This window comes from Monomorium pharaonis, chromosome 8 (assembly GCF_013373865.1).
Source record: "Monomorium pharaonis isolate MP-MQ-018 chromosome 8, ASM1337386v2, whole genome shotgun sequence".
Classification (NCBI taxonomy): Eukaryota; Metazoa; Arthropoda; class Insecta; order Hymenoptera; family Formicidae; genus Monomorium; species Monomorium pharaonis.
The window spans coordinates 17,563,608-17,851,965 of record NC_050474.1 but is presented as its reverse complement, the minus strand read 5'-3'; the positions used below and the strand labels follow the sequence as shown (position 1 = coordinate 17,851,965).

Below are 288,358 nucleotides of genomic sequence, written 5' to 3'. Positions count from 1 at the left end.
TTGCATGCTGGTCGGTTTCTCGCTATTGTTTAAACTTTAATTGCAAGCAACAATTGTAAAACTTGCATATTTCGAGAGCAACAAATTCAGACAATGCTCTAATATAAAATTTAAACAAGCAACAAATTTTTTATAATTTTTTATGTTTTTTGTTTATTTTTTTTATTTATTGTTTAAATTAATTTTGGGCAACAAATTGAATATTTCTTTAGCAACAAATGAGCAACAAATTTTTATATCATTATTATGTATAATTTTATAATTTTTATATAATGTTCCGCTAACTTAATCTTTCTTTAGCGAAACATCGATTTTTAAAAAACTAACAGAGCAACAAATTTTTTTTTGCGCATCTTTTTAGCAACAAATGAGTAACAAATAAAAAAATTATTTAGATTTAATTTTGCTCACTTTGTTCCGCTAACTTATAAGACATACTTACAAGTATCTGATTCTATAACGCTTCTGGAAATGAAATTATTTTTTGTTCTTAAGCAAAGAAAAATAAGTAAAATTGATCCGAAAGATTTGATTAGATACTTGCAAAGGCGGAAGCCTTGTGGAAGTAACTGTTCAACAAAAAGAGAGACGAAGGAAAATAAAATAAATAAGTAAAATGTTAAAAAATATAAAAAAATTAAAATTGAGTGAGTGGTTAGTTAAATAAAATAAGAGAAATATATAAAAAATATTAGTATTAATATATAAATAAAAGGAAGCTTTTGTAAAAGACTTACGTGTGCCTTAGTTAATTGGTAAAAAGAATAGAAGCTCTTAATTTTGAAAAATTATATTGTCAACATATATAATGCGTGTACAAGGAACGACAGTCAAAAGGAGAACTCTTGGTTTTGATGAGACTTGTGTTGTTTACATTAGCGATAATAGGAAGTATCAAGAGACTCAGTGTCATTTTGCAAGTTTATGCCGTTTCTTTGTTCTTTTATATGGAGCTCTCTGAGATTAATCTCTTATAGTAATTGGGTTCATGATTTAGAATCTTCGTATTTTTTCAGTCAAATGTGTGACCTGTATCGATTATATGTTTGGTAATTACTGATTGTCTCGATGGTTCAGACATGAAATTGTTGGAATGCTTTTTAATTCAAGTTTTCCATTTTCTTTTCGTTTGTCCGACGTATGACGCATCGCATTCGGAGCAAGATATTTTTTGTATACAATATTGTTTTTTATATTGCGACCTGTTTTATCTTTCTGTACTTTAATCCATGTGTTTAATTTGTTAACGCATCTATAGCCAACAGTAAAGAGATTTTTGTTTGTTAATGATGCGACAATTTCTGAGATATTTTTTATGTAGATGTAGGGCAATACGAAAAATTTTTTATTTTTATTTGAGCTCTTATCATTCAATTTCATTTCGTTATTGTTGTTTACAGAAAATTTTGAAAAAGAAAGAAAAAATGGACAAGGATAATAAGCGACTTACGGATTTACTGATAAGCAAATAGAAAAGGCAAACAAAGTACAAATAAAGAGGAAGGTGAAACATCTAAGACATCACTGGTGCATTGATAATAGATTTGAGTAAAATATACAAAAATGTTTTATATACATTTGTCACAAAACTGATAAAAAATGTAAAAAACAGATATAAGTTTTCCGATATTTTACCCATTTTCATAGACAAGGAAGATTGTTAAAGCTTTTCTCTTTAATTTTCTCATATTCTGCATCTTATTATCTACTTTGAAAAAAAATTTATTCAGATTGATCACTTCTAAGCAAGAAATCTGTGATTTCTGAGAAAATTTATTTATATATCTCACTGTGCAGCGTCGCGATACGTGGTGTGGCGCTCGCGGTACGGTGGGCAACCTGACGCTTGGCGCGGCGGGATTTTGGTCGGTGGGATTGGCGACCTCCGGACGACGCGGCGTGCTCGCGTTCATATCATTATTAATTAAAATTAAAACAATTATCTTATTATTAAAATATTTGAATCTATCTTTAATATTTTGTTATTTTACCGTTACTGCTTTTTTATAAACAATTGGGTGGTGTGAGTAGAAGCTGAGATATCTACCTGAATAAGTTCGCTTTTTAAATAAATTAAATAAAATTAGATTGTCTTTTACTATTAAAGTTACGTTTAGAAAATTTGTGCTGTTGCTTCTAATTTCAAGTGTGAATTTTAGTTTATTATTTCTTGTGTTAAAAATATTTAAAAGTTTATTAAAGTCATTTTTTGGGAATTGTAAAATGTCATTAACATATTTGAAGTAAATTGGTAGTTTGATCCTAGGCTACCTCGGGACGAATTTTCTGTAAAAATTCAATGTGTCCAAAAATTGTCGTAGTTGCTATTGAATAGCAACCTGAGTAAGTAGCTTACCTGAGTAGTTTAACTGACGTATTTCAAAATCTCTAAACCGTGTATTAAATTGATTAATGAAAGAATTGATTAATAGAGATGTTTCTGAAAATTGCAATTTTTGTCATGTTCTTCGAAAAGAACTTGATAGAATATAAATTATCTGCCTCAATATGATTTTTAAATAATAATAATTGTTTATGGAAAAAATCAATGGCGCTGACTAATTGAAAAATAATTTGATTTGTTCTTTGCAGCTTCAAATTTAAAATATTTAAATGGTTAGTCAAATCAGTAATAAAAGCGAGTTTACTAAGAAATTCTAAATCTTGTAGAAAAAATTTAAATTTGTCGCATTTTGTAACAGATATTTCTAAAAGGAAGATTTCTTTTCTTATTGCAAAAAATTTCTCTAAACATTTTCCGGCACTAAGCCAGCGGACTTTACAATATAAAGGAACATCGGTATAAATCGCGTTATACTCTTTGAGAAAGTGTTGAAACTTTCGATGGAAAAGAAATTTATGACCATTTTTAATAAAATTAACAATTTCCGTTACCGTTTGCAAAGCAGTAAGTAGTTTAACAGCTTTCCCGCATAACGCTTCTTGATGAATAATACAATGAATAATCAGAAATTTTTTATCTTGCTGTCTGATTTGACCTAAAAAACCATTTTTTGAACTAGTCAATGCTTTGGCACTATAGCCATCTGTCACTATAGCTGAACATTTTATAAAATCTACATTAAATTTGTTGAGTTTTTTCTACAGTTTTGAAGATATCTATACCCGTAGTTGTGTCATGCAAAGTAACAAAATCTAAAAGCTCCTTGACACATGGGAAATCGTTTTGGACGATTCGAGTAAAAATATTTAACTAGCTGACGTGTCGATTGTCGGTGATTTCATCAAGACACAATGAAAAGTATGAGCAAGTTGCTAACAAAGATTTTAATTTATTTTCAATAGAAAACGCAATATTTGTAATTCTACGTTCTATTGTTTGATGACTGAGTAGAATATTTGTAACTTCGCCAATTGTCAATTTACCGTCGAAGGATTTTACTGTCTCAACGAGACATTTTTTTATAAACTCACTATTATCAAACGATTTGGAATGCTTCGCGTGAGTAACGAAATAGCATGTGATACAGCTAAAGCTTTTGCATTATTATTATTGGCGTTAGAAATTACTATTTTATGAGACACACTATTATCTGCCTGATAACTTAATTTTAAACTCTCGAGTATGTTTAATTTTTTCTGATACGTTTGACTCTATAATGTCTCTCGAGAATGTATTTTTTTACGACAGACGGCTCATAGTCACAGAGAACACAAGTTGTGCGATTGCGAAGAAAATATCTTCCCATATCCTATTCTATGGAACGCCGTTTTACTATTTATTAGCAATGCAACATTCCCAGAAAAAGAAATCATGGTTGCATCTTGAGAAAAAGATTTTCTGCAATTAGTTTTATTTTGTTTAATGTTATCTACATATGGTATCATAAATTACAGCTTGAACCTAAAACATATATAATGTAATGCATTTTGTATAGTATTATAAAATGTTTAGGTAAATCTTGTTTGAAAAATAAATTTAAAATTATTTGTTAATACCATTGATGATGCATTTAATCAATATTTTATTTCGAAAATATTACATGTGGTAAAAAATTAATTGCTGCACTTATTCGTACTGCTTCTTTAAGAAATTTTTTACAACTCTCAGAGTATTGGAAAAATTCATTATTTTCCGTAATCGTCAGTTTACTGTAAAAATATATTTCATCAAACATAAGTATTTTTGGAAGTTATTTCTGTATTGCACAAATTACGGATTTTATGCAATTGTAGACGATACGAATAAATTAGTATTTTATGCAACAGACCGTATATTGCTTAAATTACGATACACCTGTGTTGCGATAATTCCCTAGTTGTGTGTTGGTTAGCCTGATTACTAATGGCGGGCGGCAGGCGGGATATTATTAAGACGAATTGACAATCATTTATTTCTAATAAGTGATGAACGTCGTTTCTCAGGGGAAGTCCGTTCTGAATCGTGTCGTAGTGGTTGTTAGGTCAGGTTTAATCCTTAGATTTCATAGCGTGCCATTGTTTTTATAGCAAATAATAAATATAATACGGAATAAATATCGGCGCGTGCCATTCGTCGTTTTTGTCGTCATTGTCGTGTAAGGCAATCGGAGAAATCCACAGCAAGGAGCGTGCGAGTGATTTTTAACTCTATTCAGAAGTATGATTCTACAATTTATTGTCAAAGGTAATTATCAGGTCGTGGTCTCTCACATTAGTTGTCCTTGTTTGATGACCTCAGAGATGTCATACGTTAAATTAAAAAGGTATACAAAGTAGCATTTGCGATTTAGAACGCTAATAAAATTAGCCGAAAAATTTCTTTTACTTGAACAATTAATTAAATAGACGTAAAATTAAGAATGAGACAAAATCACGAAAAGATAGGTTATGATTAAGTTGCCAAACAACTGATAACTGGAGAGAGAGAAAGATGTGCGAGTTTTTAATTTTTTAAATAAAGTTATGACTTTCTATGCATAATAAATTTTCCGCTATAATGCTGAGCTGCTTTTTTATTTTCAATAGTTTTGAATTTTCTAGAAGTCCATAAGCTGCAAACAGGTCTAATAACATGTCTTTTTCAAACGAATTTAATTCTTCAATAGTTATAACACAAATGGACATTTCTAATTTACAAGTCTAATTTAGAAAAGTTCACTGATAATAATGTAAATTTACGACGCATATATTAAAAAATTATGATAAACATAAAAACTAAACTTATTAATTAAATAACTTTAAAATTCATAACTTTAAAAGTACTTATAATAATTAAATAAATTGTATTCCGTTGACATAAGAAATTCATATGAAAAAGACATGTTTACAAATAAGTATACTGAAAGGAATTTTCATTTTTCAAAATTGAATCGAGAAGAGTTTTTAATTCTTGATAGGAAGAATAAATTGTCGATAATTCCCAGACATTTGAACATGTATAGGCTGTAGGAAAACCTGAAGTTTTAAAGCTCACAGTTATTTTATCAAACAAGTGTAGCGATACAGTTACAAATAGTAACATTTTTGAAAGATTTTCTTGTATCAATTTTTTTTATATAAGTTTTAAAAAAGTAAAAAACTCGAGTTTGAATATTATTAGCTTAGCATTATAGCGGAAAACATTATGCATAAAAAGTCATAACTTTATTTAAAAAATTAAAAATGGAATTCCATTATTTTGCGAGAAATTTTTTACAGACTTAATTGATTTTAAAATAAATTTTTTATTTGAAAAACAGGTTGCTAATCCAAATAAGGTTGTAACTACTTTGAAGATTGTTCCAGAACAATTCTTCTGGAACACCAGTGGAACAACAGTTAATATACAAAGCAAAGAATTGTAAGAAAGAAAAATATTGGATTTTGTTACTTAAAAATTAGTTGGAAAGAAATAAGACATATTTTTAATTTAATCATTTGAGTTGAATATTATTTATTTCTTTTGGAACAGTCTTCCAAATAGTTACAATTTTATTTGGATTAGCAACCTGTTTTTTAAATATAAAATTTACTTTAAAATTAATCAATTCTGTAAAAAATTTCTCGCAAAATAATTTTGTTTAAAGTATTTAAATATGTTATTATCTGCAAATACTTTGACTTATAATCTAACGAAGCATTATCTAACAACATTAGCTATATAATTCATTCGTTGAGTTTTAATCGAATAGTTAAGTTGGAATTGTTTTTATTATTATGGACAACAACCGCAATGTTCAAGTCATCTATATCAAAAGCATCGATAATTCTATTGTAGTTTAAGTTAGGTTGATTCTGAAAAATTTTACGTGTAACGGTATGTTCACTATTAACATTTTTTAGCATGCCAGACAACCAAAATTGCCTAGGAGTTCTATTTTGTTCTATTCTTATTTTATGGAAATTTCATGTGTAAATATATTCAACTTTTTATTTATATAACTTGGACTTCTCATACGGAAAAAATTACAATTAAAATTGTTGAAAGACACATCAGACGGTATAACAATGTACTACTTTACGAGATTGTCATGAATAATTTCAGTATAACCTTACACTGTACATTATTTAGCGCGAGCTGACGCGTGGCGCAAGCGAGCCACTGGCGACTCACATAACTTATACATGGTGCTATAGTCACGATGCGAACGCCACATGGTAGCAGATACGCGAGATGGAATTTCGTCTCTTATGCCGGCATCCGTAGAGATACCTACAAGGTTGACGACATATCTTAAATGAAAATTTTGACATTTGGATTTTGCCGTCGTGATATCATCTTTCATAAAGGAAAAATAAAATTTTCTTATACAAATCGACCCTGAAAGCTTTTGATTGAGTCTGGTTAGAATTCGATCGGTTTAGCCGTTTCTCATTTCCGATAATCTCAGGTGCTCGCAAATCGCGTACTTGCGTAAAGAACACGGTCGGGCTCGCGCTACGCGTTCACTTGGCGTTCGTCACTACCATGTCTCTTGATAATCGGAATGATAAGTTGATTTATTTTTTCCGCCTGTTTATTTATTGCAGTTTGTAACAGTAGAACCTATTAACTGCTATTAATATGTATTGGATATTTAATTTTTTAAAAGTTGTAAATTAAGCGGAAGCGAAACAATTTCCGCGATTTCTAATAATTCTTCTAAGTCCACTATATGCGAAAATAATTATTTAAATATTTGAGCGTTTCTTTTGACGTAGTCGATATTTATGGATGTAACCGAATAAATTTAGTAAACCCATCTAGAATTAGAAACATAAGTGTAAAACTTCGTGCTGCTTTTTCTAAAAAAACCTAAGTGATCAACATTAATTTTATGAAATTGTAAGTCCTCTTTCGGTAATGGATTAAATATCCTTCTGCAATCAGCTGATTATGGATAAAATTTCTTGATTTGATCTATATGCGTCAATTATTTAAAGCAGAATTAACTGTTTTTATATCCAAGCTTATTAGTATTTTTTTAGTTTATATTTTAGGAATTTGTTTTATATAAAAACATTTGTCTTTTTTTTTAAATGAAAAACGCTTGATATTTGTATTTTTAGATAAAAAAGGCGTATTGCAAGAAAACTTTGACATGCTATCCTGACAATCCGAGTGCCGCTGAATTATTTCAGAAACTTTTACGAGCTTTGGAAACATTAACAGACGCAAATGCCCGAGTTATCTGCATCTCTTCAAAATTTGTTAACGTTATCTTACGTTATCTTATATCTTCTTATATTTTTCTTAGACTTTTATAAAATCTCATAGTTGGTTTAATTTATTAAAAATGTGTTGTCAAACAAGACAGTCTATGATCAAGCTGTTGCTGTCAGGAAGCAGGCTCGATAATTTTGCTATTAACGTTTAATGTTTTCGCCGCAAAACACGTCGCTTAACGTCTCGTGCTTTTTTTCTGTCAAGCGACACAACAATATGTTACCCGCGTACAGTTGCCATTGCAACGCGTGCTCGCAGAACGACTATTGGGGACGACCAGGACGTAACACACTTAATATTGTATCAACAATGACGAAACTATTTTTTATTTCAATTTCTAAAGACAATGATAGCTTGTGGTTGCAACATTAATTTAAAATTGTTTGATTTTCTCTCTTTTTAATTTTGGTTTTTATATCGCAAAAAATCTAAATGAACATGTAAAAAATGAACATAATTTTTATAAATACGTATTACATAAATGTGTAAGATAAAAAAATTTATTACCATATAATTACAAAAATATATTAAAAAATTGCAAATAAATATTAATGTTAAACGTGATAAATATTATGTACTTCAAATCCATTATAAAAAAGGCTATGTAGGCACGAGAAGCCGCGTGTTTGATCACGCCGCGTTGTTGCCGTTTTTCCGTGATGTTGATTGATTTTCTTGCTTGACTCACTTCGTGTTGCTGGAGTTGTAATTTAATAGTTTAGCAACTAAACTTTAGCTAATACAGACGCGAGAAAAGTGCGCGCTGCGTGCTAGTCCTAAATTAAAAAAGGCATGTAGCGAGAAGTGCGTCTCAAGTCGAATTTTATTGTTGCCGGTTTTCTGCGTGTTTTTGATTGATTCTTTCACTTGACTCGCTTCATGTTGAAGTTCCCGAAATACATATAAGTCACTAAATTTTTATTTATGAATAGGTAACATTTGCGAGAATAATAGTGGGATTTTGTTGGTTTTTATCGTAATAAAGTAATTATTTATAAAAATAAACAAATAGCTAATATAAATTTATGGCATTTGGCCAGATTTGGCTACAAGCGTAACATGAACAGTTCATAGTTTAACAATTCTCCAAATGTGTTTAAAATTTTATAAAAATTCCATTATAAATTTGGTTTATTTGAAATTGATGACATATGGTAATTAGAAACGATGATTGGAAACACTTACTGTACAAGCTTGCTAAAGTCGTACATATTTACATAATCTGGGATACATTGATATCGATTCTATATTTAGCACTAATTCTATAAAAATAAATAGTGTGGAATTTTAAGTCAATTTATTAGTATGCCTTAAAATTGACAAAGCAAACGGAATTTACAACTTCTTGGATATACTAAAGAAATTTTAATGTTGAATAAAAATAAAGTGCATGTTTGATAACTTATGAGAATGAACCAAATAAATTAACAGACTTGAAAGTATTTAGTGTACGTGTCAAATTAGTGGACTGCTGCAATAAGGAATACTGATTAGAAAAAACAGCGAGCAAGTTTATTAAAGGAAATTGAGAAATATAACAAGTAATAATATTATACAATTTGCACACAAGTTATATTCGGAACACATAATTTATTTAAGAGACAATTTTTATGTCACATAATTCCAATAAGTCGGAACGACTTGGTAATATATAAAGATGTTAATTCAAATAATGAAATAAATTCAGATTGATAATGAAATAAACACAGATTTCACATAACAAAAATCGTTGATATGTAAGCACTCTTAAAATAGCAGTGTTGAATTCATAATTCAATTACCAATTCTAACCACTAACCGTCTGCCTTCTCTAGGCGGCCGGCTCGATGACAGTACAATTTTGAAAAATGGAAACCGCCCAGAAAGTCAAGAAAGTAACAACCTTAATATCTCGATTAATTTAAGTTGCAGTGCATTAATTTTTAAATTAAAAGTTTCAATGTTATTAATTATAGTATTTGATCGAATCATCAATTTATACGGTAAAGTACCGTGATTGAAATCTTTAACTTTCGGCAAATTTCCAATTTATACAGTTTTTTATCTTTTTTATCTTTTATAAAGAAGGTTAGATGAATATAGACCTATTTGAAAGTTTATTATCCACAACCATTTAGTGCGTTAATTTCTAACGATTGCAGGGAATAAAATACTTCTTATTAGGCGACAATATTTTTTAATGATTTTTGAAATATAAGCGATTAGAGTTTTGACAGAAAAATTGCGATGTTTACGTTGCAATGCGTTGTATGCGTCGTGTCATGTCTTTTTAGTTCGAAATTTATAATCTTTAACGATTTAGTATGTTAATTTCTGATATCGATTACAAGGAGTGGTATAGTTTTGATTATGCGATATTTTTTATTGCTTTAGGAGATATAATCTGTTAAAGTTTTGGCAGGAATAATTTTAGTGTTTAGATTGCAATGTCTACGCGTCGTTACGCCTTTCTAATTGAAAATTATTATCTTTAAATATTTAATGCGTTTATTTTTTTATAATACCGATTAGAAGGAATAGAAAGTTTTTATTAAGCGTTAATATTTTTCATTTATTGTCGAGATATAAGCGATTAACAAAGTCTTGGCGCGAAAATTTTTGGCATCCACGTTGCAATGTGTACGAGTGATTATACCGGCATCAACATAGCCGTATCGACGCTCGTCTCAGTTTGGGCAGTCATTATCGCGGGATCGTACCGGCATCAACACAGCCGCATCGACGCCCGTCTCAGTTTGGGCAGTCACTACCGCGGGATTGTACCGGCATCAACACAGTCGTATCGACGCCCGTCCTAATTTAGGCAGTCAGTACCGCGGGATTATCACTGGAATCAACACTGCTGTATCGACGCCCGTCTCAGTTTGAGCAGTCACTACCGCGGGATCATACCGGCATCATCACAGTCGTATCGACTCCCGTCTTAATTTGGGCAGTCATCATTGCTGCGGGATCATAACGGTATCAACACAGCCGCATCGACGCTCGTCTCAGTTTGGGCAGTTACTGCCGTGGGATCATACCGGCATCAACATAGTCAGTCATATCGCCGCCCGTCTTAATTTAAGCAGTTATTGCCGCGGGATCATAACGGCATCAACACAGCCGCATCGACGCCTGTCTCAATTTGGGCATTCACTGCCGCGGGATTATCACTGGCATCATCATAGCCGCATCGACACCAGTCTCAATTTCGGCAGTTACTACCGCGGAATCATATCGGCATTAACACAGCCGTTTTGACGCCTGTCTCAGTTTGGGTAGTCAGTGCCAGCGGATCATCACCGGCGTTACCATAGCTGCATCGATGTTGATCTCAATTTGAGCACTCAGTATTGCGAGATAATTACTGGCATCAACATAGCCGCATCGACGCCCGTCTCAGTTTAGACAGTCAGTGCCGTAGGATCATCATCGGCATCACCATAGCCTCATCGACGCCCCTCTCAATTTGGGCAGTTATTGCCGCGGGATCATACTGGCATCAACACAGCCGTGTCGACGCCCGTTTTAATTTGGGCAGTCATTGCCGCGGGATTATAACGGCATCAACAGCCGTATCGACGCCTCTTTCAATTTGGGCAGTCATTGCTGCGGGATCATACTGGCATCAACACAGCCGTATCAGCGCCCGTTTTAATTTGGGCAGTTATTGCCGCGGGATTATAACGGCATCAACACAGCCGTATCAACGCCCGTTTTAATTTGGGCAGTCATTGCCGCGGGATTATAACGGCATCAACACAGCCGTATCAACGCCCGTTTTAATTTGGGCAGTCATTGTTGCGGGATTATAACGGCATCAACACAGCCGTATCGACGTTCGTCTTAATTTGGGCAGTTATTATCGCGGGATTATAACGGCATTAACACAGCCGCATCGACGCCCGTCTCAGTTTGGGCAGTCACTGCCGCGGGATTATCACTGGCATCATCATAGCCGCATCGACACCAGTCTCAATTTCGGCAGTTACTCCCGCGGAATCATCGGCATTAACACAGCCGTTTCGACGCCTGTCTCAGTTTGGGTAGTCAGTGCCAGCGGATCATTACCGGCGTTACCATAGCTGCATCGATGTTGGTCTCAATTTGAGCAGTCAGTATTGCGAGATAATTACTGGCATCAACATAGCCGCATCGACGCCCGTCTCAGTTTAGACAGTCAGTGCCGTAGGATCATCATCGGCATCACCATAGCCTCATCGACGCCCCTCTCAATTTGGGCAGTTATTGCCGCGGGATTATACTGGCATCAACACAGCCGTGTCGACGCCCGTTTTAATTTGGGCAGTCATTGCCGCGGGATTATAACGGCATCAACAGCCGTATCGACGCCTCTCTCAATTTGGGCAGTCATTGCTGCGGGATCATACTGGCATCAACACAGCCGTATCAGCGCCCGTTTTAATTTGGGCAGTTATTGCCGCGGGATTATAACGGCATCAACATAGCCGTATCAACGCCCGTTTTAATTTGGGCAGTCATTGCCGCGGGATTATAACGGCATCAACACAGCCGTATCAACGCCCGTTTTAATTTGGGCAGTCATTGTTGCGGGATTATAACGGCATCAACACAGCCGTATCGACGTTCGTCTTAATTTGGGCAGTTATTATCGCGGGATTATAACGGCATTAACACAGCCGCATCGACGCCCGTCTCAGTTTGGGCAGTCACTGCCGCGGGATTATCACTGGCATCATCATAGCCGCATCGACACCAGTCTCAATTTCGGCAGTTACTCCCGCGGAATCATCGGCATTAACACAGCCGTTTCGACGCCTGTCTCAGTTTGGGTAGTCAGTGCCAGCGGATCATTACCGGCGTTACCATAGCTGCATCGATGTTGGTCTCAATTTGAGCAGTCAGTATTGCGAGATAATTACTGGCATCAACATAGCCGCATCGACGCCCGTCTCAGTTTAGACAGTCAGTGCCGTAGGATCATCATCGGCATCACCATAGCCTCATCGACGCCCCTCTCAATTTGGGCAGTTATTGCCGCGGGATTATACTGGCATCAACACAGCCGTGTCGACGCCCGTTTTAATTTGGGCAGTCATTGCCGCGGGATTATAACGGCATCAACAGCCGTATCGACGCCTCTCTCAATTTGGGCAGTCATTGCTGCGGGATCATACTGGCATCAACACAGCCGTATCAGCGCCCGTTTTAATTTGGGCAGTTATTGCCGCGGGATTATAACGGCATCAACATAGCCGTATCAACGCCCGTTTTAATTTGGGCAGTCATTGCCGCGGGATTATAACGGCATCAACACAGCCGTATCAACGCCCGTTTTAATTTGGGCAGTCATTGTTGCGGGATTATAACGGCATCAACACAGCCGTATCGACGTTCGTCTTAATTTGGGCAGTTATTATCGCGGGATTATAACGGCATTAACACAGCCGCATCGACGCCCGTCTCAGTTTGGGCAGTCACTGCCGCGGGATTATCACTGGCATCATCATAGCCGCATCGACACCAGTCTCAATTTCGGCAGTTACTACCGCGGAATCATCGGCATTAACACAGCCGTTTCGACGCCTGTCTCAGTTTGGATAGTCAGTGCCAGCGGATCATTACCGGCGTTACCATAGCTGCATCGATGTTGGTTTCAATTTGAGCAGTCAGTATTGCGAGATAATTACTGGCATCAACATAGCCGCATCGACGCCCGTCTCAGTTTAGACAGTCAGTGCCGTAGGATCATCATCGGCATCACCATAGCCTCATCGACGCCCCTCTCAATTTGGGCAGTTATTGCCGCGGGATTATACTGGCATCAACACAGCCGTGTCGACGCCCGTTTTAATTTGGGCAGTCATTGCCGCGGGATTATAACGGCATCAACAGCCGTATCGACGCCTCTCTCAATTTGGGCAGTCATTGCTGCGGGATCATACTGGCATCAACACAGCCGTATCAGCGCCCGTTTTAATTTGGGCAGTTATTGCCGCGGGATTATAACGGCATCAACATAGCCGTATCAACGCCCGTTTTAATTTGGGCAGTCATTGCCGCGGGATTATAACGGCATCAACACAGCCGTATCAACGCCCGTTTTAATTTGGGCAGTCATTGTTGCGGGATTATAACGGCATCAACACAGCCGTATCGACGTTCGTCTTAATTTGGGCAGTTATTATCGCGGGATTATAACGGCATTAACACAGCCGCATCGACGCCCGTCTCAGTTTGGGCAGTCACTGCCGCGGGATTATCACTGGCATCATCATAGCCGCATCGACACCAGTCTCAATTTCGGCAGTTACTCCCGCGGAATCATCGGCATTAACACAGCCGTTTCGACGCCTGTCTCAGTTTGGGTAGTCAGTGCCAGCGGATCATTACCGGCGTTACCATAGCTGCATCGATGTTGGTCTCAATTTGAGCAGTCAGTATTGCGAGATAATTACTGGCATCAACATAGCCGCATCGACGCCCGTCTCAGTTTAGACAGTCAGTGCCGTAGGATCATCATCGGCATCACCATAGCCTCATCGACGCCCCTCTCAATTTGGGCAGTTATTGCCGCGGGATTATACTGGCATCAACACAGCCGTGTCGACGCCCGTTTTAATTTGGGCAGTCATTGCCGCGGGATTATAACGGCATCAACAGCCGTATCGACGCCTCTCTCAATTTGGGCAGTCATTGCTGCGGGATCATACTGGCATCAACACAGCCGTATCAGCGCCCGTTTTAATTTGGGCAGTTATTGCCGCGGGATTATAACGGCATCAACATAGCCGTATCAACGCCCGTTTTAATTTGGGCAGTCATTGCCGCGGGATTATAACGGCATCAACACAGCCGTATCAACGCCCGTTTTAATTTGGGCAGTCATTGTTGCGGGATTATAACGGCATCAACACAGCCGTATCGACGTTCGTCTTAATTTGGGCAGTTATTATCGCGGGATTATAACGGCATTAACACAGCCGCATCGACGCCCGTCTCAGTTTGGGCAGTCACTGCCGCGGGATTATCACTGGCATCATCATAGCCGCATCGACACCAGTCTCAATTTCGGCAGTTACTACCGCGGAATCATCGGCATTAACACAGCCGTTTCGACGCCTGTCTCAGTTTGGATAGTCAGTGCCAGCGGATCATTACCGGCGTTACCATAGCTGCATCGATGTTGGTTTCAATTTGAGCAGTCAGTATTGCGAGATAATTACTGGCATCAACATAGCCGCATCGACGCCCGTCTCAGTTTAGACAGTCAGTGCCGTAGGATCATCATCGGCATCACCATAGCCTCATCGACGCCCCTCTCAATTTGGGCAGTTATTGCCGCGGGATCATACTGGCATGAACACAGCCGTGTCGACGCCCGTTTTAATTTGGGCAGTCATTGCCGCGGGATTATAACGGTATCAACAGCCGTATCGACGCCCGTTTTAATTTGGGCAGTCATTGCCGCGGGATTATAACGGCAACCACAGCCGTATCGACGCCTCTCTCAATTTGGGCAGTCATTGCTGCGGGATCATACTGGCATCAACACAGCCGTATCGGCGCCCGTTTTAATTTGGGCAGTTATTGCCGCGGGATTATAACGGCATCAACACAGCCGTATCAACGCCCGTTTTAATTTGGGCAGTCATTGCCGCGGGATTATAACGGCATCAACACAGCCGTATCAACGCCCGTTTTAATTTGGGCAGTCATTGTTGCGGGATTATAACGGCATCAACACAGCCGTATCGACGTTTGTCTTAATTTGGGCAGTTATTGCCGCGGGATTATAACGGCATTAACACAGCCGCATCGACGCCCGTCTCAGTTTGGGCCGTCACTACCGCGGGATCATACCGGCTTCAGCACAGCCGTATCGACGCCCATCTTAATTTGGGCTGTCAGTACCGTGGGATCATCACCGGCATCAACATAACCGCATCGGCGTTCGTCTCAGATTCAACTGTTCTGGCAGTCAACTGTTCTGCGTAATTATACCAGCATTAGTATTGTCGACCGTTTCAGTTTTGGCAGTCAGCATTTCTGCGCGATTGTATTGCGGCATCAACACAGTCGCGTTGACACCCGTCGCATTATTGGCAGTCACTGCTACGAGATTTTAATGACATACGCGTATAGTCGCGTCGTTGGTACATCACACGGTATTATTGGTATTCACAATTTATCGCTCGTCATAATCGTAAAATTACAACGTGGCTTAATGTCAGCGAATGTACTCGAAATAATTTTTGCGGTAATCAGTAAAACGGTAGCTATTTCTGATCATAGGATCACGCCACAAGACTTAACAGTCTCACTTTTTTTTTTTTTTTACGGAAACTTAACAGCCGCATTGCGCGCCTGCCCCAAGATTCGTTAACTGCTGTTTTGTATCAGTGCCACAGAGCGACAGAGATATATATATTTCCAACGTCTTAGTATACCTAGTCGTGGTGTTCGTCTGCGAAATACGATGATGAAATGTCAACATTTGGAATTGTTATCTGAGGGAACAGATTGCGGACATTATGTATGCGCCCTCATGCATTTTTTATTGAAGAATTATTATCTTGAAGTACTTCGCGTTTACATTTTTGTAACACCGATTAGAACGAATGCAATAGTTAATATTAACCGTCAATATTTTTTATTCGCTGTCGAAATATAAACGGATTAAAAATTGTGCACAAAAAACTTCGGCGTTTGCATTGCAACCTGTATGCGCCATTTCGCATTCTTAATTGAAGAATTATTATTTTTAAAGATTTAATTTGTTTATATCTTTGTAACATTGATTAGAAGGAATAGAATAGTTTTTATTAAGCGTCAGTATTTTTTATTAGTTAACGAAATATAAACGGATTAAAAATTTTGCGTAAAAAAATTCGGCGTTTGCGTTGCAACGTGTGTATACGCCATTACGCATTTCTAATCGAAGAATTATCTTTAAAGATTTAATTCGTTTATATCTTTGTAACACCGTTTGGAAGGAATAGAATAGTTTTTATTAACGTCAGCATTTTTTATTAGTTGTCGAAATATAAACGGATTAAAAATTGTGCGTAAAAAACTTTGCTGTTTATGTTGCAACGTGCATGCGCCATTTATACGCTTTCCTAATTGGAGAATTATTATCTTTAAAGATTTAATTCGTTTTTGTAACACCATTTGGAAGCAATGGAATAGTTTTTTAAGCGTCAGTATTTTTTATTAGTTATTGAAATATAAACCTATTAATGATGTTTCGTAAAAAAATTTGGCGTTTGCGTTGCAACGTGTATACGCCATTATGCATTTCTAATTGAAGAATTATTGTTTTAAAATTTAATTTGTTTATATTTTTGTAACACCGTTTGTAAGGAATAGAACAGTTTTTATTAAGCGTCAATATTTTTTGTTAGTTGTGAAAATATAAACGGATCAAGGTTTTTGCATAAAAAATTTCGACGTTTCCGTTGCAGCGTGCGTGCGCTATTTACACGCATTTCTAGTTGAAGATTTATTATCTTTAAATATGTTATTGGTTTATATTTTTGTAACACCAATTGGAACGAATAGAATAGTTTTTTAAAGCGTCAGTATTTTTTATTAGTGACATTCTTCTGTGGTAATAAACTTTTAATGTTGGACATTATTATCTTGCAATTGTTGGCCGAGATGCTTTTACACATTGCCCATTGTGAAGTGCAATCGAATACATATAACGCTTGATTGTATTTTGTACTTCTTGACCGATTCAAAAATAGTTTTATTTAATATATAACTATTTAGATAAGACAGTAAAATAAATATGTTGATGCGTAAATCGGGGCTGCGTTTTATTTGATTATTTATGTAATTTAACGCACTGCGTATGGTGTTTATACATTTATATGGCGAGATTTTTGCCTTTAAATTCAGATTATAATAATAGTCACCATTACCCCAGGCTGCGACCATTTTCTTTATATTCTTTTCAGTCTGGAGAAGAATAATAAAAGAATAATAAATTTTTCTTCTATTTTTGACTTTTTGCTGGTTTAATATTTAACCATTTTTTTCGATCAAGCAATTTTGAATCGAGTTTTTTTATCTTTACATGAATGTTGCGTATTCTATTCAAAACTGTTTAAGCAACTGCTATGACTGTCATTATACAAGTTGGAAATATCTATGTCATCAGTTTCACTTAGAATCCCATATTTTCTTCTTTAAAGTTATTGAAATTATTGAAATTGGTCACTTTTTTATCTTTTTATATGTCAGACATAACTGTCAAACACTACGAAGCACGCGGCTTAATTATCAGCAAATGAACCAATCAGTACTCCGGATTAAAGGCAACAATTCTTCGATATTTTCGAGTTGACTTCGATACATTCGATAAATAAATAACATGCCTTTTTTAAAAAAGGATGATAAAATGCATAATACGACAAGAAACAAAACTTTAGATGTGGATGTTTCGAGGAAACACTATCGTTTCCACACCTGACCGAAGTAGGCGCGGGTTTTTTTTTAAGTGGTTTTCCCAGTAGGCCTAATCCAGTCTTGTTATTTTAATTTAATAATTGTTTGAAGTGTTTTCCTCGTGCATGTAAACAGAGTTCGGCTCTTCGAACAGTCTGTTGCGTCGCACGGTGCACCGTGTCTGGAGTAATGGTATTAAAGGCCGCTATAATTGCTTTGCGAACCTCAGTTTCAGTACCATTACGCACGTTTTTAACCTGAGCTTTAATGTGCCCCCAAACAAAATAATCTAATATATTTAAATCTGGTGACCGTACCGGCCAAGTGAATGGATCATTTCGACCCATCCACCTGTCCGGAAAACGCCTATCTAAAATTTTTCGCACTTTGTGACAAAAATGCACGGGTGCTTCATTGTGCTAAAAAATCATTTTTTTTTACTCGCGGAGAGAAACATCCTCTAACAAAATTAGTAATTTGTTCTCAATGAATTCTGCGTATGTTCGTCCATTGAGATGAGCCGGCAAAAAATATGAACCAATCTGAAAATTGCCAACAGAAACGTTATGGAAATAATACGAAGAACAGTAGAGATTTCTTAATTCAAAAATATTTATCACTGCCCGCAAATACTGCAAACACATTTATCGACCAGCGGTCTTTAGTTTTTAATTCAGTATTCGCTCAGAACGGGACACGGTATACGTTCACGCAACTAAACTTAACGTAAGAGAAGATACAAAATTAATGCGGTCAGTAGTGGACATTGTCACCTTCATTCACACAAGGTATTTGTTCAAAATTACTCGCGAAACTCGAGAAGTATCGCATGTGAATTATTACAAGTCCGGACGTGAGAGATTGTCCGGGATCGGGAACATCTAAGTCCGTAAACGCGAAATTATTTTCACTCGAATTATTTTAAGTTTGTAAATGCAAAATTGTTTTCACTCGAAAATATTCTAATTCTGCAGATGTAAAATTATTTTTACTTGAAATTATTCTAAGTTTGTAAATGCAAAATTATTCTCAAGAGACTCACGACGTACGCCCGGTGAATCGAGGAAGCAAAATCCGAATTTTGCCCGAAAATTCTGCCTTGTATACGTGAAAGTGGTGATGATTGAGGGTGAGGGGCTAGGAACCACAGGTCATAAATCCTGAATTACCTGTCACCTTATTTGCTAATTATTAACTTCTTGATTCCGGTATTACGCCCACTAAGTAGGTTCTAAGGTTTTATTCGTAATTTTTACTTGTATTTTAAATAAGATAGGGCTGAGAACAGAGTCCTATGGAATTCCTCTAGTCAACAGACGGCGGTCCGAATAGACACAAAATTCGTAAAAATCCACCCATCTGGGACTAAGGAAATTAAGAAAGAATTTTTTATAACCGTCTAGTATCTTAAGTTGATTAATACTATTAAATAAAATTTTGGGGATTATATTGTCGTAAGCACCTTTAATATCAATAAATAGAGCACACAGGAATTTTTTTTGATAAAGGATTTGTATATTTTTATATTGAGAAGAGACAGTCCTCGCAGGATTTACTCTTTCTGAAACCGTATTGGGAAGATGGAAGAAGCAACTCGAGCTCAATAAATCTTTCAAACTTTCTAATAATCAGTTTTTCAAAGATCATAAAGGTAGCAAAAGCTTAGAAGCTAGTGATACAGGTATATTTAATCTGTATCGCATTTTGTCACCTGCATGTTGCAGCCAATTTTTTATGTGTTTTACAATTTCTGCGATTGTGTATTCAGGTCATTTTCCTTTTGCACGGCTCACAGCTCCTACAAATAGAAACGTATATTTTTATTAGTACATAAATATAATTCGAAAGGCTGATTTCCGTTTGTACAATCAAACATATTAGTACTTTTAAATAAGATGATTGCGTTTTAATTGTTTTAGATTGCATGCGAATAAATATATTCCTATCTAGAACAATTAAAAAATAAAATACCATTTGCAAAGTAGAAACGTAAGTACATTATTTATTATTATAAAACTTACACTTACCAATTATTATATTAGCAAAAGTTGAATTTTCAATTGCTAATGTATTTTTTGCATCCGTCCAAGACAAAAAAGTACACAAATTATGACCAGAATTGATAGTCCATTAATAAAAAAGAATATGATAATGTTTTGTTTTTATGTATTGTAACCTATTTTTGATAATTTATATTACTACTGACTGAAATATAATATAAATCTGTCAACTGTTTGCAAAGCATGTGTATTGACATGGTACTAAAGAAATATATTTCGTGAAAGAAACACGGATACAAAATTCATGAGCTGACAGACTTTTGAGTCTTATGCATTTCTTTCAATTCAGTGACTTTCTGCTAAGGTGAAAGAAATAGCAGCATAACAGTATAGCATAAAATATATGAAAAAAGCAAAGCAATAGGAAGTCGAACTTTATGTTAGAACTCACGTATAAAAATAAGCTCTATCAATGTCTGCGAATTGTAGATAACAAAGATATTCTTCTTGATTTTCTAACCTGTCATTGTGTTATTTGAGAATTTATTCATTGTCCACGCTGTAATTCTCGCATTTTGTTCAATCGCGAAACGTTACGATGTTCTGGAATATCGTATGTATTCGAAGAGAAGAAGAAAAGACGCAAAGTATATTACAGTTTTAAAATGCATGCCTTTCATGGTACTTGATTCGATCGAGTACGTTTAACTTTGAAGAAAATATGTCGTTTTATCGCATATTTTATGTATCATTCGCCACTTTATCAGAAGTGGTTAATGAGCGAGCTGTCTATTTCGTCACACAGCAGTTGATTGGACTTTTTTTTGTCGTGAGATACATTCTGTGTCATATTTTGTTCTATCATAGTACTTTTGTTATTTTACATTTTATTCGTAAGTTTGTCAAAATTGGGTTTCGCAGAAAATGTCTCTAATTGGTGGTTCTAATTTGATTGTTGCATCTAAAATAGAATTACTCCACTCTATCCAATCGGTATTATCACATTTATCATATTTTGTTTTTATATCGATAGGTAATTCTTTCTCTTGTTCTTCATTCCTCTCATCGTTGTTTATAATGATTTTTATTTCATTATTTACATTGCCTTTTACAATATTATTTAAATACTGCATGTGCATATCTGACATTAAGGATTTCCATCTGTCGTGCAACCTATAGTTTTACTTAATGCTACGCTTAATATTAATTCTATTAGATATTCTATTTCTTTAAAAGAATTTATTAAATATCTCTGACTGATACAACGGAGAGTAAATACTCGTATTAACATTTTTTCTTTTTTTTATAAACATTTTCATTTAGCCACCATCTTAATGAGATGACTGACATCTAGCCGAATGTAAAAAGCTGGAAGCAGATCAATATTTTTTGAAACTACAATATAGTAACATTTTTTTTAGATAGTCTTGTAAATCGACGCATTTCATAAAAACATCAGAAATAGCGATCAAAAGAGCCTAACTAAAATCGGTTACTACTGTGCGTGGAATAGGGACATTTTTAGTAATAATATTGCATAGAAAGAAAGATATTACTAAAGCTCTCTGATCAGCTGATATTATTTGATATACTCTTACATTACCATCTTCACTACTTAAAACGCATTGATACAAAAATATTGGTGGATCTTGCGATGATTCGCGTTAAACAATACCACCTGTAGCGTCTATAATTAAAAATGCCTCTGGATGTCTTTTTAGTCGTGCCGTGTATAATGGTTGTTGTACTGGATTCCAGTACATACAGTAAAAAGGCAATTAACCAATATTGATCCTGTGTATTTATCATATTTTGCATTATTTAATAAATTAAAAACAGGATTGCTAACTATTAAACCGTACTGATTTAAAATAATCTTCCCTTTTTAGCAAAATTGCGGAAGAAGAAAGCATCAGTGGACTGTTGTCCGAATGTTTTTAAACGCTTGGCTTCTTGTAGGCGATAAATTATAGCTTCTTTACGTTCCTTGTATTTGCAGCTATCGCACACCGATTTCCTTTAAGTTGTCTTTTTGGTATGTTTTATAGAATATATATTTTTTGCTACACATTTAAAAATAACATCTGTATCTTTGCTTGTCTAATATAATTTAAAGGGACCTTTAAGGATGTTTGTAATCGACTTTATTAGAGGACTGATTAGTTAAAAGTACAGCGTTTTTAGCAGCATTATCAGCCTTTTCATTGCCACTTATTTGTTTATGGGCTGGGCACCATGTAAATCTGATAGATTTATTCACAGTTGAAATCTGAAGAAGTTTATTCTTTATATCTCTTATCAAATAACATAAAGGAAAAGGACGAAAGTCGCCAATCTCTATGGCATTTAGACAACTTAAGGAGTCGGTACATATATTTGCAAAAACATATAATTACTATATATTTAGTATAAAGTCTATAGCTTTGAGTATAGCATAAGCTTCCGCTGCAAATGAGCTGGTTAACTTATTTAACTTAAATTTGAAAGTTGGACTCAGGCTAACAAACTGTGTTTGTTAGATGTTCGCGGATGGCATTTTGTCAGTATCAATGAATGCTACTCCGATCATGCATTCGACATATGCTGTGTATGTGCCTGTGCCAAACGTTTCCATAGTTTTGTAATAACAATAAATGGCACAATGTTTTGTCTCAGAGTTTAACGCAAGCAGTTGCGAAACTGTGACATTTTTTTCACGTGTTTTAAGGAACTCCTCACTACAGTCACTCATATACTGGCTGTCTTTGGACAGCACGTTCTCATGATCCTCTTCCTCCTCCGCCTCAAAATAGAGATCAGGCACATTTTCGTCAAAATCATTGGCGAGTCCAATCCATGAAATTTTTTTTATTCATTTCATGACGTATGATGTCAGCAATGTTACGTTGATTGTTGTCTTCATCAACGTGTTCGTTATTTATATCCATGTTTATATTATTTACATTTAGATTATTATTTACACTATGTACATTATTTATATTATGTACGTATAATATATCGTCTTTTTTGTCATCGTCCGCGATGTTAATAAGTTCGATGGGATCGTCTCCCGTAAGATCAACAACTTCGAATTCACCAGCCATTTTACGGAAAAACTGAATTGTTTACTAAATCGCTCTTGAAAAACTAATTGCACAGACTTTTGGGCAAACTTACTCGAAAACGTCTAAGGGATGCTCTAAGAGTTTGCAGATCAATGATATATAATGCATACAACGAAACCATGGTAGTCGAGTTACAGAATGAGCCTACTTTTCTGTAAAGAATTTTAGACGATCGGAGAAGTGTCATTTGCCTGCATTCAACGGTGAAAATGTCTTGCACTTTTATTACAAAATGTAGTAAATAATTTATGCATTTAGATTTAGTCAAAATTAAAAGTACTTGATATATCAATTGTATTTACAAATATTGTAATAGTTGTAAACCAGATTTTTCTGCTGAACGCAGCCATTATAATATTTACATATTAATATGCACTTTGAATATAATAGCCTCGAGGCTCAATTCTTGAATTTATTCGCAAGAGAAATGTATTCACAAATTCTGTGATTCATTAGTTTGCGTTTTCAAATCATCATTCTATTTGTCCGCTTCTATATCGCTTTCTCGGCATTTATTCTTGTGTAAATTGGATTCTGCGTGTCAATGTATTTCGGTCAAAGCACCGATTATTTTTCTGTCACAGACCGAACAATAAAATGAAGAATTTTCATTATTGTACTTCACATAACCATGACTTAAAATCTTTCATTTCTAGTCATTGTGGCCTAAATTTTCTGTGACTTTCGGATTTGTTGGTATTAATAAAAAGTAATGGTAATAAAAAGAATCTATTGGTATAAAAAGATCACATAACTTTTTTTTTTAACCAAAAAAACATGATATTGTGTACTAAATATTGATATGCACAAAAAGATGAGGAAAATTATTTGATATAAAGAAAATAAAATTTAAAAGAACAGTAAAATGAAGGTGAACATAAAAGCCTATCATAGTTTTTGGATATCTCCAATGATAACTGAGATATGAATTTTTCAATTTGTACGAATGAGAGCGCACCAAAAAAAGCGCTGAGCCGCTTTAGCTATAGCACGGCTCACTGTGTCAAGCATTGGCTGCCGGCGGTAGCTTGAGTATACATGTCTTCTGCAAGATTTCCTGTATACATCATTAAGAAACCAATTCTGTTCGTTTATAATAAATTTGTTATGAAAACAATTCACAATGTTTTCATTAAAATTTTAATATGTATGTATCGATATCAGTATTTAAAAAAAATTTTTATTGAACTCGCGACAAACTATTGGAAATTCAAAACTTTGTTCGAATTTGAATAGGTCACATTTTAACTTGGTAATAATAGATTTTCCCAGAAGATTAATTGTTATTACATTTATTTAATTCATACAATAAACCTCTACGGCAGTAAAAATATGTATGAATCAATTAAAATATTTAATTTTCACTAATTATAAGCTACGCCTGTATAATAATTTGTTATGAAAACAATTCAAAATCAAAATGTTTTTCTATTAAAATTTAATATGTATGTATCGATATTTTAGTAGTTATTTAAATTTAAAATGTTATTGAACTTGGCACATGAACTATTACGGATAATCAAACTTTGTTCGAATTGGAGAATATTGTGATCACATTTAAAAACTTTGTGTTAAATCATAAAGTGATTCCCTTGCAGAAGATGAAATTTGTTTTAACATTTATTTAAAACATAAAAGAGAGTTCGAGAATGCCAAGAAACAACTTAAACAGGTGCGTCGAGAGTTCGAGAATGCCGAATACAAAGTAACAATGAATCTAATTGGGCTGTTCTTTTTCGCTGCACTGCTGCACTGATGCGATAAGTTGGAATGAGAAAACGTTTATTTGTCTTATTCTAATATATTGTATCAGTGCAGCAGTGTAACAAAAAAAACAAGCTCTTTTTTTTCAGTTTTCTTTCTTTATATCTATGAACAAGTATTGTTTTGATTCTGTATGTTTTTTTAATAAGCCAAGTGATTATTTAATATTTTGACATATTTTACATTTAGACAGCAGTCTTCCTGTTGATTCTACTGCTATCAACCGATCTTTTAAAAGAAGATCCTGAAGCCGTACAAAATCCGATCGTCACCGGATTTTTGAATATGGTGCGCCAAGTTCACGAGAGTACTTCTCTGAGCAACGTTGTTGTGGTCGATAGTGTTTGTATTCCTATGAGCGGTTTAGTAGCAGTTTTACGTGTCACTAACGATAGCATTTTTATTAAATCTAAGTTCTTTGCTTCTTGATTTAAAATATTACATAACGAAGTTATATAATTAGTTCCTTGTTCTGGACTCTTTCAAGAAATAAAACTTGGAAATAACAAAAAAATACCTTTACTTACGCGTATTCACTTGTATTAATTTTTTAATATTTTTATTCTGTTATGTTATTTTACACTGATTATTTTTTATAAATTATAAAGTTTGTTTTTTTTTTCTTTAGCAAAAAAAAAATTGAATCTTACAAATCTAGAATTATCTAAGATTGGAGTATTAAGTAAAATTATTAAAGTAAATATTAAGATAATTGGGGCACTTACCAGTGTAACGGACCGTATTTCCTACGCGGGCTTAATTCGCTAGGATCGGGTGTAGGAAGGTCCCTGAGATAATAGACTCAGCTTTTCTGTAATAAAAGAATATATATCTAATACAATCGTGGCTATGTACAGGCTATTTACAATGTGTCAGTGTGTCGGTGTGTATCGTGAGTCGTTTCGGCGGAATGTGTATTTACAGATGTAGTGTGTGTGTATGTGTGTTTGTGTAAGTCGCGCGTCGCGGGCCGAAACAGCTGTTCGCTGTCGGGCGCGTAGCTAGCTCGGTGATGGTCGCGGTGTGCGGCGAGGGGCCGGCGGGCAATGCCCTGACGCGTGAAGCGGTGTTTCTTGGCGCGGCGAGGCGAGCGGTGTGGCGGGCGGTAATTGCCGGTACCTCGAGATCGGTGGCGCGCGGTACGCGGCGTGAAGCGCGGGGTGTTATGCTGTGCGGTGATTTCTCGACGTGTATTTGGTGATCGAGGAAACGCCGGTCGATCTCGAGATCTCTCGAGGGAGACGGAGAACTCTCCACCCCTGTTGTGTTCGAACCGGGTGATCGGGCGATTTTAGGAACGTCCGTAGCCGAGAACTCTCGGCGAAGGCGGAGTACGCTCTACCCTCTGCTACGGAGATGAACTAGGATTTAGAATGCGAGCGGTACCGAGAGCTCTCGGTTAAGGCAGAGTACACTCTACTCTAATTACTGATCGCAGGAAGCTTCTCAGGAGCGTACTCTGGTCGGGATCGGAATCCAGCGTACGGTCGGAGCGAGAAGTGTCGCAGCCTCCACCGGAGCGGCTTTTTATACCCGCTCGGGTGGAGGATCGGGGATCCTCGTGGATCTTCGGGTTTCCCCGCACTCGCTCCCCTCCCGTGGAGGTTGGGAGCGTGCGGGGAAATACGCGGAGCGGAGACGATGCCTCGTCTCGATGCTTTTTATTGCGGGCGATTAGGACGGGCCGGTGCCCGTTTGTGCGGTCCGGCGGATGTTCGGCCGGACCGCGCGCGGTCGGTAATGCCGGCGGACGGGAGGTTTGTTACACCAGTAACCGAACTTTGGCTTAACAGAAAATCTGCATGAGCTGGCATAGTATACCGTTAACTTGATGTACCAACCGTTTTTTGTATAGGTTCGAGTACCACGGAAAGTTCTATTTTTTCCCCTCTTCAGGCCTAAACAAAAAACCAGACTAGGTAAGCAAGTCGGATAAAAGAAAGCAGAAATGTGAAATGGAATATATTGATAATTAAAAAAAAAAAATTCGGAAATATTGTTTTACCTGTATGAAGAACAATTTGGGTTTCCTGGCAAGTGTCGGGCATTTGTCTGCAGCAAAAGGTTGCCAAAGTTCGTTTATGTGATATTGTTTGTTTCGTGCGTGTAACAAGTCATTATTTGCTCCATGTGTAAGAACAATCATACAGAAACAATCACTATTGGTGTGATCTATTTGACGCGCTGTAACATAAATTAATATTTTAAAACAAGTTTGAGTACGTTTTTACTAAGCGTATCACGCGTCGCGTAATCTGTTATATTGGCTTATTCAGATTTGTATCTTAAAATGATACAATAAAATAAGTCAATAGAATAAATGACGCAATACATGACGCGCTCAGTGGCAACAGACTCCTTATAACTTACTTTAGGTGCAGGAATAGCAATGTGGATAGAAATGCTGATAGTCCTTCTTTGAATGAAAAGATGCAAATGAGACCCATTACTTTGGTCATAACAATGGAGAATTAATGATTTTGAACAAATTTTTGCTTTCTCCGATATTTATCCATATTCATCCATTCAGGTAATTCTCCTGGAGATCGATAATAATCTAACTGGCAATAAGCAGCCGAAATGAAGCTCAGTAATGAATGTGGCACGTTTGGAAAAAATATTGCACAGTTCTGTTTTATCCAGCTAGATTGCTTTTTTACGTCCCAAGCATTAAAATCATTTGGAAATTGATCTCGAAAATTGTTTCCAAACAAGTCTATCCATGCTGCTACAAATTCATCATCATCAAAGTTTTTTGAATTAGGTTCTATAAAACCGTCTTCAACTGTGTCACGCTGAATATTACTAACATGCTCCATTTTATGAAAGAAATTTAACTGCAACTGTGTAACATAAGTATAAAACAAAGTTTTAAATTTAAAAGTTTGACTACTGTATTATTAAAAAATATGTTTTGAGATAAATTCTTTAGTAATTGAGTAATTATTTCATAATTTTGCTAATAAAATATCAAAAAATATTAACACGTTAAGCGCGCAACCGATTTTGACATGCTTTTGTTGGATTATTGTTGGACTGTTAGATTTTTGCTAATTATAACCAACAACAATAAGTTTTTGGACCTTGCTCTGTTGATTATAAAACTTGGGACTAGATTGGTGTTTACTGTTTACTGAAACTTTTTCAATCACATCACTTTAAATTCGAAAAGACTTATTTACTGAAGTACCAACACGAAAATTAAAGTAATATGCCATTTTAAATATATGTATTATGCTTTTGATATTTTAATTCATACAATAAAATGTAATTTAATGATCATTTGTTTCTATTCAACAAATCAAGGCATATGTAAGTTTTTTATTTAGATTTAACTTTCTTTTAAAATTCTAACTGTAAATACGTTTTTACTATTTTTATAGATATCTTTGATATCTATGCTCTCATGACGTATTAAAAATAATTATTTTATCGGCGTTTTGACTTTTTCTATTTTTTCGTTTTTGTTAAGCAAATAGTTTCAACTAATTTTATAATTTGACCAATCTGATATAATTAACTTTTGCTTTTGAGTTTTATTTAATTACTTGAGTTATTGTTATAATTAACTCTAATTGACGTTTTAATTAATTATTTTAAACATATCAATAAATTGTAAATTGTCCAACTGTCTGCATCAGATTTTACAAGGGAACTTCGCGAACCCGAAATTTCTGATTTTAATGAAACTTGACATAAATGTAGAAAGGGTAATACATAAATTTAGAAATTTTTTATTAGTGCTTATAAACGGTTTAAAGAGTTAAAACCACCCTTCAAAAATTGAGAGTTTTTGCCTTTTCTTGATATATCTCGTAAACTAAACAAAATATAAAACAGTGTTTCATCCAAAAGTTTTACAGTATAAATACGTCTGTTTAATTATGTTATTTATTTTTTTAAACAAATTTTTTGAAAAAAAAATTATTTTCTGAAAAAATAAATAGCATAGTTAAATAGAGGTATTTATACTGTAAACCTTCTGTACAAAACATTTTTTTTTATTTTGTTTAGTTTGCGAGATATATCGAAAAAACGCAAAAATGTCTGAACTTTAAAAAGTGGTTTCATCTCTTCAAACCGTTTATAAACACCAACTAAAAATTTCTAAATTCATGTATTTACCTCTTCTACATTTATGCCAAGTTTTATTAAAATCAGAATTTTCGGGTTTGCGAGGTGTTCGCGACTCGCGAAGAGATCGCTAGTTAGCCTCTGAGGATGTTAAGTAGGGTGAGAGGACGTTCGTGGAACGGGTGTTAAATTAAATGTACTATAATTACGTGTCACGTGGACTCGTCGTGATGTCCGAGTCGTACCGTATATTTCACACATCTTATTGAGACACGTTACATGCAGTTATTCTGTTTTGAGTACATTAATGAGATTGTCTATAGTCATTAAACAATGTCCACTCACTCGGCAGAAATTATAATTATAATTTGTTACCGGTGACGACGATGATGCCCGTGAGCCGGTATCACGCGGCGCCGGCGTGCGCGTATCGTGGTGAGCTTGAGCCTCTCGATGTTGCACTAGAGCAGTCCGGATGAGTCTCTCATTAATAATTAACTGAGTCTTCTTGAGTAGTCGTCGGATGAATCTCCTGTGATCTCACGATAGATTTGAGCACCAAAACTATGTCGAAACAATAGCACGATGAGCGAAAGTGAACCGCCGCCAAAGAGCACACGTACTGAAGTAAGATAATTCTGGTGATATGCGCATGTAGGCGTGCGTGCTGGCGCACCACGATCTACGTGAACGGTGATCGATAGCTGCTGCCATCTGACGGGACGGCGCGAGCTCATTACATGCTAAATCCCGAACAGCGAGGTTTGGCTAATTCACATAGTTTAGTAGCATTTATGAAATTATTCTTTTTCATCATAATTAGTTCAAACTCGTCATACTGTATGTAACAAAATCTATCGTCTATGTGTCTTGTGATTAAATTTTGAAATCAATTGAGTTGTCAATACTTATTTAAATAATTGATTATTAATATCGTAAAGATATTTATCATGTATTCTCAATTTGTCTTTAAATTTTATTAAGAAGTTTGTTGAAAGTTTTTGATGTTTAAATATATGTATGTGCTCAATGTAATTTATCTTCAAATTCAATCATAAAGTCTTCTGAAAGTTTTTGAAAGCGTGAAATTAAACCCCAATCTACTTTACCTTGAAATTCTTTAATAAAATCTTATGATAATCTTTGATACCATGATACTGCTTTCCAATCTATTATATCTTTAAATTCTTTTTTAAAATCTTCAGATAATTTACGCCCTATAATAAATTTTTCCCAATTCAAGTTGTTTTTATTTTTATTAACGCAATATACAACATTTTGTCTATATTCACTACTGTAAAATGTCATTAACTCATCAATGTCAAGATGTTTAAAAATTAGAAGGGCTATCAAATGATTACTAAATACCATCGTCATTAGCTCTTCTGACATCTTCATTTAAGTGTAAAAATGTAAAATTTCACAAAAAAATATTAATAGTATCTAGATTTATCTAGTATCTTCAATTCATCTTTAAAGTCTTCTGGATCAAAATCAGTTAACTGTAAATTACTATAGTTTGTTTTAAATACTTCTTTTCCCCTTTCTTTTAAAGAGTTATAGTAACTAACAGCGTTTGGTTTATAAGATTCGTAAAATTTTTTATACTTTCTTAAGTACATATTTTCAATGTTGTTTACTTTTTCTTTTTGAATTCTAAATATTTTAAATTTATTAAAGTCTTTACTTTGTAATACTAAGAAACATGTTAGTTTTTTAGAATTTGAAGGTTTGATGATTTTATATAACAATTTTTAACTGGCTCAGATCTGAGCCAGTTGATTTCTTCTTACTATCTATCTTCCAAATTTTGTTAATTTCTTCAATTTCATTTATTATTTCTTTAGACTCATCTAACCTTGACCAATTTTTAAATTTGTTATTGCCTAATTTACATAGTTTAGTAGCATTTGTGAAATTATTCTTTTTCATCATAATTAGTTCAAACTCGTCATATTGTATGTAGCAAAATCTGTCGTCAATATGTCTGGTGTTTAAATTTTTTAAATCCATTACATTTGTCTAAATTAGTTAATGTAGGAATTTGTTTTCGGGTAGTAGGAAATGACCGGCACTCTGATAGTAAAACGTATTTAATACAATTAAAGTATACAGAAAAACCGGTTTGCACGCGGCGATCGGCCATGTACTTCCTTCCTTACGCACACCAGCATACTGCCCCTTCTCTGCGCATGCAGCGTCTCCTCACGGCGCACCACGCCACGCAACAGCGTACATCTTAAGCCGAGAAAAGAATCAGAGTATTTCTCTGTTTTATCTATAATGCACTCTTACACAACGCACTCCTACATTAATAAAAATTCATTTTAAAGATATAATAATTATTTTATTACATGTGCACTAACCACGATTTTTTGCTATTGAAATTAATATACCTAATGCAATACCTATAAAACCAAATAAAATTGATCCTACTCCTGTTGTACCTAAAGATTGTAAAGTTGAAAATAAGCTATTTGTTGCAACTGAACCAATTGTCGATTGCCAAGAGGATGCAAACGAACCTCCAATAACTCCAGAAAATCCAAAACCAAGTGCAGGTAGTAAACATGATCCAACTATTCCTCCTATAATTGGAGTGCTTATATTTATATTTCTCAATTTCTTGAGATATGTTTCGTTTGGTAACGATTTTCCACAATTTCTATATTTTTGGAAAATCATTTTTACTAATTAATTATTCTTTTATTGGTCCGGAAGGATACGCACGGAGATACAATTAGGCGATGTCCGCGCTCGCGAACAATGTCGTACACGTAGTATATCCAATCGACTCAATATAATTCTATTCTACCGACAAGTAATAAACGGCCTGTTTTTATATAAAGCGACTCAGATAATACGGTTCTAATTTCGTTAGCCTACGGATCCGAGGAGAAAGTCATAATCTTATAACCTAAGGACCGCCACGAATAACATGAATTTTCAAAAGTGCGTTATCAATTGCGACGGACTTCTTCCACGATATATATAAATAAGAATACTTAAATGTACGCTTATGGCGGCTACCTCAGTCCCACGTTGGCTCTCTCGCCTGTTCCCTGGCTACGCCGTCGGACTTTATGGTTCTCACTTCGTTGATCACCGACGTCGAGATCGTTGAAGCAATTCTCGCAGGGTTCCTACGATCGGCTTATCCCGACTTCCAAACCCAGGGCAGGAGACGATGGCCACACAGATCTCCCCCTGATCGTCCAAGTATGTTCCGCAGATGATCGGTAAAACGATGTCCACTCAAATAGACGGCCAAATGCGAAAGGCTTTTCGCCGATCCGAGTCCGACGACCGCCCAGGAACGAAAGAGAAAGAGACTCCGTCCGTTGCTCCGAACGCACGTCCCCCGGAGCATGCGCGCATCTTCGCGATACAAGCACGTATCGTGCTTGGCAGTAAGGAATATGCCCCCCCCCCACCCCCTCGAGACTAAGGTACGCGCTTCTTGAGCGAAAGATCGAACGGGAATCGATGAATTCTCACAAATCTGGTAGTTATTTTGATTAAGTGATATTCAATTAGTTTGTTTTTAAGATATTTAAATAGAGGTAGTGTCAAATCACCATTATTAAATTTCAGTTCTAATTCAGGATCTATAACTTTCTTTTTTCTTTTATGAAGTATGAAGCCTTCGTATTTTTTATCTGTAATATCAGTAGATTTATTTTTAACAAAGTATGAAGAATTGATTCTAATAACTCTTATTCTTCTTACTATTGCATCATCATTGTAGAACTAAAAAACATTTAGTTTTTTAGAATTTGATGGTTTGATGATTCTATATAATGATTTTCAACAGGCTCAGATCTGAGTTGATTTCTTCTTATTATCTATCTTCCAAATTTTGTTAATTTCTTCAATTTCATTTATTATTTCTTTAGACTCATCTAACCTTGACCCATTTTTTAATTTGTTATTGCCTAATTTACATAGTTTAGTAGCATTTATGAAATTATTCTTTTTCATCATAATGAGTTCAAACTCGTCATACTGTATGTAACAAAATCTATCGTCTATGTGTCTTGTGATTAAATTTTGAAATCAATTGAGTTGTCAATACTTATTTAAATAATTGATTATTAATATCGTAAAGATATTTATCATGTATTTTCAATTTATCTTTAAATTTTATTAAGAAGTTTGTTGAAAGTTTTTGACGTTCAAATATATGTGCCCAATGTAATTTATCTTCAAATTCAATCATAAAGTCTTCTAAAAGTTTTTGAAAGCGTGAAATTAAATCCCTATCTACTTTACTTTGAAATTCTTTAATAAAATCTGATAATTTTTGATACCATGATACTGCTTTCCAATCTATTATATCTTTAAATTCTCTATTAAAATCTTCCGATAATTTACGCCCTATAATAAATTTTTCCCAATTCAAGTTGTTTTTATTTTTATTAACGCAATATACAACATTTTGTCTATATTCACTACTGTAAAATGTCATTAACTCATCAATGTCAAGATGTTTAAAAATTAGAAGGGCTATCAAATGATTACTAAATACCATCGTCATTAGCTCTTCTGACATCTTCATTTAAGTGTAAAAATGTAAAATTTCACAAAAAAATATTAATAGTATCTAGATTTATCTAGTATCTTCAATTCATCTTTAAAGTCTTCTGGATCAAAATCAGTTAACTGTAAATTACTATAGTTTGTTTTAAATACTTCTTTTCCCCTTTCTTTTAAAGAGTTATAGTAACTAACAGCGTTTGGTTTATAAGATTCGTAAAATTTTTTATACTTTCTTAAGTACATATTTTCAATGTTGTTTACTTTTTCTTTTTGAATTCTAAATATTTTAAATTTATTAAAGTCTTTACTTTGTAAAACTAAGAAACATGTTAGTTTTTTAGAATTTGAAGGTTTGATGATTTTATATAACAATTTTTAACTGGCTCAGATCTGAGCCAGTTGATTTCTTCTTACTATCTATCTTCCAAATTTTGTTAATTTCTTCAATTTCATTTATTATTTCTTTAGACTCATCTAACCTTGACCAATTTTTTAATTTGTTATTGCCTAATTTACATAGTTTAGTAGCATTTATGAAATTATTCTTTTTCATCATAATTAGTTCAAACTCGTCATATTGTATATAACAAAATCTGTCGTCAATATGTCTGGTGTTTAAATTTTTTAAATCCATTATATTTGTTTAAATTAGTTAATGTAGGAATTTGTTTTCGGGTAGTAGGAAATGACCGGCACTCTGATAGTAAAACGTATTTAATACAATTAAAGTATACAGAAAAACCGGCTTGCACGCGGCGATCGGCCATGTACTTCCTTAATTACGCACACCAGCATACTGCCCCTTCTCTGCGCATGCAGCGTCTCCTCACGGCGCACCACGCCACGCAACAGCGTACATCTTAAGCCGAGAAAAGAATCAGAGTATTTCTCTGTTTTATCTATAATGCACTCTTACACAACGCACTCCTACATTAATAAAAATTCATTTTAAAGATATAATAATTATTTTATAACATGTGCACTAACCACGATTTTTTGCTATTGAAATTAATATACCTAATGCAATACCTATAAAACCAAATAAAATTGATCCTACTCCTGTTGTACCTAAAGATTGTAAAGTTGAAAATAAGCTATTTGTTGCAACTGAACCAATTGTCGATTGCCAAGAGGATGCAAACGAACCTCCAATAACTCCAGAAAATCCAAAACCAAGTGCAGGTAGTAAACATGATCCAACTATTCCTCCTATAATTGGAGTGCTTATATTTATATTTCTCAATTTCTTGAGATATGTTTCGTTTGGTAACGATTTTCCACAATTTCTATATTTTTGGAAAATCATTTTTACTAATTAATTATTCTTTTATTGGTCCGGAAGGACACGTACGGAGATACAATTGGGCATAAGCGATGTCCGCGCTCGCGAACAATGTCATACACGTAGTATATCCAATCGACTCAATATAATTCTATTCTACCGACAAGTTATAAACGGCCTGTTTTTATATAAAGCGACTCAGATAATACGGTTCTAATTCCGCTAGCCTACGGATCCGAGGAGAAAGTCATAATCTTATAACCTAAGAACCGCCACGATAACATCAATTTTCAGAAGTGCGTTATCAATTGCGACGGACTTCTTCCACGATATATATAAATAAGAATACTTAAATGTACGCTTATGGCGGCTAGCCTCAGTCCCACGTTGGCTCTCTCGCCTGTTCCCTGGCTGCGCCGTCGGACTTTATGGTTCTCACTCGTTGATCACCGACGTCGAGATCGTCGAAGCAATTCTCGCAGGGTTCCTACGATCGGCTTATCCCGACTTCCAAACCCAGGGCAGGAGACGATGGCCACACAGATCTCCCCCTGATCGTCCAAGTATGTTCCGCAGATGATCGGTAAAACGATGTCCACTCAAATAGACGGCCAAATGCGAAAGGCTTTTCGCCGATCCGAGTCCGACGACCGCCCAGGAACGAAAGAGAAAGAGACTCCGTCCGTTGCTCCGAACGCACGTCCCCCGGAGCATGCGCGCATCTTCGCGATACAAGCACGTATCGTGCTTGGCAGTAAGGAATATGCCCCCCCCCCCACCCCCTCGAGACTAAGGTACGCGCTTCTTGAGCGAAAGATCGAACGGGAATCGATGAATTCTCACAAATCTGGTAGTTATTTTGATTAAGTGATATTCAATTAGTTTGTTTTTAAGATATTTAAATAGAGGTAGTGTCAAATCACCATTATTAAATTTCAGTTCTAATTCAGGATCTATAACTTTCTTTTTTCTTTTATGAAGTATGAAGCCTTCGTATTTTTTATCTGTAATATCAGTAGATTTATTTTTAACAAAGTATGAAGAATTGATTCTAATAACTCTTATTCTTCTTACTATTGCATCATCATTGTAGAACTAAAAAACATTTAGTTTTTTAGAATTTGATGGTTTGATGATTCTATATAATGATTTTCAACAGGCTCAGATCTGAGTTGATTTCTTCTTATTATCTATCTTCCAAATTTTGTTAATTTCTTCAATTTCATTTATTATTTCTTTAGACTCATCTAACCTTGACCCATTTTTTAATTTGTTATTGCCTAATTTACATAGTTTAGTAGCATTTATGAAATTATTCTTTTTCATCATAATGAGTTCAAACTCGTCATACTGTATGTAACAAAATCTATCGTCTATGTGTCTTGTGATTAAATTTTGAAATCAATTGAGTTGTCAATACTTATTTAAATAATTGATTATTAATATCGTAAAGATATTTATCATGTATTTTCAATTTATCTTTAAATTTTATTAAGAAGTTTGTTGAAAGTTTTTGACGTTCAAATATATGTGCCCAATGTAATTTATCTTCAAATTCAATCATAAAGTCTTCTAAAAGTTTTTGAAAGCGTGAAATTAAATCCCTATCTACTTTACTTTGAAATTCTTTAATAAAATCTGATAATTTTTGATACCATGATACTGCTTTCCAATCTATTATATCTTTAAATTCTCTATTAAAATCTTCCGATAATTTACGCCCTATAATAAATTTTTCCCAATTCAAGTTGTTTTTATTTTTATTAACGCAATATACAACATTTTGTCTATATTCACTACTGTAAAATGTCATTAACTCATCAATGTCAAGATGTTTAAAAATTAGAAGGGCTATCAAATGATTACTAAATACCATCGTCATTAGCTCTTCTGACATCTTCATTTAAGTGTAAAAATGTAAAATTTCACAAAAAAATATTAATAGTATCTAGATTTATCTAGTATCTTCAATTCATCTTTAAAGTCTTCTGGATCAAAATCAGTTAACTGTAAATTACTATAGTTTGTTTTAAATACTTCTTTTCCCCTTTCTTTTAAAGAGTTATAGTAACTAACAGCGTTTGGTTTATAAGATTCGTAAAATTTTTTATACTTTCTTAAGTACATATTTTCAATGTTGTTTACTTTTTCTTTTTGAATTCTAAATATTTTAAATTTATTAAAGTCTTTACTTTGTAAAACTAAGAAACATGTTAGTTTTTTAGAATTTGAAGGTTTGATGATTTTATATAACAATTTTTAACTGGCTCAGATCTGAGCCAGTTGATTTCTTCTTACTATCTATCTTCCAAATTTTGTTAATTTCTTCAATTTCATTTATTATTTCTTTAGACTCATCTAACCTTGACCAATTTTTTAATTTGTTATTGCCTAATTTACATAGTTTAGTAGCATTTATGAAATTATTCTTTTTCATCATAATTAGTTCAAACTCGTCATATTGTATATAACAAAATCTGTCGTCAATATGTCTGGTGTTTAAATTTTTTAAATCCATTATATTTGTTTAAATTAGTTAATGTAGGAATTTGTTTTCGGGTAGTAGGAAATGACCGGCACTCTGATAGTAAAACGTATTTAATACAATTAAAGTATACAGAAAAACCGGCTTGCACGCGGCGATCGGCCATGTACTTCCTTAATTACGCACACCAGCATACTGCCCCTTCTCTGCGCATGCAGCGTCTCCTCACGGCGCACCACGCCACGCAACAGCGTACATCTTAAGCCGAGAAAAGAATCAGAGTATTTCTCTGTTTTATCTATAATGCACTCTTACACAACGCACTCCTACATTAATAAAAATTCATTTTAAAGATATAATAATTATTTTATAACATGTGCACTAACCACGATTTTTTGCTATTGAAATTAATATACCTAATGCAATACCTATAAAACCAAATAAAATTGATCCTACTCCTGTTGTACCTAAAGATTGTAAAGTTGAAAATAAGCTATTTGTTGCAACTGAACCAATTGTCGATTGCCAAGAGGATGCAAACGAACCTCCAATAACTCCAGAAAATCCAAAACCAAGTGCAGGTAGTAAACATGATCCAACTATTCCTCCTATAATTGGAGTGCTTATATTTATATTTCTCAATTTCTTGAGATATGTTTCGTTTGGTAACGATTTTCCACAATTTCTATATTTTTGGAAAATCATTTTTACTAATTAATTATTCTTTTATTGGTCCGGAAGGACACGTACGGAGATACAATTGGGCATAAGCGATGTCCGCGCTCGCGAACAATGTCATACACGTAGTATATCCAATCGACTCAATATAATTCTATTCTACCGACAAGTTATAAACGGCCTGTTTTTATATAAAGCGACTCAGATAATACGGTTCTAATTCCGCTAGCCTACGGATCCGAGGAGAAAGTCATAATCTTATAACCTAAGAACCGCCACGTAACATCAATTTTCAGAAGTGCGTTATCAATTGCGACGGACTTCTTCCACGATATATATAAATAAGAATACTTAAATGTACGCTTATGGCGGCTGCCTCAGTCCCACGTTGGCTCTCTCGCCTGTTCCCTGGCTGCGCCGTCGGACTTTATGGTTCTCACCGTTGATCACCGACGTCGAGATCGTCGCAGCAGTTCTCGCAGGGTTCTTACGATCGGCTTATCCCGACTTCCAAACCCAGGGCAGGAGACGATGGCCACACAGATCTCCCCCTGATCGTCCAAGTATGTTCCGCAGATGATCGGTAAAACGATGTCCACTCAAATAGACGGCCAAATGCGAAAGGCTTTTCGCCGATCCGAGTCCGACGACCGCCCAGGAACGAAAGAGAAAGAGACTCCGTCCGTTGCTCCGAACGCACGTCCCCCGGAGCATGCGCGCATCTTCGCGATACAAGCACGTATCGTGCTTGGCAGTAAGGAATATGCCCCCCCCCCCCACCCCCTCGAGACTAAGGTACGCGCTTCTTGAGCGAAAGATCGAACGGGAATTGATGAATTCTCACAAATCTGGTAGTTATTTTGATTAAGTGATATTCAATTAGTTTGTTTTTAAGATATTTAAATAGAGGTAGTGTCAAATCACCATTATTAAATTTCAGTTCTAATTCAGGATCTATAACTTTCTTTTTTCTTTTATGAAGTATGAAGCCTTCGTATTTTTTATCTGTAATATCAGTAGATTTATTTTTAACAAAGTATGAAGAATTGATTCTAATAACTCTTATTCTTCTTACTATTGCATCATCATTGTAGAACTAAAAAACATTTAGTTTTTTAGAATTTGATGGTTTGATGATTCTATATAATGATTTTCAACAGGCTCAGATCTGAGTTGATTTCTTCTTATTATCTATCTTCCAAATTTTGTTAATTTCTTCAATTTCATTTATTATTTCTTTAGACTCATCTAACCTTGACCCATTTTTTAATTTGTTATTGCCTAATTTACATAGTTTAGTAGCATTTATGAAATTATTCTTTTTCATCATAATTAGTTCAAACTCGTCATATTGTATGTAACAAAATCTGTCGTCAATATGTCTGGTGATTAAATTTTTTAAATCCATTATATTTGTCGAAATTAGTTAATGTAGGAATTTGTTTTCGAGTAGTAAAGGAAATGACCGGCACTCTGATAGTAAAACGTATTTAATACAATTAAAGTATACAGAAAAACCGGTTTGCACGCGGCGATCGGCCATGTGCTTCCTTCCTTACGCACACCAGCATACTGCCCTTTCTTTGCGCACGCAGCGTCTCCTCACGGCGCACCACGCCACGCAACGGCGTACATCTTAAGCCGAGAAAAGAATCAGAGTATTTCTCTGTTTTATCTACAATGCACTCTTATGCTAGCGCCACACTATGAGCGTATTCGCGATTCGTACGATTCGTAATTTGTAATTCGCGATTTATCTGACGTTCATGAATAATGTGGAGAAAAAATTCGTTGATTCATCATGCGCGATTCGTCATTCGCACTGATTTGCTGGTCGAGTGGTCAGATAAATCGCGAATTATGAATTACGAATCTCGAATACATGCATAGTGTGGCGCTAGCATTACACAACGCACTCCTACATTAATAAAAATTCATTTTAATGATTTAATAATTATTTTATTACATGTGCACCAACCAAGACTTTCTGCTATTGAAATTAATATACCTAATGCTGTACCTATAGAACCAAATAAAATTGATCCTATTCCTGTTGCACCTAAAGATTGTAAAATTGAAAACAAACTACCTGCTGCAACTGAACCAATTGCCGATTGCCAAGAGGCAGCCAATGAACCTCCAATAACTCCAGAAAATCCAAAACCAAGTACAGGTAGTAAACATAATCCAGCTACTCCTCCTGTAATTGGAATGCCTATAATTATAATTCTCAATTTCTTGAGATTTGCTTCGTTTGTTAACGGTTTTCCACAATTTCTACATTTTTCGAAAATCATTTTTACTAATTAATTATTCTTTTATTGGTCCGGAAGGATACGCACAGAGATACAATTAGGCATAAGTGATGTCCGCGCTCGCGAACAATGTCGTACACGTAGTATATCCAATCGACTCAATATAATTCTATTCTACCGACAAGTAATAAACGGCCTGTTTTTATATAAAGCGACTCAGATAATACGGTTCTAATTCTGTTAGCCTATGGATCCGAGGAGAAAGTCATAATCTTATAACCTAAGGACCGCCACACGTAACATGAATTTTCAAAAGTGCGTTATCAATGGGCGACGGATATTCTTCCACAATATATATAAATAGAAATACTTAAATGTACGCTTATGGCGGCTGCCTCAGTCCCACGTTGGCTCTCTCGCCTGTTCCCTGGCTACGCCGTCGGACTTTATGGTTCTCACTTCGTTGATCACCGATGTCGAGATCGTTGAAGCAATTCTCGCAGGGTTCCTACGATCGGCTTATCCCGACTTCCAAACCCAGGGCAGGACACGATGGCCACACAGATCTTTCCCTGATCGTCCAAGTATGTTCCGCAGATGATCGGTAAAACGATGTCCACTCAAATAGAGGGCCAAATGCGAAAGGCTTTTCGCCGATCCGAGTCCGACGACCGCCCAGGAACGAAAGAGAAAGAGACTCCGTCCGTTGTTCCGAACGCACGTCCCTCGGAGCATGCGCGCATCTTCACGATACAAGCACGTGACACTCGGCAGTAAGGAATATGCCCCCCTCCACTCCCCTTGAGACTAAGGTACACGCTTCTTGAGCGAAAGATCGAACGGGAATCGATGAATTCTCACAAATCTGGTAAAGTTATTTTATTTAAGTGATATTCAATTAGTTTGTTTTTAAGATATTTGAATAGAGGTAGTGTCAAATTACCATTATTAAATTTCAGTTTTAATTCAGGATCTATAACTTTCTTTTCTCTTTTATGAAGTATCAAGCTTTCGTATTCTTTATCTACAATATCAGTAGATTTGTTTTTAACAAAGTATGAAGAATCGATTCTAATAACTCCTATTTTTCTTGCTATTGTATCATCCAAAAAATCAAATCTCGGATTAAAATTAGTATCTATAAAGTGAATAGCTACATTCTTTTGATTCATATCATTAGAGTAACATTTTCTGACGAGAATATTTTTTTCTATGTTTTTTTTAAACATAACTGCTTTATATCTAGTATTGTACGATGATTCGTGAGCAAATGTAGCTAGTTTATAACTTGCAGAACCCATAGCTGGTTTTGGATCTTTTTCAGGATCATGATCATCTGTAAAATTATGTAGAGATATGTCAACAAAATTTTTATATTCAAGCACTTCTTTAATCCAAGTTATTACAATTGATTTGCCAGATGATGTAGGTCCTACTATGAATATTATTAGTCCTTTGAATGTAAAAATTAACAATAACGACATTATCATATCAAATTTGACACATTCATAATTTATTTCACCATTGATGTATTCTGGAATAATATCATTTAGACGCTGAAGCATATAATCGTAATTGTAATCAAAATCTTTTTTTTCTTTTTCAGTCATTTCCTCATACTGTTTATAATCATGACATGTATTATATAAATTTATATATTTTTAAGATTCTGGCCCCTTGAGAAATTTATTTTGTTTGAAGTCATATATTCCATTTGCAAACGAAAATGAATATGGATTCAAATTTGTATTCTATCCTCTCTTGCAACTGATAATATAGTCTCTACGTTAGTAGATTTGTCTAGTATCTTCAATTCATCTTTAAAGTCTTCTGGATCCAAATCAGTTAGTTCCAAATTACTATAGTTTGTTTTAAATACTTCTTTTCCTCTTTCTTTTAAAGAGTTATAGTAACAGCGTTTAGTTCATATGAATCGTAAAATTTTTTATACCTTTTTAAGTAAGTATTTTCAATATTATGTATCTTCTCTTTTTGAACTTTAAAGATTTTAAATTTATTACAGTCTTCTTTACTTTGTAGAACTAAGAAACATGTTAGTTTTTTAGAATTTGAAGGTTTGATGATTCTATCTTTCATCATCGATGTTAATTCTTCTATTGTAGATTTTAATTCTTTTGTGTCTTTATCGTATTTATCTTCAAACTTTTTAAGATCTTGTTTTAATTTTTTTCTTTGTTCACGATAATATAATTTTAATTCTTTAATATGTTCAGTGTTTTCATCTAACTTTCTTATTAGTTCTTGATTTTCAGTTTCTTTCTCTTTAATCTTAAACTCATATTCTTGTGACATATAACAGTTTATAATCTTTGATATCTTAACAGCGAAAGAACTATTGATCCACCCTAACGGAACAAGTATATTCTGAGAATGTTTTAAGAATATCATAACCGTATACGACTAATGTTCTCGGAACATTCGGTTCTCAGAACATACGTACGTACTATGATATACTGAGGATATGCTAAGCAAGTTTCTATCAGCGCCCTAAATTGCTTCTACGAATGTACTGAGAATATCCCTGTAGTATATACTCATAATATCATACGAAATCTTCCTAGTATTTTTTAAATATATTGATATATTACGTACACGCATGCAAGTCTCGCGCGCGCATTTTATATATATATATATGTATATATATGTCCAGAGATAGTTTTCGGGATATTTTGTGTAACATAGAGGCAATTTCCAGGACTTTTGTTGGGTTTCAGGACAGTCCTGAAAAAATTTATATGTCTAACAGTAGTTTTCAGGACGTCCTAAAAACTGCCTTTAGATATACAAAAGAGCTGTCCTGTAACATGCCTCTTGATATATATTATTATATATATAAATTCATTTGTATAATAGTAATTTTCAGGACATTATAACAAAATTAAGAAATTAACATGTATTAATGTGTATATAACATAAATCACAATATATATTCCCAAAAAACCCTAACAGCACATTGAGATTCTGAGAACGTTCTGAGAATATCGCAAAAGTATATTGCGTATATTCTCAGAACAATCGCATTACTGCGACTAACCAAGTACCCAGATAGCCAAATAAAAGCAACGTGTTGTTATTTTGCTGTCACTTATTCCCTATTAATTTTATCAAACTAAAGCCAAGGTGTTTCCTCAAACTGTCTGTTGTTCTGACATCATATAAAATTTTACATTAGAATTCAACAAACTGACGGCAAGTTGTCAACATGCATGCACAATTGCTGTCAATGTGACAAGTTTATTATTCCTCAATGCATGCACTTATAATTTTATAAATTTATAAAGGTTATTTGCTCTCCTGATGTTAACTTCGTTCCACGTTAAATTACAATGACAGCAAATTGTGGGCAAGTTCACAACATACATGCAGTGCATTAATTTGCCCGATATGTTTAATCTCGCTTGGCTATCTGGGTACATTCTGAGAACATTTGAATGTCCGCGGTACTTTCTCCCATAGAGTGTCGCTGCGAATGTCTATAGATTGACGCAATGATGAAAACGGGAAGGTTTCAGTCGATCACTTATACACGCACACATTTATGCAGTGGGGCGCGCGCGCTTACATATAGATTAGGATTAGGTTAGGGTTATTGCGCGTTCAAGATGACAAAGCAGCTAGCCGAGCGATTAAATATGATTGATTTTTTCTTATAGATTTAATCAATCACATATTCAACCACTCGACGAGCAGGCTAGCCGTTCTTTCAATCTTGAACACGTCCATTAATTTGACAATTTTACATTATAAATTTGTTTTTATTGTAATGTGAATAATTATATGTATTAACATAATTAAAGTTATACAACTGATCCCATACAGCACAAAGCTCCGATTAAGCTCCCAGGGAGTTCATTTTGCTGAGCTCCCGAGGAGCTTACAAAATTCGACAAAACAAGCTCGCAGGGAGTTCATTTTGCTGAGCTCCCGAGAAGCTTACAAAATTCGACAAAACAAGCTCCCAAGGAGTTTGTTTTGCTGAGTTTCCGAGAACCTTACAAAATTCGACAAAACAAGCTCCCAGGGAGTTTATTTTGCTGAGCTCCCGAGAAGCTTACAAAATTTGACAAAACAAGCTCCCAGGGAGTTCATTTTACTGAGCTCCCGAGAAGCTTACAAAATTCGACAAAACAAGCTCCCAGGGAATTCGTTTTGCTGAGTTTTCAAGAAGTTTACAAAATTCGACAAAACAAACTCCCAGAGATTGAACATATCGGGTAAATTAGTGTACTGCATGTATAGTCATATAGCCGCAAGTAGTTCGCAAGATCGCCACTAGGCGAAGGCACGGCGCTCCTTCTCGTGAGAAAATTTACTCCAAAAGGCTTATAAAAAAAAAACCATCACTCATGGCTTACCTAGCAGTTAGTACTTCACTAGCAGCAAAGTGTAGTATATATTCTTTTTGTTACACGAAGACAGTTCGTGGGCCTTCGCAACTCAGAGAGAGCTTCCGAAAATTGAGAAAATATAAAAATAAAATTTTTTCCGGCAGCTCCTATGTCCGCTTTTGAAAGTTTCCTGAGAGCTTTATTTAAGCTCGCAGGAAGTTCAGAAATAATGTTTTAAGAACTTCCTGCGAGCTTCAAAATAATTCCCGTGAAGCTTCTATATAAGCTTCTTGATAGCTTTATCTAAGCTCTCAGGGAGCTCCCAAAAGCGGACATAAGAGCTCCCGGGAAGCTTATATAGAAATTTCCCAAAAATTATTTTGAAGCTCGCAGGGAGCTCTTAAAACATAATTTTTGAACTCCTTGCGAGCTTAGATGAAGCTCTTAGGAAGCTTGTATAAAAGCTTCCCGGGAATAACTTTTAAGCTCGCAAGAAGCTCTTAAAACATGACTTATAAACTCTCTGCGAGCTTAAATGAAGCTCCCAAAGAGCTCTCAAAAGCGGACATAGCAGCTCCCAGCGAGCTCCGTGCGAATTTTTTGGAAGCTTAAATGAAGGTTATGAAAAATTTTGTGAGCTCCTCGGGAGCTCCCCGTGCTGTGTGAGATAGAAAAACGCTACCAAATAAACTGATTAAATAAAATATTTGCACTCGGTACAAAAAAAATATGGCAAATAAAAATAAAATTAAAAAATAAAAAAACAACGAAAATAAATATTATAATCAAACATGAACTTAAAAAAATTATAAGAAACATTCTCAAACGACGGCATCTCTTTTTTACGCGAACGCATAAAAACGCAAACTTAAAAAATTTACGGGAAAAATATTTTGCTATTGTTCATCAAGTTCTTCGGCGGATTCATTGGCGAGTTCTTCGTTTCGATTTCTTTCTCTTTTTTCTCTTTCTCGGTCTATTTTTTCTCTGGCATGTGCCAATCAAATTTTTATTGGCTGTGAAATCTGGTCGTCTTTCACACTTGTATATGCGTTTCTTATCACGCCTGTAAAAATAATCTTTTATATTACTTTATTATTTTTTAGTTAATAATAAAATTATCTTTACATCACAAGTTTATAATTATTATGTAATTTTAATTACTAAGTGTAATAGTTAATTTTATTTATAATGCACATATAAATACAAGATTATTAAGAAATATTGATGTCACTAATTATATATAAATCAATAATTAATGTATACATATTTTGTAAATTTAATAAATAAATAAATACAAATATTTACGAACATCTCTTTCAAAATCGGAATTTTTGTATTTTATAACATTAATAAGGAAATCTGTTTTTTACTTACTTTGAATTACTTGGCACAAGTTTAATTGAGAAAAATTGCCCCTTTTTTTGCAACATGCCAGCTGAACAGCACCGCAACTTCATTTGAGATTATTTGTCTCATTAAAGATAAACACGAATGTTTATAATCTTGCCCTGTTAAACGCGCTAATTGTTTGATTTAGAATAATTTGGAATTATTATTATACCTATGTTTCAAATATAAGCAATCGAAAGTTTAAGTAAATTTTCTTTAAAGGCGTCATTTAGGCGTCCCTAATTCAACAAGTGATATTAATTTAGGATCTGCAATTCTTAAGCGTCGTTTACAATGGCAGCAGGAGTAGTGGATTAAAATTGGAAGATATTAGAATAAGCTGGTTTTCCAATGTAATAGGGCAAAGAGTAAGACCGTAAACAAAATACTTGAATCTCATTCCCTACGATCTATTTCTTTACTTTGCTTACGGCCTTAATCTACACCCTATTTCACCGGAAAACCAGCTCACTCTGGCGACTTACGCTACTCTGCTGCCATTGTAGACAACGATTTGAACTATAATCATAAACTATTGTGTCCTTTTAAACAGAAACTTTTTAATATTAAAGTAGTCATTACCATTTCATTCCGATAAAACGCATCATTGCCCAGTTTTATTTTTATGGCTTGTAATTCATTTTCATTCTTTAAAGGTAGATCTTGAAAAATGTCTATCTTTTCCTGTTCTTCATTTTTCTGTATTGTATTAGATATCTTGTCTAAGATTTGTTTTAATCGTTTTGCGACGTTACTGATTTTCATTTCCAGATGCTGGAATTTTTGAACGACATATCGTTCAAAATCAAATCCTACAACACATTCAAAATACATTAATGCGTGGATACATATGTGTGTATACATATGTGTGTATATTATTAATGTATCTTACATTACCGCTCAAAAGTATTTGTCCGCTGTTTTCCTTAAGTAAATGATAGAAATTCAAAAGATTAATAAACAATTTAAAAAATGAAAATTGGATATAACATTAAAAATGTTTGATAGATTAAAATTTTACGTTTAACAGATCTAAAAAAAAAAAGACAGAAATAGAACAGAAATTAAACATAAATTTCATGTAGGAATCAGAGCAAGCAAATATTTTTCAGCGGCAGTGTATACATACATATATACAACAAATATAACTTTTTTAAATAGCGTTGACTTCCATGAGAAGAACAGTTTTAAATAATTTAATTGCAAACAAAATAAAAGAATATCGAAAAATTACAATTTATCATAAGAAAGAATGAAGTTTTAAGAACATGATAGATATAAAAAGTATATAATTGATATAAAATAGATATATAATATATAACAGATAACCGTACTATCAATTACTTGTATACTAATTTCCTTCGTAATTATTTATCATCCTTGCCGGTCTGTTTAGGACATAATCATTCTGCCAGTCATCCGATTTTAGAATACTGCGTTGTAGTGCGTTTGTGCGATGTAAATCTAAAACGAGTAAAACATTATATCATTCATATTTCAAAATATATATACATAATATACACATGTACATGTATATAATACAACTCGTTAAAAAAATAGAAATTATTTGCAAAGATAAAATAAATTTTAGATAGAATTTATTTGCATACTAACCATCTTCATTATTTATTATTCTTGCCGTTTTGTTTAGAACATTATCATTCTGCCAGTCATCCGAATTAAAAATAATACATCGTGATGCGTTTGTGCGATGTAAATCTAAAACAAGTAAAACATTATATCATTCATATTTCAAGATATATATACATATACACATGTACATGTATATAATACAACTCGTTAAAAAAATAGAAATTATTTGCAAAGATAAAATAAATTTTAGATAGAATTTATTTGCATACTAACCATCTTCATTATTTATTATTCTTGCCGTTTTGTTTAGAACATTATCATTCTGCCAGTCATCCGAATTAAAAATAATGCATCGTGATGCGTTTGTGCGATGTAAATCTAAAACAAGTAAAACATTATATCATTCATATTTCAAGATATATATACATATATACATGTATATGTATATAATACATACTCGTTAAGAAAATAAAAATTATTTGCAAAGTAAAATAAATTTTAGATAGAATTTATTTGCATACTAACCATCTTCATTATTTATTATTCTTGCCGTTTTGTTTAGAACATTATCATTTTGCCAGTCATCCGATTTTAGAATATTGCGTTGTAGTGCATTTGTGCGATGTAAATCTAAAACAAGTAAAACATTATATCATTCATATTTCAAAATATATATACATATACACATGTATATGTATATAATACATACTCGTTAAGAAAATAAAAATTATTTGCAAAGATAAAATAAATTTTAGATAGAATTTATTTGCATACTAACCATCTTCATTATTTATTATTCTTGCCGTTTTGTTTAGAACATTATCATTCTGCCAGTCATCTGAATTAAAAATAATGCATTGTGATGCGTTTGTGCGATGTAAATCTAAAACAAGTAAAACATATCATTCATATTTCAAAATATATATACATATACACATGTACATGTATATAATACATACTCGTTAAGAAAATATAAATTATTTGCAAAGATAAAATAAATTTTAGATAGAATTTATTTGCATACTAACCATCTTCATTATTTATTATTGCCGGTTTGTTTAGAACATTATCATTCTGCCAGTTATCCGAATTTGGAATACTGCGTTGTGGTGCGTTTGTACGATGTAAATCTAAAACAAGTAAAACATGTTATCATTAATATTTCGAAATAATGTTAACACATTAAATCCAAACATGCAATATTTGTTATATGTGTTACACAAAATTTTCTTAAAAAGTTGATTCAAATAACTTTACTTAGCTTATTATTTAAATAAAATTTTATTAGCATTATTTATTATTTACATTATTTATTACTTTTTATTCTTTACTTTTTTATTTTATGTGAGTTACTTTCTTATCGAGTTGTTATTATTAATTATGAAAAACTCAAAAATCCAAAGATTATACAACTTTGGCATTACGTAGAAAATATCTTGATATGTAAAAAGAAATATTTTTTGCTGCCAGAATTCACCTTGGAGTAAAATCAAAGTTGGACAATTTTTCGAATAAAAAATAACAAATAAAAAATAAAGTTTTATTTATAAAAATTTATTATTAGAACAAAAATTTTTTCGCCTAAATATTTTATTTATGTAGAAATTTTGTAATATACAAATATAAGTTTTATTTAAATATAATCTTGTTCGAAATAGGCGAATAAATTTTTATTCAAATTAAAACGTATTTTAACACGAAAAATAAGACTTAATTTTACGTTTAAAATTACGTTTGATTGAAACGAATAGAATTGATTTTTTAAACATAACATTAATAATAGAAAACGATTTTATTTCTTTTGATTTGTTTAAAAAACCAACTTTCTCGGGCAGATTTCTTAGCTTCTACTCACATCATCTAACGATTCATAAAAAAGAAGTTATAATAGGACTAATTGATAATGTATTACAATTGTCACACCCTAAATTCCACCAAAATAACGTAATAGCAATAATTGAAATCCTACTACATAACAGCTATCCACTGAAATATATCTTTAACGTAATTAACAGAATTAAATTTACATATACAGAAAAAACAATAATAATATAAATCTCACTAATAACAATAAAAACACATTTCTTTACTATTTCTTACTTAAAAAATATATCTGAAAAGTTTAAAATATTAACTTCGATAAAGGAATGTAAAGTATCTTATTCTCTTAACAACAAATTAGATATATAAAAACTGACAAAGATCGACTAGATGAATCAGAAAACTGTGATATGATATATAAAATTTCTTGCCAAGATTGCTATGTAGGACAGACAAAAAGAAAGCTAGCTACTAGAATTAAAGAACATAGAACAGATATTAATAAAACCTGTAAATCCCCGGTTTCTCGACATAAAGTTGGTTTTGATAACGAATTTAGGGGGAATAAAGTTAGAATCCTAGATACTTTATTGTATTCTTACCTTTAAGTGTCTGAGTTTTTTTTTTGCGATGTTCCTCTATTAATATTAGTTTGTTTACATGGAGGTTTTGGAAGGGATAACATTAATGATTCATCAGACTCCTCACTATAGTTACTAGTAGAACTTGACCGGCGTTTTTTAGCAGCTCTGATTTTTCGTGATTTTTTACTTTTTTCCTCTTTGTCAGAGCATGTATTTAGATCTGATAACTGCTCGGCTAACTTTAATTTTGATCGTGCCACTTCATAGTTGGCTGAAAAATATATCATAATAAGCATTACAAATCATTTTCTGTAATAATAAAAAGTAAAAATATATATGCTACACAGAAAACTAATAGAAAATTTATGTCACAAGAAAGTAAAAAATATAGCATTACTTACATGATGTAAATATTTTCATAATAGGATACTCCTCCCAAATTGATTCTGGTTCTTCCATATTTTTTACTGCTTTGTCATATCTTTTATTAGTTATGTAATTTTTCGGCCATTTTGCTCTTTTTAAATCACTAGTCAACCATATCGTGGGTATTATTTGAAGTCCATCTTTGAATTCAACAATAACATATTTCTTATTCTTGTCAGTCATTCTGTGGAAATGGATATAAGATTAATTCTTGGAATGCATCAGAGGAAAAACGGCAAATTTCTCATTTCCGTTTGGCAATTTCACATATTTTTTAACAATGTTTAAGTGGCCATAATTTCAAATCAGATAAATTATGAACAGAATAAATATCAAGTAAGGAAGATGAACAGGAAACATTAAACAGATCTTTTTTTTCCAAAAATTTGTAACCAATAATGACAGGAGCATTTTGTTCTGCGCAGTAAGCCACGTTTTCTATACATACAATTGTGCCACAACTTAAGCCACAACAACTATCAGTGACTGTCCCAGCTTTAAATGTCATTCCGTTGAACTTAATAGTTTTGTATTGTGGATTGCAACAATTCGGTATAAGCGGACCATTGTAATGTAACAACGATAAATTAGAATGTTTTGGAACAGAATATGACAAAGCGGTTGACGTGTATAAGTTTTTCTCTTTTTCAATACATCTCCGTACAACTTGTTCTAAAGGTTTTTCCGCTTTTCGTACATATTTTTTCAGTATCTGCATACAGTTTTCAAATTTAAACGCACTAAACTTGTCGAGAGGTACAAATCTTTTGACATCATCGACAAGATGAACTAGACCGTGAACATTATACGCGATACGTTTTGAATTCCGTACAGTTGTATAAATGTTTTAATAAAAAAATTAATAAGATCTTACGCATAGCTTAGGTGTTGGTGTAAGTCCTCTGAAGATAAGATCCTTATAATGACATGTAATGTCATAAAATGTATATAGACATTTTTCTTTAATATAGATTTAAATGCCAATGGACCCGTATATAGTAATATTAATCTATATTCTGTGGCTTTCCATAATTTTACACAATCCAATCTTCGTGGTTTTCTCTGAAATTCTATAGGTATTGAGGGCTTTAAATTGGTAATCAAACGTGTAGAGATTTCGTCCACGGCTCTGTGTTGTAGTCGATATTGCAGTTCACCATAAAGCCACAAGTTTAATAATTTGCGCATGATTCCTAAGCATACCAAATGCATGTAATCCAACGGAACATTTGTTACCGGTTTAAAATGAGGAATATTTAACAAACTGCACGTTGTATTTGGTTTGTGATAACTATCGTCTACTTTTTGTATAAAATCATCATCTGATCTAAGTGGTGCGTCAAGTTGTGGGAAACATATTCGACCTCTTATATGATCTCCTTCCGTAGTACACTTTGTACAACTAGAATATCCAGAATGTCCTTTGATACACAAAACAAATGATTTAGCTGGTGTATCACAAATCAAAGCTTCAATCCGGCATGCTATCTGTCGACCATTGAAGTTAATTCCATTTTCGCATATTTCAGTAGCCTCATTAACAAAATCTTTCAAGAAATCATTGGTGTCCTTCGGTTTTTCATAACTATAATAAAGTCCAATCATGAAAACATTGCCATATGGAATAAATGATCCAAGTATAGGCCAAAACTGTTGTTGCGATGATTTTGTTAATGGCAATCCGTCAATGTTCACAGCTATTTTTAAGCAATCAATGTTGTTGTTGCCTCGTTCTTTTATATTTTATTCCAGTTCTTTTTGATTAATAGGCACTCCTATGTACATTTGATTATCAATATTCATATATACGCACACACATTTTAATGTTTTGATAGGAATAGCTATAAAATTGTCCGTATTATGACATTTTCGCAAAAAAATTGATATCAGCCGTGTTATAATTATTATGAACGACGAATGCATCATTGATTGCAATTTTTTGTACAATTGCATAATGTTGTTCTCTGAGTTCACCTTGACAGAGTTCATTGCAATTTTGATGAATAATTTTGACAAAGTATTAAATTTTTGCATAATACGTTTGACTTTCGTTATTCACATACAGTACGACGGATGAATCCAGTTTATAAATCTGCTTTGTACATTTGGGATATGCATAAATAACCCTTTTTTAGTAATCTAAAATACTGCCAACACAAAAATACAAATAAAAATTAATCTTTATACCAAAGTATCCTTTTTTTAGTAATATTATATATTACTAAATTATATAATTTTACATATTACTACATTATATAACTTTTTTTATTAAAAATTAAATTTTAAAATAAAAAATAATTAAGAATTTATTAAATATTGTTTAATTTATTATTAGTTATTTTTTAATTTACATTTATTTTGTAACTTTTCTGAAATTGATTTGCAATGATTGCTGGGATTGTGATGACAAAATTTAATTTATTTATAAAAATCACTATTTATGTCACGCTGTAAACAAGATTTACTACACTGAAAAGCATCAGAATTGAAAATGTGGTTTTTTTTATTATTCTTTCTTGGGAATTTTTGCGTTGTATATTGCAATAATAATAATGTTTGGTAATACCCGCAACTTTTTATAAGTACCAACACTGCAACAGTTTGGAAATACATGCTCAATAATTTTCGTCAGTTTATAATGTATAGATATATGTAGACAATAACAGGTACTCATATCATAAGTTAAATTGGCGCAGCAGATAGAGTACGATGTTCATTATCCTGAGGTCCCGGGTTTAAAACTCACCAGCGGCAAAGTAATTTAAGATTTAAATAAAGTAATATAATACAATTTAATTAATTAATAAAAATTTGTTTTAAATTTAGTATGATACTGTTAATAAAAATAATTTAAAAAAATGATTATTTTTTTATATCTAGTTGCAGTTAGTTTCTACTAGATAAATATTAGATAATATATATAGCTAAAAAGTTCCAGTAACTTCATAGGTTTAATATAGGACAAAAATTGAATCTCGGAGCCCTTTTAAAGGTTTTAAATTAGTACTCCTTTAAATCTTTATGTGGAGGAACGGCAATAAGTGACAAGTTGCAGCATTAAGGGAGGGCAATAGCCACTATATGGAAAGCCTACATTGAGTCTCCAAATTCTGCCAAACTTGCAGGTTTAATGTAGAACAAAAATTTCGACAACGCGATTTTTTTTATTACGCATTACTTTTGAAATAATTAATGCAATTTTTTCCATTTCGGATTACTGTTTTAATAATTAATAAGTAAAGAAATAATTACTTATTAAAAAATTAATAAGTAATGCATTATTTCTTAATTTGCATTTTCATTACCCTGGTTGTAACATTTTTTTCAGTCTTTATGTCTATCAATTTCCAATTATTTATTTTTGGCAATAGTTTGCTCCATAATTCTAAATGAGACGAGCCATTTTTTTTAAACGGATCTATATTCTTTACCGTCTTTAGCATATTTGGTCGAATCATTTAAACTTTAAATGATACAAATGTATATGGAATTGGGTCAACAGAATTTTCAGCACACAATTCTGAAATTGCTTTTTTTTTTTAGTAGAACCGTGGTCACAAATAGTTGTTTTTACTGTGATACTAATTTCTTGAAGTTGCAAAATCACATTTTTAATTATTGACTTAAGATCAAAAAAAGAAATTGTACCAACAGTAAAATAATAAGCGACTTGCTTATAGGATTTCCTCAATCCTCTTATCATTAATACTAATGCATGATTTGCTAGCTTATTAGATCGGCCCAATTCCCCTAAATCTTGGAAACCAATAATCATTTGTTTGTGAAGAAGATAATGCAAACTATCTAACAATATTTCGTCAAAAACTAAAGCACAATATTTATCAGCACGTCCATGTCATTGATTTTAATTTTAAGTTGTTGCAGTAACTGTTTATTTATTCAAAAGGAACTTTCGAAAGTAAAGTTTTTAAAGTCCGAGGTAATGGTAACTGGAAGAAGGCAGACGGATACTTATAAGTACGCGGACTTCGCTTATAAACAAATATCTTATTTTTTTCACTCTATCCTTTTTCAGCTGGAGTGCGATTAACGTTTCGCAATTGCGAATCTATAAAATTCTGTGTTATGTTATTTAATTGATTTTCTATGCATTGGAGAACATTCTCTTTATACAATTTTCGTAATTTCTTCAAAACTTTTTTTTGATTGTGAACTGACTTATTGATTTTTGATAACTTGCTTATTGTTCTACAGTGAATTTGGTACATTTATTGTTTAGTTGGTGTCATTTCTTTTAATGATACTTCTGCTTTTGTTAAGAAATCAATTTTTTTTGTTTTGTTTCTATTGACATAATTTCATTACATTCTATCAAATTATCCGTAACTATTGTATCATCATTGTTATCATAGCGTTGACAATTTGCATCACAGTGTTGTTCACAAGAATTGTTTGATTTTAGAGTATATGAAATATTGAAATCGTCGTCATTAACTAGCATTACTAGCAGTAATATCAGAACACAGCCAAAGAATTAATATTTAGGACGCTTTAATCCTTCGCTTCATTTTTCGTAATTTGTTTAAAGTCTATTTAAAATCTAAAATTTAAAAGTATATTTAAAATCTAAAATAAAATTATAAAATTATTAGTGTTATTCTGCAAATTTTATAATTAATTATTGTTGTCTCTGTGTAAAATTCCTCATTTCCTAGCAAAGTGATCGCAACTTTTACACGTCACAATTCGTTCAAGAACAATTTCGCAACAAATTACCAATTAAATTCGCACGCATATACATACATACGTTACACGTATATAACTATTCGCAACGCGGTCACTCATTTCGTTGTCAAGAATCACTATGTGATATACGCTTTATACATACAATATACATGTATATATACAATAATATACATTGGCTGTTTAATAAACACACATGCGCATGCAACACACATACACATAATATTGTATAATATAATTATACATTTCTAATCATTATAAATATAAAGAGTCATGAATATATATTAATATTATTATAATATTATGATAATACGTATTATATATATGTATTGTTATAAAATTAGATAAATATGTATATATATATATATATATATTTGCAAAAATATTACATAACGTGTGATATTTACGTTATCATGACAGCTCTATTAAGCTAACAGGACCAAATCAGCAAAATCAAATTTGATTCATTGGATTATTTAGCACTTATTTTGCACTAATTTGCACCACTAATAAAAGTTTTGTACTCCGTGCCGTATTGAAATAAATCGTGGTGCTGCTAACTTAATATTCAGCTAACAGGACCATAAAAAAAGAAAAAACGAATACAGAAACTTAAAGAGCTGAATTTGCACTAATTTGCACCATGCAAAAAAAACTGAATATATTAATCTATTCTGAGCTGAACAATCACAAAATGAATTCAGTCATTTTAAGCACAAGAATGAAGTACCTTTCCCCATGAGCCGAATCAGTCGCTACTTGTACACATAACTTGGCATAATTTGCACCGCGAAAATATCAAGTTTCAGATTTTGTACCCCCGCCGTTCATTTAGAAACTACCCTCGCCCCCTATACGTATCAAGAGTAAAGACCCTTCGCCATCAGCCGAATCAGTCGCTATTTATACACATTACTTGGCATAATTTGCATCGCAAAGAACGTCAGCATGCATATGTTTAGGTAGTTGAATAAAATATCAAAAAATCATTGTACAATCACAATTTAAATTATATTTATTATAAATACAATATAGATATAGAAAATTAGTCATCATATATACTGTAAATTAACAGAGCAGGTGTTATTAAAGATTTATCTTTAACATTTCTTTCTTCTTTTTCTAAATCATTATATTCGATCCATGTTTGCTCTACTTTCAAACACAAAACTGTGTAGTGCCCGATTGTTTTTATGCCTCTCGTCAAAATGGATCTTTTATATATAATAATGCCGAGTAATTTATATAATATTCCGTTTAACGGATTTTTGAACGATTGTTTTATGTCGGGCAATTTAATTTGAAAGTCAGTCTGTATTGATGAGAATACTTCAAAAATGACAATATCTCCTGAAAAATAAATAAATATCAGTTCAAAATAAAGGTAAGTTAATGTATTTTTATAAAAATTATTAGTGAAAGAATGGCTATAAATACCAAAAATGCGGATGTACGTATAAAACTTTTTGTATAAAAAAAATAATAAAGTAAAAAAATATTTTAATATAATTACAAATTTTTTCAGTTTAGCAATATTACAGCTGTGTAATATTTTACGTTCCAACATTCGCATTTGATTCTTATTCTTTCTCCTATTAATACTTTTTGTTTTGTTTTCAATTTTTAATTATTAATATTTTTGTTGTTTTAACACAATATATTACTACAGTTTTATTATCAATTATGTTATGTTTACTAATGTTTAACAATTTAAATCATCTGCTTTAGAAACCGTTGTTATTTCAATCCCAGGACAATTTTGTGAACAACAAGGATGTTCACCTTTTAGGTAAACACTCTGCTTTATTACTTCATCAAAATGATCAGCAATTGCTGCTTCCGTGATTTTAAAATCTATTTGAATTACGGATAACTTCTTGTGTCGTGGTGGACAACCAGAATTGCAACGAGATATCTCTTCAAAACTTGGAATATCTTTGACCAAGATACCCACATAGAAATGAAACCTCCAGTAGACGTCTAATGGACGTCTGCCATGGAAGTTTAAACTTCCAGTGGACGTCCATTAGACGTCCAATATAAAGCCATTAGAAATCCACAGTTCCGCACTGTGGACGTCTATTAGACCTTCAATAGAGGTCGTCAAAGAGGTCTATTAGACGTTGTGTGGATCATTAACAGAGTCTTCACGGAGCCTCGATGGATGACTTACGGACGTTTCGTGGATCATTAATAGAGGCTTCACGGAGCCTCGATGGATGATTGACAAAATAAAAATTTAAAATAAAAATTTTATTTCTTTTAAATTATTTTTATCAACAGTACATACTAAATTTAGGACAAATTTTTATTAATTAATTAAATTTAAATTATATTATTTTATTTTATTCTTACTTGCCTCTGGTTTTGAACCCGGGACCTTAGGATTACAAACCTTGTACTCTATCTGCTATGCCAATTTGACTCATCGATATGGGTACTTGTTATTGTCTACATATACATATATGTTATAAACTGACGCAATTATATTATTTTTTATAAAAGCAATTAAATTTTGCAAAACATATTAAAAATAAATAGCATTAATTTATTTACTTATTAATTTTATTGTTAAATTTATCTTTTTCCATAACTTTAATAATTTGATGGAAATTGCGATCTATTTAGCATTAATACTTTGAAGCGTTCAAATGGTTAATTAGATAATTTTAACTATATAGATCACATATATTCTAAGAAAAATTGAATAGTACATTTATTATTCTATTTTTGTATTCAGTACATGATAAATTTAGATTTTGTGCATTTTTTTGTGCGCAGTAATTGTAGACAAACCGTTATTTTTGAAAACATTATCTTTATGATAATTTTTTTTAATATCAAATAGATCTCTCATTCAGGATGCCATAGTGTTGTCTGATTTCTGAGTCAACTACGACGCGCATGGACGACTCAAAAATCGGACAGCATTGTGATATCTTTTATGAGATATTAAGCTGATATCATTTAGCTGTAATATCATAAGGATAACATTTTCAAGAAACTTAAATGAAACTCTTCCATGAGATATCTCAAAGACCTCTCTTAGTAGACGTCTCTGATAAATGTTACCATTTGGACATCATTTCCAAGATATCTAAATGTTTTCTTAAAAAAGTTCTCTTAAAGTTTTCATTCTGATAAGCGTGTTGTCTGGATAACTTCTACCATGAAAATAAATGTTCCATACAGCTATGGAAGTTTAATGGATACCTAATGGACGTCTATCTAACTTCCATCATGGAAGTAAATGTTCCATAGAGCTATGGAAGTTTAATGGATCCTTAATGGACGTCTGTCTAACTTCCATCATGGAAATAATGTTCCATAGAGCTATGGAAGTTTAGTGGATCCCTAATAGACGTCCATCTAACTTCCACTGTGGAAGAAAACATCCAATGGAGCTATGGATGTTTAATGGATCCGTAATGGATGTCTATCTAACTTCCACCATGGAGGTAAATCTCCAATGGAGCCATGGACGTTTACTGGATCTTTAATGGACGTCTGTCTAACTTCCGCCATGGAGGTAAATCTTCAATGGAGCCATGGAAGTTTACTGGATCCCTAATGGACGTCTACCTAACTTCCGCCATAGCGGTAAATCTCCAATGGAGTTAAGGAAGTTTACTAGACCTCTAATGGACGTCCATCTGACTTCCACCATGGACATAGACGTCCCATGGATCTATGGAGGTTTAATGGACGTCCATTGGACATCCACTGGATGCCAATTTCTATGTGGGTACTTACTAGGTGACCTACATTTGTCTCGCAATATTAACATATTTACAACCATCAATATTAGAAATCGGAAATATTTCCAAAAGTATCTGCGCTCGTAATTTATATGAAGAGACTAATTCCGTTATTTATACAGTTAATAATTAATTCGAAAAATAAATTGGTTTCTGTCATTTATATATATTTTTATATTACCTATTGCAGGACTTGAATCATGTCCTGCAGCGAGTAGTATTTGAAATATACTATCGAATGCGCAAGTATTAGTGATAGTATAATTGCCATTATTTATACTTAAAGATTTTAAAGATAAACTATTGCCGTTTTTTAAAATAGGTATTTTTACAGTTTTTTTACATGTCAAAGAATCTATTAACTTATGTTGACTTTTACCGAGATACAATGCAGTTTTATTTGGTTTTGTTATTTCTAAACCACACCAATTCACCACTTCACGACTTGCCAAAATGTTCTTTATATTTTCTATATTTTGACACATCTTGCATAAACGACGTTGGCCATAACCTTCTTCAGCATCATTAAAAGGTAAAGAACATTGAGGTAATGCGTCAACATTTTTTTTACATAAATAACAAATGTGTGCATTTGTTGGTTGATCATTATTTTGGTATGCGGGACATGAATCATTATCTACTAAATTAGTATTACTTTTAGGCTCGTTTAAAGTTAACGGTACATGGAATTCATCATCCACATTAACAAAATCTGTGTCAACAATTTTCATAATACCATGTAAATAATTAACATGCTTTTGAATGAATGAATCAATCCGCAATAGTGGACAATTTTTTTACAATAAAGATTTTATTTGATTAAATTCACTTTCGACGAACGTACTAGAAGCAAGTATGCGACCGTAACCAAATTTATCCGTGTAAATATTACTCCAAAGGGGTAATAATCTTATATCAATCATAAGACGATCAACTAATTTTGGAAAATAAAGTGGATTAATTCTATCACCTTCCAAAGTAATTAACGATCTAGCATCATTTAAAATTTGCTTACCCCACATGGTCCATGAGTTTTCAAATGAATTATTATAGCTATCTGCTTTAGTTACATTTTCCATTTCAAATATAGCATTATTATTATTACTGTCGATTTCAAAGTTTTATGTTTCTAATTCATTAGTATTAGTCATTAAATTTATTAATTTATGATGTGCCTTATCACATTCAGTAAGATCACCAGTTTTTAAATTTCCATCCGTTTCTAACATTGCTATTATAAAAATGGATTGTATTATTTCTTTTGCATTTATAATATTTCTAAACAATATTAACTGACCAATTGCACCAAGATAAAAAAAACATTTTTGCTCTTTTATTTAATAATTTTAAAAAATTTGAATATTTTTTAATATAATGTGCCACATCTATTCTTACCTAACATTTCGGTAAACTAGAATTTTTATATGCATTCGCGTAATCTTCGATATTGAGATAGGCTGTAAAGGCGCGAATAATTGCAATTAATAGTGCTCTAGATGAATCGCAAATCACTTGTTTAGGTACCGGCGCAGCAGAACGTAACCACTCTGTTAACCAAAAGTGAATTGAATTTGCATTATGACCTTCGCTTACCATTTGACAAACACTAAATTGTACACTTTTGCAATTAATGACACAATGGTATTAAAAAAAAATGTTTTGCTGTTGATCCATCCGCCTTACATAAATGTTTAATAATACTGCCGGTTGCATCGATAGATACACATACATTGTTTTCTATGGCGTATTTTTTATAAACATTTATTAATTGGTGGTTGCTCCAGTAATGGACGAAAACGGGATTTAATCCAATATTATGGATTATATTTTGCAATGATGACGATTTTAAAATAACTAATGCTTTAAGAGCATCTGGATTTATATAATCTGCTATTGTTGCTTCCGATTTCGCTGCATGTAAAACAGATAGACTGAGAATCGTTTGTTAAAAACTTGGTTGGCAACACTCGAAACAAATGTTAAACATTTGTTGCCAACCAAGTTTTTAACAAACAACTCTCAGTCTATCCAGTAACTTATACGGGATCAGATCGCTAAAGAATCTTTCTCTAATCTCATCGCTAAATACGTAAAGTGCGTAAACGTTTTATAAATTTTATCATGCCTCCACGTGGCAGACCGGAAAATATACCTCTCGAGTAAATGAAAGGCAATTTTACAATACAAAGATATTGTGAAAAACGATAATAAGATCGTTTCGTAAACACATGATGTTTGGCATACTATAGCGCAAAACTTAAACAATAAAGTAACTGCAAATAATTTATATCTGTTTACAATAGGCAACCGATACAATGTGAAAGATATTATTTTTAATAAAGTATGTAAAGATGTTTCGGAAAAACTGGAGTAAAATTTGTATATTTCGGCGTAAGGGACCTTTGTTCTGTCTAGAGGCTTTTGCTAACCAGGGGGGGGGGCGATGAGTTGAAAAAAATGTTCCAGCCCCTCTTTATTGGTTGTGGAGTTAAAAGGGAGTGTTTTTTTAGTTGGTAGGCGCACGTGGCCTCCGGGTCACGGGTGAATCCAACACGCCAGGGTTAGGTCCGCCTGGTGTCTTTGGAAGATTTTTCACTCCCTATAAAAAGGTCGAGAGTCGATCAAGTGAGGGAGACAATCAGATCATAGATATATATTTTTTGATGTAAATGTTGATATGGATCGAAGACAGGTTAATAAAAAGAATGTTTATTATCCTCGTTAGAACCATAATAAGCTTGACGAAGATATGTTTACGGCGTTGCTTGAAGATAACGTGTGGATAAAGGATGCAAATGATTCCTTGAAATTGGATAGGAGTGTTGATAGAATTATGAAGGGACTTATTAAAGCATGATGGTTCTATGCCGCGTGTTCGTGGATCTAGGGCACGCCTTGTTTACTGGTGGAATGAGGAGATTGTCGAGACGAGACAAAGATGCCAGGCTGTTCGTAGAAGATTGGTTAGGGCTAGAGCACGTAGAAGAACTGCTGAAATTGAGGAGTTACTGAAACAGCATAAGTTGATCAAAAAAGAATTGTCTATTAAAATTGTCAGGGCTAAAGAAAGATCATGGCAGGAGCTACTGAATTCGATAGAGGAGGATCCATGAGGACGTCATATAAGATGGTTATAGATAAATTAAAGAAGTACACTCCTTCGATCTGTGAGGTATTAGAGCTGGATAGTGAGTTTTATTAAGAAATTATTTCCCCAAGGATGTATGGGCATTCGCCGAGTTAATACGGGACCGATTTATGACATCCTCTCTGTCACGGCTGAAGAGCTCAAGGCGCTAATACGAGAATTCAAAGGTAATAAAAAGACTCCTGGATTGGATGGTGTTACGAATAGTATACTGGCGAAATCTGCTGCAATATTACTAGATGAATGGTGTGCCATATATACGAGATGTTTTTGGAAGGGAGTCGTTCTTAAAAGATAAAAGATAGCTAGGCTGGTGATGATCAGTAAGCCCGGTAAACCTGAAAGAAAAGCCTCTTCGTACAGGCCGATATGTTTGCTTGATACGGCTGGTAAGCTGCTGGAGAGTTATTTCCGGGAGACTAATTAAGGTTATAAAAGATAGAAGAGGAGTAACCCCTTGTCAATTTGGTTTTACAGAGGGTAGATCTACAATTGATGTTATAAGATGCCTGAAGAAAAACATCGAAGCTGCACACCGTAGAGGAGAGGATGTGATGGCGGTCAGTCTTGATATAAAGAATGCATTCAACTCAATACTTTGGCCGGTTATTATGGAAGTTTTAATAAATATAGGCGCACCTGAATAACCTGTGGGGGATTATTTCCAGTTACCTGCATGAGAGATCACTTGTGTTCTGGGATAGGAATGGTGAGCGACGAGAGGTCGAGATGTCATGTGGAGTATCTCAGGGCTCTGTACTCGGCCCTTTACTGTGGAACGTGGCACCAGGGACTTACAGAACCGGCTTAGCCCATTTCCTAATTTTTCCGGACCGTTTTCCGCATCAGATTTCCCCGTATCTTCCAAACTGCAACCTTGTCACTTTTGTTTTTGACAGGGAGTTGCTTCGAGGGGCGTAACTTCGAAACTACTGGACCCACAGCGGGCAGACTTTGCAGGAGTCAAGTCGACATTTTGGGCTACAACATACAAAAAAATTCAGATTTTTTGCTCAACTTTTACGAATTTGGCGCTATTTCAAACATTTGTTCCTTTAATTTTGTCCAGTAGTTTAATTAGTGCAACAGCTAGACATAATATTTTAAAAACAGTTGAAAAACTGTTGTATGAAGACAGCAGTGATGATAAATGTGAGAGATGGCAGTAAGCAGCAAACGTACTTCAAATACGACTTCTTGTCCGGGAAGATTTAAACCGCGTTGTAAGAATTAGAAATCATATCACCATGACAATACCAAATTATACAGAAAGATAATTCAGAGAACATTTTCGAATGCCCAGAAAAACATTTGAAAACTTAGAGCAAATATCAACACCTTATTTAATAAGAATAGCAGAAACTGGAAGAAATACTTTAAATGTGCGGACACAATTACTAACAGTTTTGTGGCTACTTGCAACTCCTGATTCATTCAGGTAAGTTCGTTAAATGGTTATTAAATATATGCAGTTTTTATATTTGAAAAAAAAGTAATAAAATGCAATTTTTTTGAAAGATCTGTGTCCGTTTTGACAGTAAGTCACTGATACATGATTCCTTAAAGAGAAAGGTGGCTGCCTTAAATAATGTAGCCGACAGATTTATTAAATGGCCGGTTGGTGATCGATTAAATGATATTAAATGTCGATTTTCTCAAATTAGACTGCTTCCCGATATGATTGGAGCAATTGACGGATGCCACATTGCTATTCTTGCACCTAAAGTAAGTTATAAGGAGTGTGTTGCCACTGAGCGCGTCACGTATTGCGTCATTTATTCTATTGACTTATTCTATTGTATCATTTTAAGATACAAATCTGAATAAGCCAATATAACAGATTACGCGACGCGTGATACGCTTAGTGAAAACGCACTCAAACTTGTTTTAAAATATTAATTCATGTTACAGCGCGTCAAATAGATCACACCAATAGTAATTATTTCTATGTGATTGTTTTTACACATGGAGCAAATAATGACTTGTTACACGCACGAAACAAACAATATCACATAAACGAACTTTGGCAACCTTTTGCTGCAGACAAATGCCCGACACTTGCCAGGAAACCCAAATTGTTTTTCATACAGGTAAAACAATATTTCCGAATTTTGTTTTTTTTTTAATTATCAATATATTCCATTTCACATTTCTGCTTTCTTTTATCCAACTTGCTTACCTAGTCTGGTTTTTTGTTTAGGCAGAGGGAAAAAAGTAGAATTTTCCGTGGTACTCGACCTATGCAAAAAACGGTTGATACATCAAGTCAACGGTATACTATACCAGCTCATGCAGATTTTCTTTTAAGCCAAAATTTGGTTACTGGTAAGTGCCAATTATCTTAATATTTACTTTAATAATTTAACTTAATACTCCAATCTTAGATAATTCTAGATTTGTAAGATTCAATAATTTTTTTTGCTAAAGAAAAAAAAACTTTATAATTTATAAAAAATAATCAGGGTAAAATAACATAACAGAATAAAGATATTAAAAAATTAATACAAGTAGATACGCGTAAGTGAAGGTATTTTTTTGTTATTTCCAGGTTTTATTTCTTGGAGGAGTCCAGAACAAGGAACTAATTATATAACTTCGTTATGTAATATTTTGAACCAAAAAGCAAAGAACTTAAATTTAATGAAAATGCTATCGTTAGTGACACGTAAAACTGCTATTAAACCGCTCATAGGAATACAAACATCATTTGTAAAATTTGTATACATACAAAGATATTTATAAACGTAATATCAATAAAAATTTAATCAGTAAAAATAAAAAATAATTATTCGTATAATATATTATACGGCTTAAGAAAATTTTTAATCACGCGAATGTATCCAAGCATATCTGTCATAGGGTGCTCCTAAGATTCAGCGTCACGTGCGCGATCGGCGGCCATAGTTTTCTCTTACAGAGGTTGTAAATAAGATAAGTAAGGTAGAGATATAGTAGGCGGTGGCTAAGGAATCGGCTGTTGTGTGGAATATATTAGGCATAGACATAGTATGTCTAAACTGAGCATTGCAGGAATAGGGGTAAGGTTCAGAGGGAAAAGGCTAGCATGCTTTGGGTCATACCTTTCTCGTTCGCGCATGTTAACAAGTGCAAAGTTCACTTATACGCATGCGCGAACGTGAGAAAAAGGTATGACTCAAAGCATGCTAGCCTTTGCTCTCTGAACTTTATCTCTACTTCTACAATGCTCAGTCTAGATATTATGTCTATGATATTATGTATATAATAAATGTATAATATATATTCGGCTGCTTACCTTTTAGGGAACACAATCGACAAAAGTTTTATCTTTGTTACTTATTGAACATAAAAAAAGAATAGAATTTTTTTTTGCGATGCTTGTGTCGATTGTGTTCCCTAAAAGGAAATATATGCATGTATTAATTTTTGTTTTGTTTATTAAAATGGTCGTAAAAGTGACACACAATGCAACGCAATATTTTTGCAAATTTATCAGAAAGTGATAGAGAACGAATTATCGAACTCTATGAATCGGCAGTAAGCAGAAGTGAAATCGCTCAAACGGTAGGATATAGTGAACACACAGTTGGTAGATGGATAACAAAATATTCACTGAAAGAATAATGCAAGACCAAGAAAAACTACACCACAACAAAATGAAAACATTGTTCAATTAGTGAATGAAAACCCTTTTAATGTTGCTGCAACAGTTTTACGCAACAATTTTCCAATTTTGGAAAGCACGGTGTGACGTTGGTTGAAATCGGCTAAGGTTTGTTCACATCCATCAGCGAAAAAAGTTGCACTTACAGAAAATCTAAAGAATGCAATTTGCACGAGAATATTTAAATACACCGCAGGAAGTATGGAACGCAATGATATTTTTGGACGAAGTAACGTTTTCTTCTGCTGAAGACGGGAGATATAAAGTATGGCGATCGTATGGAGAGCGTCTAAATCCGAAATGTTATTTTCTGTGAACAAAGTGGAAGAATTAGCTTGGGATTTTGTGGAAGTATGACATCCTCAAGATTAATGGATATTGTAGAAATATTACCACATATGGATACTGAAGAATATGTGGAGATTTTGGAAGGAATTTTAAAACCTAGCGCTAGACAAATATATCCTGAAGAACAATGCCCAGTTATTAAAATCGTTCAAGACAACAGTGCTGTACACACTTCAAGAATGGTTCAGTTATGGTTTGAAGCAAATCCTGATTTTCAACTAATACCATGGCCAGCAAAGTCACCCGATCTAAATCCGATCGAAAACGTATGGGCCAAGATGAAGTTATTATGGATATCAGATCAATTAAGAACCAAAGAAGCGTTAAGAGATCATGTTTACCGAGTTTGGAATCAATTGACATTGACACCCGATTACACGTAAAATTTAGTTAATTCGATGTCGAGACGACTAGAATTAGTACTCCAAAATGATGGTTTTTGGATTCCATATTGTTAAGTATAAATTCAATAATAATTTTAAAAAGTAAATAATAGTAACTATATATATTGTAGAATAACAATTACATTCTTTTTTTTTTCAGAAAATTTACAGAAAGAGGAAAATAAAATTAACTTTACTTTGAAACAATATCATCTGGTAACCGGATTCTACATATCTACATGGTCGACCGAAGAAAATAGAAGAAAATTTTAAAAGATTGTATTTGCTATTATTTATAGTTACCATTGTTTTTTTTAATTGTTGTTGAATTTATACTTACCAATATGGAATCTAGCAATCATCAATTTGGAGGATTAATTACAGTAGTCTTGACACCAAATTAACTAAATTCTGCATATAATCGGATGTCAACGCTAATTGATTCCATATTTGGTAAATAAAATTTCTTAATGGTTCTTTGATTCTTAATTGACTAAATATCCATGACGATTACGTTCCATACGTTTTTGATTGGATTTAGATCTGGTGCTTTGGCCATAGTATTAGTTAAAAATCAGATTTAAACTTCAATTAAACCATTCTTAAAATGTGTACAGTACTGTTGTCTTGAGCGATTTTAATAACTGGATATTAATTGTTATTCAGATACTTACCAAGCGTTAAATTTTTAAATTTTTTCCAAAATCTTAACATATACTTTAGCATCCATATGTGATAATATTTCTAAAATATCTCTTAATCTTGAGAATGTCGTGCTTCCTCAAAATCCTAAGTTATTTCTTCCATTATGTTTATAGGAAGTAGAATTTTGAACTTAGACGCTCTCTGATTGCTACACTTTACATCTCTCGTCTTAAGCCGAAGAAAACATTTTTTTTGTCCAACCATTATTGCGTTCCATTCTTTCTACGGTGTAATTAAATGTTTTTTGTGCGAATTGCATTCTTTGCCATAATTGAAAGAGCCATAATTGAAAGAGATAATTCGCCTAAATTGCCAGTAGCTAAACAAATTGTGATAACTCTTTGGATTCTTGATAATCAAAAAGTTTACAGGTTAGATATAAATAAAAATATTAATATATTTTAATTGTAATTTTTTTTCTTTACATGTAACATATACATAACAATTACATAAGTTATATAGTTTTTATTTAGTGTTTGCTGAGATTATTGTTTTTGATTTTTATTACTGCTATAGTAATTGATCTTTTTTTAGATCTGTTGCAGATCGATTTGGTACAACAAAAGATACTATATGGAGATGTGTCTTTAATGTGGCACACGTGATCTACATGATCTTTTTGCACATATTTTGCAAACAATGTTAAAAATTTCTCTTTCATTTCAATGTTTTTTTTATGAGGCTTTTTTTTTGTTAGTATAATTCTAATATTGTAGTGGATGTAGACCTTTTTTGACGTTTTCTTACATTGCGTACAACACCATAAGAAGTACTTGATACTGCAGGATTATTTTCATTGTTACATTCTTCGGAGTCCGTACAAGGACTCTTTTCTTTTATTTGAAATCCGTGACTACTGAAGGCAACTGAAATAGGTGGTATTTCGGGTTTAGTATTTAAGAATTCGTCAATTATGTCGAAATATTCCCAAGTTTGCGCTGAACAACCAGTTTTATTATTATTGTCTTGTATATGCTTATATTTGTTTAAAATTTTTTTATTTTGTTAGACATTGTTCGTCAGTAATGTTGTAGCCTTTTTTACGGAAATTACTGGCTATGTTCTTCCACACTTTCTTTTGCATATAATTTAATTTGCATCCATTTGCATCCATTTAAAAAAATTAATCACTTAAAATTGACTCGCATCATTGGAAAAAATTGCATTTACAGAAAATTATAGAAATCAAAGAATGCAATTCGCACAAGATCTTGTATTAATTGCTGAAACGTATTTCTGGTAATACGAAAGTGTGATTTAATATCTATAAAAAAAGGAAGAATATAAAATAAATTAATACATATAAATCCTAGATAGCAGCTTGTAATATATTGCTTAATTAAAAGTATGTAAATAATTTAATTAAATTATAGATTAACAATTAATATAATAAGGTTATATTCTGTGTATGTATGTATGTATGTACGTATGTATTTTCATTATTAATATATATTTTAAAAATTCACATTATTATTTACAGTATTATTCACCTCTTTGTTTTTACGCGCTTTGCTAAAATTAAATTCCGCGTAAATTCGCGACCGGATTTGTTACTGCTTGTCACAATTTACCTGATTTGAATCCGATTACTTTCTGAGACAGCCACCCTAGAATCGGATTAGGCTAGGGAATTTTTTCAATATATCAATTGAGTACCACTGTTCAGTCGGATTAGAAATCCGATAATTTGTCGTAAACACCCGATGCGTTGTGCTATGCATCACATTTTTTTAACCACACCGGATATAAAACTTGTTCAACTATACCGCACTAGTTCACACTATTTTTTTTCTTCTAATGTCGAGAAAAAGAAAATGCCCACCAAACACCAAACATGTAACGTACCTGTTAGTTGTAATTTCCCACTCAACAATGTAATTGTAATATAACACGTGTATTATATTGCAATTATATTATTGAGTGGGAAATTACAACTAACAAGCACGTTACATGTAACTTTGTGTTTGCTGGGTGGTCAATTAAACGTGTGTGTATACTGAAAAACAGACTTATATCTGACAGTCCGCAGTCTGTTCATAAATGGGACGGGAAAAATTTGTTGCATTGCACTCTAATCATTATTTTTATTTAATATTTAATTTTAAGAAAACAAAATTTTTAGATGTACGTAAACATTAATTATTAATAAATTTGATTTAATATATACTTATTAATTTATTTTATTTTAAAATTAAAATATCTTGTAGCATTTACTAACAAATACTGTATATATCTGGATATATGTGTAGAGTGGTTATTATGCGTAATTTCACGTGATCTTTGTCACGTGACCAATTTAGTTCCTGACTTCCGAGTCCAAGGATAGGCGCTGAAAATCGTTTCTTTCTCTTCTCAATCAAATCACAAATATTTAAATCTCACAAAGCTATTAAAAAATGTCACAAATGTCTTTTTACACGAAGTTGCACATATATTGAAACACTTGATGCATATTTTTTAATATTAGATTTTCGGAATTTTATAATATTTCTGTAACATTATATGAAATATTTTGGCGTAATATTGATATTGCATGTTTCTGAAACGTTTCTGCAATATTACATTGCAACATAATGTTGTAACGTTGCAGCAATATTGCTGAAAGCTTCTGTGCTGTATGAAAAAGTTGTAAATATTAAGGCTGCGTTTTGATATTCACTGTCAGTACTGAAATTCTACAGTGTATGTGACGTAAACTATAGATTTTCAGTACTGGCAGTGAATATCGAAACGCAGCCTAAGTAAATCTACAACAATAAATTTGGTTTATTAAGATCGGCCAATTAGTTTGGTTGTAAAGTAGAAAAAGTAGCCGTTTCTTAAATTGTTTATAACTTTCTTAAAAATTAACTCAAGCATTTAAAATTATAAGAAAATATAGCTTTCACTACAATAAAAGTGCCAAATAAAAAAATATTAATAATTTTTTAAGTTATATTAATTTATTCAAAAAGCGCTCCATTGAAATTTAATTTCTACATTTTTGAGACCATGCATAAACTCGAACCAAAGCTGTTTCTTTTTTTATAAAATTGCAATATCATATCGGTAAATAAATAAATAAATCAAATTTATTCATTTTTACGTGTCAAATACATAATTTAACAAAGGAAAAAATTAAAATGTTTATTTGAAGAAATATAAGAAAATAGTTTAGCTCATTAATCTTGTTTCGTCGAGATAGTCTAGATTAAAAAAAAATCATTTTTCTAGGACGCTTGGTTCCCGAGATAATGACGATTGAAGTAATTTGAACGCGTCAGATCAACTTTGTACTCGCGCACCTGGCCGCGCGCTAGCAGACAAAGCACGCGCGCGCGGCTTACTTTACCATATTATTGTAGACAGGATTATCGTAAGTCCCTTTTAATCCCTGTTACTCTTATTTCTTACGCTAAACTTACTCTGTGTATTGTACACGACGCATGAGATGCATACATGTAACAAAAATTCTTGTTGATAAAACAGATCTTGTTGATAAAAACAGTTAAATAATGTAATAGATGGGTGAAGAATCAAAAAATCCTCCACGTTTTGCTGTCGTGCGATTCGAAACATCGGATTCAAGCAGAGTGATTGATTTAGTACCCTATTCATGGATATATGAAATGGGAGAAGAAGAACATCATTGCTTTTATCCTGATAAAAGCCAATATCGTGTTTTTAAATAAGTGACTTACAACAGATAAAATGCCGGATGAGAATTGGCAGTCTTATGCAGTATCCGCTGTTGCAGATGCAAGTAAGTAATGGTCTATCATAATCTACGTTGATTTATAAATAATGTAATATTATTTAATAATATATTTGTATCTGTGTCTTTAATAACATAATTCTTCATGAATCGGTAGAAGATTTAAAGCAAGGACAACGAAGATTGAAACGGGTTTTAAAGACAGAACATATTCAATGTACGGATGATTTACGTCATAATAATAATGAGCGCAGTCATCATATCTAAAGATTCTGCAGCTAAACAGCTAGATACAGTTAATTCATATTCCAATTTCAAACAATCGACAAAAAGGAAGAATGATGAAACGAAGACTGATGAAACAAAGAAGAACGATGAAACGAAGACTGATGAAAAAAAGAATGATGAAAGTAAATCAGTATTATTGTAGATTTGTAATTTAGTATTTACATTATGCTAAAATTCATATAAATTTTTATAAATATTTTTTATTTTAGACATATTAACGCAAACACAGTTTCCTATTACATTGAACGATATTCCAGTGGATATATTATTGAACATGCAACCAAGTAATTGTGTTAAAAATTCTGTTACATCTACATATACACTGAGATAAAAATCTGTTGATTCCAAAAAATATTTCCATGCACTTCTGCAAGTGTAGGACCAGCAACTATTACTATGGCTGTACAGTTAATCCTAATTGTTGTGCTCCTTTTATTTTTTCCTCCGATTAATATCTCCATGCAACAATACTTCCGAGACATTCGAGTATCGATGACCATCTCTATTTTAAGATAGGAAACATTCGTTGTCATAAGTAGATAAAATAAATTATTGTTTGAAAAAAATAGCCCTATATAAGTGTAAATAATGTTTATTGTAATGTAAATGTAAATTAGTTAGTGTAAATAACATTTTGTCGTGTAAACAAAATATACAGTTAATATAATTATCAGTTAAATAAAATATATTTATAAAATAATTAAATGAAATATATTTATTGGTAATTTTAACTTAAGTACATATCTATTAAATAAAAAATATGTTGCTATATAAAAATCTATTTTATTCATAATTTATTCATAATTAATGCAATAAGACATATATTTACCTCCTTATACCTATATTTACCTTAGCCAAGTTGTCCTCGAAGTTGAAATTATCAGTAAATATATTTTACTTAATCAAATCTGTTAATCATATGTTTTGTTCATGCAACAAAATGTTAATCACAATGACTAAATTAATTTACTCTGTAACATTATACACTTATATAGAATTATTGTTTTGTTAGAATAACTAAATTATTTTATTCACTCTTGATAACAAATATTTCACCTAAAAGAAATAGCTGATTTACATACGTATAAATAATATCAATCGAATACAATTCATTATCTACAACATTTATTTACTTCAACGGTTTTGCGTTTTTAAATTAACTATAAGTTGTTTAGGACACAACAAAATTTATAATCTACGAAATTAAATATGGTAACAAAACCATGTTATTTCAAATTATACAAATCTCTTAATGTTACTAATACACGTGTGTTTAATTTAAAAAAATAATTATTTGATCCAAAAAAATTACTACTTAACGCATTTAATCATGTCAACAAAATTTTTTTCTCGGTGTACTGCTTAAAATTATTCTAATTTTTAATTCATTATTTAATTATTCTTTAATTTCAGATGACTTAATAGCACTGCAAGATCATATAGATGCAAAATTCGAGCAGCTTCGGAACGAACTGATTAGCCAAATAACTTCTGTCAAAAGAAGTATCTTATATGATCTGAAAAGAAAAATCACTCAAGTTAAACATACTATTGTCACTGCCAATCAATCTATCGCTCCACAACCTAATATTGTTGTACGAATCCCTTGGTATAAAATTACCTACTGTGACATTAAATGATTTCTTGAGTCTTGAAAGATGCATTATGTACACTTGAAAAGAAAAAGTCATTGGTAAAAAATATTCTGTAATAAATAAAATATATAAAAAATACAACGCAAAAACTAGTGTTACTGGTATATATGTTTCAATTCATTATTTTGTTATGTTGTAGATGAGATTATTTAGCATAATTACTGCTGGAGAATGTACCGTGAAAGATTGCATAGCAAAAATGATGAAATCAGTAATGGAGAAATCTGTTGAGCTTGAGTATTCCGGTACAGGAAGAGTTATTTGTGGACAGTCAAAAAAGAATTTTAGTAGGACTATGACATACCAATGCGTAAGAGGTGAAATATTTTACTTTAAATATTATATTTTATTACCTATACAACTTGTGTAAAAATTTTTAATTTGAAATATTTTTTACAGACGTTTTGGTAGAAAAATTTGGCGATACGTTAGACATAAAGAAACTACCTGGTCAAATCGGTGTATGGCTCTTTGGAGCGGGCGATAGAGAAGGCGGAAGAAAATAAAGAGTGCAACAAGAACAAGAACAATAAAATCTTTAATATAAAAACTAATATTAAAATCAAAACAATATATTGCTTAATGTTATAAACATTAAAATTTTATTTTATTTTATAGTTTTATATTATATGTATTTGTTTTTAATAAAAATAAAAATATTAAAAAATGTATTAATATATAAATATTTATAATAACACAAATATCGCAAAGTAATATAAAAATTAGGTAAACTCCTAAAAATAAGGCTTACTCAAATTTTTTAAAGTTAAGAGCCTGAGTAGAATGATTGACTTATAATTTTAAGACAATGTCTTATGCTTTTAGGATTTGTCTTTAGTAACGCACAATATTATTTTGTGTGTCAAGTCTTAAACATGTGTACGAACTTCGTACCACTTGTGATACAAGACAGTATTGTGCGTTACTAAAGACAAAGACTTAAAGCATAAAACATTGACTTAAAATTATAAATCATTCTGCTCAGCCTCGAAGAATATGTATGGATACATCTGGCAATATAGCAATGCCATTATTGGTCCAATAGTGGCGTGGAGTGTGTCAAGCATTAGTGGGCCAATGTTGATGGTGACGCTTGGCTGTATATTATTAATCATTTTTGGGCCAAAGTTATCACTCCATTAAATTCCCATTGTTGAGCCAGTCTTGGTTACCAATATTGCGCTAATGTTGGCGTCCTGGCAACTAAGCTTGGACCAGGACTGGACCATTAGTAAAACCCTATATATTTCAAAGTGAACAATAGACCATTCTGGTGTATTATTCTTGGTACATATTTTATCATCCAGTATATACTAATTTTTGACTGTAAACATTAACGTTTAATGTACTTTCGTTCAACAAATTTAAATCTGGTGCATTATTGTTTGAATCCATTGCAAACGTAACTAGTAACATAAGAGAAAATACAATTTAAAATATTCTGAGCAATATTTGTCATTTATCGTAGACCATTTTTAGTGTAAAAGTAAAAAAGTACGTAATTATTTTTAATGGAGTCATTCCTAAGTATAAAAATTATCTTTGACGTGCTATTATACATAAAAAGCAGTAATACTTTATTTTAAAGACTCATTTGATTTTCTTCACTATTTTCGGAGGTCTTTAAAACTACTTTATCTTACATAATCTTACTAAATTACATTTAAAATAAATATTAAAGTAAAAGTATAATTTAATTATCAATATTTTTAATTTTATAAATTTATTTTAGTTTTTCCTTAGCTTTTTAACTATTTTCAACATTAGTGATCCAACTAAAAGCAAGTTATATGTATAATAAACGTTAGTGTTAATTATGTTACCTATAATATTTTTTTGCATATGATAATATTCTATTCTTTAAAATAAAGTACCACGTGAAAAAGAAAACAAAATGAAAAGAAAGAAATATGCGCCCATGTTGACAGTGATGTAGACGTTATATTTAAAGCCTCTTTAAGTTATTGATACTCTATAGCCAATAAAATAATCCGTATAGAGTATCCAAAGATAAAGTATAATTAACAATAACAACTACCAGCGTAATTTATAAATCCGATTAAGTTAACCATTAACGTGTAAACATTTCCGAATACGAGCACTAACATTCGAAAAATTAGTATACTTATAGTATTTAAAGTATGTCACAGTGTACAATTGATGATACAACGTAGCCATTTTTATACGGCAATTCTACATATTTTACAGTAATTTCTAATAATGGTCACTTTTTAAAATTTGATAATTTATTAACTTTAAATACTCCTACGCGGAATCTGTCAGAAGGTAGTGTAAAAATTGCATTTATTAATAAATTCTCTTCCAATAATTATTGGAATCTGCAAACGTTCACAAAAAGCTATATTTTCAATTTGAATAATATTTCCAGCTGTAGTGTACCACAGCAATTATTTGGCTTCTCGTTCATTATCTTAAATTTTTTAAGTATGACATCACGACATTGATGTGTACATTTTGGTAATATCAGGCCGGTATTATGAGAATATAAAAATATTGGAAATTGAATATCTTTTTCAGTAAAATAATTAGATTCAAAGGACATTATTTCCCCAATTCGATGTCCGATTTGTTCAAACCTATTGCATCCTCTGACTTTTTTAAAATATTCTGCATGTAATTTTCAAATGAAAATGCAGAGATTGTGTGCAACAAAAATCATTTAATTTTTCGACAAAATAATCTGCATCGTCAGTTATGTAAATATTATTATGGAAATTATGGGTAATAAAATTTTGATCATACAATATTGCTGTCGACTGGACAAGAGATTCTAATGTGGCTTTAAATTATATTTAGAACATTCTCGATACCAAAATTATTATTATAAATTATTATTGTTCCTTTTCATAGTATCTCGATGTTCCGCAACAAGAACCGAGAAAAAATACATGCGGATTATACATCACAGAATATATGCGGCAATTAAACATGATAATGTCACAAATATTATTTTTTTTAGAATATACAATTATATATTAATATTGTACCGAATAGATAATCACCAATTATTTAGTTGATACAATAATACATTCTATGCCGTTTTCTATCATGTACATTTATTACATATTTTACGTATTATATAAGCAATATCCAATGATCCTATATCGAATTGCATCTTGTGCACGAGATTGAATATTCTTTTTCAACAGACAAAAAGAAAGACAATAGAGAGCTGTCACGTACATACCCAATCGATCATTTTAAAACGACAGCGACGGCGGCAGGTATGATCACGTTGACACATTTTCAAAGGAGTAAGTGACTGATATGTGTTTATATTATATAAATCAAGACAAATGATTTTATCATATAGGAATGGCTCTATTTTAAACTATTACTTTACTTTTTCATCTTGAAATCTGCAGTATAAAATCTCATAAGTATTTTTGTATATATGTACATATAATGATAAATAAATACGACAATAAATTGTGTCGATTGAATATACATGCCTTTCCATTTGCATATTCTAGAATGGAAAATAAACGGAGAAAATACATGACGGTTGACGTATTTATTAATAAACATTATAATAAACATATTAATAAACACATTATAATTCAAAACTTGTGTGTGATAAATATTATTTATATAAATATATTATATTTTAATATATATAAAGGCATGTTATTTAAAGCTTAACAGACATATAATCTTCTGTTCCGTATTTAAATTTTTACATTTTTTTTTACGTTTTCACTTATCATATTAAAGTAAGTGTAAAATATACATGATTACTTATTAATGTAAAAACTCTAATTTCATAAAATGTAAAAAGCACAACTAAAAAATCAAAATCTATAATAAATCTATTTTCACAAATAGATCTCTAGTTTAATAAAAATGGCAGTTTAATAAAATACATAATGGCAGATTATGTATATCGCAATCGTTAGGCTAATTAGATCATCAAATTTAGTAATAAACTTCCATATAAAATTAATTAGTGAAATTGATTCAATGCAATTTCGCTAATTTATCCCCTTATACTTTGTAAAGAGATTATATAACACCCGAAGAGTAGATTTCAAATCCAGATTTACAATATCTGTAAGAGAAATGTTTAAATTTAAGATAAAAAAACATTATAAGATTAAAATACTAGTGAAATGATCGTCAGAAATCACAAACCTTCAGGACGGGCTTTTGGTTTTGGTAACCCAATATCTCTCATAATATCAAATGCAAATGAAACATTATGAACTTTTTGGTCAATGGTCTTTGGTGTCAAATGAAAGCTACCTAATGGAACAAAGAAACCTTCCAAGAGGCCAAGCAATAGAATTAGGAAAACTCCATCATGGAATTGAGTATCCAGATCTGTTACTTCCAAATGTACTTTGCTTAAATGTTTATTCACAAATGTTACCAGTGACTGAAAAAAAGATAGCAACGTATTGTTTAAAAAAAAAAGAAGAAAAATATTAATACAACTGTCATTTAATAACCTTACTTTCTTTACAACAGCCAACTTGTCAGGTGCATGGTCGAAAAGAGTATCAAATGCATCACGTTCGCAACGCATACCCAGATCGTCATATGTTGTAGTTAACTCTTCTTTTATCGTTCTGTGTATCAACTGACCATCTTTTTTACGTACCACGACCACTTGAACAGCAACTCTTTCTGGCAATCTAACAGGAGCACGAAAAAGCCGTGCTAAGCTAACCAGTAGGTGCAAAATTGCAACAATATTTTTCGAATGTACAGACTCAACGCTCCATTTGTAAGGTGGATATCGACCCAGTACACGATTAGCAGCTGACAAGACTACAGCAAGTTTTTGCTTTTGTCCTTCCTCAGATTGAGTTACCTCGGGTACGTCCAATTTCTCCCCAGTCAGTTTTTCTAAATATTTATGCAAATTTGAGTAAAATAAAAAATATTAGTGAGTTTTTATTCCATTACAAGCTATTTTGGGGTTTATTTTGTAATCAAATCAATATCTATACCTAAAAGTTTCTGCAACACTTGTCCGTCATAAAGATCTTCAACAATATCTTTTACAATAATTCGCTGAATAGCCAGTTCATCATTGATCCATTCAATCAAGACAAATATCAATTCTTGTAGTTTGGAATCTTCTAAAGATTTCGGCTCTATCATGGAACGTTCCTCATTTTCCTCTAGAGCATATTCCTCTGGTGGCATATCAGGATTAGCAGCATATCCAGGTGAATCGATCGCATATTTCCCTTCTTCTTGCACTTCTTTCACTAAAAATGTAATATTTTTGTTAAACACAAGTCCTTTAAATTACATTCTTCAATATTTAACATGATTTAAAAATTTGTTACGGAAACAATGGAAATCAGCATTATGAAACGTTTGTTAAACTAAGAAAAATGTATGTGAAGTTTTTTAAACAAATTCAACTTTTCTCATAGACTGTCAGACATGTCTCGCTCCATATAAGGATATAAGCTTCATTTCACTATTAAAAATGACGTAACTAAAGTTGTATAAATAGTCACGTAGTTACAAGATTAGAAAATGATGCAGTACCTTCCTTGATGCGTTTCTTTCGTCCGAGCGTTCCGATTTTATCCCAAAAACTCTCTTCTTTATTTGCAGAAACTGGGATTCGAGGCGACTTGGGTCGAGGAGACGCCATTATTGAGTAGCAATTTAGCAGTGTTGTCAGTTGTCAGATCATTTCGAAGAACTTCGCATTGAGTAAGGAATGGTTACGTTCAGACAGAGAGAAGCCTGAGAGCGGCCACCGCGGCCTTTTTCCTGCGACAGAAATGTGGATGTGGAACTACGTATCACATCCACTTTTCAACTCTGTCAATAAAATCATTCGTTTGGTGTGCGTCCGTGCTACATCCACGTTTGGACCAGAGTAACACACAGTGTTGGTTGCGTTCCGTGCTATGTAGACGAAGTGTCGGTAACAGAGTTATTGATTTTTCGTAATGTGTGCGAACGAGATATTCAATAAGAACGAGCGAAACAGTAGAAGAAGCGAGCAAGAGCACTTCTATTATTGTCTCATTCGTTTTTGTTCATCTCCCCCTCGCTTTTACTGTTTTACTTGTTCTTATTGAATGTCTCGTTCGCTCGCACACATTACGAAAAATCAATAACTCTGTTACCGACATTTCATCCACAGCATGGAACACAATCAACATTGCGCGCATGTGTGTTACCCTTTCCTACTTCATCCACGTTTGGTGCTGATGCTACATCTATATTTCGGTTGCACGAAAAAGAGCCATCGCGGTGGCTGTTCTGGCTTCTCTCTAGTTCAAAAAACACGGAACCGTATGCGCGCTGGCAACACTCGCTCGCACGGTCTACGATCTCATTGGTGGATACCGTACGTAACCGTACACACAGTCGCGCGAGCAGCGGGCACGAGCAGAGTTTGTACCATGGTCTTAAGGAGAGACGGAATTCATAGACCGAGCTTAAGTTCAAGAATCGTCTTAAATCTAGCCATAAACAGATTTAAGACTTAAGCCTTTGGCACACGATACAATTTTACATGCTAGATCGCATACGAGGCGTCTTATTACGTATCCTGTTTGGCTCGAATGATTGTCATCAATCGTAAGCCAATGAGGATTTGTAGTACGCCTCGTATGCGATCTAACATGAAAAATCGTGTGCCGAAGGTTTATTTAACCAATGAAATAACAGTATTGACCTTTCAAGACCGTACTTAAGATCGATCTTGAATAAGATCGATCTATAAATTCCGTCTTAAGTAGCGTAGAGAGAAAAAAAGTGATCACGAAAAATGGGTGTTAACATCGTTGAGATTGCCTCCCAATTGCATGCGTTTTTAATAAAAGCTGCAGTTGTAAATTTTAAAGATGAATCATCTTAACATCATAATTGGATTGTAAACTCGAAATTTTGTGAATACGAGCAGCGGGTCGCAAAACAGCAAGCTCATAGCTTAAGTGGCACCAAAGAGACTTGTCGGGCTCATAGAGAAGAGCAAATTGCTCAAAACGAGTTTTTACGAGGAAGCTGAAGGATTAATGTATAAAATAGAAATCTCAGATTAGCCTGTGTTGGTAAATTTTCAAAAAATAGTATTTTTTTGTAAAAACTTTAAACTCGATTTTCTCAAAACGTTTTTGTAATTTATGTAAAAGAAAAAAGTCTAATGAATTTGTATAAACCTTGGTCTATTTAAAAGCTAATTAGATTCTCTTCTAGATAAACTAAAAATTTTACAATAATTTTTTTGCAAAATGTTAAAATTTTTTGTAAAAATTGCAACTTTTTTTTCAAAGTCCACGGATCCAAATTTAGTCTATGACCACATCTCTTTTTTTTACACTGAGTTTAATGGCTTAATCAGGTTTACTTCAATCTCCTGGTTTCTTTTTATAAAAGATAAAAAATACAAGTAACTGTATATAAGAAATATATAAGTATATTATACAAAACTGATACAAAAGGCAAAAAACAATGTTACAATCGTACAAAATTTATTGTATACGACGCGCGCGCATGTGCGTGTGTGTTTATATTTTTGCAATGCAATGCATAATGTATGCACAAGAATGCATAAAAAAGAAAATACAAAATTGAAGAAATTGATATTCCTACTGTGTTTACTGTTACTAATTAAGCAGGTAATATCGGTATTCAATAACAGATAATTAGAGCGATTTCATCATTCTCATTACTTGCATTATACATATATAAACTATTTGGTATTTAAACATAATATAAATAATGAGTATAGTTATGAAATTTCGTTGTATACTAATATTAAAAAAGCATCAAAATATAGATATTTCTTAAATATAGATAATACTCAAAACTAAAATATGATATTTATTTTATATCTTGTAGGTCAACACTTGGTGAACACTATTATAGTTTATATAAACTTTTTTCGTATAACATCTTTGAAGTATTCTAATACCATCATATCTTTCTTGACAGATTTTTTAGAGTAAATAAAAAAGAAAAATGTTCCAATGAAAAATATATACATACATAAATTTATATATTAGAAAATAATTAATATAAAATATATATAAATGCAATTTTGCAAACTGTATCGATATAATTATATTAATATATAGCTACATTAGTATATAATTCAATATTAACTAAAATTTTAATAATTAACAGTATTAGAATAATTCAACAGATTAACAAATATTCGCATATTGTCAAAGTTAGCCGAGTGTTCATTACTTCCTACTGTATATATGGACGGAAAATGACGGTGCTGTTTACATTAGCACGTTATATTTTGGTTATTGTTAGTTATTAATTCTTTAGTGTTATTAGTAAATTATAGTATATTAACATACGTTTATTAATGTTGAATAAATATTTTGGTAATTATTTATTATAGAGAAGCCATCTCTGATTGTTTAAATTTTGACATATATTATCAAGGTCATGACCCTGAATAAGTTAACCATCGCTCCATTATTTATTAAAAAGTTACTAACAAAAAAAATGTTCCAATGGGCTTTCGATTTTTTCACGCAAAGTGTTTATCCCACATTCCCCATGCTTACAGTATGAAATAAGATTTATAAGTTTATTTTACCTTTTGCATACAAAATAATAGGAAAAAGACAAATAGCATACATACAACTATAAAATCGAAAACTCATTTAAAACAGAACAATTATGGACCTCGTCTCAGAATGTTAGTATCTTAAATATAAGAGAATGTGAGATGAACTTCACTTCGCGTGGAAAGTCAAAAACCTACAGTAAAACAATAATTATATACTTCGTGTTTTTTCTACATGAAGTAATAGAGATTCTTGTGTTTACAGTCCGAAACGAGTATTTTGTTTCACATGGGTTTTAGACCTTCCACGCAAAGTACACGATGTCCATTCCCCATTAACTTTCATACAATGCGAAGCGGAATCCTCAAATGAGGTTCAAATGACAAAAATTTTATTCCGTTTATGAAACATTTTTTGTTATTAACTTTTTAACGATTAATGACGACTAATACTTCTTGAAGGTCACAGAATCGTGATCTTGATATATTACGATTAAGGCAATCTAAGGTGACCCCCCTGTACTAAATAATTATTGTTTGTTATCAATGTGCTCTTATTTTTAATATAAGTAAACTGCTTGTATAATACACTTTTGTACATTGTAAAGAAAGAGAAAAAAGTGAACATGTCTATATATTTTTCATAAATTATAGATTTAACTCTATTACCAGTTACAATATCAATATGAATAGTCATTTCTTACTTTTTCCTGTTGAAATTTGTCAAAATTTTGCTATCACATCATAATCTTTGCATTTGCAAACTTTGCTCTATTAACTATTTGAAAATTTTTATTCCCATTTACCAAGTAGTAAAAAAAAATTCCTATCACAAATTCTATTCTAAATCATGCGATATAACAAACGGACTGAGAGAATTCGAAGAAAAATATAATAAGGATAAAGTTTCAAAATTTTTAATGATTGTAATTGATGCAAGTTTATTTTAGGCGTCAACAAAAACTGTTGATTAATTCTCAATAAACATTGAAAAATTTAAATATAAAGAATAGCATCTTAACAAAGTTGTAAAAGATGAAACGTAATCTAATTGCAGATATAAAAATTGTTTAAAAATATTAATTTTAGCTTATGAAATAAACTATAATTTAAAGATATGTCTAGAATCACATAAGAAATAAGAAGGCGAGAGAAATAATTAATTAGTTTTTTTTAAAGTACAAAATAAAATTTTAAACATTTTTTGGAATTGCAAGACAGATTTTCAGGTATTAATGAACAATCAACGAAAATTACGCCCATTTATGAATCTATTAAGGAAGAATCATTGGAAAATACTGCAAAGAATGAATTAAAGCGTTGATAAGCAATTAACAAAAATTGCACTTAAAAATCCTGAAATATTTATGAGAAACTATTTTAATTAGATATAATATTAAATAAAAGTATAATTTAAAATAATAATTATAATAAAAGCTGAATGTGAGCACATATAAAACGCATAATCACTAAAATGTCGATTTTAATTTAAACAGTTCGTGATTTAATTAAATAATATTTCAAATTTTTAGGTACAAATAAAAAGTGGACTGGCTAAATAAATTTGTACATGAAGGATTTCCCTTTGAGAAATGTTGTAAAAAGAAGTTTTGCTCGCTTAAATTAAATTTTTGAAATTTATGGCCGCCATATTGGATTCGCCATCTTGAATTTTAAAAATCTGACTTCAGATTCGTAATCATTGACCCCAAAAACCTCTAAATATTAAGAAAAGAAGTAGATCTCAAACAATAATGCGCCACTCAAAATGTTAAAAGAATAAAGAAAATGCACTACTTAATTATTAATTTATTGTTGATGAAAAGGATTCAGATATTTCAAGAAGTTTGAGGTGACTTTTTCAGAATTAAAGTATACGTATTGATATCTTCATATGAACTGGATTTATACCAAGAATAAACAAAATGTTTTTCAGACTGCTCTTTTTCCCATATCTAGATTTGCAGTTATAAAAAGTTCATAAAACTAATCTTTTTTTCTTGACTTTTAATCTTAATTTGAATTGCACGATATTGTTCGTATATGTTATCCCTAAGGAAATACGCTTTCATTTTGTACATATATATCGTAGATTTTGTATACTAAGCAAATATTGTCATTAAGTAACAGCTCTACATACTCAAAATGAATTTTTTTTTGTTTTTGATATTAAATCAACCGTATTCCTCTAGATTTTGGTGCGTACTTTAATTATGTAAAGGAGTTTTGCAATTCTATAAAGCCAATTAAAAGATTAGTTTAATAAAAAAACATCGGTGAAACAGAGGACTTTAGGATTCCCTTAAAAGTTGACAAATTTAGTTTTATCTCATCTCATTTCATCGCCTATGGTTAGATAATTTTCATCATTTTTCTTTTACTTAAAAAAAGTGACGTAATAGTCAAAGAAAGATAGGAAAAAGTGGTCGATTTTTGCCCCTAGCCTGCAAATGAAATCAATGTGTTTTCTTATAGTTTGGTGATATTTTTTTGTCTAAAAATGCAAGAAGGCCTAAAACAGAGAAAATATATCAATAGAATTAGATTCTTAACAATATTCATACTTTTATTTCTGCTTTAGGCCTTTTTGTCGTATTTTCACACAAAAAATATCACCATGTTATTCTACAACCAAAAAACTATAAGAAAATATATCGATTTCACTTGCCGACTAGGGGCGAAAATTTACCACTTTTTCCCATCCTCCCTTTAATAATGAATTCGTGTTAACAAACAAAAATAGCAGTCAAAAATAAACATTTACAATAGTTAAATTTTGTTAACAGTGTGCATTATATATGGGAAAAGAAGTATTTTCAAAGCTAAATCTTTAAAACAATAAATCACATTGGAACAAACTAAAAATATATTTTAAAACTAAAGGTTAATATCTTGATATACTTTTTTTTTCAAGAACACGATGTAGTAGCCAGGCAAAAATATATTGGAAGTGACTATTCATACTTATGTTGCAGAAAAAAAGTCCAGTTTTGTCAGACGGTGTAATCTGCACAAAAATTTAAATAAAAAATCTGTATTTTAAAATTATTTTTAGATGTTCAAATGTCTAAAATTTGTATTTGTAAATATTGATACTTATTTCAAATACTGTATTCCAAATTACTTTGCTTATCTCAAAAATGTACCGTGGAATGAGGTAGAATATTATTCTAGAAGAGACTTGACACTTTTACAAATAAAAAACAGGCCTCTAATATTTGAAATTATATATATTGGACGTCAACTGGACTCCACCTGCTTAAAAATTGACGCAATCAAATCGAGTGTTTGAGAGCTTAAAATTTTTGTGAGAGCATGGCCTTTCGGATGCTAATTAGCGCCTTAGCCAAATCCAATATGGCCGTGTCAATATAGCGGGTGAAAGGGCGAAAGTCCTCTAAATTGGTCATGAATATAGTTATAAGCCAAATAAAATTCTTTTGCATGGAACCAGATTATCAAGTCTATATGGTTTTTGATTTGCTAAATATAGAGTATATAGACCATATAAACATATAGATAATATATTTCTCGTGAATTTTAAAATGAATAAAAAAATGTATATTACATTAAATATAATGCTTTTATTATAAAATAAAGGTATACTAAACTTGTGATTATTCTGCTGAACATATTTGAGTCAAATGAGATTGGTTTCAGTCTCCTTACAATATCATAATTTTTCTTAAAAAATAATTGTGGAAGTACTTAAATGAAATGCCATTGTTAAAATACTGAAAACAAAAGCTGTCTACATCATTAAGTAGCACTATTGACGTAACAATATTAATTTTAGCCCGTCAAAGATCAATTTGACAGATTATAAAATGAAAAAATTATTTCATTTTCTCATCATAAAAAAAGGCCTTATAATATCTCATTAAACCTTATTTAATATTTGTTTAGTCTCCGTTAAACATTAGCTTTCTTTTAGCTTTCTTGTTCAAGCTTTGTTCAAGCTTGTTTTAGCTTTCTTGTTTCTTATAGTCGTAAATAGCCTTACTAGGAGTTATTTTACACTATACATAATTGACTCGCAAAAACAATAAAAAAATTATGCCTAAAGCGGCGTCCAAGATCTTGTTACCAGCACTGCTCCTGAAAGCTGCAGCGTCGCCCATCTGGAATGTATGAGTAGGACTCGACATCCGGCCGTCGCCACCGTTGCTGAATGCAAGCACTCTTAGGTGATACGCCTTGCCTGGACTCAAGTTCTTGATGTCAGCTTCCAACTTGGAACCACCTGGTATAATCGTGTCATTCGCCGTGCTCATATCTTGATCGACTTCCCACACTCGTATCTTGTATCCGATCAGCGGCTCTTCCTCTAAACTTGGTTGCACGTAACGCCAGACAACCCTCACTGTTGACGGATTTACACCGTATACGTTTACTGATGATGGCGGTTTTTGTGGTGCCTTGCGATAAGTTCGTTCTAAGTATCGTTCGCTTTCTGGACCTTCTCCAGCGGTATTATAAGCCATTACCTTTAAGAAATTTGTGATCCTTATTTAAATATTTCATTTGCTAGTATATTTTAAATATCTTTTTATTCATGTCCTTTTTATTCTTTAACCCCTTAAATGTGGAATTACAAAATGCAAAAGTGATATAAAATATATAAGATATTGATTTATATGTTAATTTACATGTAATATGGTTTTTGAAATTATTAACATGAATGTAATGTCAAAATTGTTAATTAAAAAATAGCGTATTTAATAACACAATTTATAATAAAATAGATAGTATTAATTTCATTTCATACATTTTTGTTTAATAATCCGAAATTGTTTTTTATTTGCTTTAAGTTGCTGTGCAATAGATTTTTAGATCACCTATTGATCTTATTAAAAACGTATATGTACGAGCATTTTATGATTCTGAATATCAATCGGTACTTAGACTGCAGAGCTATGAGAGCTGGGTTCCGAAATTTAAAATAAAAATATATAATTTACGTTACATATACGTGACAGTACATATTGAAATGTAGTCACAGTAAAGAATAGCTAAAAATTGGCCGAAATGTGCAATTTATGTTAATAATGCAATTTTGTAATTCGATAAAAAGTGTCGTTCGTTATTGCGTCATATATTTATATATTTTAGTTTAAAAAAAACTGCGCAAAGACAGTAATAATATCTTATTGAATTGCAGAATCGCACTGCTGATCTAATTTATAATCTAAATTTATAATTTATACAAAAGCATATTTGATAAATATTTTAATTGCTTAAAATAAATTTTGTAAAATATAAATTTGTCACACACATATACATATTTTTAAAAGTTAATTAAAAATTTTCAACTTTGAACCTAGTACTGCGTATCCTTTTACAATTATTTAAAAGAATTCGTCGCATTTATCTTTTATGAAATACTTCAAAATTTTGTGATTTTTAAAATCGCTGTTTTAAATTTGCATTAATAAATTAAAAAATTTTAATTAAAAATTAAAAATTTTTGATTTTACAAACTTTTAAGAAATTATTTTAGTATAATTAATAATTTTTCTAAAAAAAAATATCATGACGTCTGTAGATGTAATACACACTCAAAGGATTAAAGAGGTTTATCAGTTTTTTCATCTAATATAAGAACTTAATCAGATTTTGAGATTAAGTGTATGATTAATAAATGTATAAGCTATTTTTAGATTTTTTCAAATTTTTTGACTATAGTTTTCTTTAAATAATTTTTTACAGCATTAAACCTCTCTTTCATGAGAAAAAAAAGTTTGAAGTAATTTAATAAAACAAAAATTTTGATAAATTATTCATAAAAATTGAGTTTATAAGAATATTTTTGAATTAAAAAAATAAAGTTTTATTTTCAGGTAAGAGAAATATTCCTGAATTATACAATTCTCTTTAAATATGTATTTAAATTACTTGCAAAATGTGGTACCCAATGTCACTTGTTATTTCATTAAAATCATTAAAACAATTGTTTTTTTAATAATATAAAATAGACTAATATGTGAAAACAATTAATTAAAAATAAACCTTATTCATCCTTTCGTGTTAATATTTTTTATATTTTTTTAAATTTATCAAAATGCTCTTCAATCTTTTTTTAAAAATTGAACATCTTTATGAATTTTTTTCTTTGATATTTATTAATATTATTAAAAAATATTTTTTAATAATTTATCGTTCTTGTTTAAATTTTATTTATTATCTATTATTTTGAAGATGGCAATATATACCAAAATGGCAATATACCAAATCTCTAGTATTAAAAAGAAAATATGTAAATAAAAAGTCACGTGATTTCCTTCCACTTTTTAAAGCTAGAAAAACTTCCTAAATAATTAATATTTTATATAATAAATATTTCAAACAATATTGTAGTTGAGTTTTACCATGTATTAGGTGAGTGAAAAAGTTTTGCCATTTAACAGATGTTGTAACGAATGATTTTTATTGACAAAGCAGTCAACATATATATTATATATCACTAAAAAAGAAATATTATCAGCATTGAAAAAAAATTGATTAAATTTGAATAAGTTGTGGTGTTTTTAAATAAGAATAAGAAAGGACTCATGTGCATGTAATGATATATGAATTTTGGCATAAATATTCAAAATAGCATAAAAATATATGTAATGTATTTAGAGAGAATGTTGTGTTAATTCTAACCCGATTCACTAAATTTAAACAAGGTGATTTCAATTTTAAAGACCAATTACACTCTAGACGGTCTTCTGATATTGACGACAACGTAGGTAATTTAGTGGATGCATACCCACGAATTACGATAAAAGAAATTGCAATTGAAAAATCAAACATCTTAACATATTAAATATAAAAAGTTTTTCACTCATTCAATACATTCTTAGTAGAAATTCATATAAAAACGTAAATAAAAGACTATATTTTTTTAGTTTTACCTTTACATAATAATATGTATCTGGTTGTAATCCAACAACAAGCGACCAAGGACGAACGGTGCGTGATAAATAATAAGTAGCATCTTCTTCGCGAATACTTTCTTTCCAATATTTGATTCTGTGGCCGATTAGCTTGCCTCGTACTCGCTCTCGAGTCTGTTCGATCGGTAGCCAGCTGACATTCAAACTAGTGCTATTATAACTCATGGCAAACACTTGTTGCGGCGCAACTTGTGGCATGTCCTCCGCGCTGTATACCGTCTCGATTTCGGATATAGGGCCCTCGCCCATCGCATTAATCGCTTGTACTTTTACTTCATATTCTGTGTAGTAATACTTTGGTTGAATTGACACAACACTGCTACCGACATTGCCATATTCCTTCAAGGACAACGATTGAAACTCCGTATCGTATCCCTTGCGACGCCAGAATATCTTATAATAGATTCCAGGACCATTCTGATTAGATGGACTGAGAGGATCCCATGTGATCGTGAGATCACCAATCTTTCCTCCACCACCGCTAATATTCGACGGTGCTTTCGTAGGTTTATCGGACGGAGTGCTGTATTGAGGTGAAGGAGTTGATGGTGGGCCATAACCAAATTCATTAAAGGCATGCACACGGAACTCATATGTGGAATGAGGATTCAAAACATTCTCCAGATATGCCTCTTTTCGACCATTATATCTGTCCATTTCGATAGCCGTAATATCTAAAAGGATTCATAAAACATTAATTTAAAATACACAGAAAGAAACATTAGTATCAAATTGAAACTAATATATATTTTGTTTAACATACATAAGCAAAAAATTATATTCTTGCTTATGAAACAATGATGATTTGCTTATATATAATTTAATCTTTTTAAAGAATTTGATACTTTTAAATTTAACATTATATAATCTTATTTTAATAATTAATTGATAATTTCAAAATCATGATTATCGAAGATCAAACTTACTTTCTACAAGAGGAAACCATGTACGATTCCAATTTGTTCGCGCACTTATTGTGTACATAGTTATTGGTTTGCCATGCAAGGCACCATCAGTCCATCGTAACGTGGCTGAAGTTTTGATGATATTTACAACCTGTACTCCACCAGGTGGTCCCGGTGGTCCTTGCACAATTAGAGCAAGTTTACTCGATATTTCGCCAACAGCGCTTCTCAAGATACATTCATAATCACCAGCTTCAGTAAATGTGGCATTTATAATATCCAGATACTCGCCACCGACATGCAATCGCGGATTATTCTGCATGTCCTTATTACGGATACGCATACCGTTATGCATCCAAACATACGCTACGTCCAACATTTCGTCTGTTTGAGCCAAACAGCGCAATGTCAGATTATAATTGTAGTTTAAAACTAACAATGGCGGCAGTCTTTGAATAAATTGTGGTCCACCTGCACAAATAATTTTATATAATTAACTATTTACTATAGTATCTGAAGATATTGTTACGGGTCATATCTGTAGTTGTTACTCTGTGTGTGTGTGGATCATTACAAAGAGTTTGTTCAGATCGCATGCTCCAACATACTCTTATTCATTCCGGTGCGCTCGTTGACCAATCGCATTAATTAGTTGGCACAATAGGAGTATGTTGGAGCATGCAATCCGAACAAACCCAAAGTGTCGGTTTGTAATTCAATCTTTGAGATCAAGCAATCTATGGTTTCTCTCTCTCTCTCTCTCTCTCTCTCTCTCTCTCTCTCTCTCTCTCTCTTTCTCTCTCATTTTACTTTTGATTTTATTGTGTTGGAGAAAAAAAATTTATATTTTTTAATACGGTTTATTGTTTAAAAAAACTTATCAAAATATAACTGTTTAATTAAGAAACAAATGTAAAAAATTAATCCATTTTCAGAGATTGATTTTATCTTTGCAGAGTAAATTCAAACAATGAAAAAAAAAGTATCATGTATCAAATTATGGCTGCGTTTCGATATTTACTGTCAGTACTGAAAATCTACAGTATATGTGACGTAAACTATTTTTCAGCACTGACAGCAATTTTGACGTATGTTGTGCTAACAGTTTTCATTCATATTCATAACATATATTCTTTTCATCAAAATCGGTTGAGCCATTTTCAAGAAAATTGACTTTTTATTGTTGACTCCACCTTATATTACTGTCTATATTTCAACTGTAGAAAAGATTTATAATTCTGTATGTAAACAATGATAACTTTGTATAAATAATAACGCTTGATTATGATAAATGCATATTCAATATGGATAAATAAATCATGGGATGAATAGATAAATATAAAATTTTTGCAAGAACCAAACAAGTTTAGAGTTCAAAAAAAATTTTTTTTAAGTCCTCAAAATTTATTAATTAAAGCTTAAAACTTTTTCTTAAATCTTGTGTTCACAATCTAAGAACTTAATTCAAATTGGATGTTAAATATAAAAATTATATATACTCATATTTTTATATTTATTATATGTAGTAATTTTCTAGTAGCTGATATATTTGGCATTTAGCTTGGATCAAGTTCTTGAATCGTGGACACAAGATTTTATATATATCCCAGCAAACACAAATTAACAGTTATATAACTGTTAATTGGTATTTGTTGAGATTATAATTTAAAGAAAAATTATTATTTGGAGTTACAATTAAATTTTTTCTGTGTCCAATAAATGTATCTTTTTGGTTTGTTTTTTTAAAGCAATTTTTCACTTTAATGGTTTGTTAATATCTCTTTATATAAATATATTTTTGCAAATTTAGGATTTTGAGTATTAAATTAATAACTTACGTAGTACAATCAGTCGTCCACGAGTTTCATCGCTGCCGTACTGATTTGTCGCTGTGCACACATACGTTCCCTCATCGTCTCGTGATACCGGACTGATAATAAGATTTCCAGTTTCCAAAATTCTTCGCCTACCGCCCGATCCGATCACGTTTCCATCTTTTTTCCAAACAAATTTAGGTCTAGGTGCAGCTTCGGGTTTGCACACAATCGTGACGTTACCTCCTTCCGCTGCATATGTTTCAGATTCCATAGGTCGTTTCTTAAAAGAAGGTTTTAACGCTGAAATATCAAAGAGATGTATTATATAATGATAAATTACACATTGACAAAATAATAATCCATTATTTTTATCAAAAGTGGAAAGTAACGTGTTATTTGCGACACCGTTACCCTTACAATTATTTTTTTTTTTTTTGTAGTTGTGGATTGAAAATTGCGTAATTTATTTTTTGTAACTATAATAAATTATTTTTAAAAAATAACTAAGATTCCCTTCATTATATAGTCGTTAGATATAAAAAATTATTAATACTTACATAAGACTCTAAGTTGAGCCGACGAGTATGATGTTTTCAACTGATTCCTCGCGCGACATTGATACATAGCTTGATCCCTTTCGGGATCCAAATATCGTATATTTAATACATTATCTTGTATAGTATAACGATCTCTATCTTCAGGCGGTAAAGTATACATGTCCAAGAGTTCTCCGTTTCTAAACCAACTATAGGTAACATCTGGTATACCAAATGCCTCACAGGTCCAGGTTAAATCCGCTCGATTATCCATGTGTTTGTCGACCAATGGAATGGTAAAATTAGGTGCCGCCTGTATAGTCAATCGCACGGAATTTTCAATGGATAGCCTGTCGTTATGCACTCGACAAACATATTCTCCTTGATCCTCCACACGTACACGGGGTATTATCAATACCCGATTATAATTTGTCGTGTATACTCCACGCGGCAAAACAGAACCTCTTCTAGTCCAATTATATGAGGGAACAGGACTGTGAAAATAAATTAAAATTATATTAGAATAATAAAACATACTATATTATTATAATTATTATAACTGTTATCATATTTTATAAAATCCATATATATTTACATATATAGTGTCCAGAATTTAAATGTCAAAATTTTATCGAGCGTGTAAAAGATTGATCAATTCAGAAAAAAAGTTCTCAATTTGGAGACAATCAGAAAAAACGAAGTTTTCAAAGATGATCAAGAAGCACGGCAGTGCCTCGCACCAAGTGTATTATTACTCACGTTAGTCCATAATGAGTCTTAATGCCTAATAGTAATTTTGTGTGAATTTTTACAATGTCCAACTCATACTAACTGCGCGCCGTAATTTTGAAGTCGGTTTTGAAGCACAGTCTTTACATGAAGCTGGAATATATACCACTAGCAAATACCAAATATAAATGCAATGTAACACAAGAATAAATAAGTGTAATGTAACAAATGTTAGACTCTATTTATAGTGATGTAACTTTATTTTATATACACGATATGATAATACTGATGGAGTGCATATAAAGAAATTATCATGTATAAGCTCAGTTTAAATAAAAAAATATAAACAATAAAAAATAAATAAATTTTGCGTTTTTTGTAATTTTATTTCTTCAAATTGAAACAAAAACGAGCAATCTTTAATGGACTTTTATTTAGTTCATTGATTTTCTACAAATCTCAAATTTTTTTGTTTAAATTCAGGACACTCATAAAAAATGTCAAATAAAATATCACGAGTAACTTACTATCCGAATGCAATGCATTCTAGTCTAACTTCTTCTCCAGCTACTGGTGCTTCCGGAAATGCTTTTGGAAAATTATTAGGAAACTTCAATTGCTGGAAAGAAGCTGAAAAATTTTGAAAATTACATTTGCTTTATTATTTTCTATTTTAGATGTTCGAAAAACAAATCCAAAGTTTATAATTACAGTGCATATCCACCCTTAATGGAAAGAATGGTCCATTACGACCATTATCGGATGCAACACTTTGAACATTACATGAATAGTTTCCTCGATCAATCGTTTCTAATGCAGAAAAATAAAGCGCTCCATCATGAGAAACAAATACACGTTTATCCTCTTCTACAAAATTGGGAAAGTAATCGCGTGCCCAATAGTATTTAACACCTGGAAAATGTTGTGGAGGATCACAGTAAACTGCTTTGCCCCAATGATTATCTCCACGTTCTTCGGAACGTTTCAAATTGAACTCTAAAATGTAGCCAAATGATAGTTCGACGCTCTCAGAGATAATTGTGCCAAACTTGTTAGTTGCCTTACAATGATATGAGCCACGATCTTCTGTCTGTAAATAATAAATAACTTTATTGGTAATGATTAAGTGTATAATAATTTAAAAAATAACTAAAGGGTTTTCTATAAAAATTGAATAAACTTAAAAAGTTAAAATGTCACAAAACAAAAAAATTGATCTTAATCTAATCAAAATTTTTCGGTATAAATATTCTGATTTTTCTTGGGATACATAATAAATATGAGACACATAAGAGATGAGAGACATGATAGATATGAGAACAGGTTTAAAACTTTGATTAACATATTTTAAGAACCAATTTAAAAGAAAAAATCTAAACTTGTTTGGTTTTTGTTGGATTATATCTTAAAATTATAGTCTTGTCAGTGGTCTGTAAAAGATACTTTTTATTCTCAAAATCAGATTAATGTCTCCCATGTCTAAAAATTAACTCCCTGACTATTACTCGGCCTTATTCAACTCAAATACCTTATAATATTTAAAAAAGAGATGTTTACCTGTTCTGGTTCATAGATAATCAGTGTTCCACCACTCACAGTATATCTACTATTTGAGAGAGGATCTATTTTTGTTGCAATAAGTCGATCGTTTTCATAATCTTCCTTGAACCATTCATAAGTAGGGGTGGGATAGCCACCTGCCAAACAGCTTAGTGAAACATCATTGCTTATTCTTCTCTTTGATACGTCAAATACTTTGCTTGTAGGTTGCTTTATGAAATATGGCCCTCTTGGTATTTGAAGAGGGTTATCGATGTCGATTCCATACTGATAAGTACGGTCGTCCTCCACTAAGTTATGAAGAGTTGCAATAGGAGCTTCACAGATGTACAACAGCTCCTCCCTGCCAGTGACCTTCTCTAATCCCCAACGTTGAAGATTGTTCGAAAACGAGTATGCTAAATAATCTCGTCCAAAGATATTGTCATTGGGTTCAGGTAGAAAGGCATTGTCCATGTTTATTAATGTCGTACTATCTGCTTCGTTTATCCATAAACCACTCTGGAGTTTTACTCCAGTATACCATCTGCGATGCTGTGGATCTTGCCACAACAATTGATAAAGCAAAAATCCATGCTCTTCCATTGAATTAATGGCAAGCAAATCACTTTGGAACGCTTGACAATTCCGGCGTGCATCTTCTCGCGGTCTTAATGGACTTTTGATAAAACGATAGCATGACTCTTGGAAACGTATCCAATGCTGGGGACATTCATAAGCTTGTTCCCCGTATAGAATGTTTTGTGCAAATGTAGATAGTGAAAAGATCAGTAAGAACACCACGGTGGTTAATAAACAAGACATCGTTCTGGACATCTTGTAATTATATTACAAACATATTATAATGAACTTTGTAGTTTCAAGATTATTATTCTTATTCCTAATTGAAAATTACAACATTAGATTGTAACTTGGAAATGCAACAAAACTGACAAAGCTCTCAGAGACACTCCCTGAAAACGATCACGTTGCCGTATAACTTATAGTCTTGTTCACATATTCTATCATATAAGAACTTGGACTAGGCCTTCATTGTAGACGCGATATCAAAAATCGGTATTTACTTAAACGAATCTTATACGACTAAAGCTTTCTGAAGAGAAATAAAATGTAAAAAAAGGTGTTAAATAAAAGCACAAGCATTGAATCACAAATGCGACGCTACATCGCCAGACACTCCCTATGACGAATGGTGACGAAAATCAACGAACACATGACCGCCGAACGACCGAACTCCACGAAGCAGTAGGTTTGTTCTTGGTAGCTGCACTGCTGTACTGGTGCAATAATAGGTCTGTTTTTTATTCCTGCACTGCTGCCAGCTGCACTGGTGCAATAAGTTAGAATAAGACAAATATATTTTTTCTCATTCTAACTTACTGCACTAGTGCAGCAGTGCAGGATAAAAAACAAACCTAAATGCCCGATTTCTTCACTTCCCGATAAAGTTATCCGGAGGATAAATCTCAAGTTTAACCAATCACGTGCATGGATCTGATAGTTTATCTCCTGGGCCCCTATTCTTGAATTCATTCGCAAGAGAAACGTATTCGCAAATTCTGTTCTTACAGAAAAGTTAAAAATTTATTGGCTATCGTATGGCTTTCAACCAATAAACTTGCAACTTTTCTGTTAGAGCGGGTATTTGCGCATACGTTTTCTTGCGAATGAATTCAAGAATAGGGGCCCTGGGGCTCTATTCTTGAATTCATTCGCAAGAGAAACGTATTCGCAAATTCTGATCTTACAGAAAAGTTGGAAATTTATTGGTTATCGTATGGCTATTAACCAATAAACTTACAACTTTCTGTTAGAGCGAGTATTTGCGTATACGTTTCTCTTGCGAATAAATTCAAGAATAGAGCCCCTGAACTACATTCCAAAACGTCCTTTCCGAGGAAAATTTTACTCGATGTAATATAAGATACGTTACGTGTACTATATATTTCGAGTAAAATTTTCCTCGGAAAGGACGTTTTGGAATGTAGCCCTGGATAATTTTAACCGCAAGATAAGGCCGGATCTACAATAGGTGTAGTAAACCTTAGGCCGAAATCACATGGTGCGGAATAGAGCTGCGGAATAGAACGTGTGTCGGTGTGTCATAGAAGCAGCCAATCAGAGCTTTGCCGCATTAGAATGCGTTGATGCGGCAAAGCTCTGATTGGCTGCTTCTATGATGCACGTTCTATTCCGCAGCTCTATTCCGCACCATGTGATTTTGCAATGACTCCGAACTTTTTGCGAGTGGCAAACGTACCTATCTTAATTTATGCACATTAATTGTACCAAAAGACAATGTGTAAAGAATCAATCGTAAATATTAATTATGATGAACCATTGTTAATTTAATATTCCGTGAAAAAGAAAGCGAAAGAAACGATGAAAAATTTTAATGCGGTAAATATTTTAGTATATATATGTTATAAAAGAATATATATTATAAAAATATATATATTATATAAAAGAAAACTATCGACAGTGCATTTACGATATTTCTTTATCAATATAGGATTTATCAATATGATACTATACGATAAGAAACAAAATTAGAATTGTATGATACACTGTAAATAAGATATATATTTAAAAAAAAGAAAGAATTAATTGTATGAATGTACAATAAGCTTTCATTAATTTATTATTCGCAATTACGATAGAAATTAGATTATTTCTAGATTCCATAAATTTCTTTTAGCGATGGAGACAAATGTGCTATATATAAAAGTAAGTAATTAAGATGACTGCTCACACACGCATACATACACACATATACTAGATAGCACAAAATTAAAAATACATAGAAATTTCATAGAAATTTGATATGATTTTATCTCGAATCTATCATTTCTATCGGACACTAGATTTCCTGCTAGATAGAAAAGTTATAAAATTCTATCGTTTCTTATACAATATATATCGTATCTGAATTAAATGATTAAAACTTTATCTAAATATGAGTACTTTTCTATATGATCTTATCTAATTATCATACTGAATATGAAAGTTACGATTCAAGGTCTATAAGACTCTATATTAATTTGAAATTATCCCTATACGTTTTTATCAGATAATATATTACAATTTCGGCGGACATAAAGTTCTATCGTTCTTTATCGTATCCGAATAAAATGTTTTGTCCGGCAAAATTATAAAATAAATGTTCAATCCTTGAAATATCTCCTATTATAAAGACAACGATAGAAAACGATTTATTGTTCCATAACATATATTTGATAGAAATGTATAGGGACAATTTCAGATTAATTTGTATAGACTTTAAATCGTAATTTTTTCATTTAGTAAGATAATTAGATAAGATCATATAGGAACTCTTACTTTTATGATTTACTCATTTTAATTGAGTAAACGATTCTGTACGAGAAAAGTATAACGCTTACATTTTTTAAACTAGATTTACGATAGGTAATCTATACAAAAAATACAATATAGAAAGATAGAAAGTCTATCATATATATTTAAGATAAGCAATCTACTATTTACGAAACGCGATAGAATACGATTAATTTATATAAAACATGACTAGATAGAAATTGTTTCTTGTTAAAAACGATAGGTAATCTATACGAAAAATACGATACAGAAAGATAGAAAGTCTATCACGTATTTCAGATAAACAATCTAATATTTACGAACCAAAAACACGATTCAATTTGATAGAATTTTTTCTTATCTAATTCTATCGGATCTTTTGAGCAGGGATACTATTATTATCAAAAAATATAAAAAATATTTTGAGTTAATTCATATATTACCATAAATATTTTTCAGTACATTAAAAAAATATATTCTATATATTGTTGATAATAATTTTTGTGTCATTTCTAAATGGTTTATGAAAAATAATTATATAATCTTTAAAAAATATATTTTTGAACATAAATTTGTAAAATATGTATGAATATTTACGATAAATATTCTGTGCTCTCTGGGATATACACACGCAAAAGGAATGTGCATTCAACTGAATTATGACGTCACAAGTGAGAATTAGTCTGAGTTTTCGTGTAAATGGAAAGCAACAATAGTGTATCTAGACCGAGCAAAGAATCACTTTGAGTGTCTAGATATTTTGAGTGATTCTTTATTTTTTGAGACCAAGCATATTCAGGTGACGAGAATGCGGATGTTAGTGGATGAAAAATAGTTAAAGACAAAAAGAGCAAAGTAAGCAGCGTTTTCTCTCACCCTCTCTTCATTAAAAAGAGCAAAGTGCTTACTTTTTATTACTTGTCTCTTTCTGCGGCTTAAGTGGTTTTCTCGGCGCGTTTTTATTGGTATAATTTGAAAAATTAATTATTAGTTACCCCGATAGGAAAAGATTGATAAAATTGTATGACAAAATATTTTAAAAGATTTTATAATCTGTTATTATGAGGGCATAGTTGAGAAAATACATGTAGAAACATTAACCTTTTATAAAAAATTAATAAATGTTTACGTAATTAAATTTTGAAATGATATGTTGGCATAACAATAGCGATATGGCGAATCTTCTTAACAGCACATTTGCAAAATTAAATTTAGAAATAAATTGTGCAATAATCGAGAAAAATATTTTAGGCGTAACACGTTTAAAACATTTAGAAATATAATTGTGCACAAAAAAGATTCAAATTATTCCCCAATTATTCCTAAATTATGATGCACAAAAATTGAAACATGGAATGTGTAATATTGCATGTTTCAATATTTGTGCATTATAATGTAGGAATGATTTAAGAGTTTCTGACCGCTATTAATATCAATGAGATACTTAATTCTCCAACGGACGCAACTAATCTGTCAGACAAAGTGCCTCTTTTAATGTTTATTAAATGTCTAGTGAATAAATGATATTTGTTAAACTCATTGTAATATCTTTTGATATTAATTTTGAGTTAAATATTGAAGATTAAATGCTGTAAATATTGCACATTATTATTGCTGCATTATATTGTAAAAATATTGAAGATTATAATGTGACAATTTTAAATGCTGAAATAATTGCAAAATATTTATGTTTCAATATTTGTCTAATATTTAACAAATATTATTTAAGAATTATATTCTGACAAAACTGTCGCGTTATGGCAAATCATCTTAGCACAATCTTTAATGTCATTATTTTACAATGTTTGTAAAATCTTCCTATCGGGGTTATTATTGCAAATATCCAAAAAAAAACTTTGTGGTGGACTTTTACGTTCACTTCAATTCTTTCTACCTCGCCATAAATTATTGTGTGGTATTTATCGCTCACCCTGTATATAATTATAAATGAAATCGTTATTAGGATATGTGATTAAAATTCAATGTTATAATATTATTTTAATTTCATTATTTATTAAAAAAATACCAATTACACATATATTGCTTTTTTCATGATAGGTGATATATGCTCAGGTTAATATATGGTCAACTACAGATGGAAGTGTCAACATTCTTTTTAACTCTGCATATACTTCTAATATACAGTCTTTATACATTTCAATAGTTCTAGTTTTTAATGGAAGATCGTTAAGTCCTTTTAATGTATTGATTAATATTCTTTCTTTCCTATTACGATCCATGGATCTAAGTTGTTCTTTAATTTCTTTTCTTATTTCATGCTTTGTTACTTCACTATTGACTGTAGTTAATACTTCAGAAAATGAAACACTACCTCTAGATTGAGTCATCATATTGTTATATTTAGAAATAAAATTTTAGAATTATAAATTTGTAAAAATAAATAAAAAAGTTATTTAATAAGTTTAAAAATGAGATAGTAACTATATAATCACTTTAATATTTTTTTCTAAGACTTATATACTATGTTCTTATATTTTGACAATTTATTATAAAATTCCTTTATATCTTTAATTCTATTGTTACTATATAAGAACTAGTTTATTATTTTTTGTTTCAAATTTATTGGTATTCCTAAATAGTATTTCTTTGCGGTTTGCCGTTTGTCTCGACGACTGCTGTGATAACACGTCAGACCTGCGCCTGTTGAATCTCGTCTTAGTATAGTTTGCGTGGATCAGCTTAATCAGTCACGTCTTCTTATAGGCCCGACTCGATTTCTGCACTGGTTTTCCTCTGCTACAGCAATGGACTCGCCTGACCGGTACGATGGATTCTTTCAGAATATGAATATGGATCCGTTTATTTATTTTTGCTTATATATGATAATTATTATATTTATTTTGAGCATTTAAAGTATAGCAACAGCAATACTCTACTTAAAAGTATTAATTATTGGCCAATTTAATACTAGTATTAAATTGGCCCTAGTAGCAAAATACATTGGCAGTATATTGGCTAATATTGGTTAAATATTGGTTATATTGGGAATGCATTGGCCAATATTTTCCCAATGTTTCCCAATGTAACGCCAATATTGGTTATAAAATATTGGCTCCAAATTAAAATGCAATTAATGTCCAATATGAAAAATCGATTGGTTCAATATTAGCCCAATGCTGAACCAATATTGAACCAATATTTCTGCTTAGATAAATTGGCTAAATAAGATGAAGGATCCACTTTAATATTGGACCAATATTGAGAATATTATCTTTATACTACTTTCCAATATTGCGCCAATGTTTTTTGCTACTAGGACTATCTAATATTACATTTTTCTTACTTGACTTTAAACGCCCTTCGTAATTCAGCTGTTTGCTTAGTGTGGCAAGGCTTGACAATTCTTCATAATCCACTCACCTTTATGCGCGAGTTTTATTTCCCTCTTGCACGTCTCTCTTGTGTACGCAATTTGGCTCAAAAGATCACGAACGAAATTGTACGGGAATTTCGTACAATTCAGTGATATATAATGCTAGTTCTCCCGTTGAAGAATTGCTACTTTGCCTTTTCTTTAAAGAATACAGCCCAAGTTGCTTGCTTGAATCGTTTTAATACTGCCCCACCCTCGCGCTTTTTATCAAACGATTGTGTGTGCTTTCCAGCAAGACACAGTGTAACACAGTGTCCACTAGTGTGAGCGAGACACACTGACATGTTCTTTCTCACACTAATGGACACCGTGTTACACTGTGTCTTGCTGGAAAGCACACTGTATTATCATCGCCTTCTTTACTAAAATACACTAGAAATACGCCGCGAAATTTAAATCAATTACTAGCCAAAACCAAACTATCGAAAGCTTCCCAAGAGCCAAAGACCCTATTCTTGACTTAGGGTCGGTTGTTCCAACTTCTTGGTAAACTTACCCATCAGATCAATATAAGTTCGTCTTTATTTATTTAAGAAACTAAAGATAGACACATGCTTAATAGCTGGTAGGTATGTTTACCAAGAAGTTGGAACAACCGACTCATATTTGCGTATGCTACGTTTCAATGTTTTGTTCCATTCCTCTAGCGAGTTTACATAGAAGGAGCTTTCTAGCTCATAGGCATAGTATGAGCCAGTTGTTCTAATTTCTTGGTAAATTTATTTACCAGGTAAGCACGTGTCTATCTTCATTTCTTTTTTTAAATAAATGAAGACAAGCATATATTTACCTGACAGGTAAGAGCCACCGCACAAGCTTTTTCGTAACATGTTACGTTACGTTAAGTGCTCCATAAACCTAAGTTCGTACTTAAAATTAAACTTACATCAACGCACAAAGAAACTTTTAACGTAAGTTCTTAAGTTCTTACGTTAAGGATTTCTTTGTGCGTTGATTTAGTTCATATGAAGATTAGGTTCATATGAAGTACTTAACGTAACGTAACGCGTTACGGAAGAGTTTGTGCGGTGGCCCTTAGTTTACCAAGAAGTTGGAACAACCGACCTTATATTATCTATAAAGTTACTGTCTCTTTCTATTCAACATTAATAAAGAGACAGTTACACGAAACTTTTCACTTTTCACTTTCCGCTCTAAGGAAAAAGTTACACGATTGCTGCCCTAGACCGAGAATTGTCCCAAATTTCAGGAATGGGGGTAAGGCTTATACATACGATATAACGCCTGTAGAGGTTTATTCGTGTTGCTTGAAATCCCCAAAATTTTTTGCATTTTAAACGAGATAAATATATATACTCAAGCACTGGAGAAAGAGAAAGCGAAGATGTCGAGTGCGAAAAGTGCAAGTAACCATACAGGTCCTGTGTGTGGGAGAGAAGAAAATACTTGTTATATCGTCCGTCCCTTTTCGTCTATATTTATCCTTTATTATCCTTTTCTACGTATGCCTATACTTCCATTCCTGAAACGAGCCTGTTCCAACACAATTAAACACAGTGTCAAACACTAGAACACTGTGGGAGCTTTCCAGCAAAAGACAAAAATCGACACAGCAGTAATTCTGTCTTTGTCTCTAACTGAATATCAAACAGAAATACTGTTGTTGATTTATGTCTTTTGCTGGAAAGCTCCCTGTGTAAAGCTGTTTGTTGGAACGCTATTTAATTTTCAATATTACCAGTAGATATCGCTTTAAACGTTAAATATAATTTGTTTCCTTTCATAGTTTTTATAAAATAAGGCTTATGTGACATGTACTTATTTGCTCGAAAAAATTGTGTAATATTTAATAGTATTAATTATAAAAGTATGTTTATTAAGTATATTGTTAAAATGTTGGTTTTAAACTTGTTAATTTAAATAAAGTGAAATGTGAGATTTTGAAAGAGACGTAACTTACCCTTTTTCTTATTCTTTAATAAATTATTTTAATTTTTAGATGAACAACAACGACAAAAATCTTATTTTACAATTAATAGAAGGAGTTAATTATTTAATTTGTACCGATTCTACATTGGTGGTACTTTTGTATGAATTGAATAGCAGTAGCAGTAGTAGTAGTACTATTAGTAGATATAGTGTTATTAATTAATTCATCAAGTGATGATGATGATTTATTATATTGTTTCCGCTAATGAATTTTTGATGAGTGATAAAAAAAGACAACGTATTGAAAATTATTTTGAAATTATAGACTCTTTGTCATATTTGTCAATGCATACTTTGCACATAAAAGATTGTTTCTCTCAAAACATCTAAACAGTAAAATCAAAGTTACCATTATCACATATGCAAATAAGTAAAGTATAAAACGATTGCTCTTTTATTGCTCCATCAGAATCCACAATTGCTCCCCTTTTAAAATTAATATTTTTCTAAAAATTAACAAAAAAATGATAAAATTTTTTATTTTTATTAAAAAACATATTTGTAACAGCTTTGTGCAACAAAATGCAGCATAAAACAATTCCTCCTTCTTTGCTTCGCATTGCTCCATAATTACTTTCGTGATTTATTGCATTTTTATTGAAAAATTAACAAATTATTTATTTCACAAGTGACGCTACCTATCGGCCACGCATCGTAACTGCATGGCTCGGTAATCAACGGCGGAAATATTTAAACGTACATTTTTATCATCAGAGGTCCAGGAATTGTATTATCTTTAGATGATTAAGTATTACATTATCATCGGCGAAAATCAATACGCTGTACGCGATGGAGTCTTCCAGAGTAGCACGTGTGATGTCGCTGGCGTCGCGTGGGGGTGGTCGAGTATCGACGCGTATCCCAGACGAATTTGTGCAAGTCGGAGTACCTGGTCGCTGGTGCCGCTCCGCGCTGATCGGAGTCACTTACATCGGCGTCTCGGCCAAGTCCGCTCAAAGTGCAGTGCACCGTGCATACTTTTAAGCGTGCATTCGGACGCATTTGTTCGCGTCGCGTTTCTCGTCTCCGTCCCCGTGACAGTTCGCGCGATGCGGTAACCCCGGCTGATCAACCCCGGTAACCCACGTTCAATTCGTTCTGCCACGGAGACAGGTGATTTCCAAGGAGCTTCGGAGTCCCGAGAGAGAGAGAGACAGTGAGAGTGAGACAGTGAGGAAGATCCGTTTCGTCAGCCTGGCCTAAACGTCATCATTATGCCCGCACCGAGCCGCGTGTGCCTGTTGCTGTTCCGCTGCGCTACGAGCGATCCCGAGGCAAGAGGTAATGAGCCACAATTTGAGCGCGCGATTATGTATTCCGCGTCTCTCTCTCTCTCTCTTTCTCTCTCTGTCTCTCTTTGTCTCTCTTTTTCCCTCCGTTTTCCCTCCTCACTCCGCCTCCTCTCGCGAGCCTCTCTTCCGCTTCACCTCTACCGCGCGCAGCATCGACGTAGACTCGGCGTTGCATTTTCGAGTGTGCGTCGCGCCGGTCTCCGACAGGACACCGCTGAAAGGCGAAGGGCGTAGTGCCTTATGATCGCGGCCCTGTTGTTGTACACCTGCCGCCCTTTCGTTCCCCTCGGCGCCGGGTCGCCGGCCGACTCCGCATCTTTTCGGAGTTGCGAAAATGATCGGGAGGTCGCCGAGGTCGTCGAGCGACAGATCGCTTTGATGATCACGTTTCCTCTTGATTTCTCGTTGAAAGGTTGAAGGTAGACGAGCAATTTGCCGCTTGACCTCCCCGTCAACTCCGCGTTGGCCGGACGCTACAGACATAAATAGATAGTTGACATTTTTAGAGAGAGTGGGCTTTTTCTTTTATTTCCAGGTTATTGCCTTAGGAATAAAAAACAAACCTATGGATTATGCTAGATTTCCGGATGTACGTATTTATGAAATTACTTGGAACAAGTTTTATTTTAGAAGAAATATTTACTTCATTCAAGTAATTTACAGTATAGTCTCGAATACAGGGAAAAGAGAAGCTAAAGCTAATAGTGCACGGAAAAAGAAACATTCTTATTTTGAGAGTATCTTTATTTTTGAAATGTTAAATATTAAAATGAGATTATGTAGCGTTAGATAGACATAATTTGGTTACAAAAAGAATTTTGTGTATATTTTATCAAGAAAAATATTTTTTCATTATTTAATAGTTTTCGCAAGTTAAAAGAAAAAAAATGAAAATGTAGAAAATAAGAGGATATTTTCAAATAATAAATCTTCAAAAATTAAAATTCTTTTTACTCTTCTATTATTAAAACAATTATTTGTACTTTTTAGACGACTATTATATTATTTAGAAGTAATAATATAATATTTTGTGTACACACAGAAAAGTATTAATCTTACTGTTGAGAAAAGCGATTGTTCAGTTTATTGTTTTTTTCTATTAAGTATCGGTTATCTTTAACAAAGAATATTGTCTTGATAATTTTATGATATATTGTACTTATCACAAATAGTTTTACACTATATTTACCACAAATTAAAAAAATCCTTATTATTATGTATTTAAAGAAAAAGTTTATATTTTTTCGAAGAATAAACTTTTCTTGAAGAAAAATGAGAATGATAAGTCAGAATAATTAAAAAAATCAATGTTTTGTGCGTTAATTTAATATTCGCGATTGAAGTAAATAATCCTTGAAGTAATCTTACTAAAATTCAGAATATATATTTTAAATAAATTTTTTATGCTAATGATGACACTTATATAAGATAAGTTTTGTTTGAATAGATACACATTTAAATTTGGAACAAGTAATATTTATTTAATTCAAGTAATTTGTAATATTGTTTTGAATACTGGGAAGAAGGAAAAAAACTAATAGTGCACACAAAAAAATATCAACTGTTAAGAAAAGATTATTTAATGTACTGTTTTCTATTAAATAACGATTATCTTTAAATGAAAAAGATTTTCTTTTTCTGATGATAATAGTCTTAAAGTATATTTATCGCAAGTTTAAGAAAAACTTATTACCGTGCTCGAAGAAGAATTTATACTCTTTCGAAGAATATATAATTTTATCAAAGAAATAGTAAACAAATCGAATATTTGTTTTAATTTAATATCCTTGATTTAAGTATTAAACTTACTAGAATTTAGAATATATTTGAAATACATTTGATGCTTATGATAAACTTGACAGATATGTTTGACACACAAACGCACACATACACATATATATTTATATGAACTTATGAAATATATTTGTGAAATAAATAATACTTCCTTTATTTTTTCACAAGTATATACTTTTTCTGTGTGCACATAGAGAAGTTTATGTCAAGCATACATTATTTAGTTTCAAGTAAGTAATGTATGTATTTTAAGATTATTATCAAGGAAATATTTTTTGCAAAGATAATTATGACTCAAAAGAAGAGAACTAAAGAAGAAAATTGAGCAATCGCTTTTTTTAGCATAAGCATAATATTTTGCTGTGCGTAGGAGTCAAAGTATCGCAGAGCGAAATCCAATATTTTCAAACATTCTTTTTTTAACTTATTCATTCATTTACTTTCTATAATTGTATCTGCTCGCTGGCTAGTTTTTAAGTTGTTTTAAAGATTATAAAGTTAAATTTTGACTGAGATGCATTAATTATCTCTTTAGCAACACGAAAATGTCAGACTGGGAGTGTCATATTAAAATTTTATAATCGAGTATCTTTGCAATAAGGGTATAATTCATGAATTTGTCTTTCATGTTTTAGTTATCTAGTTTTTTATGATATCGAAAGTCGATAAGTTTTTCCTGGCTTTATTTTTTTATTATTTTATTGTCGCAATCTTTCAATCTTTATTACGAAATCTTTTTCGAATCGGAGAGGAATAAAAATAAATAATTTTGCCGTTTTAAATAATATATTATTTCGATGTAATCTGGAGATGACGTTCTTCGTTTCACGGGGACGATTTTGCGCCTTGGGCTCCTGTGTGCTCTGTTATAAATAAATTCAGATAAGTCGCCACCTCTCTCTAGTCACGACTAGAAACAGGACGCAAAGTGCAGAGTGGAAAGCCGCATTCGAGATCGTTTTAAAGTGAATCCCGGCCTATTAATCGTTTGAGGATAGTCCGTACATTCATTCTGCCGACGGTCTGACGACGTCGATGCGTTGATATAAGATAATAATACTCGTCTGTATTTACGCAGCAGATGCAGCATCGGAAAACGGCGAGTCTAGGTATCACGATATTCGAGGATGATATTCGCCGGCGAATTAAACTGAAAATTTAGTACTGAGATAAAGACTTTCCGGAAGTTCATTGGTTGCCGTTAAAGATGGAAAACCGTGAATTCTACTTCTGCACAGAGAATTTTCTCTTAGAATTTATCCTCAAAATTGTGGGACAATATCGACTTCGAAGAACCTTATCATACTTTCAGTGAAATTTTAATAAAATGTGAATGTTGAATTTAATCAAACTAATGTACCCAATTTGGTTCACTCCCCATTTCCAAATAGTGACACAACAAATTGCACAGATAACGCTAATATATATCGCTCAGGAAGTCAATACGATGTATTTATACCAGTTAATTGGTAAATATTTGCTTTTTACGATTTGTAATCGTATTTTGTTCATAATTGTGCTCTTCTGAATCTAACATTCAAAGGTAAGTTTTTGCTCTGTATAATGTGTGGCAATTGTAAATATTCGCATTCATTTTATTGTAGTTTTTTATTTATACTTACTTTACATTTTAATTAAAACGTTATTATTAAAGAAAGAGAAGTATTATATTATGATATGATGAAACCATTATGACCAGAAACATTACTGGAAACACAATATATCTTATTATCATATAAAAGTTAAGATTCTGTTTCTTTATTTAGTGTTTAACTTTTGATTAATATTTTTTGTCTTTCTCTAGTTATTTGGAGGAGCTTTTTGATAGGTAAAAGTTAAGATAACGCCTCGAAATAAACAGTTTTATATTTAAATAGTTGTGTATTTTTTCTGTATTTTAAGTATTTTAAGTATATTCATAAAAGTTTAATTAAACATGTTGATTTTTTTGCATTTTTTCAAAAATATTTATGAAAAAGAGGAAAATATATAACTAAACCATATTGGGTGGATATGTAATCAACATAGTTCAAGTGCTATTTTTTTCTAATTTTTACTGTACTTATATAAATAATTGAAAATATTTTATATATACTTTTTTAGTTTAAGAAATGTCTCCTATTTTAAATCTGACTCTTTCCTATAAGCGCATAATATTATTTAATATTAAGTAATATTTTAAGTATATTCTTAGAATATTAAGTGTACATTTAATATTCTAAGAATATGCTTAAAATATTAAATAATATTATGCGCTTATAGGGTTATTATTTAATTTTGTATTTATCAAACAGTTAGAAAAATCCCCAAAGTTTAGATGGGTTATATGGGATACTTTATTTTATAATGTAAAATAGTTCGGTTAAATTTTATTAAAATTATAATAAAATACTTTGAAGTCTGTGTCGTCCTACCATGATTTTCAGGGTGAATTTAAAGAGAAAATTCTGTTTCAAATCATCCGCGGATTAAACAAATGAATTCAAGAAAATTCTTTCGATCGCATGGTGTAAAAACGGGCTCGCTCTCGCTTTGAAATATAAAAGATGCCCGAGTATATACCATGGCAGACAGAAACGTGTGTTTATGCGCGTTTGCAGGCACGCGTCGTATGTTCGTTCGTTCGTTCATTCGTTTATTCGTTCGTTCATTCGCTCGTTCGCTCGCTCGTTCGTTCGTTCGTTCGTTCGTTCGCTCAAATCACGCCGAGTGTCAATTAGCGATGCCGACGCGAGTGTTCTCGCCCGCGCGTCGGGCCGGCACGTTAATTTTAGCGTAATGGATTGATCTAAGAGGAGGATGCGTTTTTAAATAGCCTCCCCCGAGAGGATCTATCGCGCATGATGATTTCGAAACCACTACTGTCGACTATGAAAGTACATGTGTATATCTCGAGATTGTAACATCCGTTAAATAAACGTACTCCGTAACATTTGCGCTAGAAAAGCGGCGATGAAATTTGAGGCGTACGATATGGCCGATATGAGCGCGTGGATTAGCCGCGTGATTTATCGCCATAAAGAAAAAAAGCTTCGGCTTTATATGTCGAGTAGAGTAATGAGTCAGCATTGCGATACGACAGCAACATGCGCGTGAACAATATATTTTTTCACATACTTATTAATTATCAACAAGAGCTAAAGAGAAAACTGCAGGTTTAGAGTGTTCGTGGTGATTTGTGATTTATTTGAAAATCTTATAAGGCTTGTTGGTAAAATATTAACAAAAGTCAAATGTAAGAGTGACATTAATATATTAATTCTTCTAATTTTGTACATATTTTATTTCTAAACACGCACAATTCATGTGAACATACGCGTGCCGTACACATTAAAAAGTACATTTTGTATGTGTTAACATTTTTGTGTTGAATTTCTAACGTACCCGAGTGTTAATTTATCATAATGTAATTGTGTTATTTAAATTTTATTATTGATATGCAATATTTTTAATATTAAAATAGCACAATTTATAGATAGATGAAATGTAAAAATAATGTGGTTTTGAAGTGTAGATTCTAAGACAAATAAATGTCTCTAAAAATGTACGTGTTAATTACTTTAACTATTATAAATGTTAATTTTACTGAAGAAATATGTTTTTAACTTGTTTCCAAATTGTCTCAAAGTGTTATATTTTAAATTTTTTTACATAATATTTGTGTTATTTTTAATATATTCATTCTTGTTAAATTAATACAAAATTGATTTAAGTGGACCATTTAAACCATGTGAAATGTATTAAAAACGATTTTTTGTTGTACAAAAGAACTAGTTTTGAGAAAATCTTTACTTAAAAAATGTTAAATATTAAGATAAACATATAATAATAATATTGGACAGAAAATAATCTTTAAACCTATGTTTAATACTATTATTATAAAAACAATTAATCGTATTCTCTTTAGCTATTATAATATATATTATAACATAGCTGTTATAATAATATTGAAATAAAAATATATTTTGCTGAAATTTAAGATTATCGAATTCTTTAAAGGAGATTAATTGTCTATAAGCAAAACTACAATTTCTTGCTTGTATGAAGCAATCATTCTTAAATAGAATGTTTTTAATATTAATGTTAATTTTAATGTACTTTTTTTTCTGTGTATGTTTATCGCAGTACGTATTATTTCTTCTGTTCGTGCCTCAATTGTCCCTGTGTTCAAGATACACGCGATAATTGTCTACAATTAACAACATGATTGACCGTAGGATGCAACGAAGTCAGCTGAGGGACATCTCATCCTGGATGACGCGTCTGTTCCCGGAGCCTGGGGACGGTAGTAGTCGGACGATCGAGGGATTCAAGATGTTTGGTACGAAAAATAATTCGCCCACCAGTACATTTTACACTGATCTGGAAATCACGGACGACAACAACAAGCAAGAATTTCAACAGGAGGATGAACATTCCAAAGCAGCGCCACATTTGCAACCGGAACAGCCGACCAGCGCGACCAGCGAAAATGGAAACTCGCAGGATTCGGAGGACACAGCAACAGGTGTCGAGGAGCAACGATACGTTAGACATTCCTTCCACAGGATCGCCAGTTTCGGTGGTTTCCCGAGATTTCAACCGTTCGTCATGTCCGCTTCCACGCCCGCCGAGTGCATCGGTATCACGAGGCACGAGGAAACTTCAACGGAAACGTCCTACATTAAAATGTCGCATAGTGTTCTAGAATATAGGAGTAGCAGGTGTGTGTGGAAAAATCTCATGAAAAGACCAATGTATAATTCACATATGTTACATTAAAGAAATTGTTAAAGCTTATGTCTTTAAATGTAAATGCAGGTACGTAGCTTCAGAGAGGAGGTCACATCAGTATACGTTAGATACTTACGCAGTAAGCGAATCCGAGAGCGAGGAAGAATCAGAAGAGACGAGATCCTCGGAAACAGACTCCGCCATAGTGGCTGATCACACAGAAGAGTCGATATCGGAGCCTAAACTGCTCGCAAAGAAGAGTTCTCCTGACTCGAAGCGGAAGAAGGCGTTACACGTGGCGCAGGAGTTACTAGCGACAGAGAAAAATTATGTAAACATTCTACATCTGATCGATCAGGTGTTCCAATTCAGGGTCGATCAGGAAAACCGAGCACATCCAATGTTCCCTCCAGAGACTGTCCAGCACATGTTTTCAAATATTAAATCTATTTATAAATTTCACAACGACTTTCTATTGCCGCAATTCGAGGAGAGGATGCAGTGTTGGGACTCCAATCCGAAAATCGGCGATATAATGAAGAACTTTGCGCCGTTTCTCAAAATGTACACAGAATATGTGAAGAATTTCGATTACGCTATGAATTTGATAAGCACTCTGCAAAACAAAGTCCCCAGGTTTGCGGCAATTGTTAACGAAATTCAGAAGCTCGACGAATGCGCCAAATTGTCGCTGGCGCATCATATGTTGAGTCCCATACAGAGGCTGCCGCGATACGAGCTCCTTCTTAAGGATTATTTGCGAAATCTCACCGAGGATAATCCAGATTACGAAGACACAAAAAGTAAATAAAATTGTACATGTTTTTTTTTGAAATATTATATCTCTTATATTTTTATAAATTACAGTTACTGTTTATTATAATATTAAATTTCAGAGGCTCTAGAATTGGTATCAACCGCTGCGAATCATACAAATGAGGCAATGAAAAAGATTGATAAATTCAAAAAACTTTTGGAAATCCAAGAGAGTATCTATGATGCGACTGATCTAGTCAGTGCGACTCGCGAGCTAATAAAGGAAGGACGTATAGTGAAAATTTCAGCACGTAGTGGCGATCATCAGGAGAGACATTTGTTTTTGGTAATTATATTTGTTTTACATAGTACACTAATATCTATAAAAAATATATAAGGATATTTAATTAGAACTATTTGTCTCTTTCCAGTTTAGTGATTTATTATTACTCTGCTCAATAAGACTGATACCCGGTCCTATGTACCGATTAAGAGCTAAATTTATGGTGGAAAATTTACAAGTGGTTGAGGGAGACAATCTAGAAACCGCAAATACTTTTTACATAAGGGACGAAAATAAAAGCGTCGAGTTGTATACACACGCCGCCGCAGAGAAAGCAGCATGGTTAGACGCGCTGTTCCAGACGATGGAGGAGATCATGAGACGCAAGGCCAGTCTGAAAACTGGGAATGTTAAGACTTCCTTGGTTAAGGCTGATGATGTAACCAGATGCATGGTTTGCGAAGTTATTTTCTCTGTGATGAAACGAAAACACAACTGTCGGGCTTGTGGAATAGTGAGTGTTGTATATTGAAATTAATTTTTTGTTACCAGTTATTAGGTTGGTACATATGAAATATTAAGTTAATTGAAAATGTTGTATTACACACAGTTTCAGCTATATTAATTTTATAACGCAATCTTATATATAATTTAATAATAATTATTTATTATTTTTTATCTTTATTATTATGTTATTATAATTATGATAGTTATTATTATTATTATTATTATTATTATTATTATTATTATTATTATTATTATTATTATTATTATTATTATATATATTTATTATTATAGTTACATTGTGTTAATAATTCTTTTTTAAAGGTTTAATTTAGTTGTTTTGCTTAAAAATTTAAAATAAGTATGAATTTTATTTTGAAATTTGTATAATCTTATGTATTGAAATTGATATGCTACTTTAGTTACTCGTAATATTAATAGAGTTGAATTTTAGTATTTATTCTTGATTATTTTAAACTTTAGACAAAACAATTAAAATACTTGAAAAAAAGCTTTATAACACTGATACAATGATATGTAATGATACACAATTAAATTATATAAAGATTAAAATTAATATGACAAAAATAATGATACTAATATTTTCAATTATTGCAAATCCGACATTTTTATATGCACCAATCTAATATTTTATAATGATTATATTTAACGTCTTTGTAATAATTCCGTATTTTTCTAGGTGGTTTGTAGTAAATGCTCAAATCAGAAATTATTATTTGAAGACAATAAAAATATGAGAGTATGCAGACTATGTCATGCCGCACTTACTCAACCGCTCACTAAATCACCATCGTCGCCGTCTGGACCAGTGCCAAGTTTGCTACAGGTATTGGCAAGCGCGCCATCAGTATTATCCGGATACCTGTTACTAAAGACGCAGGCGAGCAAGCCTTGGATTAAACGATGGTTCGCGCTACACGTTGACTTCGTTTTGTACTCGTTTAAATCGGAGTCGGAAAGAATGGCCATGACAGCAACGCCTATGCCAGGCTTTATAGTTACGGAAGGTACTAAACTACCCGATGAAGACCCCTTGAACACGAAGGATCGAATGAGAGCGTTCAAGATCTATCATTCGAGAAAATGTTACTATCTTCAAGCGTCTTCTCAAGAGGATAAAGAAAAGTAAGCATAACAATTATGCATATCTAGGGCAAATGGATCAATTACTGACAGTATCCTAAATACTGAAAATCCGATAAATACTTTTTTTTAATTAGAAGATTGAAGTAGTATTAATGAAAAATTATAAGTAAACTTAGTTAAAAGTTAAGATAGTTCTATCACGTAAGACTGGATTTTGGTATTTAAGAGAGGCGCATTTAAGTTTTTTTTTTTTTTACATAGTATGAGTTTATTTTACACAGGGTGTGTTCGAGGAGACGCTATTAGCGCTATCAGCATCAGTTTATCCTTGTTCTACTTTTAATGAGTAATGAAGATGGACTGATGCTGGTAGCGCTAATAGCGTCTCCCCGAATGCACTCACAGTATGTAAAAAACTGTCAACATCAGCAGGTGTTAGCCATCAGAAAGATTGGTGTAAACATATTATTATAACAGTCACATTATAATATTATATTAATAAAAAACTTAAAATTTAACAATTTAGATTAATTTTTTAAATCAAAGTGATTACAATTTTTGTTTGACGATAGAATTATTTTAAGATTAAATTAACTGTAGCTAAATTAAAAATTAATTTTGAAAAGTATTATTTATTTTAAATTAAAATTATATAATTAGTAATGTTATAATTAGTAATGTTTAAATTAGAATATTTTAATAATAAAACAATTACATCAAATAAATTTAATGTTTTATTTGTAAATTAAGTTGATAAAGTAATATTTTTTTATAGATAAACAAAGGTAAATTTTTAAATTCCAAAAAGAAGTTAACAAGTTAAGCTTTATGTATAAAAAAAATTTAAGTATAAAAACTAATTGATTTAAAATTAAATTAAATTAACTCCTTAATTTATTATTTAACTTTAACTTTTTAAGAGATAAACAATTTCAGTTGCCAGTTTGTCAATTTGAAATTGTTTATCTCTTGGCTTTAATTACTGATGGCAATAAGTTATTTCATCTTTGGTTTACTTTTTAATTAATTATTGTATCACACTTTGGTAATAATATAATATATTTTAGATATTTAGATCAACATTTAAGAATAAATTTCTAGTATCTGGGATATTGTCAGTAATTAAGTTATCTTGTGTATCTTGTGTAAATGAATAAACAATACTAATACTATTTATGGGATTTTTAGATGGATGCACGCATTAGAGTTGGCTACGAAAGCTGAACTACCTCATTTTACGCAGGTGGAAAACGAAAACGCACAAGAAAGTCAATCGATAGATGATGTACAATGAATATTCGTACCTTTTTATCTACCAAACTAGCCAATTTTTTACTATTATATTCGTCGTGAGAAGACGATGTAGCAATGTAAGATAATCGTTAGTAGTTAATTAGCTATATTTAAAATGACGTTAACTTATGTTATATATATATATTGTTATTAGTATATACACATTACAAGAGAAAGAAATCGAGTCAATAGCGGCCTCCGCCGAAACGCTTGTTGTTTTGTATAATGTTCTGTTATAGTATATTTATAAATATATATGTCGTTTTATCACGATACGCTGTGCTGACCGTAATTTGCAATAAAGTCGATACATCGCGATGCTTGAGAAGTTAATTATGCGCTCTAGTGATAGTATGTTATTTAAGCTACGGGATCGTGTTTATTAAAATTGATTCTAGAATCGATTTTCTTAAATAACGCAATGGATTCTAAAATTTTATCAATAAATTTATTCCGTTAATCACACATTTCATAGCTCTTAAATATATCTTAGTAGTTCCTATCTAGTTATGAACATCGCAATAATTATAAAATTTTATTACATGCATTGGAGGTACTTTGATACAAAAAATGCATATGTCGGCTGTCTGCTAATTATCCTGCACCAGCGTATTTATCACGTTTCTTGAATTGCACATATAAGTATCCGTCAGCTGCGTACGTGAATACGTAATTGTGAATGACATGATTGTCATTGGGAACATCTTTTTTGTTTGTTTCGTAATAGAAGTGTAATTCGAGAACATCGTGTTACTGTCACAATTAGTGGAACCAATTTAGTAGAGTAAATTTTTTAAAAAATTTAAGACAAATCGCCATATAGATTTATATGTCGAGTTGATATATATGTATAAAAAATGAAAATTGCGACATATCTCTTTTTTTACGTGATAAATTTTTTATATTGACTTATATGTTATTAGAGCCTAATATTGAATGCCAAAGATATACAAAACTTTTTGTTTTCTACCTCTGTTTTCAATGGAATAAAATTTTTTAGATTAGAAAAATATTCAAAATTCATCGCCTTTTACAGAAACACATACACCTTTTTTGATTAACCTAAAATCTCGTAATTTGAAATAAAAATGTATGTAGTAGTTAAGATTCTTTTCTTGATAAATACATTTATATCTCATTCTACAAAATGACTCAGTCCCTTGAATAACTATTTCATATGAAAGCGTAATCATGTATAAAATGAATGTGATCGCGGTCAAAGTTCTTTTTGCCATTAAATGCTTTTTTCTCTCTCTTTCAGCTTAATAACAGATATTATTCAATCAATAATATTAATGTTAATAAACCTTTCATATTTTCTCTAAAAAATTTATGATACGCATACACAGAAAAATATATTGATTTCTATAAACCTGGATAAACTCGATTAGTTTTGTACATAATTTAATGATAATTTGTACATAATAATCCGATCTTTATTTGACAATAAATGTAAAATAATCAATATTTTTGATGTGAAAAGACTGATTACGAAAAAATTGTTTAATAGCTGCAAGTTCATAAATGTAGAAAACACAAAAAATAATCGAGTGTATTGTAAAATAGTTTTTGGATAATTTTCTTATTATACAATATTTAAGCGGTATACCTTCTTGTATACATTTTTTTTTACTATAAAAAAGAATAATACTTGTGTTTATATTGATACCATAGAGCATAGACTAATGAATGTATGCATACGTATTTATCACAAGCGTATCTAAGCGTAAAATAAACTGATAATATGTATATGTTACGCGTTCCATAAATTACATTAATGAGATAAGATAAATGTACAAAATTGTGTATATATATTCGTTCCGATTCAGAGTGTTAACAGATGTCATAGTGAACGAGGTTTTTCTCCTTCTAATGAAATTAGTAAGTATTTTATTTATAGTTTCTGTTTAATCTTTTCTTTTTAATTTCTTCATATCTCAATATGTTTTTTAAGCTTTAAAACTTTGATAAATATGAAGTCATTAGATCAAATAGAATTCATTCTAAAGAGAAATGTGCTTAAACTTTAACAAAAAAATAGCAAGTAGGTATTATTATAAAACATACAAAATTATTTGCATAGCAAAATTTGAAGATCTTGGAGCTTAAAATACATATAAAATAAGCTATAAAAGTCTTAATATGGTATACTATCTTTGCATGTTATCTATGCATGACAATAACTAAAATATGACTCTGATAATATACATGCTAATAATATTTAGACTATGTATAAGTTATACATAAAGCTTGTATATCTTATATTTAATAATAATAGAGGAATATACATATAACGTCATTGATACTTGTAGATATGCAACAGAGTGAAAACTTGTAGATTTTATTAATAATTATTAATATATTTTTATTCTTTATTTTATTTTGCAATTATACTTATATTTTGCAATCGTATAAATTCTAATCAAACTCTCTATTGTAAAACACATTGTACAGTAGAGATTTTAATTAGAAATTTAAAAATATATTTATATCCGCGCGCTATAGTATATTAAATCTATGATCTTGAATTTTTATCTTTTTATTTAATTTTCATATTCCAGAAACTGAGAAAAACATTTTTTTAATAATTTATTTATAATTTCAAAGAAAATTTATATTTTGCAATCTTGAAAAGATTATATAATAGAATCTTTAGAGTTTAAAGAATATTTTTTGCATATATATTGAATCTATTATTTTGAATCTTTACCTTAATTCACAATTTTTGTATGCAAAAAGTGCGAAAAACATTATAAGTGTAATTAATTTGTTTTAAATAAATTTCAATAAAAACTCCTTATACTCGTAAAATGTTTTTACGCAGGTAACAACTTTAATTAGGTCAAATAAACTGTTAGATCCATATCTTTTTTAAGATATCTTAAAAAAGTATATAAATACACAAATGATTGGATATCAATTGTTATCAGCTTTTGATTTTTCGAACAAGATTATCACATAAAGTTCTATAAATTCATAAGACTCCGTCATACACTTATAGTTGAGTGAGTTTCTTTAAGTCATGAGCGTCTCTTGAATCTTAATTAATAATTTTCGGTATTCTAACATTAATAGTATTGTTTCGATAGAATTTTATACATACTGATGATAATTGAAAAATGTACCTTATTCTTTTAATTAGTATAATTAAATTGCTAATTATATTACTTATATTTGCTTGTTATTAATCTGATGCATTCAGATAATTTATTGTTTTTTTATTAAACGTTTGCAGCAGATTTCTCTATTACAATGAAGTGCTTAACATTTGCTTTAATTATCATGGTTGCTATCAGCAGCATAGCAGGTGCTCCTAGTTATGAGAGTTCTATGGAAGTTTGTACTCCTTGGCTTGGACTGGTGAGTATAGAAAGTAAAAATAATTATATTAACATTTGAGTTTTTCTATACGCCAACCGTAAACGTTAGCTATTTATAATTCTAATATCACAATATGTACAATATTTATAACAGAGGATCTGATTGTATTAATAAATTGTTATGATTATAGTGTCAGGTCACCGAAGAGTGCTGTCGTGATTTAATATGCTTGTCTTATGCTGCTAAATGCGTCCCCGGGAAAATTAAAGATGATAACAGACCTATCGGAGAAGGACCGTTCCCTCCAATGGGCTAATAAAACGAAGGAAATTCGATTTTGACATTAATACTGGAACAAATAAAAATAGTATAACTATATTTTCAAGTAAAAATTATATTTTAATCAAACCTTTTGTTTGAAAATTAGATCGAAAAAATAATTGATTTGCAATTTATTATTTTAAAGTCTTATTATCTTAATATTTACTTGAAAAATTTACTGATGATTGTTCAGCGACTATGCAGTGACTTTAATACACTTCAAATAATTATATGTTACCTTTAAGTCACAAAATAAATTTAATTATCTACATTTATGTATATTAACGTGTTACTGTTTTTGTTTGCGAAAAAACTTATTGTTCAAATTGTATATTTGCTACATTTCTGTTAGTTGTAATAATTGAAAGAAGAAAAATGTTTAATATAAAAAGTTTGACGTTAGATTTTAAAATATAATGAAATAGTAACGTTTAAATTAAATTTGTTATTACTTAATAAATTGTTTTTGTTTTCTTTATTTGGTTTAGCAGCGCCAAATTTTGTTTATATAAAAACTTTTATTGTAATTAAATTTTTTGCATTATTACCTTTTTAATTCTTTGTGGTTAAATTTTATATTCCATTAAATATATCAGAGATAAAATAAAAAATTTTTTTAATGAGAATGGAAAGATACATATCATTTGAATTGAGTTAGATAGTATAATTCTACACTGAAAAAAGAGTCTTGTTGAATTAATTAGAAATCAGGTAAGTTTAATCATAATGTGGTTCAACAAGTCGTTTCTTCAGTATGTGATATTTTTTAAGGAAGATAAAAAATATTATTACTTGAGTTTTTTAGTGCAGTCCTTTTCTTTGAGGAGTACATACACTTGATATTTATTAAATTTCTGTCAGTGTAGTGTTTTATTGATTAGGTTTGTAACATAAATTCAATATGTAGTATAATCTAATATATATGATATATATAAAATCATATGTAAAAATAAAAAAAAGTATTGCTCTAAAAAATACAAGTAACATTATTCAAGAATATTATAATATCGCATTTTCCATTATATTTCCTATATTTAATATCTCGATGTACGAGTGTAAGTGTCGAGTTTAGAATCTCTGGCACAGCTCGATTATACGCGACTAGGTAGGGATGCGATCAGGTCGTCGTCCCGCAAAATCATTTCCCGCAAGTATAGTACTTTCGATCGTTATTCAGCCGCGCGTCGTCGGACGCATTTTCGTAATGAGCGACCAAAATTATCGATGAGCGATGGCCGTTGGCTCATCGGTGATAATAGCCGGTGGCACCGGCATGCACCCTCGGCACCCGCTCGTCCACGCTCTCGTCTTCTCCTCGATGCTAGCGGGGCGGAACGAATAAAAAGAAGCGAGCCCGTCGAAAGAAGAAGGGAAGCGTATACGGGAACGGGATGGGGCGCGAGGTGAGAACGAGGGCAACACCGTTGGAGAGCGGGGAAAGGACGAGCGGAGCGCTGCTAAGTCGAATGTCGAGTGATGCCAAAGTTAAATATAAATGCGGGACGCGAGAGAGACAGAGAGAGAGAGAAAGCGTCGCGACGCCCATCCTGGATCGATGATCCAGCGCCGGGACCAGTCTCTCTGTGGTCCGCGTCGCGAGATCCGGCATAGAAACTAATCCTCTTCTCCTCTCTTTCATTCCCCATACCTCGCTGCTACCCCGATCCGGGGTTAATCGTTATCGATCAAGTTCCTCGCTCGTGATCGGCTCTCGATACTAATCGCGAGTTTCGCAGTGAACGAAGGCAGAAACGGGCAGAAAAGTGTAATTTTTCTTCGGAATAAGATTAAATTTCAATCGATGAGGTCGATTGGCAATTGAATCAAGAATTCCCTGGATTTGCCGGTAATTTGTGTTAAACGTATCCGGAATGTTCAATCATGATTTTGCTGCTTCAAATTATTGTCAGATTTAAAGACATTAAATATGTAAAAAAAAATCAATACACGGAAAAGAAATTACTCTCAAATTGAAACTTATGTATTAAAATTAACGCGATCCTTGTTTCATATATAAGCAACAATATAAAATCTTCTTAGAAGAATTTGAAATTCTGAATTTCAAGATATCTTATTTCAATACTATAAGTATTATTTTAAAAATATAATATAATTGTTTTGATAATTTTATTCTAAGAAAATTGTAATCTTCGATTTAAACATGTAAGTATTTTCTATCCAATATTTTTCTTTTCCATTCAAGAAAATTATTCTTAAATAACAAGAATATTATTTTCTTGGTTAAACTACATAAAATTTTGAAATAAATCTTTATTCAAGTAAATCTTTTTGATTTAACGCGATATATAATCTCATTTCAAGATTTCCGTTTTGAAACTGGAGATATTGTCAAAACAAGAATATTCTTTTTTCTGTGTACCTAATTAATTAATAGAAAATAGTTAATTAATATTAAAAGATTTATATTGCTAAACTTATGATTAAGAGTCGTGGAATGTCCTGTGTTTCGTGTGGGTGGCTGTTTGCGCATGTGATGGTTACGGCCGATTGCGTAATTTGAGAATTTCATTAATCGTCGTATAATAATAATAATGATAATAATAATAATTTCTTCGTACAGTTAATTATATACTGAAATTTGAATCTTGAAGCGCCTTGTTAGCGCTCTATCATGATAGATAATGATAAAACGAGTAATTTATTGATATTACGTCAGTTGTATAATTAAGAGTGAAAATTTGTTGCATCTGTCAAACAAAATTGAACCTACAATTACATATTAACGGGAATCATTCTCAACAAGTTCGTTTCTTTCCCCCAAAAAATTTCGGATTACTCTGACCTAACTTCGTCTGAAAAAGTTTAATAAAAAGATGATCGTCTGCAATAGTCTAATACGTGCAAAGTCAAGTTTAACGAATCTCGAGACTCGAGATGCTCTACTTGAAGTCAAGTGCGACGAATGAACTTCGTGCGCATTGAGGCTGAGTCATTGCACGGATTCAACGGTACGTGGGATCTGCGCTCGTGGTATCGCGATCGGCGATAATGTCACGGGGTTGATAGATGGGGATGAGCGCCAATAATAATTGTGCGCTGACCGGCAAGCCGGCGGCGGGCGCGGACGATTCTGTCAGTGACATCCATTCCGAACTGCCGACTATTTCTGATCATCAATTCAGTAGAGAGATCTTATTTTTGGACCGCAGCATCTGAGGTCCAGGATCCAGCGTGCTGCTAACGTTCGACTGGCCCGTTGATCCGTCCTCGCACTAAATTTTCCAGCGATCTGACTGAGCTCTGCCTGGCTTTCGTTCTGGCCTCTCGTGACCGAGATCAAGATTTCGATATTTCAATGCAAGCAAAATGTCGCTCCTTTTGCAATTCTAACACTCTAAGGTTTATAAATCGATTAAGAGGGTTTGAATTGATCGCGCAGATTATTTGTAAATTCGCAGTTTTGAACTTCTTTCGAAGCTACATTTTTCATTCACTACACTTTTGAAATTAATGCTTTAAGGAAGTTCTTTAATGTCTTTACATAATGTTAGAAAAACTTGATCAAGTTTTAAGGAATAAATCTATTATTAATATATAGATATCCTTAAACTTTATCAAATTTTTTTATTATATATAGTTTTCATTAATTAATCTAAAAGTATAGCATTGTGTGTGAGTCTTGTGTAAAAGAAAAATGTAGCTGTTAAATAATTTAATCGTAAACAAAATATAAACTTTGATTAAAACAATTTTAAGAAACTATTTTTTTGAAAAGCACAGAAAAAACAAACATTGTTATTTTGATATTTTTAGTTTCACAATGAAAATCTTGAAATAAGATTATATTGCGTTAAATCAAAAGAATTTACTTGAATAAAGATTTTATATAGTTTGATCAAGAAAATGATATTCTTGTTATTTAAGAATAATTTTTTTGAATGGAAAAGAACAAATGTTGGATAGAAAATACTGTATGTTCAAATCAAAGATGATAATTTTCTTAGAATAGAATTATCAAAATAATTATATTATATTCTTGAAGTAACAATTATAGTATTGAAATAAGACTATAATATTATTGAACTTCAAAATTTTCGAATTCTTCTAAGAAGATTATACATTGTTGCGTACATAACAATAAACGCGTTCATATGAGTATGTAAGAGTTAATTTGACACTTGCTTTTTTTGTGAGAGGATATAGTTTAAAGAATACTTTGGAAAAAAAGTGAAAAAAAGCTTTGCTATATCTTTGTATAGAAGTCTAAAATGTTTACGAATTTTATGATTCTTCTAAATATGACGTCATATTAGATAAAAATATGACAACGGTTAACTGAACTTTCGAAAATTACTCACGTCCAATTTACAGTTTTTAGTGAAAATGTTTTAAAGGGTTTGACTATAATTCTTGAATGGATTTTTAGCGATGAGAAATATAAAGACATAAAATGTTTAAATAAAATTATATTTAGATAATTGTACAATTTGTATATAGATTTCGATTCATACTTTCCGGTGCTTACGGTTCGAAATGAGGTTTATTTGTTCTGTTCCACATGGGTTTTCGACTTTTCACGCGAAACGACTTTTACTTCCACCTCCATCCACTTTAAATCACTATGACTGCATTCCGAAATTTACTGCCAGTATTGAAAATTTATAATACACGTAATACGAACTATAGATTTTCAGTACTGGCAATAAATTTCGGAAAGCAGTCTATATACATTTAATTAAATAAATAAAATATAACGAAAAAATGTAAAATATATCTAAAAATTAATCAAAAAGAATTTATTCACACGTATAATTTTCCTTAAATATTTCACGCCTTTACCTTTCTTATCGCTAAAAATCTATTTAAAAATATTTATTTTAAAGATATTTAAAACATTTTTATAAAAAACTGTAAATTGGGCATAGATAATTTTTGGAAGTTTATCTCTTAAATTAATATTATAAACAATTTTATTCTTTTTTTTTTAAATATTTATCAATATTATAAAAAAATATTTTAAAATAACAAATTATTGTTTGTATTCCTTAAATTTTGTTTATTATTTTAAAGATGGCAATAATAAGATACCTTGTTATAAGATATACATAAAAGAAAAATTATAATTAGATGTATAGTAACTTCCATTTGTTTAAGATTTCAATATAAAAAAAACGCCTTAAATGTTCTGTTCTTCGTGCCTTACTAATACATTGTTTAAAAAAACAATAGGAAATAATAAAAATAAATTTAAACTTTATTAAGATTTTATCTATAAAAATTATTTATATAAGAACATGAAATCTAGAATTAAAGTATTGCATATTATACTATATCACATATAAAATGAAAATATAATAATCTAATATCAATGTTGTCAAAACAAGATTAGACATTAATTAAAGATAATTACTAAATTACATTTAAAAAACTACAAATCTGCAGATATTTATTAAACAAAAAAGATAGGATTAAATATAGATTTTTTAAAATCTAATTTTATCAGATTTGATTAAACGGGATAGAGTTAAATTATTATTTAAAAATATTTACCCACTTTGCTTTTCTTAATTAAATGATTGGAATTTTGAAGAATAAATTTTCTTCCCATTTTTTTAGCTATTAACCTAAAAACTAATCTTAATAATTCAAAATTTTACATTTTACATTTATAAAGAGAATACAGCAGAAATAGACTGAAATACAGGCACAAAAAAAAAACACATATAAAAATCGGGATACGCAAATATTTTTAAGTGGCAGTGCGGCATATGTTATGCATGCGCGTAAAAGATGTATTATAATTCGAGTGTCGTAACGAAAAGAACGTCTCGACAGATTCTCACAAGCTCGTAAAGGACGACATAAAATACTGTTAAATTATAAACTATAAATTATAAACTAGCATTACTGGTTTTGCAACATAACGACTCTCAGACAATGTGAAACATTAATTACTTCGTCTGACGACGAGTCTCAAGTCTGTCACACCTTACCTTCTGATTTACGATGCCAATGCGCCGCTATTGGAATACAACTTAGTTGAAAATAATTCTCAAGTGACAGCGGATCGTAACACCTTTCGAGATTATATCCGCGAGATCGGCGGCCGTGTTGTCGAAACGGTACTCGCACGTTTGTCAGGCGATTGATTACGTTCCGTGCTCCACGTGTGCGATCGAGCCCGGCGCGACCGCGATGGGTGATTACAGCTGTTAATATCCGTGTCAGTTTCTGAAATACCCGGCGTGCAGTGATTGCGAATATACCTGCCGGCTTGTCGGGCGCGTGTATAAACGCCGCGCTGATATCGAAAATAGAAATAGCGCTATATTTAGCCGGCCTACACTCGGTATCTGGTTAAAAAGCAAGACTTATTTCGACATTCTCGTCTACTCACGTACGGAGCATGTAGACTTCCCTTTTCGATTGTACGGGCGCGTAAAATGGCTTGGCGAAACAATGGAAAATGGAGAGAGAGAGGGAGTGAGGGAGGGAGGGGAAGAACCGTGAAATACCTTTAATCGTTGGCTGCGCTCAGCGGAGAATGTAGCGTTGGAACTGTTGTAAAATTATTTTATATGATTGATTTATACATTTAGGTCCAACTGGAACTAAGAGCAAAAAGCAATCGTGTTAGAGAATTTTTGAAACAGTTCCACCGCTACATTCTCCCCTGAACGCAGCCATTGGCGATGTAAGAGACGTGAGAACGATTTGCTACTTGAAAATACTGACGTTGTATTCGACCTAATATGTCAAACAATTTTCGTAAAAGAAGAAAACCGTTCGATTTTTCGTAAATTCGTAGTATTTCGAAAGAACTGCGTAGATACATTCGCAAGAATGCACGACAAATGCGATAATTGCGACTGAGAGAAGAGTGTGACGCATTCGATGCATCTGGCCGAAATTAAATAGACATCGAAATTGAATATATGTTGACTGCTGTTTCTAGCTGCCAAAATCTCTGGTATCAACGAACTCTATGGCCGAAATCTGTCGAAAAGCTTCTTGGTATACTTTCGAAGATACAAAGTTAGAGCACATTTATTATTATAACTGACAAGTATTTTCAAAATTTATATACGTTACACTCAATGTTTGTTGTTATCTATATAAAATTATGTTTGGAAATTATGTAGATATTTTTAAATCAAGAAATGATTTTATATTATCTTTATCTGGATTATAGAATGTATATTATTTCCATTTTTATCGTAAACTGTAGAAGTATTATGTTTTTAAATTATCCAAATTAACGTGAAGAACAAAGTGTCTAAAGTATTGTTTTTAGTTTTAATCTTCAACTGTTTATTCTATATAATAGAACAAATTTAAGAAGTAATTACACAAAACAAATTGCATAAATTTTATTTTAACTTTATTTAGATTAGATTAAAATGTATATTATTTCCATCTTTCTCGTAAATATCAAAAGAAGTTATCTTTTCCAAATTATGCAAATTGAATAATAAATCTAAAATATTGTCCTTAGCTTCAATTTCTGGCCATTATTTATTCTAACAGAATCAAGGTTTCTAAATAAAAATATAAGTAAGTGTAGTGAAATAATAATTGGGATAAGATCACAATATATAACACAATTAAAATCAAGAAAAGATCGATAACCGATCATAGCAGAATCTTAATGTTCAAATAATATTTTTTATGTAATTTTATATACATTTTTTAATTTTTTGCACTTTCAGTCTTGAAACGTAGCTCCTAAAGCTTAAGGTAGAATAGTAATATTACATTTATAATCAATTTAATAATATTGGTGCTAACAAGTATCTTTGAGATTTTCCTCTCCACAAAATATGAATATATTATTTTTCTTAAATAGTTTTACTCAATAACATTATCTTGAAATTATTTATAGTAAATTCGATCGTCTTACACTGGCACTGAACTCGTATTGTATTAAAACTAAACCATACGAGTGCAACATTAAGTCCAAAATAAAGGAACAGATGATGTCAATCAAACGCGTTGCACTACAAAAATTTGCACTCAATTACACTAATGCAGGCGAATTCGCTATTAGATAAAACAATGTATAATTTTATTTTTTATTTAAATTAAAAATAAAATTATTCTTATTTAAGATTTTACATGTTTTAGTTCATGTCTTTATATAAATAATTTTAAGTTGTTTTTAAACGAGGGCAACACACGCTAGTTACATTTAAAAGTGGACACAATGAAAATCCAGTTATATCATCGAATTGGCGCATCGTGATTTCTGTTTATTATATGTATATCGTCCCCGTTATTCGTTCTCTCGCGTGTCCGCATTCTCTCTGACATTTCGACAATTATACGCGAATACCTTCTTTCCGCATTAGTGTGCAGGAGTTCATAGGTACGTAGGACGATACTCACCTATTTCGAGAAACTTTTGGCCGTGCGCCATGTCGAATAGCCGACGTTATTATGTGACCCAGAGTTCACTTAAGTATCTTAAAGTTCACCCGTGGACTTTTGTTTTCCTAAAAACGTTCACTGTCAATCAGACGTCAGATTGTGTCGCATTTCAAATTGCTTGTAACGTTGTAACCAATGGACCGGTATTCAGCGATTTTTCTCCCATACGGCACTGAAACTTGATCACATCCGAAATAGTTTAAATTGAAACAATTAATAATTACCTGTATTTTTAATTCCTTTAAAATTAAATCAATTAACATTAAGATTATTTTGATAGATTTATTAAATTATCGTGTAAATACGAAACGTTGCAATATTTTTATTTACTATAAATGTTATGTCTAGATAGGATTAGCAATATGCAGATATAAGCGACTAAAAATGTATGATAAACACAATATACATTTAGAGTTAGGATACATCCAACATAATTCTAACATTGAGAGGAACATATACATATATTTAGACGGGGTCTAGCTATGCGAATTTTTTTTAAGAAAGAAAGAAAGAGCTAGGAAAAAGGAAATAGAAGTCGTAAAAGTTATTTGATTACCGAGATCATACTTTTCTTTATTTGACATTTAAATTTTAATTGCAAAATTATTAAAAATGGTGTTGCTACTAAAATCATTCCGATTAAGATAACAATGATGTTTTAATAACACTTTAATGACGTTAGAGAAGTTATTAGGATGTTACAGAAACACCGTTTGACGTCACCTTTATTTTTAAAACGCGTGACCATTCGAAGATGACTCAACTCGTCAACTTGTAATTTCATACACTTTTTTAGACACTAAAAACTAATTTTTAATACGGTCTATTATTCAATTAATTATTATACTAAAATCTAGGACGTTCAATTTTTTTCGCAGCCAAAGAAAACGAATTTTATTGACTCATTATTATTGACTTTGATCAACAGCCATTTTATTCAAACGCTGTATTTATAAAAAACGACTATATCAAAGTTTACGTTACAACGTTATAATGTTTGTATTATTTTGCTTCTTTTAATAAGTTCTGTGAAACCAGCAGTGGTCATCATAAATATGATTTTTAAAATACATGATTTATAAAAATTTGAATAACGCTCACAACGCTATTTTATATTGTTTTTTAGGCCTTATTTTGTGACTCGCATAAATATATAGAAGTAATGAAACTAATTGCCTGGATGCAGGCTAAAATATATTTTACTTTACATATGTATAAAATATAATTTTTTAGAGAAAAGTTGATTAGAAATGAAAATCCTTGTCAGTAATAAATTTCTATCAAATGTAAGTTTTTGATTTATATATGTATAATATATATAAAATATAATATATATGAAATAAATTCCCAAATAACTTATATGTCCAAGCAATTACTTTCGCATCGGTATATAAGATTATTTTATTTGTTTAATTATATTCTGCCACAATTTTACTATTTTCTAAATACATTTTCTAGCTCAAGCGAAAATAGATAAAGATAGAGATAAAATAGAATAGAATTGGAACTTTGTTGTAGTTTCATTAAAATACATCTTGTAATCTAATTTAGTTAATAACAGACCAGTGAAACTTCCTTGTTTGAACGCAAGCTTGCTTTGATAAAAATGTGTGACTAACTTTCCATTTTCAATCGCAATTTCACTAAACCAATTAAAATATTGGTTTGTTGCCTAAAGTAAACTCTCAATTACTTATATTTGAACAATTAGTTTCGTGACTACATATTCCGTACAGCACATACTATTTGGCCAACAATTAGCCAATATTGGGCCAATATTGAGCCAATAAATTGTGCTACTAGGGCTCTTCGTAAGCGTTCAGAAAATTAAGATCCAACTGAATCGCTGTTTACCTCACAGCGATGCTAGCCTATAAGCGAGGCGAAGCGGCGAGCAGTTGAAGCGGTCCGAAATGTCGCAACAGCATCCGTCAAGACCGCCCGGAGGAGGCCACGTGCCTCCGGGTGGCTGGTCGGGACGATCCAGCGCGCCGAGGGCTCCGAGCCCCTTCAGACCCGCTTCGCCGTACACGCCCTCGTCGTCGCCGCATCCGCATGGACGGATCCAGCGCGGGCCTCCGACACCGGTTCATCCCATGTCACCGCTCGTCTATCCCGGGTTAATGATGCATCCGATGAGCCCGGTGCCGATCGGCATGCCAATCTCACCCGGGATGTCGCCCGTCTTCGGCTGTCCGACTTCCGGTTACATCCAGTGCCCAAGGCCACGATGGCCTTCGCCGATTCCAACGGGCACTCAAGCACCAAGGCCGTTCATACCGATGCAGGTATGTACGTATACTTGGAGCATGAAGAATGACAGATCGATAGTAATGTGTCGTCGATGTATGTTTGTTCACGTCGCGTGTTACAGTACCTACTTGTCTGATTGTTTAGACTCGAGAGAGTTTAATATTCAATATAACGTAAATAAGTTATCACGTATGTCAATGCGAATAATGCATCTAAATTTACTATTCATTAACAGATCTGAAAGTAAAGAAATACAATTTGAAGTAATTCATAATAATTAAAATAAAATCATTTTAGTTTTAAAGGATTTCTTCTGTTTTCTCTTTTAAAAGAATGTAACTTTATATAAGACAAAAACTTAATGAAAAAATAACTAAACTTTAGTTATTCTTAACAAAAATTCTTAGCATAAACGATATCAAATTAAAACTGATATATTTAGTTAACATAACAATCATTGTTTTATACTTAAACAGAAAATTATATTTTTATTTAATTTTGCAGATAAAGTTGCTAAGTCCATATCGGTCGCTCATACGAACATATCAATGTTTTTTATTTAATATAACCAATACTTAATTATAAAAATATGAAATAAATCATAAATAAGCAATATAGACAAAAATTTAACAGCCTTATTGTGTTGTACTTTTTGTGTGCTACTAATATATAAAAAATCAGACATAATTAACGTTAATTTTTGGTAAATTTATACGGCTAATAATCATGCAATTTTATGCTAAATTTTAATATTTTATTAAAGAAGATTTGTTATAGAATATTTCACATTTATTGTATATATACATATATATATGTTTGCAATTATTATAAAGGTTGAATTATTTTTTTATAAAATTGTATATAAAATTTTTTATAAAATTGCAATATTTTTATAAAATTGATCAACTTTCTAAATCATATAATTTCAAATTTTATTATAATAATTGATATTATTAATTAAGATTGATGAATGATAATAATAAAAATAATAATTGAGTAAAACATAAATAAAAATATGTCAATTGTCGAAATAAATTTAAGTCGAGTTTTATTTCAATATTTCTATCTTTTCATTCTTGTTATTTATTTATTATTAAATATTTGACTATTTCTCAAAATAAACTATTAATAAAATAAGTATCAGTTACTAATTTTCCTTGTATTTCTAATTATTTTAATGTATAAAATTAATACTCTTAAAAGCGATCTAGAAGATTTACAGGTTGCCTTTTGTAGATTATAACAAAAAATTAATTTATTATTAGGTATTTGGTACTTGACAGATCAAGCTACAATTTTCAATGTCTATTTGCAGATACAAATCAGTATCTAATGGGAATTAAAATTAAAAGTAACTTAAATGGTACACATCTGGTAGCTTTCTCTTCCATATTTTTATCATTTCTAAAGAATTCAATAAAATTAATTAAATTTTAGCAAAACACTATATTTTTATGTTAACATTATAATAATCGTTTAAACAAAACAATATAATTATTTTGATAATAATAATATTAATTATTGGTTTAAAGATAACGTTATTTTATTTTATTTCTCATATAAGCAAGTTTGTTTAACATTATGTAATTTTACTTCAATATTTATTTTGAAAATAAAGATATTATCGAAACAAAGATATCATTATCTTTTTGTGTATATAGAAGTAAATTGTAAAATACAAAGAAACGCGAGATATTAAGACAATAAACGTTTTCCTCCCCAACTTGCAGAGTACTTTCAGAAGCGATTCAGCATCACCGGCACCATGCGCGCCGCCGGAATATCTGATAGCGCCCTACAGAGCCGGGGATTACGAATACATCGGGGTGCCCTTAGATCATACGCAGACGGACGAGGAGAGCAGCGGCCCCAGCACAGCAGAGATCATCGCCAGTCAGAGTCAAGATTACGTGGACGAAAAGCTCGCCGAGTACCAAGCTACCATCCAGCTGTTGCAGGGTGAGTTTTGCGAAGCCTAGGGGATCGATTCGTTTTCGCGATGGAATCGTATCGGTCACGTTACGGGGCGCCCAATGTACTATCATTAAACCCTCACTCATTCTCCTATAAAACCCTTAATTACAGCCTATCTCCCGCCTCAAATCGCGAAGCGATTTGTTGTTGCGCACGCAAATTTTGGCCGTGGGGGATATAAAAGTGCTGAGATTGTGTATCATGTCTGTACGCGTGTCTCATAAGGAAGCCGTAACATTTTCGTAGATTTTTCACTATGGAAACACCATGAAGGAGGAATTTATATCATCCATAATTCTCCTGCGTTTCGTCGATGGAACTAGTTTTGCGAAAATTGATATATTGAATTCCGTGCGAATAAAACACGTGGGGTTTCTCGATATTTTGGAAATCATAAAATCGACATAATTAGAAATAAGATTAAAGTTATTAAATAATTTATTTTCTTAATAATATATTTTATAACGTGGAAGTTGACCTTTAAGAAATTATTGAAAAAATGCTTTAATATAATAAATATAATTTAGAGTGCCGTTTCCTGTATTTAAATAAATGTTAGCAATTGTAAAATAAACTTACGAAATTTTTTCGATCATGGAAATGATATTAATTTACATTAATATCATTTCCTTTAATACATAAATATATTTATTTAATAATACAACATTTTTTAAGTGTCTGTCTTACTTGTCACTTTTGGAAAACACGCGTGTGTACAGAATTTAAGGAAATAAGGTTTGCAGAGCTAAGTTCGTTACCTGCGGATGCTCACGCAGTGCGTTCGCAGGATTGTAATTGGTCTGTGCTTCTTGCGCAACGTGCGTCTCGCATACCCGTCGAATTGAACTGTGATGCAAGGGAAAATAGGATAGAATTTGCGGAGACGTGAACGAGTTATAAATAGACGTGACGAACACCTGCCGCGCCGTTCGCAATCGTTACGTTCGCTTTTCCTGTCAGAGACACCTCGCCGTCGGCCCCGTCGGATGAATCACCTGCCCTGATAAAATGATAGCACGACGATTAAAAAACCATTCTCGATTCATGCATACCAAATATCCTCAAAATTCGCGCACCGATCGGATTATATAGTCCTTGATGCTCCTTATAGTAACATAATACATTGGCTAATATTGGCTAAACATTGATTATATTATATTGGCCAATGTTTTTCCAATGTAACGCCAATATTGGTCATAAAATATTGGTTCCAAATTAGAATGCAATTAATGTCCAATATGAAAAACGGATTGCTTCAACATTGGCCCAATATGGAACCAATATTGAACCAATATTGCTGCTTAGATAAATTGGCTAAATAAGGTAAAGCGTCTGCCGATTAATATCGGACCAATATTGAGAATATCGTTTTTTTCATTACCCCTCAATATTGCGCCAATGTTTTGTGCTACTATGGATGTAACTTGACCATCGTCAAGTTTCTTTGATGATGATATATTTTACGAAATATTTAACGAAAGAAATTTATTTTACAAAACGAGAAGAAGTTTACATTGTATACCGTTGCTAATAATCATCATTGGTATTAATATTTAGCCAGGCTTATTAGCCCACGTTTTTGTTATTGATTTAACAAAAAAATTATTTTCGAAGAGTTATCTCTTCAACATGGGAATAATCGAGGTTTCGCGAAGTTTGCTATTTAAATTCTCTACACTCAAGTTTCGAAATTTTGACGGAATGATGTCAATTAGAAATTGGGTATTAATAGACCGTAACACGCTCGTTAAAATTTGTAGCGCGCTTGTGTGTGCGCTTCATCTGTACTTAATAAATCTCGCGCGCTTGTGCGACCCGGGGAGATAAACGTGTATAAAATTGACATCTCGTCGGCCGATTAAATTCGTTGCCAGATAACTCGATTTGCTGGTTGACGATTATCGCTGGATGATGATCGCATGCTTGATTAAGATGCTTCGTAATTGCCGGGGACTGCTTTTGCTGCAGATTGCAACGTGTCAGAAACGTTGCTCGCGCGAATGGAGCCGATGAGTAGTTCGTGACATTAATGATCGTATTAAGGAAATCGCACCATTACGCGATTAGCAAGAAAGGATTACTTGCTAGAAGCAGCATGACTATGGACAATTTGCATGGTAATTCTTTTGATCTGCAAAATGATCAAACGATTGAATAACGTTTGCCGATACGCACTTGGTTGCCTGTAATTTGATGCGTGTGATGTAACTTGATTTATTTCCATGTTTACATTATACATATTAATATATATTCTTTGACAAAAAAAAAGTTATGTAAGAGCTTAGACCGTTGAAACTTGAACTGTTATCACTTCGTAAAAAGAAATTGTACAATAATTTTCCAAAGGGAAAAAATTACTTTAAATATGTTTTTATTTCCAAAAACATACATTAAAATATGCAGTAAAACATACACCTAATGCACGGTTGGAGAGTAACTTGTTAAAAGATTAAATGTTAAATAATAAAAATAAAGATCAGATTGCCTATTCGGTCTGCAGCAGATCTTCGTGCTGAATATAATTTTTCTATAAATTTAAGCTAAAAAAGAATTCTCCAAAGATTTATGAAATGTTTTGGTGCACTGTAAAAGACATTTTTGATTTTTAAGATCTTTAATCTTTTTTATTGCGCCGCCAAACATAAAACAATTTTAGTTTTACTGCAGTTTTATCTTTGACACCGAAATTTATTTCACTATATTTTAGTAAGAATTAGTAAATAAGACTCTAAGGAAAACAACTGAAGCCCTTAATGAGCTTCTGTCGCCTTTTTCTTGTAATAATTCTTTCAACTTAACGTTATTTTTTAAAATCATAATGTTTTGAAAGATAGTCTCGGAAAAGCTGTAGAATACAATTTTAAAACTAATTATCCGGAGGATACAAAATGTATTTTATGTTTATAAATTTATAAAATATTAGTAAAGAGAGAAAAGTTAATTGAAAGTGAAAAACTTGCCAGTTACTAAAGCATTTCCATTAAAAGTATGCTTTTAATAGCATAAAATAAAAATTCCTAATATTTTATGTGTCCAGACAATTAATTTCAAGACTGTATTCTTTTGTTTATTTAATACTAATCTAACACAATTTCATCATCTTTTACATACTTTTCAGACTTAATTAAAAATAAAAATAGAAATAAATAGAGATAAAGTATAATTGGCATTTTATTGCAGTTATATTTAAATACAGGTCAGGGAATATTTTTAGTTTGAATGCAAGTCTGCTTTTGAGGAAAATATTACTGGCAAAGATTCATTTCTAATCGAGTTAAATTTTCACTATAAAAAATTGTATTTTAAATAAGATATATAATACTATGTTTTTAAAAAAGTAAAATTGTAGTATAAAATAAATTCCTAATATCTTGTGTGTGTGTGTGTGTGTGTGTGTGTGTGTGTGTGTGTGTGTGTGTGTCTGGATAATTAGTTTTGTAACTGTTATTCAAAGAAAGACTTCTACGTATCTTTTGCACATAAAGAACTTTTTATTCTTTACAATTCTACAATATAGAACCAAAGGGTTCATCGATCTGTTGTTAAAATTAGATTGAAAGCCGCATTTAAATAATAAACTTGTAACAAAGCGTTGATTCTGCCTTATCTCTATTTCTATTTTTAGAGTTTCTTATTCCCAGTATTATAGAGAATAAGAACCTCTTTGATGTACAAAATACGTAAAAGTCTTTCTTTGAATAATAGCTATGAAACTGATTATTTAGATACAGAATATGGGAAGATTTTATTTTATATGCAACAAATTCACCAAATGTAATAATTTTTTTAACGGAAACTCGATTAGAAGTGAAAATCCTTACTAGTAATGTATTTCCATTAAAAATAATTTATTTGCATAATTTAATTGCATCCCTAAAAGGCTGCATAATCCCCCCTACTCCAACCTTATTAGGACCCTTACGTAATTGAACATATCCTAAAATCTTACGTTCTAATAAAGTCAAAAAAGCAACTCCAATCAAAACAAATTTATGTTTGAACGATTCACTGGCTTGTCATTAATAAAATTAAATTGAAAGAAATAAAATTGTAATAAAGCAGCATCGCGATTTTACTTTGTCTTAATTTCTATCTTTACATAATTAAATCTGAAAGTGTGTATACACGGAGGGAGTTTTCTCTTAAAACTTACCCTCAAAATTTGATAATTGTAGGACAATGTGTGGCCTCGAGGAATTTTATTATACTTTTTAGTAAAATTTACTAAAAGTATATTAAATTTTACTAAAAAGTATAATAAAATTTTTCTAGATTACACATTATCCTACATTACTAGATTTTGAGGATAAATTTTAAGAGAAAATTCTCTCCGTATAGAATCTGTACTTTACACCAAATCATACATGCCACAACGCAATCCAGTTTCATAACCGTATAATCATCGATTAATTCGAGTCCGGAGTTTCCCCTCGTGAGAGAGGCAGCAGCTGAGGAGACGGTCGACGAGCTAGTCGACCTGCCGGCTGGCATCGCAGGTAGACCGTTGCGGTGCCAAGGGCCGCAATAAAGACAGCATAAGGAGGCTAAGCGAAACGGTTAAAAGTAAAAGGGCCTTCGGGACCGTTCCTCTGGCCCAGGGGGAGTCCCACCTTGGAAGGGACGTCCGTTCGCGTGGCCGAAGGTTTCGACTTCGGTACCCGGCGTCGCCCGCGTTGTCCCGTGTCGCGTCGCGTCGCGTCATCGTCGGCGGGCAAGTGGGAATGGCGGTGGTACGAGGTGGAGGAGATCGACGAAGAAGGAGGCCTCGACGGGCCGGTAGTATCGAACCGGCGCCCGTCGCGCACGGCCATGTACCGCGTACATTCCTTATACGTACATTCCATGCGCGCGCCACCGACGCGAGGTATACGTGCGAGGTGCGCACTACGCTGTCATGGGTGCTGACAGAAAATCAGCCGGAAGTACACACCGCAGGCAGGGTTGCAGTCTGCCGATTTGACTGACGGGACGGCCGGGCGTATAGGCGCGCGTCTCTAACTGCTCGCACACGCCTGACAGATCATTGAAAAACAGAGCAGGTGGACGCGAATGCGGCATACGCAGCCCAGTGTATGGGGTGTGGTGTCGGGAGAACAGGTGTTGGGGAGTTTCTCTGGTGTATAGAGTTAGGACGAGAAAAGGGGAAGGAAGGGGACCCAGGCTGGACGTGCGGACTCGATGAGCGAGACGTGCCGGCTGGCGATTTCTCGCGCGAGAAGTAAACGATGGAGTAGAGGGAAGTAAAAAGGAGTATGTCGCGGACGACACCACCCGGTGGCGGTAGTCCGACCCCACCGAGGGTAGACAGCCCCGGCGGCGGCGGCGCCGACGGTGGCGGCGGCCCGAGAACGCCACGTGGTAGCCGGCTGCGGGACCGGGTGAGCTTTTTCGAACAGGTCTGGTCGGCCGGACGTAGTCCCAGCGCCGAGGACCTCCAGGAAGACCCGGACGCGCGCCGGTTGTCCTTCCGGTCGCCGACGCATCGGCGACCGTCCTCCAGGGCGAGCGATTCTTCGTTCGAGGAGAGCTTCGAGCGTTTGGTGGAGGAGGGCGAGCTGAACGGCGCCAAGGTCGTGAAGTTTGAGAAGATCACCGTGAGAAAGAGCGTACGTGCGATCAGCTCGAGCAACGGCGACACCACCGTTCTTCAGCAACGTGCCTTGACGGAGGCGAGCAGGACCCCCAGCGAGGAGCACATCCTCGAGGATTCGGCCTATCAGAGCCACAGCCACGGCGTGCAGAGCCACGGCAGCAAATCCAGCTCGATCACCTCTTTCACGAGGTTCCCGTCGGAAGAGAGTCTGTCCCAGAGGAGATCGAGCAGTCCCCGAGTTCAACAGTTGGGCCCGGACGAACGGCCGGCCTCGGAGTGGTACGCCGAGTATCGCAGTCAGAGCTTCCAGAATGTCGCCACGAGAATCGAGCACGTGCGCAGCAGAAGCGAGTACGACGCGCACATCGCCGAGATCAAAGGTACAGGTGTCAATTGACTTGACAGTTAAGAATCACTGGGCTGCTCTCGATTCCCTTGTCGTCCGCTTCTCTCGTCGTCGTCTCGGTACTTCCGTTCACCGCCGGGCGGCGAAACTCACTCGCGTCAAATACAGTTTCTCGCATACTAGTATTTTCAATAAAATACTCCAGTACTAGTGTTTACAATAAAACACTCAAGTACTACTATTCACAGTAAAATACAGTTTAGAAAGAGTTGTTGATACGCTGAGAAAAAAGTTAATTAACTTGGATGAATTTTCCAACTTGATTATATTTCTTCAGTTTACACACACATACACACGTACACATACACACAAACGCACACACACAAATATTCAGGTATTTCAGTTAAATGCATAATTACTTGAACTTCAGAGAAGATTCTGAAGTTCAACTGAAGTTAGCTTAAATAGAGGAAGGAGCTAATACCAGGATGTAACCGCGCTAAAAGTATGATCTTTTTTGGAATTTTTTTTCAAGAACACTATGACATATCGATTCTAATTTTTCACACACTTATTAATACACAGGTCAAGATATGAAAAAAATTTTTTACAGCAACGTTTTACTCCAAAATTCCAAGAAATTAGCTGAGAGGCGCAGCGTTGGAAAAATGAGATGATCAAATGGTTGACACGATATCTCAGGAACCAATAGCCTCAAATAAAAAACCAAATTTTTTCTTAAAGTTTATTTGGGTGGCTATCGTAAACTAGAATTATTGAAAAGTTTGGAAAATTCGCGAGTTGACACGTATTTTTAGAAAAAGATGCAAAAAAAGTTTTTTTTTCACTCAAAAAAGTTGGATAAAAAATTTTATCTTTAGTGAAACCGGTTTATTCTAGTTTAGGTGATAGCGAGTCAATCTACGAATACAACGCCGCAAGAATTTTTTTAATCAATCGATTTGATTAGTTTTCTCGAAATCATGTCAACCGCCTAAAAAACGTTTCGAAAAAAACGCATTTAAAGTTTTTTCAAAATAAAATAATGATAATTAAATTATTCACCTTTAATCAGCAATTTCTGGTTCGTAAAGTGAGTCTCATTGTTGTTTTGAGTGTTCCTTCCTAAACAGCGCTTTAATAATTTATCTTCATCTCTTAATAATTCTTAATAATAACCTGCGCTTTGAGCGACTTTTGATCGTAGAATCGTTAATTTTTTGAATTTTTTTCTGAAATTTTGACAGTGTATTCTTGAAACAATCAAAATATGTAATAAAAGATTTTTTGACAATTTTACAGAAGAATGTACTCTTGAGGTGGCACTGATCCCTTATTTTTTGAAAACTAAATACTACACTGTAACTATTAAAAACATGATCTGCTTAGATAATTAAAAAAGTAGAAACTCACAGTTTATTATTTATGTTGCTTTCTATGTAAAATCTGCTAAAAACAAATTTCGTCAAAATGAGAATTATATTTGCACGATATTCTCTTGCATGTTTCATGCTTTCAATAATAGTAAATACATTATTGATAATATTATCATAACTTTACATGTTTGTAACTTCTTAAAATTGTTTAGTTTATACTCTTTTCTTTTATATTTATCTCGCAGTACAGTTTTAAACATAAAGTCACTGTGTGTGTGCGTTAATTAAGACGTTTTCGTGAAATCTAAATAAAATTTAAACATTGCACTGTACGAATACTGATAAAAAGAGAATCTATTTAAATAATTAAATAATTAAAAACTCACAGTTTATATATTCATGGCTTTTTTTTATAAGAAGATTTATTAAAATGAATCTAATTTAATCTAATAACCTTTATACATAGTGACGCTACATGGTGTCTTGCGAAACAGCATAAGATTTGGGATAATCGACAAGACAATCGTTTTACGTCAGTGAAAGGCTTCTAGAAATTCTTACATACATTGACTTGTAAATACTTCGTATAAATAACTTGTATAATGAATGATTTGTATAAATGTTAACTTTTTGATCATATACAGGTTCCACACATTTTGTTAGATGCTCTTTTCGATATGTTGAAATTAAAAAAATATGAAACAGTATTACAAAAATTATAACATTTAAAAGAAGAACACTTTCTAGTTTATGTTCATGTTTTCACTTTTTTTTTTGAGATGTTTAAGAAGTATAGTCCAAAGACAAAATGATGTTCCAAATTTTGTGCCTTTCCTCTACTAAAAACAGTCGTGTGATCTGTTCTTTTCATAATATAATTTTAATTTAAATAAATTATTTATTTATATTTTTAAATCTTTATATTGCTTTTATTGAATATTCAAATCTAGTTTTTTTATTGTATAAATTTTGTTCCTTAACATATAAAAATATATTTCATTATTTAATTCACTAATTTTATTATTTAACTTACATAATTTTTTATAATTAATTCTTCCACTGCAGGATCTGAATTTTGTTATTATTGTTTATGTCAATTTCTTAAACGTTTATCTTCGATTATATTGCGAAAACATTAATTGTTACAAAATATGAAAGAGTATTTTAAAAATTATACTGAACGTTAAAAGACAGTTTCTAGTTTATATATATTTTTAAAAATTTATTTTTAACTTTTATTTAAAGAATATCATCCAAAAAAACAAAACAGTATATTATTATTGGTAATCTTTTTCTATACAAATATGCAAACTGAAGAAATTTAAATCAAATTAAAAAAATTAGTCAGAGCAACAATTTTTTCTCAATATTTAATAATTGCAATTATTGATCATCCGCACACTAATAGAAAAGATTATTTCTTCATCCAAAAAAATTTTTTGCTGATATAGACAGATTTCTTGATATCCAATCAAAATGTATATCTAATTTTTGTATTAGTTAAAATTTTGGATGTCACGTATAGAAATTGAAAATTCTGCTTCTATCAGCTCGATGGATTAAGTGCAATACACATACATATCACAGTATTTGCTAATTATTTATCTATTTCAGATAGATTTTACACACATATAATTTTTGTTGAAGTTGCAAGATCATTTTTTTGAGTATTTTAAATAAATTATTGGTACTATTCAAATAACTATTTTATATCAAACCGATAATATTTATTTTAAACAAGTAATATTCAATATCATTGGAAATATATAAATAATACTCACTTGTTTGATATAAAGTTTTTTAAATAGTACTAACATATTTATTTAAATCAAGTAATCTTTTCTATCAGTGCGACATATTTGATTAGAAGAGAAATCTCAGTGCGGAAATATATCTATCGCGTTGGCGACTCAATTGATCCCGATCGGCGATTTTATGCGCGTTGCGATATACTGATTTCGGCTGACAGCTATATTTTACAAACATTTTGCAAATTCTGCAATTCCCAAGGCATCCACGGAATCAAACTCGTTTACTTTTTTACTGTTAGGACCTTTAAATTCTCGAGTTTATCGAGCTTTGATCGCCGGTAAGCCGACACAGAGATAACAGCCGTGCGATATCTCTTTGGAAAGTCGAAAGCTTTTCAAACTTCTCCTAAAGATGATTTTTTTTTACATCCGCCGAACTGGATGTAGATCAAGCAATTTCCATAATAAAACAATCGTTTACGGGACTATTGCGTAACTTTGCCATTCATCGTGCGCCTCAACGGCGGAGCTGCGTAATATAAAACGTAATGCGGCTCCTACTAACGGCGCGCTGGAATAATAGTCAACGATGACGATCGCATAGGAACCTCGGTTCAAGGCTAGGCCTTTTATCTTAGTCCACATCTTTCATCCGTTCTCTCGTTCTCCCGCAGTTCTCTCTCACCAGCGATACGGAGGAGAAGCTTTCCGCAATGTCACGTAAACGGCAATCGAACGCAACCCTTTGAAACGCGGATGTTAAAAACACAAACAGAATTCAGTAGCAAATGGTCACAGTCAGCGAGCGAGACTCGGGGTTGACTTTGACACGTTTAAGTCACGCGCACTTCTGTCGTCGCGGTGGATCCTCCCGTCGGATGATGGATTAATCGTGCGCGCCGAAAATTTTGCGGAAAGGCGGAGAGCTCGCCGCGCGGGAGAGCATGTCGCGCCCACGCCGCCCGTTCGAAATAATATACACATACTCCGCGCGCGTGCGGCGAAAGGTTGATCCGTTCGTCACGTTAATGACAGCAGGAACGTGAACTTCTGCGGGCGGTGTTCACTCGCGTAGCGTGGTATTCTCGCACACCCGGTTCTCATAGTACTAGGCCACGTGCGCGTCCCCGCAACATGCGATCTCATTTTGCCTCATCGTTTATGTGAAACACCAATTATCAAGCAATTAAGAAACAATTATATGGGCAAATATAGAACCCAGCGGGACTAATGAAGAGTGATGTAACCGTACTAGGCCTCGGTTTTAAATAGTGAAAGTTACGCTTGCGACGAAGTCTTTCGCTCGAAACTTTTCGCGAGTCGGTTTTGTGACATCCGCAGAGAAAAATGAGTTTGGTAACAATTGTCAAATGTTGAGTAGGATAATATGAGTTGAGTTCTAGTTCAACGCTAATTTACAGATAAGAAAAGAAAAGAGAAACATACCTTGGAGAACAGTAGGGTGAAATTAAAATTGACAAGATTGAATTTAAGAATAATTATTATACATGGAAGGAATTTTTATTTTAAAAATTACCCTGAAAATTGTGGTAAATGTGAACCTCGAAGAATTTTACTATACATGTAACAAAATTTTTTTAAACTCTGCCAAATGTTATTAACATTTTAGAAAACTTTACTATACTTTTAAGAAAATTTATTAAAACTTTGCTAAATTTTATTAAAAGTATAATAAAATTCTTCAAGGTTTACGTTGTCTCACAATTACCACGATTAAGGGTAATTTTTAAGAGAAAATTCTCTCCGTATAGTAACAAACTTACGTGCAAAACGTCGTCAAATGAGTATAGCCAAGGGAGTGTACATCTTACCGCTACAACGGTGAAATTTAGACTGAGCACGAAGGAGAGAACAACAATAGCAAAGACATCGGTGGAAAACAAGTTGAGAGATATGCAAGTTTCGACTGTTACACCACTTTAATTATTCTATCGTAAATAGGATTTAAATTGTCGGTATCTTTTTGCAGATTGATGGAAGCAACTGTTTTTTTTTATGAAAAACATTTCTGCTATTTCCCTTTTTCTTCTATGTTTCTATGTTTTCTTCTTTTCTTTTCTTGTTTGTAAATTAGTATTGCACTGGAATTCAACTGTGTAACAAGCGATACAAAATAAGCGATTGATTCTACCTCACTCTAATTATCACTTAACAAGGACCAAAAGGATGGTCGAAACGTTGTGATTTATCAGAACATTGAATAAAACTTTGCCAGTTGGTTGACCTTATAAGAGCTTATACTTTAATTAAATATTTGGTTAATGTAACCAAAAATAATTTTACTTTTACAAAAATATAATAATGTGTTTTAATTTTGTTTTTAATATTAAATATTAATAATGATTTAAATAAATATTATTAAGTTTAGTTATACTTGCTAAACTTTAAGAAAGTGAAATTATATTTGAATATTTTAAATTATTAATTAATGTTATTTCACTCAACACTTGACAGCTATTATCAAATAGTTTTTTCACTTAGTAAGAATTAATTGATATTAAAATACTTAGTGTTGAATTAAAAGTTTTGGGAAAAAAAAAAAAAAAAAAAAAAATTCTTTTAAATATTTATTAAAGAACATTTAATAAGAATTAAAGGTCCTATTTGAAATTTGTTTTTACGCACATAAATCTATTTTTATTTCCAAAAATTAAACCGACAGAATCGGTAGCGCCAATCAGATACTGTTATCACTTATATCTTTCCGGGCATACGTTATGTCGCAACTTTTGTTTCATCACGATTGTATTTATCAGGTTATTTATTAATATCGTTTATCATTACACTTTAATATCGTGATATCATGTTATTGATCAATATACGAATATTTGACACGCTAGGCTTCAAATTAAATGCCAAACGGCACCTTCCCATAAAGACTCTTAGATATATTTGTACGTCTGATAAATCGCCCGAGTTATCGTATGAATGTCAAGGCCGCACTCGGTTATCTCTCATCTCAGGGCTGGCTTTTCGATTGGTGCGCGGAGCGCGTTAAAACAGTTTTACTGGTCAGACGCTAAGTAGGTCAACGGTTGACGATCAGACTTACTCAGATCGGATCGTTGTCGGAGAAGAGGGTTCTTTAATAATAACGTAATATGTTTTACATTAGGCTTGCAGTACATCAATAATAGAAATAGAGTCTTAGGTAATGTAATTTTCTAAATGCTTTTAAAGAACTATTTGTTTTCGGAATTTTAAATAATAAAATATACACGGAGAAAAAAATTATTAATTTGACTAAATTTTTTAACTTGATTAAATTTCTTCAGATAAAGTATTTACGCATTAAACTTAAATACATAAAATATTTGAACTTCAATACTTTAACTATTTATATATTTGACTGAAATACATAAATAGTTGAATTGAAAAATTTTAATTAAGTTGGAAAATTTAATTAAATTAACAACTTTTTTTCTCAGTGTACATATATGTGTCTGCATTTCTACATTTATTAGAGAAAAGTTGATAATATCGACATAGATCTCTAAAACGACTCTCCTTTATTTCTTGAAAATTAATTATTTACTTAATTAATTCATTTATGTTTTGTTAATGCTGATAAAAAATATGATCTATTTACATAATTAAAGAAGTAAAAATTAATATATTTATAAATTGTTTTTACAAATTTTCTATGAAATGTTAAAAGCTATTCAAAAGCAAAAATAAAATTTATACTTTCTCTCGCAAATTACATAATTTAAACAATAGTGAGTACATTATCATAACATCAGATAATTTTTCACATTTGTAATGTTCTAAAACTGTTTTATTTACATTTTTTTTTTCTCATTTTTTTCACAATTTAGCTTTAAACATAAAATTGGAATAAACTGTCACATTTGTTGATAAGACAGATTATAAAATAGTGAAAACTGTATAGAATAAAAGCACAGAATTATAAGATAAAACTATATATTAGTAACCTAATTTTTTTATGTTGCGTTACGTATACGTTGGGTGTTGCGGAGCATTTGTATAAATCGATAAAAATGTTTTATTGAAATAAAAACTTGTAAAAATTATTATATACATTAACTTGTGTTTTGTATATACAATGTTATATATAACTTATGTTAAAGGAAAGGAAGAGGAAAATGTAAGCATTATATACACGAAAAAAATTTGACGGTAAATTTTATAATAAAAATTGCTATGTACGATGATAGTATAGTTACGGACTATAAAAAGAACTTTCAGATAATTATACCACAAGTAGTGTGAATACTATAATATCGTAATTTTAAAACTATAATAAAAATCTTTATTATTATTTTCTTTGTCCGCGTTTACTATTTGCAATATTAATTTTTACTATAAAATTTTCTCCATGTGATGTCGATTTTGAGGTGATTCTGTCAGGTGCTCATTTTTTGCTTATCTTAAAACCAAAGAACTTAATTACTGCAAAATTCTAAACGATAAGAGAGATACTGTCCCAATTACTGCTGCTTTAAAGACATTTGTGTCAGCTGATATGCTTATTTCGTTTATTTTAATTTTTTAAATGTATAACATTCTTTTTAATTATTATTTCAGTGAAAACCTTAATATACACATAATATAAGAACAAAAAGTTTGAAAATTCGATCGATATTTAATTAATATAATAAAAAATAAGAACATCAATATTGAAACTATTATTGCCAATCAATGTCCTGATTACTGTCTCCTTCCCTATCACTGCCGCATATACCTTTCTATTTATCGTCTGTGTACCCAATATTGGCCATTAAATGTACCATTTATTGCTACCTTTATATAGTGATGGCACCTTGAAGGTGCCAGTAATTGGTACGTATAAATATTAATACATATAACGAGTCCTATTTATTGCCAGTAGTAAACCTTAAATGATTGTCCCTAATGCTGACATTTGAATAAATTAAAGTAAAAAAAGTAATCGATTACTTTTTTATGTTTATTTTATCAAAAATATCATTTAAGCATTATCATATAATTGTTTTAGTAGATGTAAAAGAGTAAAAATATCACGTTTCTTTGTACTTTTAAAACATAGTTTTGCTAGAATTTTAATTAGAAAATGATGGAGTCTATATTTTCATAATTTCTTTAATTATTTCATAAATGTAGGACATATCGACTGTATTATATTATTATGTTTATGTTTATATGAGAGTGTTAGTTTAACATCAGAACATTTTTAATACATAATGCTCTTATAGGTTTTATTCGAGTATTGCAATTGAAAAGAGCGGCAGTAATTAGGACACTGGCTGTAATTAGAATCATTATTTTAGTATAGAAATGGTTATATCATCTGATAGAAGATAGCTTTAGTTTGTATTCATGTTTTCAAAGTTTTATTTTTACCTTTGTTTAAGAAATCCAAAGGCAAAATGATATATCGGTCTTGGCGACCTTCATTTTTACATTACATTAATGTCTTGACAAAAAATGAATATTTCGCAGATTTTATGTATAGCAATGAATTTATTTCAAAACTTTAATTACCTAATTTTTATTTCTTGGCATTAACGGATTTCAACTTTTATAACGATGTTTATAGCGGCCATTAATTTGAATAGGACAGGATTTTAACAAAACGTTTAGTATATATAATAATCGCAGACTTGATCAAAAACATAATTGCAGCCAGTTTAATTATACCAATATCTATAGAAAGTTGAACAACTAATATAATTATACAACGTAAAGTTAAAAAACTGAGAAAGTAATAAATAAAAATTATATTACGAATATATTTAATATACATTGATTATATTGTTGTCATAACTCATCCTAAGAAAAAATAACGATTATTCATTAGAATATGTATTCTAGTAACAATTATCGAGCGACTATTCTCTCGCGGATAAAGTATATTTGTCATATCGATCTCCGTAAATGACATGATGCATATATAAATAAAAATGAATCGTACTACACATTGTCATTCTTCATTACATAAAAAAAGACTTCTTTCCTCGTTTCTCGTCAGCAGTAAATCAGTTTACTAAACGTAAAAACTTTTAATTCTTAATTTCCATCCTATGCTTGCATGCCCGATAAAGTGTCTCTTTAAGATGATCGTACCACGAAACAAACGCGTTTATTCTTCGTTGCTGAATCATAAGCGCACAGTGAATCATGAGACGCAGCATTCTAATTTACGAAAATATTTTCGCGCTCGTATCTACGACGTGCCGAATAATGCAAGCGTAACGAATGTTAAAACGTGATATACACATTTCGTCGTATCACCCTAATTATAATTATTCCTAAACATTTAACTCGAAATGAACATTTATATCATGGTTCTCTTTTTCCTTCGAACGCTCGTGCGCCCCGACTGTTGCTTATTTAACAAGCCACCGCAATATGCATAATGTATCGTCGCATTCTAATGACATTCTAATATTCGATTTTATGAAAATGCGGCGAAAAGAATAACATACCCATAAGTTGTAAGAATCGATTGATCATTTCTCTTTCTCTCTCTTTCTCTCATAATTTATCCCGTCACATGTCCGAAGAGACGTCGTCTGACCTCATCCTCGAGAACTTGTCCCACTTTACTGGTTCTCATTCCTCCTCTCCCTTGGAAACCGGACATCTCGAATGCTGCCGTCTTGCACGGCTGTCGTAATATTGTTCGGCGACCGTAAACACACTCGCGAGATTATTCTATTCCTTCGTTACGTCTACTTGCGTAACGAAGAAGATTAGGGTATTGCTGGCGCAAAACCAGTCTCCCTGCGTCCCACGAATATAAATAACAAATGTTTGAATTTTTGCCTTACAATTTTCAATTAAATTGGAAAGAAAATAAACAATCCGTCAGCGACATGTGTTATAAGATGCTTGAAGATGATTACGTTGCAAAGGGATTTAAAATAAAACAAATATGTAATAATTAAGGATGAATGTATGGGCGTACCTAGCGGTGTTTAAAGGTCTTAAATCCTCATAAAAGCAATTAATTTATTTTTAATTAAAAATACAACTTTATTTAATACTCTGAAAAATTTTTTATTTTTATAAGAAATATTCTTTTTTATTCTTTAGGTTCTTTAATCTTATTGAATAATCTTCTTTGCTTTATTCCTCCTTTTTTAAATTTAATATTAATTTGATATGACGTTTTAATAATATTTAAGAATGTTTAGCATATAGAAAGCCTTTCTATATCTTTCATTTCTGAATTCTTTGAGAAAGTTGTATTTTTCAAAAATACTTTTTTTTCCTAGAAAACTGATCATGAATATTATACGTAAAAATAATAACAAGATAGCAACAAGATAGCAATATCAAGGAACTATATATTTTGTTTTTAATACCTGTATTTTCCATATTCTTCTTTCAGAAAAAAATTACAAAACTTATATTCTCATTTAAAATCAAAAACGAAAAAACATTTTAAGTTCTAAGATATTCAAGAAAGCAATTTATTAATGAAATTGCCATTTATATGATTACAGAATTGATTTCTCTTTTTCGAAAAATCCTTGATATGTCTACAGTTGTATATATTACATCTTCAAACATTAATATAAAATTTAATAGATGATTATTACGTCTGAATATCTGTACAAAATTTCAGTGCAATCTCTTATTTGTTTAATTTTTTGTTTATCTTTGATTCTTATGTTACAAATAAGTATTATAAAATCGCATTTTGTAGTATTTATTAGCAAATTTGATGAGAAAGTAAAACTTTACTAAATATTCGTGCAAAATTTTATTTGAACCTATTTAACTCGTTTAAAGTTACTTTTTAATGTTGGCCATTCTTTAAATTATTACACATAAAAATTGCAACTTTTATTTTTCTTAAGTTTTGATTACATTTTTCAAAAGTGTGAGTCTTATCTTATCTGCACGGAAAGATTTCTTTAGATTTAAAATTTATTAAAAACAATGACATAATGCGATGACATATATGTTTTGGAATAGTTCAATAAAATCGTTTATTTTAAAACTGTCCATTAAAATAAATACGATTATTTAATTATTCATTAATAATTCTGTTTAATTTATTACTACTTTTTTAGTCAATAAAGATAATATTTTGTATAATTATAATGTTTGAATAAAATAAAATAAATAAATCCAACAAATTAAGAAAAAAAAATTCAAAGAAATCGTTCTGTCTGCGTGGATTCCAACTTTTTGCAAATTGGTTGCAATTCAATGGAGAAGTTTATTCATTATATGATTAATACAGTTTGAACATTTTCTGCTTTCAAGTCTTGATTTATGAGATTAGTTCACATTATGTGTTTTGTAAGAAAGTTATAATAAGTTGTAGTGTTATCCTTCCTCTACCAATAATAAAAAAAAAAAAAAAAACCATTTAAACAGACACAAAATACAAATTCTAGAGGATATTTAGAAAAAACCAGAAGCACTTCAGGGACACAAAGTTCGATCCGGGGATTGTCCTCGGAAAATGAGGACGTCTGATAACCTTATTTTGACTGATATTATACAGCCGGAACATCTTTAAGTGCTACAATATGGCGCTCATTTTCTTCGGTGTGCATTAGCTCTTTTCCAATTTATTTGCACGACAAGGAAATTCACGAGTTCTCTATGTCCTAACGTTTAAGATGAATCTATGCGTTCGGCTAACGTGTTGGTCGGTGGCTATCCGTGATACGTCCAGGTTCACGAAACGGCACGCGACTGTCTCTGGTTGCTTTAAACGGTCAACATCTATTTATGTTTTCTTCCTCGCGCGCGACCGGTTGAACCATCACGACAGGCAAGCAGTTTAGCGAACGTTTTGCGAACGTTTGAAAGCGATCCGACCTCCGTGGGTTGATTGTTCCGGTTCAAAGTTTGTCTATCGACCGGTGCTACATCGTTAATCCTTCTTTTATCCTATGCTTACGTGCTCGCGTAAAAATTAATCGATCGCAGCCGGGAATCGGTTACACATATGTTATATTGCACAAACTTGCGAACAGCAATCGAGAAAGTGAAAGTCAATTTTCAGCGGTTTGTGAAATTACAGGTGTAAATGTAAATTTTATAATTAATTTTATAGTCGATTATTTTTGAAATTATTGTGGATTATACAGAATATTTCAAATACCAATTTCAATTTGTGTAATAGATTTTGATAATTGGAGACATTTTTTTAATTAAAACAGTATATCCGGATTCTAAATTTATTAACCTGTAAAATCCATGCTAAACCATTACACAAACAATGTTGACCAAAAATTTAACAATTAGAAATGGAACTAAATCATAAATTTTTGATATAAAAAGCAAATTGCAAAAATCAATTTTGCAATTAACTGTTATAAACAATTTATTAAAAATTAATTGTACAATAGATGAAAACTAACTATAGTTAATTCTATTGTAAAAAATTAACTTTTTCCCAAATTATTTTTTATTTATGCAAAGAAATAATTTCTTTATAAATTCTTTTTGCAAAATTGATTCTTGTATTGCGCTTTTTGTTTATTTAATACTAAAAATTTTAAAATAAGATTTATATAAAATTCATTTAAAGTGTAAATTTAAAGTATAAATTAATATAGTGCCGTGAAGTTATTTAGTTTTCCGACTATAGTGTTCCGACACTTTGAAATTTAAAATTCAAAAAATCTCTCTTTTAAAATTGAGACACAAGTTTCAGGACACATCATATTTGTTCTGGTTCTTAACCTGTAAACTTTCGTTCGTGGTAAATACATAATGTCTGAAATTTCCTGTTGCTACGTTGATTTTTACGGCCATACAGTTACCTTTCGTGACGCCGTATAATGAGAACCACTAATGTACGGTTCCTTTAGTTTTTACCTATCTTTTTTCTGGAGCAGTTATACTCACGGACACGTGAACGAACGCACGAGTGCTTTGCCATCTGGAATCGTCACGAAAACTGAAGAAATCACGACATTTGATATAGAATTGGCTGAAATTAAACTTATGTAATCGATATTTCACATTTCTGTTTACAATAAAGATGCATTTGTTTTCTGTGCAGAACAATTTTAAATAATATCCAAGATCGGTATTGCGCTTAACTTTTTTGAAATTACGTAGATAAAGATGTAATAACTTACATTTACATACACTGAGAAAAAAAGTAATTGGTTCAACAAAACTTTTTTGTTGCGAGCTGCTAACAAAAGATATATTCAATACAACAATATATGGTATTGCAATATAAATACATAATTCAATCAACATTATTGCACTTGCATTAACAGCAAATATTATTATATTAAGTATATCTTTTGTTGGCAATTAAACGTTTTGTTGAATTAATTACTTTTTTCCTTAGTGTACATATCTTGAAGATAAAATAGTGGTAATTTAATTTTAAATTTATCTAAATCATTTTAAGATTATATCGCTTTTGGGCAAAACAAATTAAGATATAAAAATAATATATTTCTATTTTTATTCGTAAATCTTTATTTAAAAAAAATAATAGTTCTTTAAATAATTCAATTTGTCAAAAAATGTGTATTTTTTAATTTCGACCAACACGTAAATAAAAATTAAAGTTAAAAAAATATAGAGAAAATATAATTTACACAGTGACCGACGAAAACCTTTTTTGTAAAAGTTTTTGAACTAGTTATAGTTTTAAGACTATTTTTACATTGCACTATTTTCTGATTTGCGCAATCTGTTGTTATTACTTCAAAAAATTTCTCTATTGGGATATGATAACTTGGAAGTTAAAGCTTAGAATAACATTTCATGATTGTTTCTGTTTACATTAACGTTATAGATAATTTGAAGATGTAACATTTCTTTTATCTAAGAGAAAAATGTAGATAATATACATTCGTGCACAAACACACACGCACATAAATAATCTAAAAATAAGATAAAGAAAATTTTTCCCTAGATAATTATCTAGATATTTTTATATATATAATGGCAAACAAGCATGTTCAAAAACTTATGAAGCAAAGTAAGTCTTTTCAAAGGTAAATCACATACGGTAACATTTGTGTGTTTAGTAATAAATCTTTTGTGTATAAAAAAGAAGTTGGTTTTTTATTGAAGTGAATCTTAGTATCTAATAATATTTCTGTATCAGGTAATAAATGTATTTTTTAGTTCTATAAATTGTGTGTCTTGAACTCGTATACCGAAGACAAAAATAACATTTCGTATTAGATTAATCTTGGATTTTAATAATACAAGTTTCTTAAAAATCGTCAAGAACTTATTGCGAAAAATGTCAGTCAGAGTTCGAACTGGAACTTTCTCATTCCGTGACGGACATCATATAAATTCAACTGCGAGGGCATTGTGACATTTATCAGAATAATCAGATAATATAGTTACGAAGAATATTTTCTTCAGGCGATGTGTCTAAACAATAAGTCGAATATTAGATCTATATATGTTTATGTAACACATAAACAAGAAATAAGAAGCGCCATCCTTTTTTTTTGTATTTCTACTCTTGTTTTAATTAAAATTACACAGTTCAATTTTAATATCTCTTGTAAGATTAATATATCTTCAAAGATAAACGCAAATCTTCTTAAACAAATTTGAACTTTATGACTTATACATTAAATAAAGAAATAAAACAACCTTTAAATTTATCGATTTGTATTTATTTACGAAATACCTCGTATATGTATAAAAAAAACGTAAATAAAAATGGATAAAGATAGCAGCAAGGAAATAAATAATGTCGACTCCGAGACGACTGATTGATATTGTATCTACATCTTGGTATCAATATCTCGTGATCGATATCTCTCGATTCCAGTAACCAAATCTGTTAGAGAAATATTTCATATCGGTCTAAGGAAAAAGTTGCACGCGCATGTCGGTTAGACGATTACGCAGGTAGCGGGCTCTCACAACACCGGTGACATAATCGCGGATCATCTTGTCCCAGAATCCTGAATGTTACTCTCGAAGGCATCACGGCGACGTGTGCGCGCCCGCGCGCGCGTTACAGAATAATATTTCCGCTCGTTTGAAACGGTATTTATTTTGGATGTCGTCGGCGGGCGAGAGCGCCCACGACAAACATCGTTCAAAATTCACTTTGCGCGATGCAATTTCGGATATTTTCGAGTGCGAGAATACATTTGGTGGAACTTTTTCATGCGCATCACATCCCAATCGGTTGAATTTAAAATTAGAAATGATACACAACGCGAGCTCTTTACAAACGGTTGAAATTACACGCATTATTATATTAAATGACGTCGTGCATTGTGAAAAAAAAACTCGACTGAATCACACGGATAAAGATTCGTTCTTAACTTGTTGTAATTGTGCTGTCAATTTGAGCCTGTATTATAATTATGACATAAATAATTTTAGTTATACACAGAGAGAGAGAGAGTTTTCCCTAAGTTTAATAAAATTTATTAAAAACAAAGAAGCAAATGCTCTAAAATAGTTGAACAAAACTATATTTGAAGAAACAAACACGATTATTTGACTCTATTTTTAATAATACTGTTTGATTCAATAAAACAATAATATGTTTTGCGTAACATATTATGTTATTTGAATAAAATAAATAAATCTAAACAAGCGAAGAAAAATATTCAAAGGCCAGTATTCATAATCGAATCTTATTTCAAAACCGCCTCGAGTAATGTCTTAAGATACTACTACAGCTCTGTGATTGGTTGATGGCATCTTAAGACTTAAGATGATTTTAAATATAAAATTCGTCTATGAATACTGACCAAAGAAATCGTTCCCTCTATGCACTAATGATTGTTTTCACTTTAAACATTAATATTATTAAGCAAATAATTGTTATATTTGATCTAATAAATAATTTTTAGATTATCTTTAAAATAATGAATATTACATACAAAATAGAAAACAATAGTTGTGCTCAATTTTATTCTTTTCAACCTCTGAAACATATAAATTTCTTTAGAAACTGTCAGTTTGCTCAAAAATATTAGATAATTGAAAAGTATGCGAAACGCACGCGCGCAAAAGAAAAGATTGTTTATCATTAAAATAATTTTATTCGTAATAAAACTCGTTACGTTTCGAAAAAAAAACTCCGGTCACTAATAAGTCGATTTGTGTTACTGCGCTTCGCATGATCTCACTGTTGATATTCACGGCAGTGTAGGCATAAAGGACTCTCGAAAATTGTGTAATCAAACGCATCGTGCAGGTACTACGATCTCTCGCGTGTGTTTCGGCCGAACGATTTACCGTAACCATGACACTCGCGATGAATGGTAATGGGAACGCGTGGGAATATCCTGCCTTTTTCAATGTTACCGGGCTGCACCGCAATGTGCATGGGTCTTCAACTTGCCGCCCACGTCTTGCGGCTACGATTAAACATCTACCGTGATTAAAGTGACAATTACGAAGACCGATGATAATTATTTACAGTTCCCCCATATTTCGCGACAGTTTAATGGGTCAGTATTCCGCATCGGAGCTGTTATCGCGCGTCAAATTCCACGAATTTGCCTCGTTGTCGCTAAAACGCTTCTAATAACTCTTGTACATTCGCGATTGTACATCATCTTCGGAGCAGTCTTCTTATCTTTATATGTACGTGCGAGAATATGTTCTCGTTAATCTTATCGAAAGGAGAATTTGCAGAGCGTAATGTCGAAAGAGCAAGAGCTCTTCGAATATCTTCTTGAGCGAAACCCAACTGCAAATTTAATCTAAGCTTTATATCTAGTCGTGCTTTACGTTGGATTTTACAGAATAACATAAGATACTTGTGTAATCACGAAAAAATATTTTACATTGAAGTAAAAGCTTTTAGGAAACCTTATGTACATTAATTTATATTTTGTACGACACATGTTAAAGGAAGAAAGAGGAAAAGTGTCTACTAAGCTGATATTGAGACTCAATTTCTCAGAAGTTTATTTTTGATCGTGTTGCGAAAATATTAATTATTACAAAATTGTATGTTATATTATCTGATACAAGACTCATTTTAGTTTACATTTATGCTCTTTCGAAGTTTTATCTTTACTTTTTGTTTAAGAAATACGGTTCAAAATAAAATGATGTGCGCTAGTTTAGTTGTTAACTTTTCTCTATTATAATAGAAACTAGTAATACATTAATTGTTCAAATATTCATTAATATTTTAAACGTTTAAGATTACTAATGTAAAATTTTATTTCAATGTAAAAATTATTTTGTAAATAAAATTCATTTTTATATTTGTAGAACTAAACTCAGAATCGTAATTTTGTATAAATAATTTAGAATATTTATTTGAATATTTCTTTATAACAAATTTAGATTCTTGTTATTATTCATTAAAATAATTTAATTTTTAATAAACAAAGTAAATAAACACTACAAAAATGCATTATTAAGTAAAAGTACAATGTTATTCACCGTAAACGACAATATAAATACGCTTCTGCATATGGTTTATTTAAAATAGTTAATATATTTTCAATTTTAAATTATTTCAGAAAATGTATGTGCGAAACATTCTTGAAAAACTCGTACATTCGTATCGTCCAAGGTAACTTTTGCATTTGCAGGAAAATTAACGAACGTCTGTAAAAAGATCCGATTTATGTATATAGCGTTGTTCGAATGTGAAGTGAGATCAAACGAAAGAAGGAACTTCTGACAAACGATTTTCCGACTCGCGAATAAGGAGGATCGCATCGTGAAACGACGCGACTTCATTAAAACCGACGTTTTTGCTGATTACAGTCGTGCCGCGCGTTAACGTGTACCTCGGTAAAGCGCATTACGACACCAAGATTTACCGCGACGAGATCATGTGGAAGATTCGATGAAAAGGAACATTGTCTTCAAGGCAACGTTGTTAGTGTCCGCTGGTGACATCAAACGCCGTTTTATTTCAGGAGCTGCGAATTTTTGCTTCCAGGAACCATCTGAATGTCATTTCGTAAGCGCACAAGTGCCGCCGTGCCGGCGAATAAAAAAACTCCCGATTTAAACGACTCATGTTAAACATTACGACTTGAAATATCTTCGCTGATAAATAAACATTATCCCCACGTTTTTTATACGCAGAAATAAACGGATTACCGTCTAAAATGGGCGCAATATTATCATTGAAGGCAAATGAGGTATAATTTTACATAAACTTTTTTCCATTGTTTCGAAGGACGAATTAATCGCGAAGGAGCTCGCATTTTGCCGAAGAATTTATCTGAACGTCTTTGTGCAATGAGAACGCAATCTTTTTCGCTAATTATATTCGCCTCGTTTGCCGACTTGTATGTTAGTTTTTCTTCCAGTAGTCGTATCGCGTTAAGGACGGACGCGCGTATCACGCGAATAATTTACGCGACAGATTAATGCTGGCGATCATGCGCCTGTGTATGTGTGTGTGTGTGTGTGTGTGTGTGTGTGTGTGTGTGTTCGATTGCACATTCATTATCATGCGTGTGCCTCGGAGCGGCATACGTATACGGCAGCAACCATAGTTAAGAAGGTATAGTAAAAGTGACGGCAGATTTAAAAATAAAACGGCGCTAATATGTTTCACACAATCCGTATAATTGATCTCGACGATTCGCGAACGCCCACGGGAACTCGCGAACACCATTCTCGATGTATGTTCTTCTTCAGTTCAACATTCGTCATCCTAACATACACGTCTGAATGAATAATTTAATAACTTGTCCTCTCAAAAGCACGTCTGGCAGTTTCAAGGATGAGCTCCTTAATTTCGCGAAAATGTATTCTCTTTTAATTTATCCAACAGATGCATATAAAATGTTGGATGGTTTCGCCAAATGAAAATACTGATATCGCGGTTTCCGTTGGATTAGTTTTACAGAATAATCTTATATTAATGTTAATTGCCTGTTTTAGTTTTACATTGTACTTAAAAAGATTTTTTCTGAAAGGTATTTGTTTGATGTTTACAAAATAATTACGAATTTTAGTAAAATTTGTATAATTGTCTTATATGGAACATTTTAAACTAACTGTTTAGCTGCAATGTTTCCTTCGTTAACTGTGTTTTCTTTAAAAGATCTGTTATTATCCAATTTACATTTATAGGAGAATTGTATGAATTTTAATAGATTCATATTTATTTTAAAAGTCGAAACTTTTAACTGATATTATAGTTCTCGAAACTTTCAACCCTTTTTTTAAATGTAAAAATTAAGCTTTCAGATTAGTTCTTCTTTTTCTAATTAACAATAAAATATTTTAAGTACCTAAATAATCTTTTGGCTTTGAAACCAGTTGCAAAGAAAAAAACAAAGAAAATTTAACGTTTAATGGTTTATATGTATAATGAAATGACCGCATTTTACAGCCGTTTTAAGTTAAACAACTTTTAAAGAAGTAATTAGATTTAAATATAATTTTGTACAAATATTTATTAATTTTATTAGAAAAAGTAAAAAATTTGATTTAGTTCATAATGCTACTTTCTCATTAAATTTTCAAATAAATACAATAAAATGGGATTTTATATAAGAATCAAGAGTAAACAAAGAATTAAATAACTTTTAAATCAATGAAAAGTATGCTTTAATTTTACACAAATAATAAAAATAAAACAATCTGTGCAATTTTTAAGTTTTCAATTTTAAATTTTGAGATGTAACATCCTTTAACAACTAAATTGTAAATGTTTAATGAGTACAAATTAATAAGTAAATAAATTGTATATAAGATTATGCTATAAAACTAATACGGCTGAAATAATGTCGCCAATATTTTTTATAAAAAAAATGCAACGTTTTATTGTATCATCCTAACATTTTTACGATACAAAGTTGATTCTCTTCTCTTTTCTTTCAGACGAGCAAGAACGCGTGCAAAAGAAAACCTTCATAAATTGGATCAATTCCCACCTGTCGAAGGTAAGTGCGAGAAGAGATGTTTTTCTCACCTTCGGGAAACCCAATGAACAGATTTGCGCGCTCCAATAGTCGTGTCCCGTTTTACCTGCAGGTGCTTGATAACGATAATGATAATGCGACAGTAGTTCTTAGGACTGGCTCTAATTCTTTTCTCGTTTGAAGTTACGTAATGCTCTCGATCCTTACGTGACGCGTAATAAAACGTGACGCGGGCCGCCTCTCTCGTATCGTGCTATCGAGACTTGAACGGTTGATCTAGCCCGTACCTGGCTCTTAAGTTACGCTCCCCTACTTCCGCATCCTTCAGAACTTGCCTCGCTACGAAAACTCTACTCGTCGTGACATGCATGCATCAAAGGCAACGAAGTTATTGAAGCCGTGCTCTTCGCTCGTACCGTATGGCGGTCTCGAACTCGGCGGGCTCGTACAAAGGCTCGTCAAATGTAGAACAAATAACATCGGCCTACATAATGTATATCGTTTCAAACATCAAAACAACTAAAGAATAACAAAATACAATTTATTATATTACGGGAATTTTTTTTAAAGTAAATTTTGCCAGTATTCAATTTACTTGAAGACATTTATATACGTTGTAAATATTAAATATTAAATAATTAAAACATTAACACAATTAAGTAATCTACTGAAAAAATGGTTACAATTATCATAATTTAATTGAAGAGTTTTCTACAAAAATCGAAAAAGTTAAAAAAATTAAATTTTTAGGAAGTAAAAACTTATCATATTAAACTATTTATTGTATAAGTATAGTAATCTTGATATGTAATAGATTAAAATATAATTATATATAATAACTTTAATTAATATTTTGAAGGCCCATTTACATGTAAAAAAATCATCTAATTTTGTTTTTTTATATTTAAAAAAATATTAAGATTTATAATAAAAGTTTATTCACAAATTGATACAATTATGTATATAAGATTATCGTTTTACTAACATTATAATAATAATTATAAAAAATGAAACTTCTAATCATAATTATTTTGTCATGCAATTGTAATTATAAATATTGAATTTTTCTTTTAGTGTATTTTTTTATATAATATTAAAGTTTGTACAAACGACAAATTATGCCATTACTATATGTAAATTTGCAATATTCAATATTTTATTATCTCTCTTATTCATATGTTTGAATACATGATTTGTCTTAATTACATGATTTTCAAATATTTTTTTATTCTGGCTGGGGGCATTATTTTTTGCAATAAATTATTTACAGTTTTTTGAGTAAGGGGGGATTTTAAGATGTCTGTAAGCATTAATATTTAGTTTGTAACTGGGTTTCAAGACTGACGAATTTGCGGCGCGCAATTTGCATCAGCTGAGAATATTGAATTAATAGAAAAATTATAATCAGCACCAAGATCCAGCTGTATAGACCATTTAAGCAATCTCAGCTTTATCGATATTTATAAATATTTTTTTCTTATAGAGAGTTCCACCGCTTCGTATTGACGATCTGATTGAGGATTTGAAAGATGGCACACGTCTTCTCGCGTTACTCGAAGTTCTTTCAGGGGAGAAACTGGTAATAAAATATATTTGCGCTGCCGTTTGTGAAGCCAATGTTAAAACCAACTGATTAAAACGCACATGATTTTTCAGCCTGTAGAGAGAGGCCGTAATCTAAAGAGACCGCATTTCTTGAGTAATGCCAATACCGCATTGCAATATTTACAGAGCAAGAAAGTGAGCATTTTCGCTATTTTTAGCAAATTAAGGAAATCGGTGTAAATCAATTCAAATTTCTAATGTGATACTTTTACAGATCAAATTAGTGAATATAAATTCGTCTGATTTGGTCGACGGACGACCGCCGGTAGTATTGGGTCTAATATGGACTATCATCCTGTACTTCCAGGTATTTATTGTTACGTTCAAATATTTTAGTCATATGTTAATGACGATTACGTAAAAGAGCACCAGTATACTTAGTATGCGGTAGCTGCTTAAATATAGCGCTCGTATCACGTATACCAACAGTACTTCGACAAATATGCAGCAGCACCACATTTTTATACATTGCAATCAGTGTTCGCCGTCATTCAAATATAAAATTATCTAGATATCTAGAGAACAAGATGAAAAAATGACTGCATCTTGGCTTTATTTAAGATTATTAGAATATATATTATCTTTATATTTATTGTATATTTAAAGTTATATTTTTTTAAATTAATACAAACAACAACGAGTATTAAGTATTATTCTTAGCTTCAATTTCTTGAACTTTCAAGTTATGATTTATAACTTGAAAGTTATAAACTTGAATAAATTCTATAATAAGACAATTTTTTGAAGTGTATTTTTTAAAGATATTAATAGATTAACAGATTGAAAAATAATAGGGAGATGTAAAAATAGTTTCAAAATTATATATGGTTAAAAATAAAACTTTTATATGAAACTTTGTCAGAGTCGTTATAATATAAGTTGTATAATATGTCATATTCTCTTTATATTTTTAACTTTGATTTTTATTTACGTATTAATCTAAAATTTCAAATCAAAAGATGAACACTTTTTTGTCAGATTAAATTATTTTATGACTTTTTATTTTTAAGAAATAAAGATTGATAAACAAAAATATAAATATATATTATCTTTATAGCCTAAATTGTTTTGCTCAATAGCGATATTAAAATTATTTGGATGAAATGATATAGAATTTTATCTTTTATCGGATGGATAATTTATAATTAGTCTTGTCTAAGATCTGTTTACAAGTAATATACTTTAGTTTTATCTAGATAATTTTAGGTTATTTAAATACCAAATCTGATTGCAACGAAGATTAATTTTCTAATTTGTTTCGTCAAGCTAAAATAATAATAAATTAATTAAAATATTATAGTCGCAATAAAAAAAAATTTAATTCTGTGTATATTATTATAAAATTATGTAGATTTGTTAACAAAATAATAAAGCTTAAATTATGTTAATTACGTAACTGGCTCGAGTAAATTAATCCTCGTTTGCGAGTAAAGTAAATTATATCATTCTGCTAACCAAATGTATTCTAATAAACAAGCTACGATCGAAGGATCGCAAGCCGGTGAGTAATAAAAAAAAAAGCAAGATCATGAATGCGATGAAGATCTTGATGGATTTAAGAGAGCAAGACAGATTTCACCTGCATGATATATTGCGCATTTTATTAGTAAGCACGCTAGATTATTTTTAGGCTCGATAAGGAAAGATAATATTGTACTAGTCTCCGGCATATTTTTTAGATCGAGGAGAATACGAGAGCCCTCGAGTATCTTGGACAAGCCTGGGGCAGTCAAAGCAGCCTCGAAAGTCTCGGTTCGGCGGCGAGCGAGAGAAAACGCATCAGCAGCGAAAAGTGGAAGCAAAGTGCACGGAAAACCTTGCTTCAATGGGTCACCAATGCCCTGCCCAAGTTAGTACGCTGTCTAATTGCCGCTTATGTAACAGATATAACCGCGCGGTATCCTTTGTAATATTACGATGTCGGGATGGATTTGTTCAGGGATGTTGGCATTCAAGTTCGAGACTTCGGAGAAAGTTGGAGAGATGGGAATGCCTTCTTAGCGATCATCGACGCCATAAGGGCCAATCTAGTGAACATAGCAGCTATGAGAGAAGCGTCGAACAGAGCTCGATTGGAAACTGCCTTCCAAGTCGCCGAGGTCGAACTAGGTATTGCCCGACTGTTGGACCCCGAGGACGTCGACGTGCCGCAACCCGATGAAAAGTCGATCATGACGTACGTCGCGCAATTCTTGCACAAATATCCGGAACCGGGAAACACGGCGCCCGACTCCTTTGCGGCTGTACAGGAAGAATACGACGGGCTTCTTAAGTGGCTGAACGAGAGAGTCAGGCATCTGGAACAACTTGACAGAACAAACGCCTATCCACAAAGTTACCCGGTATTTTCATAATGAAATCTAAACAGATATATCTTAGTTTTAAATTTTTGACAAAACGTTTATATGATGCCGCAGAAGAACATCATTAAAATTAATGTTAAAGAACTTCGTTTGGGGGCTTAAAGAAAGGGATAAGGAAATCTATCTTTACGTACGTAAAGATAGAAATTTATGACTTTTTATAAATTCTTTTTCAGGAATATATGCTGTTTAGAGCAGAGACTGATGAGAAATCAATTATATATAAAAAGATGCAAAGTTTGGTCGATACACCCAGTATGATAAGCATCACACGGGATTCTTGGAGACATATACAAATGTTGTGGCAGCAAATGGAGCTCTATGTAGGTTTTTCTACAGTTCCTCTAGCGGAACGAATATTAGAAATTTACGTTATAAGAATTTCTTTTCAAGAAATACTATTCTTCTCTAGATGCTGCATTGGCTTTGGCTGTTAGATTCAATGTTACCGGGCGAATTAGGAGAGGTCGGTAGATGGTTAGCGAGAGCCGAGGCTCTCTTACACTCGGACAATAATATACCGCAGGAAATGTCGGAAAGCACGGCGAATATAATCTCAAACAAGCTGGAGGAGCATAAAAAATTCTTCCTCGATTTACCGACAATGACGGAGAAGTTCCAGCACGCCAGGAACTCGCCGTTGGCGCGACAAGTCCGGCCTGAACAATTAGATAACATGTCCGCGCGTTTCGATAGCTTGCCCGATCGCGCCGCTAAGAGGAGGGTGAAATTAAAGTTCCTAGAGCACAAGTGTTGCCTGATCGCTTTTCTCTTCCTTGTCGAAACCAAACTGAAAGGCTGGAACATCAAATACGGCACGGAAGAGAAAGTGCACCAGATGCTGGAACAATATCGTAACTTTGTCTCCCGAAACAGGATATTCCAAGAATTTCAGAAGGCATACTTGGACATGCAGCAAGTCGCAGAGGAGTACAAACGTGATGGTGATATTGGTAAGTAAAAATATTTCAGTCAATCGTTGATTAATATTCATTTAACTGTGATAACCAATAATAAATTGTAATGAGCATTTATATATTTAAATATATGGTTATAAATTCTCCGTAAATTATCTTTGTTTTTTTTCTGCTTAGTCAGGCTGCTGATAAATGACTGTGTTTTTCAAAAAGTTTTTCAATTCTAAAAAAATCTAAAAAATTCGAAACATTCTTTTAATATCTAGAAATACAATCATACAATTATATGATCAAAAATGTTTTTTACTTTTAATATAATATATGTATCCAAATTTATTATAAATTAATTTAATTATTATATTAAATATATTTTCATTAAAAATTTTTCAAATTGATTAAAAATAAATAATTTATTATGTATAAAATAATTTAGAATATTGCATTGGAATTATAAAATTCTTGCATTAAAAATAGCCTAAACATGACAAAACCTTAACAAAAATGTAATTGAAACGTAACGTCTTGTTACCTTTGAGAGCCGATAACTTGTAATGGTAACTAATTACTTTTTGAGAGAGAAAAAACTGTAACTGTGACTAATTGCTTTTACAAAGTATGACTTTCAATTCTAATGAGAACTCCTTTCTCATTATAATAACGTTATCGATTTATATTTTTCAGATCGAGAGGAGAGCCTCAATATTGATCGCTTTATGCGCGAGACGGCCGAAAAATGGAAGAGCCTGTCGATGGATCTGCGCTGTGCTCAGAGCATGCTCGAGGAAGTTGTCGCGTACTGGCGACGTTGGACCGTTGTCTCAGATGAATTTGAAGCGTGGTTACTTCGCGCCGAACCCGCTCTGAATCTTCCAGAGGAAGAAAGAATGGAGTTCTTCCAAGATATCAGCGTGTGGAAGGACAAATATCAACAGCTGTCGGACACCGTGAGCTTCCTGATCGCCACAGCTGATGAACCGGTTGCATTTCGTCTGAAGGAGCGCTATACAAATCTGACAGCGAGATGGGAACGGCTCTTTCAAGAGGCCAAACAATACATGCACGCGGGGGATCTCATTCGAACGCGAAAGGACTACAAGGCAGGAGTGGAGACGCTGCAGAAATGGCTAAGAGACGCAGAAGTCGCTTTATCGACCACCGGATTAAGCTCTACGGAGCGGATCAAGGCTTACGGGGAGAAACTGCAGATTCTTCACAACGAAGTAGAAGGCATAGAAAACCTCTTTAAAGATATCAGTAAGAAGTTCCAGACCCTTATCCAAGATTTGTCCCGCGACGAGGTCGACAGAATGATGAACACTTTGAAGAAGGAGAAGGAAGCGCTTGTTAAGGTACGTGCCTTGATACCGATGCAATTGCACTTGTATCATCAATTATTGGTGCAACAAGAGTCCCTGGAGGCAGGGCAGAAGGAGATATCCGCGTGGCTGGACGAGGCCGAGAGCTTCTTGGCCAACATTAATCTTTCTGGTGGTAAAGATGCCGCTCTGGCTCAGCTAGATCGCCATAAGGCTTTCTTCTCGAGAACGCTTTACTACAAATCCATGCTGGAATCCAAGAACAAAGTGTTCGCCAATATCGTTAAGGCCGTGGACAGTCACGCCGACGTGGAGAATGCCGAAGGTGGAGCCACCTTGAGGGAGCTCAACGATCGTTTCGTTAAGGTCTCCCAAGCGGCGCAAGTCTGGGAGCAACGTTTGCAAGAATCTGTGCGACGTTGGACGAAGTTCAAAGAGTGCGAGCGGCAAATTTCCGAATGGGTCTCGGTCGCCGAGGCAATGATCAACGAAAAGAACATCGACAATCGTCAATCCGTCGAGTACCACAAGAACTTCTTCAGTAAAGTCAATGAAAAGTGGATACAGGATCTCGTGAAGGCCGGCCAAGATCTCCGGAATGTGTTACCAATTGATCAACAGCGGCCCATCGCAAGTACGGTGGAGGCCCTGCAGAATCGCTGGCGGGAGGTACTCACTTTTGCCCCGCTCCATTTAATGAGGCTCGAGTTTCGCTTGGACGAGGCCAGCTTTCTTCAGTATCTCAAGGAAATCGAGATGGAGATCAGTTCTGAGCAACAAGCGCTTATCAACAACGACGACGTGGACGGTATTCAGCAACGCAACAAAGAATTCTTCGTGAACCGCGGTACCGTCCTCGAGGTCGAGCGTTGTCTGCAGACCCTGAAGAAAATCAGCGACGCCTACGGCAAGCTCAAGCCGAGGGACACCAGTCTGGCTAACGCTACGCAAAACGCCGAACACCTGTGGGAAGAAACAGCGCAGAAAGTGGAGAACCTGAGGGAACAGTTACGCGAAGTTCCACAACAATGGGCGACTTATAGACAAAAGTGAGTATTTGCTTAGCATACATTTTTCTTTACATATAAATTTTGTTAAAACTTGGTATGCAAGGATTTTTATGATTGCACACATAATTATGAAAAAATTAATTTGTAAATGCAAACAATATTGTCGCAAGAATAAAAGAAAGAAATCAATAAAATATAACTTTTTATTATATTGGCCCGCCATCTTGTATTTTGAGAATTTATAACTTTTCTAGAACTTGATTTAGCTTCAAAAACTATTGCATACCAAGTTTCAATATATCATAAGATACTTGTACCCAATATGGTCATGTACCCAATTTGGCTCACCCCTCATTTTCAAATAGTTACACAATGAATTTCATAGATAACGCTAATACATTATTCAGGAAGTTGATATAATATATTTATGCTAGTTAATTGGTCAATATCTCCTTTCTATAGCTTGTAAAAATCATTCTTTATTCAAATATTGTGTTCTTCTGAATCTAAAATTTCAGAGATAAATTTTTGCTTCGTGTAACTATCGTGTAACAATTATAAATATCCACAGTTCATATTATTGTAGTTCTTTATTTATGCTTTTCAACTCTGTATTTATTTTAGATTTTTATTAAAACATCTTGTTCATAATTAAAGAAAGAAAGCTCTTTGTGTTGTGAAACCATTATGGTCAGGGACACTACTAAAAATACATATCTTATTAATATAAAAAAAGTTAAGATTCTGTTTCTTTATTTAATGTTTAATTTTTGAATTTTAGTATTTCTTGTTTTTCTCTAATTAATTGAAGCTTTTTGACAGGTAAAAGTTAAGATAACGCCTCTTATAGTAAATAAACATAGTATTATTATTTAATGAATAGCTGTATATGTAATTATTTCTATAAGTATGTTAATAAGTGTTTAATTAAACATATTGATTCTGTTATTTTGCATTTTCTCAAAAATATTTATAAAAAAGAGAAAAATACATAATTGGGCTACATTGGGTATACATGTAATCGACATGGTCCAAGTGCTATCTTTTTTTAAAATCTTTACTATACTTATATAAATAATTGAAAATGTTTCATATATTTTTTTTAGTTTTAGAAATATTTTCCATTTTAAATCTGACCCTTATTTTTCAATTTCGTGTTCATAAAAAAATTAGAAAAATCTCCAAATCTTAAAGGGGGCATATTGGGTACAGGTAGCTTACTTAGAATAAATTTTCTACTATAGTACATTTTGCATAAAAAATTTATTCAAATTTTGAGCCGCCATGAATCATGTTAAAAATAAAGAATTCTGACTTCAAATTTTGATTTAGTAATAAAAAATTCTATTAGGCATAAAGTTTCAGAGAAATTCAAATAAAAGAAATAATTTAAAATAAGATTCTTTAAAGGTGTCACATACACTGTGCTTCAAAGAGTAAACTTCAGTATTATAAATCAATGTCAATTTCTTCCTTTGAACGTGATTGATTTTAGGTGCAATTCATTCTAGGTTCGATGAAATGGTGCATTGGATGGATCATGTTGACAGTACGTTGAGAACTATTTTACATGAGGTGAATACCCTAGAAGAATTCGAAAAGGAGAAGACCATATTTCAGGTGAGTATCGTGACCAATTTCATATATGTATAATTTCTCTATCATATCATTGAAATATTTAATTCGCTTCGCCTCTTTCCTGCGTTTCTTTCGGATAGCTCCAGACCTTGACGGTAAATATACCGCACCTCTATCTTTCCTTATTTCTATAAGATTGCTATGAACTCAAGAATTCAATGGCAATTGTTCTTGAAATAAAACTTAAAAATACTGACTTAATTTTTATTTAATTTATTTGTAAGTCAATCGATAATCATTAAAAAATTTTCTCTAAGAGACAATACTTTTATCATCTCTCTTTTACTTTTTTAATCACAGTCCGATACATTGTTTTACAATCGAATATTGCAAAATACTTTCGTTTATTCGCAGAAAATCTGCCGCGAAGCAGACAGCAAGCGTGAAGAAATGAAATGGCTGGTTCAAACTCTCGACAATCTGACATTGAATCGTTCGGATCGCGATGCACTAAATGCGCAGCAGAATTTGGAGCGACTGATAACTCGATATAAAAACTTGATACCAACGATTGAGATTACAATGACAAAGACGGACATCTATTCGAAGAGTTACACCTATCGCAAGGAGGTACATGAGGTGTGCACCTTGTTGCGCAAGGTTCGCGAACAATCGACAGTTGAAGTCGCGCCTGAGGTTCCTGAAAAATTGCAAAGCGCGGTGGCACATCAGGAATCACGTCTTAATCAATTGGAGCAACAGCGAGCGACCATTGTCAGTATGTTGCAGCGCGGCAAAGACCTTCTGAAGGATCAACACGCTCCGCCCTTCGTCTCGTCCGAGGTTCAACAATTGGAAACCAACTGGAATGACACATACGGTCAAGGTATGGAGACGCTGAAGTCTTTGAAGGACTCGCAGAAACTCTGGAACACTTATCAGGAACAAAAGGACGAGATTTTGAAATTAATTGAGCAAGCTGAGAAAGAACTACGTCAAATGGAATTGGAATCTTATTACGATGCCACTCAGGTGTCTTCTGATCTCCAGAGAACACAGGAATTCAACGCAAATCTAAGGAAATCAGCCGAAGAGATGATGAAGAAGTTGCGCGAAACGTATACTAATCTTTCCCAAACGCTCACACCGCCAAGCAAGAAAGAGATTTTGGAAAAGGAAGTGACAGAAACCGAACAGAAGATGGAACATACGTTGAAGATCGTGCGCGAGAAGGTTGTTTATCTTCAGGAACATAGCACTCGGTGGAATAAATTTCAATCGAAGCTCGTGGAGCTCCGATCCTGGATTCAGCAAGCTGCCCCTCAATCAGTCGCGGATATCGAAGATTCCGCAGTCTCGCCCGAGGAAAGAGTTCGTAAGACAGAAAATCTGCAGAAAGAAGTAAAAGAAAAGACGTCGATTTTAAATATATTGGAAGATGAATCTCGGAAACTCATAAAAGGTAAATATGCAATTTTTTTGCTAAAAACAGGATTTCGTTTTTCTGTCACTTAAATTTTATTATTTCTTTACGCAGTTATAATTTTTCTGAATATAATATTTCTATTTTTACTATATTTTTACAATAAATTATTAAAGACAGATTGTTTTCACATTTTTTCACATGATTTAAAAAAAAATAATATAAATATATCTTAATATTATTTCTTTCGTATTTATTTTATAAAAATTTATTCAATAAAATAATTAGTTATTACATCAAATGGAATTAATTAAGTATAATTTAATATTTGCGTGTTAAAAATATTCTAATACAAAAAATATTTATTTTTCTCAAATGTATAGAAGACAGTGATGATATACCGGCGAAACAACTTCGCGGCGACCTCAAGAATCTTCATAAGGCACTTGAATCGTTGAGTAAAAGCATAATAACTCATCGTGAATTAGCTACACAGAATCTTGCAACATGGAGAGAGTACGAAGAAGGCATTCAAAAGGTAAAACCTTGGATTGAACAAGCGGAGTCTAAGGCAGCTACGATGGGCAGTAAGCCCACCACTTTGGCTCAAGCCACACAAATGCTAGAATCGGCCAAAGCCTTTGAAGTTCAATGTCAGCAATATCTTCCGAAAGTTCAGAATTTGTCGACAATTAGCCAGCGAATAACCGGAAGAACAGTGGCACCTGACGAAATCGACGCTGTACACACGCGATGGAACGCAGTTCATGATGTGGCGGTACAAACAACGACCAAGCTGGACAAATTAGTTTCATCGTGGAACACTTTCGAATCGGAAGCGAAGGAATTCAATGAGTGGTTGCAGAATAGCGAAAGGGAGGCTCTGAAAGAGCCCAATGTTCAAACACCCGAAGCCGCAAAGCTGGAGAAAGAATTGGCGCAGTTGAAGGAATTCAACAAAAGTATATCTGACCATCAGGCTCAATTGATATCGCTGACTCAAGTTTCTGATCATATTAGCCATGGTTTGTCGCTGGACGGCGCTTCCACATTAAAGGGTCGCGTTGCTGAAATGAAGGCCAGAGTGAGTAAACTCGCGGACACGGTCCGGCATCACATTAATCGCGTCTCCGACTCATTGTTAGCCCGACAGGAATTTCAAATGAAGATCACCGATTTCGAGAATTGGATGACCCGACTGAGATCTAATATCAATGAAATCGGGGACGTAAACGTGGACGACGTTGATACCAATTTGCAAACGATGCACGCTTATCTTCAAGAGCACTCGGAAAAACAACCGGCATTTACGGCAATTTACAACGAAGTGAAGCAATTGTCGTCGCGTGGCTCCGCGTTAGAGGCCGCCGCGTTGGATGAAACTTATACATCCCTAGCGAAGAAGTACAAGGCACTCGAAGATGACCTGAGAGAGAAGAAGAAGGGCTTGGAGAAGTGGATCGAACTTTTAAGTTGGCACAATGACGCCAATGCGCAACTGAATCATTGTAAATACGAATCTGAAGCCAGAAAACCTACTATCGCTGATCTTGATAGACTTTCTTTAGAACTTCAAGTTGTATATGGGAAAATCAACTCTTGGAAGGAACACGTCCCGCTAATGGACAGTACACTGGGGATACACGTACGTGACAAGCAAGAAAGACCGGTTACCGCGACTTCTTTGCTGAATGATCTTGAGTCTAAGGCCGCGGTATTGAAGACGGAATTATCCGCCAAGCGAGACAAGTTGGAGAATCTCGGTACTAAATGGGATAACTTCAGAAAATTGCAGCAAAAAATTACGGAGGAAATCGTTAATATTCAGACAAGCCTGCAAAACATTACGTACACCGTTGACACGTGCGAGAAATTCGCGCCGGCGATCGAGAGGATAGACGATCTGATCGAGGCCCACCAGAGACAGGAACCGGAAAAGGAAATCCTTCATCGAGAAGGTGATAACTTGATGCAGGAGGATCAACGAGCAATAACTAATATTCAGGTAGTGATTTCTTCGGTGGACAGTAATTGGGAAAAGGTGAACGAACTCTTGCGTGAGCAGAGGAGAAAATATGCTGAGATGGATGCCGACTGGAAGCAGTATCAGGAAGCCAAGGAGAAATTGAACAAATTTATCGACGAGGCGAAAAATCTTTGCCAGTCGGTCAAAGACGTGTCAACTGACATCACTCAGGCAAATGTGGCTCTGGAAAAACACAAACGAGCTTCGGAAATCTTGAAGAAGGGTAAACAATTTTTGGACAAAATGGATGGCAAGGCGCAACAACTAGCAAAAGAGACGTCGTTAATGCCGACCTTTAAGGCCAATCTAATCGAATTGGACTTATCTGATATACGAAAAAAGTACCACGAGGTTAATGCCAAGGTGATCGATCGTACTCAAATGTACGAGACACAGGTTATCATCTGGAAACAGATTGAAGAAGCGAAATACGAACTCACAAAGTGGCTTGGCGATACAAATGAAGCGCTCAGCATGGCCTGCGAACGTTTACTCGACGCTGAGAGCGGACAGGTGCTGTTAATCAAGTATCGTGAGGAATTGCCAGTGCATCAACAACTCCGTCAAGGTATCGCCACGAAGACCGAGCAACTCGTCAAGTTGAATGACGACACAGAAATACCGACTTTAAAATCTCTCAATAATTTATTGGACGATCAATTCAAGGTTGTTAAAGAGGCCGCGGACAAGCTTGCGTCATTCACATCGATTTTCAACGAGAAGGAGAAAGGTATTAGGCAGGAACTGAAGAAATGCAGCGACGTGATCTCGAAGATCCGCGAGGAAATAATCAAATGCGATGATCTAACTGGCGAGAATACCAAGATTCTGCACCGAATCAATAAGTGTCAAGAGTTAAAGGCCGAGTTGGAAAAATGTGACTATGCACTTTCGGAAGTTGACGAGAAATTGACAAGCATGGCGTCAGAATATCCAACTATATCGAAGTCCAGTTTACCAAAAGAACTGCAGGCGTTGCAACTCCGTAGGGACGGTGTGGCCAGTCATGCCGATAAGGTTAATGCTACATTAGTGGCCTTCTTGACGAAACTCTATCATGAGAAGTTTGGCGCTTTGCAGCGTATGGTGGCGACTCACAAGGAAAAGGTAGCATGGTGCGAACCCGAACAGAGCAGCGATCGTTACAATCTTGAGGTGAAAATGGCCTCGTTGGTTGATGTGGAAGACGGGATTGCCGATTGCGAAGCGCGAAGGGCGGACACGGATAATTCGTTAACACTTCTAGGCACCGTCGAGAGTAGCGAGACTATCTCCGCTCTCAGAGACGAACGCGACAAGGTCACCGCTGACTTAGAATCCCTGAAGTCCAGCTATCGCAAGATCAAATCCGTGCTGAAAGAAAATATTGCTTTGTGGCAACGGTACGAGCTGACCTCGGAAAACGTGGTTTCTTGGCTTAAAGAGAATGAAAATAAAATCAGAATGGAGGCCACGATGCTCCTGAACCCGGACGAGATTGACGCGAAGATTGGCGAAATAGTGCAGCTTCAGAAAAAAGTCGAGAATTATGAAAGTGAGATGAAAGATCTGATCGCGCTCGGAGAGGAGATTGCAAAGGTTAGCCCGGAGTCCCGCGTGACCCAATACGTCGGGCATTTGAACACGCGTTATCATTCGGTGATCAAGTTTCTGGCTCAACATCTAGACAGGCTTAAAGAACTCAAACAAATCAGAGGGCAGTATGCCGCCAATGTGAAGGAACTAGAATCGTGGTTGTCAAACGCGGAGCAGAAGTTGAAAACCTTCGACAAAACTAGCGGCCCGAAACCAATGGCCTTCTATCAGTCTCGAATAAAAGAGTTGAAAGCGTTTGGAGAGGAGCGCGAAACGGGACAAGCGATTTTAAATCGGACTGCGGAAGCGGGCGAGACACTTTTCGCGAGGATAACGCCAGATCACAGGGAGCTCATCAGAGGCGAGCTGAGAAATTTGCGCAGTCGTGTAGAAGCCTTGGCCGATCGCGCAAACGTGATCTATAAGAAAATCGAGAGTGACATGATGCATCGATCCTCGTTCGAGGATAAATATTCCCAGGTGAAGCAGTGGTTAATTGAAGCGCGTAAGAAATTAGGCGACAGGCAGGATCTGTTGCCGTCACTTCAAGAGAAGAAACTCACCTTGCACTTATATAAAGTTATCGCGCAAGACGTGGGCGTTCACCGAAACATCCTGGAGCAACTTCAGGAGAAGCTTGGAACGGCACCGGACGACGAGGCCAGCGAGATGCTGAATAGCGTAATCGAAGCGCACGAAAAGCTATCGGAAGACGTGAACGATAGGATCGGTGTAATGGAAAAGTATGTCGCCAATCACGAAGCTTACCTTCAGACGTTCGAGAAGACACGGGATTGGATCAACACAGTGATAAACGAGGCGGCGCCTATCAGCGAGGACCTCTCAACAGATCGAGACGCAGCCAAATCTAAAATTGCTCTGATCGAGAACGTGTTGCAGCAAAGGCCCGAGGGCGATAGGATTATTGCCGATTGTAATCAGCAATTGAATATCATTTTGGAGCAAACCTCGATAGCCGGCCATCCCGCGTTGCTGAGAGGTTTCGAGCAGCAAAAGAAAGTTTGGGAGGACTTCCTCCAAAGATGCGTCTCGAGCCGGGACAAATTGAATCATCTGTTTGACCAGTGGTCCGAGTTTGAAAGGGTGATCGATAATTTGGAATCCTGGCTCAAACAAATTGAAATGCAGGTGAAAGACCAAAGCTTGAAGAGTACCGAGGAAACGAAACGCGCGCACTTGCAGAAGTTAAAGTCCCTTGAAGAGGCCATCGCGGCGAAGGGCGCGGAGTTCAACTCGGCGGTTGAGAAAAGCCAAGGCGTAGACGCGGAATCCGACTTGGTTACCAAAGTATCACGTCAAGCCACCAGGTATCAAGCGATCAGAAATCAGGCGAAGGAGGCTGTAGCGCGGTACGAACAATATGTGAAGGAGCATCGCTTGTTTAACGAAAAGTACGATCAATTCTTGAATTGGATTAATGAGGTTCAGGACGAGTTGAAGAAACATAGCGAGATCGTTGGTGATTTGGCGGTGCTGCAAAGTAGGCAGAAGCATATCAGGGATCTCGGTGACGTTCGGACTCGCGAGAACGCTCGCTTCGAATCTGTCATCGATCTCGGGGAGAAACTCTACGTACACACTTCGCCGGACGGTAGGGAGCTAATCAGACAACAGTTGAGAAACCTTCGCAGTTTGTGGGACGGATTTTCTGAGGATTTGCAGAGCTCGATGCAGAAGTTAGATCAGTGTCTCATGCAGTTCGCCGAGTTTTCATTGTCCCAAGAGCAATTGACGGCTTGGCTGCGAGATGTCGAGCGCGCGATGCATCAGCACACGGAGCTGAAATCGTCACTGGAGGAGAAACGAGCGCAATTGCAGAATCATAAGATTATGCATCAAGAGATCATGTCGCATCAGACCTTGGTCGAGTCGGTTTGCGATAAAGCCCAACAATTGGTCGATCAGACTAAAGACACTTCTCTAAATGTCTATTTACAATCCATCAAGCAACTCTTCCAGAATATCGTCGCCAAGTCACGAGATTTGCTGGAGAATTTGGAGGACTGTTGCGAGAAGCATCATCGTTTCAATCTTCAGTGCAAATGCTTCTCCGATTGGTTGAACGGAGAACGAGAGAAACTGACGGAATGTAATGACATAACGGGCGAACGATCTGAAATATCTCGCAAATTAACGAGCTTAGTGATGCTGAGGGACGGTCAGGCGCAGGGAGCTGAACATCTCATGAGGTTAAAGGAGTTCAGTGAAGCCGTGGCTAATAGCACCGCACCAAAAGGTCGAGAAATTATCAACAGAGAAGTGATTACTTTGGAAAATAGTTTGCGTCAATTCCTGAGTGAAATTGGTAAATACATTGCCAATTCTAATTTGTATGCAATTTCAAAACATGGATTTAACCTAAATAGACTTATTTAATCCGTGACTTCTTTATCATAATTATTTTATTGGGTTTTTAGAATCCGTAGAGGAGCGACAAAAAACTGCTTTGGAGAGATGGCAAAATTTCGAGGATCAGTTAGAAGCTCACACAAAATGGTTCCGTTCCATGGAGGCGGCATTCCGAGATCAACAGTTGCAGCCTACGTTAAAAGATAAAGAGGCGCGACTTCGCGACTTTAAGGAGAAACGCGAGATTATCGCGCGGCAAGAAAGGGAAATAGACGAATTCGTGGACAAGTCGCATAGTTTATTGCACGCAAGTGGTATCGAACGCATCAAGCCATTAATTTCCCAAGTTAGCAACAGGTATGTCGAATTATCTCTAACAAGAACTCTATTATTATTTATCAAATCTTGCTACACTGAGAGAAAAGTGTCTAGTATTTGCAACTATAATCGCATAGTAAAGTAATTATAGTTGCAAATATTATTTTTATAGTTATTATTGCTATAATGTTAGTGTAAATAACCATATAGGTATAGTTGTGCCGAACAGAGTAACAATTTTACAATAAACTAAAAAGTTTACTATAAACTATAATAATTTCTACCATACATATTCTACCATACATAAATCACAATTATGGCACGTTTAACCATACATATGGCCGTATAAACAAATGCTATAGCTATTCTAACAATAATATAGTGTTAAGTTAACTATAATTTATATTGTTAATTTAATTATAAAAATATTGTTATGGCCAAAAATAACTATAAATTATGGTTAATGCAACTATTTTTTTTCTCTTAGTGTATGTGTAAAATCGAATTAACCATATGACAAATAAGAATTCAAAAGATTCGATAAAATAACGCAAAATACGGATAGAAATTATAAAATTAAATATGTATTTTGAAAATATATAAAATATATAAAAATGTATTCTATTTTTCGTATAAAGTGGTTTTGCTTCGGATTTTAAAGTAATTTCGATAATTCAAAAAAATGGAGTGTCTTTAATTTAAGTGAATGTGGTTTCACTCAAATTTTACTAAAATAAATGACATAATTTACATTTATGGACAGTGATCTACTACATTCGAAAAGAAGTTCTTCTCTATTGAAACGTTAGTGTAATTTTACTGAAACGTTTAAAGTGCAATTCAGATCTTACTTAAAATCGCGAATTATTCAAAGCGCAACTTTCACTCTTCGTACATTCGTAGTTCACGTTTCGAGTGATGTTTTATTCTACGATTTAGAGAGGATGTTAAAGTTAGACAATCAATAATTTATAATTTATAATTTAAAAATAAAAACACAGGGAGGAGCAATAATATGTTATATACAAAATGTTATTAAATATTTAGATATCAGCTGTTACACGTGCTCAGTAAGGAAGTGATAAACCGTTGCCAAAGCATCGTAGACGATCATCGTACCTACGAAGAGAAATTGAAAGCCATTGACGTATGGCTTACGCCTCTCGAGAAAAACTTGGCCATCCTGAAGAAAGATGAGATCGGCGGGGATCTCGAAGCGAGGAACTCGCGCTTGCAAGTCTTGCTGGCCGAAAAGGAACAAGCTGAACATCGTTTAGCTAGCTTAACGTCTCTTGGCGAGAGGATTCTTCCGGACACCTCCGCTCAAGGACGTGAAGTGATCAGGCACGAGTTGCGAGACGCTCGCGAAAGATGGGACCGCTTGGCCGAAGGCATCACAGAGCAACAGAAGAAACAAGACGCACAATCTTTACAGTGGTCTAGTTATCAGGAGACTCTGCAACAGATCCTGACTTGGTTGGACACAATGGAACGTGCGGTTAAGCAGGATTCCTCGATGGTGTGGTCCTCCTTGCAGGAAATCAGATCGAAATTACTCAAATTAAAGGTATTTCTTGATATACTTTATGTTATTTAACATTATAACATTTACTATATTAATATTTCATATTATCTAAGAATATATGAAAATAAAACGCAATGTAAAAACTAGTCGATTATTTGGGAAATTTTATTTCAGACACTGCATCAAGAGATCTTGGCTCACAAACGTCTCATTGAAGGCATTTCCGAGAAAGCCAACGCATTGGTTCAAGTTACCCAAGTCCCATCGGACGTTCACGAGAAAGTTGTCTCGGTTTCGAAGAGATACGAGAGGCTAGTGGACACATCACAGAAAGGAATATCGAACTTGGATGCTTTACTCGATATTTTCCAACAGTTCCACGATCTTCAGAAAGCTTATCAAGATTATCAGAAACGTCAATGGGAACGCCTGGCGAATTACAGCGACTATACAGGAAATAAGACCGCTCTTCAGGCCAGATTAGCAAAAGTTATAGAGATACAGGACAGCCAAAGCGAAGGTGATATGAAGCTGAATGTCCTTGGGGAACATGTGGCGCAAAGTGCGCGTACTTTGCCACCTCGCTCGCAAGAATCTATGGAAAGAGATTTAGCGAATCTTAGGTAAATATTAATAAACAATTAAAAAATTATTTTATTTATAAAAAGAGAAGACCCAGAAATTAAACATGGAATTTTCTTTCAAAAAATTTATCCTCAAAATTATAATAAAGACATGGGACAATTAGGACGTCAAAGAATTTTGCTATAATTTTAGTACAATTTGTTAAAATTTTAGTAAAATTTTATTAAATAATGTTAAATTTTACTAAATTACACTAAAATATTTAGGATTTATTTTAAACAAGAAAATTTAACTAAGTTTTAGTATTCTCTTTGTAAACGCGCACGAATTACTTTGCTGTGAACTAAGCACGTCGAATGATTTTAGATTCGAGAATAAGAAATTCGCTACAGCCGTAAGTGACGTAGTACGTTGCATTGAAGAAAGAATACAACAATGGAGTGAATACGAGAATTCTTTAGAACGTTTGCTTGTTTGGCTCACTGATGCCGAGACGTCATTGAAGAACTATTGCCTGAAGAACACGCTCGAGGAGAAGCAGGAACAGCTCGAAAAATATCAAGTAAGTTCTAAATTATTGCAACATTATAAAAACACAGGTTTTCTTTTGGCTTTACGTACGTAAATTTAATGAAATGTTCTATTTAACGAATATCAATTATACAAAGACTTTGTGTTTATCCCCCGTCACAAAACTTTCCTTACTCATATGAAATGGTAACGTATTAGTTGAGGTGTGCGTATTAAAAGCGTCTAATTTTAATTTCAACTTAGATGTAGCCGTTTTCTCTACACTGACACCCCCTCATATACACTTAAATATAGCATGAATGTAAAACTTTGCAGTATTTGCCCTTTCTTCACACGTTCCGTATAATATTGTGCGAGTACTTTTCGAGTCGACGAAAAAGAGAGGAGAAAACCCCCATCTACGCAAACTTATCTCGAAATAGAGCGTAATTATCCCTTCCACGCACAATGATTACATTTAATAAAAAAATTTCTTAGGAACTACAGAAGGTCGCCGATTCGCGGAACACGGATGTGACAGAACTGGTCGCGCTTGGTGATCATCTCGAACAAGTAAGAGAGTGATAATTGCCAACTGCAAATATCATTTTGTAACAAGGCAAGATTGCGAGAGAAAAAAAAAAGAGAGAGGCGGATGATTGCAACGGCTTTACGAGGAGTTTCTTCGAATACGATTGCTCTTCTCTCGTATAATCTCTTTCAGCTTATATGGCTTTTTGTCAGAGCAGACGGGAGATGCCAACGCTTCGTCTTGTGACTTTATTAAACGACACGTGCGATTTAGTAGTATGGAACACGGCGATACATGTGCCATTTTATTGAATAAAGTCGATATTAAATCTAACTAAAAATACAAACAGCTATTTTATATTGCTAAATAAATATCAGTGTTGCGCTGAGTATTTTTTGTAATACTAAACAATTACGTTTATTTATGCATTAGCGAGAGAAATTTTTGTTCAACTTCTGGCGGTCTATCTATTTACGTTTAGTAAATATAGCGCTTTCAGCTTCGAAATTGCAGTAAGAAATTTGCTGTCTTTTGCTGCGCGAATGAAGAGCTTCTTTGGCGCTGAGATTTACGGGACGAACAAACGAGTCTGATACATCAGGATGGGACGATGAAATCTATTTTTTTAATACTTATTATTAGTGCATATGTCTTCGCGTTTTAACACTTAATAATAATCTAACCATTACTCAAACAGGCTTCTGCACGCAAGAAGAGAGAACAGTTCCTTATTGAATTTCACTTAAGTCAATTAAGATGAAAATAATTTCTTTTTTCAGTTACTGATTGTAAACCTCCGGCAAAATGAGACCGAATTCGACAAAATGAGCGACGATTCGTCGGAATTGATGCAGATCAGTGGCGAGACTCGATTTTCTGTTAGCGTTCAACAAGTCACATCACGTTTCCAGTCGATTCAGGCAACCGCTAAGGTAGGCATTATAAGGGAGAATTGTCAATATAGTGACAACTGCTAGTTGATAATTACACAAAATACGTCAATTCAGCAAACTTTCTCGCAATAAAGATTATTCTCGAATTTTTTCAGGAACTGGTGAAGAAGTGCGAACAAGCGGTCGTAGATCATGCCAGCTATTTAGATCGTTATAAACAATGCTCCGAATGGCTAGCGAGCGCAAGAATGCGTTATCAGTCCTCCAAGGAAAACGTCAGTGATACTCGGCAGAAGCTGATTACGAACGTGGAAACATTAAAGGAACTGTTGGTTCGTCAATCCTCGTCCACCCTCTTGATAAACAGCACCATCGAGGCTGGCGAACGATTATATCCCACGACTGGCACAGAGGGCCGGGAGATCATTCGTCAGCAATTGCTGGATCTCCAACAGGCTTTCGAAGAACTTTACGACGGTATCGCCCTCACCGAACGCGAGTTACAGGCGAAGATCTCGCGGTGGTCTGGTTTCGACGAGTGCAGCGAGGCGTTCGAGAATTGGTTGAAGAGTATAGAAGCTCAATTGAAGCCCGAGATCGAGCTGAAAACTACTTTGGATGAGAAACGCGCCCAGTTGCAGATCTACCGTACTATCTTGCACGACACTCAGACGCATCAGCAAGATCTATTGGATCTTCGAGACAAGGCAGACAATTTGCCCGATCGTACCGACAAGATCGATCAAACGCTGAATAATTTAACGAATAGGTACAACGTACTGCTGAAACGCGCGACGAAATTCGTAGAGAGATACGAGGGCATAGTGAGCGATCATCAACAATACAGCAAGGCCGTTTTAGACACACACGAGTGGCTGGACGCAACGCACAATGCCGTGAGTCTCTGGGGTGACGTGGAACTGGAAAGGGTGTCCCTACACACGAACTTGGATCGCCTTAAGAATCTGTTGCACGGTCTACCGGAGGATGAACCGCGGGTGCAGCAAATCAGGTCCCTGGGCGAGAAGGTGATACCCGGTACTCTAGAATCGGGACAGGTGAACATCCGATCGCAGATCGATTCTTCACAACAGGAATGGGAGGGTCTAATCTCGGCCGTCAGGTCCACTATCGATGCGCTGGAGAATAAGCTTCAACAGTGGAACGAGTTCGAGATCTCGAAGGAGCGATGTCTGGCTTGGATGAGGGACACCGACACCAAGTTACACGCTGTCGATCTCAAGCCCACTTTGACCGATAAAAAGATTCAGCTCGAGAAATTACGCGCCCTCCAAGGCGAGGTGCGCGCCAAAGAACTAGAAATTGATGCCGTCGCCGAGCGAGCCCAGCAACTACACAAGACTGCCACTTCTCGCACTTCTTACGTGTCGGAGTTGAGTATTAAATACCAACAAATTTCCAGCAAAGTCAAAGACCTCAATAATCGTTGGCATCAGTACGTCGCAACGCATCAGGACTTCGATAATCAATTAGCAGAATGCACCACATGGCTGGAAGACATAAAAAGTAAGCTGGCATATTGCTCGGATCTGAGCGCGTCCTCGCAGAAAGATTTGGAGCAGAAAATGGACATCGTGCAAGCTCTACTATTGTACAAAGAGAATGGCTTTGCAAAGGTACAAGGTATCGTTGAACTGGCCCAGGCTGTTCTAGCGAATACAGCTCCGGCCGGCCATCAAACGATCAATGACGCTTTAGCGAAACTTCAGGAACAGTGGAGTGCCTTGGCGTCGAAAATGCTAGAAACCAAGACGAATCTGGACGACTCGATAAACAAATGGGCCGGTTTATTGGAACAAATACAATCTATCAACAAGACGGTGGAGTATATGCAGGCGTCGATCGACGAGATTTCTCAGTTTCAAACAACAATGTCGGAGAAAAGGAATCAACTGGAGCGAATCAAGGCGCTCGAGGAGAAGGTTCGTTGCGAGAACATCGAGGTCGACAGTCTCAAATGCAAAGTCGCCGAGATGATTGCAAGCGGTCAGCAAGGATTAGCTGCCTCACAGGCCCAGGACATACTGAACAGGTTCGATGAACTTTTCGAGAAGATCAAATCTTTATTGGCCGAACGGGAGGAACAGTATAAGGATCATCGCCTTTACAAGGAAGCTCACGACGATCTTATCGGTTGGCTCAGCCGGGCTCGGGAGAAGATACCGTCTATGAAGCAGAGATCGCTTAGCGACAAGCTAGCGATCGAGAGTGCAGTGGTACCGCTCGAGGGTCTGCTGAACAAGAAGGCTCAGGGTGAATTGTTGGTGGAGCATTTGCAGCATACTGGAAAAGTTGTTTGCGCCAGCACCAGTCCCGTCGGACAGGAAGTTATCAGGAACGAGATACGGGCACTCACAGAAAGTTTCGAAGGGTTATTCAAAGGTAAATTTCACTATATTAACTTAATTATATTTCTAATATAATACTTTAACTTATTTAAACTTGTATTATTTCAAATTCATAATGTAAACTCTTATGATTCACACACTTTATTGTGATTTTATAACATAAACGATCATCCCAGCTAATTCAACAGATAACATAAATATATGAATCATAATTATGGAGAACTTGTAGAAAATAATAGTTATCAAACCAAATTAATAAATTATTTGTATACCTTATTGTGTGTGCAGAGATTCAGCAGCAGAAGGATCAATTGGAAGCTACTGTGAGTCAATGGCGCGACTATAAAGACGAATACGAAAGACTCAGTGATTGGTTGCAACAATTTGATATTCTCATTAAAGCACAAAAGAATGCTCTTTTGCCGAATTTGAAAGAGAAGGAGAAACAGGTGCAGGAAGTGAGGAAATTACTCGATAACTTAATAAAGGGCCAAGAGCAGATTGATAAATTCAACAAAACGGCCGCCGGCCTGCTGTCGTCTCATTTAGACACTTATGTCAACAATCAGTTGCGGCATTTGAATTCGCGCTACCAGGTTCAAGTGAATCTCGCGAAAGACGTGTTGAACAAGGTTGAGACCAATCTGACTCAGCATCAGGAGTATGAGAGCAACCTCGCTAAAGCCCGCGACTGGATCGAGAATGCCAAGCAAATTATACGCCAAGGAACCGAGGCTGCCTCGAGCAGTAGTCGTGAGGAACTGCAAAACAGACTCGAGAAGATCCAGGAATTGTTAAGAAAGCGCGAGGAAGGCCAGAACCTGATACATCTAACCGTGAATTGCGGCGAGAAGGTCATGAGAAACACGCGATCGGATGGCCGTGAGGAGATCAACGTTCAGTTGAAGGAAATTCAAAACGACTGGGAGCGCCTGGTGAAGAAAATCTCAACCACGAAAGTGCACCTCGAGACGAGTCTATTGCAGTGGGCGGATTACAGTTTGTCGTATTCGCAGCTACAGCAATGGATCAACGATCGCGAGGCCAAGCTGCAGCAGGTATGCGAGCAGAAAGTCTCCAAAGCTCGGAAAGGTTTGGTCGGGTTGAGTTCTCTGGCGATCGGAGAAAGAAAGGCAAATTTGCGGCAAACCAACAGCATTGTACAGGACATCGTCGCATTCGAGCCTATGATTCAGTCAGTCGCTACGAAAGCAGAAGATCTGCAACAGGCGACGCCAGCCACGGAGATCTCGATTAAGTATGAGACTTTGAGTAAGCAAGCTCAAGAATTGTATGCGAAGCAGAAGGAGACTGTCGAGCAGCATCAGGCTTTTATTGATAGCGGTAATGAATTCGTTCAGTGGATACGAGCCGCCAAAGAGAGACTCGGCAAGTGTTCGGAACCAACGGGAGACAAGGAATCATTGGCTAGTAAAATTACGCAGCTCAAAGTTTTACAGAGTGAATTGCCTGAAGGTCAGAAGAAGTTGGAGAAAGCCTTAGAACAAGGCAACGCCGCCTGTCAGATAGCAGATGCTGAAGATAAGGAAATAATCGAAGAAGAAGTGGCACTATTGCAAGAAGAGTACGATAACTATGTGTAAGTATACTTAAATAAATAAATGGATTTTTTAATGCCAAAAATTATGTAATCTCAGAGTTGAGTAAATTAAAATTTCTTTAAATAAATTCAGTTAAAGTTAATAGCTAAAGTAATTTAATTGCTTAAAAATTTTAAGATATTATTTATATGAAATTAGAAAGTCGCAATTTTTTAAAAAATTATCACTTTAAATAACCAAACAATTACAATTTTGATCGTCAAATAAATCTTTATAAATTAAATTTATATAAAATAATAAAGAATTATTGTTTTATACGTAGAAATGTTTTTTTATATACATAAAAAAACTTTCCTTATTTGAAATTAATTAGATTAAGTTAATAATTATCATTATATTTTGACTTTATTATTTAAATTTTGAATTTTTAATTAGTTATTATCCAACTCTGGATATAATAAAATATTAGATTTTAGATTTTTACAACATATATATTTTATGATTTATGTAACAGAGACTCGCTAAATAACACGAAGAGTTTGCTTGAGCTTGGTATAGTAAAATGGACTGAATACGAGGATCAATTTTCCGAAGCTACAGAATGGCTTACGCAAACTGAACAATTGGTTCAAACGTTTAACAAATTACAAGATGGTCTAGAAGAGAAGAAGAACGTTCTCGAGCAGTTCCAGATTCATTTGCAAACATTGTTTGACTGGCAAAAGGAGCTAGACCGTTTGAACATGAAAGCTCAGATGTTGCTAGAAACATGTGCCGATACAAGAATTTCTAATGCAATAACGCAACTTACCACCAAATACAACGCACTGTTATCTCTGGCTAAAGAAATAATGCGGCGATTGGAATTGCATTATCAAGTAATTACAATTTATTATTTATTATTGTCTAATTTCCTATAAAATCTTAAAAATCCAAGAAGTTTTTACGCAACAAAAAACTTTTTCTTTAAACTTATTTTATTATAAAAATATTGTAATTTTTTTTTGTATATAATAAGAACAAAGTTGTAAGCTTTAATATTTAAGAAAAAATTAAATTTCAAAAATTATTTGATTCTTGCACAGAAATATTAAAATTTTAATTAATTTATATTTATATTTATATTAATATTTCTTGTTTGAGAAATTTTTGGAACAAAATTATTCACGATGCTACTGACAAAAGAAAATGTAAAATGTTTTGAGCCATTATTATCCACATTTTATTTAAAAAATGGACTTGTTTACTTTAAGTAGAATTAGTTTAGTTAAATACTTCAAATAAGAATGTAGACAATTTTTCATTAGTTTACCATAATGTTTAGAACACTTAAGAAAACATAAAATGAGATAAATACATTCGATAAAATGAGAGATTTACTTCATTCTATGAATGCATTTATCTCATTTTACAGTTGAGATAGTTACATTTTAAGTTATCTTAAACATTGTTCGATATATTTAGGGTATTGTATCCAATCTCTTATTTAAGGATCTCCGGTTTTTGCAGGCAATTCTTAAATTGTTTTGTATAAACATTTATTAACTAAAATTTTATAATTTTAATTTCAATTATATACTCTTCTCCCCATCATACAAATATAATATTGAATATATACCGGTATAACATATCAATCACTCTTTTCTAAAATGTTAATTAGGAACATCAACAACACAATACCTTGTACCAAGAATGTCAAGATTGGATCGAGCGTACACGAGACAAGTTAAGCGAGTGCAAAGATATTCCCAGTACATTAACTGAAGTCAACAACAAGTTACAAACTTGCAAAGCCATTCGGCAGACATTGGAGCAAGGCCAGAACAAGTTGCGCTACGCTCTGGAGTTGAAAGAGAAGGTCATCATGAACACGGAACAAAATGGCGCGGCGAAGATTCAAGAAGACACCGAGAACTTAAAAAGCGAATTTGATAAGTTGTTGGTCGACGTTGAAGATGTGAGACAAAAATTGTCAGCGAGGGCAAGTATGTTGGAAGAGCTCAACAAGATTCATCGACTTATCTCGGACTGGTTGGAGGAAGTCGAAGGCAAGATTCAACCAGGGGACGTATGCAGAAACGACCTCAGCGAGAAGCGTGCTCTGTTAGAGAAATATAAAATCCTGCAGAGAGACATACACGGCCACGGCGAGACAGTGGATCGTTTGAAGATTCGCCTCACTGAAATTCCCAGCGTATCGAAAAACCCTTACGAAACGACAATCAACAAATACGACAGCTTAAAGAAGTTGATTGCCGAAAAGATTCATGTAAGTAATACCCTTCCTTTTCTTTTAAAGTGCGTACACATGGGGATATAATGTAATAATAATATCGTTATTTTGATTATTTTAGAACTTGGAAGATCAAGTCAAAGATCACGAGAGATTCCAACAAGCTCTGAATGAGGCAGGTGACTGGGTACGCCGTACGAAAGTCGAACTTCAACAGTATAGCGATACTCACGGCGAGAAGGAGCGAATCATCGAACGGGAGAACAAAGTCAATCAAATTATCTCGTCCCTGCCAAAGGGCGACACGTTGATCTCGAGGATGATCGAGTTGAGTGACGTTGTGATCTCTAAAACGGGACCCGAGGGTCAAGATGCCATTAAGCAGGACATGAAACAAATACAGGCCGACTGGAAGTCCCTGCAAGCACAATGCCACGATTCGCAACGAACCCTCGCCAATTGCATCTCAAGCTGGTCCCAATTCACGAACACTCTGGACGGCATGAAGCGGTGGATAGATCACTTCCAAAAGAAGATTGCAGACGAACAGAGTAAGGACAACAAGACCCCGGAGGATTTAGAGCGGTGTAAACGTTTGGTGGACGAGGCGGTTAAGCAGAAGCCAGTCTTGGAAGACTTGAATGACAAATGTGAAGCTTTGCTGGAGATCAGCGCTTGCAGCTGGGCGCGGGACAAGACGGTACAGTTGCAATCGGCGTACACGTCACTTTTGACCGACGCGCAAGGACTCGTCTCGAAAGTTGAGAAGAATCTGGCTGATCACACTGAGTTCTTGAAAGCTAAGAAGGAGATGGAGGATTGGTTGCGCACGGCTCAGGGTTCGGTAGAAGATTGCATCGGTGTGGGAGACACGGCTTGGGCAAAGGATAAGTTGGAAACCTTGAGGGTGAGTTTTACTGAGAAAAATAATGTAGAATATTAAAAGCGAAGCCTAATATATTACTAAATTATTTATTAATTATTTATTAATTGCACTAAAAATTGTAATACAAGAATGTACATATTATACAAATTTTTTATTCTGAATTACACATTTTAGAATTAATGAAAACATTAAAATAAATTGTCAATTAAATATTATTATGAATTTATTGATTAAAAGGATATTATCTAGTTTAGAGAGCGAAAAATTGATTTATATTTGGGATTTTCTAACGTATATGCAAAAAAGAATATATTTATTTATCGGTTGAATTTTTTAAAATTATTACGATATTTATAATTACTTTTAAATATATTCGTTAATTCAATCAATTTTGTAAAAAAAATTGATACTTGTTTCTTAAAACGTGCTATTACAATAATTTTTTATATTATTTATTAATCCTGGTTCAGGCAATAAACAGACATTTTACAATATTTGCAGTCAAGAGCTTTAGTACTTTTTGAGAAATCGTGTCAACATAAAAAAATTTGTTTGTTTTTAATTTATATAATATAAAAACTAATCGTTATTAGTCATAGTAGACATATTAAAATTTAGATATTTCTTAAATATGTGTATAAGAAAAGATGTATAAAAAAATATGTACAGCAATATTTTATAAGAAAACTCCCAAAAATTAAAATGACCAGATGTTCACACACACACCTAAATATTTAATAGCAATAAAATTTTTTAATTTGCTCTATAGCTGGTTGCAACACGCGTGACGGAGGGCCAACATCTGCTATCCACGTTGCAGAATGCCTTTGCAAAGGCAATTAACATGGCTCTTCCAGAGCAACAAGATCAATTACGATCGGATATGGCCAATCTACGTTCGAATTGGGAACAGTTGAGTATAGATCTCAATACAGTTCAAGCCAGAGTAAAATCGGTTTTGAATCGTTGGGAGGATCACGCGGAGGCGCATAATAAATTCGCGAAGTGGTTAGAAGAGAGCGAGAGTGCCGTCAGAAATTCTCCAGATACGAAGGGAGAGTTTGGCGAAATGAAGACAATGCTTGAACGGTACAAGCACATTCAAGACGAGATTCGCGACAAGAAATCCGATTTAGATCATCTGATGACGGAAGCAACGGAACTGTCAGCATGGGCGAAGAACAATAAGACACTAAGTGAAACGAAGCAATTATTAAGTCGATGGAAAGCGCTAACCGAGCTTGTTGGCGAGAGGAAGAAGCTTATGGAAAACGAGATACAAGAATATAACGCATATCACGCTGCTCTGCAGGAAACAGAAAAGTGGTTATTGCAAATCTCCTTCCAATTAATGGCCCATAATTCTCTCTATATTACGAACAAAGAACAGACGATTGAGCAGATCAACCAGCATGAAGCATTATTGGCTGAAATTCAAAAATACCAGGAAGTATTGGACGAGCTGAGATTGAAAGGTCACGGTCAAATAAGCCGATATGTCGATGCGAATCCCACTATTAAATCAACTATAGAGACGCAGTTGCAGAACGTGCAGGACAGCTACAATTCGTTGTTGAACACCGCTTTGCAAATCAAGAACAGATTGACGGAGTCACTGAATAAGTTCCAGGAATACGAGAACACTTTGGAGAGCATCATGAAGAATCTAGACGCGTACGAGACGGAAATGGCACAATTATTGGAAACTCCGCTCGATAACTTAACTACTGCTGAGCAGATCCTCGAGAGTGCTCGCACTTTGCATAACAAGCTGCAAGCCGAGAAAGCTCGACTGGCATTAGCGGTAGAAGCTTGCGAGGCTGCGGCAGCATGCGTCTCCAGACCCGGTAGTCCTCTCGACGCACCACCCATTCAAGTCCCCGCGAGGGAAGTCGAAGTCAGAACAAGACTCGATGATCTTATTGACCAGGTAGGTGCTTAATTGGATTTGTTAATCAAATAAGTAGAATTATAATTCTGTGCATTATAATACATAATTATAAATTTTGAATAAACTATGAAAATGTATAAGTCACACAATAAGCATTAAGATCCGCTTTGACCGTTTATCAAATTTTTTCTTATTGCGTTAAATCCGTTACGTTATCTAATACAATTTACGTAGAAATTTTAGAATCACATTCGCTTCCAATTAAATTACTGCAGATTATATATATGAATCTCTGATTTGTCAGATGCAAACGCACTTGGCGAACGTAATGAAAACGGTGAGTGAACTCGAGGAACAGTTGCGACAAAAGAATTCGCTCCGCTCTTGGATCAATCAGCAACGAGCCCTTTGTGCCGAATGGAAATCGCGACCGGCGAAATTGCGAGCGGAGGCTGCCCAGGCCGAGTTGCAGGCGATGAATGAATTGCTCACCAACGTGGGCGAACGCCGCACACGCGCATTGACAGAGTTGTCGATTCACGAAGAGGATCACGACATTGAGGAGGGATTGAACAAGTTAGAGGCCGAACTGACTGATGCCATCGCTGGAAAACAAGCGGCCCAGGATCTAATTCAGAAGTACAGATCACAAGTGCAGGATACTCAAACCTGGCTCGATGGCCTGTCGAAGAAAATCGACATGATTGAGAAGGGTAGCGGATTGACTATCAGCCAGAAGATTTCAAATCTTAAAGACATCACGGGCGAGTTTGAGTCTCAGGGAACGGAAAAATTGGCGGAGGTCAAGAAACTGGGCGATCAGGTGATGGACTCGGTCAGCAATCTGGACTCTCAGCAAATAGAAGAGCAAATCAAGTCAGTGGAAAGACGATACACCGACATTGGCAAGAAGTTGCAGAGAAAAGCCCAAGTCTTGGAAATGACGGCGCAAGGCATCGAAGCCACTAGACGGGAGATTGAAGAGAATCGCGAGTGGATCGAACAGAAGAAACAACAAGTGAAGATGCCGGAGTTACTTGGCTTCGAAAGTAAACAGGCGGAAGAAAGACTCCTGACTCTCAAGGTAATTCTTTTCATTTGTTGTTCTCCTTTTCGAGAAGTGTTAATGTATGTTATTTTTTTAACTATATTATGTTTGTACAGACTATGCTGAAAGAGGCGGATGGAAAGCAATTGATTATAGATACACTGGAAAAGAGAGTCGGAAATATGCAGAACGAATTGGAAACTAGCGAGCAGCAGCAATTAGAAACCGACACGAAATCTTTGCGCGGCGAGCAGGTCGAGCTGTGCGCCATTTTGAGAGAAGAAATATCCGTTGCGAGTGCCGCGGCCGATGCACGTCGCAAATTGGAGGCTGATATTGAAAAAGCACGAAATTGGATAAAGTCCAAGGGCAACGACTTGAAAAAACTCAGCGGATATCTGCCTCTGAAAGCTTCCAAGGTTGAGCAAGATATTGCGCAACACAGTGGATTGGAAGCGGATATTAATTCCTTTAACGAGAGCAATCTTAAAGATATTCTCAAACAAGGGCACAGCTTGTTGAAAGATTGTAATGCAGACAGTCGCGCCAAACTTCAAGCCCTCCTGGACGATTTGAGTAAGGATTACGAGGAATTGAAGAAGGAAGCGAAAGAAAAGCAAGCCTCGTTAGCGGATCTTCTTCAGGGACGCAAGGCCTTTGAAAGTGAATTGGACAAGTGTCAACGATGGATTAAGGAAGCCGAAGTGGCTACCTCTTCCGAGTTACGACCATCCAGTCTTGACATTCTTCGTGAGCAACTTGCTAAAGTATGTATATATCTTTTATAGATAAGAAAAAATTGATTATTTCCAAATTGGCTATAGAAATTGTATTTCAAAATTATATTTAAATTTATCTACGAATCTTTCACTGGAATCTCGTAATAGAGCACAGTTTGGGATTCTCTGTCTTATAACGAGATACCCCTTCACTTCACCTTTAAACCATAAAAATTGACAATAGCGGTTGGATCGTTATCTTATAGAACTTACGTGCGTCGAGTGCGTGCGAAAGGTGTTTTTTACATTATCTCAGGGGATTTGAGATTCTAGTGTATTTAGATACATCTGTATATTTTTTTGCAATGTATTTCATAATGTTTGCTATTATTTATATAAAATTATTTGGATAATTATCTCTAAAAATGGAAAAACAATTTTTATTGCAGATTATTAAAATTTATATTATTTCTGTTCTTAAATAAATAAGTGTTACGTTTTCAAATTACCTAAGATAAAGTGACTAAGTATGTAAAGTATTTTAGCTTTCAAGTTATCATTTATCCTAATTGGAGAATTTTTAAAATGATGTGAGGCTGTACAAATCAGAATAGTAGCGCAATGTAAATTGCTTTAAATCTATAAGTGGCTCGAAAACTTTTTCAAAAAACTTTGTCAGTCATATTATAACGTTATGTATGTTCCTTTTAGATTTTTTAATTTTTATTTTTATTTGTGTATTGATATAAATTGAATTAAAAAGAGAATATTTTTTGTCAGATTGTATGTTTGTGTGCGTGTAATCATTTGAAGAAATTTTGTCTTTAAAAAATAAAGATGCAAATAGAAATATATGAATTTGTGTTATGTATTAAATTGTTTTTCTTAAAATTATCTAGATAACATTGCTATTATAGATAAAATAATATATATAATTTTGTATTTGACTTAGGTAAATTTAAAATTAAATTATTTTTATTTTATCTAAGATACGTTTACGTGTAATTTATTTTTATCTAAATAATTTAAAGTTATTTAAAGATACCCGTATTTAAAGAATAAATAATTCTGCTTTTTCAGTACGATCGATTGAAGAAAGAAGCGCAAGAGTATGGTGATGATATAGAAAAGATAAATCAACAAGGAAAATCAATTTTGCCGACTGTGAGCGACGCCGATAAGCAAGAGTTGGGCGAACAACTGAAAAATATGAAGGAAGCTCACGGCCGAGTGGCCGGTGTGATAAATGAGCGAGCGATCGCACTCCAGAAGAGTATAGACGAAGCCGAACAAGCTGCCGCGCGTGTGGCGGAGGCAATTCAATTTATGACAGATATTCAAAAGGAACTGCACGATCTGAACAAGCCGATCGGTGCTCGCGTGGAGGACGTGGAGGGAATGTTGACCGCTTACGAGAGGATTTTGGGCGACCTCAAAGCAAACAAGGCTAAGCTCTCTGATCTTCAATCCGCTAATGTGGGAGATCTGCATAATGTCCTGGCCCAGCAGGACGATCTAATAAGAGCACTTGAAGCGCAAATAGCGAAGCTTCGTCAGTTGCTATTATTACGACAGCAATTTATCGCCTTAATCGCAGAGATCACCACTTTTATTACCAAGTACACTGAAATTGTTCGGGATATCGAGAAGTCCGGACAAACAACGGAAGAAAAAATTAAAAGGTATATTGATATATTAAAGAAACGATGTGTCTGAAAATTCAAGTAAAATTTTTTACCAAGATACTTATAAATTCATTAATGTTAATAATTCATTAAATTCATTAAACAATTTGACTTGCTAAACAGGTATGACGACGCTATATTAAAGATTCAGGAGTGTGAAGCTACCCTCGCTAGTGCAACGGATAAGGGACAGCAGATAGCGGCGGAAGGTTCGATTGTGGACAGGAACAACGTGACGGAGCAGCTGCAATCGTTGAAGCAACAATTACAGGTCCTCCGACGAGCCGTGGAGACGCAAAGGGAGAAACACGAGCTGGCGGCGGCCGAACATAAGAGGCTCGCCGACGAATTGGCGGATATCCTTGACTGGCTTGAAAGTAAGGAGAAGGAGGTCAAGTCCAGACCGCTGTTGGAGAGGGACCCGGCGAGCGTCGAAGCGGAATTGAAGAAGCATCATGCCCTTTGCGCCGAGGTGAACGAATATCTGGACAGAATCAGAAATCTCAAGGAATCACTGCGGCACGAAGAAGGGATGCCGGGATCCCTGAAGGAAATGCTGAGCGAGGCGGTCTCCTTGCTAACGTCCTTGCCGCGGGAGATGGAAGAGCGTGGAAATTATTTCGAGACCAACATGCAGATGAGATTGGATTACGCGAATCTCACGGACAAGCTGCACAGCTGGGCCCGCGAGGCTGAGATTCGCCTCGAGAGCAACAAGGAGGGTCTCGACTTTGAAAATATTCTCACCGATCTGGAGGAACATAAGGTGAAGAAGTTCTTCTTATTGTTTCCTTTTAACTAGATTATTCTACATTATTTAAATAGAGAAGTTAGAGGAGAAGTTTTTTCCGAATTGGTTCAAAACACTAATGATTTCTTGGACAAACTAGGAAGTCAACTTAAGGCAACTTCCGGCACATCTTGTTTCTTTTTTTTTTAGATATATTTCAGCACCGAACCTTCGATACGCGAGCTCGTGTCGCAACAAATTCAACAGGTGGCAGACAAGATCTGGCCGTCTTTGGACAGTTACGAGCAGGAGGAACTAAGCGCCCAACAGCAGCAGCACACGCAGCTGTTAAAGAACACCCTGAACACAGCTAAGTCGCAACGTTCACGTCTGGAGCAGGGCGCGGAGATGTGGAGGGATTACACGCAGAGCTTGGAGCGCGTTCGCGCCGTCATCAGCAGGACCAGATTCACGGATGAACCGGTCACTACGTTAGCTGGATTGCAATTCAATATCCAGAAAATTGTTCATGCCATCAATGACATCCAGGTGGGTCAGAATATAGATCTAAATGATTTTTCACTCTTGTAAAGATATTTTTTATATTCTGGGCGGAATTAAAAAATTTAATAAATTTTTCAAGTCATATTAAGTACAGAAGAATTTTTTCAATAATATAAATATGGATCTAAATTGCAATACACTTGCAACACGATTCAAAAGAAAAATTATATTGCTCGCATTCGAGAAGAAAATTTTTAATTTTAAAATATGGAAATGTAACGTTTTATTTTCGTTTCTATTCCTAAAAAACTTAAAAATATTTTAAATTACTTAAATTTAAAGCAGTAAAATCTTTAGCAGTTTCAAACATAAACGTCGTTTAAAACTAAAAGATTTTTAAGTACTTAAGAAACTTTTACAGACATAAAACATTTTAATATTTTAAAATTAAATGCTTTTTTAGTATAATGTTAATTAAATAAGTGTTTTTTTTTAACATTTTCTTGTTACGATTTTCACAGAATCAACAATTCGAGTTAGATCTTCTCGACGAACGTGGACGAGAAGTTCTCCGGCTTGCGGACGTTAATAATAAAAAAACGATAGAATCGCAGCTCTCCGAGATCAATTCGGAATGGCGCGGATTAGTTTCGGGTCTCGAAGGACGTAGAGATACTCTCGAGGCGTTATCGCGACACTGGGAAGACTTGGAAGCGCAATGGGCCGTGATCGAAACGCAATTGGCTGCGACTGAAGAGAAGAATAAACTCGTCGATACCGTAGTGCGGTCGAAACAACATTTACAAGATACCGTTAAAGCATTAGAAGTAAGTGATGATTTTTTTAAATATATTATGCGAAATAGAATAATTTTTTTTTATTGGGAAGAGGAGAGAGTAAATTATAAACATTAAATATATATTATTATCGAGTGATTGATTTGATCATCAATATTATACATAATATAATACATAATTATTATATATATGTCAATTATTATAAGAGATTGATGATCAGAAGCCACCTTATAATATATATGTATATTGTATTTTACGAACATAAATCAATTGCATGAAAATATCTAAAAATATTGAAAGTGGGTTAAGCATAGTTGATAGCTACTGACATGTGTGCAGATATAATATATCTTGTGTAATAATAGAAAATATATATACGTCACGCGACGTATACTTTTTGATCTTTTAAATGGCCGTGCAATGTCGCATTTTGTGTGGATACATATTTCATATCGATTTACCGTGCACCGTGCAGGGATACAGATATACAATTAGTTCTATCTTTCTCCCTTCCGGGTGCACCCTCTTTATAAATGCCGAACGTGTCAGACTTGCACGGCCAGACACCACAGGTGCTCGGCTCTCTAAAGCTAACTACCTTAGTCGCTCACGAATTATCAAGCCGCGATGAACGCTAGTAGGGTACAATCGTACCAGCAGTATTTTTACTTTTATAAAATATACGTCAACGTTTTCCGAAAGTAGATAATTTTAATTTGAAATTCAATATACGTGTTAGGAAATTAAAATATTATTAAAAACTTTTTTTGGTGCAAGCTAATAGAAGATAGTTAAGACGCTTTCTTGATCTTGTTGTGGACAGGAACTTGTAACGGAAGCTGAAAAACTTAAACCTGCAACGGAAGAAGTGAAAAACTTGGCGGGACCTGTGCTTGCGTATCTATCAGCGTTTACAGAAGCGCCGGCACGAAGTCTCGAAGAACGCCTCGAAAAGCTACAAAAATCCGTCGAATCGTGAGTTTAAAAGTGCATCATTTTATTTTTTGTATCTGCTCAAAGCGTGGACCAACACCATTTCACGTATTGCTAGCTAAGTCAGTTCGATATTATCTTGATTAATAGATAATTAAACATTTTTACAGATTTTCGATAAGTTAATGATACAAAAATATAAGAGTACATTATTTTAATAATTAATATTATTTTATATTCTAATAAAAATGTAGGAAATATTTTATTCTAAATATTTTATTCAAAATTTAAAGTTTTAAATTTTAATATAATAATAATAATTATTATTATAAATTTATTAAAAATATAAATATATAGTATATTATAATATCAAAATAAAATTAATGAAATATTTATTATATTGAAAATAACAATAAAAATTAATAATATTTTAAATTGTGCCAAATTTGATTTCCAGGTCAGAAATTTTTTTATTATTATGTAAGCATTACTTTATTATTTGTTATGTATTTTATATAAAATTGTAATAGTTCACGGGGTTTGAGCTAGCACAGGTGTTATTAAGGTCCTTTTACGAGCAGATTTGCATGTGCATGTATAAATGTGTATTTGAGGCTTCTGATGCTTATGTTCCCGTTTTTTCCTATGATATTATACATTTTTTATTTCAGCAATTGTATAATCTGTTCTATAATATTGATGTAATCAATATTTTTAGTATTTTTTTCAGGTGATCGTATTTCTTTTAATCTTATTAGCATATACTTTTATATATTAATTAAAAATATTATGATTAATGCAAGCGTAGGATAAAAGATGGTTTAATTACTGATAGTGTTCCATATATACTGAAATTTCAAACTTAAATAAATATATAATTTTCTTTAATATATAATTATGTAATTCAAGATGTTTACTTATATTTTGTAAAAAAATTTTTTGCAAATTCCTGGATTTTCTAAGAATTTCAAATTTCAGGAGAAATTAGAAAATTTAATGCAGCTTTAAAATATTTTAAAATGATGTATGCCATATTTATTACTAATCGATTATCGACATTTTGCAACATTATATTAAGAAAAATAAAGATTAAAGAAAATTTTGTTAAAAAGGAAGACAGAATTTAAATTTAAAAACAAACTTTTAAAAATTTCTGTAAATATATCAATAAAATCAATAATTCTGAAGAATAAAAAAAATTTTCTGAAAATTCCAGATTTTTTGGATTTTTTTGTAATAGTAAACAATCTATTATTATATATCTTTATTTAATTTTATTTGTATTTTTAAGATACCTGATTGCTATACAATTTTATTAAAAGTAAAACTTCAATCTTAATTAAAAAATTGTATTTAAGACTGGATTTCTATTTGAGACATTCTCAGTAATTAGGCCACTTACCTTATGAATTATTATATTTGTTTCTTTAATTTTGATGTACATTTAGGGGAAGATTGTGAGAAATTGTTGAAAGATTATGATCAGCAGAATACCGACGCGTTGCGAACATATATTGTGTTCGCGGCAATTTTGACAAAGATTTTCAAGAATATAATCCTACCACGTCGCATCGTCGTTCAAATCATTGCCAAAACACTATGCGAGCGATCGACCTTTCCGTTACAAAGTCAGTGGTAAATGAGCAGTCGGTCAATGAGCAAGGAAGCTAAAATACTCGTAAAACGATAGTGCAATTATTCCAAAAGAAAACTGTTGGTAGCACACGAATAAAAGTTATTTCAAGAAGACTTACGTTTAAAGTGCGGAAAAATGACAGTGAGAAACATTTTTCTGAAAGTTCTTAAGGTGGATTTAAATTTTCATAATTTTATAATTGTTTTATATTACATGCGTGTATGTGATAAAAAATATAATTGTAAAATGATATGACACACACACACACACACACACACACACACACACACACACATTAAATACTTTAATGTATTGCGATAAAATATTCTCCGACAAATTTCCGGTACACCATTATGCGTCACGCTTGCGCTACTCCGATTCACGCTTACATAAGGTTGCATAAAAATTACAAAACGAATAGGTACACGATGACAATTAGGACGCAATGTGAATGCTGGTCCAAACTCGACGTAATGCCACTGGCATATCACAACGAGTAAAAATAGAATACAGAAATATAAATACTTCGCAGCCATTCTCGCGCTTAACATAGCCAAGATTTAATTAACTATCTTTCATTTATGAATTTTTTCATAAACAACAAGAAGAAACAAACGAAGCGATACCGACAACGTTTCCCATCTTTAAACATCGACATATTTTCTTATCTATAACGTTCTTTAATTTGGATCGTCTGAGCTTAGGCAAAGCGTGCTTGAAATTCAAATAAGGATCATCAGACATTATTTTTCATTTGTATCACTAAAACTTAATTTTCGAAAAATCCTTCATTTTCTTTTATCACAACTTTAAAGTTCGATCTTTGCTATTTTTTTTATTAAAGAGAAGCTTAACACAAGCTTATCCCAAGGGTAATTAAGGGTAAATAAAATACCCAAAAGGGTAGCAATCGCTACTTATTCTTCACATTTACGAGAGTCTAGTCACGGCGCGCGCACACACACACACAAGCTGATGATCGCCGATACTCATCGATCCATCCTCGCTTCATTACGCGCTACGTCATCACCGAATCCGTCATATGACGTAATACGAGCCGTATAACACCGGCTAAACACTCGATATAAGATAGTTAGACCCGGAGGAAGGTCGATACGTATTGTCCGTTCCCAGAGGGGGGAAACGTATCTATGGCCCCTACCTCAACCATACATTTTTTTGTCGCCCCGAGTATCATCGGTCGCGCCGCAGTTGATTCCCAGTCATCAATCGCACCGGCATCGACGACGCGCGTCACGAGCGCGCGCGATGCCGACAATCGGCATCTCAACCACGTTGTCGTTGCATCTCCCCGTGCCGACGCAGCATCATCGACGCCGATCGCGCGCGACGTATAACGCCGGCGCGCGCCCGACGTCTTGACGTTTTGCCAGGTGGCGAATTGTCATCGCGGCACGACGTCCCGCCTCCGGCGCTTTTATTTACGTTCCGCGTGCGGATTTTGTGTTGTCGCTCGGTGCGTAATTGTTATTTGCATTGTGAAACATTCGCGGCACGCGAATGAGCGAGGGACGCTCTGGTGAACACTCGACAGACCTGGACAGGCATGAGCTTACGTTTTGGGAAACGTCAGGCTCTTTCGAGGTACAATGTTTTTTTTGGTTCGTTCTCTTTTTCATTCGGAAGAAAGAAACTGTGCATTGGTTCGGTAGAGAAATATCCGCGTCCCCTCAATCGCGGCTCAGTCAAGGCGATTACTTAAACTTGCGAAATCTTATTTCGTGCGCAAATGTCGTCGAAATACATCTAGCATGATATTGATGCACACACATGTGTCGCATGTAAAATAAGAGAATTTTTAATCAGAAATGGTTTATAATTGCAAATGGACACGCTTAAGTTTGTATTATACTTTCATATCAGCACGCGTCATTGAGAAAACACTAGTAGTATTTCACAAAGTTCAATTCTTTGAAGCGTGTCCCAAGCTCCAAAATTAATTTCTTTTTCTAATAATTGATTAACAATGGAATAAAAATTGCGCAGTAAAAATTATTTTGCAAAGTTTTTTATTTAACAAGAAAAGGTTTTTATTTAAAGAAATAAAACTTTTGCAATACATAGAGGACATCCTGATACGTAAACTATTCTTCTTTTGCTCTGTTCAAGTTCATCCTGAAGGGATAAAATCAATCCCTAAAAAGTAATTCTAATTTTTTGATTTTGTTCTATTATTCGTCCACAAAAAGAAATAAACAAAAAAATTATTTCTGTTAATGAGATTTATTGATTAAAAAACTTATTAAATCGTAATTGTTTGATAATAAAATTATCAAACTCTACATATATTGCCAAAGTTTTATATTAAAAAAAAAAAAAAAAACGTTGTAGAGTTAGGATATTATTCTTCCTTAGTAAAAATGAGAAAGTTGTGATATAAGATTTTATACCTTAAGATTATTGTCATCAATACGTAGTTCGCTGACCGATCGTAGAACGCGTTCGATGTTGACTAACTTCTTGTTAAATATAGATTTGCTAGCTGAAACAAAGTCAAATGTTACTACTAAATCGTTATGACATACCGCGTACACATAATGTAAGATGACACATATGCATCTATAATGCATGGTATAATAGGATGCGTCGTAATAGTCGACACGCGACACCAGCAATCTTAGAACGTTTAAATTAAAACAAAATTTTTGTTAAATAATGAAGAAAGATTGCTGACATTGACATATCATATTTGTTTTTTTTTTATATTTCTTAACAACAGAACCTACAACTTTTGAAAACATATATAAGTACAAATTAAAAATATCTTCTAATAGTAATATTTATATTGTTTCGAATTTTGCAATAATATTTTTGATAACAAGAAGTAAAACGATTATCTGACAGAATAAAATTGACATAAAAATATTAAGTTAGGTTAGGTTACTCATTAAACAAGCGAATGGATAGATCTCATGATATATCTTATATTTTTTATTTCTCTATATGATTTTTAATATTTTATAATCAATCTTATTTATAGGTTTGCCCGTTTATGTTGCACCACAATTTTATGTTCAAAATTGTATTATGAAAAGTATAAAAAAGAAAAATATTAAAACAGTAATTCTAGGACGCTACAAATGAGTAAAATAATCTAATATTATTAATACTACAAAAGTAAGCCGCCAATACCATTTTGTTTTTGGATAACATTTCTTAAACAAAAACTAAGAGTAAAACTTTGCAAACAAATGTTAACTAAAAAGTGTTTTCTATCAGATTGCATATGGCATAGTTTTAATAAAAAAATAAAATAATTAAATTTAACAATAATTTAATAGTTATAATTTTATATTTTGTAATAATTAATGTTTTCACAACGTAATCAGAATGGAATATATATTGAATAATGCCATTGTCGAATCGACACTGAATACTTGCGTGTGTACAATAACTTATTGTCCAGGTGAAAATTACAATCTCTAGCTCACGCGAATTGGGCGCTATATTTGTTGATTTTAAAACAGTTTTTACATGAAGTCCCGTTCTGTAAGTCATTATTAATACAGTATTAATACAATGCAACATTTATAGTCACAGAAATAAGGTATTGCTTTAGCAGCCTTTATGCCTGTATTGGTAACTTTACTTTATTTACTATTGTTTAAATTTATGCAGTTTGCAGAAGAAAGTTGTAAAATTTTTATTTTTGTTTTTGAAGACTTGTTTTTTATCAGATTTGATAGAGAAAAAAGGCATAAATATACGTGGGTTTTTTTTTCTTTAATTATTTAAGCAGATCGTGTTTTTATAAGTAATTAATAAAATTCAATTTTTAGTTTTTAAGAAATAAAAGGGTCACTTTAAACGACTTGTGTTGGTATTGGCTACTTTTTCCAATAATTTCAATTATACTGCTTAAGTGAATCATACAAATAAGTAGAGAACCGTCAATGAAAAATTAATTTTTTTATCCGCATTGATTATCCGATATAATAGAAGAATAAAATATCTTCGGTAATATTGCATTTTTAGATGCAACTACATTTCGATATTTTTATCATATTCCTATAAATTTTCTGTAATAAACTTATGATGAACAATATTAATATTCCTTTGACAATCAATATATGTATTTGAATTTTCTTCTAGGTGATTTTCTTAATATTTTTTAAATATCTTTTTTTTATCTACATTCATTTATAGTTTATACATTTAATGACATTTATCTGCGTATTTTTAAATAACAGTATACGTGTATGTAATTCCAATCGCAATTTTAGTTACTATGCTGTTTTGCGATTGTTGTTATGACTCGTGTTATTTCAATATGATAGTCACGGTGCCAATATAATCATGTGCAATATGAATGGACGCTTATAAATTTGCCGATTCAATCCTGGCTAGCAGACCGATCTGTTGCTACCAATGCTGCAAATCTCCGGAGATATTCATATTTTCATCGAAATACTAAAGCGCAATAAGCTATTCGAAGAATACGCGAAAAGTCGCACGCGAAGAGATTTAAAATAAGAAACTTTGACCGAAATTAATCCCCGCAAAATTTTTGTTACAAATTGCGTGACGTTCACGCCACGTGTGTTTTTCTTTTTTACATCACTATTTAAAATCATCCCAGTTCAGTTCTTCGTAACCCATCGGCCTTACGTTTTCACCGGCCGATTATTCTTAGGACTTGGCTAGCCGGACCGATTCTAACATCAGGCCGCATGCGTCGCGGCGCCTCGCCAATGCGTCTCGACTGGCGTCTAACGCTTAGCTTCGGACGACTATGTCCCCCCAATAACGTTTCGAACCGCGAACGCTGCTGTTTGGCTTGATAGTGCCGCGCCATACTGTTATCCGGATAAACGCGAGGACGAGGATTAAAGAAAGAGATAAGCGAGAAAGAAAGGGAAGAAAGTGAGAAGTTCGCGCTCAGGCTCCATCGTGAGAATCGCGAATATTACACGATTATCGCAACCGGACACATAGGTACATATACAGGGTGTCCCAAAACACATGGGTCAACGCTCGTAAAGAGGTAGAAGGAATCGAGATGAACATAAAAAGTCCAATATTGTCTTGGGTTAGGTTCACCAATAATCGAGGTATTAATTTTTCAAATTATGCAAATGCAAGCGCGTCGAGAGAAGAGCACGATCCGCTCGAGCCATAACACGGAAGAAAAAATCTGTCGTGAATGTACGATAAGCTTTCATTAATTTACCGTTCACAATTACGACAGAAATTAATTAGATTATTTCCATATGTTAATATCTCAATTATTGGTGAACCTAACCCAAGACAACATTAGACTTTTATGTTCATCTCGATCCGCTCTACCTTTTTACGAGCGTTGATCCACATGTTTTGGGACACCCTGTATATCGCTCCGACTTATCGCTCGATTACGATCGAGCCCGTGCAGACAGATCGAGAGTGTTTCCATCCGGAACGTCGCCGGTAATGAGAAATTTTTATGACACCTGTCGGACGATTAAGACGAAATAGAATTCGCGCGCGGCGAGAATCGCACATGGCCGCCATTAACCAGTGAGCAGTTGCGCGATCGATGAAGCGAATCGCGGTTTAGACGCGAGCTCGCGTGAGAACGGATAATCGTTTCGCATCCGAACTCATAGCGCTGGAAATAGATCGCTGCGTGCGAACGTTAATGGCTCTTTGGTGGAAACTCATTTCGGCGATGAATTTGGATTTGGTTGTCGCGGCACGCTAATTTATCGTTCCACACAAGTTACACGATTTTCATTAATATACGCGGACGCGTGAATGGATAAGATAAATGTATCACGGCGGCCGATTATTTGGACGACTGAGCTTCTCGCAAAAAGACATCAAACCATATTAAAAAAAAAAAAAAAAATTATTAAGAATAAGATCGAAGGAGCTGCCATGATTTATACAATTAATTTGCTGATTACATCACAGGTTACATCACAGATTTCTTTTTCTCTCTTTCTCTCTCTTTTTTGTCTTTTCTGTCTATATTTTACATTGGATCTACCGGCCGGCAATTGAATCTCGTATTCAATTTGTTGCGATGATGTCATCGTAAGAAAAAGATCGTTATACACAAAACAAAACGTTGACATCGGGAACTTTCATGGTCATATATTCGCGAACAGCGTGACAAAATCGACAGACATAATATAATATCACTAATTAACAGTTAATCTTTAGCGAGTGGGCGACGAAGGGAAACGAAAATAATTGTAATGAATTTCAAACTTACAATTTTGCGTGAACCTCCGTTTGAGAGACGAGAGTATGTCATCATTAAAAAAAAAAAAAAAATAATAGACCGTCTTAATGCTGACGAAATTGTTCCGCTTTTCTTTCGAAAGGACGATGACAGCATGCGAGTTCTTGGCAGATGACATCAATGTTTAAATTATTCTTTACTACTCATGTTGACTGTACAACCGGCAGCAAAAAATTGTATAATTTGCATGGTTCGTGTTTAAAAAAGAGGTTTTTCCTCATTTATTACAAAAAATCTTTAGTAAATATAAAATGCAAAATTATGTTATTATAAAGTTTTATTGCAAAATTGGGTATTTTATTTCTTTGTTCTGATAAAAAAATAATGTAAAAAATAATATTAAAACGTTTATTATTAAATAATTTTGTTTCGAGATGCATCGATAATGTGTGGATGCTGAAATGAAATAATTATTTCGTAAAATCATGTAACATCTTCCTTGAACATTGTCTTCCTCGTGGTGTACCGCAAGTTTGAATAGTCGGCCAAACTCCCATACCTACTTCCTTCGTCTACTTTTAGCCAAGGCTGCCTCGACTGTGCGACTTCGCCTGGGATCGGGCCAGCCGAAGCACAGCGACACGCATTTCCGATTCTAAATTCGTATCACCGCACTACGAATAATCACCTAAGACTACCGATCGTTCCATAAAAATTTTTCCACGTGGAGCATTAATATAATATTTAATATATTATTTTATAACTTATATATATATATATATATACTTGTTAAAATGTTTTTACAACAAATAATTAGGTTAAATGGTTTTGGAGAAAACTATTTAGTTAATATGGTATAGACAAATCCTCTTTTATTTACGTATTTTGCAGAAGAAATTAAATTTTTTGTATATTGTTATATACAAACAATATATAAAGGCTAGTAGCTTTAACAAAAGGTATTTATAACTAAGAAATACATGTAAACAAAAAATATTTATACTTAATATTTATTTATATCGATTGAATAGATTTGTTTGTTATTACATTCTAACTAAATTATCTGTTGTTTCAACAAAATATTTTTTTAATGTCGCAGCGACATTTCAATAGTTACACACGAATATGCAATATGTTTTATTCGATGATAAGAATAATCTATTTTTATGTTTTACATACAAGAAATAAACATTTGAAACCTTCAGCAAAAACTATTTAGTTCAGATATTTTAAAAAATAGCAACCGAAATATTTTATTTCTTATAATATACAAAAAAATGAATTATTTTTGTGAAATACATATTAAAAATATTTGTTTACACTATTGTTTACACTAACTAAATAAATTAGTAACATTATAACTAAACAGTTTGATAAACAGTACTTGACAAAACTATTTTTGTTAGTATCAATAAATATTTTTAAAATTTATTTTTGTATTTTATAGACGCAACACAATTTTTTGTTATATAAAACAAAATATTTGATTGCTGATAAAAAAATTTTTAATTAAACAGCATATACAGAGTGTCAAAAAATTCGTGAATTAAAATATTATAACAGAAAAGATCTAAAAAATTAAATAATTATTTATAGATTTTATGTTTCAAATAGTAATTTGTTAGATAAAAAGAGTTTAATTAATTAAATTACAGATTAGAGATTTTAAACCATGGATGAAGGAATATCAGGATGGAATAGATGCGGAAAAATCCTATTGTTAACGCCGGTCATTGAGCGGTATTTAATATAACGATAAAACATTGATTAGACTCTAATCCTTTGATATATAAGGATTTAAGAATCTAAGGATAATAAGAATCTAATCATTAGAAGAAGCTGAACTATTGGATAAGAATTACTGCAAAAATAAAAGATTCTTAGTGTCAAAAAGAGAAAAAAATAATCCCACTCGTTAAATATCGTTTAATATCCCTGTCATTTTGAGCAGTCTCTTTGTTCTACATCCTGGTCTCCCCGGACTTATGTTCCGTCCTGAAATTTTTATATTCATCGTTTAAATGGTACCTGTCATGTGGTCACTAACATTGTCCACGTGACTCACGGACCTGCGACTGTCTAGTCTGTGAATGGCCGGTTTAAAATTTTTAGATTGCAAAATTATTATTAGAAATAAAAATTTATAAAAAGCACTTTACTTAATTTTTTGAAATTTTTCTTGCTTTTTTGCTATAATATTTTAATCCGCAAATTTCGGGACATCCTGTTTATGCAATTTTAGCTATTTATATTTTTACATATAATTGATATTATTCAATTTTTTGTTCAAGAAAAATATAGTGTTAATACTGGGTATTTTAGTTTCAAAAATAAATTAAATGATCTAGCTTATTGTTCTCACCAATCGCCAGTCTTCCCTTAGATGTCCAAGTATATTTGCATAGGTTTAATACGTCTGTATGATAAAAGTATATTTTTAAGAGTCGCTCTCTGCGAGAGGCTTTCTCAGAGAGTCACCGTTTGAATCGTCCTTTTAGACTCGTCGGCTCGCTTCGTGGAAAGTCCGAGAAGGCGAGCGAGGATCTGGAGGCGCTCGAGAACATCGAACGTGAGATCGAGCGTCTGCGAAAGCGATTGAACGAGGCGCGCGAAAACGCATCGAATTTGTACGTTTACGGCGTTGATCAGGACGCAACCGAGATCGAACTGGGCGAGCTACGCTCACAGGTTGAGGATCTCGTCGATACCGCCAAGAAGTTCTCAGGAAACATTAAGGCGCGGTACCAAGCTAGCCAGCAGCTAGTACCAACTGACATCACCCAGCATCTGACCGCACTCGAGCTTTGTGCCGAGGCGACGGCACAAACGATGGAGGAGAAACAGAGAGAACAGAAACGTGCCAGGACCGTCAGGTCGGACTATCTGACCGACGTGGACGAGGTGCAGACATGGATCCGCCAAGCCGAGCTCAAGGTACAGGACAGATCGATCGAGCCGGCGATTCTCAGGGAACACCTCCGACAAATACAGAACGAACTGGGCACGATTAGCGACAAGCTCGAACGACTGACGAGGAACGGGCAAACCATCGTCAAGAACACGAGGGACGACGCTGAGAAGGAACTGATCAACAGCACGATCGGCAATCTAACCGAACAGCTGGCGCAGGTCAGGAGTTGGCTGGAGGAGAAGAAACAAATCGTAGGCGATACCTTAGATGCCTGGCAGAGGTTCCTCACGCTTTACGAAGCCGTCAAAGCATGGACGGAGGAGAAAAGACAATTCCTAGTCGAGCCGTTGAAGCTCAGCACTCTTGTGCAAGCTAGACAAAGGCTGCACGAATATTCGGTATGCGCGAAGGAACTTTTTTCCCCATTTTAAGATCTGCGACGACGATTAGATTGACACTTCCTTCGTTTTATAGACGGCAGTCAAGAGCTGCAAGCAGGTGAATAAGAATCTCAGTGATATGGGCCGAGAGTTGGAGAACATCGGTCAAGTAACTAGCGTGGGCGATCTACCGGAGAAGCTCGCCGAGGCGGAAGAGGGCAAGGTTCAGGTTGAGGGTCAGCTGTTAGAAAGGGTTAGTTCACTTCGACCGAAATTTAACTATTATCTAGGTTTACCAAAATCCCCGTATTGCAGAATGCATTGCTGCAAGAGACAAGTGAAGAATGGGAGCAATGCGAGAAGAAGATGAAGGACGTGCGAAGCTGGATGGAGAAGGCCAGGCAGACGCTGGAATCGCCACAGAATAAAAAGAAGCCGCTGCGCGACCAACACGCCATTCGTGAGAAGATGCTCAGCGATATCGCGATTCAAAAAACGAAGATCACGATCTCGGTGGAGAAGCTCGAGGTGCACTTTAGGTCCGGTATCGTCGGTGACAATCGTGTGAAAGACACCGCCGACGAGCTGATTGCCGAACTGAACTCCCTTCACAGCACCGTCAAAGAGCAAACAACTGCGCTAGAAGTTTGTTTAGCGCAGATAGATCAGTATCAGCAGGTTAGAGAAATGGGGGAAAAATATGGCATTCAGCCTTCCGACTGCGGTAGTTTTATTTCCCTCTATATCGAGCGAGATTGTTTTGTTTCCTTTCTAGGAAATTCAACAGTTGAGACAGCACATTGTACAGGTGGAGCAACAGCTGAGGACGGTACTCAGCCCGACGTACATGCCGACTGACCGGGAAAAGGCTCTTCAAGAGCAACAGGTAGGCACAACTCTTATTTCCTCGACTTTTTTGTCACCTGCACAAGCGCGCTGAAGCAGCAATTGATTTTTGCATTTGCTCGATACCAACTCAAAACCACCACCAGGAGAACGCGTCATTCTATCGCTATTTGAATTGCCATATCGCGCGCGCGCGCGCGCGCTATTGTCGGGGGTAGTTTTCTGCGTTTTTGGGCGCGATTACACAAATCTCTTTTCTCATTTGAGTAATTAGAACGCACGTGATCTACAACTAACCGTCGATCGAGCTATTAACCACATATAACTAGAATTAACTCTCGAGTTATTTGCCATTTATCGTCATTCTATACTACGGTAGAAGACAAAATAATTATTTTTTTATATATCTCAAACAAATTCTATAAGTTTAAAATATTCAAGAATAAAATCAATTTTTCCTAATTACATAAAATGAAAAATTAAGAAATGGCTAATAGCTACATGTATAAGCACGACTGGAAGCATCTTGAATGAGATCGTAATCAAATTATAATTATATATTTGTTTTATAAATAATTGCAATTAAAATGATTAATTCAAGATGTTTCCACTGTTTATATTATCCATCGTTTATCCTATATCCTACCCTTTTTTTTACGTGCGTATTTTATTTTGTGCTTTCATACGTCGAAACTTCATCTGGAGTATCACACATCAACATTATTTCCTATTTTATTTTATTAAATTAAATTTTAATAATCGCGCGTTATTTGATTTTCGCGTTTATTTAAAAATTTTTTTTTAAACGTTAATTATATTATCGAGTAAATCTAAAGTTTGCGTACGATTTTTTGAACTATCTTACTGTCAGACAATCGTACGGTTTGCTAACATTTACTAAAATTGCCTGTCCTTTTTACAGCAAACAGCAGAGCTGGTTTAATTGATTTAATAATTTTTCGGTCTTCTTTATCTCGTTTTTACGGCGATGAACGATACACATACATACATTCGCGAATTGGAAATCGAATCTCGAAAATTTTCGATTTCGTGTTCATCATGGTGGTACACCGCTTACAGGGTACTGGTTGGTATCATGTTCTAACCACATGTTGTTCCTTTTCTTACATTTGCCAAACGTACACACGTATAATGTATTTCCTCGAATCCTAGTTCTTAAGATCACTTAATCTTTGGCAAAACTTTTGTACTTTTACCGTTTCTGAAGGGGATTACTTGATTTTGCTTGTTTTATGTGTTTCTTTTTTCTGGTTTTTTATTGTTTAACTGTTTCACACTTATCACGCGTGTACGTCGCCACATCTTCGTATATACGCTCACACGTGCATATGTATATACATATATATACATATCTTTCTCTTTACATATCTCTGTCCATGTGTGCGCGCGTGTATGTTTACGTAATTTAAGTAATCACGCACATTACGCCACTTACGTTCTAGAATGAAAGACCACAGTAGTAAGCAAGACGCGAAGTACTGCCGCACATTCACGTAAAGCGTGTCATGCACCGTTCACACGTATGCATCCCTTACGTGATCTTTAAGTTAGGTCATTGTAATCCTGAAACGTATATACAAGCTATAGGCCAAATCAAGTGACCTCCGATGTCAGGACACGTGTCGAGATTATGAGAGACACGCAGACGGAAATGCGGAACTTCTTTTCTCTTTTTTTTTTTACAAATATGCATTAGTTTACGTTTGTTATTATTTCATTACATTCATTTTACTTACCAGTTGTTTCATTTATGAATTTTTCTTTGCTGTACCCCTCATTCCTTCATACCCTCGTCACTTCCAACGATCGCCTGTGCTACTTTATCTGCCAACTTTTTCACATCCTCGTACGCTTCATCATTATCTCGATCCTGTTGCAATCATCGTCATCTACGTTTGTCTACGGGTTGTCACCGGGACCGTTACCATTTCGTTCGTCATTCATCTTTGATCTTTGACTTTTACATGCTCTGCCCTTCTCCTTCTATTCAATGTCGCCATTGTTAACCGTCACAATTGATGTAACCGCCCTCACTCCGTCCCTCTCGCTCGTTCGACGTGTTAACCCTCTCGATTTGCGAATTCCGCGCGGTCAGATCTACCGTGAGAAAATCAAAGCCTTGCAAAGTAAAATCCAGGCGCGCACCGAGAGGTCTAAGCTACTCGTGCAGCGTGGCACACCGGACTTGGAACCCTTGGACCCATGACAATAGAGATCTACCCCCGTTGAACGAGCTCCGGCTCTCGTTGTCGTTATCTTCATTTTTTTTAGCTTTACGGGTAGACATTATCCGTCTCGAGTGTTATCGGTTCTGTAATTCTTACTCGCCTACTTCTGCCAATGAGTAACGACGACGACAGCCGTGGCGTATCAAATTACACGTGCAAAATTCGATCGAATGCAACATTAGCGACGAAGGCGAGATAGAAAGAAGTGTAAAGTGAAATCCGTTCTCGTCTTCGTCGTCGACGTTCTTCGGTAGGAAACGAACGATTTTCTTTTTAGTACCACGTAATTTTTCTAAATAAGTTTTTATCGAGCACTTATTTTCTAATAGATGTCACTCTGTGAGATTACGAAAACGCGATTACGTTACCATTGTATGAGTGCGCATCTTCTGTCCTAAATATCTTGTGCTTAAGTAGCTATATGACGTGATTAAGTAAAGGAAAAAATAAAAGGCCCGTTCACTGTCAATCGAATATTCGAGTAAACATTCATTCACGAAACCCACTCATTTTACTTATGTAAAATCCCGAAAGAGGTTTTTCGACATACATACTCCAATGCGACCTACTCGAATGAAAACCTTGGCTTAAAAAAAACGAATATCATCTCTCCCCATCCCACGATGAAAAAAAAACAGAAAATTGACATAGTATATGTATTCCATTGCTGTGCCTTGGCTGACATTCCGCTGTGGATAAAGCAGAGCCTGCAGCAACGGATGGAGGATTGGAAGCAACGCAGCAAGACGCTGGTGGATCAGATACACGCGGTGGATCCATACTACGTACCCATCAACGAGTGCCGGTTCGTAGGCCAAGCCTCGTATGCCGATATCGCAGCGGGACGTACCAATAGTCCGAGCTCGAGAAACTGTAGTCCGTATAGACACCAACGAGAAGTCACTCCTCCCATCATGACCGCGCAAGTATTACAATCTAACGTGGTTACGCGAGCTCAAAAGTTGGCTGTGGAACATGCCCCTTCGTTGGAGGCACAGGTCTCAAAGACGCAAGCTCTTCCGGAGAAAGATGCAGACGTGAACAAATTGAAATCGCAGCCGCGAACTGAGACACGCGTGCAAACGACAGACGATCGGGGCGCGGAAGAATGTCGGCAAACTGTTCCCGAGGTCGTCGTCGTGTCGCCTGCGCCACGTCGAGGACGATCGCCCACGCGCAAAACAAACAACTCCAGAGTGAAAGAGCCAAGGGCGACAGCGCATCGGAAAGGAGATGAAACTGACGGACGCGACGACCTTCGACCTGACGCGAGTTCAAAGCAGGAAGCACAAGCGGAGCAGCCCGCGAGGAGCACTTTAGCGCCGCGTGAAGAACGAAGAGGACGTTCGCCCAGTCCCATGTGGGTGCCCGGTTCCACCTCCTATGCCGATATCCTTCGCGGATGCTCACAGGCGACGGCGCAAGACGTCAACGCAGCCTCTGCGCAGCTGCCACCCGCGCAAAAAATGGTTTCCCTATCCGGCGAGTCACGACGCGGTCGAGCCGAAGTTCCTCGCGCGGAGCAAGTTACATTCGCGATGAGTGCCGACAAGTCACAACAAATCGTGGAGGTTCAGCCGGTCGTACCGACGCAAGAGGTACAGGTGGAAGACGTGCGAATCGCGGAGACGACTTACTGTCAACCCCCTGAAATTTCCACGGAGGACAACGCGGAGGATCAAAGCTACGCTGAATCTGAACCGACCAGTTGGACTGACGAGGCCCTGCAGGATTACAACATGCTGCAACACGTGGAGCCGTACGAGAACGTTCCGAGACAGCCGCAATCGCAGACGGAGGTCTACGATTACATGATACCGGAAACTATGCCGGAACTGGTAGGTTTCATCGGGTCTCATCTCGGAACGTATCCAGTGAGCGCGTACGTTTACGCGCCACCCGGTCATCATCAGCAAATGCAGCAAATTAATCCAATGAGCTTGGATCCTTACAATAGTGGCTCCTTGGCTTACGCGCCGGAACACTACGTCACGCAAACTGCGTATATTTCGGCGCCGGATATTTATCAACAAACGCAGCCGATGCAGCAGCCCGTTAACGAGACGCATGAGAACATGAGACGCGCAACCGCGACCTTGATGGAGAAACCCGTCGAGGTGCCAGTAGTTAAACAACCTGAGGTTTCCAAAGACGCGATCGCGACTAAATCTGTTGATCAGCCAAAGCCTGTAAATGTCTCAGATGTAGAAACTTCTACAACGAGCAAAGCAGAAGGAAGGAATACGTCGTTGAACAATGCGGAAGTCAAAGGACAAACTTTCTCGTATGCGCAAATACTTTCGCAAGGACTCAATCCACGTGTCACTTCGATACGCGTCAGCGAATCGCCAGCCGCGAGTTACCACGATAAGGAGCGTTCTATTTCGCCAAAAGAATCAGTCGAGTTATCATTCTGCAAATTATCGTCGTTGCAGGAATCAAAACCCGAGCGAGATTTGCAATCGTTCGCGGATACGTCAGAGCAAGCTAGACAATCCAAAGAGAACGATTGGGATACAATGAAGAAACGAGAAGTCAGAAAGAGGGAACATCAATCGAATGACAAAACTAGGCAAACGGATGAGAAAAAATCTCGCAAACCTATCGATAAACCGAAAGAGAAACAAAAGCAAGAAAAATTAACTCTGCTGAAGCAATTGGTGGAAACACAAGACGAACCAGTTTCCAATGAAACTATCGACAGCCCAGCGCAAAAGGAGGACAAACCAGTGCAGCAAAAAAGGTCAGCCATTGATTTAGATGCAGCAGATCTATCGCAAGAAAAGAAACGTAAGCAAAAGAAAAAGAAAATAGATAAGTCAGTAAAAGATGAAATTGACAAAGCCCTTAAAGAGATTGAAGATATGGATAAACAGAAAACGAAGTCTCAGAAAGACAAGCCAAAAGAGCAAAATAAGGAACAAAACAAACCTCGAGATTCTATTAATGAACCCATGGAAAAATATAAAGATGACGATGATAGAAAACAAAACAAATCTGCCGAGAAGCCCAGAAAATCAGGAAAATCTAAAGAAGCAAGAATAAAAGAAACCACGGAACATGTCACATTGTCAAAACAAACTAAAGCAAGCGATCAAAGTATTTTAAAAGATAACACGGAAGATAAAAAAGATATGAAAGACGCGAAAGTCTCTAAAAATGAAGAGGAAGTAAAAGATACTTCTAAGGAAATGTTAAAAAATGAATTTCAAATCGACAACAATATTTGTACTAATTTTGACAAGCCTGACAATACAATAAAATGTAAAAATAAAACTGATAAGAATACGAAGGCTAAAGAACAAAGAAAAGAAATTTCTAAAAATAAACTTCAAGATCAATCGGACGTTTTAAGCAATGAGAGAAAGGATCAAACAAATATTGTCAATGAAAACAACAAAACCGAGACTGTAAAATTATCAGCCATTCAAAATATCGAGTTGGGAAATGTAAATGAAATGACAAAAATTGAAAGTACAAAAAAACATAAAGATTCATTTAAAAACGAAAAGAACAAAACAAAGTCATCAAAAGAGTCGAAACTGGAAACTGAGGACAGTAATATGAATCAGGAAAAACTTGAGATCAGTAAAGAAAAAAATGATGATAAGTCTTTGGAATTAATTAATAAATCATTGAGTGAACGTGAAATAAAAGATCTTGATCCAAAGGCGCTTGATATTATAAAAGTCGTTACCGAGGTAAACGAAAACACGAAGAATAAAACTAATTCTCGAAAGAAAGATAAAGCCTCTAAAAGTAAAATAAAATCTAAGGCCGCAATTGATACATCATCAATTTCGACAACTAAAGCTTTAGATGAAATTGAAATAAACGGTAAAATAAATGATATCAAAAAGGACGAAACTAAAGCTGCAGAAACAGCAGCGACAATTCAGGAAACTTCAAAAGAAGTCGTGCCATTGCCTGAGACTGTTCAGCAAATAGCACAAGAAATTGTACAAATTGATATTACGTATAAAAACGATAAAACATATGATACAGCTGGAGTTAAAGAATTGACAGAAGACAAAGAAGCAGAGCACCAAATAAATGCTAAATTAGAAGCAGAAAACTTTACAAAAGAAAATTTCGAAACTACAGTAAATGAAAGAGAAACTATTGTTAGTAACAGTAAAATGATTGATAAAGAAATTGAAAACCGAGAAGTAGAAAAACAAACAAAAACAATGAAACAGAAAAAATCCGAAAAGGCGAAACTTAATAAAATTCAAGATAAAGGTAAAAGAAAAGAAGATAGTAATGAAACATCACCATTTATGGAAAATAAATCTGGCGGAAAGAAAGACCTTAACATCGAATCTTTAATTGCACCTATGATAGAAACTGAAAAACAATCCGTAGAAGAAACAAACCTGGTTGAGCAACGTATATCAGTGTCTAATAACAGTTGCTTAATTCAATCAAAAGTAGACACCGAAAATAACTACGGCGCTAAAATAGACGAAGGAGAAGATATAGCACTCGGTCAAGTTAATAAACGCGCGCCAGAAACTGTTCCTAAAAGTAAGAAAAAGGGCAAATCGAAAGACAAGGCTGTCATTCGATCGATGCACGATATAAAATTGCCGGAAGGCTCTAATTTAAATAATGTGGTTGAGACTGCAGCATCTGTAATCGTAGAATTAGGTGAATCTATTAAGCTTACCGAAGATGATAAACCAGAAGCAGCTTCAACTTTGGCTGAAAAACCAACAGTAATGGATTTGGCAATTTCTACAGCACCTGAAAATGTTGAAACTGTCTCTGTTACTGAAACATTTTCTAAGGAATCTCAAGTTTCTTCAGAAATAAATTATACCACTACGGATGTTGAAGAAAAATGTCAGAATACTACAAACGGGAAACTGGATCACGAAGCAATTGTTAAAAACGAAGATATTAAAACCGACGACAATAAAAATTCTTTAATGAAAGAGGATATTGAAAAACCAAAGGATATACCTAAAGAAAAGACGTCGAAACGCACGAAGAGAAAAGAACGCCAAATTCCTAAGCACATAGCTGAGCAAACAAAACAATCTTCCTCCTTTCATGATAAGCTTCAAGAAGAGATCGTTTTCAAGGATAATTCAGGGAAGAAAGAAACTTTGAAGCTTACAACCAGTTCGAAAGAAGAAAAGCTTAGTGAAAATCTATCTCCTCTTGCGAAAATTGATAATATTGATATCGAAAAGACGCAAGAGTCATCGAAAAAGGCTGAGGCTGAAATTAAATTTGGTTCTAAAGTTTCGAATGATTCAATCGACGAAGCTCAAATACACGAAAAACTCGTAGACGAAATGCATACTGATAACCTGGAATATGAGCAACCGTCTTTGACGGGGAAGGCTCTGATTATAGAGAAAACGGTTACGACCGTAACAACCACCACCAGCGTTCCAGGATTGGTAAAAGTCAAGCCATCCAATGTTAAATCTGTCAAGTCGGTAGAGATCATAGAAAACATACCCCTTCCCAAAATCGTAAGTTCCAAAGTTACCGAGTTGATCACTTTGCGTCCTGAAACCGTTGAGGCTAGTCTTACTACTACTTATGCTAGGGTACCGAATGATTCTCTCGCTAGTAGTTATTCGGTGCAATCGGATCAGGCAGCGATTTCTCAGGAAGTAGGCTCAACTTCCGCGATTTCTACCGAGAACATCGTGATATCCGACGAATCCGCTCTGTTCGGTAGCGTGAAAGATAGGAGAAGGGTTTGTTCGAACATTTCAGAGAGTCGCGATGTGTCAAGAAAGTACCCATCGATAATTACTGCACCCGAAAGGGGAGAACATATTGCTCAATTAGATAACACGGAAGGTTTGGGAGATCAATTAGAAGTTCCTAAAGAGAAATGCGAAAATGATAACATAGAGAAAGACAACGCTATTACGACAACGACGTTAGGAATTGTAACCGTTGACACTATTTCACAAAATGACAATATTCTAGAAAATCAGAGTATTGATAGTTCAGTTAAAAATGATAATACTGTAGTAAGTGATGAAACTAGTCAAGTTGACGCACATATTTTTTCAATGAAGGAGAAGGATAAATGTATAAATGGAAATAAAGTCAGTAGTGTCGATACAATAGAGAAGAATCAGGAAAAAGTGGCGGATGAAAAAGTAGAGTTTGTGATAAAGCGTGAAAGCGAATGCCTAATTAACGAAGGAATATTCGAAAGCATAAAAATAAAGAAGGAAATAGTGCCTGAATATTTATTAGATCTTATTAAACCTTATGCCATGGACCGCCATGCTTACAATAATGCAGAAAGTAATTTTTACCGTTATTTCAAAGTCGTCAAAGTAGTAAAAGAACCACAACTACCTGCTATTTCGACAAGATCGGAGAGTGTAGAAAGAATTATACAAGAATCGATAATGAAACCTATTAAATCGGCGAGTCAAGAAATGTGTGAAGTAGATAACAGAAGACATGCTCTTATGACAGAGGCGCCAAAGTATCCGATCATGAGTTTTAACAAATTTGAATCGGATTGGGTTAAAACGAAATTTATCCCTGAAAAATCAGTATCTGTCTCGTCTGATAATTCTGAAACATCTACAAAAACTGCGATGGAAAAAGAGAAACAAATTATTGAAGGAAAAGAAACAATAAATGTAGCGTCTGATTTTGCAGAAGATAATACTGCGATTAATACAGATAAGAAACTTAAAACAATTGAAACAGATGATAGTGAAAATAAAGATGAGAAATGCGATTTACAGCAATCTGTACGCTTAGTTTCCGATGATTCGTGGATGTATATTTTAGATGAACCAATGATAATTGAGGATAATCTTGACGATTCAATTAATTCAGAAGAAAACGCAATTGATGAAACCGTAAATAAAGAACTGATAAATGTCGAAAGCCAGGGTCAAATAGATGGAGTACAGGTAAAAAAAGATTTATTAAGCGCCAGTTTTGAAGTTTTAGAAGTTCCATTGTGCACAAAATCAGTTGAAGAAAATCAGGAACCGGCTACGTTAGTTAGCACATCTGTTAACATGCCATTTACTGATATAACAAATTTAGTTAATACTACGAGTGATTCAATATCACAAATAATTACTGAATTAAATTATGTCATCGTTGAATTACCTACGAAAGAAATCGATGACAATCAGTCAACAGATACTGAACCAATAACAGATGTAAATATTGCAGACAAAACTGTTATGAAAAATGATGTTGAAATCGAGCAAGAAACTAAAGCAAGGCCAGAAAAAATACCATCTGTACACTTAGAATCTGATGATGCTTGGATGGCTCTTCTTGAGGAACAAATTATAATTGATGATTTTGATGAGCTGGAAACAGAAAAAGAGGATGAAAAAATAGAAGGAACGATTGAAAGGAAAGAAGCTGAACAACAAATCGGTGAAAAAGAAAACGAAAAAAATGAATCAGTAATTGAAAAACACGAAAATAAAGTTGAACAGAAAGAACCGATTATTGAACAACAAAATGAACAAATTGAAAAAGAAATGACAACGGCAGGAGAAAAAATTGAAACGGAAGAATTGAAGACTGAAGCTCTAAATAATACATCTCTAGCCAAAATTGCTATAAAAGATGAATATCATACTATCATAAAAGATATTCAAAATGAAACTTTGACAGATGAAAAACAAAGCGACAGAACGAAAAATCAATCGAAGAAAAAGAAAGAATCGAAACATGATAAAATCATGAAAACTAAAGCGAAAACTAAAAGTTTAAAAAAACAAAGTGACATAACAGAGATTAAAACAAACATTGTTGGAGATGATTTGCCATTATTACAAAGTAATTTAGAAGAACATAAAAAATTGGAAAACAAAAGTGATTTAAAAATAAAAGAAGCAGAAGAATCTTTGAGAGCGGATGAACAACAGAGTGCATTGCATAAAGATAATTTAAAATCAAAACTGTTAGACGAATCAGTATCGAAATCAAAATCGCAAGATACGATTGATGAAGAATATGAGAAGCCATTATCAAAACATGAAGAACGCAAATCGAAATCTGACAAGAAATCCAAAAAACAAAACAAAAAATCTGAGAATACTTTAAAAGAGAAATCAGCAAGAGTAAAACGTGAAGATAACATAAAGAAAGATGACAATATTGAACTTTCTAAAGCAACAGAAAGCGAATCTGAAATATCATCAATTGTGCAAAAACAACAGGAATCAAAAGATGACGTTAAATACGACACTCGATTGAATCCGAACGCCAAATCATGGGCAGCCATTGTTGGTACAAGAGGTACAATGGAAACAACAGTCGTTTCAAAAGATGAATCTTTGAATACTCAAACACCCGTTGTTATTCCTCAAGATACAAGCGACAGTGTTACGAATGTGAATCAACCGCAAGTATCGAGTGTGCATGATTCATGTGAAATACCTTCAAAAGCAGAAACGCCTACGGCGCATTCGCCGTCATTAGAAAGTCAAATTAGCAAAATCGAGGAATTAAAGACAACAATGACAGACGAAACTGTCAAACCGATAACAGAAAAATCCAATGTACCGTTGAAACAGCTTAAAGAGAGTAACAAATCTTACGCGGAAGTCACAGCGTCTTCTCAAAGAATTTCTCCTCAGACTTCTCAAGAAGAAACGTGTTCGATTAAACCTGTTCCACTAAAGAATGACCATTTAACGGTTGATGTAAAAATGTCGATTTCAGACGAAGTACACGAAGATGTTGGTACAGAGAAGTCGCACAGTCCAATAGAGGAGGATAATAAACAAGATGAAATGGTAGTGCAGCAATCTTCTGACCACCAAACGGTTGATCCAAACCTTGTTTCTCAAGAAGAATTAATTCCATGGGTAGAAGAAGTGGAAAAAGAAACATTGGTCGCTTCAACCATCTCTGTTAATTCTAACAATATGAAAGAAAATGAAACATATGCAAAAGCGGAAAACACATGGGCTGCAATAGTTGGTAAAAAATCTGCAGAAACGGCGGAAGTTAATGATATTATTAATCCCGAGTTAAATCTTTCTAAATCGGAACAGGTTCCAACGCAAGTTCAAATTTATGTGGAGGAGGCTCCTAAACAGGAACCTATAGAGAATTTAGTTCAAGTGGACGAACAAGGTTTTATAGAATTCGTTAATCGAAAGGAGTTACGGTCCAGACGTTCTAGATCGCGCTCAAGAAGTGCTAGGCGAGATTACAAACACGCGATTGCAGAAACGTCAAATTCGGTTAGCAATGAGGAAATTAAAACACCAGATGTAAAATCTGAAAGTGGTAAAGATGTTAAAGTCAAGGAGGATATTGAACAAGCTGTACAGAAACATGATGAACAGAAAACGGTTGACAAGAGTGACGAATTGGCACAGGTTATTAAAGAAGAAAATGTCAAACCATCTAAAAAGGCACATACTTCTAAAAGCATCGATAAAGACAAGCAGAAAAATGATTTGAGTGAAGAAAGAAGTAAAAGCAAGCTTGCGGATGATGATAAGAGCAATATTATTCAAGGAACAAAACCCGTGTCAGACGGAACGTTTAAAAATAAAAAGAATAAGTCGAAGAATAAATCCGGTAAAGATCCTGTAAAACAACAGATTGAAGTCAAAGAACAAAATATAAAAGATATAAGGCAAACCGAAAAATCAAAAGAGGATAAAAAATCTGCAAATGAAAATGAAACAGAATGTAATGGGATTCAATCAGCAAATATTAAAAATCAGTCAGTAAAAGAAACACAGTTAAGTAAAGATACAGAACATGCTCTAGAGGATAAATGCAAAGATGTGAAAACACTTCCGGTTATGGAACAAGCCAGTGCTACTAAATCTAAAAAGAAGAAAAATAAAATAGGAAAACTCGCGAATGAACAAATGAGTAAAAACGTTTCTGACATAGACAAAAAGATAGCTGGAGATTTGAAAACAGAATCCTCAGTGGAGTCAAAAATAGATGATAAAGTACAAATAAAACTCGAGGAAGTAATTATTACAGATACATTATGTAATGTACCTATACATGCTGAAAATGAAGAAAATCCAATAGAAAATATTAAACAGGACATAACTGGTGAAATTACAGAACAAGAAAATATTGAACGAAAGACTACAGTTAACGAATCAGAAGATGCAAAGACATGTAAAGAATCTCATTTAGAAAAGGTGGAAGAAAATGTAGTGGAAGAAAAAGAAATTCCTAAACTCACAAAAGCGGAAAAACGAAAACAGAAGAAAAAAACAAAAATAATCCAAAACAAATCCACTGATTTATCGGATGATATAAATGTCGTTAAAAATATAGAAATTGAAGAAACGATTAAAGTAACAGAAGGAATAATTCCAAATACAGCAGCATCAAAAGACGATAAAATAGACAATGAATTGATAACTGAAACACAGTCTGTACAAATAAAAGAAATTGAGCAGTCTTCGGAAAAATCTGAGGTTGAAAATAAAACCCCACTCTCGCAAATAACTTCGATCAAAGACAAACAGAAAGTTAAAAGCAAATCCAAATCAAAGAAAGAAAAACGACAAAAAGATGATGAACCTAACGCTCAAAATTTGACAACGACACTTACTGACTCTAAGGAAATCGAAACGGTATCCGCTGCAGAAAACAATGAGACCATAAATTTGTCTAAAGACATAGTAGAACGCGATATTATGCAGAAAGAAAATGTCAAAGATCAGGTATTAGATAACGAAGTGACTGAAATTTCACAGTCTCCAAAAGACATAATTGACGAGAACGATTTCTCTGTTGCCTCTGAAATAATTAAGCAAGAAGATGTTATAGAATCCAAAGAAAATGTCTCTGAAACCGAAGCACCCGTTAGTAACATTACTTTGACAGAAAAAATTGAGTTACCTCAAAGAGAGGCGTCGCATCATGACCCTGATGACACTTTGAAACTGAACGATACTACAATTACCAATGATATCACAAAGGTCGAGTCGGTGGAGGTATTAGATAAAACAGATAAATCTATTGATGAAATAAAAATGGACACGTCCATTCCAATTAATAACGTCTGCGTACAAGAAGAGCCACCGTGTGCCACTACCAATGCGATTATAAAACATTCTCCACCGTTAGGCAATGATATCACAAAGGTCGAGTCGGTGGAGGTATCAGATAAAACAGATAATTCTATTGATGAAATAAAAATGGACACGTCCATTCCAATTAATAACGTCTGCGTACAAGAAGAGCCACCGTGTGCCACTACCAATGCGATTATAAAACATTCTCCACCGTCAGACAAATTGTCCTCCACCGTGCAACAATCCTTCGATGACGAAGACAAATTGAAGCGCGTCGCAAGTATCGAACAAGACAATGACGTTTCGGTCGAGCCGTCTAAACCCAAAGTACAATTCTATATAGCAGACGAGATCTTAGTTCTAAGTCCCGAACGGCGGAAGTGCGTTCCGTCCCTCCTGCAGGAACAGCCTGCAGCCGACTTGTGCAGCTCACGTTTCCTGTCCATCGACGATGGCTTTTGGCCCGACAAACGACTCTATCACGAAGCCGAGCGTGATCATTTCGAGAGTCTAGCCTTATACAAGAGTCTCTCGGACGACAGTAAACGTGATTCCGATGATCGTCATCGCCCCCGCGATCACGACGATGACAATTCGGGTGGCGGTGGTAGCGGCGGTGGCAGTAGGTCACGGGATTCTTGTGGAAATTCGCGTTCCCTTCTGGGCGCACCCCAGACGGAGCGTATGGTAGCCGATCTACCTGGTGGCATGTGTAGCTGGAGCGATTATAGCACGTACCTATCGAGCGAGAGCGAGCGGACGATGGATCATAGTCTCCCACTCGGAACGAACGAGGTTCCAACATTCGATTCGGGTTTATCTTTGGATGACTCGTTGCCGAGCGATGTCCAGTCATCATCTCCCGTGTCGTCCCCTCCCTCCCATGACCCGCAGACCGAGTCGCGTGTGGAGTCTCTCGCAGATGCCGAAATAACTCTAAAGGAATGCCCTACTGACTCTTCTTCGAGTAACTTCCAAAGTCCCGATCATCCTAGCACTTGCACCACGTCGTCGACCTTTGCCCATCTTCGTCCACAATCCAAACTGCATTTAGGTGAGGAGAAGAGGGAGGGATCCGTGCAACGGTGCAGCCCGAACGGGGAGGTGGAGAGAGAAACGACTAAAGGCGAGGCTGAAAGAAGGATACGCAGGATCCAGGTGCGATCACCGTCACGGCCAGTGTTCGGTCTTGTTCTAGTCGAATTTGAACCAAGCCCGCTGCCATATGTATATATACATGTATATGTATATGTACTTGTTGTATTTAGTTATCTGAATTGTCTGCCACTGGTTTTTCGCTCTCTCTGTCTCTCGTTTTTGTAAAACGACTACGTTTTCTTTTTCTTGTTCGACTGAACTGAGCCCAATGTATGCGATTTCTTGTGCCGTCGATTACAGCTCGTGCATACATAAACATATCGTTGTCGCTTCTCTCCCTGTTATTGATGTTATCGAATTATTATTATAACACTGTTCTAATTTCTCATCTAATAAAACATTTTATTCTTTTATCGCTATATATAACTTGTGTACATACAAAGTTAATTACTAGATTACTATATTCTTGTCATTTGTATGAAGTAGCGATAACATTTGTGTATCTTCCTTTTGTAAAAGATAATTTTGTACTGCATGCTTATTCCGCTTCCAAATATGTGCTTTTTATGTGTTATATTTATATGTGTGTGATATTTATTAAATAGCTTTTATATTGAGCGTATTTTAGAAGTTATTTTTTATTACATTAATATATATAGTATATAGCTTGTAATATTGAAAATTGAAAACATACGATATTATAAGCGTGAAGTATGAATTATTGACAAAATAATTCACGCAAAATAATCGATATAATTATCAGTAACTCATAAAAGATAAAAGTTATTTTTATAATAAATGCAAAATAGTTCCTGAATCTTTTCTACTTTTGGTTGCTGGCAACTTTACGTGACAGGTCTTTGCATTCAAGTTGTTTAGGGAGGTATCCCTCAAAGTTTATTAATAATTTGTTGAAAATTAATAATTTGCATGATGAGAATTTATCTCTCCATACATAGCAAGTGTTTGTATATATTTGTATAACAGATATTGAAGGAGCTGTCCTCATCAATGTGCTTTCATTGTATTTTGCAGTGTGCCATTTTGTAATGTCAGATAACATCTTTCTTTACAGGTTTTTAAGAGTTTTCAGTTAATAAAATTAATATACAGCGTGAAAAACTGATTGGATTCCGTCGTGTGCACGGCATGAAGTAGAAAGAAATTTCGTGGTTGACGATGAAATTGTTAACAATTATTTGTGTTTTAGGATGTCGAAGAAGGCCTCGCTTCTCTACAAGCAAGACTTTCAAATCTCGAAAAAACGATGGCTTACTTGCCCCGAGACAGCATAGAATCTATGCTTTCATCTCTTATGGTAAGAATGCAAAATAAAATATATAAAAATTTATAGATATAATTATTAAATTTTTACTGAAATTAAAATTAATAAAAAAATAAGAAAAGTAAAAAATTTTTATCAAGTTTGTATTATTATCTTTGTCAGTTATTTTTATCAGGTCTGGATAGGTTAATAACTTTTAAAAGTTATTTTAAAGTTAATAATTTTTAATGTTAATTTAGCTATATTAAAAGTTATCAAGAAACTAATTTAGTTAAAAAAATTAAAATAAAAATTAATTGAATTAAATATTGATAAATTATAGAAGAAAAATAACAATTAGTTATTTTGGATGCACCAAATTTAAAATACAAAATATACGGGTGATGTGAGTCAGCGCGGAAATTAAGGCGCAAATGAAACTAAAATTTCATGTCACGTGTCAACTTTTAATTAAATCAAAGGCATCAAATAACATTTAAAATATATAAAGATGACAAAACGTAAACGCATTATCTATATAAATAAAGATAAAACTGTACGCGTTTCGGCTTATTTTTAAAGTCATTATCAACGGAATATAAATATATTTAACATGACGGAGCAACAATTTAAGATAAAACTGTACATGTTTCGACTTACTTTTAAAGTCAGTATCAACGGAATATAAATATGTTTAGCATGACAGAGCAACAACCCATGAAAAAATGATTTAGATATAATTATATATGACGTCATATACAATTATATATATAATTATATATAATTTATATATATTTGTATATATTTTTATATATAGACTCCATTGTTCTTGCCCGGTTATATCTGAAGAACTGCAAATGCTTTATATGATTATATATATAGTCATATCTGATTGTATCTATTGAAGTTGAGTGATCATATATAGATATATATATAGTCATATAAAGTCATATATAATTTTATATACGAAAGAACAAGAACAACGGAGTCTATATATAAATTATATATAAATTATATATGGGGCCCATATATAATTTATATACAATTATATATGCTGGTATATATAAATCATATATAATTATATATAATTGTATATGACGTCATATATAATTATATCTAAATCATTTTTTCATGGGTAATTTAAAGCCTGTTGCAAAATTAGTAAGTTATGGTTTATGTATTTAAAATATAACTAGCTGAAATTAAAAAAAATTACTAAAATTAACTAAATTAAGTTAAAAATTACTTTAATTTTTTAATTTTATTAACTTTTAACTTTAACGAGATATTATCTGAATATTGTTGTACAAAAAATATATTGGAAAAGTTCGATTGTTTTATTATAAAATTTGAAAGATTCTTTCTATCTGCTTTAGGCTGTATTGACGGAACTTCGGACTTACGACGAAGAAGCTACACAACTTCAAAAACAATTACATGAAATTCCTGCCGACATTGAGTCACAAAAGCTCTTAGTTGCTTTAACGGGAATTCATACGCACGTTACTTCTCTTCTCGATCAAGCAGAACAAGGAAAAGTGACCCTCGAACAGGCACGAGCCAGCCGAGAGAAGCGCAGTCAAGAAATTCATACTTATAAATTATTCCTCGAGGAGACAGATGCTTGGCTAAGAAACGTCGCGTCAAAATTATCTGAGCAACATTCATTTAATACCAACAAGGTCTGTTTTTAATATAAACTTTTATTAGAAGATATTTGAAGAAATGTTAATGTTTACTATGTTAGATCGATTATTTTGGGGACTTTTATGTTTGAAAATTATGTATACTCTTTAAATCTAAATCAGTGGATGTACACTGATTTGTAGACACTTATAACTGTAATAATCAGTGAATATTTATTGTCTTTCAGTAATTTTCATTTCAGAATTAGTGTATATAGTCACTGAAAGATCAGTGTATTTATTTCACTTTGATAATTAATAAATGATTATAAGTATATCATTGAAAGTCAGTATATTTCCACTGAGTTTTCACTGATTGTGATTTAGAGAGTAAGCAACAATCTTAAAAATTTTTTAAAAACCTTTTTTATTTAATACGACACTCTTCTAAAAGTGATTAAATATTAAAAAAAGATTAAAGCCCATATTTTTATAAATTATCAGTTAATTTAATTGCATTATATAATACGTTATTTCGTTTAATATCAAAATAATACCGATTCTTCATTTTTTTGTTGCAATGGACAGGCTTTGCAGAAAGAATTAACGAGTCGCGTACAACAAGTCTCAGAACTCGAACCGTTGCCAGAAGTTAGTGCGCTAGCGATAGCGCTAAAGGAAGCTCTCTTGGACGTAATTAATCGTCTTCAACGAAAGCAGCAGGTATCCAACGCTTACCAGAGCTCGGGGGCTTTCGCAAATATCACTACTCTTCATGGTGCCTCGGTCGCTTAAAATAGCATTATAAACAACTCGGAAAATTAATCTCAAGCTTGTCAAAATTTATTATTGCAGTTATTACAAAGCTGACAAGCTTCGTAGAGTAAATTTAAAATTATAGGGGAGAAACACAGGCCATTAATGGACATTTGTATGCGAAAGTAATAGAGTTTCCGGATGAAAACATCGTGAATCTGTATTAAAACTATTATTTTTATCTCTTACCTAAGTAAGGATCTGAAATAGTGCGTTTAGATTTGAATAGTCATTCCGGAAACAACGTATAATATTCAATTATTAGATGATGATGAACGCTTTGTAATAAGCGATAATGAAAAACGTAACTGTCGGCAATAGACATTCTTCGGCTTAAATAAATCTTTCTTTGCATGCTTATACAGACATAAATCGTTCAATTGCACGAAACATTTTGGGAATATTTTTTTCGTTTTTTTTTTCTTCACCGTCGTCGCTACAAACACATGCGCTTTTCATCATGCACATTGTTTCATTATAGATATCACGCATTATACATTATTTTTTAGTTAACACTGTATATTATTTGTATTATGTGAATATTATGTATTTTCGTTTATCTTTAAGGTGATGGATGTAATATAGGTATTGCATGTAATTAAGGAATGTTAATACATTGCTGTAATATTTCATGTAATTAAAGAAAATTCTCTCATTAATACCTGTCCTTGTTCCTTTTATTCTATGTCGTCAAACATTATGTAATATCAATCATATTGCATATTTAGCCCAACGTGAATAATATTGTAAATAATAATAGCGCGTGAATAATATTATAAACAATAATTTGCAAGTATATATATATGTATATGTATATGTATATGTATATGTATATGTATATGTATATGTATACCACATACTGATCAAATGACTGATCAATGATAAGACTAAATTTTTAAGAAACGTGTGTTTAAATATATTTTGTATTTATATTATTTTTATTTATATTATTTATATTATAGTATTTATATTATTTATATTATTTTTATTAAAAATATAAATCGTTCAATTGCAACATGTGTCAATAATTAGTAAAAATTAATTTTACTTATTATTATATAAAATATTTTATATTTATATTGTATTACAATAAAAATTCTTCATACATTATAGTTTAAAGTTATAAGTACTTTTATTATCGCAAGCTGTAGCATGTTGTAAATGGCTTCTCACAAAAACTAGATAGAAGTATCTAAATAGAAGTGTCATCAGAAACATTATATATTACTACACAAATTATTATTATTCATTTATTCTTTACTAATTAAATAAAATTAATAAATTTTAAGTTTAAGTACCATCTCACTTTTTGTTTTGATTGTTTAACAAAGAAAATTAAACTTAGTGTCCCTTGTTCACGATTAAAATGATTAATATCAATTCTAAGTAAATGCAATAATACTAGTTTGAAATGTATATGTAGAAATACATATATTTAGATAAACATTCAAACTATAATGCTCTAAATATATGTCAGTATAATATTTCAAGAAAATTATTGTCCTCGTAGGAGATATGTGATGAGGAAGCTCAGGCTGACGACGAATCGACAGAGAGAGACAATGCTACTCTGGATGAGGCACCCTCAATTCATTCCTCAGTAGAAGGCAGTTCGCCGTCTTTGGCTGATGTTTCCTTACAGACAGGTCAAAGTTTATTAATCGACGACGTTGTCGAGAGAAAGGCACAACTTACAAAACAGACATCTACAACGCAAATGCCGTCGTCAATCACGTGCCACTCTCTCACGACACAAACGTCGCAAGAACTATTACCAAGCGAGAGTGCTCAAACGCAGGAAGCCATAAAGGTTCTAAAGACTACAACGGATGATCACGATGTAATCGAGATAGCTACGAAGTACATACCATCTAGTTCTAGTCAAGAGATAGCGCGGGACCAACAATCCAGCATTCTGCCCAGTGAAGACATCATTGTTGATATGAAGTACCAAGATGCAAAGAAGACCGACAGCGCGACGAGTGAGCTGAACATTGTCCACGTCGCGCCGCAGTCTTTCGAGACGGTCCTAGTCGAACCAGATGACGTCACCACCGAAGTGGTCGTCGATGCCGACGGCACGAAGAGGATTATCGTAAGGAAATTACGACGTACCACAGTCACGAGCAGGCAAACCACACAACAACGTGTATCCACTTTGTCGACGGCGCTCGGAGACGGACCGCCGATGATGCAAGCTTTCTCGGAGGCTGCGATGAGAGATCAACAGGTCACTATGACCAGGACAAGACCGGATGGCACCATCGAGACCACGACAAGGCAGATTTATGGCGGCAAAGTCACTACGGGCGCACCCGCTGAAGGTATCAGTGTGGAGGAATATGAATCCGAACCTTGTTACACACGCATGGTGACGCAAGGTCAGATAGGAGATATTAGCTACCAGCCAATCGAGGAGGAAATACTGATGGAGGGCGGTGAATATCAAACGAAGACGTCAAGCGTTCATGCTGTGGTACAACAAGTTACGAGGCGAGTGATCAAGCGAACGCGCAAAATCATTCGAAAAGTTACTATCGTAGATGGCAAGGAGACCATTACCGAAGAGGTAATTGAAGAGCCTGAAGAAGTAGAGATAGATGAGCAAGATATACCGCACATCAGTATCAACGTAGTTAAGAACGAGGATCAAAAGACCATAATCCCGGCGGAACAGACAATTGAGCAGCGGGAAGCGACAATACCAATGAAATCTTATGCCTCCCAAACTTCGATGCAAGGACCATTCTTTGGGCCATTTGCTAAAGATATAACGAACGCATATCAAGATAAAGCAAAGGAGATCACAAAAACTTCGATTGTCGAAAAGAATAACGTCATGGAAACTAAAACATTAGATATTGAAGACTGTAAAAAGGAAACTGCATTATTAGAAGAACCCGGTGCTACAGTGCTTACTTTTTCGAAAGAACGCGTATCACAAGAAGAAAATTTGGCTAGTATTCAAGCTGATAAAGGTACTTCTACTGTACAAAGTGAAGAAAATGTAGTACGAAAAGAAATTAAATTGCAAACGGTAGATAAACAAGAATATGAGCATTTCCCTACTAAGGTAAATGGCATAGGTATACTTGCAGTCGATAATCAAGCATTGATTGATGCTGAACGATCTGCCGTTTTACAGACTCCCGTCGAAGATGTTTATGTTACAACGGTACAATCGGAATCTGTAAAATCTCCATTAGAGCTGGCCGTAACAGATGATGAACCGGTGGTCACCAAGGCTACTTGTAAGTCTGACGATGCACCAATAAAGAGCGAAACACTCAGTATTGAGCTAGAAAATGGCACGGTAGAAGTAGAGACGCACCATGGTGGTAGCAGCACTGTAGAAGCTAATAAAGATATCATTGTATCAAATATTGTTGTGTTAGAGGAAGAGCACGGAGAAGAAGAACCAGAAAGAAACACATTGCTCGAATCGTTCAAGGAAGTTACCACGTTAACATCACTTCAAAAATCAGAGTCTGGATCGATTGTTTTAACGAGTAATTTAGACATTTCCGAACCTGAAAACGCGGATAAAACTACTACTAGATTTAAAAATGTAGAAATATTTTCCAGAGAACAAATGTCATCAGAATTGTTCACAAGTGAAGATAAAGACAATTCTAAAGATGAAGCACTCAAATCAGAGTACAAACCAATGTTCCAGAAAGTTGAAATATCTTTGTCAGTGCGTAAAGAAGACAAGGAAGTGGAGCCATTTGTCTCTATCAAAACTCAAGCAGAACGGCCCGAAATTGCCCCGTATAGTATTGTTAAAGAAGATGTAGATATTAGTCTACCAGCGGACAAGGAAACAACGGAAGTGATACACGATAAAATTGTGCAAACCACCGCCTTTCTCACAGCTGACAAAGAAACGGAAACTTTACAATTATGTACCGCAGAAAAAGAAGTTGATGTTCACATCAAATCGCCAGAAAAAAGTAAATCCGATACAAGTCACAAAAGTAGGAAAAAGAAACGGCATAAAGATAAATCAGAGTCGTTGGAAAAGCCTGTAGAAACAGAATCCAGTACTTCCGTTACTACATCTATTGCTGAATCTATGGAAATTAATATTCCGTTATCTGATTCGTCTAAACATGCTAGTGAGCAGCCGCAGCCGGATGTTGCAGAGATTATTACGTCCATCACCGAATCTTCTTTAAGTTTAGACGACGATGTGGCAAAGAATGAATATCAACCGGATGATAAAACTATGGATGAATTGTCAATTGCGCCAGAAGATGAAGATGGTATAAAAAAGAAAAGAAAAAAGAAAAAGAAGCAGAAGGTTCGACTTCGAGGTGAAGATTTGACACACATGCCTAAGACTAGCAGTGATGATGCGGCATTCACGGATAGCCTTCCATTAGATATTTTAAGAACAAAAGAGGTGGTTGCAGAGAATGAAACAAAAGAAGATATCATAACAGAAAAAGATGATAAAATAACGGAAGAGGAAAAGATAAAAGAAAAAGAGGTAACAAAACCAGAGGATAAGGCAAAAGAAACTGAAATTGAAATAATACAACAGGAAAGTAAACGTAAAGGTGTGTTAGGTGACGCAAATACTCAAACGGCTATAGAAACATGTGATGTATCCACTTCACTCACTCCAAAAGCAGAGGAGGAAAGTCTTTCTACGTTTATGCAAACTTCTCCTGAACCGATACCGCTTACTTTAGAAGAAGAGGTACAAACAGCTAAAACTGAAGAGATACATATTGAAACGCAAACGTTTTTAGAACCCGGTCTTGACTTTAGCACGCAGACTGTTGCAGAAGAAATTCCGGAAGTTGAAGATTCAGGTGTGCAAACTATGACACCTACGACGACGCCAATGGAAGAGTTCGCTGTTCAAACTAGTCCAATAGAGGATACCACTTCCGTTATTGCAGTGGAAACGGAAGATTCTCAAGCACAAACGACTGGAATTGATGTTTACTCTACGGAAATGCAAACTTCACCAGTTGAATTATCTCAAATGATAGTAACTGAAACTCAAACAACAATAAATACAGTGATGGAAGTTGAACAACAGACTACCCCACCACCCGTGGCAGAAAAAGTTATAGTGCACGAAACATCTATTCAAACGACTGGGGGGATGTCAGAATCTCTCGATAAAGACATGCAAACAAGTGCTCCGATTACTCCAGAACCAGACGTATTGCATACAGATACACAAACAATCACACCGTTAGAAGTTCCTGCTGAAGCAAAAGAAACACAAACGACACCTAAAGAGAGTCCTCGAAAGGTGGAGTTGCAGGAATCTGAAATGCAAACAAAATCGCCCGAACCTACCAAAGAGATTACGATGCAAACGAGTCCAACTATTGATCTAGAACCTATCCAAATGAGCGAAAAATCTGCTCAAACAATCGAAGAAATAAAACAGACTACTGAGGGACAATCACAAACGTCACAGACTAGTCCGAAGAAAACTGTAACCTTTGACAGTTCAGTGCAGATCAAGGCAGAAGAATTGATACCGCAAATCGAAGAGAGTATACAAAATATTCCCGAAGTATGTGAAGTCAGCGCACAAACATCACCAAAAGAAGAGAAACATCCAGTTGAGATGACGTCAGTATCTCAACAGACAACACATGTTCCAACTCAAATTGTTAAGTTGTCTGAGGAAGATTTTAAGATAGGAATAGTTGAAAAGGAAGACCTACACAAAATGTCCGTTCCAGTGGAAACAGCTATATTAAAAGAGACGAAGAAAGAAGAGAAAGTAACGTCTATAGATTTAGTAAAAACTCCAGCAGCACCTGATGTACAAGTACCAGAAATTATGAAACATTTAGAAGAGGTAAGAGAAAAGGAAATTGTAAATAAGCTGATACCAGAGATTCCTACAACGGTTCCTGAAAATATCGAACAGATGGAAACATCCATCGAAAATAAAACGAAAGACATACGTCTTGAAATATCTATGATGGAAGATCGTCCAAAACTATTAGAGACTATTGCAAAGACAAAAGAATCGGCACCATCTTTCATATCAGAAAAAGATACTACTTCGGATACGTCATTTGAAATTCACGTTCAGGCGACTATAGAACTATCTGCCAGTGACACACTCGATAGTGTTGCATCTGGTAGCAAAGAAACGACCGATACTTCGCAAGATACTACAATTGCAGAAGATCTTAATAATGACACAGGTGTCACGGAGCAGGACAATAAAGCGGGAAAACGGCAAAAAAGAAAGAGAAAGCATAAGACTATGGAGATTATTCTACCGAGTAAAGACAAGCCAGAGTTTAAATCCGTATCTGGGCAATCCATAGAATCCCAAGATACTGACATGAAACAATCTTACTGCGATGTTGTTAAACAGCATACAAACATTCCCGAAGAAGGCATTCGGGAAACACTCTTAAATATTTCAACTACCTCGGAAGCAGTATCTGTATCGACGAGCGATCAATTTGCGATTGACTCGACGAGTCACAACATTCCAGAACCAACAGTACCTGAAGTAGCAACAGTACGAAAGCCATTTGTGCTTAATAAAGCAACGGTGGAACCATTATTGATGTCGGATCAGCAAAAACTGTCCGGAATCACATCTACGCAATCGTCGCCCGAGCCAATGGACACCACTGAAGAACCATTGACGCCCATAGAAATCGAACAACCTATTCTGAGTAAGGAATATATTCAACCATTCCGGACGGAGATCAAAACGTATGCCGAAGCAATATCAGAAGAAACACCTGCTGTATCATCCGAAACATATGAAAAGAAAGAAGCGCAATTGTGGAAAGAACCTGTCACTAAAGTGTCGTCTCCTCAAGCCTCATCCGCGACTTTTCTTCTGAAGGAATCTTTAGGATATAGCGCCAAACCGCAACATCAAGGAATGCAAACGATGCAAGCTGCTAAAATAATAACTGACCGGGTGAAGAATCTGCAGAATAGCAACGAATCGAGTCATTTAGGTAACATTTTGCATATCGCACATCTGGAAGAAGTTACCACGGAGAGACTCGCGGAAGAACGTTCATCGGATGTTCGCCGGGAACTGTCGCAACTAAGAAATGCTGTTCAAGAGAACGATGTGATAGTTGTCGAGGAAACTCTCGTTACCGTCGTCGAAACGATTTCGACTTGGCTGGAAACCATTGAATACCGAATCTTTCTGAACAGAGAATGTCCAACTGGGCCTTCTCACGACGACACTAGAACGTTCGTTGAATTAAAAGATGAGGTGAATCACGTAGAAGAGAGTATCCGCGAGCTCGATAACATTTGGAAGCAATTGGAGCCGAAATATCCGAAAGAGGAACGAGAGAAGCTACGAGAATGTGTGGATGCCCTCGAGAGTCAGGTGAAGATTATCGGGGATGTTGCTACCGATGAAGAGAAACTCACTAATAGACAACTCGCAAAATGGGATGAATTTCTAAATGGCATTAATAACGTGTACAGGTGAGATATTAAATTTTAATAAACATTGATAGCAATTTGTTAAATTAATCTTTGTAATGTATTTTTCCGTATACATATTTTATCAAATCTAGAAATAAAAATGTAGAAGTGGTAAAAAAGTAACATAAAATCAATAACATTTTATTGATCAAAATTGATAAGAAATAAAAAATGAATATGATTTTATAACTTTTTACAATGATTAATTCTTGTTACAGATTAATCGAAGAGCAACGTAAACAGCTCGATCACATAATCGAAAGCGAGTATTCGACACAATGGAAGTTACAAGAGCTCGATAAATTGGAGAACACAAATCGCTGTCACATGTGGAAGACAAGTAGGCTTCTCGACGCCGCTCGCGAATTATTGCGCGATCATCCTGGCAAGATTATACCCGAAGAAACCTACGCCGCGCACGAGATGACGAAAATCATTGAACATGGTATATGTATCGAACGGGAGCGTCTCCTCCAGTTGCTCGCTTTAGCCGAAGAATACGAACAAACTCTACAGGAATTTGCACAAATTATCGAAATTGCTGAAAATTTGCTGGACAGTCCGATATCCGCGGTAAGTCTGGAACATCTTCAGGAGGAGATGCAAAAGCACAGAAAGTTTTTCGTCAATCTGAACCACTGCCGTGCGATTCTCGAGTCGCTGGAAGGCAATCTGGACTCTGAGACCAGAGCTAAACACTCCGGTTTGCACGAGGAACTGCACAGCAAGGCGACGGCGTTGCTCGATCAGGCAGCATCACGAGCGCAACAAATGGCCTTGGCCGCATCACGATGGACGCTGCTCGAACAGAGCGTAAAGGAAGAAAGGGGATGGCTCCAGGTCGCGCATCAACGAGTTCCTGATCTTCAAACGGTGACTTCGATCGACTATGATCAATACATCTCCTTATATCAAGTTAGTAATTAAAATAATACTATTAATATTTATATTTGGAGGGCAAACATTCTGTAAGCTTAAACTTAACGATTTGTAAACGTGTTACATTTTAGTCTCTATCATCGGATGTGGCGACTCATCATGCACGAATAATTCAACTTCTCAGCATGGCATGTAGCCTCCGTGATCTCATCAATATCGAAGATCCTGAAGACCGATACGGCGAAGCCTTAGAGGTGATCGTGAAGCTACAAGATAATATCGAATCCTCTCTGAAAAGACTGCTAGCCTTTAAGGAGAGTTGGAACAATCAGGAAATGTTAATCAATCGCGTAGAACATTGGATGACAATAACCGAAAAGGAACTCGCCACATTGAGGGATCCGTCAGGAAGTTCTATGCGTCAATTCTGGGTGAGTGTTGTTTTTGAACTTTGTGATGTCTAATTTCTTATAGACATGTTTATAACGCAGTAATTCAACGAAAATATTTGTCGATAAGCTATACTCGCATTTGCATTTAGGTCACGTTTTTCTAACGCATTTGGCCTCGTGCCATAGAAAGCACACATCCTCTCTTCCACGCGAGCTATATTTTTAGCACGATTAAAATTGGAGAACTAATGTCTTATATTACATAATATTATCTTCGTCTCTATCGCGCTCGTTGTCTATCTTTTTATAAAAGGTTTTAATCCATGCATTTAATACTCTTGATTATTTGTTATCAACGTATAATGCGAAGAATTGTATACAATATTTTTGCTTTTAAAAGCAAGACCACAATTTCAATGCACAGAAAAAAAAACATTTATGTTTTGAAAATATCTTTATTTTTAATATTAAATATTAAGATGAAATTATACAACGTTAAACATAATTTATTTACACGTAGAAATTTTGTATAGTTTTAATAAATAAAAAGTATATGTTCCTAAAATTATTTAATGATTTTCATGAATAGAGAGGAAAAAGTATCGAATAGGGAATAACAATTAATATTATCAAATCAAGAATTAGAATTTGTTGATACTATTATTATTAACATAATCATATATACTATATTGTGCTCTTTAGAGGGTTGTTATAATAAAAATATTTTGCTGAAATTAAAAATTGTCAAACATATAAACAACAATTGGTAAATAAAATATATTAGTTTTAATTTGACATTTAATGTTAAATATTTGATACTGTCTTTTCAGAAAAAATTTCTGATATCAAGACGAAAAATATTATAATACACTACCGTGCCTCTTGATAAAACAAGATCAAGATTAAATCAGAAATTTCTATCTTCAGATCGGTCTGTTCTTAAATATAGAATATCATAAGATTGTCATAAATTTACTAAATTTACTAAATTTACTAAATTTACTAAATCATTCTAAGAAAATTAATAAGATAGCATCCTATTTTATGATAGATCGAAAAGTAATAGCATTAGGTTCAGAATTTCTTTCTGTGGGTGTGTATTTTCTCTCTCTAATTGCATAAGTAACTAAAAAATTTGAAATAAATTAAATCTTAAAAACTTGAAGCAATTTCTTTTTATGTTTGCAGGAATTGAAAGCGCAATATGAGGTTCACAACAATATGCGTAACGAAGCGGACAACTACTTTGAGCAAGCTCTGCGAATCATACCTTTATCGGACGAAATGCTGCAACGACAATTTCACTACGATTTGCAGGATCGTTGGAATGAGGTCGGGTATAAGATCAATGAGATTCAAAAAGAAGTCACTCGCAGCATATCCTCAGATGAGATCTCGTCGAACGAGAAACTGAAATTACTCGAGAGGGAACTGAATGAATTACGAACGACCATCAACAGTTTTCACGGGGTGCTGAAGACAGAGGAGGAGCTCGACTTGTACGTGGAGAGACTCACCATACTGTTCGAAAGAATCACCTTGATCCAGAATGAGATAAGCAGATTAGGTCTTTTACCGGCGGCAGAGAGCGAAAGAGTTGGAATTTTATTGTCATCGGCGCGCTGCATAGAGGGTCAGATAAGCGAAGAGCTGGACTCAGCGCAGCTGCTCCGAGAAAAGATTCAGGCCCTACAGCGCGGACTAAGTCGCTTCCGAAAGGCCCACAAAAGACTGTCGGCGACGTTGGATCAGTGTGAGGGCAGCGAGAGGCAAGAAAGCGACCTGGTGGCCGCGGCTGTGGACCGTTGTCGATCCGTCGCGAACGAACTGGCCGTTCTCTGGCAAGACCTAATGGCGCTAAGGCAGATGCTGCACAATCTGCCGACCGGCATGAGAGTGACGGTGTCGCCGGTGAGCATAGAACGAGACCTATCCAGTATACAAGACGTACACTCCGAACTCGAATCCAGATGCGCGCATCTGCTCTCGTTGCTGACCAATAGACTGGAGTTGTGGCGGCGATTCGAGAGACAGCTGGAAATGGTGCAGCAATCCGTTCAGGAGGCGGATTACATGATGGAACTGTTGACCGTCCAGGACTCCGTCGACTACGATAGACTGCTGAAGGCCACGGAACGCCTCGAGGTGAGTTATTCTCCCCGGTTATATCGGTTCACCGCGACAGTAATTCACTCGTGACGCTAATATCCATCGTTGATATTATCAGTGGGCTGTGCGATTGATTTATGAGACGTCAATGATTCATCAGTAACATCATTTAAATATTCGTCGCGGGCGAAAATAAACGTTAAGCAGAAAAATGCGCGATTAGACTGAAGACCAGAGATCGGACTGGATAATAACCCAGTGAGAAATAGTACATCGAATCGACATCGATTCAACATCGAAATCATCATTTCGATGTCGATTCGACGTCGAATTTCATTACCGTTTCTCGCTGGGATAATCTTTAAAACTTTCAACCGACTTTCTTTATAGCGTACAATTAATTGGACCCTTTCCGTCACAACGAAATGGATTCCGCCCGGTCCCTTTTAGCTAAACCTCCTGCACGGATCGTATCTCTTCTTCTTAGCTAAACTTCTCGCGGGGGATACTTCCCTTTTTTTTCCACATTGCCGTGTAAAAAGAGAAGAAGCCCGAACTGCGCAGGAAAAGCTTAGCGAAGAGAAGCAGACCCAACGTTATGACATCATCGTGCAAATCCGATTATAAATACGGGCCGATCTTATCGGCGATACGGATTTGTACACACGGCGAGCGGTCGCGTTACGCTCGGCGCGCGCGCGCAGGCGTCGCGTTCCCGCTCTCGCGGCTTTTCGCGGCTCGGGGAGCCGCGTTATCGCACGCTGCCTATCAGTGCCGCGGGATCCGTGGTCACGTTTACGTCGGCTCGGTGTTCGCGATAGCCCCTGGGCCGTCGATACATCTCCGTCTCTCGTGACACCACGTTTGCGCTTCGACCCCGCGCGCTATCGCCCGGTCGCGGCCGAGAGATAAACGCCGCGAGTCGATCGAATGAGGCCTCGCAGTCCTTTACGCACCGGCGCGACTGTTCGACGCCGGAATTCCACGACGAAGACGAAGCACAATAAATAGCCTCAAGGTAACGTCGTCGCTCGCGAGCGTGCTTTACTGAATGGTGCGGTCGCGTTTCCGCTCTACGCGCCGTGACACGTGCCAAGTCGCGCCGGGAGAGTATTTGGAACTCCGGAATTTCCGGAGCTTTGTGTTCCAATGGAAGGCGATTGTTGAACGGCGGTGTTGAAAAGTTAAAGCACGCACCGCGCCTTTTCAGTGATGGCTCAATGAGTTTCCCAGTGACTGATGTGTATATGTTTGACAAAGTCGTCAATATCATCTGCATTTCTATCTGGAAACGAAGTCGGAAACGACGGCGGATATCGCGATTCGCGTGTTTAGAGCGGATAATGAATTTTTTTTAACGCTCCATCGCCGCGAAATAAGCGCATTCATGCGTTATCTGCGAAAGGAAACCGGATGTACGTTCGTGCGGGACTGGCATAAGCGCCGTTGTCTTTTTGACGTTAGCGCGTTGCACGTTCCACACTGATGAAAGTACAAAGCAGCCAATTGCTCTATGAAAAAGTATAAAAAGAATGGCTTTGCTAAATAAGGATGTTTATTTAAATTTTGCGAAAAAAAATTGTAAGTTCCTGTATTTTCCAGGGATTTTATTCTCAATTTTCCACGTAAAGAGAATCATTTAATACAATTTTGAAATTAAGTAATTTTATTATATCTTTTAAATAATTACAAAGGAAAGCTACTCGAGTTTTGAACATTAAATTTGAGAAAGTTCTATAAAGAAATAATGTGAAATAAAAATACTTGTATGTCACACATGAATGTAGACATAGATGCCATTTATTGCTAATCGACATTTTGAATAAAATTGTCAAAAAATAATCAGAGAAGAATAATCAAAGAAATTATTTTATAAAAAAAGAGAGATAAATAATTTAAATTTAAAATTCTATAATTTTTCTGAGTATTAATAAAATTTAAGATTTTCAAGAACAAAAGAGAAATTCTCTGAAAATGTCGGGACTTTCTGGTTTTTTTCCCCCAACAGTAAACATTTTATAAAGTGTCTAAAAATTAACGTATACACAGAAAATAATTTTGTTAGGTTATTAAAATAATTATGAAGGACGTTCGAGCATGACGTAATGTTACAAAGTTTTGACATTTTAGCAATCAGCTCGAACGTTCTAATTATTTCGATGATCTAACGGAATTATTTTTAGATCTGTAACGGTTACATTTTTAGATAAGCAAACTCGTTCTTTCCGTGTATATAAAGAATCATTTGCGGCGCATCGTATGTGGTTTGCCTTCTTAACAATTATCACCTTGTACCGTTCATAACACACTGTTTAACTCTTTTGCGGTTGCGCGAACAGGTGCTTTTATGTGGTCCTTTGCAAGGCACGCAGTCACCTTTGCTCCGGATACGCGGATCAGTGCGCATGATACACTGAGAAAAAAGTTAACTTGATTACTTTTGGCAATCTGATTATAATTTTTTATTATTAAATATTTACATATTTTTCATTATTTTTATTTATTTATTTATATATTTAACTTTAAAATGATCTTAAAGTTGTCTGTTGTATCAACATTTTTTAATTAAACTAATCTTTTAATTGACTTTATAGAATCGCAAAATTCTTTTACAGATTTAAAGTACGCACCAAAATCTAGGAGAATACAGTCGATTTAATATCGAAAACAAAAACAAATTGTATTTTTGGTACGTGGAACTGTCACTTAATGACAATATTTTTTTAGTAAAAACAAAATTTACAATAAACAAAATCTACGATATACAGGGTGTTTAAAAACATGTCGGTCAACGCTCGTAAAAAGGTAGAAGGGATCGAGATGAACATAAAAGTCCAATATTGTTTTGGGTTAGGTCCACCAATAATCGAGATATTAATTTTTCAAATTATGCGAATGAAAGCGCATCGAGGGAAGAGCTCGATCCGCTCGAGCCATAACACGGAAGAAAAAATTTATTGTGAATGTCGATGTGAATGTGTGATAAACTTTTATTAATTTACCGTTCACAATACGATAGAAATTAATTAGATTATTTGCAGATTTTATACGTTAATATCTCGATTATAGGTGGACCTAACCCAAGACAATATTGGACTTTTATGTTCATCTTGATCCCTTCTACCTTTTTACGAGCGTTAACCCACATGTTTTGGGACCACACCCTGTATATGTACAAAATGAAACCATATTCCTCTAGGGATAACATATATGAACAATATTGTGGAATTCAAACTAAGATTAAAAGTCTAGAAAAAAAGGATTAGTTTTATGAACTTTTTATAACTGCAAATCCAGATATAAGTTAGAAAAAGAGCAATCTGAAAAACATTTTGTTTATTCTTGGTACAAAATCCAGTTCATATGATAATATTAATACGTATACTTTAATTCTGGAAAAGTATTTTTGAATCTATAAAAGAAATACTTACGAAATCTTGTTAATGCACGAATAATCCTATATTATCAACCCCGATCAAGTTTGACGGGCACTTTAATAGCATCCCCTTAATACATAAATATAAGTTGAAAAAATTTTAGTCAAATTATCCGTGTATGCGGTTGCGAATGAAGAAGTTCTCAGTTTTCCATGACGTTCATGAGATCGTCATTAACATTTCTTTCCGAGGGCGGCCGATTATTCTTCGCGAGAAAATGATTTCGTAAGGATGCATTTCCGCCGGATCGTCGTGTCCCTCTTCTCCTTTTTCCATACGCGAGACCGTTGCGAATTCGCACGTCGCGACGAGACATATGAAGCAAGCCTGTGCACACCGTTATTCATATCAGATGCGTATTAAATCAGCATATATTACGCCAGGTATGAAATCGTTACAAGCAACAGGTCGTCTGTAACGAGATAGTGTACGTATAAAGAACACAAAGTAGCTCGGGATCTCCCGTTTGCGTGTGATTGGCCGAGATACATAAAGACGATTACATTAAGTACAAGTGTACGGTTATCATTTCATCGCGTATGGCTACACGGAATTACATCTATCACGATACACTTAGGATCAATCTTGAAATTACACGTATAAGACAAACACGATGGAAAGTATCAAAGACTACTTGTGTAGAAATCTTACGCGGTTCTTTGAGCGAAGGATAAATCAATAGCGGAACGATATCTACGATGTAACATGGCGCATTATAATCGTACGAAATTAACAGTAATGGCGCTTAATTGCAAATAACGCGAGGCACGTCTCAACTTAATGAAATACAATTGATTTCAATTAACTAATGATGCCATTGATCAGTGTGTTAAATGCTATCTTTTACGCGATTTACGAGTGATCTTAATTTCTGCAGTTTTTCTTTTTACATTGAAAATATTTTATTCTGAAACCAAGAATTTTTTTTCTTGTGTTTTATAATAGTCTCTTGAAATAGGATTCTCTTAACTTTGAAAGGAAAATTCATCTAATCGATCAGTAACAAATATTTTTAATTTTTATATATGTATACATATATATAAGGATTAAAAAAAGTTTTTTTTAATGAAATTTACTTTATAAATATAAAAGGAAACGTAATTTTAAAATATTAAACTTATTAGAACACGAATGTTTTCTACCAATTACACAAATTAAATATATAAACAAATGAATAAAAGTTATAAATATTGATCTTGAAAATATGTTTATTATTTGAAACGATAAAGTTAGTCTTTTTATTATTTTGTTTGAATATCACGATGTATAAGATTTCGAGCACTTAATATTAATATTGCATTGATCGCATTAAATTATAAATAATTATTGTAGACATAATTTAAATAAAACATTGTATGGGATGTCACTGTCCGAAAGTTCGTTAAAAAGAACATATTCTTAATTTCAAAGGAAACGACATGTATATTCTCATCTCAATTAGGAATATGTGTTAAAAGAGTGAAAGTATGTAGTCCTTTTATTATTCCAAGAATTCTTTTCGGTGCAGAATTTTAGCAATAGTCGCACTAGACGTGTATTAAAAATTCTGTTTTGCTCAATGCAAGAAATACTGCGCATGCAGTGCATACCAACGATGATTGGCATTCGTTAATCCACTTTAGAAATAATTACAAAAAAAAAATAGCATAAACAACTGTAGCGTTATATAACGCGGTACGTAAACTGTGGCACGTGGAGAAGCGTGCGTTCAGGAGCGTTGTCGTGGCCGTCCAAGCATATATTTACAATTTCCTCTCTTAATATGTACCGTCTATCGATTTATCTTCGAGACCCACTAGAATTTCAGAACGTCAGAACGTTCTTTAATGTCGACCGATCGGTATTTAATATTAATCAAGTTTGACATACGATCAATGCACAAGCACAAATAAAATACAATGCAATATTGGTCGCAAATAGCGTAAGTTAATGATAATTAAATAACCTTTTCTAAGACTTTTACAAAGTGTATTTTTCTTCATGTGAGGCGCAGATTTTTGGTTGTTGGATAAAAATTAATATTCTATGAGATAATGTACATACCTGTGCGTTTTCTTAGAAAATTCCTGAGGTGAACGAACTCGAGTGCACGACACAAAATTAGTTCAACCATGTTCTGACCGAATTCATGTAGGTCTCCAAACGTGCTGGTCTCGTGCCGCAAATTTATTTATAGCGTGTTTTAAGCAAAACCGGCGCTTTCTTTGAATTGTCTGACACAAAGCCGTCTATAGGCAAAATGTTATTCTTAAAATTGAAATACGTCAACGTTGAATAAAAATGGAGAAACGCAGAAAACTGCGAGGCTTCATATAATGACGAAATAAGTCAAATTGAGAGAGAGATTCGACTTATTTTATAGTATATTTTTTAAAAATAAAAAACTATGGTAAAAGATTTTTTTAAATTTGAAATTAGAATTTCAAAGTACCTTTAGTAATAATTGAAAAATATTAAATATTAAAAATTATCAAATAATTAGAAGAATAAGGGTCGGTTGTTCCAACTTCTTGGTAAACTTATCTATCAGATGAATATATGTTTGTCTTTATTTATTTAAGAAAAGAAATGAAGATAGACACATGCTTACCTAGTAGGTAAGTTTACCAAGAAGTTGGAACAACCGACTCTCAGAGTGCATAATTTTAATATAAATGTACAATCTTGGTCACAAGTATTTATTTTACAATATACATATTTAAAAAATCATACTTTTAGCTAGAGGAATTTAAGCAGAAAATATGGACTATCTTTGTTTTAAGAACTTTCTAAATTTATGTATAATGCTAATAACCGACAGGAAATAATATAATTGAAAGGTTCCAGATAAAGAAAGAAATATATAAACGCCCAATAAACTTGCTTTCGGCCAATATTAAATATATGTATAAAGGTTTGCAGCATTTATTTATTAATGTTCTATTATCAAATATTTATTTAAATATAAAGATAAAGATTGTCTATTTCATCTGCAGTGGATTTTTTCTGTAAACTCAATATTTTTAGCTGTAAACTGCGCGTCAACATTTTTGTTAGTCTTGAAACATATTTATTAGCTAGATATCGATGCTTAGAAGCGTCTATAAAAATTTTCCTTTCCGAAAAACTGTAAATAATTTACTGCGAAAAATAATAGCCTCAGCCAGAATTCAAATCTGGATTTCTCAGTATTCCGTACGGTCGTCTTTCCAATTCAACTACTAAGGCACAAATATTTAAAACTCAATTTAAATTTAAAACAATACAACAACCGTTCGATTTCTGATATTTGCAATGTTAATAATTACATTACCAATTCCTTTTTTTTTTTCATGAAACAGGGTCTAAACGGCGATTTGGGTGCTCGAGAAGTTCTCATTGGCGAATTACGTGCCGCTGCCGAGCCTCTGCGGGAGAGCTGCGCTGCAGAGGTCCGCGAGAGGGTCGACGCTGCAGTAAATGAGGCCGTACAGGCTTGGGAGGATACGAGGGCCGAATTGGATGCCCTATGCACCCGATATCAACACGCGTGCAGACTCTGGCAGCAATACAGAGACTCGAGCGCCGCGGTGAAGGCCTGGGTAGACACTCAAATGAACAGTGTGGTAAATTTGCCACCGGAGGAAGCAGGCAAGCAAGTTAAGGTAGGTGATGTCACAAATTCTTTGTCGTATAAATTAAAATGTGAAATCCTTACTGCGAAAGTAGTCCACTTTCGAAAATCTTGCTAATCTCTGTATCGCGAAAACGGAAGACATGTGCGCGTTAATAGCTGTTAACTAGTAAGTAAATAAAATTCTGCTAAAGCCCAGTAACCTTCGTGAGAATAGGAGAAAGTTACGTAAAGGACCATTAACAGGCGTTTCTTAAAAATTTTAATATACAGGAATTAGAAACATTTTGATCAAGTTTTAAAACATTACGTTGTTTTCTGCTGTAAATAATTTGCATTTCTTGCATTTTTTGTAAATTTTGCATTTACTTTTAAGTGCTAATTTATTTTTATTTATGTACGTTTAATATATGTATAGATATTTGAAAAGATATTGAGTATCTATATAATTAAACATTTTTACGCACGTGAAAGAAAATTGCCTAATATATGTATAATCATTTTATGACTATATAATTATATAATTTTCTTAGTTGTTTATTAATATGTACAAACATCTTTAATCCAATATTTTTTCTTATTTTTAAGAAAACTATTTTTAAAAATCATTAAGTACTGAAAAAAATTTCCAACGGATTTATCAATTAAATAGTCTATCTGATTGTTAATTTTGTTATCAATAAAACTCTATTGGTAAAAATATTATCCAATGAAAGATCGATATGTTCGATTTGATTTCTCATCGACTTTTATTTTGGATATACATATATCCGTTTGTTATTATAACAATGGATTATTTGATTACATATCAACAAATAATGCGCGCGCGCATATATATGTATTTCTTTAACAAAGAAATTTTAACATTTTTAATAAAATAAATAATAAACATAACTTGAGGAATGAAAACTAAAGATAATTAATTATTAAAAAGTACTTTCTTTAAAATATAAATTAATATTAATATGAAAAAAGAATTATTTATAATAATAATTTAAATGTAATAACAAATATAGTTACTACATTTTCACTGTGACGTCATAAAGAGAAGAAATATATGATAACGGTTTAAATACCGTAAAAAGTTTAAAAAAATTCAGGAATGTTTATATACATTAAACTTATTCTCAAGATTTGATTAAATTTTCATGCGAAAAGACTGGAAAACTTTCTAAAATATTATTTTTGGTATAGATCAATATGTATATCAATAGAACAAAGATAATTTTTCTCATCGCGATAACGAGTCAGCCAGGGACGTGCAACAGACGCGCTTTCATCCCTTGAATGGAGAAGCGCATGATGTCATCGTCCCCCACTGCGCGCGCGCGCGCGCACATCACTACAGCCTCTGAGAATATCATCGTACAATACAAGGACAAATAAGAAAGTCGACTCATTATCATCGTCACCCCTCGCTCACGCGCGCTCGTGCAGGCGTGCCGGCGCGGCGTGCCGGCTGGCAGGGGTAAGTCGCCGGGAGAATACGGGGCAAGAGGGCGAGCCGCGCACAGACGCGCGCATCGATCCCTCCGACGAGACCACGCCAGTTCGGTCCAGGGCGTTGCGACGTTTACAGCATCCAGCGTGCGCGCCTCTCGAAAATATCGCGTTCTCTCAAAATATCTCGTTTTATCTCGCAGGAAACTCGCGCGCGCGCGCGCGCGCACGCGTGCTTGTTATCGCGCGCTCCTTATCTTCTTGAGGAAATTTTTATGAACGTATTCACATCTGTCACGCGTGCGTGTCGAGAGTGCGTGAATATATCGCGTGCGCGCGACACGCAGGCGTGTGCGTTTGTGCGTATGAATGCGTGAATGTGAAATGCGCAACGACGATTCGGACCATGTGCCTAGACGACAGAAGTGGGTACGGTGCCGCACGTGTTTGTACAGCTTTGGAGCGGAGCTTCGTAAGAACGCGTGTCAGAAAGCATGAACGACGATCTGGAATGAGAAAGACATGTGCACGCCGGAAGAAATAAAGGTAGAACGATGGAATTTTTGAAAACTCGTAACTGGCTGCGCAAGAGATTTCTGTCGATTGTAATAACGGGATAGAAATTATCTTTAACATCGCGGAAATAACGCATGTGTCTCCTTTAAAATCATATATTTTTATTTATTTATATTCTTAATAGCGTAGGGCGTAGTTTAAACTCGAAGTATTTTTCTAAAATTTTGAGAATAACATATTTTAGTGTAAGGAAGAAACTTTTTAAATTGTCAAACTCTAGATCGGACGTTACACTTTAATGTTGACTATTTTATGAATACGTTTTGTTGATACAAATATCATAAAGAGAAATTTGAAACAATTTTAAAACTGTATTTAAAAGTCTATAAAAAAATTGATTTAAATATGTTGCAACTGAATAATGGAAAATGTACATCGAAAAAAATAGTTGCAGTAATCATAATGTCACTATAATTTATAGTCACTTTTTGGACCTACATTATTCAACAATATAAAACATAGTTTGTTTAAACTATATTACAGTTCTCATAATATTGATATTATAATATTGATTTATACAAGTTATGATATGATTGCCATTACCAAAATGAAAATTTTAATATAGTAAGTTGTACCATAAAACAATCACTATAAGCATCCACTATATATACATATGGTTATTATTATTACACTGAGAAAAAAAATATTGTTGATTTGTGAAAATTTTCTAACTAAATTAAAATTTTGTCGGTTTAAGAATTTATGCATTTTAACTGAAATGCACAAATTTTAATTTAAATGTTTATATAGTTAATTGAAGTGGTTAAATACTTCAATAGACAAAATTTAATTTAGTCGGAAAATTTAGTCAAATTAACATTTTTTTCTCAATGTAATATTATAATAATATTACTATAAAAATGATATTTTTGACTATAATTATTTTCATTTTTGTCTTATTGTCAGTGTACAAACGGAATTGAAAATGTCTGTCCTTTGTGTACTTAAGATAAAAGAATATAATCATTCAGCTTACCAAAATAGTATGTAAGCATGTTTTCTAAAGGCGGATATTGAATAAATATGCAAAGGTCTTGCCCTTGCTGAAATGTATGCGTGTCACAAAATACATATATATCCATTTGTCATCGTTAAAAGAAGTCTACGAAGAAAACTTTTTTAATTCCATCTGAGCACTTTGTGTTACAATATTACGATTTTGTGAGAAAAACAAATGTATCAGCTTATCTTTTGACGTATTTCATCTTAAGCAAAAATCTAGTAAAGTTAATATAATGTAGTGTAGCGAAATATTGGGTAATGCAGATTAAATCAATACGTTGATCGCGTGAACGTGTCTAGAATTACTCAGATCTCTTCGAATAATATTACGGGTTTGAGTATTTAATTTGTCAGGATCAGTGTTTGGTAAAACTTAATTAATTTATCGATTAATTATTATGATTAAAAATATAATTATTGTAAATATAATGAAAAAAAATATAATTATAATAAATTAAAAAAATTTTTTGTTGCCTTGAAATAAAGGCAAATTTATAATGTGCTCTCTGTTTTCTGTTCCTTATTGACCATTGCCTTTATGCCTTTTCGCACAATGTTTTATTGAAATTGACAACATAAAAGTTAACAAACTCTGAAGGAAATGAGAAACATGTAACAAGAAACGTGATGGTCAATAAAATAGTGCATAAAGAAGTAAAGTACAATAGGCAAAAAACAAGAATCAGGAAGAAGAAAGCACTGTATAGATTATCTCAGGCAATAATCAATTAAACTTTTAATCAATGAAATAAGTAAATTGTGGTATGTGATTTTGATTAATTTAAATAATTGGTTAAAAATAATAAACTGTTGATAATTAAAAAATTAATTTTTAATTTTAATTGCAACAGTGATTAAATGTCTTGTTTTATTATCAATTAATATCGATTTAAAACACACACACACACACACACAGCGGTAATAAATGTATCAATCCCTTCTGCGGTTTCAAGCACTATAATTAATGAATTCTTCACAAAGAAGATTTTTATGATTTAACAAGAATGTGCTGTTAGAAAATGAAAAACTGAATTGTGTCGACCGTGAAATACACAAAAAATAATATTTTTCGTTTTGATAACATATTTTAGATCTAATCGTTTTTTTGCATAAAAATAAAATACTTAACGAGGACTATGTAATAATAAAAATTTCAGGAAAAAAAGATATGCAGCATAGTATTTTCATAGTAAATGGTTTCTACAAAGAAGGGGTAATAGATACACATTGCATGTCTATAAATATCAATAGAGAGGAATAAACACATGCTGTTTGTGTAGATCTGTTCTAGATCCGCTTCACTTGACGGCATCTTCAACAAGAGAAATGATTTCATCTATATTTTAATATGATAGGTTCGCACTATCAATTTGATAAAAATACAAAATACAATATAAATAAATAACAATATAAACAATAATCCGAATCGTACAAGTATAGCATGGAATAATATAAGATAAATAAAAATAATATAAGATTTACATTTCGTATATTAGTCGCGAAGCATTTAAGGAATCTTTTAATTTAAATTGAAGAGTCATGTGAGCTTTTATTCATATAGTGAATATATAAAGTATTCATACAAAGCATATCTTTTAACAAAGGAGGTTTTTGTCAACTTAAAGCAATAAATAATTTCAAATTTAAATTAATAAAGAACAAAATTTTAACAATAAAAACAATTATTTATTTCAAAATTTTTTTCGAAACATTTTTTATAATAATGATAAATATTAATGTGGAAAAAATTGCAAAAGAATTATTTATAATAGTAATAATGATATCTTTTTTAATGAAACAACAAACATATTTAGTAATATAATATAAAATATAATATTTTTACATATTTTTACTAGTATACGTGTGTAATATGTATATATATATATATATATATATATATATATATATACACATATGTACATATAATATATAATATTACTTATTATTTAAAAAGAATTGTATTATTGATAAACATTTTATGCTCTTACAACTACGATACAACTACGATACAATAGTACAAAATTCTATTTTTTAAATAAATCTATAGTATTCCATTCTATAGTACCAATTTAGTGTAACCTTTTTTTATTTTAAAATGTTTTCTTCTCATAAATATAGTTTTTCAATATTTCTATAATTTTTATGTGTTAAATTGTTTAAAACTTTGCTTCTCATAAGACTCAATATTATTTTGAAAAGTTATTTCACGAAAATTCTATGGTCAAAGAATTTAAAAAAATTCAGAAATATACATTAATTATAAATTGCTTAAAACTTGATCAAATTTTTATATTATATTATATGCGACAAGAATAGCATTTCCTCCAAATAGATTCGAAATAAAAAAAATAAAAAAAAAAAAAAACGCACGAAAGGGCTTTCGCGCGAAAAACTTGAGTGGAACGCAGACGCACGCGTTAAAGTGGATATTTTAAACTTGTTTTAGGTTTGCGAGGAGACACTGGCGGAGCACAAAGAAAGACTGGCAGAATTGCGCGGTCTGGTGGCACAGATCGCATCGGACGTAGGTTTGGACGCCGGTGGACCGCTGCACTGCGAAGTTGAGGCGCTAGGTCAACGACTTGAAGATGTTCGAGAAACCTTGTCGACCCTCGCGGACACGGTGGATGCCCGTGTCCTCAACCAGGAACTCGCCCGTGGTGATCTATGCCAGACGAAAAATTTCCTGGATTCGGTCCAACAGGTACACGCTTCCGTTCATTCCTCATCCCTGCTTCTGGTTAACTACGTGTCAGTCAAGAGTCTTTTATTTGTTACAATGCTAGGTACTCGGGCGTTATAAGCGTCAAGATTCTCGTAAGAATCAAACAAAAAAAAAATTAAAAAAATAATTTTAAATTGTAATGAGAGTATTTCGATTTTTTGTTTCACATCGAACTCTAGAGCCATAAGCGTGTACGTGACGATAGTTGCGCATGCTTTTTCTCGAAGAGCGTGTGTATCCGATTAATCCTGGCACGTACATGCGAGAGGGGGGAGGGGGAACGGATTCGGGGCCTTGAGGAGCGAGACCTTCCTCGAATTTCTCACAGTTAAAACATTTTTCAAGGATCGATGTACACGTTTCCCCCTTGCTCCCGGGGAGCGATAGTTAGGCCCGTGGCGTTAGGTCGCGTTCGGTCTGACGTACTATACGCGTCCGTCAGTTTCTCGAGCGGCGCACCATTGGTGCTTGGCACAGCCCCGATCATCGCTTCGCACGCGCGTTTATATTTTAATCGCGGTAGTTCCGAAACAATTTGTTATGTCAAGGCCGAAGGGCTTAACCCGTGGTGGCAATTACATCAGTCACGAAATCCGCAACAGCTGAATGGCTGCAACGAAAACCCGTGCGCCAGAGCGGCCGAAACTTTCGAAACTTGAAGGCGGCGCGCCAGAGTTTCCGTTTCCCCGGACGGAATTTACGAGGCGCATCGTCAACGTCGATCGACAGATAAAGGCGATTCGATACGATCCCACTTGCCGGGATATAACTACGTCTACGTTATGCTGTTGAATCGTGTTTCCTTCGAGGCTTAGCTAAGAACGATACTTTAACTAGCGCATCGATCGAGGCGATTACGGCGAGAATCCGCGGAACCGAGAATTCACACGCGCTACAAATTAACTCGTAAATCCTTTTATTATCCCTGTCCATTTTTTTTTTCTTTAAAGAACCCGTCCAATAAATCGATCGAATAATCAGAAGGTTTTTTTCTTTGTTCTTTTTTTTTCCAGAGTTTAACGGCGGTGGATCAGGGCGAGTCTAACGAACAGCTGACGGTGCTGCGAAATCATCTGCTCGCGTTAACGCGAACCGAGCCGCAGCTTCAGTCGATCAAGGATCGCGCGTTAGACGTTTCCGTGCAAGAGCCCTCGGTGGTCGAGGTAGTCCAGCTATGGCAGCGCGTGTTCCAAGAGACCTTCCAGCAGTATCACCGCCTGTCGACACGGCTGGTCCGCTCGCAGGACGTGATCGCCGCGCTGAAGCTCTGGGAGGAATATCTAACGCACGTGCAAGACTTTCTGTCGAGCGGTATGCCGGGCGATTACAACGGTCTGTCGGAGCACCGGAATCTCTGCGAGGTCCATCGGAAACTCCTGCCCGAGCAGCAGAAGCTCATACTGACGGTGCGACAGGGGGAGGATCGTGATCGATCGGTCGCCGAACAGTTCAATGCCTTGACAAATCTTCACAATGAGACCCTAGCGAGAATATTGGAGCGGCACGCAACGGTGCGTGACCGGATATCGGCCTGGGACAGATACAGATTGGACCAGGGGAAGCTGCTGACGTGGTTGAAGGAGGTCGAGAGGGAGCGGCAGCGCATGCACCTGCAGTTCATCCATCTGAGACGGCTCGACAAAATTCTACAGAGGATTCAGGGGCTGCTGGACAAGATGCCGGTCGGCGAGTCTCAAGTGGAGTCCCTTCAGGAGCAGCAGGAATACTTGCTGACCAATTGCGACGAGGCGCTGGCCGTCTCGATACGCATGGAGCACGCTGCGAATGTACAACGGATAGCGAATATGCGAGCCGGTTTGGAAACTTGGAGGGACTTTGTTCAGCGAGTGCGGGGGTTGCATGAGGAGCACGTCGGCCAGTCCCAAGCGATCGTCACGACCTTCCAAGAAATCAGCCAGACGTTGAGCGCGGCCTTCCACGCGGGACCAACGAGTCTGTCCAAAACGAAGGAGCAACTTGATTCGCTCGAACACCTGAGAACTCGTCTGGCTGACGCGCAACGCAGCCTGGAGTCTCTTGGTATTGTCACGGAACAATTGAGGGAATGCCTGAGCCCGAGCGACATGAAGACATTAAACCAACAGGACGCGCTTTTGAGCCAGCAACACGGCGACCTCGAGTATCAATTGGCCCTATTGTCGTATAGGCTCGGAGAACGCTGTGCTCTTCACGGTCGATGGGAGAATAGGTTAAATAAATTATTGTTGTGGATGGAGGACGCGGCGACTAGAACGCAGGACCATGACACGATGGCGCTAGACGAACCTGAAGAGGCAATGAAGCGACTTGAGTGCGAACTGCAGACGGAGATGAGCTTGAAACAACGCGAACTCGAATGGTTACAGAATACCGGGCAAGAGCTGATAGAGGTCGCCGAGGAGGCAGAGAAAGCAAAGCTCAAGCAGTCCTTAGACGAAGTCAACGAAAAGTGGAATCGCCTAATGGCTGGTGGTAAAGCAAGAGCTAACAAGTTAGGCGATCTGATTCAAACTATGAACTCGTTGCTGAAAAGGATAACCGATTTACGAACTTGGTTGACGGGCATCGAGGGCCAGTTATCGGAGGTCATCATTATCGAGACCCCGACCCAAAGGAGCATCGATAAGAAGCTCGAAGATCACGACCACCTCAAGACTACTATTGAGGCTGAAAGCGGCAATATCGGCGAGGTGCTAAACTTGTGTGAGATCCTGTTAAACGATTGCGATACGTGGAAAGCCTCGTTCACCACGGACGCGATAAGGAACGGCATGGAGAGCGTGGAGAAACGTTGGAAAGCTGTGTGCATTAAGTCTACCGAGCGCAAGCGGAAAATCATGACGATCTGGAAGCTGCTACAGGAGCTGGACAAAATCAGAGGCGAGCACGAACCGTGGCTGGCCAAGACGGAGAAATCCTTGATGGAGTTGGAGAAGGATCTTACGGAGATTTCAAAAGAGGAATCGGGAAGGATAGCCGAAAGAGCTAAATCAATCGGCAGGGACATCGAGGCGCATCAGAAAGCCCTGAAAATCCTTGAGCAGATATTTGGACGTCTGGCCAAGTCTGGATTAGATCCCGATAACTTTAGGTCGCTCACGGCCGACACGCGGGCGATTATCGACAGATGGTTGGCCCTCGAAACGAGAATCAACGCTATCATCTCGAGCATCCAACGGGAACAGAAGACATATCGTGAGTTCGTGTCCACGCACGGTGCCGCGGTAATGGGTCTAACGCAGGTGGACGTCCGCCTGACGCAAATGCAGCACCTCGCTACGCCCGAGCAGAGATCGTCATTGCGACGAAGGCGTCAACAGTTAAGCGAGCTCGAGGAGGAGCTCGATACACAAAACGTTACGTTGCGCAAGGCAGACGAGCTGGCGTTGCGAGTCATGCAGGAGAGCAATCCGGATGACGTAGCCGCGATTCAGGAGCTGGTGGACGAATACCAGCTCTTGTGGAGGGACATCAAGGCGCGGGTGACCGCGCTGAAGGCGGAACTGGAGACGCAGGAAAGATCGGAGGTCGACGAGGCAGTGCAGGTGGAGACTTTGAAATTTGAACAGGACACCGCGGTTCAAGTGGACACCTTACCGAGACTTGTTAGGATGACTTCGTGTGACGCGTATCTGATTGAACTGGAAGCTGCCTTAAACGAATGCAACAACGCCCTGAACGCCCTGGAAGCGGCGGTGACACCCGATCCTGTTTCCGGTCCTGGGCTCAACGCGGCTGCTAAGACTATCGTAAGATTTTCGTCAAATACCTCTGCTATATTTTGCCCGATAAGATAAGTGTCCCAATAACTGAACATGTAACGATGTAAAGATAGATTAAATTCTGTAAGGATTCATAAAATGGTCTAATTATATATTTAACTGAAGTATGAAATATAATTTATAATTTCTCAAATTTTAAGAACATTTGTGCAACAAATTTAGTTTTTAACGTAATTTTTATAATATTTAAAATAACACATATCTCTTAATATTTAATATATATTCTTATAATATAATTATCTTAAAGTATTTAAAAACTGCAATTAAATTTTACTATTACAAAATACAGAAACTTAAAATTAACAATAATAAGTTTTTATGCAAATATGTGTTTGAGTATAAGAGCATTCGATTATTGAAATATTTATTTTGCATATATAATATACAGATCTAGATTAATCAAATTTAAATGGACGTCTGTACGTCTACATATCTTTTCAAATATGTAGGTATTTTTATCAAGTAAAGATCTATTTTAAAAAGTAAAAGATTGAGAAAGTGAATAGAAAGCGAAAATTATTAAGAATCGCGAAACTATCGCGCTTGAATAATGAAAACAAATAAATCGAGTAAATTAGAAACGTTATGTAAGTTCTTTTTTGTTAAGTATGCTCTTCGTTACGTTATTATAGTTTCATGGCTATATTACAGGCCAAACTAATCGGAAGTTGCCAGTCCTCGATAGAATTGGTACGCCATCTACATAATCTGCTCATGGAAGACGGCAAATTGAGTTTGGGAGTTGCTAAAAGTAGCGAGGTAACAACATTAATAGCTCGATACGACACACTCATTGCACTAGCAAGAGCACGTGAACAGCAAATCAGAGAGCTCAGGTAAAGTTTCTTTCACGCTCACTTCAGCGTTTAAATGTTTAATGCCGTTCCGAGTTTTGTAATAAGCAAAAAATTGCAGTAACAATAACTTTTCTAAATTAACACTTATCATGTGAGCGTACATTAAGCTTTTGGTATCAAAAAAATTAATATTATATGACGTTATTTATAAATAAATATTTAAACTAAAAGAATATAAAAATATAATTTTAAATATAATTTTTATATTATATATCATACATTTTACCTTTTATATCTTATATAATATTTTCTAAAAGTTTAAAACAGTATCTGCAAATTACGGTTACATTTTTAAATTCTTTTACATATACTTGTGTGATGATCAGTTTTAACAATATCTTACATGCAGATTATTTGTTCAGGCCATTTGTCACACTATTAATATTAAATAAATAATTAGTGAAATATAATGTATAATATATTATTTATAAGAATATCATGCTTCTCCTTTTGTGTTGTTTAAGCTTCACCTTTCTAACACGCAACACTGCCATACAATAATTTCTAACAATAATGCTTAACAAAGCCAATTAAAATAACGCTTATCTATTATCCCATACAGATCGCCTGTCACCGATGCTTACGCTTTTCCATGTGATCAGTGAGTAACTAATTTTATAACAATTAAATTCAATCCATTAAAATAAATTTACTATTACTAACAAACAATGTCCCTGTAAAAAAAGTTTTAATGTTTTATTATGTAATCAAAAAATTGTGTAGCTAATAAATCTTTTAAATTTTCATAAATGTATTAATAAATTGCAATCTCTTGAGCAAATTTTAATATTTGCAGAGAGAGCAAATATCTTTTAGCAAATAAAAACAATAAATTTACATAGTATATGCCAAATAACACACATAATCCTGAAGTATACATTAATTAAATTGCATTTTAAGTATGTCATAATCACAATTATAATTTTGACTTTATAGCGATAGCGGCAGATTGACCTGTCCATTATGCTCACGTCGTAATTGGGCGCAACTGGACAACGATCTCTGGCGTTTGGACAAATGGTTGGAGTACGCCGAGGGTACGCAGAGTGAGCAGCACTCGCCGCCCAGTGATATAGAACAATTGGAGGACGTGATTCAGGATCATCGCGAGTTTCTGCTGGACCTCGACAGTCACAGGAGCATTGTGACGAGTTTGAACATAGTCGGCGCTCATCTGGCTGATCATACCGAGGACACGGAACGCGCGCAAGAGCTTCGCGACCGATTGACCGTGGCAAATGGTAGATGGGAAAAAATTTGTACAGCCGCCGTGGAATGGCAAAATCAGCTGCAGCACGCCCTTATGACGAATCGCCAATTTTATCGTATTATAGAAGAGCTGTTAAGTTGGCTCGAACGTACCGAGATCAGCATCAGGGCGAGTGAACCGATTGACCTGACCGAATCCACCAATATCATGGAAGCAAAATATAATAAATTTAGGTACAAATTCCTAACAATTTTCTCGTCGCGATCGATGAATAGAGTAGTTCTTAAGTAATTTTTTAATATTTTAAGAAGTGCTACCTTCCCACATTAATTCAAGATAAAAACTTGATATGATTGTGTATGTTTAAGACGATATATAGTTTCAAAGATTTAGGATATCATAATTGAAGAAAAATTTGCTTTTTAAAAGAACATTGAAAATTGAGTTATTTTAGTGAAACCTTGTATATGTTGTAAGGACATAAAGATATTTTTAGGTACCGCATACATAATTTTTTTATTCAATCAAGGTTTTTTTTAATAAAAAACTTTGCTATTGATTTTTATAAATTTGAAATTCTTTTCTGATAAATCAACACAAAAGGGTTTCTTTATTATTTTTTATTTTAATAAAATTAATTATTTTTGAGAAGAAAATTTTTCTTTAACTTTGATATCCTGTATTTTTTAAGGTAAACTCTTTTAATTACATAAAATTTTGTCTTGAACTAATGTGAAGAATAACTTTGTATATTAAAACGTAACCAAATTTATTTAAAAATTATATAATCTTATTAAAATATATATCTTTTATACTTATTTTAGGGAATTGCGAAGCGATCTGGAGCGTTGTGAGCCACGAGTAATATCGTTACAAGAGGCGACTAATCATCTTTTGGACGAACAAACGGAAACCAGAACGCGTTTGCAAGAACTGCGATTAAGGTTGCAGTCATTAAGGAGACTCACAGGAATCTACGCTCTTAAATTGGGAGCTGCCCTCGGGCTGGACCCGCGGGATATCGGTCTCGCAGCTACGTCTACATCTCTCGCATCTCTCTCACATGATGTAAGTTATACTCCACTATCTCTACTCTACTTTAACTTTACTTTTTATCTAATCAAAGCAGTCACCGTGGTATGAATTTATTAATCTACCTATTATTATTGTCAAGCTCGTATAAGTATAAGTAGATTTTGTAATAGTGTGACACCAGATGTAGTCGATGTACACACATGAAGACCTCGACATAAAACATCCCAAATTTTACGAAATAGATCAATCTTACAAAATGGCTTGTGCCAATAAATTATTAGTTAAAAAGTTTCTTCAGCTTAACACATTCGCTACCAATGAGCAGTTAAATCGGTTCATTCGTTTAATAGCATTGTAAATTAATAGTTTAGGTAAAATTAAACATACAAAAACAGCCTCTCTATTTGTCTCTTTAACTTTTCTCTCCAAATATGTCTTCCATTTCAGTGAATGCATTTTTATAATAATTCTTTCATCCAACTTTATGTAATTTATCCAAATTTCTTCTCTCTTCGCACTTAATTGCTTAAATCTTCCGTACACACATAAAACATATTTCTACTTTTTCTCTTCCTCAAAGAAAAAATCATGGATGCATTTTGCTTCATACATCATCCGAATTTTTTAATAAACATATCATGTTCTTGCTCAATTTTGAATGTTTTCTAAGCGTCACGAATTTTTAAATAGTTTTACCATATTCAAAAAGTAAATAGTTGATGAAGACTAAATTATAAAAATTATGATATAATTCATAAATATGAAATTTAAAATATATAACTGTTAAATTCATTATCGTTACTTAAATGTAACTACATTACCGTTACTGTTACTACAGAGAAAAAAAGTAACGCCTTTACCAATTCATTATCAAAAAATAACTGTAACGGTGTTACAAGTAACGTGTTATTTCTTAACCCTTTTAATTAAAAATGTAACATTATTTCCAGTAATAATAAGACTTAAACGGCTGAGATTATTTGTAATACACAGGACAAAAATAAAATTATCTATGACAATCTATGGTAGTAAATGTGCTAAAAAAGTGAAGTGGAGTAGCGTAACTTTTCAGTCATCTTATATATCTTTTAAGAATTGTTTGTAATTAAATGGTATAATTTTTCTTTAAAATTTGATTACATTTTTATTGAATTTTTATTAAAATGTTATCTGTTGTCCTTTAAACGTAGAAAATAATTTTTTTAACGAAAAATTTAATTAAAATTTTATTGCATATTTTTTAAAATTTCATCAAATTTAATAAAACATCAAGTTCATCAAGATTTTATAAAAATTTGATTTAATTTTTTCTACCGGGAAAAAACATTATAGATCAATATTCTGATATATTGAAAGCTTTAAATAGTTCAATAAAAATCTGCTTTAAATGCTGACTCGGAATATTTATATTTTATACAATTTATAGAATTCATGATTCATCTTTACTATATTAAAATACTTGGTTTGAAAAGACCTAGTTATCCACTTAATTAATTTTATTCTTTTTGACTATTTTATCTTTTTTATTAAATAATTTTCAAAAATTTTATTAAACATAGCTTTAAAAAATAAAATTAATGAAGTGGATTTTATCACATATACCTTATTCGATATAAGAGAAACAATCTTTGCTTTTATTTGTATATTATATTACTGTGTGTAGCATTTATTGTAGATTATTGCACAAATTAGTAAAGTCACATCAATTTTTCAGAGGGCGACAAGCGCCAATCCAACGATGAAAAATCGTCGCGATGATGGCACTTCCATGCATAAGTTATTTGTAGTAATCACTTGCACAGTATCTTATTGTTTGTGTTTTCTGTTTTTTGTTAAACTGTAGCTGCTCGACGAAGCTGCCTCTGGGACTGATCAGCCTCACGCCACCGGCACAGAGTACGTTATTTCTTTTTTCTCTTTCTCTTCGTGATAATATTTGTCAATTAGCTTTATGATAGAACTATATTTATCAAAATGTTACACATGCAAACTTGATAATTATATACAGAAAAAATTAATATTAAATCAATTATTGTCTCATATATAAAAATATATATTTTTATTTCAGTATAGTAATAGTAACAGATATATAAAGAGTAAAATGTATATGATCGTTTTGATAATAATAATTAAAAAACATTTTAATTTTTGATTTGAAGATATTGTCATATCTTATTTGTTACATTTTTTTCTCATACATACATACACAAGCACACAGTCGCAATTTATTTTTTTAAATATTACAGGAATATAAAAAAGCATTTCTAAAATGTTATTTTAATGTTTAAAAAACTTTTAAAATGTTTTTTATTTTAATATTAGAAAAAAATTTTTCGATATTTGAAAAATATTTAAAAACATTTTCTTAAAAATGTTTAAATACATTAAAAATAATAGATTAAGTTCCTTTTTTCATTAAAAAATGTTTATTTTAATGTTTAAAGAAATATTTTTCATTAAACATTTGATGAATGTTAAAAAAACCGTTTAAAGCTAATTGAAAATGTATCTTTTGCTTTTTGGTTATTGTATTTTATTGCCTTGTCGTGCATTGATTTATCAAAATTGACAAGGTAAAAATTATTAATAAACTGCGAAAGATAAAAAATAATTGACCGCGATTGTTGATAAAATAATGTGCAAAGAGGCAAAAGGCAAAAAAAAGAAGCAACTAATATATTGCAGATTAGTTTTTATGTAAAATTTAAAATAATGATTATTTCAAACTGTAGGTTTTTTAATTTTAAAAAACATATATTATGTTTGAAAAATGCACTTGTTAAGATATTTGTACTGATACAATTTATATACGTGTATAATTGTGCAAAAGATTATTTCTATTCGTATCAAAGAATATTTTCTAACGCAAGATATTTCTAAATATTATAACAACTTTTCAAATGTGAAACAACTTTTTAAAACTCTGATTTTCAAACATTAAATATTTTTTATTAGCTTAATTTTCATTAATATTTATTAGTATCTATTTATATATGTTTCAAATACACGATAAATATACTTTATTTAAATTTGGAAGAATGTTTTAATTAAAATTAAATATTTTATTTTTCTCGAATAAATATTAAATAAACGTTAAATAAATATTATTCTTTAAATATTATTTTAAATAAGTAATTAATCTAAAACAAATATTTAATAAACATTTAATAAGTAATATTTTTATAAATAAATTATACAATGCATAATAAAAAATAAATATTAAGAAGAATTAAAAAAAAATTTGTGTCTGATTGAGGAGACAATGATTGTTCATTTGATATTAATCTTTTTCTTGCGCCATGTAATAAATAAAGTAGAAAATAAAGTTTGTCTGTAAAAAAAATGTTAATTTCACTTCAATGAGACAATTTTATTTAATATTTCCATTACTGAAAATCTGTTGCAGTGGTGACGAAGGAGACCGAACGGTATTGGCACGTAGTTATCGCTTCCTAGGACGAGTTCTACGAGTCTCTCTTCCAATCCAAGCGCTGATGCTGTTACTACTTGGCGTCGCATCACTGGTACCATCTGCAGAAGAAGACTACAGCTGCATGCTTTCTAATAACCTCGCGAGGAGCTTCACGCCGATAGCCTTCTATCCGAATGGACCACCACCGGTGTAACAATGACGAACGGCGATGTCCTCGTTTCGTCGCGTGTCTTCACTAATCCGAGTTGATACACACGAGACGTTGGCGAGCCAATGTAAAAAATAAAATTTCTTCACCTTTGCCCCGCGCGATTAGCATTGAAAGCATATGAAATTGTAACTGCCCCGAGTTCACCTCGTCAACGTTTCGCATCGACTGCAGGCCGCAGTACGCGCGTATCGCAGAAATCTTTATATAATATGCATATATTGTAATTTTACACACAATGAATTTGTACGTAAGTAATGTAACGGACCAAGCGGTGACTGAGAATATGTAGCCGACGAGAACACATTCTTTAATTTATTATATTAATATATATAATTGTATATTTCGCTATCCCCAGCGCGTGCAATATCATGCTCCCTTCCGCGCGAAGTGTGCACACGATCAAGTGTCTCGTAAGGGAGGATCCCCAACTCAAAAATTTAAAAAATTATAAAACTTCAACAATATATAAAAAATATCCTGATATATAATATTATTTTGCTGTCCGAATTTAGTACGAAGAGGTGAAATCAATCTCTAAAAGTTTTTGTTTTATTATTCACCAACAAAACGAGATGGAAAACTTTACAGAGAGTGTTTATTTCTTTTAATGAGATTATTAATTAGAAAACTCATCAAAACGTAAATGTTTGATACAATAAAAGAAAAATAAGTCAATTTTTACAGATTGATTTACGTAAAAGAAATCGTTACGTATCAGGATATGCTTTGTGTATTGTCATCAAAGTTTTATAATGTTTTAAATCTCCGAGTTGGGGAGACCTTCCCTTGTTAATATCATAGTGAATAATATCTTGATAATGTATTTGTTGTAAAAAAGTTGACTGATTCGAAATGTTCGAATGCACGTACTGACCTTGTATATTAATCCTTCAATTGCGAAAGGCGTATACATAGACGCCCTAAGAAAGTTGCCTTTCATTTGCAGGGATATATATCTATTATATGTATACATATGTATCTCTCTACATACATATACATATATTTGTAGTTGAAGTTTGGAGCGTTCTTGGAGCGAAAATTAAAAATTTGCCCAAATTCAACAGGTTTATTAAAAAAAAAATATATATATATATATACATATATAGCTAACAAAATAATAAAATTATTACAAACAATAAAATTAAAGTAAACGATAAAAAAGATAAATATCGCGGAACAAAAAAATTGATCCGCGCGTATTTGATTATACATGCCGTTAACAAACTATTTTTTTACCGTTAGGGATTTGAGAGATTGTTTCATATTTATACATGTTGTTTGGAGAAACTTCTCTATTATTTCTTCCTTGTTTTCGATTGCAAACATTGTCTTACCGGCATACGTGTCATAACCTGATCTATCGTTTGTCTTGTACATCAGTCGATGATGACACCATAGTTTTGACTTCCTGAAATTCCGTAACGCATTTCCTCCGAAGCTCATAAAATTTAAAGCGAGCCTTTGTTCAGATAATTCCGGTTACTTCGGCAAAATCGAAATACACTGTCTATATCACACATTAATTGTGTATTTTTTCTTAATTTTCCTTCATTCTAAACATTAAACATTCCTTCATCGTCTTATTCGTCAATCCTTATCTGATTTCAACTTAAATATGACCATCTGATTATTTAACAGACTATTTTCTGGACAATTATGGTGATTACTTTCAGCAATTGTGGATATTGTTCATCTTCTTAATTCTATTACGATGAATCTTGAATTTCTACAAATTATCTTGCCGTTTTCATCGCCAGTTCAGGTAAGTCGTAGCTGCAACAGAAGCAAACATTCGGAGTTTGAGTTTTATCGTCACATCAATGGGACTATCGAACACACACACACACACACACACACACACACGCACGCACGCACGCACGCACGCACACACACACACACACATTATTGAAATGTTCTGTACTGTATGAAATACTTCATTACGAATACACACAAATTTGGAACTAAATGACAATATTCAGTACGTAATACAATTGGAAGCTTTTGTGCTCGAATCGAATTAGTGATGAAAATCTAATAGTCATAAACTTGAAAAGAGGATATGAATTTTAGGCGATTTAGAAACCGCACAGTGAACGCGAATTTCTTATGTTTTCCTTCGTATTTTTTCCTGTAAAATTTAAAAATAAATTTTAAAATTACGCCAAGTAAAGAGAAAGTTACAGACATTTAAAGACGTTGATTTAAAAAGACTCTCTCTCTCTCTCTCTCTCTCTCTCTCTCTCTCTCTCTCTCTCTTTCACTCTTTATTTATCAATTTATTTCCGTCTTTTTCTTGTCTATTTTTCGATTACAAATATATAATCCTAGAATTTACACACATACACACACACACACACATATATGTGTATATAAATTCTTAAGAAATAGTTAAATATCATAATTGGATTATATAAATTACAACTTACTTGATTGCCTCTTTTCACCAAATTTGACAGTTGTCAAAATTCAATCGCAATGACAGCTACTCTTGACTAAACAGTCAAACCCCGACTCTCGCACACGAAGCGAGTCAAGCGAGACAGCCAATCACGATCGGAATAAAGCGGCAACTTTAGGGTTACATGGCTATTTTAAAAAAGGAGAAGATAGGATAGGATAGGATAGCTGTACTAATGCAGAATTTTAGTTAAAATAGATATTATTTGCAATATGTATTTGTATAAATTAAATAAATTTAAAGAAAATTTAAGCCGAAAAAATATAACATTACAGCAACCTTTTATCATTGCAGTAATGTGATATTAACATTAATACAACATTACAGGGATTTTCTGAAAATATTATTTGTATAAATAGAGATCTAAGGTAGCTTATTTTATATATCTCTATAATAAGGTACCTAAAGTACTTATTAAAGAAATATTAATATTGTTAAATATATTTATATAATATATATATATATTATTGTAACATATTTATAATATTACATATGTTATTATATAGATCATATACATTATTACATTTATTACATGTTATAGAGCATATATTTAATATTTGAGTAAACAATATTGCATGTTATTATATGTAGACTCTGCATAAAACATCGGATTGAAACAAATTAAAAAATATGGACATTTATCAAAAAGCAGAATTCAGAAGAATTCTGAAGTATTAAAAAAAATATTCAATTAAATATCTTCTAAATGTCTTCTGAATTCTTCACATTCAATCACGACGCATTCAAATAAATACGAATCTTTGCATTAAAAAAGATTTACTTCTGCTAATTGTTATCGGATTCAAAGGCATACAAAATTTTTGTTCTTAATATCGCATTGAAAAATATTGGTTACAATTCAATCCGAGATTTTTGCAAAGCAGACTTTACAATAAAATCTTATGAATGCGAAACACTATTTTTAAATAAAACATTTTATGTAGGAGTATATATAATATACATATAATATTTAAGTATAATATATTAAGTATAATATCTTATATAGATTTTTTATTTAGATATCTTTGGCATGTCTAGTTCGAAAATTTTAAAGACATCTTTTAAGATATATGTCTTTTAGATATCTTTTAAAAATTCTATAAACATATCTTTAACAAAATCTTCTTAGATTTCTTTTAGATATCTTTTAGAAATGTCTTCGAGACATCTTGAAGACATCTTAAGATTCGTCCAAGTATTCATCATAGTTTTCTTGATTTAGAATATTTTTATAATAATTGTTTCCCCAAGTGGGCCATATCCATTTTGTAAAATTTGAGCGGTTTGTCAAGTTAATAGTAAGATTTTGCGGTAAATTCTCAATAAAATATGCAACATTTAAATATTTTAATGAATTCCTTATAAAATATATTTCTATCAATGGTGATGTATTCGACAACGATAAATCCTTCAGTGACATGAATTGATTATCACTTAAGTCCAAATATTTTATTGACACAAGAGAATCTGTCCAGTTTTGAGGCAGAAAACGTAACATATTTGCCGAAAGATCTAACTCTTCTAGGTTAAAAAGAAGATCAAATGCATTAACATCAATCTCATCAATTTTATTTTGTCCTAATAACAATTTCGTCAATTTTGGCATTTGCACGAAGGAATATGAGAATAATTTTGTTATGTTATTGTAATTAATATACAAGGTGTTGATTTCTATTTCCTTTGAGATACGTATAACATTGTTGAGTTTGTTAATACTCAGATCGAGCGTTTTTAAGTATTGCAAATTTGCAAATGTGTCCGGATATATATAATTTATATTATTTGAAGATAAGTTTAAGTAGAATAATTTGTCGTTGTCTTGAAAAGCATCTGACGCAATAACGTTAATCCTGTTGTTAAAAACAGAAAGATAATGCAAATTCTTTAAACCAGCCATCGATAGACTTGGGTTTTTTTTGTTATTCTGATAACTAATGTATTTAAAATTATTGTTATCTAAATTAAGTGCAAACAAATTGTTTCCTTTTTTATTTAAACTCAAAGAGTTAACCAAATTATCGTGAAGATCAAGAAAGTATAAGCTATTTGACAACAAATTTATAAAATTTGTCCTATTTATCCTGTTTTCGGAGAGATCCAGGATCTTTAACTTGGGAAATACAACTTGCGTAACTTTCGAAGTTATTTTATTATTTTTTAACTCAAAATTACGATAATGTAACGGTTTTAACGAATAATATGAGGTTGTTTCTTCCATTAATGGAAAAGATTGTAAATTTTCTAAACAATTTGCATGAAGAGACAAAATTTCTAAATTGGGATATTCGTCAACAACCTGAACTGTTACTGTTATGTTAGATTCATGCATGTCGTACATTTCACAAAAGGGCTGTATACATGTGCAACGACTATACGTTTCTGGTTTTATTACTTTATTCATAATAAGAACTTGTAACTTATTGTGTGTTCCAAAATTAAAGAGTTTATTTCCGTCGAGATTATTATTAGAAAGAAACAAATGAGTTAAATTGGGAAGCTTATTAAAAGCGCCTTTTTCAATATCCTCAATATTACTGCCTATAAGATTGAGGCAAGTGATTATTGGATTACTGATGAAATCCTGGTTAATATAAGAAATCACTGTGTTGGAGAAGTTTAAAGAAATGTCATCTTTACACTGAAATTGAATTGATTTGTCCACGTAGTTTTTCATAGTCAAATGAATATCGCCTATTGAAAGTGTGGTCCAATAAATGAGAATTGTAAAAACAAACTCTACAATAGCCAATCTCTGTAAAAATAATAAAGAACGTCTGTTTTAAAATTGTAATGGAGTAAAATTTCAAACATGCGCACAGTGTAAAACGGATATCATCAGATAAATTTATTCTAATTTTATTTAATAACAATCTGATTAGTGGTCTTTGTTTTATACTGTGTGCATTTCAGACTCCCAAAAATGGTTTCTAATTTTAAATGTAACAATTACAGAAAATTAAATTTACCAATTAATACTTAGTAAAAAATAGATATGAACTAAATAAACAATTGACAATTGTAATTATAATTATAATGGTAAAAGATATAAATAAAATTATTGTGTATTTTGTAAAATAAAGAGAATTAAAAATTTTTTAATAGAATGACAAGAAAATATATTTTGTACAAAATACGATATAATATAAAATTATTTTTATAAAAATTGAAAAAATTTTAAAACATTAAAATTTATTTAATATTATGCAAACATATTCTATATTGACTAAATATTTATAATTAAATTATTATTATTATTGAATTATCTAAAAGTCTAAAAGAAAAGACAAAAAATACAAAAAGGATTCTAATACACGCGCCTATATACATGACAAATAATTTGAATTTTATTTCCTTTTTCTTAAAATAATACAAATATTGTTGTAATATCCTCTATATAATAATTATGATATACTTTTTAAAAATCTAATTTTTATATAATTATAATTGTTATACGATTTATTACTTTATTAGTTTATCTTTCACTATTCTTTTTATATTTAATAATTATAAAACAAATTATAACTATATGTAATTATATGAAAATATTGCTTACCATTTTAGAAATACTTTAGAATACTTTCTTTAAAAGATGAAATTTTTAAGTCGTTTCTAGTGTACTTTCCGTAAAGAATGTATCTTGAACACTGCAATAAACAGTTATACTGTGATAGATGTGTTCCACTTGACGCTAGCAACACTTTTGAAACAATCTCATCCTTGTTGTTTATCAAATATTAAACAGGAAATAATTCTAAAAGTGTTGTGAGCACATAGTGAAATGTACACTACTTGTCAAAAGTATTAAGTCACTCTAAGTTTTGTATTTTTTAAATGCCTAATTCCGTTCAAATTTTACTATATTCTCTTTATAAATATATGTAGAATATGTTTTTAATCATCAAGATCATTGAACTCAATATTTAAAAAAAAATAAAAGATAAAAATTTATTTTTTTTCCATTGTTTATCTAAAAAAGGTAAAGTAAACAAATACTTTTATACGATAGTGTATTTTCTTCTCAGAAAATAAAATTGATAATTTCATTGTCAGTTTAGATTTAGAGGCCGGAAACGCGATAATAAATATAGGATGTCCATGTTACGTCCGATAGACTCCACGATTTCCCTTCGTCAGAGAAACAAATAACTTACAAAAGAAATTCCGTTTCAACGGCCTCCGATAATTTTTTATGCGTTTAGAATTAAGAATGTTCCATTCTTTTTGTTCTACCATTTCCAAGAAAATATTTTCTTCTTTATTAATTGTATTGTCTTTTGAGATTCTTTGCTCTTTATCTGTTTTTCCTTCTTTACATAACTTGTCCCTGAAGCCAATTTTTACGTTGAAGTCTTCTCCTATTATTAATTTCGTCCTTTCTGGGTTTTCTATTATTTCTTCTTTCTCTATTTTTTTTTTCATTATTCTTGTTAGTCGCAGACTTTATCACTTTAACTTTCTCGACAGTCTTTAAAATTATAATTACAAGAGATGTAATAAGTAATATAGAAAGAGATGTAAAATTAATTATGAAAATATATACAATATAAATTACTCAATAAAAAAGGCATACTTTTCGTATTATTACATAAAAAATATACACACATGCATATATGTATATATATATATATATATATATATATATATATACAGGGTGTTCAGTAAAACTTTATGGAATGTTTATGAGCAGGTAGAGGATATTAAACTAAACAGAAAAGTCCTTTACTGTTTTTTCATTTTTGCAATAGTTAACGAGTTATTGTCTTGTAAAATTTGCTGTATTAGCCCAACCTATCGGTAAATGCAAGCGCGCCGAGCGCTCGGCCGCCCCCTCCCAGCGCTTGAGTCTTGAGAATGCTAGGCGCGCGGGGCGAATTGTTACAACAAGCGGCAATGGCTACGCACGAGTGACGCGTAACACTGAATTCTTCCTTTAAGTTATAATAATTTCTTGCTTTTTTTTTAAATAAAAATAATATTTTCTAATGACAAAAAATATGTGTGTACGTGTACATACATGTGTACCAAAAAATATCAATTTTAATGTTTTAAGAAGCAATTACTAAATTGATTTCTTTTAAATAAATAACGATTATTTTTAATAAAAGATATATTTTTTGATGATAGTCTTAAACGTCGTAAATTGTCATTATAAATTAAAAAAAAAAACTTATGTGCTCAAAAAAAAAAATTTATACTTCTTCAAAAAACATTACAAAATTTTATCGATTAAAATCAAAATAACAATCAAATAAAATTTTTGTTTTATTTTTATATTTTTAATTAAAAATTAAATAACTAAGAAATTTATATTTTTATTAAAATTAATTTCTGTGATAGACCTATAATACAGAGAAAACTTTATAGTAAAAATTATTATGGTAAGTAGTAAACGCGGACTAAGGAGAAATTATGGAAATTTTCTTTATGTTTTTAATGAAATTACGATAGTATTTATACCACTCATACGGTGTAATTTTTTGAAATTTCTTCTTACAGTTCGTGGTTACTGTCGTAAATAATAATTTTAAAAGAAGATTAGCGACACAATGTTTTACAATGTATGAAACACCCGTAATCACGGATGAGAAAAAATGATTAAAAAATTTTAAATGCGTGTATTTTATATAGAAAAGCTGCATCTCTTTTTCAATGTAATCTTCGTATAATTAAATTGTAAATTATAATACAAATTAAATATTTACTTATACTACGTAATTTATAATAAAAAATGTAATCTATAAATTTTTACATTACTATTTTTTATAACATTCAATAAAATATTAAATATTGGTTCTAATATTCTACATCTACAAATATGTCTCTCTCTCTTTTTCTCTCTCTCTCTCGCTCTCTCTTTGAAATGACATATTTGTTTTACAAAATTGAAAACGTTTGCATAGTTTCTTCTTCGATCTTTATTAAAAATTAAAAAAAATGAAAAGGCCGAAAATTTTCCGTTATTTTTAAATTTTAACTTTAACTCATCGCCATTTTGTAACAAACAATAAAATCGACAATCGGTGATTGTCACCGACAAACCACTACTGTTAGCTTAAAAACACCATTTTGTTTTTTTGTTTCAAATGGATCGTTTAGACGGTACGGGGCAGTGGTCACCACAAAATGCGTTTTTCCAAACCTCAATGTGTGTCGGCGGCCATATTTCTGCTTTCCGTCGCCATTGTTTAATAAAAAAATTTTTTTTATATTGTCGATATAAGTCAATAATCACACAAAATTTTATTAAATTTCTACTACCCGTTTAGGAGGAATAAAATATCCAAGTTAGGCCTGTTTTTCGACCGTCTAGGTTGGTGTAACCCCTTAAGCAGTCTCACGGAGTACATCGTAAGCGACGGAGGCGTTTAAAAGAATTATTCAATTATTGCATGTTTTAATGTTTTTGTAACAGAGAAGAAATTGGACATTATCGGAATGTTGCCTAGAGAAATTTTTGACTTAATATTTAAAATGTTAGATAATCAATTTTTTCGATCGGCTTTCCGAGTGTCTGAAACGTGTAGAACACTGTCGTCGTACAAAGGGAGATGCAGAGAATCAAGCAGGGAAAACATAACACGATGTCTCCCTGTCAAAAACAATGCAAGTAGAGTTTCGACATTTAAGTTAAACAAAAGAGATGAAAACATTCTCCCGAAAAATCCGCGTCGGTCTCGTCAAGCATTTCGCACATTTAAAAACTTTGAAAGTAGCAGAAGCAAGTCATCAAAAGCATACGGAAATTTGCGTTTTTAAATAATATAGAATAATAAAATAATATATATTTTCGATAAAATTGAATGTACCAGATGTTACATGTATAATAGTTTTTGATCTTATCATCCTGTTCGGGATTCAGTGAATATTGAGCTTACGCTGTCGCGTCAGATGGCAGTAGCTATCGATCATCATCCGCGTAGATTACGGAGCGCCGCGACATGCGCGCTAGTATGTACGCAGCGCCATACTTCTATGGCGGCAATTCACGTTGTATTTCGTGCGATCGTCGCGAATCGTTTCAACGTAGTTTTGTGCTCAAGACTATTCGTGGGATCTTCAATTACTCACTCAGAGATTGCTCAACGGAAGGCCTAACAGCATAGAAAAGTTTCTGCAATGTTGCAGAGACATAATTACATTGAAATGTTGAAACTATTACAGTTACGTTACGTTATGTCTCTGCAATGTTTCTATAAGGTTGCAGCAATGTCAAAATGTCCGCTTTGGTCCGCAAGAACGTTTCTGAAATATTACGGGAATATGACTATCCCAGGTAGTAAAAGTCGCCGTTATTTTGACGTTTTAGAAAATATTTTGGGTACATGTCCTATATAATGCAGCACTTTCATTGTGAAAAATATTGAAATAACATAATTATAATGTAAAAAAAAAAATAGTCACCATAGTCACATCTGGCATTGCCTAACTTTGCGGTCACCCATCCAACTTCTGAACCGCCGTGGACATTTTTTGACTTTAAAGATCGTACGCAACCCAGCACTTCGCGATGATCCACACTTAATGATCATGTATACATATTTGTTATAGATCAGTTCAATAGATGTCAGAAACATGAAACGTATAGTTAAATAATATTTATAAATAAATATAAATATGTATGTATAAATATAAATGTACAGTTTTTTACTGATTTTTACATATGTGAAATAACATGTAAAATAACTTATAAAAATGTTTTTGTTCTGTTCTTTTGATAAAACTAAATTATATTCCAGACAGCACACAATATTTATAAAATATTTATAAAATATTTATAATATTTATTTGAATATTTTACAAATATTTATCCAAATATTTTATAAATATTTTTGTGGTCTTAGATTTGACAGATCATATTATCATAAATATTATAAAAATATTTATGAAATATTTATAAATAATTACAAAATATTACTTGTACAAATCTTTATTTATTATTTACCATAAATAAATTATATATAATTATATATTTATTGACCATAAACACACCTATAACCCATATGCACATGAGGATGCCATGACATAAGACGTAACTTGCATAATGCTCTTTGGCGCAGTATCCGCGTTGCCGAGAATGTGCGCTAAACATATCATATAAAAGGTTTCAGAAATTTTGTATTTGTAATATTACAAAATACTACGTTGCAGGTATGTACATTTCAAATGTAAAGTTTCAATCAAGATGATTGCAGAAATGTTGCAAATGTAATGTTTACAAAAAAGGTAGTCTCAGAAATATTACAAATGTGATGATACACAATTAAAACATTGAACGTCTTTGCAAAATAACTGAAACTCTTTGTGCTATCAGGGCTCTCTCTCTCTCTCTCTCTCTCTCTCTCTCTCTCTCTCTCTCTCTCTCTCTCTCCCTCTCTTTCACATTTGACTATTCTGCAACTCTTTAGCTTTAAAATTAATAATATTAATTAATTAATATTAAATTTTCTTAATATTTAAACATTCTTAATTAAAATTAATATTAAATAAAAACAAAAAGCGGAAAGTATTACTTATTAGTATTACTTAAAGAAAAGAGGAAGAGAGAGATTAATAAAATACATTTATATGTTTATATATCTATGTACACATACATGCTTAATGTATATATGTTTATACAATGTATATTTATACATGTATATACATTTATATAAATATATTTATATATGTATATATGTATATGTTTATATATGTATATACATATACTCATATATAAACATTACACAATGTTATTTTCTTCTTTCTCTCTCTCTCTCTCTCTCCGTTCCTTCTTTCTATAAAAGTCGCTGTTTCTCCTCCTGTTTCTTTTTCTGTTTCTTTTTTCTACAAAAGTCGAAACTCTCTCTCTCTCTCTTTCTCTCTTTCTATCTCTATATCTATCAATCTATTTCCTTTTCTTCTTTTTTTCTAAAAGATTATAAAATTTTAAAGATATTATTATAAAATATACTTTATGTATTATTTAAAAGTAAAAAGTACGGCCCTATTTTGGGCGGCGCTAACACGAACCTCTCATTTATCATATTTGGTCCCATGGCTATGCTAAATGAGAGGTCCGACTGTATATACGTACATGATCCTAAACAGGGAGAAGAGAGATAGAGAAAGGAGAAAAAATACAAGACGAAAGAGAGAGAAAATTAGAAATATGTTAAGAGAAACTACGACAAAGAGTAAAATAAAGTAAAATAAAAGAGAGAGAAACAAGATTCTTTTAAAAGTAATGAAGACGAAGAATAGATAACAGAGAGAGAGAGAGAGAGAGAGAGAGAGAGAGAGAGAGAGAGAGAGAGAGAGAGAGAGAGAGAGAGTGTGTAAGAAAGAAGAAAAGGAAGAGTGTTAGAAAGAAGTAATAGATATATCAGGTAATAATATAATAGTCCGATTAGAAACTTTTTTATGTAAAAGTATATACAAATCTATAGTATTATGTATCAAAAATGTCCATACAAAATTTTATATGGTATATTTTTAATTAATTTTATATAATTTTTATAATTTTAATATAATCCTATAGATTTATACATGCTTGGATATAAAAAATTTTTTACTCATATATGATCATATGTAATTAAATATAATTATGTATAATTATAAGTAATTGTAAATAAGTAATTTTCTATTTTGTTAAAAATTAAAATTTGAATTAAAAAATAAATTTTATAAAATTTTCAAATTAAAAATTATTAAAATTAAATACTTTATTTATTAATAATTAATATAATATCATAATATTAAAATATGATTGTTATTTAAAATAAATGATATTTAAAAGTTATTGTAAATTTGTTTTTATACATTTTTTAAAATAGTTTAGTTGCTGTTCCAAAATGTTACATAGTAAGCATTTAATATTCACGAATTAAAGGAACCAAACTGAATATATTAATATTTTAAAAATATTTTTGAATTATGCTAGCGATTAATTTTTGGCTTCTGAAAGGCGCGCGCGAAGCACGCGCTGTATTGTTCTAGTAATATAAATAATAAGGAGGAGAGGATATCATAAACTATTTATCTAGTACTGTACACACCTCAATACTTTTATACTCGGCAATCGATTCACATTTACCACATTTCATACTATTGGTTTTGTTATTCTTTTTGTTTCAACATAGTTAAAAATATAATACAATATAATACAAATGTTTTAATATCTATTAATAGTTAACAACAATTCACAGATTTAGCTTACTTTTTAAAGAAAAAGTTTATTTTTTTATTTTTCAAATTTTCTCTCTATATTGTCTTTGATTTATGTAAACTTGAATGTATTACTAGAAAAAGCAAAAAAGACGCTAGCATAAAGAAAATTCTATCACTATGCTAACTGACACATGACCAGGTAGATGTACGTATGTTCATCGTTAACTTTAAGACACTTTCCAGATAAACGTGAATTTCCAACCCCCAGAAACCAGGAGACATATTGGACACAAAAAGTACTCTATCGAAAGCAAGTTATCTTCCACTTGTATATGAATCTTTGCTTCCATTTTCTTCTCGTCTCTTTTTACTAATTGTAAGTAACATGTTTCACAAGCAAGTGCGGCTGTGATTATATCGCAAAGTTCTTCGCAATACAGAATATTTTAAAGAAAAATAGTAAAGCGGTCTAGAAGCAAAACACTGACAAACGTGCAAGTTGTAAATTCTCTCTGGCACTTTACAAAGAGAGAACGACGTATTATTTCTGAAGTTCCGTAATATTAAATTGGAATTAGAACTTTAATAAATTAAAAGCATTTAATAAAATAATTTGCAATAAATTAATCAAGCTTGGAACGTGTAAATACAAACAAGAAAAAAGCATTACAGAATATACGACCTAATTAAAAAAAAACAATTTACTTTAAATCTTAAATGGAGAAGTATACTGCGTAACTTATTTTAATATATTAATATTTTATTTTATTACTGCAATCATGTAATAATTTAAATTACTTTGTGTTGAATGCAACTAATAGACTGTATATACAAATTAATAACAATTTTCCATTCTTTTCCTCTCATCAAAACTGTAATACATTTGTTGCATTATATGTAAAATTTTTTCAAATTAAAATATAAACATTTGTTTTAAAAACTTAAAAATATGTTTATAAATTTTTAAATAATTTGACCACTTTATATTATGGAAAAGTGGTCAGATGTTCATAATATTTACGACAATTAAAAAAAAAGTTTTTTCATCAGCATATATACAAAATCTTGTAATCACATATCGAAAACAGCTTAAAAGGAAAGACGAAATGTCTAAATAAAATTTAATAATTGCAGCGGATTTGCATTTATCACCTTTCATGTTATTGCTTTTCTTTTTGTTTCAACCTCATAAATACTTACAAAAATTTTAATAACAAAACTTTACAACTATTTATTATTTACAGATTTTATCAAATCTATTTTTTTTAATTATCAAATATTTCCCTGTTTCAAAAAGCGTTAATACGTAATGCAAAATTTAATGAAAACTAGGTGCTGACCTCAAAATATTTCCGATAAATGTAAGTTTCTGTGTAAATTTTATTAATCTATTTACTTTTATATTTAATTACTTTTTTAAATATTGCAATTATGGTATTGAAATTAAAGAGCGTCAGAGTGCATCAAATCACACAGACAACAAAAATTTGAAAACTTTGTTTTTGAACGTATATGTAATATACATGTGACATGCAACAAACTAATAAACGTATCCTGAATACATGATTTCGTATTAATCAGAGAATTGAATGGAGATTGTTAAATAAGTAATGATCATTCCAATAAACTGAAAAATAAATTTCTTTCATTTAATTGCTTCAAGATTATTTATAACATATTGCAATTAAAAAAATACCAACTTTACAAAAACTGTAAAGAAGTAAATGAAATTTGTACTTACACCACAGAAGACAGCGTTGCTTATTTCGAAGAAATTGCAGGCTGTAAATGCTACTCGACTATGTTGCAGTTGAATCGAAAAATCTTTGATTTCGCTTCTAACACAGTCTCGATCTAGGTTTCTTAGATTTTCTATGATGACGTAACTCAGACTATGACTCCAATTAAATGTTTGCTTATTGTTCAAGTCTTCAAATTGCATTTCTAAACCCGATTGAATCCCTGTTTCATGTAGTATGTCATAGTTCACCGATTTGCATTTCAGTGCAACTGCACACATAATTATTCCAGTCTTGTCGGATTCTTGACGCGCGAGCGTACAAATCCAGCACATCAGACCATATTGCGTAGTACATAAAATCCAAGCTACAATATTTATTGATATATAATAGTACTGCAGGTTATCATAGGTTTTCTTCACAACTAAATAGATTCTGAACAGAGTTGTTACGACCGTGATAAAACAGTTCGTCGCGCAGAGAAGGAGATAAAGACCGTAAATGTCGTTTACCACGACGACGAGATCACAAACATCTGCATTACAAAATTTACGATAAGTGTCTGATTATGTCTCGGTATTGTTACAATTTCTCCACAGATGATATTAAATGACATCTCACGTAGGATTACAATATCGAATTCAAAAACGGAGAATAACATTCGCAAACTTACCGGCGTGCAATTCTCTGATGCGTCTAATCTTGAATGCAATCCATGGCGCAGTGGATGATTTGTCCAATTGGCCAATTAATTTATTTATCGCTTGAAATCTATGATATAGCACATAGACAACAATATCGAAGACAAAGCTGTTGATCAACGACTGGGCGAGCATGTAGAAAAACAGCAACTTGGATGCTGAAACGTTCTGTGAATATACGAAGCAATACAAGGTGTGTGTGATCAGCAAAAAGGGACAGCAAACGAAAGTCGCGAGTATCGCTGCTACTTCTGCCCTCTTTACTGGCTGGTCATTAATTTGTGTTTCCCTCCTGATCTTTCGATCGAGCTCCTTTATCTTGTCCATCAGCTTTGGCCACTTGTCATATTGCCTAATTCCGTGACAAATGTAATAATACGCCGACACGTAGCACATCAGCTTGTTTACAAAATATGTGATCGAGAAATGATTGCCAATCTGGAGTCTAACGAAATTGAGGTGTTCAATCACGTTGTACAATACGCTAACTGAACACACGGCCAGATGAACGATACGTATGATTATCGTTACGACCCTGGGACACTTTCGCGGATGTGCAATACTGCCCATGAACCAAGACGTGTACGATATTGGACGTAAGATCCGCTCGATCGACGGCGAATTGTCGAATACCGGCACACGGATCTCCACCATTTTTGTCTCCTGTCTTCTAATTAATTGACGTTTTAGAAACAAATTTGACTACTAATTACATTAAAGTTCCATGCAATACTAAATATTTTGTAGGTAAAAATTAACGATGTATCTTAAAATATTTTACTCCCGTATGCAAAACCTTAAATCGCGATATCCTCGCTCGTAGCGGAAAAATAGAAACACTTTTGTTATACAAATCGGATCCAAGCTATCCATTAAGCCCATTAAAAAATTAATCGATTCAGCTGTTATTGAGATCCGATAGTCTGCGGAATCTCGCAAACGAGGTCTCGCGTAATTGAGGGAGCGATGGTGCCTCGCGCTGCGCGTACACTTGGCGCGAGGCACTACCGTGCCTCCTGATATTGGAGACTTTCTGGTAGCAAAACACTCTGACAAGCAGGCGTCGTAAATTCTCTCTAATGCGTCACATAACAATAAAGAATGATGTATCACTTTTGCAATTCTGCAATGTAGCATGCTATTCTGTCCTTTTTCATAAACGTAAAGCAATTTGATAGATTAAATAGATCTAATGAAATAAATATTAATCAGGCTCGCTATGTGCAAATTAATTAAGGAAAAGCAATCGTCAATGATATGAGCCAAGTAAGTATATTAAAAATCAAAATTGTCGCGTCATGATATATTCTTAAATAAATGTCCTGTATTATTTAAAAAATAATGTTTTATACTGCTAAATGTTTACATTATTTTCTACCATATGTTTACACATATTTCTGTAAAGTTAACTCTTGCGTTTTCTTTTCTTTAGAAAAATCTATCATTTGGCGGTTTTTTTTTGCAAGAATATGTATGTCACACATTAGTAAAAGTAGATTAATGAAAATAAAAAGTATACTATAAAATAAAACTCTTCTGCAATTAATATTTATATATTGTAAGATATATCCCAGATAGCACAAAATATTATCATAAATATTTATAAATATTTTACAAATTTATTTCAAAAAAATATTTTTTAAAGATTATATAATTATTTTTTTAAGCCATTTAGAAATGATACAAAAATTATTATAAACAATACATAGAATATATTTTTAAAACGTACTGAAAAATATTTATATGAACTTGAAATATTTTTTATATTCTTTGATGATAATGATATAAATATTTATTTTAAATATTTTCATAAATGTTTATCATAATTTTTTTTATACCTGACAAACTCGGACATAAAAATATGTACAAAATATTTATCATAAATATTTTTTTTTTAATAAATATTTTATAAATATTTTGTGCTATCTGGGATGTATTGATCAACAAAATTAACGCATACGAAAATTTGTGCCAAAATTTTGCATAATTTCAAATAAGTATAACACCGTAAAAAATTATCGCATTTTTGTTTTCCAAAAAGAATTTTAAAGCTTGCCCTCTTTACTTTCGAATGAATTTTGGAGATTTCAATTATCTTTTTTTTCCACAAATGATAAAGCTTGACCCGTCAAAATAAAAATTTTTATACAATTTTGCTGCATTACACCTGCTATGAAAGAAGTTACGAAGACTTTCTGTTACTTGCATCTTACAGCGGGATCTTTTCCTTTTATTTTGAGTGGTCGTTCATCGCTGTGCGATTTTTTGTGATCGAGTTATCGATGTTTGAATAAAAAGTCACTTTGACTTCGATCGCTTACAATTCGTGAAAAAATCAACGTACAGCATTCAACAAAAAAACAATAGAAAGGTGAAAGTTTGCACTTTCAAATACTATTATTGCTTTTTTCGTAGATTCACTTTTTCTAACAATAAATCACGTTCAAAGATTTCGTAAAAAAATCACATATTTTACGGTTTTCATTTAATTCAATATATTGTGAAAAAAAATCTAATCACATCGCCAAAGCAAAGTTTTATAGTACAACTACTAATAAACACTAACCGTCTGTGATCAACTACTGCTTGTAAACGTTCTCATATATATGTTTATGCACCTCTCAAAAATGTCCTGTGGGATTTCGTGCCAAATTTGTCTAAACGCTTTTCCCAACTTAATTAACATTCGGAAGTGCAAACTTTCAGTTTTTCATTGTTTTTTGCGGGGCGCTGTACATTGAACTATTCACGAGTAATAAGCAATAAAAATCAAAATGACCTTTTTTTTAAATCTCTCGGTCAAACTCGGTCTTAAATAACTCGGTCAAAAAAAATTGCACAGTGATGAACGACCATTCGAAATAAAAGGAAAAAATCCCGCTGTAAGATGCGAATAACAGAAAGTCTTCGCGATTTTTTCCACAGTTGGTGTAATGCAGCAAAGTTGCATAAAAATTTTTATTTTGACGGGTCAATCTTTATCATTGTGCGTTTCGTGAAAAAAAAAGATAATTGAAATCGCCAAAATTCATTCAAAAGTAAAGAGTTCAAGCTTTAAAATGCTTTTGAAAAATAAAAACGCGATAATTTTTCGCGATGTTATACTTATTTGAAGTTATGGAAAATTTTAACACAAACTATCGTGTGCGCTAATTTTGTTGACCAGTGTATATTTATGAATAAATTATAAAAAATGCTAAAAGTTATTTGTTTAATACATGACAGGTACTTTTGAATATAAAAATATGTATTAGCAAAGTAAATTTTTAAAGATAATCATTGTTTTAAACGATAATCATAACCGATTATGATCAAAAGTACCTCTAATCGAAAAAATTTGAAATTTGTTAAATGTAAGTACAAAATAAGAAATTGATACATAAACAATTTTAGTTTTTAATGTACACGTATATATAAATTATTATAAAACTTTAATTTTAAAAATTATGAAACATATATAATTAAAAAATATTTAAATATATGTTATAAAAGCATTGATAAAAAATCAACTTAAAACAAAAAGATAATCTTAAAAATTTGTTGCAAAAATAAAAAAACTTGTCACACTTGTAATTTATAGTAACGCCTCCCGAGTATACTTATGAAACATTTTTGTTAGAACATTTACGTTAACATTTGTAACATATATTTGATTAAATGTTTATAGTTAATATTTTAAAGAAAAAATAAGTTATTTAAATTATTAAATTCAATTAATTTTTATTATAAAAGTGCATTTTTATTAGTAATTGTAGTAATTGTAGTACCTATTAATAATTTTATTTTCTACTAGCTATGCCCTGCCACGCGTTGCTGTGGCTCTCTATTCTTATGCTACGTTTTTTTCAAATTTTCTTTGCTTTCGTTGTTTAACTTTTAAGAGCCTTGCTTTACTGTTGCTTTGTTTATTTTATTTTTGAATAAGCATTTATTTATTTTTAATAAATCTAATATTCATTTATTCACGTACTTCTAACTTTTTTTTCTAAAAGTTGCCATGGATTTAGAAATCCATTCAAAAGACTGTTTTAAATAAGTTCCTTTTTTTCAATAAAATAACAGCCATCTTTATTTTTCTTATTACCTTAATTTAAACACAATAGAAACATTCTTCGCCTCTCCCAGTCTTTCCCGTCTCTCCCCGTCTCTCCCGGTCTCTTCTAATCTCTCCCCGTCTCTTCCCGTCTCTACTCGTCTCTCCCAGTCTCTCCCTGTCTCTCCCGGTCTCTCCCGGTCTCTACCCGTCTCTCCGTTCTCTCCCCGTCTCTCCCTGTCTCTTCCGGTCTCTCCCCGTCTCTCCCGGTCTCTCCCCGTTTCTTTGCGTCTCTCCCGGTCTTTCCCGGTCTCTCCCCGTCTCTTCCGGTCTCTCCCCGTCTCTCCCGGTCTCTGCCCGTCTCTCCCCGTCTCTCCCCATCTCTACCCGTCTCTCCCGGTCTCTCCCCATTTCTCCCGGTCAAAATAATTTTAAAGTTAATTTTAATAAACTATTACTTTTTATAATATTAATTAATCTTTTTTTTTTATAATTAAGTTGCTTTTTAATTGTATTTTATTAGAAATTAACCTTTATTAAATATATACAAAATATTAATAATCTACCTTTAGTAAAATCTTCACGTGATCTTTCTTGATGCTCTAAATTTGCCTTTTCTTGATCCTGTTCGATTTCATTTCTTTCACGCTCATTAAATAATCCCTCGTCTACATTTTCTTCTATATTTTTTACATTAAAACAAAAAATATTTAATCTATAATTTATGCGTAAGTATTCTTTTTTTTTACCTTTTTTAATTTCCTTTATTTCTTTTTTATTGTAATTATTCTTCTCTAAATCTATTTTATTTATCTTTTCCATTTTTAATTTACCAAGATACAAATTTTAAATTGAATTAGATTCTTACACATAATAAACATGTAACTATCTTCTGAACATTATTGTCATATATTTATTTTATATTCTATTTTATATTCTTAACACATTTCAGAGTTAATGCTATTATCACACATGCAATTATATTCTATTATTCTTAACACATTTCAGAGTTAATGCTATTATCACACATGCAATCTTTAATACGTGCATTTTTCCTAAAAATAATAAGATAAATAATAACTTAGCTTCCTTAATTACCTATACATGTTTTTAACCATACAAACACACACACTCACACACTCTCTCACACACACACACTCTAAATAATTAATTACTCTTTTTTATTAATTTTATAAATTCCTATTCATTTTTTTAATATTAAAAACTCAATAAACACACACACACACACACTTTAAATAATTAATTACTCTTTTTTATTAATTTTTTAAAATTATGATTAAATTTAAATTAATTTATTTAATTATTATTATTTAGATTTTGAAATATATATATATTTTTTAATTACGACTATCGACTATCATTTTTGATACAACCGGTCTTACCAAAAACTGACCCCATATCAAAACTCGCATTAACGAATAATATTTTTAAAATTATATTTTTTTGAAATTTTGAAACAACGTTGTATTTATATATATATTTTTTAATTATGACTATCATTTTTGATACAACCGGTATTACTAAAAACTTACCCCATATCAAAACTCGCATTAACGAATAAAACGTGTCTAAATTAAAATAAAATAACATTTAATATTGTTTTAAATAAAATTATGTCAAGCATTTTTGAAACACACGGTATTGCCAATTTAAACACTCTCGATTACGAATACAACGTTGTGTCAAAATTACAAAAGAATATCATTTGAAAAATATTGTTTAAAATTAAATTATGACCCTTATTATTGAAACAACCGTATAACCAAAAACTGACCCCATAAGAAAACTCGCGTATACGAATACAACGTTGTGTCAAAATTTCAAAAAAATATCATTAAAAGAATATTGTTTAAAATTAAATTATGTCCAGCATTTTTGAAACCCACGGTATTTCTATAAACAGACCCCATAAGAACACGACCGGTAACGAAAGCAACGTTGTGTCAAAATTTCAAAGCAATCGGTGAATAACTTACGGAGATCTTAGATGAGTAACATACATTTTACATTTTTATTTATATAGATATTGTTTTAAATAAAATTATGTCAAGCATTTTTAAAACACACGGTATTGCCAATTTAAACACTTTCGATTACGAATACAACGTTGTGTCAAAATTACAAAAGAATATCATTTGAAAAATATTGTTTAAAATTAAATTATGACCCTTATTTTTGAAACAACCGGTATAACCAAAAACTGACCCCATAAGAAAACTCGCGTATACGAATACAACGTTGTGTCAAAATTTCAAAAAAATATTAAAAGAATATTGTTTAAAATTAAATTATGTCCAGCATTTTTGAAACACACGGTATTTCCATAAACAGACCCCATAAGAACACGACCGGTAACGAAAGCAACGTTGTGTCAAAATTTCAAAGCAATCGGTGAATAACTTACGGAGATCTTAGATGAGTAACATACATTTTACATTTTTATTTATATAGATACTATGTATACTTTATATTTTGATATTTTTCAATTAGTGCATTTGTTGTCTCGTAGTCTATAATAAAATGCTTCTCTATATTAAAACTTGTAAACTTATGTCACAAACATATTTAAAAAAAAAGCATCTGAAAGTAATAATTTTATTATCAAACTATTTTGTTATTAAATTATTGCTATACACTAATAACAACAATCGATTCGTGTTCGCTTTTCTTGTTACAAATTGCAAGAATATTTAAAATAGTTTTAATATTAAAACTTGTTAACAATGTAAAAGTTTTATAAAATTTAGATCTTATAATCATCAAGTTTTCATGTTTAAAAAACTGTTGATCAATACGCAATGCAAAGTTAACGCAAAAAACCTATGAGTTTGTGGACGTCAAAATATTTTTAATAAACCTTACAATATATTTCCGTGTACAGATCAATTTAATTTATATATTTAATTGGTTAATTGGTTTAAATATTGCAATTATTGGTATTAGAAATTAAGAATTATCAAAGTGCTTCAAATCTGATAGGCAGCAAAAATTTAAAAACTTAATTTTTATATGTACGTATAATATACCTCTATATGACATACAACAAATTGATAAACGTATCCTGAAATAAAGTATAATGTGATTTTCTTATAATGTGATATTCTTATCACTCGTAATCAGTAAAGTACACAATCTTAAGATTGCTCAGAGTAAGTAAAAACTCATTTATGAGAATAAAAAAAACTGAGCTATGACGTCACAAGTGAGAATTATTTGAGTTTTCGTGTAAATTGAAAGCTGTAATTAAAATGCAAAATATGCGCATTTTTTAACGTAAATAAATAGAAATTGACAAATAATTTAATAAGTAAATATTTAAGTAAAAAAAATATTGTACGTAATTATTTTAATTATGTTCAATTAAAAAATATTTATTTAATTTTAGACTTAAAGCTTTCACGGCCATTGACGCTGCTTTCAATATTTATTTAATATAAATAAAATATTTTTAGTAATAAGAAATATACTTGATTTTTTAACATTTAAAATTATTTCAGTTATAAGATAACATAAAATTAACATATAAAAAGATAATCAATTTCAATTTGTACATCGAATATGCGAAAAATAATATAATATTGATGGGTAGGGTTAGGTAAGTTAATATATTTTTTTAACAAAATTAAATTAACGTTAATAGATTATAAAATTAATTTAGTTAATTAAAAAGGTACATAAATAAAAAACTAACTCAGTTAAAATTACGTTAAGAATAATTGCATAATTTAACTCAAGTTAAAGTAAAAGTTAATTTTGAAAAGCTTTATTTATATTAAATTAAAAAAATATAATTTATTTAAGTCAGATTACCAACATAATTACAGTATCGATCATCAAATATATTTAATATTTTATTTGTAAATTAAATTACAATATTAATTATATAAAATAACAAAAAATATTGTTTTTATGCAGGAATAAATTTTTATCTTATAATTTTTTTTTTCGCCCAGATAAAATTTTTAATTTGGAAAAAAAATTAATATTAAATCATTTAAAATTAACTAAATTAAATTAAAAATTATTAACTTTTTAACTTTATTAATAACTTTCAACTATTTAACTAGTTACTACCCAAGCCTGTTGATAGGATATTCGATTTATGTTTAAAAAAAGACATCCTATTGTCTTATTTCAGTCTCGGGACATTGGGACTTAAAATGTAATAATACAGAGTGTTCCAAAACATGTGGCTCGTAAAAAGGTAGAAGAGATCGAGATAAACATAAAAGTCCAATATTGTCTTGAGTTAGGTCCATCAATAATCGAAATATTAACATATGGATTCTGCAATCTAATTAATTTCTATCGTAATTGTGAACGGTAAATTAATGAAAGCTTATCATACATTCACGATAGATTTTTTCTTTCGTGTTATGGCTCGAGCGGATCGAGCTCTTCCCTCCGCGCGCTCTCATTTGCATAATTTGAAAAATTAATACCTCGATTATTGGTGGACCTAACCCAAGATCTAACTCAAGACAATATTGGACTTTTATATTCATCTCAACCCCTCTACCTTTTTACGAGCGTTGACCCACATGTTTTGGGACACCCTGTATATTAAATCTATATAACATTTTTTTCACGGGTAATAATCACTTTAATCGATAAAAATTCGACATTACGTTATATTATGCAAACTATGATAATATTTTGTTGAGTTATTTGTTATGTTTTTATTGTTAAATATTTAGTATATATATATTTTAGCCTATACCATTATATACAATCCATAGACCTAAAGAACAGCCGTTCTTTGTCGCTGCATTGCTGAACTAGCGCAATAAGTTAGAATAAGACAAATATATTTCTTCTCTCATTCTAACTTATTGTGCAGCTATCAAGTGCAGCTACATCTCGAAACATCTAGTGCTATGGGCGGAAGAGTGAAACGTATCTTCATCGTAGGTAGCAGGATACTCGTAAATATGTAAAGGAAAAGGAGTGAGAGCTCCGTTTAGGAACAAATCGTTCGAAATATGCTGAGAATTTAGTCGATCGTTGGAAACACATTTTTTCCTGCGCGTTGAATCTGTTGGCGCGCGTTTGTTTTTCGCGCGTAGCCGCGGCGCGATGCACGCCGGTCCGATAGAAGACCCTGATAGAAGACCCTACCGGGCAGCCAATCGCGGGCCGGGAACGCGCGGCGGCGACTGGCGCCGCACTCTCAGTCCCGATCCCGAGTCGCGAAGTTATCGTCGTTGTCGGTCCTCTCTTTCGGCCCCCTGGAAGCCAGCGAGCCCAAAATTTTCCCGTGTGTTTCCCGAGGCAGCAGCAGCAGCAGCAGGAGTCGGCCGATCGTCCTCAGTCCCGCCGTCCCGTCGCAGTATTCCCGTTCGCCGGCGGCTGAGTCTCGTCCCGTGTCGCACGCGTTTTCATCGTCGTCCCGTCGTCGGGGGAAAAATTTAACGCGCGCGGCCGCTTAAAATAAACGGCGTTTCGTCCAAGTCTCTTACACTGTTCGCACCGGACCGACCGGACCGGAGAGAAAGAGAGAGAGAGATACACAGAAAAAGAGAGCGAGAAAGAGGAGGGCGAGGAGTCTGCCGTATCGTGTGATCATCCCGTGTCGGTGTCAACCAGGAAAGGTAGAGAGAAAAAAAAAAAAAAAAACGAGCGACACGCGCGTGCGGAGGATCAAGCGGAAGAAGGAGCGAGAGAGCATCCAAGAGATGCATAACCCCTCGTTTCCTCGTCTCTTCCTCCTTCCCCCCTTCCCGCGAGCATGGAGCATGGAGCATGGATCTCTCGTCGCGATCGGAGATCCAGTCGCGTGCGCGGTTTTCTCTTAAATGTCAAGTGCGAGAGGGGCTTTTCTTGCCCCCGGAGTCGCGGCGATGACGACGACGACGTCGACGGCACCGTCGGCATCGTCGCGACCCACTTTCGCGGATCCATGCGCCTCGCGTGCCGGCCGAATTTCTTTATTGTCCTCGTATCGACAAAACACTGTCCTCCCGCGCCTTTCGGCGCCTCTCTCTCTCTTCCCCCTTCCGTTCTCTGTCTTTCCTCTCTGTCCCCTTTCCCCCGCTCTCTAAACGTCCACGCTCCATCGGTGTCTGTATCCTCGTCTCTCTTCCTCCTCTACCTCTCCCTCTATCACCCTTCATTCTCTATTTGTGCACCGATATTCGCGTGAGCGACAGAAATTTTTCACTCTCCTCCTCCCTTTCTCTATCCGTCTCTACCTGCGCTATCTATTTTTCCCTCCTCCTTCTCCACCTTCGCGCTCTCGTCCTGGAGAGGCGAGCGCGCTATACCCCGTGGCCGTATTGCTGCCATGCCGGAGCTGGATGTGCACGCTACTGTCAAAGTCGTGCGCTTTCCGCGGCATCGCAGGTTGAGTCTTCCAATATTTGTCGCGCGACACACGTTCGGGGCCGGAGGGGGGGAGGGGAGAGCTGTCGAACAGGCGGCCGACACGTTTCGCGCATTTCACCCCCGTGACATTTAATCACGCTTCCCTCCCGCGGGCGTGAAATGCCGATCGTGTAGGTTTATAAATAAAGTCGTTCATTTCGAAAAATGTGAATCTAAAAACAGTGGTGGAACAAACTCCATTTGAACCTAACGTTTCTCTTCCAAGTGTCTCGTTTCGCGTCGACAAGTGATCTTTTTCTATTTCCCTTTTAAGCTGAGTTTTCATCTTGTGTTCTCTCTAGCAGAGAAAAGGGCAGCAAGATGAACCATGTGACAAGTTTAGCTGAAGAGAACAGAAAAGCTGTAGAATAAGCGACCTATGCTGACGGTGCTGGAAACCTGATCTTAAATGTACTTTTTTTTAATAAGAAAATTTTATACTTCTAAAAATGTAACAGTAAGTAGACTTGAGAGTTCAAATGAAGTTAAATGCAATTAATAATATTTTAAGTATTCAATAAAGCATTTAAGATTGAATTTCCAGTTTAATTGGGTCATTTATTTTACATATGATTGTGAAGTTTTTTTTTCCTGTTGATCTTTATGCATTTCACCCCTGCATTTAATCAGCAAGTGCAAAATGTTGACAATTGGCCTGTTCTTTTATCTATACTGGTCCAATAAGTTAAAGTAATACAAGTATATTTTTTCTTATTCTAACTTATTGCAGCAGAGTGCAGCCAAAAAGAACAGATCTAATAAAACTTTATCAATAAAGCCTGTATCACATCATCAACTACTGACAACAATCCAATTGGCAGTTGCAACTTTGATTATCAATCCAGCAATTCAACAAAAGAGCACAACAAATAGCGATTGCAACTAGTCTGATTGTCAATCACAATCACCAGTCTGATTGGTGTTAGTAGTTAATGGGATACAGGCTTAAGCTGTTTGTTTTGAAAGTGATATGAACTGAAAAAGTGGCAAAACAAACTTGTTTTGAATTTATTTCTCTGAATTTTTGTCATTAAAGCGTCTTACCCCAAATGACGAAAGGTCTGTTCTTTTCAGTTGAACTCTTTGTACTTTTTATTTTTTGTCTTATCAATGGCAGATGAAAAGTAAAAAGAACAAATCTATAGAACAAAATGACTCAATTGCAATGTCTAATGCCCATATTCATAGTCAAACCTTATATTTAAGGTCTCCTTAAGTTTATCTTTAGATGTTTTACGGATCATTGCATTGGCTACAAAGTATCTAAAGATGAATTTAAGGAAGCCTTAAGTATAAGACCTGACTATGAATACGGGCATGAAATACTGGAAATTGGATCTTAAATGCTTTTTTTATTTAGAAGATTGAAGTTTTAATGAGATATTATAATAATTGGATTCCTTAAGAGATTCCTTTCAAGTAAAATTAAAAAATACAATTATGTAATAATATAATTTATACATTTAACAAAGATAATTTAAGATCATATTTCTAGCATGACACTGTAAGTAATCGAGTTATTTATCCTACATTTGCGGATGTTTGTTCTGATTGTGCTCGTGACGAGACACAAGTCGTGGTATCCCTCGCAGTGTTTGCATTAGAAAGATGTGTTTCATTATACGATAATACAGCATCATAGTATAACAATGTTATATCTCTGTTCTAGAACAAACAAGATGTCGGACCGAAAAGCAGTAATCAAAAATGCTGATATGTCAGAGGAGATGCAGCAAGACGCTGTTGATTGTGCCACTCAAGCTCTCGAAAAATATAACATTGAAAAGGTACATTCTCTTTCTTGGTACTTTTTTTCAACATATAGAGATATAGTAGATAACGCAGCATGTGTGAACATTGTGCATACAAGTGTATTAAGCAAAGAATGGAAAATTTAAGATATGATCAGAATACTTTTTTTTCTTTTGTTTAATAAGAATCTTAACTTGTTTTATAGTAAATTGTTAAAATTTAAATTGATGTCTTTGTACTGAGCATTTAATAAAATAATTTGTACTGAAAGTACTGGCAATGATTTTGCATATGAATAAAAAACTACAAAGATAAAGATACAAGAGAGAATAAAAATATTTAATACAAATGTTGTAAATTAATATTTGGTATAACATAATTTATTCAGTTCTTATCAATCTTATAGACTCGAGAAACTTTAACGTTTGTAACATTTCAATGCAATCGAAATTACATTAAAGACCGATTTTGTTCTCTAGAGAACTTCTGTTTTATATTATTTGTTACGTAAATTGTCTAGTTGTACAGGATGAAATTGTTAAATCAATAACGCTATTGATTATATCATTAATATCCACTGGTTTTGGTTTTCAGGACATTGCAGCGTTTATCAAGAAAGAGTTCGATAAAAAGTACAACCCAACGTGGCATTGTATTGTAGGACGTAATTTTGGTAGCTATGTAACGCACGAAACAAGACATTTTATCTATTTCTACCTTGGTCAGGTAGCCATTCTCCTCTTTAAAAGCGGGTAAACCTTGTTTCGCTATTCTCCTAAACATCCTTTTACCTTCCTCTCTTCCTCCCTTGCTCACTATGAAAAATACATACATTTAAAAATCACCGCCATGTGTAAAAGAAACTTCATTATGTACACATTAAAAAATTTGTTTTAAAAAAGCAACGCATACTCCCGATAAGCAAATGATGTCGGAAAGAAATATCCATGTTTCTTGATATATTAGTTGTCGTTATGTAAGCGGAAGGATAATCCGTAAAAAATTCTAAGACGGTCAGAATAGGGAGACAAACTGAGGGAAAAAAGAGAAGAAAAATATGACATACAACTTTACATGTTAAAATGTATTTTGTATGCCAGGAAGTTTGTTGTGTTCTTGTTTTATATTATTAGGTAAATACGCAGAATATGGTTAAGTTCATTACTGGCGATTTTAACTTAGTAAATTTTAATATAATTGTTTAACGCACGGTGTTCGAGCGACACTAAATGTATTCCATATTTCATGTCGAGTAGGTTTACATCGAGCGTACTTTCGCTTGAATATAAAAACTGGGAAGTACATGATATCCGTTAAAATAATCGCCAATAATGAATGTAAGCTGGAAATGAGATTGATTGCCCCTGCAATTGTTATTTTATATTAATCGGTAACCATTGTCATCTCTTACCACACGCTGATTAACTTGATTTTGTATTTACTATGAAACTGCGACTGACATTTTTTGTTAGAGTAAGAATTCTCGAAAAAAAATAATCGAACAAGAAAAACAAAATGGAGCTCAATCTTTCGACGTGCGATAATCATCGTACACGTACACTAATCTATCGATAACTTTATTTCGATCGGATATAAAACTAACATGCTATTAAATAATCTGACTCGTTCATTGCTACCTTCATTTTTATATTGTGCACACAGATTATAATATAAAAAACGGGAGAAGACGGACATTTTATCTCGAGGCGATGTATACTTAGGAGAATATTCATTTCCAGAAAGGAAATATCACCTGCCCATATTAAATTCTTTTATGTAATATTCAACACTCCATATTACGGTACATATATATGTATATATATATAAATAAATATATGTATATATACATATATGTATATATATATATAAAATATAGATTATACATATATGATATATTATTTATACATATAGTGCAATCTTCAAACAATTTTTCATGCAGTATTTCAGAGCTGAAATTTAGTTGCACATTTCGGGCAACTGTCATTTTTTTACGTCTACTGGCTTCCTCCTCCTCTTCCCTGTCTTTGCAGCAAACTGCTGAACACGTGTAAACAAAGTGCGCGACGCTTTGCCTCGAAAGCCTTGCTCAAGTTCGTATAAGTTTAATGAAATTGTAATCTTGAGTAATATTAAATCTAGAATTTTTTCTCTTTGAATATAACTTTTGTTTAATAATTAAACATTTTTGTTATTAATATTAATAATAACTTATTTATTAAGATATATCATAATTTTTTACAATAATATAGGTGCGTTTGCTTTTCGTGTTCACATAACGTTTGTAAGCATCCTTTCTTCTTATTCAGTATTTGGTAAACAATAACAGTGAAATTATGCTTATAGCTCTTACAGTGAGTTAGAGGAAACGCAACCCATGTCTTATTGGAAACTTTTGAAGAAAGAATTTAAATTTTATTAATCTAAAATTATTTAAAAAAGGAAATTTTATATATATATATATATATTAAAGTTATATATACATATGTATACACGTATAACTATTTAATAATCAAAGGGATTACAATATCTTGTAATATAAATGCTCTTAAGATAAAACGGCATACATTTTGTTCATAAGCATCCAGCAATTTATTGCTAAGAGATTAGCAGCAAGAGAAAACCAGTAGGCATCAATAACAAAATTGATTCGAAATGTGCAGTTAAATTTCAGCTTTGCAGTATTTGATTATCGTGAACGTTGCTACATTGTCAAATTTTAGACTGACTATTAAATAATATCAAATCACTTATCGTGCATGATTTTTTTTTTTTAAATAAAAGTTCGCAATGCCACTTTTATAAGCAGCGAATATGTAGGAGAATCTTTCGAAAGTATAATCACGATAAAAAATACCGAGTCACACTTCAATTTGTCCTTGAGAACATCCGAAAACGTTTGACCTGACGTTTCTTTCTTTCTATTTATTTATTGTACATATATTCCAGCAGGTTTACTGACTCATAAATATTGCATATATTATTAATAACACGACGAGCTGTATCTTTACGGTGTTATATAATGTACGTCATGCTTTCGCCGTACTCGCTACATGAGATTGGTTCAAGAAATACGTCGCTAATAGGTTCGAATTTAATCGTCAGTAGTGAGAGCCAGTTGTACTTTGTATACACGTTAATTGACGAATCTGTTACGCTGTTAAGCGGTAGTTGTCACATTCATTTGATTTGCTAAAACATCGAGATCCGCTTTTGGAGCGCAAATAGCAAGTTATTTTTTCTGCAATAAATACATGGGATTAATACAAATGTGCGTGACAAAATTGTTTTGGATTTTTTTGGGAATCTTCGGAGCTTTCGAGGATCACACTGTGTACTTCCGCCGATTTCACGATCGAGTCTGCATGCAGAAGATGCGGTAAAAGCAGATGAATATTATTGTGCTTAACAATAAAAATCAGTTCCACCCATGAAACGATGTACCTTTTTTTTTAGTGAAGCGCAGTCGTAATATATTAAGATAGACTGCTTATGAGGTAGTGAGAGGCGTATACCACGAACGAAGGGATGGATCAAATATTCAGGAATATCTCTAACACGAATTAGTGGGGAAATCTCTACTGAGCTGCCACTAATATTAGTATTGATTTGCAAATTACATTGCCCATTAGAAAAGTGTAATTTTTATGCTATCCTTTTCCCACAGAATACCTCTACCTACGGATACCTATGGCTTCATAAGTAGCCTATCTTAATATGCCCGAGTGCAATATATAATCCAGAGAAGTGAAGGTATTTTATATATAAGAGATCAGATGCCACAAAATAAAATTTTTCCCATAATTACAATGTTGAAATAACAGGAAAAACAAATTATGGTCACACGTATTTTCGTAAAACACACACACACACACACTTTATGGCTTACGCGATATTGTAGGACCATCAATAATGTGTTCTCGATAAAATTTAACCTTGTGAACAATACGGAACATAATATGGAATGGCCACTTGGCTATCTGTTTATGCATAATTTACGTAATTTTGTTCTCATGTAGTGTGTACCTTACTTCCGCTCTTAATGATATTAACTATAAATATTTACTACACCATACACGTTCGTATTTATATAAAACATACGTATATATTTGTAAAAGTACTTTCTTTCAGAGTGCTTTCTTCTAAAAATAGAATTTAGAGTGTTTGCTATCAGGAAAATCTGGGAAAACCTGAAAGTTTTAGGGTGTTATTTTTTTCCTTGAAAATTATGGATTTTAATCATTTTCAGGAATTTTTTTTATTGATGAAATAATTTTTTGAGAATTTAAACTTGTCTTTTAAATTTTATTTTCTTTAATGATAAAATTGTTTCCTTGATTTTTTTTTTTTTGATAATGTAAAATAAAATTAGCAATAAATGACATTTTCTCGTAATTTGTGAGTTTTTGTTAAAAGAATTAATAATAATGGTAAATAATACATCCAAAATTGTTTTACGTGTAACTTTCGGATTTGGACCAAATCATTTGATATCAGAGGCTGCAAACTCTTAAGCACAATGCAAGGAACAGGTAATTATAGAAACAGGAAACAGAAATTATAAATAAATTATCGCTTCCGATGTGTTTCTGATGTACCATAACATAATAGCAATATGAATCAACAGTTGTTTCTTGTTACATCACTGTGCATCGGAATAAGTCATGTGGGGCGATAATTCTTTGTTCATAATTTTTGTTTTCTGTTCCTATTGCTCTGCCATTGTACGATATGGGATCCTTTATAGGGATCCCTAAGTCGCCTGTTTTACTGATAAGTTTTAAATTAGTCTTTTAA

The 288,358-nt window shown here is 33.4% G+C and overlaps 9 protein-coding genes and 3 long non-coding RNA genes across 35 annotated transcripts; 6 read left to right on the top strand and 6 right to left on the bottom strand.

The window, feature by feature from the left end:
* Positions 1–25,522: 25,522 nt before the first annotated feature.
* Positions 25,523–35,080, bottom strand: LOC118646988. Of its 2 annotated transcripts, none has more exons than XR_004964328.1 (2): positions 29,364–35,080; positions 25,523–25,725 (listed from the first exon to the last, which is right to left on the bottom strand). It is a non-coding gene; the product is annotated as an uncharacterized LOC118646988 (long non-coding RNA). The 2 variants fall into 2 exon arrangements; XR_004964329.1 differs by lacking the exon at positions 29,364–35,080 and adding an exon at positions 26,756–26,910.
* A 23,531-nt stretch (positions 35,081–58,611) lies between these two features.
* LOC105837499 lies at positions 58,612–67,512 on the top strand. 4 transcript variants are annotated; one of them, XR_003626823.2, is made up of 3 exons: positions 58,612–63,440; positions 63,521–64,327; positions 64,551–67,512. It is a non-coding gene; the product is annotated as an uncharacterized LOC105837499 (long non-coding RNA). The 4 variants fall into 4 exon arrangements; XR_004964402.1 differs by lacking the exon at positions 64,551–67,512 and having other exon boundaries at positions 63,521–63,727; positions 63,914–64,471; XR_004964403.1 differs by lacking the exon at positions 64,551–67,512 and having other exon boundaries at positions 63,521–64,092; positions 64,203–64,471.
* A 2,657-nt stretch (positions 67,513–70,169) lies between these two features.
* LOC105840359 lies at positions 70,170–74,077 on the top strand. Of its 3 annotated transcripts, XM_012687268.3 has the most exons (6): positions 70,175–70,823; positions 70,933–71,185; positions 71,273–71,347; positions 72,477–72,701; positions 72,850–73,035; positions 73,118–74,077. In XM_012687268.3, the coding sequence occupies exons 2-5, from the start codon at positions 70,999–71,001 to the stop codon at positions 72,855–72,857; spliced, it is 495 nt and encodes a 164-aa protein (XP_012542722.2). In that variant the 5' UTR covers positions 70,175–70,823; positions 70,933–70,998; the 3' UTR covers positions 72,858–73,035; positions 73,118–74,077. The 3 variants fall into 3 exon arrangements, with proteins under 3 accessions (XP_036146588.1, XP_012542722.2, XP_028045525.1); XM_036290695.1 differs by having other exon boundaries at positions 70,170–71,185; positions 72,477–72,756; positions 72,858–73,035; XM_028189724.2 differs by having other exon boundaries at positions 70,175–71,185.
* A 2,161-nt stretch (positions 74,078–76,238) lies between these two features.
* Positions 76,239–78,469, bottom strand: LOC105829038 (beta-parvin). The gene is made up of 5 exons (XM_012667677.3): positions 78,245–78,469; positions 77,692–77,955; positions 77,193–77,587; positions 76,871–77,114; positions 76,239–76,787 (listed from the first exon to the last, which is right to left on the bottom strand). The coding sequence occupies exons 1-5, from the start codon at positions 78,351–78,353 to the stop codon at positions 76,711–76,713; spliced, it is 1,089 nt and encodes a 362-aa protein (XP_012523131.1). The 5' UTR covers positions 78,354–78,469; the 3' UTR covers positions 76,239–76,710.
* Positions 78,470–80,112: 1,643 nt separating this feature from the next.
* Positions 80,113–94,956, bottom strand: LOC105829029 (contactin). Its single transcript, XM_012667665.3, has 8 exons — positions 93,728–94,956; positions 92,882–93,260; positions 92,698–92,800; positions 91,463–91,935; positions 90,927–91,205; positions 89,110–89,559; positions 88,142–88,857; positions 80,113–85,729 (listed from the first exon to the last, which is right to left on the bottom strand). The coding sequence occupies exons 1-8, from the start codon at positions 94,544–94,546 to the stop codon at positions 85,262–85,264; spliced, it is 3,687 nt and encodes a 1,228-aa protein (XP_012523119.1). The 5' UTR covers positions 94,547–94,956; the 3' UTR covers positions 80,113–85,261.
* Positions 94,957–99,054: 4,098 nt separating this feature from the next.
* Positions 99,055–100,674, bottom strand: LOC105833874. Its single transcript, XR_001138842.3, has 2 exons — positions 100,445–100,674; positions 99,055–99,857 (listed from the first exon to the last, which is right to left on the bottom strand). It is a non-coding gene; the product is annotated as an uncharacterized LOC105833874 (long non-coding RNA).
* Positions 100,675–102,934: 2,260 nt separating this feature from the next.
* LOC105833866 (FYVE, RhoGEF and PH domain-containing protein 4) lies at positions 102,935–115,614 on the top strand. Of its 2 annotated transcripts, none has more exons than XM_012675926.3 (7): positions 102,935–103,688; positions 109,711–110,196; positions 110,294–111,009; positions 111,103–111,308; positions 111,394–111,759; positions 112,450–112,895; positions 114,045–115,614. In XM_012675926.3, the coding sequence occupies exons 2-7, from the start codon at positions 109,712–109,714 to the stop codon at positions 114,148–114,150; spliced, it is 2,325 nt and encodes a 774-aa protein (XP_012531380.1). In that variant the 5' UTR covers positions 102,935–103,688; position 109,711; the 3' UTR covers positions 114,151–115,614. The 2 variants fall into 2 exon arrangements, with proteins under 2 accessions (XP_012531380.1, XP_028045803.1); XM_028190002.2 differs by lacking the exon at positions 102,935–103,688 and having other exon boundaries at positions 109,711–109,814; positions 109,898–110,196.
* A 293-nt stretch (positions 115,615–115,907) lies between these two features.
* Positions 115,908–118,070, top strand: LOC114254243. Of its 3 annotated transcripts, none has more exons than XM_028190008.1 (3): positions 115,908–116,030; positions 117,385–117,509; positions 117,661–118,070. In XM_028190008.1, the coding sequence occupies exons 2-3, from the start codon at positions 117,402–117,404 to the stop codon at positions 117,784–117,786; spliced, it is 234 nt and encodes a 77-aa protein (XP_028045809.1). In that variant the 5' UTR covers positions 115,908–116,030; positions 117,385–117,401; the 3' UTR covers positions 117,787–118,070. The 3 variants fall into 3 exon arrangements, with proteins under 3 accessions (XP_028045809.1, XP_028045808.1, XP_028045810.1); XM_028190007.2 differs by lacking the exon at positions 115,908–116,030 and adding an exon at positions 117,161–117,270; XM_028190009.2 differs by lacking the exon at positions 115,908–116,030 and adding an exon at positions 117,162–117,206.
* A 1,014-nt stretch (positions 118,071–119,084) lies between these two features.
* LOC105833865 (nesprin-1) lies at positions 119,085–257,871 on the top strand. 13 transcript variants are annotated; one of them, XM_036290847.1, is made up of 57 exons: positions 119,085–119,637; positions 128,041–128,467; positions 130,163–130,391; positions 156,231–156,292; positions 157,755–157,850; positions 157,928–158,011; positions 158,091–158,183; positions 159,354–159,377; positions 159,556–159,725; positions 159,816–160,218; positions 160,416–160,562; positions 160,652–161,192; positions 161,838–163,521; positions 164,994–165,102; positions 165,201–165,215; positions 165,475–166,522; positions 166,867–172,410; positions 172,523–172,811; positions 173,820–174,339; positions 174,472–174,920; positions 175,249–175,444; positions 175,891–175,965; positions 176,704–176,856; positions 176,973–179,220; positions 179,475–180,786; positions 181,263–181,626; positions 182,409–183,017; positions 183,103–183,888; positions 184,637–185,797; positions 186,063–186,842; positions 186,923–187,573; positions 188,606–189,207; positions 189,334–189,976; positions 190,151–190,489; positions 190,966–191,271; positions 192,065–192,216; positions 202,496–203,306; positions 203,383–203,541; positions 203,604–203,966; positions 204,064–204,174; positions 207,085–218,571; positions 219,722–219,829; positions 221,152–221,457; positions 221,989–222,123; positions 223,727–229,674; positions 229,893–230,589; positions 230,685–230,984; positions 232,134–233,090; positions 239,812–240,114; positions 245,548–245,805; positions 246,840–249,575; positions 250,260–250,444; positions 251,028–251,066; positions 251,402–251,908; positions 252,500–252,743; positions 254,554–254,606; positions 256,117–257,871. In XM_036290847.1, exons 2-57 carry the CDS (start codon positions 128,093–128,095, stop codon positions 256,334–256,336), a joined length of 48,186 nt encoding a protein of 16,061 aa, XP_036146740.1. In that variant the 5' UTR covers positions 119,085–119,637; positions 128,041–128,092; the 3' UTR covers positions 256,337–257,871. The 13 variants fall into 13 exon arrangements, with proteins under 13 accessions (XP_036146740.1, XP_012531377.1, XP_012531375.2 ...); XM_036290848.1 differs by lacking the exons at positions 119,085–119,637; positions 128,041–128,467; positions 130,163–130,391 and adding an exon at positions 134,911–136,379 and having other exon boundaries at positions 207,085–217,450; positions 217,616–218,571; XM_036290844.1 differs by lacking the exons at positions 119,085–119,637; positions 128,041–128,467; positions 130,163–130,391 and adding an exon at positions 134,911–136,379 and having other exon boundaries at positions 223,727–225,289; positions 225,362–229,674.
* On the bottom strand, positions 257,122–262,533 carry LOC105833514 (toll-like receptor 3). 2 transcript variants are annotated; one of them, XR_004964299.1, is made up of 3 exons: positions 262,366–262,533; positions 258,781–261,564; positions 257,122–258,127 (listed from the first exon to the last, which is right to left on the bottom strand). XR_004964299.1 is itself a non-coding variant. In XM_012675306.2 (2 exons), the coding sequence occupies exons 1-2, from the start codon at positions 262,366–262,368 to the stop codon at positions 259,993–259,995; spliced, it is 1,575 nt and encodes a 524-aa protein (XP_012530760.2). In that variant the 5' UTR covers positions 262,369–262,533; the 3' UTR covers positions 257,122–259,992. The 2 variants fall into 2 exon arrangements, 1 of the variants encoding a protein (XP_012530760.2); XM_012675306.2 differs by having other exon boundaries at positions 257,122–261,564.
* A 6,001-nt stretch (positions 262,534–268,534) lies between these two features.
* On the bottom strand, positions 268,535–272,715 carry LOC105832706. Of its 2 annotated transcripts, XM_036291418.1 has the most exons (3): positions 271,368–272,715; positions 270,697–271,229; positions 268,535–270,582 (listed from the first exon to the last, which is right to left on the bottom strand). In XM_036291418.1, the coding sequence occupies exons 1-3, from the start codon at positions 272,047–272,049 to the stop codon at positions 270,529–270,531; spliced, it is 1,269 nt and encodes a 422-aa protein (XP_036147311.1). In that variant the 5' UTR covers positions 272,050–272,715; the 3' UTR covers positions 268,535–270,528. The 2 variants fall into 2 exon arrangements, with proteins under 2 accessions (XP_036147311.1, XP_012529347.2); XM_012673893.3 differs by having other exon boundaries at positions 268,535–271,229.
* Positions 272,716–280,603: 7,888 nt separating this feature from the next.
* LOC105837537 (dynein light chain 2, cytoplasmic) lies at positions 280,604–286,997 on the top strand. The gene is made up of 3 exons (XM_012682403.3): positions 280,604–281,040; positions 283,482–283,599; positions 284,159–286,997. The coding sequence occupies exons 2-3, from the start codon at positions 283,492–283,494 to the stop codon at positions 284,318–284,320; spliced, it is 270 nt and encodes an 89-aa protein (XP_012537857.1). The 5' UTR covers positions 280,604–281,040; positions 283,482–283,491; the 3' UTR covers positions 284,321–286,997.
* Positions 286,998–288,358: the final 1,361 nt, after the last annotated feature.

Bases quoted from the DNA above. Each gene is read 5' to 3' on its own strand.
- LOC105829029 (XM_012667665.3), bottom strand. From the start codon at position 94,546: ATGTCCAGAACGATGTCTTGTTTATTAACCACCGTGGTGTTCTTACTG. The intron at 89,560-90,926 runs GTAAGTTATTAA...TTATTTGTGCAG, and splicing joins TGGACGACTGATTGTACTAC to GTGGACCACAATTTATTCAA. The intron at 88,858-89,109 runs GTAAGTTTGATC...GAATCCTTTTAG, and splicing joins ATGGTTTCCTCTTGTAGAAA to ATATTACGGCTATCGAAATG.
- LOC105833866 (XM_012675926.3), top strand. From the start codon at position 109,712: ATGCAACGAAGTCAGCTGAGGGACATCTCATCCTGGATGACGCGTCTG. The intron at 111,309-111,393 runs GTAATTATATTT...GTCTCTTTCCAG, and splicing joins AGGAGAGACATTTGTTTTTG to TTTAGTGATTTATTATTACT. The intron at 111,760-112,449 runs GTGAGTGTTGTA...GTATTTTTCTAG, and splicing joins ACTGTCGGGCTTGTGGAATA to GTGGTTTGTAGTAAATGCTC.
- LOC105829038 (XM_012667677.3), bottom strand. From the start codon at position 78,353: ATGGCGTCTCCTCGACCCAAGTCGCCTCGAATCCCAGTTTCTGCAAAT. The intron at 77,115-77,192 runs GTAAGGTTATTA...TCTTTTTTTCAG, and splicing joins AGTTGGCTGTTGTAAAGAAA to TCACTGGTAACATTTGTGAA. The intron at 76,788-76,870 runs GTTTGTGATTTC...TTTCTCTTACAG, and splicing joins ACCAAAAGCCCGTCCTGAAG to ATATTGTAAATCTGGATTTG.
- LOC105833865 (XM_036290840.1), top strand. From the start codon at position 135,659: ATGTCGCGGACGACACCACCCGGTGGCGGTAGTCCGACCCCACCGAGG. The intron at 233,091-239,811 runs GTGAGTTATTCT...TTCATGAAACAG, and splicing joins AGGCCACGGAACGCCTCGAG to GGTCTAAACGGCGATTTGGG. The intron at 252,744-254,553 runs GTAAGTTATACT...GTTAAACTGTAG, and splicing joins TCGCATCTCTCTCACATGAT to CTGCTCGACGAAGCTGCCTC.
- LOC105840359 (XM_012687268.3), top strand. From the start codon at position 70,999: ATGATTTACGTCATAATAATAATGAGCGCAGTCATCATATCTAAAGAT. The intron at 71,186-71,272 runs GTAAATCAGTAT...TTTTTATTTTAG, and splicing joins TGAAAAAAAGAATGATGAAA to ACATATTAACGCAAACACAG. The intron at 71,348-72,476 runs GTAATTGTGTTA...CTTTAATTTCAG, and splicing joins ATTATTGAACATGCAACCAA to ATGACTTAATAGCACTGCAA.
- LOC105832706 (XM_012673893.3), bottom strand. From the start codon at position 272,049: ATGGTGGAGATCCGTGTGCCGGTATTCGACAATTCGCCGTCGATCGAG. The intron at 271,230-271,367 runs GTAAGTTTGCGA...TTTGTAATGCAG, and splicing joins CATCAGAGAATTGCACGCCG to ATGTTTGTGATCTCGTCGTC.
- LOC114254243 (XM_028190007.2), top strand. The intron at 117,510-117,660 runs GTGAGTATAGAA...TTATGATTATAG, and splicing joins GTACTCCTTGGCTTGGACTG to TGTCAGGTCACCGAAGAGTG.
- LOC105837537 (XM_012682403.3), top strand. From the start codon at position 283,492: ATGTCGGACCGAAAAGCAGTAATCAAAAATGCTGATATGTCAGAGGAG. The intron at 283,600-284,158 runs GTACATTCTCTT...TTTGGTTTTCAG, and splicing joins AAAAATATAACATTGAAAAG to GACATTGCAGCGTTTATCAA.